The sequence below is a fragment of the Nerophis lumbriciformis genome, linkage group LG13 (genome assembly GCF_033978685.3).
Source record: "Nerophis lumbriciformis linkage group LG13, RoL_Nlum_v2.1, whole genome shotgun sequence".
Classification (NCBI taxonomy): Eukaryota; Metazoa; Chordata; class Actinopteri; order Syngnathiformes; family Syngnathidae; genus Nerophis; species Nerophis lumbriciformis.
Window position 1 is genome coordinate 24,510,421 of NC_084560.2, and position 245,000 is coordinate 24,755,420.

General features: G+C 40.4%; 2 protein-coding genes across 3 annotated transcripts; one reads left to right on the forward strand and one right to left on the reverse strand.

The window, feature by feature from the left end:
• The first annotated feature begins 11,959 nt into the window (after positions 1-11,959).
• On the forward strand, positions 11,960-22,676 carry dct (dopachrome tautomerase). The gene is made up of 8 exons (XM_061971244.2): positions 11,960-12,471; positions 12,551-12,850; positions 13,183-13,283; positions 13,521-13,687; positions 13,779-13,955; positions 14,038-14,173; positions 14,243-14,444; positions 22,284-22,676. Exons 1-8 carry the CDS (start codon positions 12,189-12,191, stop codon positions 22,454-22,456), a joined length of 1,539 nt encoding a protein of 512 aa, XP_061827228.1. The 5' UTR covers positions 11,960-12,188; the 3' UTR covers positions 22,457-22,676.
• A 153-nt stretch (positions 22,677-22,829) lies between these two features.
• gpc6b (glypican 6b) lies at positions 22,830-233,354 on the reverse strand. 2 transcript variants are annotated; one of them, XM_061971240.2, is made up of 10 exons: positions 232,943-233,354; positions 175,885-176,043; positions 156,291-156,682; positions 144,566-144,731; positions 115,795-115,925; positions 112,096-112,239; positions 102,317-102,346; positions 31,908-32,044; positions 29,105-29,280; positions 22,830-25,537 (listed from the first exon to the last, which is right to left on the reverse strand). In XM_061971240.2, exons 1-10 carry the CDS (start codon positions 233,091-233,093, stop codon positions 25,332-25,334), a joined length of 1,692 nt encoding a protein of 563 aa, XP_061827224.1. In that variant the 5' UTR covers positions 233,094-233,354; the 3' UTR covers positions 22,830-25,331. The 2 variants fall into 2 exon arrangements, with proteins under 2 accessions (XP_061827224.1, XP_061827225.1); XM_061971241.2 differs by lacking the exon at positions 102,317-102,346.
• Between the last annotated feature and the right edge of the window lie 11,646 nt (positions 233,355-245,000).

Below are 245,000 nucleotides of genomic sequence, written 5' to 3' on the forward strand. Positions count from 1 at the left end.
ACTGCAAAGAGATGGAAGCAATACAAACTCTCACTGGAGACACAAATGGACTTGAACGTCAAAAAGCAAACAGATGTCAATAACAGCACAAGCAGGTATAAAAATATACATAGCTAACACACAGCAAAGAGAGATTTATGTATGTAGGGCGCTAAAAAGAGACAAACAGCCGACGCCTGGTGCTGTCAGGCTCATTTCTGTGCTGCATCATTCACCATGGCGGCGCACGGCGAGGCCAAAAATGGCAGAAAACGCAACGTCGCGCAGCTCTCATGGCGTGATCTCTTGTCAGGCAAACAGATGTTGAAGAGTTGCGAATTGTTGGATGTTTGTAAACAAGTTGAAAATATTCCCCCTTTTAATTTGATGCTCAATGCATCCTGACAGCTAATTCCATTCAGGTGGCGTTGAGATCCCGTGTCACATGTCGGCTCCTTTTCTGCTCACACAGGTGAAGTTAGTTGACGAGCAGAAGCCGATAACTTCTTTGTCGTTCTCCGCCAAAGTGTAATATTATCACCCAAGTCTGACCCCGTCTAACTTTTTACCTGTAATACGCTTGGCGCTGATAAAAGCCCACGTGTGAATGGAGTGTGTGTAGCGTCGTTGCTGGCGGCACTAAAGCGAGGTAACACAACACTTAGAGGGGATACTGAGACAAAGCTTATTGTGCCTTCTAAATTGCTGGACGGCTCCAGGGCTGACATTCAAAACATAACATCACCAAACAAAAAACACATTAAACCGCAGAAAAGCCGAGCAGGTGGCTCTGAGCGAAAACCTGGAATTCAAGTTCCTGGCGACAGCGGCTGACCCAAATTTTCTGGCCTCTTCTTCCTTAACATGCTTGTGCAAGCCCGGGCCCCGGGGTGACATATCCCTTACACAGGGATTGCCAGTGCATTTACATGCAAGCATGCTTAATGAGAGATCAACAGCGGCAAAGCGCCTTGAATATAAAGCTTTCTTGTAAAAATAATGAGCGAGCGATTGATCCATACTCAAACAAGCCGGTTTGCTGAGCTAATACCAAAGGCAGATTACAGCCGGTGCCAAAAGTGCCCTGGCGTGCGACGCCTTTCGCTTGCAGGGTCCCCAAATTTGTCATCACATTAGCACATGGTCAAGGAGTACATCCTAGCACTCCCGTAATCTGCTTTCCTGCACAATTAGTCTTCTAGAAGCAGGCTGCAGACTGACAGCCGCCGGGAGGTGGGGGGTATGCTGAGGATATAAGAGGCAAATCACAGAGTTTCATATAAAATGGATAATTTACAGCCAATACAGAGTAATAGTCAAAGGTTATTTCCCTTTTGCCCCTCACCTACTAAATCCCCACATTGGACTCTTGGTTTTCTTTAAAAAAAATGCTTTGATATAGCTTTACAATGAGGTTTCCGCAGATTAGAAAAGTGCCCTCACTGCCACTGTCTGTGTGTTTTAGCTCAGAAGAGCAGACGATGGAGGACTGGCGGGGGATGGCAACTTTTTTCCTGAATAAAATATGAGATAATTTTATTTTGACAAAGGCAAGTAGACTATTGGCAGAGAGGGAGAACAAAATAGCAGGAAAGATGGAGAAAGGAAGTATTTTTTGAGAAAAGAATAAAAAGAATTCAGTGCTGCAATTCTTGCAAGGGGAAAAAAAACATTGATGACACCCAGTTCCATTCTTCCACTCTCCCCTTTCTCTGCTCCTCGCCTCGCAGCACGGCGGGCTAAGCTGGGAGCTGTAATGTCATTAAATTGCAAATGCTTTTTTTCATTTCCGACACACACTGTTTACTTATCTGGCAAAAACATATGTTGGAAGGAATCCGTTAAATTCTGCCCATTGCCTTGGGTGAAAGTGCAATAGAAACGGGCCCACTGAGCTCCTTCTGTCGTCTCCTTTTAGCACTTTGCCTTATCTACAAGGCTGCTTAGCAGCAAACTGGCGAGTTCAATGAAAAATGAAGATACAGTGCGAGATTAGGGGAAGAACAGTGAGGGGAGAAATGCTTGGAGAGAGGGTCATCCCATTGCAAATGATTTCACTCCTCTCCATCTGCATAAATGACTATTTTTAAGGCATCTCGGGCGTCTGTATATTTTTCTCACTCTGCCACACATTTAATTTCACGCCCCGTGTTCTGAATATGCTTAAATGCATATCTCTGATGCACCTTTAAGCCAGAGGAAAGAGGATGGGGTGGGGTGGAGTGGGGGAGAAACGGCGGTGGCGGCGGGGAGGGTACGAAAGCAAAATTAAAGATAAAATGGTGTGATTTGCACTACAAGTCTATTACTTTATGGCATTTACATATAGTTTACCTCTGCAATTCCAATATTTTTGTCCCCCCCCCCATGCCACACCACTTTCCTATCAGCTTGTATAAATATGTATAAATCTTTGTTAGGAAAAGGGGGGAAAAAAACAGAATTCTTGCCACTGTGCGGGAAAGTTTCAAAAGTGCACTTTTTTTTTTTGCTTCAACTTCTTCCTGTTGGTCCTTTGAGGCTGTCAGCAGACACGCTGGGGGTGTCCTCCCCAGCTTGCCTCGACAAAGACTCAGGATTCAAGGACTTTGTGTGCCATGATCTGCTGACACCTCCCCGCAAACACTGAAAGGAGGGAGTGAGAGGTTGAGGTTGGCTGTAGAGGAAGGGCCTAACGTGAGTGAGAAGAGGTGTCCTTATCGCACGAGTGTGTGTGTCGGGGCAGCCCTGTAGCATGGACTCCGAGCATGTCATGCAGATAGACCACAGAGTCCTGTGATGAATAGCGCCTGCAAGACTTCCACCGACGTGCTATCAGGTGCTACAGTGGTGAGGGGGATAAATCCCGCCCCTTCCAAGGCTGAGGATTGGCCGGGAGCGGGTGGTGAAAAGGGACAGGGAGAGACTATTCAGGGCACGATTCCTTACCCTCATTGTCTGCCCGCTTCCATTTGAATGCGCTCGCTCAAAGCTGACGAGAGAAGCGCTTCAGTCCGCCGCATTGTTGCCTTTCTTTCCGCTCTTTTCTATTTGCAATTAAATGCATTTCAAATGGAACAACTGTACGGCGAGTGTTGCCGATAAGGAGGAAGAATTCCATTGCCTTTAACCTCGTTTGTAATGCCTTTGCAAATTTGGAGTGCTCTTATTGTGAAAACTAGACAATCAAAACAGAGAACGTAAAAAGAAAATGCCACACAGCTAAAAGTGTCGCTACAATGAAAATGTAATTGCTTTTGGAAATCTCTGTATTTGTTCTTTTAAAGAAAACAGCAGTCTTAATGCTGCGCTTTGGGAGCTTTGTGTGCAACATTGTGCCTGGACAGCAACATCACACACACAGACAGAGGTCCCAAGCATGGGATGAGATCAGTCAATTAGAATTAATGTCATCTGGTCATTTACAGCTAAACACCCTTCACATGCATTGTGTTTGCTTTGTGTGCACCACGTCGACTGCAAAACCAATCTCATCCCGCAGACATGGAATTTTTTTTTTAAGGATTTGAACGCTGTAAATAACTCCCAAACCCCCTCTTACGAGGTTTACCCCTGCAGCACTTTGTAACTTATCAGGGCTGCCTTGTGCCTCCTCTAATGCCGGCATTATGCTCAAATGTAAATCGGTAAAGCTGCCAGAGTGGTGGGCGGGAATCACTGAAGAAAGACTCACTTGAAGAGGTCGAGCCAATATTCTGATGGGGACACCACAAAATAAACAGTAAATAAACAGTACAGTTTTATTTTTTAAAAGCCGGTGTGTCACTGCTCCACATTCTTTATTGTTTTTTAGTGTTGCACGATTTTAAAAAGACACAATCACTAATGACTAAAGATTTGATATAATAGTTACTTTATTGATTGGTGACGACTGAATGAAATGAAGCGACAGAGTACATTACTTGCGCTGTTGATTCAATATTCTAAAAAAGAGGAACAAGACATAAGCTACAATACGGGAAGCTCAGGCCTCGAATTTTAACTTTTAAGGTCAAGGCAAGTGTCGCCTTAAAAGAGGGCTCATATTTTACGGCACCAAAAAATATTTTCTTTCGAGGCATATATATACATATATATATATATATATCCATCCATCCATTTCCTACCGCTTAATCCCTTCGGGGTAGCGGGGGGCGCTGGAGCCTATCTCAGCTACAATCGGGCGGAAGGCGGCGTACACCCTGGACAAGTCGCCACCTCATCACAGGGCCAACACAGATACAGATATATATATATATATATATATATATATATATATATATATATATATATATATATATACTGCCAATTATGGCCAAAGTAATAATTAAGATTATTGTTATCAATATTGAAATCATGATTACTGATTGTTAAGTAAAGCAGTGTTGGGGTGTGAACGTAATAACATCATGTCACTTGTAAAGTCTAATAAAAAGACTATAGATAAACGTTGTCTATATATTTATAGACAAATATTAAGTTTTTTTATTCTTTAATAACATCAACTTGTCAGCTTTTTGTCATTACATGACGCCTTTATATCTTTTTTTACATTTTGACAGAGAGAGTTTTTATTTAAAACATTTTTTAAGTTATGTACATCATGTAGATCAGTGGTGCCCAACCACCGAAACTTCTTTTCTCAGCGGATTTTTTTATTTTTTATTAAATCAACATAAAAAACACAAGATACACTTACAATTAGAGCACCAACCCAAAAAACCTCCCTCCCCCATTTATACTCATTCACACTCATTCGCACAAAAGGGTTGTTTCTTTCTGTTATTAATATTTCTGGTTCCTACAATATATATCAATATAGATCAATAAGAGTCTGCAGGAATACAGTTCGTAAGCACAAATGATTGTATTTTTTTATGACAAAAAATAAATAAAAAAATACACCCCCCCTCGGTCCGTGGGACAAATTTTCAAGCGTTGACCGGTCTGCAGTTACAAAAAGGTTGGGGACCACTGATGTAGATGATGTATTGGGACAGATCCATTATGAGTTTGAGCAGAAATATGTCGTATAGGAATTAACTATACACAACACGATAACAAAATGATGTCACATTAATGATTTTTGAAGTGACATGAAAAAAAACACAATTAGTGTAAACAAAACCTGATGTTTACTTTTTGATATCAAAATAAAACACAAAGCAGTCTGGCTAATGAAGATGAAGTCTAATGAACAAGCGTTGTTCTTCTCCAACGCCTCCCTCGTGTTTCAGTACAACAGTTTGGCCAACAACAAAAAAACCCTGCAGTAATACCTCACACATCAAATAAACAATCTTCACCGCCTGCGTTCAATTCGATGAGATGACAAAACATTATAGCTAGTATTGATGTTATTTGAACACTGATACAGTTTGCAGTTAAATAAAGGAGGAGTGAACATCCCAGTAAACAAAGTAAAGACTTTATAAACAAGTTGTGACAACGTTCACGACACATCGCCTGCTACAAAACATCAGTTTTCTTCTTCGCTGTATACTTTCAGTGTGGGGACAAGTGCGTCTGTCTCCAATATTGTCCACGCCTGTCTCCATCCAAACACAGCAGTGTGCTCTTAAACGCACGGCGGGAAGCGAGGGAAAATTACGTTAAACCAAGCGCTTGGCTCCGTTTACAAAGTGTAATCCGAGGGAAAATCTCCGCTCGGTATCGTTGGTCCGCCATGATTACCAAGCCAAACGACGATAGTGCGCATGCGCCTGATTTTGTGTTGCCGAAAATGCACTAATAAATCATACCTTGTCCATTAACAAGTAAATAGTCAAGGGCGGTCACGGCATGTTCTTGGCGCAAATGTTGGTCAATTTGTTGGGCATTATGGCAAATGACAAGGGCGGTCGCGGTAAAATTTGAGCACTGGAAGCTGAGCTACATCCAGGAAAAAACTCCTGCGCCAAAAAAGATCACTCTTTATACAATCAAATCAATGTGGACCATAACACTGTCATTCGTTTATTCTGTCAATAAAACAAATATTAAACAATGATTCATTGATCAATGGATCACATAATATAGGTTTAAATTTCCCTACTTATAACTAAATTGTTAATGTTGGTGTAAAACATATGACTACAACACATCTATAATATCGGCCAAAAAACACTTTCATTAGCAATTTATGCCATCTAAAATTAAAACTGAAACATAAATCAAATAATAGATGATCAATTTTCCAAAGAAGATCAAACAAATTTAAGTCAATTGTCCATCTGACTTATGACTAAGTTTGATGGTTAGTACATTAAAAATGACACTTACAGTATATCCGGCCAAAGTAAACTTTAATATATTCTGAGTGAATGAGGCCCCAGGCTCTGTTTTGTACTTGTAATTTCCATCTCTAATGTTACAAGAGTCTGATTAGTAATTAGGACAGGCTCATTTAAATGCATGTAATGAGCTTTATAGGTTTCTGTTCCACTGGTAAGTGGATAGCATCTTCACCGATATGAACGCATGCTGACCTCTAACGACGCAGCTAGTCGAGTCCTCCAATCGGGTATAGAGTGTAATGAGTTTATCGTGCCATCTCTCACATAATTGACCTCAAGCGTGTTTTTCGCAGCATAACTATTAATCTTATTTTCCAGTGAATAATTTGAGCAGTCTGCAAAGAAGAGAAGTGGCTCACACACAGAGACTGCACGCGGAGGGATGTGTGGCCCCTAGATATTAATTTGGAGATGGATAGGAGTCTTAAAGAGGATTAAAACTCTATACAGGCTACTCATTTCACATGGCTGACTATACCACCCAGGCTACTGTGTGCGCTCCCAGCCGCCGCTCGGCATGGTGAAGATTTTAAATGGTGACAGTTAAAGTACAAAGATGTCCAATCCCAGACTATTTCATGGCATATTTGGCCAGAGCATCCTGAAGGAAATGCAAACTGTCAGGGACAGTTCCTGTTAACTGGTGTCCATCACACACAGCAACACTGCCCTCCTCCTTTGTCTACTGGTACTGCACAAACCTTTCTGCTGCCTTCCTGACAAAACTGCATTATTTTCTCCTTAACACTTGAACAGCCTGTCATAATAATACTAAGCAAAAATATGACTTTAGTAAATACTCACAACTAAAATGATTTCATCCCTAAATGTGAAAAAAGTATACACTCATACGATGAACGAAGACTGGATCGAAAATAATTAATTCTGAAGATAATTAATTCTGTTTTGATTGACCCTGTCGAATTGGTATTAACAATATATTTATACACAGTAGTTATATTGTTATACTGCAGTCATATCATAAACAAGATAATGTTTACTGTATACTGGTTATAGTTTGCGATAAGATCATGCATCATACTGGGAACTGCCTCCTATTTTTCCCCCCCTAAATCAGTATAAACAACAACCAAAATAATAAAAGGAAAGTACCATTTCTTCAATTAATATTTTCAAAATATACCATTCATAACAATTATTTTTTACTTGTGCATTAAGGTATTGTCAGATTTTTCACCTGTATATTAACTTAAAAATGTTTAAATAAATCAGGTTTTGTTCGTATTTCATCATATTTTTGTATCTTAAATTCCAAGGCTACAGTGTACTTAGGTACTTTTTTCAATCTCACCCTCTTGTCTGGAAATCCCTTGACAGTCCCACCTTGTTTTTCCACAGCTCTTTGGCACCATCCTGTGTTGAGGTGGCATTAACCAGCTCTGTAATGGAGAGGTACAAGTGTAAATCAGTAATTCAGCATACAATTCATCAAATTATAATTTTTGTACATTTCAGACAAAGCAATGAAACATCCAGATAAAAAAGTGTCCACATAGAGTGGATTTATTTCCCCTTAATTCCCCCCAAAACAAAACAAAATCCAGTTCTTCACAGAATAGCACAATTATTCAAATAGGGAAAATAAATTAACTGTATTTTTAAATGTATACAGTGACAATGTTATAAAAAAAAATCTCAGTTACACCTTGGTTTATGCCTACAAAACACAAAAAAATGTCAAATGCTTGCAGGTTATGTGTGAAGTGTCAATTTTACAGTATGTAGCAAATCTTCAAATATGCAATCACATGCTTACTCACATTTACTTGTTCCGTGAATTATTTTAAACTAAATTATTTTCAACTCCGCTTATCTCTCCTTTGATTTGATTTAAAGTGTGCAGATCGCACCACACTTTAGCAAGCAAAACAATCTGTGACCAATTGAAATCACATCGGCATCACGGTTCATTTAGTCGCTGTTGTACTCACACTTACAGAGACCTGATAAAAGCACACTCATTTCTACATTCCAGTTGACTCTGGGCAGGAATTCTTTTAATCCTGTTCAGTCCAGTGAAGCTCACAAGGCCTCTTGTTTAAAATAGTCTGTGGTCACACGAGCTTTCCTAAGATCTGTCGACATAAGACTATACACTAATTACTTTGAAAAAAAACATAATAGGAAAGTCAACAAGGCTGTGAATATAACCTTGTTTTTCCATTGCTTGGAAATGATTGCACATATTGTTGTAAAATAGATGGCACAAAAAAAATGATGACATCAAGGGCAATGAAACGTGGGTGGATGTGACTCAATTCACTCAAATTAAAGCTTTTGCACAATGCAATGAGCGAAAACGTCGAAATAATTATGAGGTACAGTCCTGCGTTTGACAGTAAATTCCATACTTTGACTTACTGCATCAGCAGTCACATGGAATGCGGCTGGAATGCATCAAACAAGGAGACAAACAGTCATGAGTCTAAGTCACAACCAACTTTGATGCTTTCGTCAACGAGAGTCCAGTCACAAGTGCAACCTCAGGGATGCTCAAGAGAGCCTTGTGATACACTGAAACACACGCATAGTACTGAACAAAGACTCATGACTCTTACTGGTCTAAGGCTGGGGTGCCCATTCCACGGCGGTGATACCTGTAAGGCACACAACCTATACTTGTAAGTAAGTACATTTTATTTATGAAGCGCTTTTCACAGGTAAAATCATGAAGCACTTTACAAAACATAGGTGAAGTAAAACAACAATTCAATTTAAAACAACAGGGGCAACATCATAAAAAGAATACAAAGTGGATTAACAAATGATAGTTAAAAGGTGCATTAACTAAAAAGAGAAGTTTTCAAATGTTTCTTAAAAGATTCGACACAGTCAAGATCACGGAGGGACTGGTGAAAATTGTTCCAGAGTCTGGGAGCTATAGCCTGGAATGCCAGGTCTCCACGGGTTTTAACACAAGTTTTTGGGATCTTTAGAAGACCCTGGCCTGAAGACTGGAGGCTGCGCCCTGAAGAGTAGGGACATAGCAAGTAATGGTAAATGGGTTATACTTGTATAGCGCTTTTCTACCTTCAAGGCACTCAAAATGCTTTGACACTATTTCCACATTCACCCATTCACACACTGATGGTGGGAGCTGGCCTGCAAGCATGCGCTGAGCGTCATGCACGTCCGCGCTGGGCGGTATGTAGGCAGCCACCAGTATGAATGAAACAATTTCACGCGGTGAGTAAAAGGTAGGGGTGTGGGACAAAATCGATTCGAATTGCGATTCTCACGTTGTGCGATTCAGAATCGATTCTCATTTTAAAAAAATCGATTTTTTATTTTTATTTATTTATTTTATTTTTTTAATTAATCAATCCAACAAAACAATACACAGCAATACCATAACAATGCAATCCAATTCCAAAACCAAACCCGACCCAGCAACACTCAGAACTGCAATAAACAGAGCAATTGAGAGGAGACACAAACACGACATAGAACAAACCAAAAGTAGTGAAACAAAAATGAATATTATCAATAACAGTATCAATATTAGTTACCATTTCAACATAGCAGTGATTAAAAATCCCTCATTGACATTATCATTAGACATTTATAAAAAAAAAAAAAAAAAAAAGAACAATAGTGTCACAGTGGCTTACACTATCGAATATTTTCACAAAGATAAAATAAGTCATATTTTTGGTCCATTTAATAGTTAAAACAAATTTACATTGTTGCAATCAGTTGATAAAACATTGTCCTTTACAATTATGAAAGTTTTTTACAAAAATCTACTACTCTGCTTGCATGTCAGCAGACTGGGGTAGATCCTGCTGAAATCCTATGTATTGAATGAATAGAGAATCGTTTTGAATCGGGAAAATATCGTTTTTGAATCGAGAATCACGTTGAATCGAAAAAAATCGATTTTGAATCGAATCGTGACCCCAAGAATCGATATTGAATCGAATCATGGGACACCCAAAGATTTGCAGCCCTAGTAAAAGGGCTTACAGTGAATGAAAATATATTCCAGACAGGAGAGCAGTGTTGGGTTATCACCGTCACGTCTGTACACCAGTTGCTGTTGATGAAGAAGCAGACTCCTCCGCCTCTTGTTTTGCCGGAGAGCCCCACGTCTCGGTCCGCGCGGAGAAGATGAAAGCCCTCCAGTTGAACCGCGCTGTCCAGGACACTGGCGCTCAGCCACGTCTCCGTGAAGCTCCGTGAGATTTCCAATTCATTTTATCATCTATTATTACACCCAAAATGTGTTTTCTTTTACCCTTTCAATATTTACTCCGTCTATCTGTATTTGTGTTTGACTTTCTCTTCTACTGTTACCAAATAGCATTAATATTATTATTCATGCACCAGTGTGAGCAATACTGGGCTCAAGGTTGGTGTAGTGTCTTGCCCATGGACACGATGGTAGTGACTAGAATGACGAAAGCTGGATTTGTACAAGAAACCCTCAAGTTTCTGGATGGCTGCTCTACCATCTGAGCCACGCCGCCACACAAATGATCAAAATGATCAATATCCTGTGTTTGTCAGGGTGCTATCACACTACGCCGTACTGTTGTTTACTTTCTGTTATCACGATGATTAATTTATTAATAGTCACCACTCATATGTTGAGGAACACATACAATGTACGCGTTAGATAAATCATATTCATCAGTGCAACGTCAAGTAGAATCTCTTTCCACAAATGTTTTTTAAGTCAATGACAGTTTGAAAACAAAATGAAGAATAGGTAAATAATTGTGAGATGCCGGTATTTTTCTTAATTGATAAAGCTTTATTCGTTTCCCTAGCATGTAGGATCAAAATCTATTTCTAACATTTCAAAAAGTCCATACAAAGCTTGCAGACAGCTGCTGCACACATATTTTCCGGTTGCATTTTCAAAGATCACTTACTTTGCATGCATAATGCAATTTGTCTGCCCAGTTTTGAGCGTACACAAGCCTTGTAATTGAGGCCCCGCGTCTTAGTTCTAAGTTGATTTTTGGACTCTTTAATGTATTTTCAAAATATCTTTGTGATTACTTTATATCAAAAAACCATACTCATGTGCACACGCACGACCAGAATGCATGTTAAAAATCAGGCAGTGACATAGGAAGAAGAATGATTAAACATATCAAACATTACATAGCTTTTTTGCATTTAGTTGGCACAGGTTTACTCTTGCTCCCCATAGATTAAAATGAAAGTGGGTGTTACTCGCCAATCATTTTCCTTACTTAATGGTCTATGATGCCACGAAACAAACTCAAACTGTGACACTTGGCAGCAAAAGAATATAACTCACTTGAATCATGTAGCGTAAATCCAGACTTTGTGTTATGCGACCTTTTGGAAAACAATGTGAAACATTCACACTAAACTCTCTTCTGCCCTTAAGATAGGCTTGGTTTTCTTTTTCTAAGAAATTACCTTCTCAGAAAATAGTTGGTAATACAATAATCATGTCATTTTTTGCACTAATATAACCCACATAAATTATGTTTTGCAGACTAAAACTATAATCTGATTTTTTTTTATTTTCTTAGAAAACTAAACATCTACAGTCTGGATAAAGTGACTTAAGGTCTTATGCCTAATAGCCCTTCCAGCAAAACATGTTTCTTTGGATTTGGTTCACGCCTCAGTCCAGCTCTCAGCTCGGCTGTCAGGTGATCGTCACAAGACCAGCAGGCTTAATACTACCCAGCTCTACTAAAGCCAGAAGACAATATTGCACCATTCTTGCATGAAACCAACTGGAACACAAGATGATTCGACTTTAAGTGCTATTTCCCACAAATTATCTCTGCATCCAATTTGAAGATAGACAAGCAAGGAGACTACAGCGTGCGGGAAGATTCCACACTTGTGCAAGGAGAACTCATTTATCCATTAGTCAACCCGCTGATTTTTTGCAACCGACCAGAATAAACGAACAGGTGAACAATGACGAGCTTCCTCCTCCTTGGCCTTCTTTGCTTGTTTCTGCAGCCTGCCGAGGCTCAATTCCCCCGAGTGTGCTGCACAGTGGAGGGGATCCTGTCCAAGAGGTGCTGCCCAGTTTTGGGCTCCGATCCTGGTAATGTATGCGGCACCTTGATGGGGAGAGGAAACTGCACCGCTGTTCGGGTGGACACCAAACCCTGGGGAGGACCATACAGACTAAGAAACGTTGATGACCGGGAAAGATGGCCCACCAAATTTTTCAACCAGACTTGCAGATGCAATGGTGAGTGATTACAACAATGACTATGCGAAATTGGCCAACCTATAAATTGACAGTTAACATTTGTAATCGTGTGTTTAAGGAAACTTTGCTGGCTTTGACTGTGGTCAATGCAAATTTGGCTGGACAGGACCAAATTGCGACCAAAGGAAAGCTCCCGTTGTACGAAAGAACATCCACTTGTTGACGCCTGTGGAGCGCCAGGAGTTTCTGAATGCCCTGGCACAAGCTAAAACCACCATACACCCAGACAATATGATCGCCACCCAGCATTGGCTGGGAGTCCTAGGGCCAAACGGAACTGAGCCCCAATTTGTCAACATCACCATCTACGACTTCTTTGTTTGGCAACATTACTACTCGGTCAGAGATACTCTACTTGGTAAATGGTTGCATTCCCTCAATTTCAATTATTATAAAATGTCAATATATTTTTTCCAATGTATTTACTGATAGGGCTCAATTACAAAACAATGCAATTGTTTTTGTTGGTTGTCACATGTTTGCAAGGCTAAACCAAAGAAGAAATGTACATTTTGGTTGTTTGTCTCTGAATAATAATAATAACTGAATAATCTAAAAATGTGTAATCTGTGAGCACTTCTTTACATTATTGTTAAATTCCTGAACTTAATTTGTCCCCATGTTTTATCAAGAAGAATGGATATTCTCAGTTACAGAGAGCCTACTTAATTTATAAATATGTCCCTTTAGGTCCTGGCCGCCCCTTCAAAGCCATTGATTTCTCACACAAAGGACCAGCATTCATCACCTGGCACAGATACCACCTTCTCAGCTTTGAACGAGACATGCAGGTATGCAAATTGTTTTGCTTTTCTAAAAAGAACCCTAAACCATTCTACAGTAAATATGCTGTTAGAACATGGCGTATATGTAAGGTGGAAGTTTACCTCAACTGACTTAACATGATTGAACAATTATCTGTATCGGTAACATTTTTGTGGATACGTTTCTGTGTGAATTTGAAGAATATACACATCTTGAACAAATATACTTAATAAACATCCATAAAATGCCTGTTTTTTCCACAGAGGCTGACAGGCAACGACCAGTTTGCGGTCCCTTTTTGGAACTTTGCCACAGGGCAAAGTGACTGTGACGTGTGCACGGATGCTCTCCTAGGAGGCCAAAACCCTGAAAACCCCTCCCTCATCAGTAACCAATCTAGATTTTCTAACTGGAGTGTGGTGTGTAACAGGTCTGCACAAACACCTTGATGGGGGTGATTAAACTATTACATTGTGCATTAAAGGTCACATATAACTAAAATACTGTGTTCTTCAATCCAGTCTAGATGATTACAATCGCCTGGTGACTCTTTGCAATGGTACCAGTGAGGGTTTGATCCAGAGAGGTGTCATGAGAGGTAACACGACCATGCCCACAATGACTGATGTTCGAAGCTGCCTTGGCATCAGGGATTTTGACAGCCCTCCGTACTTCACCAACTCTTCTTTCAGTTTTAGGTAGTTGCTTAGAATATGACAAGTTCAGTGTCCAGTATTAATGTCCATTTGTCCGCTAACTGCTCAATTTCGAAACACATAGAAACGCCCTTGAAGGCTACGATAAACCAAACGGAGAACTTGATGAAACAGTCAACAACCTTCACAACCTCGTCCACGCTTTCCTCAGCGGAACCAGCGCTTTACCTCACTCTGCAGCCAATGACCCCATCTTCCTGGTAAGAGTTAAATTTCACAGGAGTCAAACGTCATTGGCATTAAATTAAACTCAATACGATGCCTTTCAGGTTCTCCACGCTTTCACCGATGCTATTTTTGATGAATGGATGAGGAGGTTTTCTCCGTCAAATGCCACCTTCCCCGACGAAATGGCCCCCATCGGTCATAACAGCGACTACAACATGGTTCCGTTCTTTCCTCCCATCACAAACGAAGAGATCTACATCCCATCGGAGCAGCTGGGATATTCCTATGCCATTGACTTTCAAGGTAAGCTAGTAGGCAATGTTAGAATCTAAATAGTTTAGCCCAGCCCGCCTCAATAGGTGGCCGGCTATTGGTGGCCCCGAGACGGTTATTAAGTCACTGTGTGTTGTTTTGGGTTAGGCATGTGCTGAGTGGGGCTTGTCCACATACCAACACTACAATGACCAGGGGTGTACAGTGTGACAAATTTACTCACAAATGCGACTAAAAATAGACTGCGACTTGGAAAAAAAACCTGTCGCACCTGTGCGAATAGGGATTTCAAGCCTTTCATCGCATTTTGCTCCTTCCTCCTGCACCATGCACAGAAGGAAGCCCCGCTCCTCCTAGTTTACACACTCAGGCTGACTCAGCCTTCCCATCACGGAAGAAACACGGTCATAGTTGGAGGAACTGGTCAGTAAAAAAAAACAATGTTTTTTTCACCACCTTAAAACTTGACACAAACTGCACTGCACACTAGTAACTACGAAGGTCGGAAGGAAAATTTAAGAACAAATCAATGATGGAAATGACAAACTTGCCATCCAAACAATACCCTGTTTGTTGACAAGTCCATATAGCTATGGAAGCACATTAAATATATTTATTAAGCAAAGGTAACACAAACCAGTAAAAGATTCAAAAGAGCTACCGTCAGAGCCAACTGCTAAGCTTACAAAACAGCTCAAACTCAGACTCGCTGATGTCACATGTCACTAGGCAACAGGCACCGCCTTTTAAAAGGCACACACGCAGACGCACTTACTGAAACTTCTCTAAACTGCAATATGACAGATATTTGAAGTTTTTTTTTTAAGTAACACAATAATTACTTTCCTTAGTAATTAATTACATTTAATACAGAGTAATTCCGTTAGTAATTCAATTACTTTTTTGGTAAAGTAACAAGTAACCATAACTAATGACATTTAAAAAGTAATTTATAGAACACAGCCTGTCAGAAAGCATCATGAAGCAGTTGGCAGGTTAGTGTTCCTGGCTAACATCTATGTGTGTATGTTTACCTACAAAAACACAATTTTTAAATGTCAATTCTAAATGCTGACATTTAAAGACCACCGTGATTTATCTTACATATTGTTCTTTTATGTTTTTATTAGCTGAAGAATTTAACATAGCTAAATGTTGTTTTAAATAAGATTTTAGGTTATATTTGACTTTTCTTATATTATTTTCCAGGCTTTTTTCTTTCTTAAGTTGGGATTCTATTCTTACTTGTTGGTACCTGTTTTTGTGTATTTGGGATCCCCATCATTCCCAAAAATTTCAAATCAAGGCATGACGGAGATATTTAGTTACGTCAACGGATATTTCCATTTATGGGTTAGTTTATGGGCCAAACTATATCGATATGAGTTTTGATGCATACCGCCTAGCCCTACACTCGTGTTAGCGACAGTGCTAGCACAGTTTAGGGATGTACTCTGTGTTTAATTGAGCGTTACAGTAGGCCTTATGATGGTATTGTGTTTATATATATATATATATATGAGTGCACATGTGTACCTTGTTTGAGTTTTAAATTGAAATTGTGATATTTAGGACATTTCATATTGCTGCTAAAAAAAATTTGTGCTACAAAAGATTTTCTGTGCTACATCTTTTTTTTAAATTTAGTAGCACCGGTGCTACTAGTGAAAAAGCTAATTCTACAGCACTGCTGACTGCCTGTAAGAGTTCACTGCTGCGTGAATTTTGAGTTTCACGTTACTTTTTTTTCTACATGCATGTCAAGAAAAGAAGAGAGTGAAAATCGGCAATTGTGGGAGATTATGTAATTTCACCTAATTGGGTTAAAAATATTTTTTGCAAACCAGTAATTATAATCCGTAAATAATGTGCCGTTGTTGAGTGTCTGTGCTGTCTAGAGCTCGACAGAGTAACCGTGTAATACTCTTCCATATCAGTAGGTGGCAGAAGGTAGCGAATTGCTTTGTAGATGTCGGGAACAATGGTTTGTCGTGATCACAATATGCGGGAGGCAGTGTGCAGGTAAAAAGGTATCTAACGCGTAAACCAAAAATAAACAAAAGGCGAGTGCCGCTAAGAAAAGGCATTGAAGCTTAGGGATGGCTATGCAAAACGAAACTAAAACTGAACTTGCTGCAAAGTAAACAAAAACAAAATACTGGACGACAGCAAAGACTTAGAGCGCGTGGAGCAGACGGCGTCCACAAAGTACATCCGTACATGACGTGACAATCAACAATGTCCCCACAAAGAAGGATAGCGTCCGCACAACTTAAATATTCTTAATTGCCAAAACAAAGCAGGTGTGGGGAATAGCACTCAAGGAAGACATGAAACTGCTACAGGAAAATACCAACAAAACAGGAAAAACCACAGAAATAGGAGCACAAGACAAGAACTAAAACCCAACACAGGAAAATGTCAAAAACCTCAAAATAAGTCACAACGTGATGTGACAGGTCGTGACAGTACACCTAATTTGAGACAAGAGCTATGAGGCATGGTCTGTTATGTTAATGACATGTATGTTATGTTATGTATGTTATGTTAATGACAGAACACCTACTTTGAGACAAGAGCTATAGTGATGCATGGTTGGTTATTGTAACTCCCTCCAAACAGCACAGACACAATGGCTTTCTTTAACTGATTTATTTGAAGGCTTCCTTTCCCTTCAAATTCACCGTGAAAACTGAAATAAAATAAAGCACGTAACGAACGTAAAAATAACAACATGCACAGCATGTGGATCAAACATTTTACCGAAGTAAATACAAACACAAATGACAAACAAATACCTTGTTTGCCTGTATGCTTCTTTTAGGAGGAAATTGTGATCTTCAGGGTCTTATAGCCCAAATGCTTAAGAGTCCTTGTGACACTTTTTAGTCTTTGTGACAGTCAGTCTCTCTCTTTCTGCCTTCACATGGCATCAAAAATGTTTACTCATACCCGGAAGTAGCTTCCTTACATCAGACGACAGACCAAACGAGACACTTCAAAATAAAAGTATGCCCACAAACTTAACAAAAAGGTATGAATTTACATTTTTAATAGGGATGTCCGATAATGGCTTTTTGCCGATATCTGATATTCCGATATTGTCCAACTCTTTAATTACCGATACCGATATCAACCGATACCGATATCAACCGATATATACAGTCGTGGAATTAACTCATTATTATGCCTAATTTGGACAACCAGGTATTGTGAAGATAGGTACTTTAAAAAAAAAAATTATAAAATAAAATAAGATACATAAATTAAAAACATTTTCTTGAATAAAAAAGAAAGTAAAACAATATAAAAACAGTTACATAGAAACTAGTAACTAATGAAAATTAGTCAAATTAACTGTTAAAGGTTAGTACTATTAGTGGACCAGCAGCACGCACAATCATGTGTGCTTACGGACTGTATCCCTTGCAGACTGTATTGATATTTATTGATATATAATGTAGGAACCAGAATATTAATAACAGAAAGAAACAACCCTTTTGTGTGAATGAGTGTAAATGGGGGAGGAAGGTTTTTTTGGGTTGGTGCACTAATTGTAAGTGTATCTTGTGTTTTTTATGTTGATTTAAAGGGGAACATTATCACAATTTCAGAAGGGTTAAAACCATTAAAAATCAGTGGCTTATTTTATTTTTCGAAGTTTTTTTCAAAATTTTACCCATCACGCAATATCCCTAAAAAAAGCTTCAAAGTGCCTGATTTTAACCATCGTTATATACACCCGTCCATTTTCCTGTGACGTCACATAGTGATGCCGATACAAACAAACATGGCGGCTAGAACAGCAAGGTATAGCGACACTAGCTCGGATTCAGACTCGGATTTCAGCGGCTTAAGCGATTCAACAGATTACGCATGTATTGAAACGGATGATTGTAGTGTGGAGGCAGGTAGCGAAAACGAAATTGAAGAAGAAACTGAAGCTATTGAGCCATATCGGTTTGAACCGCATGCAAGCGAAACCGACGAAAACGACACGACAGCCAGCGACACGGGAGAAAGCGAGGACGAATTCGGCGATCGCCTTCTAACCAACGATTGGTATGTGTTTGTTTGGCATTAAAGGAAACTAACAACTATGAACTAGGTTTACAGCATATGGAATACATTTGGCAACAACATGCACTTTGAGAGTGCAGACAGCCCAGTTTTCATCAATTAATATATTCTGTAGACATACCCTCATCCGCTCTCTTTTTCTGGGGGTCTGGCGGCAGATTCCTTTGACTTTATCGTTGGAAATGCATCTGCTTTGAGTGTCGCAGGATATCCACACATTCTTGCCATCTCTGTCGTAGCATAGCTTTCGTCGGTAAAGTGTGCGGAACAAACGTCCAATTTCTTGCCACTTTCGCATCTTTGGGCCACTGGTGCAACTTGAATCCGTCCCTGTTCGTGTTGTTACACTCTCCGACAACACACCGACGAGGCATGATGTCTCCAAGGTACGGAAAACAGTCGAAAAAACGGAAAATAACAGAGCTAATTTGACTCGGTGTTTGTAATGTGTTTGAGAAAATGGCGGATTGCTTCCCGCTCCGAGAGCGAATAATAGAAAGGTGTTTAATTCGCCAAAATTCACCCATTTAGAGTTCGGAAATCGGTTAAAAAAATATATGGTCTTTTTTCTGCAACATCAAGGTATATATTGACGCTTACATAGGTCTGGTGATAATGTTCCCCTTTAATAAAAACAAAACAAACAAAAAAACCAAAAAAAAAACCGATACCGATAATTAAAAAAAACGACACCGATAATTTCCGATATTACATTTTAACGCATTATATTATTGGACATCTCTACTTTTTAACTTAAATATAGCCTTCTTATGAACTTTTATGCATTTTGATTTGAATTCCCTTTTTATGAACTTATTATTCTGTTTTTTGAGAAATAAAACAAATTATAATAATTATTAGTAGCAACAGTTACAGTTATGGTTTGAATTCATATCCAACAATTGCGAAAACTACTTTTTATTGTCAATATCGGCTGCTGAGTTTCATTTTTCAGTGATTTCTGCTGGTGGTGTGCCTCTGGATTTTTTCAATGAATAATAAATAATAAAGGTTGAAAAACACTGCATTAAACCACCTCACCACACCAGCTAGGTTGATGTGCAGTAATTCAATACAAACAGTTATAAATATGTTCATTCAAAGAGTGTAAGAAAATAAGACACCTTGTTTCAGTGATATAGTCAAGCAGGCTAAAGTTTAGGCTACTATACTATATTGTTCAAACTCAATAAGTAAGTGAGGGTGCACCTAAATAATTAAACACTGCTGTTGCATCATGTAAGGAAAACTTAATGAATCCTACCGTTTATTGAGAGTCACAGAACAGCTGTCAAACAGTTACGTCCAGTGGCGCTGCTATAAAGAAAAAAATAAATCACAGTGTTGGAAAACTTCCACAAAAGTCTCCTCATGTTAGCTGCCAGTGCTACTAAACTAAATAAAAAGGGGTTAGATGCTAGCTAGCACATTCGATAGACAACTAATGTGCCGTCTGGGGAATAAGAAGCGTATATTTGCGTGTTCATTTGGAATATATTAACAAACAAAAATAATACTTAAGTAAGCGGTACAAATGGAATAAACAGTTAATTTAAATGACTCTGGTTACCTGCTTTAAGCATTGTTTCCTTCTTCCTCTTCTTCTACTGTTTAGTGTGAACCGGAAATAGACTACTTTTAAAATAAACTTTCATTGAAGTTGACAAAAACGGAAATTATATATTTATTTATTTTTTCTAACTTTATTTCAATAACAGTACACATCCAATTTTTTTGTTCACAGTTAGTAACGTAATAAATAAATGTACAATAAGTAAGTAAACAAATATTAAATACATAAATAATCATTATCTCATTTTTTTCCTAAATGTTCAAGATGTTTATCAGAATTCTTGTTCTTTGTACTTTGTGAACACTTGTAGTTTGAGCAGTTTTTTATGCTAAATCATATTATAAAGTTCCTAGTTTGTGAACCCGTTCTCAAATAATGGCAATAAAAACGATTCCGATTCTGATTCTGATTAGTACATTGTTTGATTTCCTTGTTTAATCCATTCCTTAATTTAATTCCACATACTGATATGCTAAATGTTTTAAGTGTTGTACGTACATAGACATTTTTTATTTTATTTTGTTTTTTTTAATTAAATTAGATTGGGGCGGTATAGCTCGGTTGGTAGAGCGGCCGTGCCAGCAACTTGAGGGTTGCAGGTTCGATCCCCGCTTCTGCTATCCTAGTCACTGCTGTTGTGTCCTTGGGCAAGACACTTTACCCACCTACTCCCAGTGCCACCCACACTGGTTTAAATGTAACTTAGATATTGGGTTTCACTATGTAAAGCGCTTTGAGTCACTAGAGAAAAGCGCTATATAAATATGATTCACTTCACAATTCACTTCACATTAGAAAAATTGTTGTACATTCTTGGGTAGCAGGTTACAGTTTGCTTCGTACATAATTTTAGCTGTTTGGGGGGGCAAATTCACCAAGTCGTTGCATGTTTACATTTGTGATTCAATGTACAAAGGGTTTGTATTTTCTCTATATTCAACATTATGTATTATTCTAATTGATCTTTTGTGCAGTGAATGAAGCGCACATTTGTAGTTGTTTCCCCATATTATAATTCAATGACAGCAAATTAGGAATAAAAGCACCTCCTTTTAACAATGAAAATAAGGATATATGTGTATTTATACATTAAAAATAATGTGTAACACAAGAACATTAAGAAAGAAGAAAACACTATGCATCCATCCAATTTCCTACCGCTTGTCCCTTTCGGGGGGGAATCAATAATAAATATTTGCAAGGGATAAGACTTGAAAAATACAATACAAAGGAAACAAAAGTATCAAGTTACATATTATTACATTTTTCTTTGATGGTAATTGTTTTTATAATTTATTTCAGAATGTGGGAGGTTATCGTGACCTTTCTGCGTTCCTTTGTCATTATTAGTGAGTTATACAATGTTTACAATTCAGACAAAAAATATATATATATTTGATTTGCATGACATTACTCTGGATTGTTTAATATGCAATTTACCTCGAAGGCATAAATAACATTCATTCTCTGGGTCTTTTTTTGCAATATAAACACAGAAAAATTTCTTCTGGAAATTATATGTGTTTAATTACAGTACATTTTACTTAAATAAATAATAATACAAATAATAATAATAATAATAGTAATAATTTAATTTAATTTGAAAATACATTTAAAATGTCACCATACTAGAAACAAACCCAACTTAATTAGGTACACCCACTCTTATAAGATTTAATAATTTAGAGTGTTGTTTTGTTGTTTGTTTTTTTCAAAATTGTAATACAGCTAAATTTTGATTGAATGCTATATTTTTATGACTTCAACATCTTTATTGTTGTATTGTTCTTTATCACACTGCTTCATGTTTAGCTTTATGAGAGGGGGTACTAATTTAAAAAGAAAATGTTAATAGCAGGCTTTAAAAAAAAATAATTAAAAAAATTATATTTTATTTTTTAATTATCTCCATATATTATATTTTTTCATGTTTTGTTTTCATTTTTTAATTTAATTTACAATCCCACACCCCAAAGACAAACACAAATACAGCAGACTTGATTGCACATGCCTAGGGGATCAATACAGTACTAGCTAATCTACTTATGTACACAATGTTGCGGTCAGTGACTTTACATGCATAATGATGCTACGCTTCCCCCCAAAAAAGTAGGCCGACATAACAGTGAAAGTGAAAGTGTACACGTGTTATCTTTAATTCAACACAATGATGGTACTGATGCATGTCTCCGGCTTCCTTTCCCCTTTTACTGCAGATGAAGGTGGATCCTCTGTGTTTGCGCTGGGATCCACCCTCGGGGGTTTCTTCATCGGCCTCCTGGCGCTGCTCCTTATCGTCGCGCTCTACCTTCGCAAGCGTAGAAACGCAGGCTTTGAACCTCTGATAAAAGCCGACTTCACGACTAGGAAGTACACGGAGGAAGCCTAGATGTCTATCCACGGGGCATAGCAGCGAGAGAAAAGAAACAAGAGGAAAATATTAATTCTGTAGATATAAATTGACATATGGAACAACATCATGATAATAACCAAGTACAAATCTGACTGAATGCACTGTATGTGAACTTATTCGGAAACCTGTACAAAACAGAAAATGCATGTTTTTAACAAATGTTTATTTTACCAGAACAGTACAAAAAAACACTGGATGCAATCACCTTTAATTGCATTGACTAGTAAGGCAGATTTGCTCATCTTCATTTCAATGTAACGTCATAAAACAACAACTTGAAAAAAAAAAGTTGACCTAAAGTATTTCTTTCCTTTTTTTCAGTTTCTTTTTGCAACATTTCGCTGGAAAAATATGACCCATTAAAGGCTTTGAAAAGAGCATTCTGTGTGAAGTCATCATTTAAAGAATTTATTTTTTTAAATATATGTTGGCACTGTACATGTTTATGGGATGAAGACAAGCTAATGCTCGCTCTCAGGGGTTGTGTGCACAAACACACGTTCTGCTTACAAGATGCATTCAGGCCTGTCGGCTCTCCACTCTCCACGGATTCTCATTTCACAGGTGACTATGTGGTCGCCTTGCAGCCCGCCTTCCAGCCCGCAGCAGCATTCAGGCTTCCCAGACAAGACCCTTTTCTTTGCATTTTTTAAGCTTCCACTCTTAACAATCCCCTCACATTCTGCATTATTGTGCTGCTACTTCTATAGAAATGGCACAAATGGCACACTATGGGATGCATAAAGTACCTACATTTCAGGGACTGCCTTTTTGTGGATGTTGCTGGGAACAATTTGAACTTACAATCAGTGTATTCATGAGACTGTTGTCAAAATCAAACACGTCTTTCCCACTGCATCTGAGGCGTGATAAAAAAAAAAAAAAAAAAAAAAAAAGAGTACCTTTTATACAGAAATGCAACAATGTGGGATATCGATTAAACTTTGTGTGCACTTTCACACAGCAACATGACATTTTACCATCAGCAGGGACAGGATTTGAACTTCAGAAGTAGGGGGGATACACAATTGGCTTGGTTTGAAGGGATTAGATCAGGGGTGTCAAACGTGTACTATTCTAGGGTACATCCAATTCTATTACTTTAGTATTGAGACACCATAGGGGTCAAACTCAAGGCCCGGGGGGCACATCATTTTATGTGGCCTATGAAAGCTTGGAAATAAAATTAAAAAATGATTGCTAAATAAAATTTCAATTTTGACATATAAAAAATGCACTGCATGCAGATGCAGTTATTCTTAGCGGGATATTGTTCCATTATTTTATGCAACAGGCCGTTCAAATGGTGCTGGTCATTGTAAGACTTTTTTGAAATTCTACAATAGATCAAGTTGACTTGTGATGTTTTCCATTAGTTTGTTGGTAAACAATGACAATCAAATACAGGGTCAACTGTAAATATAACGAGACAATTATACGCATAATACACTATATTGCCAAAAGTATTTGGCCACCCATCCAAATGATCAGAATCAGGTGTCCTAATCACTTGGCCCGGCCACAGGTGTATAAAATCAAGCACTTAGGCATGGAGACTGTTTCTACAAACATTTGTGAAAGAATGGGCCGCTCTCAGGAGCTCAGTGATTTCCAGCGTGGAACTGTCATAGGATGCCAGCTGTGCAACAAATCCAGTCGTGAAATGTCCTCGCTCCTAAATGTTCTGGGTTTGGAGGTTGCCAGGAGAACGGTACATTTCGGACTGCATTGGGCCAAATGTGAAATTTGGTGGAGGAGGAATTATGGTGTGGGGTGGTTTTTCAGGAGTTGGGCTTGGCCCCTTAGTTCCAGTGAAAGGAACTTTGAATGCTCCAGGATACCAAAACATTTTGGACAATTCCATGCTCCCAACCTTGTGGGAACCGTTTGGAGCGGGCCCCTTCCTCTTCCAACATGACTGTGCACCAGTGCACAAAGCATGGTCCGTAACGACATGGATGACAGAGTCTGGTGTGGATGAACTTGACTGGCCTGCACAGAGTCCTGACCTGAACCCGATAGAACACCTTTGGGATGAATTAGAACGGAGACTGAGAGCCAGGACTTCTCGACCAACATAAGCCTGTGACCTCACCAATGCGCTTTTGGGAGAATGGTCGAACATTCCTATAAACACACTCCACAACCTTGTGGACAGCCTTCCCAGAAGAGTTAAAGCTGTAATAGCTGCAAAAGGTGGACCCACATCATATTGAACCAAATGGGTTAGGAATGGGATGGCACTTCAAGTTCATATGTGACTCAAGGCAGGTGGCCAAATATTTTTGGCAATATAGTGTATATATGTTTTGCAGTTGCAAACGGCCCATTGAGGACACGTCTAACCGTGATGAGGCCCACGATGAAAGTGAGTTTGACACCCCTGATATACACTGTGATGAAACAAGGCTGCTGAAATGTGAGGGAAACACTCACTTCTGCACCCTTGACTATTTCCATTCCAATCCATTGTGTTTCAGATGTAATATAACATTTGGTGCCACCTTTATTCATCAATAACATTTGAAATGCTTTGACAGTTAAATGTCCCCTCTAACACAAGTATAGAAAACCATGAAAGTGCGTGCTATATTTTCTTTACACAGAGACAGACAATACTCTCTGTCATATGTGCAAAGAGTATTTTATATATTTATAAAATAGTTTTAATCTCTGCAGCAGAGTTTGTGGAATCGGCATCAGCGTTGATGCCGTGAAAGTCTAGATGGCACTGTGCATTCTTTGGGAAAGTGGGAATATCAACGCATGACTGCTCCCCACCCCCCTCGAGCATACACACCTGCAGACAGAGTACAGTCTGGTATGTCCCCACCCGTTTTTTCTCCCAGCATTATCTCCAGTGCATGTGGAGGGCCGAGGCTGAGAGAGCCAGAGTAGATAGAAGGCCTAGATGGGGCACGCAGAGAGAAGAGGCGCCGCCCATCGGCTCGCTCCGGTCTGCTTCCACAAGAGGGGCCTCGGAAGCGGGCACAGCCGCGTCTGTGGGGCAGGCCTCCGTGCAGCCGCTGCCGCTGCCTGAACCGCTGCCCTCGTCGCCTGCAGTGGTGACAACAAGTTACTATGGTTAACCAGCCCACGGTGCAGATACAAACAGACCATATTTGTAGCACCCCCTATGGGTTGTGCTCTTGCAAGCTTACATCTAATTAGTGTTATCCCAATACCAATATTTTGGTACCGGTACCAAAATTATTTTGATACTTTTCGGTACTTTTCTAAATAAAGGGGACCACAAAAAATTGCATTATTATCTTTATTTTAACAAAAAATCTTCAGGTACATTAAACATATGTTTCGTATTGCAAGTTTGTCCTTAAATAAAATAGTGAACATACAAGAAATGTGTCTTTTAGTAGTAAGTAAACAAACAAAGGCTCCTAATATAGTCTGCTGACATATGCAGCAACATATTGTGTCATTTATCATTCTATTATTTTGTCAACATTATTAAGGACAAGTGGTAGAAAATGAATTATTAATCTACTTCTTCATTTACTGTTAATATTTGCATACTTTCTCTCTTAACATGTTCTATGTACACTTCTGTTAAAATGTAATAATCACTTATTCTTCTGTTGTTTGATACTTTACATTAGTTTTGGATGATACCACAAATTTGGGTATCAATCCGATACGAAGTAGTTACAGGATCATACATTGGTCATATTCAAAGTCCTCATGTGTCCAGGGACATATTTCTTGAGTTTATAAACATAATATGCATTTAAAAAAACTAAAGAAGATGTTGTGATGCCAAAAAATATCGACGTAATCATTGTAGTATCGACTAGATACGCTCCTGTACTTGGTGTCATTACAGTGGATGTCGGGTCCAGATCCACCGATGGCGTTTGTTTACATTTTGACGCCGGTGAGCTACGGTGTGTAGTGAAGCATGTTTAGCTATTCCTCGTCCTGCAGGGATGATACTTGTAAGAAACTTACTTTATTTGTTGCCGTGGAGACGAGGATTAGTGATTTAGAAGTAGCTAAAACACTGCAGACTGGGGCTGGACTTTAGCCGCTCGCTAGCTAGCCATGTCTTAAAGCACCTCTTCCTGAGGGCGTTTCAGTGTTATAACTTCACCTTTATCGTTAGTTTTTAAGCCAAAATGCGTCCATTCTCCCTTTTCTGTCTACACACTGTGTCTGCTTGTAAGTACTCTGTGTTGGTGCGCTGCCGAACATGCTCCTCTACTCGTAAACCAGCAATGACACAACGTGACGACAACGGGGGCGCAGAGGGAGGTGGCGGACCAGTACTTTTCAGAGGAGGTATAGTACCGGAAATAAATCATTAGTATCGCGGTACTATACTAATACCGGTATACTGTACAACCCTACATGTAATACAGATTTTACAGATATTGGGTCAGATTTACTAAAGGTTTGCGTGTACTAAAACACGTGCAAAACTGATCTATTAAGTGGATTGCGTCTGTTAAGTGGGCAGAATAGGTTGTATTTAGTCACGTGACATGACAACCCCTGCAATGGTTTTGTTTGCTGTAAAAAAATGTGTTCACCAACAAATTCAATATAAAGTTGTGCCAGAATATTAATTAAAATTTTATTTCATTATAATTCAATCATTATTCACTTAAATACGGTTATGAATCTGTCAAGTTTTCCTTTACTCTAGAGTGCGAAGTAGAGATTAGCTGGTACACATTGGATTATTATTAGTGTATAATACAAATCCTAATAATACATAAATATTATTATGATTATACTATTAGTGCATCTCCTAGAGTTAAGTCTCCCCGTCTCTAAAACCTAGTGATGCCTCTATTTCTAACTTTAATCAAGGATCATTGAAGGCACCACAGTTTGTATTATTATATTCATACTTTTTATTCCATCCTCTCATCTTGTGAATCGTTAAAGGTGAGGATTGAAGATGTTATGACGTCTGTGTTGAGTAAAGTGTTCAAAGCAAAGTTCGCCGTTATCTTTTATACATTTTTGATAAGGGGCGTAGGTAGTATTAGACAACCTTAATTAGGTTCAAGCAACCTTATTACTGAACTGTCACGGCTATATTAATTTTATATTAACATTTATTATGTCTTTTTAAAACATTTACATATTTCAATGACTTAAAACAATAATAATTAAAATTTCACAAAAGCCAGAGGGCCCGTGCGATATACAGTCGCGATCAAAAGTTTACATACACTTGTAAAGAACATAATGTCATGGCTGTCTTGAGATTCCAATAATTTCTACAACTCTTATTTTTTTGTGATAGAGTGATTGGAGCACATACTTATTGGTCACAATAAACATTCATTAAATTTGTTTTTTTTATGAATTTATTATGGGTATACTGAAAATGTGACCAAATCTGCTGGGTCAAAAGTATACATAAAGCTAAATTTGTGTTTCATCTGACCACAGAACTTTCCTCCAGAAGGTCTTATCTTTGTCCAACACCTTAAGGCTCTTCTAAAGTTTGCTGCTGATCACATGGACAAAGATAATACCTTCTGGAGGAAATTTCTGTGGTCAGATGAAACAAAAATTGAGCTGTTTGGCCACAATATCCAGCAATATGTTTGGAAGAGAAAAGCTGAGGCCTTTAATTCAAGGAACACCATGGCTACCGTCAAGCATGGTGGTGGTAGTATTATGCTCTGGGCCTGTTTTGCTGCCAATGGAACTGGTGCTTTACAGAGAGTAAATGGGACAATGAAAAAGGAGGATTACCTCCAAATTCTACAGGACAACCTAAAATCATCAGCCCGTAGGTTGGGTCTTGGGCGCAGTTGGGTGTTCCAACAGGACAATGACCCCAAACACACGTCAAAAGTGGTAAAGAAATGGCTAAATCAGGCTAGAATTACGTTTTTAGAATGGCCTTCCCAAAGTCCTGACTTAAACGTGTGGACAATGCTTAAGAAACAAGTCCATGTCAGAAAACCAACAAATTTAGCTGAACTGCACCAATTTTGTCAAGAGGAGTGGTCAAAAATTCAACCAGAAGCTTGCCAGAAGCTTGTGGATGGCTACCAAAAGCGCCTTATTGCAGTGAAACTTGCCAAGGGACATGTAACCAAATATTAACATTGCTGTATGTATACTTTTGAACCAGCAGATTTGGTCACATTTTGAGTAGACCCATAATAAATTCATAAAAGAACCAAACTTCATGAATGTTTTTTGGGACCAACAAGTATGTGCTCCAATCACTCTATCACAAAAAAACAAGAGTTGTAGAAATTATTGGAAACTCAAGACAGCCATGACATTATGTTCTTTACAAGTGTATGTAAACTTTTGATCGCGACTGTAGGTACAACATCCCCACTTACCCCTCCACTTCAACGCCCTTGAAGACGACCTGCATGTGTTATTCGTGTTCATGTTCAATATTTTCGATGTTCGTGAAGGCACCTTGCGTAAGTCTGATAAGAAGGTGTAGTGTTGCTGTGTAAATTGCCACAAAGAATAAGAATATTATACCTAATTCATGCTTAATGTGGGTTTCAATAAATTAACTGTTATATTAATTATAGCACTGAATTATTACTACCATGCCACTGTTATTACCAGTTGGCATTGGTGCCACAATGGTGCCGGATTTTAAGTGTAATAACTCACTTGAGTCCTGGAAATAGATGTCGTTCCCGTTGTAGGCGTTCTTCAGCTTGTTGGTCATCACCCTAAGAGCCATAATCTGCTGACGTATGAACGTGTCTGGACGGGTGATGTCGACGGTGACCTCTGGGTTATTCACCTGGTTGGTCAGGCCATCCGTTACCACTTCGGGGAAATACCTTAACAAGAACAACAATTCTTAGTACACTCTGTACTGTAACAGACAAAGGGCGTTGTGTTCTTAAAACTGAGAAAGAAACATCTTGGAGCTATGAGTCATCTTCACATGGGTGACCCCATAAAAAGCATTGTGAGATAGCCATTGTGAGATTACATCTAATAAAATGGCAATATTATGTGTGACATGTCTGCAGGCAAAGGGAAATGTCGTCAGATGCTTGCCCGACTGATAAAGCAGCAGAAGGACACCGTGTGATTTTATCCTCGCTTGACAGAACGCCATTTGTTCTCCGACGAACAAACCACAGGTCAGTCGAGACAATGAACATATCTGACAAGTCTAAGGAGGATGAACAGTATATACAGTAGTACTGGTAACACCCTACCGCAAAAAAACCCCCAAATGTGTATGAACGAGCCAAACAGGCAAAGAAACCGATGAATTGAGAACCATCCATCCATCCATTCATCCATCTTCTTCCGCTTATCTGAGGTCAGGTCGTGGGGGCAGCAGCCTAAGCAAGGAAGCCGAGACTTCCCTCTCCCCAACCACTTCGTCCAGCTCTTCCCGGGGGATCCCGAGGCGTTCCCAGGCCAGCAGGGAGACATAGTCTTCCCAATGTGTCCTGGGTCTTCCCCGTGGCCTCCTACCGGTCGTACATACCCTAAACACCTCCCTAGGGAGGCGTTTGGGAGGCATCTTGACCAGATGCCCGAACCACCTCATCTGGCTCCTCTCGATGTGGAGGATCAGCGGCTTTACTACTCGGCCGCTTGTACCTGTGATCTTGTCCTTTCGGTCATAACCCAAAGCTCATGACCATAGGTGAGGATGGGAACGTAGATCGACCGGTAAATTGAGAGCTTTGCCTTCCGGCTCAGCTCCTTCTTCACCCCATCGGATCGATACAGCGTCCGCATTACTGAAGACGCCGCACCGATCTGCCTGCCAATGTCACGATCCACTCTTCCCTCACTCGTGAACAAGACTCCGAGGTACTTGAACTCCTCCACTTGGGGTAGGGTCTCCTTCCCAACCCGGAGATGGCACTCCACCCTTTTCCGGGCGAGAACCATGGACTCGGACTTGGAGGTGCTGATTGAATTGAGAACAATACTGTAAATTCTGTACTGACCTCAATAAAAGACCACCCCTGTTTGTCAAGGCCCTTTTTTGCTCAAGACACTGTCACAGCTAGGGATGTAATGACTTAAACAAGGAGGATAAAGTGTTTGTCTCACACCTAGTAATCCGCTGTGGACATACCAAGACAAAAATGTAGGTTCAGCGAGCGCTGTGCGCCCCCGCGAAGGAAATACATTTTTGGCAGGCATTCACATTTTGCCACAACACACATGGGGGAAAGTCCTACTTGGAAATACAGCCAAATTAACTCCTGAACTGGCATTTTCACACACACCTCAAACCATCTGCACGCATCCAATGCTCATGGTGAGCACGAGAAACTTTTGCTTGCGCACGAGATACATATCTAAAAAATTAAATTAAATAAAAAAAATATAAAAAATAAAAATTCCCCAATGTCCCTTTAGGGACATTGGGGAATCTAGGTTTGCATTGTAGCACTTTAAGATTTATTTGAATGAAAAGTGCGTAACAAATCAATTATATTAATTTTATTTATTATTTTTGCTGGCCACTGTGGCGTATGACTCTGCTCAGCGGTCCTTGAATGCACCATAAAAACATCTGTCTGGTGATCGATCACTCTGTACTAAGAGAGCACAGCCTGTAGGTTCAATGTACACAATTGAATATCTTTGACACTGCAGGCTAAAGTGGCCCAAATCTAATTTTTTTTTAAATCAGATTTTTTTCCATCTGACTGTTTGCACTGCAAGTAAAATGTGAACTTTATCAGAGTCCAGTATAAACGCGAACAGGCCCTGATGTGGCCCCAATGTGGCCCTGACTTTGCTTACATGCGCAGTTCGATAAAGTGAAAACAAAGGAAGTTGACCGGATTCCGTAAATGAACAAGGGAGTCGCTACTACTACAAAATAAAATAAAAGTCGCCACCACAGATATGGTCACCACACCTTAAAAATACAAGTTTTTTTAATGTGAAAACAAATTTTTGTATGAATGGATTCATAGAGTGTAAAATATTTGGGTGGGTTCAAATTTTTTTATGGCTGTTAAGTAGAGGAGACACGGACATCAGCGTGGATCAACATGAGCTTTACTTTTCAACTCACATGTAAGCAAATACGTCACGGCGTCAATTTCGGTCCTTCAACAATCACTATTTCTTCAGAATCAACATATATATTTAATTAATACATATTGCCTATTATTTGTGCACTATTGACAAATGATGCATCGAAAATTTGGCCGTCGAAAATAGACTTTGTTCACCAAACCGGATGTTGTGATGAAATTTCCACTTCTGCTGGTGGGCGGAATTTTGAAATTGTGCTTAAATAGATTTCAATTAATTTCAATGGGTGATGCTGATTTAAAATACAAGTGTTTTGAGTACCAAGCCTGGTCATTGAACCAATTGAGCTCATAAATTGAGGTACCACTATACGTTTTTGCAATCTGAAATGCATCACTAATTGTAAGGCAGACTCCAGTAGTCCCTCGGTGTGTCCCTTTACCTCCCCTTGGTGTGTCCATTCCAGCAGTGGTCATCGGTAACATTCCCTGCAGTCAGTCTGGTCTCGGCACACATCTCCTCAGGCAGACTGGACCAAAATTTCTTTGACTGCTTCAGTTTACCTTTAATATCAACCACCTGAGCATGGAGAGAGGATAAAGAAACATTTTAATCAAACCTTGAACCATATTTTACAGTAAGAGTAGTTTTGGTTGCATTTGTGTGCGCACTTGAAATGGGAATGGCTTTACCTAAAACACTGATTAAGCGTCCATAACCTGAGCAAAATGGACTTTTGGTCCATATGTTTATGTTCATCACATGTGATTTTTCAGTAAAGTACCTGTGATGAACAGCCAAAAAAAAAAAAACAGCCGTCATTTCCCAGACAATAAGGGAGTGATCAGTTGCAAGAAAAAAACAGCAGTTAATTTCAGTAAAATAGTTGTATTAAAATACAACATTGAAGCCTTTTAGGGACTTTTTAAATTTAGTTAAAAAAGGGATATGTTTTAAACATTTCTACATACTGTTATGTGTGAGTGACAGGAAAAAAAGCTCTGGGGGAGACGTCATCTGACAGTACCTGTTGGTTTGCATGTGTGAATATGTCTACTTCAGACTGTTTTAAAGGGCAAATTAAATAAAAACATATTTTCGATAGGATAGTACACCCTCCTTCTGAATGTTCTGAACTCCTCTTTCCCTGACAGTGTCATATTGCTCCATAGTGGAAGTCTAAAAAAGACCTACATCTAGATACTTCTACATGCAAACGCACAACGACTTCTTGCAAACGAAACAATCAATCAAACAATCCATCAATCAAAGTTTATTGATATAGCCCTAAACAAGTGTCTCAAAGGGCTGCACAAGCCACAACGACATCCTCGGCTCAGATGCCACATCAGGGCATAAAAAACCTCAACCCATTGGGATACAATGAGAAACCTTGGAGGGGACCACATCTGCGGCCCCCCCATCTGTGGTGTATATATAGATTATATATAATCTATTATATGCATCCATCCATTTTCTACCGCTTGTCCCTTTCGGGGACGCGGGGGGTGCTGGAGCCTATCTCAGCTGCATTCGGGCGGAAGGTGGCGTACACCCTGGACAAGTCGCCACCTCATCGCAGGGCCAACACAGATAGACAGATATATATATATATATATATATATATATATATATATATATATATATATATATATATATATATATATATATATATACATATATATATATATATATAGTACAGGCCAAAAATTTGGACACACCTTCTCATTTCAATGAGTTTTCTTTATTTTCATGACTATTTACATTGTAGATTGTCACTGAAGGTATCAAAACTATGACATATTTTCAGGTGACTACCTCTTGAAGCTAATCGAGAGAATGCCAAGAGTGTGCAAAACAGTAATCAGAGCACAGAGTGGCTATTTGAATAAAATAAAATAAAATAAAATGTTGCAGTTATATCACCATTTTTTGTTGAGTCCATAAATCCACGTGTTCATTTAGTTTTGATGCCTTCAGTGATAATCTACAAACCCAGTGAATGAGAAGGTGTGTCTGAACGTTTGGCCTATATTATACTATATATATATATATATATATATATATATATATATATATATATATATATATATATATATATATATATATATATATATATATATATATATATATATATCCATCCATCCATTTTCTACCGCTTATTCCCTTTGGGGTTGCGGGGGGCGCTGGAGCCTATCTCAGCTACTTAATTAGATTATCCAAAAAATAGTGCTTGATACCGTGGTAGAGCGCAATATATGTTTGTGTGGGAAAAAAAATCACATGAAGTAGTCTTGTGATTTTTTCCCCACACATACATATATATATATATATATATATATATATATGTCTTAATAAGGTAATCCAAAAAATAGTGCTCGATACCGTAGTGAGCGCAATATATGTATGTGTGGGGAAAAAAAAAAAAAAAAAAAATAGTCTTGTGATTCTTTTTCCCACACATACATATATATATATATATATATATATATATATATATATATATATATATATATATATATATATACACACATTCTTTGCAAAGACGGAAGTCGATGCGAACGCCTACGTGCGATTAATGCTATCATGGCAGAAGCGGCCAAAGAAACGAAAAGTTTTGTCTGAGGAGACAAAAAAAAGAAAAGAAAAAGGGAGGCAACCCGGATAAAAGGACAGTCAAGGATCAACACTGGCCACTGTATAAAGAAGAAAACATGCGATGACCGCAAACCACAAATATAAAGTTCAAATAAAATACGTTGCCAATGTAGAAAGATTAGTCATACTGACTGATTAACCCGATGCGCTGGTCCTCATGGGAAACGTGGTCTTCGTTCAAGCAAAACACTACCGTTTTGGTCCACAGGCACGGCCAAAATCAACCAAAACTAAAAGTTCAGTGCAAGGATCTGCCAATGCATTTAGAGTGATCAGTATACTTGCATGTTCGAAATAAACTCAAAACTCAAACTCAAACTCAAAGTTCCTCTATACCAGGGGACCGGTACGTGACACATTTGCTACCGGGCCGCACAGAAACATTAATTAATGTATAAACTACCGGATTTTCTCCAACTTAACTTTTGCCTGTCCCGCTAAACACACCAATAATTTTGTTTATAGATGTATATTACAACTCCTGATAGGAAGTTGCCATTGGTTATAGTACATTAATGCACATTAATGAACATCCATCCATCCATCCATCCATTTTCTTATAGAATGTTAATGTGCCAGATTGTAGTCAAAGGCTAATTTCCATCTGCAGGGTCATTGTATATAGCAGGGGTTCTTAACCTGTTTGACCTCAGGACCCAACGTTTCCACTACAGAGGGACCCGGGACCACTTGAATATTAACACTGAATTTGTAATCTTACTCTTGATTTTGATCATATTCAATACAATAAACAATATTCCCGAACGCAGGTGAGATAGGCTCCAGCACCAATAGGGATAAGCGGTAGAAAATGGATGGATGGATGGATATTAAAGCATGTGTTAATCACAAAGATTATAATTAATTTAACAAATAAACCTTAGGATTAGGTCAGGCTGATTAGAAAAAGAAGTACTAACCAAATAAACAATACATTTACATACAATATTTATTATGTTGTGCTAAAACAAACTGAATTAATTATAAATATGTCTAACTAAACTGTCAATAAAATTAAAGGGCAAATGAAAATACAGCTTCACAACTTTAGTCATAATTTTTGCGCTTAAGAAATTTCTCTATGACATTAGCGCCAGACTTCTTCTGTTAGTTTTATATCGTCATTACTGCCACAAGTGGTAGAAAAGTGTAAAAGCGGAAAAACGGACCACAGCTGAAAAGACAGATATATTACATCCAGCTCGTGGCCTAACACTATAGTCAAGAACAGGCCTGGGCAATTATTTTGACTCGGGGGCCACATTTACAGACAAAAATGTGTCCGGGGGCCGGTATATCTATTTTTAGGGACACTAATACAAAACCTCACAATAATGTCTGATTGAATGCTAAAAACGTTATGACAGACCGCCTTAAAAAACATAATGGAATTTTAAATTTTTCTATGAACGATAAAACACTGAATATTGACAAAATATGAACGTCACACCCCCTTTCGATCGACATATTTTACAATCAAGTGAAACGCAACAAACAGGCAACAAACAGTGAAATATGAACGCGAAGGTTACAAAATAAACCCACCTACAATCTGATATATGATATATCACTAAGCTTTAGAACTTTCCGCATCTGTGGAAACACTTCCCGCCCACACTGCTTGGTGCCTCGTCTGAGCTGCTGTGACGTAGATTACTATAGTAACTAATTAGATTACCATAGTAACTAATTAGATGACCATCGTAACTAGTATATCATCCAAAAGTGCCGATTCCAACCATTGAAATACTTAGTATAGTTGAAGACTTACGGTCATTAGAAAACATCACTGCACATCATAATGGCAGCTACACTTTCCATCTTAAAGATCTAAAAAAAATTTGGGGGAATGTCCGGCGGGCCAGATTGAAAAGCTTAACGGGCCGCATGTGGCCCCCGGGCCTTAATTTGCCCAGGAATGGTCAAGAAGGTTAAGAAACACTGGTATACAATATACACCATCAACGTTTCTTCGCAAAGTAACACGCCCAGGGCTCCCACTACTTTAGTGTTATGGTGAGTTGATTTTTCATGGTCATTTTTTTTTCTGTTTTTATCTGCCACACGTGGAAAGCCCATCCATCCATTTCCTACCGCTTGTCCCTTTTGGGGTCGCGAAGGGGTGCTGGAGCCTATCTCAGCTGCATTCGGGCAGAATGCGGGGTGCACCCTGGACAAGTCGCCACCTCATCACAGGGCCAACACAGATAGACAGACAACATTCACACTCACTTTCACACACTAGGGCCAATTTAGTGTTGCCAATCAACCTATCCCCAGGTGCATGTTTTTGGAGGTGGGAGGAAGCCGGAGTACCCGGAGGGAACCCACGCAGTCACGGGGAGAACATGCAAACTCCACACAGAAAGATCCCGAGCCCTATTATTAGGTCCATCAGTGCTAAATATCATAAACTTATCACTTTCCTCTGGCACTGTTCCCCTAGCATTCAAGAAAGCGGTTATTCATCCTCTGCTCAAAAGACCTAACCTCGATCCTGACCTCATGGTAAACTACCGACCGGTGTCCCACCTTCCCTTTATTTCGAAAATCCTCGAAAAAATTGTCGCACAGCAGCTAAATGAACACTTAGTGTCTAACAATCTCTGTGAACCTTTTCAATCCGGTTTCAGGGCAAATCACTCTTCGGAGACAGCCCTCGCAAAAATGACTAATGATCTACTGCTAACGATGGATTCTGATGAGTCATCTATTTTGCTGCTTCTTGATCTTAGCGCTGCTTTCGATACCGTCGATCATAATATTTTATTAGAGCGTATCAAAACACGCATTGGTATGTCAGACTTAGCCTTGTCGTGGTTTATCTTACTGACAGGATGCAGTGCGTCTCCCATGGATGAAGTGCTGGCTGTCCAGAGTCGGGACCCGGGGTGGACCGCTCGCCTGTGCATCGGTTGGGAACATCTCTGCGCTGCTGACCCGTCTCCGCTCGGGATGGTGTCCTGCTGGCCCCACTATGGACTGGACTCTTACTGTTATGTTGGATCCACTATGGACTGGACTCTCACAATATTATGCCAGACCCACTCGACATCCATTGCATTCGGTCTCCCCTAGAGGGGGGGGGGGGTTACCCACATATGCGGTCCTCTCCAAGGTTTCTCATAGTCATTCACATCGACGTCCCACTGGGGTGAGTTTTTCCTTGCCCTTATGTGGGCTCTGTACCGAGGATGTCGTTGTGGCTTGTGCAGCCCTTTGAGACACTTGTGATTTAGGGCTATATAAATAAACATTGATTGATTGATTGATTGATTGATTGAACTCAGGACTACTCAGGACCTTCGTATTGTGAGGCACATGCACCAACCCCTGTTCCACCGTGCTGCCCACGTGGAAAGCCGGTCCGTTAAAATAATGCATACATTAAACCGGTCCCTGGTGGAAAAAAGGTTGGGGACCCCTCCTCTATACCACAGGAGCACTCTAGTGTTTTTAGGAATTTGCTGCAAAAATGTTTGTCTCTCAAGTTTTGAACTGCACAATATGGTGTCATCCCAGGGCTGGATTTTGGCCACCGGGCAGGCACTTATCGTCGTCTTGATCCTCTTGTACTTGTACCTCGTGTCAGTATGGTATTTAATGAATTAATTGTTAGTCGTATCCTTCTGAAAGACCACGAGTTTCTACTGTAGATGGGGAATCTATGATATAACTATACACAAAGTAAATCATGGTAAGAAAGCCATGGGCAAGATCAAGTTATGATCCTTGTAAGCAGGGTGGCAGCAATGACAAAAAAAATGACTTCCAGATCTGACTTTGTTATGTGCTTTCAGCTTTCTCCAACTTTTGAAAATGTGACATATTTTACCGGGGCATAAAGGAACGCCAGATAGTGCCAATACCCCCCCTTCACCTCCCCACCCTGGCGCCCCGGTATCTTGCAAGTGGAGCTCATGTGAAATTGCAGTGAACCTGAGCAGAACATGAAAGGTGGTGGCGCTGAGTGTGCGACGCCGCTGTGGGCCTCCACGCCGCTTTTGATGTGTTAATCCTGTCACACTGATGCCAAGGCACCTCGGCAGCTCTGATGCTGCCCAGAGGGTCGCGGCTGCGCTCGGCGCCACAGATTGACGGCCGATGTTTGACTGAGGAAAAACCCCCCAAAAAACTTTAATCTTAACCGGAGTCGACATCTGCTCGGCCCCGTGACAAAAGACGTGGATGGAGTGAAATGTTGCATTTTACTGATGCAAATGTGTAGAAATAAGTTTGCTTCTTAAAGTGATGACACTCCTCCTTTATTGTTATTGTTGCTTCGCTTGGAGGATTGAGGCTCTTTGTGCAGATGCTTAAACACTCCAAAGACTGAATGTGCTTTTATCTCCCTCGTATTCCTGCAAATTAACACATCAACCATGTGACCATATACACTATATAGCCAAAAGTATGTGTCCACCTGCCTTGACTCACATATGAACTTGCAGTGCCATCCCATTCCTAACCCATAGGGTTCAATATGATGTTGGTCCACCTTTTGCAGCTATTACAGCTTCAACTCTTCTGGGAAGGCTGTCCACAAGGTTGCGGAGTGTGTTTATAGGAATTTTCCACCATTCTTCCAAAAGCGCATTGGCGAGGTCACACACTTATGTTGGTCGCGAAGGCCTGGCTCTCAGTCTCCGTTCTAATTCATCCCAAAGGTGTTCTATTGGGTTCAGGTCAGGACTCTGTGCAGGCCAGTCAAGTTCATCCACACCATACTCTGTCATTCATGTCCTTATGGACCTTGCTTTGTGCATTGGTGCAGCTCTTCGGCCATGGAAACCCATTCCATGAAGCTCTCTGCGTACTGTACGTGGGCTAACTGGAAGGTCACATGAAGTTTGGAGCTCTGTAGCAACTGACTGTGCAGAAAGTCGGCGACCTCTTTGCACTATGCGCTTCAGCATCCGCTGACCCCTCTCTGTCAGTTTACGTGGCCTACCACTTCGTGGCTGAGTTGCTGTTGTTCCCAAACTCTTATATTTTCTTATAATAAAGCCGACAGTTGACTTTGGAATATTTAAGCGAGGAAATTTCACGACAGGATTTGTTGCACATGTGGCATCCTATGACAGTTACACGCTGGAAATCACTGAGAGCGGCCCATTCTTTCACAAATGTTTGTAGAAACAGTCTCCATGCCTAAGTTCTTGATTTTATACACCTGTGGTCGGGCCAAGTGATTAGGACACCAGATTCTGATCATTTTTATGGGTGGCCAAATACTTTTGGCAATATAGTGTATGACCATTAACCCAGGGGTGTCAAACTCATTTTAGATCGGGGGCCACATGGAGGAAAATCTACGCCCAAGTGGGTCGGACTGGTAAAATCACGGCACAATAACTTAAAAATAAAGACAACTTCAGATTGTTTTCTTTCTTTAAAAATAGAACAAGCACATTCTGAAAATGTACAAATCATAATGTTGTTGGGTTTTTTTTACACTTGCATGTTGCGGTTAATAGTATTCTATCTTTATTTGTCGTTTTTTTATACTTTCTAAATAAATTATGTGATAATGGTCAACTCATTTTCATTCTATCAAGATATATAAAAAATAATCAAAATCAAATTATAGGATGTTATTTATGTAGTTTGCCCATTTTCCTTGACTGGTGCACTAACATCATGTGGTTTATTTATTTATTTGTTTACATATGTAGCATCATCTACAAATATACAAAGAATTGCTATTGCGACATCTAGTGGACACATTTAAAACAGTAGTTTATTTCATTCCAAAATTTTGACTCATTTTTATTCTTAGCAAACTCATCCCACGGGCCGGATAAAACCTGTTCGCGGGCCTGATCCATTCTGCGGGCCATACGTTTGACAACACTGACATAAACCATGTGACCATATATGACCATTAACCATATCATATACCTACATACCTGGCTTGTAAATTGATACGTAAAACGATTGTAAGGAGGCAACTCATACGTTTATTGACCTTTTATAATCTGATAATAGTGCTAATATTAATAATAATAATAATAATAATAATAATGATGATGATGACAATAATAATAAAAATAATAATAATATTGGTATGCTTCAGCTTACCGTAACCCTAGTGAAGATAAGCGGTATGGAAAAAGGATTGAATGGATGGATACAAAAATTTATTAATAATAAGATGATGAAACAAATTACTCACAATTTTATTGATTTACAAATTACTATAGTATAGTGTTGTCCCGATACCAATATTTTGGTACCGGTACCAGTACCAAATTGTATTTCGATACCTTTCGGTACTTTTCGATACTTTTCTCAATAAAGGGGACCACAAAAAAAATGCATTATTGGCTTTATTTTAACAAAAATGCTAGAGTACATTAAACATATGTTTCTTATTGCAAGTTTGTCCTTAAATGAAATAGTGAACATACAAGACAACTTGTCTTTTAGTAGTAAGTAAACAAACAAAGGCTCCTAATTTAGTCTGCTGACATATGCAGTAACATATTGTGTCATTTATCATTCTATTATTTTGTCAAAATTATTAAAGGACAAGTAGTAGAAAATTAATTATTAATCTACTTGTTCATTTACTGTTAATATCTGCTTACTGTCTCTTTTAACATGTTCTATCTACACTTCTGTTCAAATGTAATAATCACTTATTCTTCTGTTGTTTGATACTTTACATTAGTTTTGGATGATACCACACATTTGGGTATCAATCCGATATCAAGTCATTACAGGATCATACATAGGTCATTTTCGAAATCCTCATGTGTCCAGGGACATATTTCCTGAGTTTATAAACATAATACAATTTTTTTTTAAAAACAAAAAAAGATTTTGTGATGCTAAAAAACATTGATGTAATCATAGTAGTATCGACTAGATGCGCTCCTAAACTTTGTATCATTACAGTGGATGTCAGGCGTAGATCCACCCATGGCATTTGTTTACATTCATGATGGGCGTCATTAGCGGTGACGCCGGTGAGCGGTTGGGGGCCCGGCACTTTTCAGAGATGGTATAGTACCGAATATGATTAATTAGTATCGGGGTACTATACTGATACCGGTATACCATACAACCCTTCTACAGTAACACTAAAAGTGTTAAAAAAAGAGGTCAGTTAGAATAATACATAACGTTGGCTATCGAGAACATTCAAACCCTTAATTAATTAATTTGGTGTATTTGCAAATAGCTACAATTATGCACAAACTATAACCTGCTACCCAAGAATGCACAACAATTCTTCTCAACAAAAAAGGAGAAATATAACTTTCGGGGAAAACATGTAACCTAAAAACATTTGTGTTTACGTACAAGACTTAAATACTGATATATCAGTATGTGGATTTATATTGTGGATGTCAATGTACAAATATGATTCAGTTCAAGAAACAGTTCAAACTCAAATTGTTTTCCAACTAAAAGGTAGAAGAATCCCGATACAAATTTTGAACCTTATTGAAAAATGAAATCATCTTATTGATCTCATTATGTAAAACACAACATAATTTGCTATTTATTAATGACTACTTTATTTATTCATTATTTACGTATTCAATATTTATTTACTTCCTCATTTATCTTTTTTTTTTACTTACTCATTTGTTAATTACAGATTGAGAACAAACGAATGTATTAGGGATTGCTATGAAATGAAAAGTATCATATTGCAATTGTATGCATTAACGAAATAAACTAAAACCAGAACCATTATTCGTACAAATGTTAATTGTTATCAACTTCTATTTCAGTGATAGTTTCTATTTCATTAACTTTTTTTTTTTTTTTTAAATGCATTATTGTCCAGTTTGTCTTTTTATGTCTTTTTTGTCGCTTGCAGACATCCTTTCTAATAAAAACAATTGTGGCTGTGATTGATTGTCAAATAAAGCAAGTGCTGGGAGATAATGCTCATGTATCTGATGATTCATGGAGGGCATTTCCACGCGAGTAAAAACATTTTCTCAAAACAATAAAAAAGATGCTTATGGAAAAGGTCAGCCTGCCTCCCTCTTTTATAGCACATTTGGCCATGAATAAATAACTGCAAAAAGCAACCTAAGGGTGTAGCCACCAGTAACCTCCACTAGATGGCACTGTGTCCTAATGAACTATACATTTAAGGCTTGGAAGACTCAGAAAATACAACAGGAATTGTTATTTTCACATTAAAAGACAATGAATATTAATTAGTGAATGTCATCTGTGACATTATTATGTGAACTTAATAAGAACAAAAAAAAGTTATTATATTGAATGAACTATCAGTAAAAGACACGGAGAAGGGGAAGGATTAAATGTCAGTACTCCTTTTAATGCTATGTTAAAAAGTGCAAATATAACCAAATGAGCTTCTCTGATGTACTTTCCTAAATATGCCGGAAATAAATCTCAACCATAACTGTTTATTTAAAAAAAACATTCATATTAACAACTTAATTTACAAATAGCAACAACCCAATAATTAGCAATTAAAGCAAATAACACACATTTGCATTTGTGTTTATTTAACTAACATAATAATACTGTGTTAAACTTTTCTCACAAGTCATTACGTCCAATCAATTTTCAGATATATTTGGATATTATTGGATTCTCCCTAAATAAATGTTTTTGGCACATGTATATAAAGTATATATTATTTTATAACCTGTTCTGATTGATAGTCTGCAATTACATAATGTTTAACAGATTACATTTTAATAATAAATAGAGAAGGTAATAACATTGCCATGCAGGTATATAAATACCATTATCAGAAACATTTATTCAGGTATATTTATTAGGGATGTCCGATCATGGCTTTTTGCCGATATCCGATATTCCGATATTGTCCAACTCTTTAATTACCGATACCGATATCAACCGATATATACAGTCGTGGAATTAACACATTATTATGCCTAATTTGGACAACCAGGTAAGGTGAAGATAAGGTACTTTAAAAAAAAATAAAATAAAATAAAATAAGATAAATAAATAAATAAAAATTTCTTGAATAAAAAACTGGAGACTTTTCTTGTGTCTTACCCAGGACACGTTGGAAGACTATCTCTCCCGGCTGGCTCAGAAACGCCTTGTGATCCCCCGGGATGAGCTGGACTAAGTGGCTGGGGAGAGGGAAGTCTGGGCTTCTCTGTTTAGGCTGCTGCCTCCTTGACCCGACTTCAGATAAGCGGAAGAGGATGGATGGATATATATACAGTCGTGGTCAAAAGTGTACATACACTTGTAAAGAACATAATGGCATGGCTGTCTTGAGTTTCCAATAATTTCTACAACTCTTATTTTTTTTTGTGATAGAGTGATTGGAGCACATACTTGTTGGTCACAAAAAACATTCATGAAGTTTGGTTCTTTTATGAATTTATTATGGGTCTACTGAAAATGTGGCCAAATCGGCTGGGTCAAAAGTATACATACAGCAATGTTAATATTTGCTTACATGTCCCTTGGCAAGTTTCACTGCAATAAGGCGCTTTTGGTAGCCATCCACAAGCTTCTGGTTGAATTTTTGACCACTCCTCTTGACAAAATTGGTGCAGTTCAGCCACATTTGTTGGTTTTCTGACATGGACTTGTTTCTTCAGCATTGTCCACACGACAGGACTTTGGGAAGGCCATACTAAAACCTTCATTCTATCCTGATTTAGCCATTCCTTTACCACTTTTGACGTGTGTTTGGGGTCATTGTCCAGTTGGAACACCCAACTGCGCCCAAGACCCAACCTCCGGGCCGATGATTTTAGGTTGTCCTGAAGAATTTGGAGGTAATCCTCCTTTTTCATTGTCCCATTTACTCTCTGTAAAGCACCAGTTCCATTGGCAGCAAAACAGGCCCAGAGCATAATACTACCACCACCATGCTTGACGGTAGGCATGGTGTTCCTGGGATTAAAGGCCTCACCTTTTCTCCTCCAAACATATTGCTGGGTATTGTGGCCAAACAGCTCAATTTTTGTTTCATCTGACCACAGAACTTTCCTCCAGAAGGTTTTATCTTTGTCCATGTGATCAGCAGCAAACTTTAGAAGAGCCTTAAGGTGTCGCTTCTGGAGCAAGGGCTTCCTTCTTGCATGGTAGCCTCTCAGCCCATGGCCATGCAAAACACGCTTGACTTTGGACACTGACACCTGTGTTCCAGCAGCTTCCGATTCATTGCCGACCTGCTTTTTTTGGGTGGTTCTCGGTTGACTCTTGATCATCCTGGCAAATTCTCTCTCAGCAGCAGGCGATAGCTTGGCGCAGTGGAAGAGTGGCCGTGCGCAACCCGAGGGTCCCTGGTTCAATCCCCACCTAGTACCAACCTCGTCATGTCCGTTGTGTCCTGAGCAAGACACTTCACCCTTGCTCCTGATGGGTGCTGGTTAGCGCCTTGCATGGCAGCTCCCTCCATCAGTGTGTGAATGTGTGTGTGAATGGGTAAATGTGGAAGTAGTGTCAAAGCGCTTTGAGTACCTTGAAGGTAGAAAAGCGCTATACAAGTACAACCCATTTATCATTTAAAACTGTGCCATGCACTTTATACTTACGGACAATTGTCTGCACAGTTGCTCTTTCCTCCAGAAGGTCTTATATTTGTCCATGTGATGTCAGATGCCAGTGTATGTAAACTTTTGACGTGTGTGTACATTTTCAGGGTTAAACATGAAAACATGACTGTGGACACTGACACCTGTGTTCCACATGACTGTGGACACTGACACCTGTGTTCCAGCAGCTTCCGATTCATTGCCGACCTGCTTTTTTTGGGTGGTTCTCTGTTGACTCTTGATCATCCTGACCAATTGTCTCTCAGCAGCAGGTGATAGCTTGCGTTTTCTTCCTGATCGTGGCAGTGACAAAACTGTGCCACGCACTTTATACTTACGGACAATTGTCTGCACAGTTGCTCTTTCCTCCAGAAGGTCTTATATTTGTCCATGGGATGTCAGATGCCAGTGTATGTAAACTTTTGACCACGACTGTATATTTGTCAGTGTTTTGTGTGTAGATTTTCAGAGTTAAACATCAGGGGGAGTTTCCTTCAGATCCTTATAAGGGTTAAATGATAACTGCTTTTTTTGTCCATACTTTTTGATTAAAGGCTCAAACATGGACAGCATCTGTTCTTTAAAAGCGTGTATGCTGCTAAAAACAATTCACACTCTGCGCAGCAAACCTGTCATGACGCATCTATTTTATGTCTTTCTCTCTCTTTGCTCTCTCGCTCAGCTCCCTCCATCCGAAGTGAAGGTGAAGGTTCCACAGCTTCATGGCATGTGATCTTCCAAAAACATTAAAAAAAACGAACACTCTTCTTTCTCTCTCTCCAGCTCTAATAACACTGGAATCTTATTGCCAACTTCCCAAAAAAGTGGTGTGATGCAATATCAATAAAACAGCTCCCTTGTTCAGTTCCTTCAGGAAATAGTGGACGCGTTGTCAAAAAAGAATTAAAAAAAATAAAAATAAATATAAAAATGGAAGGATTAATTCAGCAGTAAACACAACTTAAAAGTCTCCAGTAAAGCATTACGGCTGAGGCGGCTTATAGCCTGTTGTGATGTCTGCACCTCTAAACTGTCTTCCCCCGCGCACAAACACGGCTCCTGCAGAAGACGGTTTATTTACGTACAGGAAGTGTTGACAGGGAATAATTCATTAAGGAAACAGCCAATGAGATAATTGTGTTTGCAGGCTTAAAAGTTGTGCAGACGTTCAAAGTATTTCTTCCAATATTTGTCCTCTGCTTGTGTTTGTGTGCGCATCAACACGGGTCACATGAGTCAATGTGGATCTCTGCATGCAAGCTCAGCTCCGTGTTTATACCTCCACTCCTGTCCTTGTCTCTTCTTAAAGGGGAATTGCACTTTTTGGAGGATTTTGCCTATCGTTCACAATCATTATGAGAGAAATGAAGACAACATTTTTTTTTCTGTTTTTTTGCATTCAAACTAGGGTTGTACGGTACACCGGTATTAGTATAACCCGCGATACTAATGAATCATATTCGGTACTATACTGCCACTGAAAAATACAGGTCACAATCACGGAGTACGTACAAGCAGACAAAGTGTGTAGACAGAAAAGGGAGAACGGATGCATTTTGGCTTAAAAACTAACGATAAAGGTGAAGTCCATACGCAGTCTGCAGTGTTTTAGCTACTTCTAAATCACTAATCCTCGCCTCCATGGCGACAAATAAAGTACGTTTCTTACAAGTATCATCCATGCAGGACGAGGAATAGCTAAACACGCTTCACTAGGTCACCGGCGTCAAAATGTAAACAAACGCCATTGGTGGATCTACACCTGACATCCAGAGCACAGGAGTGTATCTAGTTTATACTACCGGTACTATGATTACGTCAATATTTTTTGGCATCACAACATCTTCTTTAGTTTTTAAAAAATGTATATTATGTTTATAAACTCAGGAAGTATGTCCTTGGACACATGAGGACTTTGAATATGACCAATGTATGATCCTGTAACGACTTGGTATCGGATTGATACCTACATTTTTGGTATCATCTACAACTAATGTAAAGTATCCAAACAACAGAAGAATAAGTGATTATTACATTTTAACAGAAGTGTAGATAGAACATGTTAAAAGAGAAAGTAAGCAGATATTAACAGTAAATGAACAAGTAGATTAATAATTAGTGAATTATATTTTTGTAACGCTTTTCTCTAGTGACTCAAAGCGATGGGTAAAGTGTCTTGCCCAAAGACACAACGGCAGTGACTAGGATGGCAGAAGGGGGGATCGAACCTGGAACCCTCAAGTTGCTGGCACGGCCACTCTCCCAACCAAGCTATACCGCCCCTATAATTCATTTTCTACCACTTGTCCTTTATAATGTTGACAAAATAATAGAATGATAAATGACACAATATGTTACTGCATATGTCAGCAGACTAAATTAGGAGCCTTTGTTTGTTTACTTACTACTAAAAGACAAGTTGTTTAGTATGTTCACTATTTTATTTAAGGACAAACTTGCAATAAGAAACATATGTTTAATGTACCCTAAGATTTTTTGTTAAAATAAAGCCAATAATGCAATTTTTTGTGGTCCCCTTTATTTAGAAAAGTACCGAAAAGTATCGAAATAATTTTCGTACCGGTATCAAAATATTGGTATCAGGACAACACGTGCTGGGTGTACCGTATTCAATATAAATTGTGACTCACTCAATGGACAGTGGTACGTTTGATGTAGCTGGCCAGGGACGTTTTTTTCTGGTTTATTTGGGTAAGCGCTCCAGTTATGTTGAAATAGCATGACTTCAAATTCCACATTTTGCAGCTTCGAGTCACGTTCACCTCACTCCCTCGGCTTCCGTCTGCTCCAACGTTTCACTCTTCCTTTGTGCTCGCTTCTAGAAGCAGTAGTTCATCCTCAGTATATTCAGCTTCAAAAAGATAAAATTGTGAATCCTTGTATGTTGAAAAATAGTTTGTTGCCGAATCTGCCATGATTACAGACACGCCTTTGTTTCTGGTAGTAGGAACACACAGTAGTTGCCAGAAGTCAGAAGTGTGTTGCTATGGAAACGGAAAATTTGCACCGAGGAATTAGTTCTGGCATTGATTAAAATGACCAAAATACTGTAAATATTGAACATATTACATATTGTTATGAACGTGTCTGTTACTACATTGCGGTGTGTATACAAAACATTGATGCAGGGTTTGATTGCAAATAAAATGCACATGTGCAAAGCTGCCACTGTTTTCGCCTTGATTCTAAGAGCAAAGATGCAAATGTAAATCTTTCTTCACGTCACGCTAAAATAATTCACTGCAACGTCCCAATTCCATCGTTCATGTTAATTAACCAGTCAATAGATCAGAATAACATCACAACACTGTTATGATCAAAACTAGTAACTAGTAAGCAAAATCATAAATGGTCACGCACTCATGTCACATGACGACGAGGGAGTCAGAGAAAGAGGGGCGCTTCAAGCTGACCACTCCAAAAAAAAACATGAAAATGGAAGAGGGATTCTCTCCCGCAGATTAGATTGTTCCTTTAGTGATGAAGATGACGTGCAGGAAACCCACAATAAAGTGTCTTTGGCTATATTTAGACAAATGTATGGGTTTGAGAAAACAATGCCCAAAACCTTACTTTTTAGTTGTTTACTCTGGAAACCAAAATCATAAGTGTTCTCTTCATCGAAGACGTGGAACACAAATTTAGGAACACACATTAAGGTGAGTTGAGTTCATGAAAAGTTTTACTGCACATAACCATTACCAACCGTTCCCAAACAACACCAGTCATTGTTGTGTTTTTTGTCAATATATATATAGATAGACACTGATTTGTTTTTACTGTAGGTAGAGAAAACGAATAACATTATAGGGGTGGGCCAAAGAAAAGGCAAACTAAAATAAATCCATAGAGTGGGGTGCAGGGACCCCTACAGGTAGCTGTAGGGTGTCCTCAGCTAAATGACAGATAGTTAATAGAAATGGACCCTTATTGTGTAACGCTCAGTTACATTAACATTGATATAATACATGTGGGCCCATAGATGCCCAGGAGGCACGAGCGCTAACCACTTCACCACCATGCTGCCACTGAATACTGAACAAACGTGGGTACTTATTTTCAACTGATGTTAACTGTTTTCTCCAAAAATAAATGATTTTATTGACCATTAAACATAAGTGTTTACAATATTTCCAACATCAAGCATGTTATGAGTTAATATTAGGTAATACGGTTGAGGGAATGGGAACTGCAACATCTTGGTCTGGGTCTTGCCCACTTTGAGAGATATTGTCCACTTGTTCAATTGATCATTTGTGCCTCTGGTGTCCTGATAAACTCAACACTGTTCTGTGTCACGTTCACAGTATCTTCTATTTAAGTCTCTCGCTGCAGAGATGTCACACTATTTACATAGTGAACCTGATTACACACCCTGGGGTCGAAATCCTGATCAGGCTTTATGGATCCGTGGCAAACCAATGTGAACTGTGTCACTTGGTTTAGATGTGGCGAGCGTGTGTATGGTTTATTTTTCTACTGAATAGCAGAATCTTGACACACAGTCTCCAGTAGGCCTCTCCAGCCTTTATAAATGTCAACTATTATGCAAAATGAACTTGTATTTAATGATGTTCAAACAGTAAAATGTGTCCCTAGAGCCTGCATACGAGCACCAAACATCTTCCTTAACTGTTTGCTGCAGTTTAGAGAAAAGAGCCGCTCAAACGGTCGCTTTTGAAGTTCAGGGTTTTCATGACATCATAATGGTAAATAAACCCTTCTTCATGGACATACCACCTCTGTCCCATACTTGCCAACCCTCCCGGATTTTCCGGGAGACTCCCGAAATTCAACGCCTCTCCCGAAAACCTCCCGGGATACATTTTCTCCCGAAATCTCCCGAAATTCAGGCGGACCTGGAGGCCACGCCCCCTCCAGCTCCATGCGGACCTGGAGGGTCCGCATGAAGCAATGTTGTTGTAATATATTGAGTTGGGGGCAATAAACAGGCGAGGGGATGAAGTACGTCTCTTTACTGTAGACTTCAAAACAGACTCACACACTTGACGTCAGGTGCGCAACACCACGTAAATCGTTGGCCAACCAAAAAGTAACACCAGTACGCTATAGCCAACATTCACCAGGAGATGGCAACAGACAAACATAGATCACTCTATTACATTCCAGTCTCTCCATGTTTTCTCGCCATGGTAACATGTGATCCACATGCACTGTGCGCTGTCTCTGTCCCTCTTGATATATATATATATATATATATATATATATATATATATATATATATATATATATATATATATATATATATATATATATATATATATATATATCAAGAGGGAAAGAAAATACTTCACATTCAGTGAATTCTAGCTATATATATATATATATATATATATATATATATATATATATACTGTATATTTATATGAAATACTTGACTTGGTGAATTCTAGCTGTAAATATACTCCTCCCCTCTTAGCCACGCCCCCAATCACGCCCCCGCCCCACCCCGACCACGCTCCCCCACCCCCACCCCCCACCTCCCGAAATCGGAGGTCTCAAGGTTGGCAAGTATGCCTCTGTCCTACCGTGTAAATGCCCACTATTTTCTAAAGGCTTTGAAACTATGTGGCTTTGCTACACATCTTAAAAGACAGCTCTGCCAACTATCCATCGATCAGCCATAGACATGGCAGCTGCGCATTTTAGCAATTTGTTTTCTCAGCAAGATAATAAAATATGTGTATGTTCGCATTTTAGCTCACTTTTGTGTCTTCCTGTCCCATCTCCTTAATGTTTCGTTCTTGTATATGATATATGGTATCAAGTGAAGTGTTAGTGTCAGTGTCTCGCTGTTCTCGTGGAAATCTGGGTTTACAGGGTGGTCCATCCATCCGTCCAAGTTCCTCCGCTTATCCGAGGGGGCAGCAGCCTAAACAGAGAAGCCCAGACTTCCCTCACCCCAGCCACTTCGTACAGCTCCTACCGGGGGATCCCGAGGCTTTCCCAGGCCAGCCGGGAAACATAGTCTTCCCAACGTGTCCTGGGTCTTCCCCGTGGCTTCCTACCGGTCGGACGTTTGGGTGGCATCCTGACCAGATGCCCGAACCACCTCATCTGGCTCCTCTTGATGTGGAGGAGCAGCGGCTTTAGTTTGAGCTCCTCCCGGATGACAGAGCTTCTCACCCTATCTCTAAGGGAGAGCCCCGCCACCCGGCGGAGGAAACTCATTTCGGCCGCTTGTATCTTGTCCTTTCGGTCATAATCCAAAGCTCATGACCATAGATGAGGATGGGAACGTAGATCGACCGGTAAGTTGAGCCCATTCATAGAACACGCTATTTTATTTTTCGCATACGCTGTCTAGTGCGTGGTATTTGGATCTTAGTAAATCAGACCCTTTTTTTTACATGACTGCATTAATATTGTACTTGTGACGTCTGGGTTGCATGTTTCTGCACGGGTCGTTCTCCCAAGATGCAGCAGGAACTCCGGAGGCAAGGTTCAGGTAAGAATATGATTTATTGTCCATAAATCACGAAGAATACAAAAATACGAGATCCAAACAAAAGAGACGCGTGCCGATCGCACGGGGAGCAAAGGAACTAGCCAGCGTGAAAGCTTAGCATATAAACAGGAATCCAGAAACATAGAAGCAGGGAATCATCAAACGCAACTGCTGCATGGAAGCAAATAAGAAAGCCAGACCGAGTGTGGCGAAAAACGGGAATACGTAGCTCTCTGATTAGTGCCCGGCAGCAGGTGAGCGTTCCGAACAGTACTCAGAGGCAGGTGAAACCAGTCAGCATCCATGGTAACCAAAAACAAATAAACCCAACGGAACTGAGGGAGTCAAAAACTAAACAAAACATGATCTGGGCAACAGATCATGACAGTACTGTGGCCTTAATACAGTGATGTTATCGTACTGTGAGATTTTGATATTGTTACATCCTTATCGGTGCACATTGTTTTTTAATCATAGCATTTGGTATCTTATTGCTTTCAGTAAAATAAAATTGTTTATTTACGTCAAAGTAGAAACATACTGTACCACTCATCCAGACGTCATCAGGCTGATGTGTATAAACTACCATGAACTGTGAAATGTGGTGGAAACACAAACCACACAGGTCTACAGGAACCTATAGTTCCAGGACCCAAGAGTCCCAGGAATGTAACATTGGTGGAAAAGGGCCTATTGTAAAGAGTAACACACACTGTAAGATCTTTAAAAAGCAAGTTAATCAGGAGTCTTCTTCAATTGGCGTTTTTTTCAAAGCATCTATCTAGGGATGCCATCTCTGCCTGACACTGACTTTTACTGCCCTTGTAAGTCAGCCTGAGCTAAATGAACGCGTGTTCAGTTTAATCATACAGTCCCACAGCAGGTCTCGCCACCAAAACCACAAGGGGCAGACGACTCCTCGATCGTCTTGTTTTCCCTGGCGACCGCTCCCGCAGTCTGTGTTAAAAAATAGCTCTTTCCATTCGATACCCATACGCCGTATTCTTCCTGCATCTCAATTACAGAGAGGTCAGGGAAGAGGCTGAGCTCATACCAGACCCCCGCCAGGCCTCGGCCTGACCAGTGACCGCTTTGAGGAGGGACGGGATACTTTCTCACAGGCACGGTCGGAATAGTTTTGCCCCCTCATCAGATTTTTGATAAACTTCTATTGGCCGTAGGATTTTCCAACAAAGATTGACAGTGACGTCTTGGGTAACATCGAGACCTTGAGCGTGTCAGCTTATTTAATACGAAGTCATCCGCCTCTCCGTGTTGGTCCAAGACCACACATAAACAACACCAAGGCCTGACTGGTCATTTTCTATGTAAACTGATACACAAAGAAAACGACATGATTATGAGAAAAAAACAGCTACAAATATTCATGGACGGCGTGGCGCAGTGGGAGAGTGGCCGTACGCAACCCGAGGGTCCCTGGTTCAATCCCCACCTAGTACCAACCTCGTCATGTCCGTTGTGTCCTGAGCAAGACACTTCACCCTTGCTCCTGATGGGTGCTGGTTAGCGCCTTGCATGGCAGCTCCCTCCATCAGTGTGTGAATGTGTGTGTGAATGGGTAAATGTGGAAGTAGTGTCAAAGCGCTTTGAGTACCTTGAAGGTAGAAAAGCGCTATACAAGTACAACCCATTTATTTATCATTTCTTCTATTTTTTAATTCATTTTTGTTATAAACATGAAGCAGACAAAGTCTAAACTAGTGTTGTAACGACACCAATATTTTGGTACCGGTACTACAATTATTTCAGTACTTTTCGGTACTAAATAAAGGAGACCACAAAAAATGGCAATATTGGCTTTATTTTAACAAAAAATCTTAGGGTACATTAAACATATGTTTCTTATTGCAGTTAAGTCCTTAAATAAAATAGTGAACATACTAGACAACTTGTCTTTTAGTAATAAGTAAACAAACAAAGGCTCCTAATTAGTCTGCTGACATATGCAGTAACATATTATGTCATTTATCATTCTATTATTTTGTCAACATTATTAAGTGGTAGAAAATTAATTATTAATCTACTTGATCATTTACTGTTAATATCTGCTTACTTTCTCTTTGAACATGTTCTATCTACACTTCTGTAAAAATGTAATAATCACTTAATCTTCTGCTGTTTCATACTTTACATTGGTTTTGGATGATACGACCAATTTAGGTACCAAACCGATACCAAGTAGTTACAGGATCATACATTGGTCATATTCAAAGTCCTCATGTGTCCAGGGACATATTTCCTGAGTTTATAAACACAATATACATTTTAAAAAAACGAAAGAAGATGTTGTGATGCCATACAATTTCGATGTAATCATAGTAGTATCAACTAGATACGTGTCTGTACTTGGTATCATTACAGTGGATGTTAGGTGTAGTTTGTTTACATTTTGACGCCGGTGAGCTACGGTGTGTAGTGAAGCATGTTTAGCTATTCCTCGTCCTGCAGGGACGATACTTGTAAGAAACTTACTTTATTTGTCGCCATGGAAGCGAGGATTAGTGATTTAGAAGTAGCTAAAACACTGCCGACGGCGGATGGACGTTAGCCGCAAGCTAGCTAGCCATGTCTTAGAGCACCTCTTCCTGAGGGCGTTTCAGTGTTATAACTCCACCTTTATTGTTAGTTTTTAAGCCAAAATTTGTCCGTTCTCCCTTTTCTGTCTACACACTGTGTCTGCTTGTAAGTACTCCGTGATTGTGCGCTGCCGAACATGCTCGTCTGCTCGTAAACCAGCAATGTCACGACGTGACTTGAACGCGGGCGCAGGGGAGGTGCGGGACCGGTACGTTTCAGAGACGGTATCATACCGAAAATGATTCATTAGTATCGCGGTACTATACTAATACCGGTATACCGTACAACCCTAGTCTAAACTAGCATAATGTAACTAAACTTTGACATAAAGCTAACATAACATGAGAGGATGTCCTGCCTGAAGGTGGAGAGGGGTTGCTATGACAACACAGAAGATGCTGTTCTCCAAAGCCAATGAATTGTAGCATTACAAGGATTTAGAAGACGTGTGTTCATTCGCAACATATTGTTGCTACACGGGAAAGATAAAGTACAACTTGGCAACTTTTTCCACAGAGGGCCACATAGAGAAATATTAAAGGATAGAGATAGGCTCAAGCGGTAGAAAATGGATGGATGAATGGATACATGGGGTCACACTGATACATGTTGTACATTGATCTAATGCAGGGGTGCCAAATGTACGGCCTGTGGGCCGGACTAGGCCCGCGAACAGGTTTTTTCCGGCCCGTGTGATGAGTTTGCCAAGTATAAAAATGAGCTGCTTTTTTTTTTTGGAAAGAAATAAACTGCTGTTCTAAATGTGTCCACTGGATGTCACAATAGCAATTCTGTTAGGCAAGCAAACGGTTTATACCGATGCCAAGCAAGAGGTACACAGTAAAGGGGGACCGTGGCTCCTCCTCCTCGACCCACATGGAACTTAAAACCTTCAGTTTTACGTCTTCTGCTTCGAACACGTCATTTGGCACCCTCTTTGCTCCAAAATGTCTGTCAAACACGAGAAAAGTGAACTTAACCCTTTTGAATAATTTTTACATCCATTTCTAACGGTTTGTTGAGTTGGCTCTGGATCAATACGTGGACATGACAAAGGAGGTGTTTGATACCTGGAAGAGTTTACATGTTAAATAAATAAATGATAAATGGGTTGTACTTGTATAGCGCTTTTCTACCTTCAAGGTACTCAAAGCGCTTTGACACTACTTCCACATTTACCCATTCACACACACATTCACACACTGATGGAGGGAGCTGCCATGCAAGGCGCTAACCAGCACCCATCAGGAGCAAGGGTGAAGTGTCTTGCTCAGGACACAACGGACATGACGAGGTTGGTACTAGGTGGGGATTGAACCAGGGACCCTCGGGTTGCGTACGGCCACTCTCCCACTGCGCCACGCCGTCCCTGTTGTGTTTTTGTTCAATCCCAGACAGACTGTGACTTAAAGTTTAATCCTGGCTTTGTAGATACACTGAGACAAAGTCTAAGCTCATTGTGTTTTTGAAGCTGCACCAATTTCCTCAGAATTTTCAACACATTTGAAGTGTTTTGTCCAGAGGATTATTTGCGATTTTTTTTAGTTTTCAGAATATGCGAGTTTTATTTTTGGCCAAAGTAAAGCAAAGAAAACAACCTGAAGTTGTCTTTATTTTTAAGTTATCATGCCATGATTTTACCATTCCGGCCCACTTGGGAGTAGATTTTCCTCCATGCGGTCCCTGAGTTATAATGACTTTGACACCCCTGCTTTAATGCAAGTCATTATATGGTAAACTATCGGAACAACACATCTTAAATGTGCGTTATAGGTGACAAAGCAAATTAGTGGAATATTTAACATATTTAATCAATACATTATTCATTTCGTGTTTTAATATTCCTGAGTGCGAATGGAAAATGAGCAACGGGCTGCACTTTGGGCATCACTAAAATAAAAGGCTTTTTATGGCTGCTTTGTTATCCTTTTATTGGATTAATTAATTAATATTTTGTATGATTTTATTTTTACATTTATTTAATAAATCAAATTAATTTGAATCTTTTAACGAACTAAAGCAACTATACTGTTACTTTAATGCTAAATATCTATTTCATTTATAGTATATTAATACTTTTTTTAAGATATTCATTCATTTTTTAAACTATAGAGCTATACATGCTTCACTACACACCAGTCATGACGATGGATGTGATAGAATTCGTCTATAGTTGAAAAAGTCAGGACAAGACTTCGTTATGTCCAATCGTTAGTCTTTAAGACGTTGAACACACTACACACAAGTGAATGAAAGGCATCCTTAGTCAACAGCCATACATGTCACACTAAGGGTGGCCGTATGAACAAAGCCAACACTGTCATAAACATGTGACATATAGTGAAACCACAGTAAACAACAACGACAAACACATGTTGGGAGAATATTTGCACCGCAACACAACATAAACACTACAGAACAAATTCCCAGAATTCCCTGCAGCACCAACTCTTCCGGGACGCTACAATATAAGCAAACGCCATTGGTGGATCCACACCTAACATCCACTGTAGTGATACCAAGTACAGTAGCGTATGTAGTCGATACTACTATGATTACGTCGATATTTTTTGGCATCACAACATTTTCTTTCGTTTTTAAAAAAATTTATATTATGTTTATAAACTCAGGAAATATGTGTCTGGACACATGAGGACTTTGAATATGACCAATGTATGATTCTGTAACTATCGGCTCGAGACCTAAATGTGTGGTATTATCCAAAACTAATGTAAAGTATCAAACAACAGAAGAATAGGTGATTATTACATTTTAACAGAAGTGTAGATAGAACATGTTGAAACAGAAAGTAAGCAGATATTAACAATAAATGAACAAGTAGATTAATAATTTATTTTATACCACTTGTCCTTAATGATGTTGACAAAATAATAGAATGATAAATGACACAATATGTTACTGCATATGTCAGCAGACTAAATTCGCAGCCTTTGCTTGTTTACTTACTACTAAAAGACAAGTTGTCTTGTATGTTCACTATTTTATTTAAGGACAAAATTGCAATAAGAAACATATGTTTATTGTACCGTAAGATTTTTTCTTAAAATAAAGCCAACAATGAAAATTTTTGTGATACCCTTTATTTAGAAAAGTACCGAAATATATTTTGGTACCGGTACCAAAATATTGGTATCGGGACAACACTAGACCCATGTGACGATGTTGTTTATGGTCCGGTAAGTAGGATACACGGGCAGTACGGTAGATGCAGGCTGTTATCGTTCCAATTAGTATCAATCAACATTACAATGTTGTAGAATGGAGCATCTTCACCACCCCTAAGATAAAGAGAACCATTATTTAAATGATGTCTGTACACACAGACACACTTCACCTCAGCCGCCCCCTTGTTTTTCTGCATTTACAAGTGATTATTAATCTGCCATTATGAGATACTGCAAGATGATTTAACACAGGGAAGGGCTGAGTGTTCGTCGTTCTAATAGCTCCCCGCTGACAGCAGTGACACTGACAATCCTGTGAGCCTCCTGCGAGTGGACACTTCTTGACAAAGTGCTATTATTTTGGAGATTATTTTGCATTTTTAACATGTACTCTGGTTTTTTTGTTGTCATTGTTATTCGAACAGACTGCCGAGCAGTCTAAACAAAAAGCGGCTGATGCAGGCATTACATGTAATGCATATTTATCGCTTGTCACATTGTGCTTAAAAAAGTGCTGCCTCAAAGCCGGATCGACTGTCAAATTCCCTTCCGATGCGACACTCACTTTTGAACGGTAAATCTTGTCACACCCTTGAGACATAACTTTATTTTCAACTCTCGTGACGCGTTGTTAGGAGAAGACGAGTCTCCGTGCCCTTAATTTAATGTGACGGCAGATGTCTGTGTTGAAAAACATAAAGGAAAAACAGAAAGTTCCCAAAATAGAAGTCGCCTAACACGACTAACGTTTGTCTAGGCTCCGTCTGGAATTGGATTGGGATTATCACACTGCATGGAAGAGCACCATGAGGAGGATTAACTGGCTTTAACCCTGATTAGCAATGATCAATTGTTTCGCCACTGCTCGCTGACACTGCACAGTACAACCAGTTTGAAATAATTACAGTTCCATTTCTAAAGGCCTAAAGATTTAGGGGGAAAAAATGCTTGATAGTTGTTCAGATATGTCTTTGTGAGACTTATTTCAAAGGAAGTTTCAGCCTCGGGCCAAGTTAACAGGGAATATTATGATTCTTTTTCTACAAAACCTAAAACCAGTGAAGTTGGCATGTTGTGTAAATGGTAAATAAAAACAGAATACAATGATTTGCAAATCCTTTTCAACGTATATTCAATTGAATAGACTGCAAAGACAAGATACTTAAAGTTCGAACTGGAAAACTATTTTCTGCAAATATTAGCTCATTTGGAATTTGATGCCTGCGACATGTTTCAAAAAAGCTGGCACAAGTGGCAAAAAAGACTGAGAAAGTTGAGGAATGCTCATCAAACACTTATTTGGAACATCCCACAGGTGAACAGGCTAATTGGGAACAGGTGGGTGCCATGATTGGGTATAAAAGCAGCTTCCATGAAATGCTCAGTCATTCACAAACAAGGATGGAGCAAGGGTCGCCACTTCGTGAACAAATGCGTGAGCAAATTGTCGAACAGTTTAAGAACAACATTTTTCAACGAGCTATTGCAAGGAATTTAGGGATTTCACCATCTACGGTCCGTAATATCATCAAACGGTTCAGAGAATCTGGAGAAATCACTGCACATAAGCGATGATATTACCGTTCTTCGATCCCTCAGGCGGTACTGCATCAAAAAGCGACATCAGTGTGTAAATGATATCACCACATGGGCTCAGGAATACTTCAGAAAACCACCGTCAGTAACTACAGTTCGTCGCTACATCTGTAAGTGCAAGTTAAAACTCTACTATGCAAAGCCAAAGCCATTTATCAACAACACCCAGAAACGCCGCATGCTTTGCTGGGCCATAGCTCATCTAAGATGGACTGATGCAAAATGGAAAAGTGTTCTGTGGTCTGACGAGTCCACATTCCAAATTGTTTTTGGAAACTGTGGACGTCGTGTCCTCCGGACCGAAGACGAAAAGAACCACCCGGATTGTTATAGGCGCAAAGTTCAAAAGCCAGTATCTGTGATGGTATGGGGGTGTACTACTGCCCAAGGCATGGGTAACTTACACATCTGCGAAGGCACCATTAAAGCTGAAAGGTACATACAGGTTTTGGAGCAACATATGTTGCCATCCAAGCAACGTTATCATAGACGCCCCTGCTTATTGCAGCAAGACAATGCTAAGCGTGGCTTCATAGTAAAAGAGTGCGGGTACTAGACTGGCCTGCCTGTAGTCCAGACCTGTCTCCCGTTGAAAATCTGTGGCGCAATATGAAGCCTAAAATACCACAACGGAGACCCCGGACTGTTGAACAACTTATGCTGTACATCAAGCAAGAATGGGAAATAATACCACCTGAAAAGCCTAAAAAATTGGGGTCCTCAATTCCCAAACGTTTACTGAGTGTAGTTAAAAGGAAAGGCCATGTAACACAGTGGTAAAAATGCCCCTGTGCCAACTTTTTTGCAATGTGTTGCTGCCATTAAATTCTAAGTTAATGATTATTTGCAACAAAAAAAACATTTAGTTTCTCTGTTCGAACATTAAGTATCTTGTCTTTGCAGTCTATTCAATTGAATATAAGTTGAAAAGGATTTGGAAATCATTGTATTCTGTTTTTATTTACCATTTACACAACGTGCCAACTTCACTGGTTTTGGGTTTTGTACATTTAAAACGCTTCCTTGTGGTCTACATAACATGTAATAGTGGTTATTTAGTCAACATTTTCAATCAACCAATCAATCAAAGTTTATGTATGTAGCCTTTAATCACAAGTGCCTTGAAGGGCTGCAAAAAAACCACAACGACATCCCCTGATCTGAAAACCACATCCGGGCAAGGAAAAACTCCGAAAGCCCATCATGGGATAAAGAAGAAACTTTGGGAAGGGGCTGCATATGTGGGGACCCCCGGCTGCAATGGAGTCCAAGGGGGTACAGTAATTAAGGGCTTTATAGTTTGGATTTGCGCGGCTCCCATAGGCATTTGATTGCATTTATTAAATATTTACAGTGCAAAAAAATAAAAATGAAATAACGTCCATTGTCTTTCACAATAATTGTGAATGATAGGCAAGATTTAAAGGCCTACTGAAACCCACTACTACCGACCACGCAGTCTGATAGTTTATATATCAATGATGAAATCTTAACATTGCAACACATGCCAATACGGCCGGGTTAGCTTACTAAAGTGCAATTTTAAATTTTCCGCGGAATATCCTGCTGAAAACGTCTCGGTATGATGACGCCTGCGCGTGACGTCACGGATTGTCGAGGACATTTTGGGACAGCATGGTGGCCAGCTATTAAGTCGTCTGTTTTCATCGCAAAATTCCACAGTATTCTGGACATCTGTGTTGGTGAATCTTTTGCAATTTGTTCAATGAACAATGGAGACAGCAAAGAAGAAAGCTGTAGGTGGGAAGCGGTGTATTGCGGCAGGTGTATAACGCATTACCGCCGTAGAATGCACCACTTGACTGTTGTGCCGGATAACACAGCCGGTGTTTCATTGTTTACATTCCCGGAAGATGACAGTCAAGCTTTACCATTGGCCTGTGGAGAACTGGGACAACAGAGACTCTTACCAGGAGGACTTTGAGTTGGATGCGCAGACGCGGTACCGTGAGTACGCATGCAGCTGCGGCTTCCAAACATTTGATCGCTTGCCCGTACGTGCGTGCCGCTATGTGCTTGTCACGTACTTTGGGGAAATATATGTGCTGTATGAACTTTGGGGAGGTGAACGGTACTTTGGGCTGTGGGATTGAGTGTGTTGTGCAGGTGTTTGAGTTTTATTGGCGGGTTATATGGACGGGAGGGGGGAGGTGTTTGTTATGCGGGATTAATTTGTGGCATATTAAATATAAGCCTGGTTGTGTTTTGGCTAATAGAGTATATATATGTCTTGTGTTTATTTACTGTTTTAGTCATTCCCAGCTGAATATCAGGTCCCACCCGCCTCTCACAGCATCTTCCCTATCTGAATCGCTCCCACAGCCCTCTAGTCCTTCACTCTCACTTTCCTCATCCACAAATCTTTCATCCTCGCTCAAATGAATGGGGAAACCGTCGCTTTCTCGGTCCGAATCGCTCTCGCTGCTGGTGGCCATGATTGTAAACAATGTGCAGATGTGAGGAGCTCCACAATTTGTGACGTCACGCTACTCGTCTGCTACTTCCGGTACAGGCAAGGCTTTTTTATCAGCGACCAAAAGTTGCGAACTTTATCGTCGATGTTCTCTACTAAATCCTTTCAGCAAAAATATGGCAATATCGCGAAATAATCAAGTATGACACATAGAATGGACCTGCTATCCCCGTTTAAATAAGAAAATCGCATTTCAGTAGGCCTTTAAAAAAAAGTGCAGTTCCCCTTCAAACAGAAGTACTGTGTGTTACTTTGGCTGATCAGTTAATAAAAATATCAAATATCAATCTCTAATAAAGACCTTGTAAAAAAAAAAAAAAGATCTTCCAAAACATTAGGATGGAGTTAAAATTGTAATCCACAGTGTGTTTATAAATTATATTCTTTGCAGTCCTAATTTATTGCAAATATAGTCATGGCGCATGATCACGTAATGACTTATTACGGCGTTTTCCCACACTGTCAACGTAGGTCATACCTCTTACCATGTTCTACACACATACCGCCTACAACTGTTCAGTCCCACGATGTAACCACCCCCCCTCGGCCAACACGGTCCATCACTGCGAGCAATACACATCTCGCGACGTTCCCACGGCGAGGCGAAAAAATATGACGGAAAATTGATGAAACGGCGGTGAGTTCGCGCCTGTGATTTGCCCGAGGCGACGACAGCGGTAGTTTGAACAAGAGGAGATGATTAAAGGGAAGCGATGCTCTGCGGAGAACAGAGCCATCATCGAGGCTCCCCAGAGAAGTGTGCAGCCGAGAGTTTTAAAGGGCCAATGTGTCTCATTAGTATATTGACAAGTATGAATGGTCCATGAGCGGTAGAGGACTATGGTAGGGTCTGATTGTGACCAGAATAACAACCAAAGCTCTGCTTTTGAGAAATAAGCATCATCATAGCGTTACTTTTTGGTGCCTGACTACATTTTGATATAAACTTCCAGGATTCACTGACTTACGTACCGTATTTTCCAGACTATAAGGCGCACTTAAAATCCTTTTTTTCCCCTCAAAACCCGACAGTGCGCCTTATAAGGAATAAGTTTGGTTGAACTTACTCACCTCGAATTAGGTCCTGACGTTGAGCAACTCAAACCTAACGTTGGAACAACATTCTTTTTGATGATGTTTAGTCAATGTTGGGTTCTGACGTTGGTTTGATCTTTGAATTTTGGTCCATTTCCCAACCAATACTTTACAACACAAATACAACGTTGAAGCAACATGCTTTTTGACAACACGTATTCAATGTCAGGTTGTGACGTTGATTTGACCATTGAAATGTGGTCATTTCCCAACCAACAACGTGGATCCAACGTTGGACATCAACATTGTCCATACTTGCCAACCTTGAGACCTCCGATTTCGGGAGGTGGGGGGAGGGGGGCCTGGTTGGTGGGTGGGGCGGGAGCGTGGTTGGGGCGGTGGCGTGGTTGGGCGGGGGCGTGGTTAAGAGGGGAGGAGTATATTTACAGCTAGAATTCACCAAGTCAAGTATTTCATATATATATATAAGAAATACTTGACTTTCAGTGAATTCTAGTTATATATATATATATATTTATATATATATATATATATATATATATATATATATATATATATATATATATATATATATATATATATATATATATATATATATAAAATAAGAGAAATACTTGAATTTCAGTGTTCATTTATTTACACATATACACGCACATAACACTCATCTACTCATTGTTCAGTTAAGGGTTGAATTGTCCATCCTTGTTCTATTCTCTGTCACTATTTTTCTAACCATGCTGAACACCCTCTCTGATGATGCATTCTGCTTCGTCTCCTTGTTGTGTACGCAGTTGTGCACTGCACTCTTTAAAAGCCCTAGATGTTATTGTCACATATGCATGTACAGTAGATGGCAGTATTGACCTGTTTAAGAGTGTCCCAACATTGCTGTTTACGGCAGGCGAACTGCTTTACGGTAGACGAAAACGTGACTGCTGTTGTTGTGTGTTGTTACCGCGCTGGGAGGACGTTAATGAAACTGGCTAACAATAAACCCACATAAGTAACCAAGAACTCGCCCTCGATCATTTTACAGTTATAACGTGATTGGGCAGGCACGCTGTTTATATTGTGGGAAAGCGGACGTGAAAACAGGCTGTCGACACGTCACTCAGGTCCGCATGGAGCTGGAGGGGGCGTGGCCTCCAGCTCCGCCTGAATTTTGGGAGATTTTCGGGAGAAAATTCGTCCCGGGAGGTTTTCGGGAGAGGCGCTGAATTTCGTGAGTCTCCCGGAAAATCCGGGAGGGTTGGCAAGTATGACGTTGTTTCAATTTACTATTTTGAAAAGTTGTTTAGAAGTCATTTTTTTAAAAACAGATACTGTATTTTCCGGACTATAGCGCACTTAAAATCCTTTTTTTTTTCCTCAAAACTCTACAGTTCGCCTTATAACCAGGGGTGTCAAACGCATTTTAGCTCAGGGGCCGCATGGAGGAAAATCTGTGCACACGCGGGCCGGACTATAAAAATCATGGCATTAAAACAAAAAAATAAAAATAACTTCAGATTGTTTTCTTTGTCTTACTTTGGCCAAAAATAGAACAAACACATTCTGAAAATGTTACAAAAAAATATATAGAATATAGCGGTAAAGTTTAGATCCATGAAGGAAAGAAGAAAGTGAATTCATGTTTATAACTGAATACATGTACACGGCGAAGACACAACAAACTCCCTTCTTGTCTCTCATGGACACACGCCTGTTCTTGTTGACTTTGGACTGACTAGCGACTGCAAGACACTAAGGCCGCGGAACAGAGACACGCGGCAGGCTTACACACACACATGCATCCACAAATAATATACGCCACACACACATACCCCACCCCCCATCCAAAGCTTTTGACGCGAATCCCTTAGGAGTGATGGATGGATGGGCAGCGCCTGAAGAGCTGCAGTCTGCCACTGTGGCCCCCCCACTCCCTCCCCTCTGTTGCTAGTCTCTAGATGTACGTTGTAATATGTATATGTGCTTTGCTATGGAGTTATTTTCCCACTCCAGACTAGATTGTATTTTTTTACTCATCCTTCCCATAGCGTTGACCTTTTTCCCATTTTTTTTACGGGGCGCCTTGTGGCGACCCATCAGCGTTCCCGTTCTGTAACCCTGTACACTGTTTGTTTGTCTAATGTTGAACGTGTTTGTGCTGAAAATAAAGTTTCGTTGTACTTGTGCAATGACAATGAAGACCTACCTATACGCATTCAATTTTTTCTTTTGTATTATTACTATTTTTTTTGGAATTAAGTAACGTTTATGACAACCTTTTTCCAAAAAACAATACAGAAGATGAGATACAACAGGATAATACATACATTTATCATTTGTTTTCAAAATGGTTACAAAAAAGTAGGACCCCATTTTTATGACTTGATGGGGTCCCTGGGACCCCTTTATGAAAATTCCTAGCGCCAACACTGATGGAGTATTTGTGCATGCAAAACAGCAGCAGGCAGCTTCTAATACTAATCAAATATCATCCCGGGGGCCATAGATAATTCATTCCCGGCCCGCGGGCCTTGACTTTGACATCCCTGGTTTAGGCGATCTATGGTTATAGTGTCTACTGTACACGTCAATCATTATTAAGATTAAGATTAGTTTATTTCAAAGGGGACAATGCAGTTTCATAAAAAACTACACATGGTTAAAAAAGCGAGAATTAGCCAGAGGGCTAGTTTTCATCAGTAGTCCCCTGGCCATGATGTAAAAAAGGTAGTAAAATTACAATTTCAAAGAAAAAGAAATGAAAAAAAGAGAGCGAGAAAAAAAAAGCACACAATACATATACGATATAATAAAAAAATAAAATACAACATCACAACATAACATTTATCTTAGCATGAAAACAGGCTCATATTTTAGTGCTGGCAGCTGTAGGCGTTGATAAGCCACATTTTCATTTTTTTTTTGTGAAGGCCTTGTAAGTTGTGACCAGTTTAACCTCCTCAGGTACTGAGTTCCACACATTTGCACTCCTTACTGACCAGGCCCACTTACTGAAAGTGCTCCTGCGCAGAGGAATATAACAGTCACCTCTGACAGAGCCTGGAGTGACACGCTCACGGCTCTTTCTTTGGCTGATGAACTCTGCCAGAGGATCTGGAGCCAATTCATGCAGTTCTTTATAGGTCACTTTTAAATCTGCAAATGTGTGAAGGCTGTCCCACTTTAAAATACTGTATTTTTTTTTTAGAATGGCACAGTGATGATAGTGCCTAGGTTCTTTTTATCCATAACTTTAATTGCTTGTTTGTACAAGATTTCCAATGTTTTTTGTTTTGTTTTTTAACTCTGACCAGCCTGAGAAAAGTTGGTAAGGCTGAAAATCATCAAATGCAAATATAATTTTGCAGCTTCAGTTGACATTTCATTTGGAATTGCACGAAAATTTGCGAGATTAAACTTGATTATTTTAAACAATTTGCCAATATGGGCTTTAAAGAAAAGCTCTGAATCTATGATTAACCCAAGATATTTATATTGGCTGACAATTTTTATTCTTTCCCCATTAATATGTATGTCGGGGTCAGATGATACTTTTTGTGTTTTAATTACATACATGCCTACAGTTTTAGAAAGGTTTAGCTGCAGACAGAGAAGTGAAGTGAATTATATTTATATAATAATATTTCTCTAGTGACTCAAAACGCTTTTACAAAGTGAAACCCAATATCTAAGTTACATTTAAACCAGTGTGGGTGGCACTGGGAGCAGGTGGGTAAAGTGTCTTGCCCAAGGACACAACGGCAGTGACTAGGATGGCGGAAGCGGGGATCGAACCTGGAACCCTCAAGTTGCCGGCACGGCCACTCTACCAACCAAACTATACCGCCCCTTCAGTCCAAGTTGTAACAACATTGTTTTAGTGAGTTTAGCAGCAACAATGTCTTTGGTGTGACCTTGAAGGAAGAAAACTGTGTTATCTGCATACATTAAGCATTCAGCTTCAGGACAAAAAGTGGGCAAATCATTAATATAGAGGCTAAATACAAACCCATTTCCATATGAGTTGGGAAATTGTGTTAGATGTAAATATAAACGGAATACAATGATTTGCAAATCATTTTCAACCCATATTCAGTTGAATATTCTACAAAGACAACATATTTGATGTTCAAACTGATAAACATTTTTTTTTTTTTTGCAAATAATCATTAACTTTAGAATTTGATGCCAGCAACACGTGACAAAGAAGTTGGGAAAGGTGAAAATAAATACTGATAAAGTTGAGGAATGCTCATCAAACACTTATTTGGAACATCCCACAGGTGAACAGGCAAATTGGGAACAGGTGGGTGCCATGATTGGGTATAAAAGTAGATTCCATAAAATGCTCAGTCATTCACAAACAAGGATGGGGCTAGGGTCACCACTTTGTCAACAAATGCGTGAGCAAATTGTTGAACAGTTTAAGAAAAACCTTTCTCAACCAGCTATTGCAAGGAATTTAGGGATTTCACCATCTACGGCCCGCAAGGCCAAAACCGTTTATCAGCAACACCCAGAAAAGCCGTCAGCTTCGCTGGGCCTGAGCTCATCTAAGATGGACTGATACAAAGTGGAAAAGTGTTCTGTGGTCTGACGAGTCCACATTTCAAATTGTTTTTGGAAACTGTGGACGTCGTGTCCTCCGGACCAAAGAGGAAAAGAACCATCCGAATTGTTATAGGCGCAAAGTTGAAAAGCCAGCATCTGTGATGGTATGGGGGTGTATTAGTACCCAAGACATGGGTAATTTACACATCTGTGAAGGCGCCATTAATGCTGAAAGGTTCATACAGGTTTTGGAGCAACATATGTTGCAATCCAAGCAATGTTACCATGGACGCCCCTGCTTATTTCAGCAAGACAATGCCAAGCCACGTGTTATATCAACGTGGCTTCATAGTAAAAGAGTGCGGGTACTCGACTGGCCTGCCTGTAGTCCAGACCTGTCTCCTATTGAAAATGTGTGGCGCATTATGAAGCCTAAAATACCACAACGGAGACCCCCGGACTGTTGAACAACTTAAGCTGTACATCAAGCAAGAATGGGAAAGAATTCCACCTGAGAAGCTTAAAAAATGTGTCTCCTCAGTTCCCAAACGTTTACTGAGGTTTGTTAAAAGGAAAGGCCATGTAACACAGTGGTGAACATGCCCTTTCCCAACTACTTTGGCACGTGTTGCAGCCATGAAATTCTAAGTTAATTATTATTTGCAAAAAAAAAATAAAGTTTCTGAGTTTGAACATCAAATATCTTGTCTTTGTAGAGCATCCAATTGAATATGGGTTGAAAAGGATTTGCAAATCATTGTATTCCGTTTATATTTACATCTAACACAATTTCCCAACTCATATGGAAACAGGGTTTGTAAAAGGGGGCCTAATATTGACACCTGACGGACTCTGGAGGTTAGCCTAAGAGAGTCAGATCTGCTGATACAGATTAAAGTATCGTATTTTTCGGACTATAAGTCACAGTTTTTTTCATAGTTTGGCCGCGCTCCAGTGCGACTTATATATGTTTTTTTCCTTCTTTATTATGCATTTTCAGCAGGTGCGACTTATACTCTGGTGCGACTTATACTCCGAAAAATACGGTACCCATGATTATCACACACACACTAGATGTGGCGAAATGATTCTCTGCATTTGACCCATCACCCTTGATCACCCCCTGGAAGGTGAGGGGAGCAGTGAGCAGCAGCGGTGGCCGCGCCCGGGAATTATTTTTGGTGATTTAACTGATACAGATTGTGTTCGATCATGCAGATATGATTAAATCCAGCTCAGAGCATTTTGAGACAAGAAGAACGGAATGATTTACTGTATCAAATGCTTTCCTCGGGTCCAAAATCCACCCTTATCAATAAATAATTGTATTTTCTCAATAAGGAGGCATGTAGCCATTTCAGTGCTTACATGCATATTTCCTTCACAGTACTTCTTTTATGGCTCAATTAGAAAAACGCTGTTCTTACATAAGAATTTTCAGCCCTTGTCTGTGTGCCATAAGAATGTCGGAAAGATTTGTCCATATCAGAACAAGAACCTGTTGGTCTCTTGCACTCTCTCTCTTTTTTTTTTTTTTTTACAATAAACGTAGTCTAACACATTTATGAAAAGCCACAGATGTGTTCACTCTGGAATGAATTGACTACGGAGTGCTTGTGGTTGCTGAAGCTCACCTCATGCATCTTTTAATATAATTCACATTCCCGCAGGTCCATTAAATGTCAGTGCACAGTATCGGGTGCAGAACAATATGGCGTGCTAAGAAGGGAGGCTGTCGGCTCGGTTGAGCCACAATGGCCTTCGCAAAACTTGCAGTTCATTGCGCTAATCTTTACTCGTGCACTTAACACATCTCTTTGTCTCACGTTTTTCTCTCCTTTTTCATTCTTGCCTCCACAATTCACCTCCACATGTGTACAGAACATAATGAAGAATGAATAATGTGCACTTCTTCCTGCTCAGAGCATAATCATACAATACACAGCTTTTGTTACGTAAGGTTAAATAAACAGTGCAGAATATTGCACGCAAAAACTATAATATTGCATGTATGAACTTGAGGTGCCATCCCATTCCTAACCCACAGGGTTCAATATGATGTCGGTCCACCTTTTGCAGCTATTACAGCTTCAACTCTTCTGGGAAGGCTGTCCACAAGGTTGTGGAGTATGTTTATAGGAATTTTCCACCATTCTTCCAAAAGCGCATTGGTGAGGTGACACACTGATGTTGGTCGAGAAGGCCTAGCTCTCAGTCTCTGTTCTAATTCATCCCAAAGGTGTTCTATTGGGTTCAGGTCAGGACTCTGTGCAGGCCAGTCAAGTTCATCCAAACCGGACTCTGTCATCCATATCTTTACGGACCTTGCTATGTGCACAGATGCACAGTCATGTTGGAAGAGAAAGGAGCCTGCTCCAAACTGTTCCCACAAGGTTGGGAGCATGGAATTGTCCGAAATGTTTTGGTATCCTGGAGCATTCAAAGTTCCTTTCACTGGAACTAAGGGGCCAAGCCCAACTCCTAAAAAACAACCCCACACCATAATTCCTCCACCACCAAATTTCACACTCGGCACAATGCAGTCCGAAATGTACCATTCTCCTGGCAATCTTCAAACCCAGATGGAAAAGTGTGATTCATCACTCCAGAGAAGGCGTCTCCACTGCTCTAGAGTCCAGTGGCGACGTGCTTTACACCACTGCATCCCACGCTTTGCATTGGACTTGGTGATGTATGGCTTAGATGCAGCTGCTCGGCCATGGAAACCCACTTCATGATGCTCTCTGCGTACTGTACGTGGGCTAATTGGAAGGTCACAGAAGTTTGGAGCTCTGTAGCAACTGACAGAAAGTCGGCGACGTCTTTGCACTATGCGCTTCAGCATCCGCTGACCCCTCTCTGTCAGTTTACATGGCCTACCACTTGGTGGCTGAGTTGCTGTTGTTCCCAAACTCTTCCATGTTCTTATAATAAAGCCGACAGTTGACTTTGGAATATTTAGGAATGAGGACATTTTACCACTGGATTTGTTGCACAGGTGGCATCCTATGACAGTTCCACGCTGGAAATCACTGAGAGTGGCCCATTCTTTCACAAATGTTTGTAGAAACAGTCTCCATGCCTAAGTGCTTGATTTTATACACCTGTGGCCATGCCAAGTGATTAGGACACCTGATTCTGATCATTTGGATGGGTGGCCAATTACTTTTGGCAATATATTGCACATTCACGTTATCATGCTTCTACCTGTGGTGTTCTTCTATGTTTTCAAACGTGCATTTTCATGGGCATTTTATCAGCAGCAACATACTGTAGCTCGACAAGTTATGGGCGGATCATGATGGAACTTTCAGGAAATATCCAAAATGGAATAAGTGATTACAATTTGGCAGTGGTGCGGATAATTTCTACTAAGTTACCTCACGTTTGAGGTACCATGGCGAACCGCGATGTGTGTATATGCTACTGACCCCGCCTCCACCCACAGAGACAAAGAGAGTGGATGACTGACAAGAGGGTTCACTCGGTTTATTTCTTCCTGCAGTAGAACAAAAGCGCGCAAGTGCTAAAACGATCCAACGAGTGAACTTTCTTGCCGCCTATTTGGAAGTGACAGAAGAAACAAAACAAACACGCCTATTATTTTAGATTCTGATTTACATTTCGACAGTCACATCAAATCAGTAACAAAATCGGCCTACTATCACCTCAAAAATGTAACAAGACTTAGAGGGCTCATGTCAGCTCAAGACTTAGAAAAACTTGTACATGCCTTTATTACCAGTAGGCTAGACTATTGTAATGGTCTCCTTGCAGTTCTTCCCCCAAAAAACTGTCAGGCAGCTACAGCTTGTTCAGAACGCTGCTGCTAGAGTTCTAACAAAGACCAAAAAATGTGAGCACATTACACCAATTCTTAAATCCTTACATTGGCTCCCTGTACATCAGAGAATTGATTTCAAAATCCTCCTGCTCACATATAAATCACTACATGGCATACTTGCCAACCTGAGACCTCCGATTTCGGGAGGTGGTGGTGGGGGGGCGTGGTCGGGGGTGGGGTGGTGGCGTGGTTGGGGCGGGGGCGTGGTTAAGAGGGGAGGAGTATATTTACAGATAGAATCCTCCAAGTCCAGTATTTCATATATATATATATATATATATATATATATATATATATATATATATATATATATATATATATATATGAGAAAAACTTGACTTTCAGTGAATTCTAGCTGTATATATATATATATATATATATATATATATATATATATATGTATATGTGTATTTATTTACACATATACACACACATAACACTCATCTACTAATTGTTGAGTTAAGGGTTGAATTGTCCATCCTTGTTCTATTCTCTGTCACTATTTTTCTAACCATGCTGAACACCCTCTCTGATGATGCATTCTGCTTCGTCTCCTTGTTGTGTGCGCAGTTGTGCACTGCACTCTCTAAAAGCCCTAGATGTTATTGTCACATATGCATGTACAGTAGATGGCAGTATTGTCCTGTTTAAGAGTGTCACAACATTGCTGTTTACGGCAGACGAACTGCTTTAAGGTAGACGAAAACGTGACTGCTGTTGTTGTGTGTTGTTGCCGCGCTGGGAGGACGTTAATGAAACTGCCTAAGAATAAACCCACATGAGAAACCAAGAACTCGCCCTCCATCATTCTACAGTTATAACGTGATTGGGCAGGCACGCTGTTTATATTGTTGGAAAGCGGAAGTGAAAACAGGCTGTCGACACGTCACTCAGGTCCGCATGGAGCTGGAGGGGGCGTGGCCTCCAGGTGCGCCTGAATTTTGGGAGATTTTCGGGAGAAAATTTGTCCCGGGAGGTTTTCGGGAGAGGCGCTGAATTTCGGGAGTCTCCCGGAAAATATAAGCCCTCTAGATCACTAAGATCTTCTGAGACCAATCTGTTAGCGGTTCCCAGAGTAAACTCAAATCAAGGGAGAGCATCATTCAGTCACTACGCAACAAATAGCTGGAATAAACTTCCTGAAGATGTCAGACTTTCCCCAACTCTGACTACTTTTAAAACTAGACTGAAAACTTTTCTGTTCACCTTAGCTTTCAGCTAAATCTTTTAATCTTTTAACTTTTAACGTCCGCACTGTTTTTATTTTTATTGTCTGCATTTTAATTTTGGTTTTATTTCCTTTCATTTCACTTTGTTGTCTGTGAAGCCCTTTGAGTCTGCCTAGTGTATGAAAAGCGCTATACAAATAAAGTTGCCTTGCCTATTACTACTTTTATGTGTATTTGTTTGTCTGTAAGTGAGCGACATAGCTCAAAAAGCTTTGGGAGGGGTTTTTATGAAATGTTCATGAAAAGTCAAAAATGAAAGTGATTACATTTTGAGGGTGAGCCAAGTCAAATGTCTGGATTCAATATTTTTTTCAAGGATTCTTCACTACTGGGAGATGCGCTCTCCAAGTGCTTTTTTAGTGATGGAATGATATCGTCCCCTGGGAAAATCATATCAGAATGATGAACGGTTTGCATCCATGAGACCTTTGGCTATCCTTATCCAATGGAATTTGAACAAATAGGTGATGATAACAGGCAAAAATGTGACCCGCAGGGAGGTGATGAAGGTCATGTACAGATTTTACTTTTGAGGTGCCGAATCGAACGTTGAAATTAGCTCTGTGGGTCATCTCCACCACAAATCTACTCTAAAATACTCTAGCCTTTAAATAGACCCCCTTTTTTAGACCAGTTGATCTGCCGTTTCTTTTTCTTTTTCCTCTGCTCCTCCCTCTCCCTGGCGTGTGTCTCCCCCGCCAGGGGGAGACACACAGGTCCGGTGGCCATGGATGAAGTGCTGGCTGTCCAGAGTCGGGACCCGGGGTGGACCGCTCGCCTGTGCATCGGCTGCTGACCCGTCTTTGCTCAGGATGGTTTCCTGCTGGCCCCACTATGGACTGGACTCTTACTATTATATTGGATCCACTATGGACTGGACTCTTACTATTATATTGGATCCACTATGGACTGGACTCTCACAATATTATGTCAGACCCACTCGACATCCATTGCATCCGGTCTCCCCTAGGGGGGGGGTTACCCACATATGCGGTCCTCTCCAAGGTTTCTCATAGTCATTCACATCGACGTCCCACTGGGGTGAGTTTTTCCTTGCCCTTATGTGGGCTCTGTACCGAGGATGTCGTTGTGGCTTGTGCAGCCCTTTGAGACACTTGTGATTTAGGGCTTTATAAATAAACATTGATTGATTGATTGAATTCAAAATCAACAAGGTTCCTTACTTGATAAAGAACTAAAAATCTTTAAAAAAAAAACCTGTGAATGATGGCCCGACAAGGGACTAGAAATGGGGATGGTTTACATTTTAAAGCTGTCAAATGATCAAAATCTAGTTATGATTAATCAAAGTATTCAAATTATTTAATCATGATTAATCGCCATTTGCCACTTTGTCTAATATACCGTATGCCATAGTTTATGATCCAAAGGGGTCTTACTTCAATACAGAAATTTCACAGGAATGGATTGAACATCCATCCATCGGGGTCACGGGGGGTGCTGGAGCCTATCTCAGCTGATTTCGGGCCCTGGACAAGTCACCACCTCATCGCAGGGCTAACGCAGATAGACAGACAACATTCACACTCACATTCACACACTAGGGCCAATTTTTAGTGTTGCCAATCAACCTATCCCCGGGTGCATGTATTTGGAGGTGGGAGGAAGCCGGAGTACCCGGAGGGAACCCACGCAGTCACGGGGAGAACATGCAACCATATTTATCAAAATTCACCCAATTGACCATTGAGCTCAGCTACTTAATAATTCAAATCAGTGGAATAATTACATGACAGCAATAGTACAGTGCAGAAGTGTTATGCTTTGATGAAGTACAATAGTGAATAATTGGTTAAAAAAGGAACACATATACCCTAAATTGGGGCTCTAAGCAGAATTTAATCGGAAGCACCCCCCATCATTATTATTGTTTTTTGTTTAAACAATTTTTCCATCCATCCATTTTCCTCCGCTTATCCAAGGTTGGGTTGTGGGGGCAGCAGCCTGAGCAGAGAAGCCCAGACTTCCCTCACCCCAGCCACTTTGTCCAGCTCCTCCCGGGGGATCCCGAGGCGTTCCCAGGCCAGCCGGGAGACGTAGTCTTCCGCACTATGGACTGGACTCTCACACTATTAGGTTAGATCCACTATGGACTGGACTCTCACACTATTATGCTAGATCCACTCAACGTCCATTGCACCGGTCGACCCGGAGCCAAGGATGTCGTTGTGGTTTGTGCAGCCCTTTGAGACACTCGTGATTTAGGGCTATGTAAGTAAACTTTGATTGATTGATTGATTGAACATGTCCTGGGTCTTCCCCGTGGCCTCCTACAGGTCGGACGTGCCCTAAACACCTCCCTAGGGAGGCGTTCGGGTGGCATTCTGACCAGATGACCGAACCACCTCACCTGGCTCCTCTCGATGTGGAGGAGCAGTGGCTTTACTTTGATCTCCTCCGGGATGACAGAGCTTCTCACCCTATCTCTAAGGGAGAGCCCCGCCCCCCGGCGGAGGAAACTCATTTCGGCCGCTTGTACCCGTGGTCTTGTCCTTTCGGCCATAACCCAAAGCTCATGACCATATGTGAGGATGGGAATGTAGATTGACCGGTAAATTGAGAGCTTTGCTTCCGGCTCAGCTCCTTCTTCACCACAACGGATCGATACAGCGTCCGCATTACTGAAGACGCCGCACCGATCCGCCTGTCAATCTCACGATCCACTCTTCCCTCACTCGTGAACAAGACTCCGAGGTACTTGAACTCCTCAACATGGGGCAAGGTCTCGTCCCCAACCCAGAGATGGCACTCCACCATTTTCCGGGCGAGAACCATGGACTCGGATTTGGAGGTGCTGATTCTAATCCCAGTCGCTTCACACTCGGCTGCTAACCGATCTAGTGAGAGCTGAAGATCCTGGCCAGATGAAACCATCAGGACCACATCATCTGCAAAAAGCAGAGACCTAATCCTGCAGCCACCGAACTGGATCCCCTCAACACCCTGACTGTGCCTAGAAATTCTGTCCATAAAAGTTATGAACAGAATCGGTGACAAAGGGCAGCCTTGGCGGAGTCCAACCCTCAATTTTTATGTTTATTTAATCAAACATGTATTTAGTTTGATGATAATTAATGGGGAAATAATTGTTAAAATTTTTTTCGAGGAACATAACCATTTTACCATCATTATAAAATAAACGTTTACATCTTCCTAATTCTGCTTTGACCGAGAATCCATTCCAGTACCAGAATCTTTTTTATTGATTTTTTATACACTTTTTATCAATTGTTTTTTTGAATGTTATTCAAAATGAATCAGATGATTGCTTTTTTCCCCCTGCATCATCACCGTGGTTAGTTTGGGACAGCAAGTGATCATGACTTCACATTTGGACGGTCACATTCATTCTCCACCAAAGCAGTTGATTTGGTTTCAAATAAAACCTCATTTCCTCACAGAGGAAATTGCAGAAAAAGGCATGTACCACCAGCCTGCCACATGTGCGCTTGTAGTCTGGTTATTTAATGCGGTCTAAAGAAGAAGCATGAGTTATGTTCTGAATCTTTGGAATCTACATAATTACATGGCCCGTTAGGTGCAACAGCTTGCAGAGCGGTGGACAGAACAGGCTCACTTGGCCTCCATTAAACTGGATCCAGTACAAGATTCTTCCCAGTGGCTTTGACGCTGCATTATATTTTTGGACTGCAGCTTATAATGTCAGGGTCAAGATGTTTGGGAAAGGAGTGGTTGGGCTTTTATTCCTGACAGTTGACTTCACAAACCACATTCGGATGTTTTATTCAGTGTTTCCTGTTGAGCATGGTCGAGAAAGAGGGGCCAGGCAAATAACAAATTTAGCTGTTAAACTACACGAACGCACATTTTACCCCACAAGAATAACAAGGACAAGCATGTAACTGGATCAGGGTTGTACGGTACACCGGCATTAGTATAGTACCGGGATACTAATGAATCATATTCGGTACTATACCGCCTCTGAAAAGTACCGGTCCATCCCCCTGCTCCCCCGTCTTCGTCACGTCGTGTCATTGCTGGTTTACGAGCAGACGAGCATGTTCGGCGACACACAATCACGGAGTACTTACAAGCAGACACAGTGTGTAGACAGAAAAGGGAGAACGGATGGATTTTGGCTTAAAAACTAAAGATAAAGGTGAAGTTATAACACTGAAACGCCCTCAGGAAGAGGTGCTTTAAGACATGGCTAGCTAGCTAGCGGCTAAAGTCCAGCTGTAGTCGGCAGTGTTTTAGCTACTTCTAAATCACTAATCCTCGCCTCCATGGCGACAAATAAAGTAAGTTTCTTACAAGTATCATCCCTGCAGGACGAGGAATAGCTAAACATGCTTCACTACACACCGCAGCTCACCGACGTCAACATGTAAACAAACGCCATTGGTGAATCTACATCTAACATCCACTGTAATGATACCAAGTACAGGAGCGTATCTATTCAATATTACTATGATTACATCGATATTTTTTGGCATCACAACATCTTTTTTTGTTTTTTTAAATGTATATTATGTTTATAAACTCGGGAAATATGTCCCTGGACACATGAGGACTTTGAATATGACCAATGTATGATCCTGTAACGACTTGGTATCGAATTGATACCCAAATTTGTGGTATCATCCAAAACTAATGTAAAGTATCCAAACAACAGAAGAATAAGTGATTATTACATTTGAACAGAAGTGTAGATAGAACATGTTAAAAGAGAAAGTAAGCAGATTTTAACAGTAAATGAACAAGTAGATTAATAATTCATTTTCTACCACTTGTCCTTAATAAAGTTGACAAAATAATAGAATGATAAATGACACAATATGTTACTGCATATGTCAGCAGACTAAATTAAGAGTCTTTGTTTGTTTACTTACTACTAAAAGACAAGTTGTCTAGTATGTTCACTATTTTATTTAAGAACAAACCTGCAATAAGAAACATATGTTTAATGTACCATAAGATTTTTTTGTTAAAATAAAGTCAATAATGCCATTTTTTGTGGTCCCCCTTTATTTAGAAAAGTATCGAAAAGTACCGAAAAGTATCAAAATTATTTGATACCGGTACCAAAATATTGGTATCGGGACAACACTAAACTGGATAGACAATCACATCATACAACACACTTTCATCAAGAGCAATTTTCTAGCATGGTAGTACATTATGGTAGGAAGAAATAGCACAAAATAAAGGCAGACATGCCGAAAAGTTGAGATTGAAGCCCAATTCTTGCTGAGTAGAAGATAATGATTCAGCATGCTGACACCGTTTTTGCAGTGAGAGGCCTTAACAAGAATACACCCTCCTTCTCATTTGTCTTTATTAATCCCGTGAGGGCAATTAAATATGGCTGACTTCTGTTTTTGTGGCGAAGCAGGCCTTCAAAATGGTTGTCTATGTCATACGTCTTAGATGCCAAGACAGCTCAGGTCTTTGGGGTCATAGGCGCATAATCAAGTCTGGACCAAGGGGTACTAACCACTTAGAGTCAGAGAGAGGGTGATTAACATCCATGGCATGCTTTTTCACCCCAATTCACATCTGATCAAACCTGGATTAAGGGGTAGTACTACTCGTTAGATATTTCCATCCAAGTGGGTGTTAGAAGTGTGAGGTTAGTCAAAAGGTGTGAATGGGAGAGTGTATCGTCTCTATGATTGTGTAATTGATACGGCTGCTATGCAGAGATCCTAAGTGTTTGGTCTTGAAGTCTTACAGTGTTTTTTTAACAGCTACAAATGGTGTCAGAATTGGGATGGAGAGCTGTAACATAGTCTATTTCAGGGATTCTTGGAACTTCTTTGTTTAAATAAAAATATGGAAGGGAATTTAGTGTGCTATGTGTATTATCAGTTAGTTCATCTACAAACAGTGTCAGAAGTGAGATGTGATACATCAACAGTGCCTACACAGCCTAGGTCTTTGGGGTCATGGTCGGTATATAGATTTTTAAACTCATTAGACACCTAATCAAATCTGGACTGAGGGGTACTACCTCCTCAGAGTTTGGTGACCAATGATATCAGAGGGGGGATTAGGTCATTGATGGCGCTCTTTTTCAAGCCAATTTACATCTGATCAAACCTGGATTGAAGGGTACTATGTGTTACATTTTCCATCCAAGTGGTGTCAGAAGTGGGAAATTAGCTAAGAGGAGTGGAAGGAAGAGTGTATCGACTCTGTGATTGCGTAATTGATACGGCTACTATGCAGAGAGTCTAGCTTTTTGGTCTTGAGGTCTTACAGTGTTTCTTTAACAGCTACAAATGGTGTCAGAATTGGGATGGAGAGCTGTAACAGAGTCTATTTCAGGGATTCTTGGAACTTCTTTGTTAAAATGAAAATATGGAAGGGGAATTTAGTGTGCTGTGTGTATTATCAGTTAGTTCAGCTACAAGCAGTGTCAGAAGTGAGATGTGATACAACAACAGTGCCTACACAGCCTAGGTCTTTGGGGTCATGGTCGGTATATAGATTTTTAAACTCATTAGACACCTAATCAAATCTAGACTGAGGGGTACTAACGCCTCAGAGTTTGGTGACCAATAATATCAGAGGCGCATTGATGGCACTCTTTTTCAACCCAATTTACATCTGATCAAACCTGGATTGAAGGGTACTATTTGCTACATTTTCCAGTCAAGTGGTGTCAGAAGTGGGAAATTAGCTAAGAGGAGTGGAAGGAGGAGTGTATCGACTCTGTGATTGCGTAATTGATACGGCTACTATGCAGAGAGTCTAGCTTTTTGGTCTCGAGGTCTTACAGTGTTTTTTTAACAGCTACAAATGGTGTCAGAATTGGGATGGAGAGCTGTAACATAGTCTGCTTCAGGGATTGTTGGAACTTCTTTGTTAAAATAAAAATATGGAAGGGGAATTTAGTGTGCTGTGTGTATTATCAGTCAGTTCAGCTACAAACAGTGTCAGAAGTGAGATGTGATACAACAAGAGTGCCTACACAGCCCAGGTCTTTGGGGTCATGGTCAGTATATAGATTTTTAAACTCATTAGACACCTAATCAAATCTGGACTGAGGGGTTCTAACGCCTCAGAGTTTGGTGACCGATGATATCAGAGGGGGGATTAGGTCATTGATGGCGCTCTTTTTCAACCCAATTTACATCTGATCAAACCTGGATTGAAGGGTACTATGTGTTACATTTTCCATCCAAGTGGTGTCAGAAGTGGGAAATTAGCTAAGAGGAGTAGAAGGAGGAGTGTATCGACTCTGTGATTGCGTAATTGATACGGCTACTATGCAGAGAGTCTAGCTTTTTGGTCTTGAGGTCTTACAGTGTTTCTTTAACAGCTACAAATGGTGTCAGAATTGGGATGGAGAGCTGTAACAGAGTCTATTTCAGGGATTCTTGGAACTTCTTTGTTAAAATGAAAATATGGAAGGGGAATTTAGTGTGCTGTGTGTATTATCAGTTAGTTCAGCTACAAGCAGTGTCAGAAGTGAGATGTGATACAACAACAGTGCCTACACAGCCTAGGTCTTTGGGGTCATGGTCGGTATATAGATTTTTAAACTCATTAGACACCTAATCAAATCTAGACTGAGGGGTACTAACGCCTCAGAGTTTGGTGACCAATAATATCAGAGGCGCATTGATGGCACTCTTTTTCAACCCAATTTACATCTGATCAAACCTGGATTGAAGGGTACTATGTGTTACATTTTCCATCCAAGTGGTGTCAGAAGTGGGAAATTAGCTAAGAGGAGTGGAAGGAGGAGTGTATCGACTCTGTGATTGTGTAATTGATACGGCTACTATGCAGAGAGTCTAGCTTTTTGGTCTCGAGGTCTTAGAGTGTTTTTTTTAACAGCTACAAATGGTGTCAGAATTGGGATGGAGAGCTGTAACATAGTCTGCTTCAGGGATTGTTGGAACTTCTTTGTTAAAATGAAAATATGGAAGGGGAATTTAGTGTGCTGTGTGTATTATCAGTTAGTTCAGCTACAAACAGTGTCAGAAGTGAGATGTGATACAACAAGAGTGCCTACACAGCCCAGGTCTTTGGGGTCATGGTCGGTATATAGATTTTTAAACTCATTAGACACCTAATCAAATCTGGACTGAGGGGCACTAACACCTCAGAGTTTGGTGACCGATGATATCAGAGGGGGGATTAGGTCATTGATGGCGCTCTTTTTCAACCCAATTTACATCTGATCAAACCTGGATTGAAGGGTACTATGTGTTACATTTTCCATCCAAGTGGTGTCAGAAGTGGGAAATTAGCTAAGAGGAGTGGAAGGAGGAGTGTATCGTCTCTGTGATTGTGTAATTGATACGGATTCAATGCGGAGAGCCTAGCTTTTTGGTCTTGAGGTCTTAGAGTGTTTTTTTAACAGCTACACATGGTGTCAGAATTGGGATGGAGAGCTGTAACAGAGTCTATTTCAGGGATTCTTGGAACTTCTTTGTTAAAATAAAAATATGGAAGGGAATTTAGTGTGCTATGTGTATTATCAGTTTGTTCAGCTACAAACAGTGTCAGAAGTGAGATGTGATACATCAACAGTGTCTACACAGCCTAGGTCTTTGGGGTCATGGTCGGTATATAGATTTTTAAACTCATTAGACACCTAATCAAATCTAGACTGAGGGGTACTAACGCCTCAGAGTTTGGTGACCAATGATATCAGAGGAGGGGTTAATCAACCAACAGGTCATCGATGGCGCTCTTTTTCAACCCAATTTGCATACAATCAAACCTGGATTGAAGGGTACTGTGTGTTAGATTCTCCATCCAAATGGTGTCAGAAGTGGGAAATTAGCTAAGAGGAGTGGAAGGAGCGGTGTATCGTCGCTATGATTGTGTAATTGATACGGCTACTATGCGGAGAGCCTAGCTTTTTAGTCTTGAGGTCTTACAGTGTCTGGTTAATGTAATGGCTACAAGTGGTGTCAGAAGTAGGATGGATAGCTGTAAAGGACTCAAGGATTATTGAACCCTCAATGTTGAAATACAGGAATAGTATGAAAGACAGAGGTAGTGTGTTGTGTTTATTATTAGTTCAGCTACAAAACATGTCAGAAGTGAGATGTGATACAACAACAATGCCTACACAGCCTAGGTCTTTGGGGTCATGGTCAGTATATATATATATTTTTTAAACTCAAGACACCTAATCAAATCTGGACTGAGGGGTAATAACTCCTCAGAGTTTGGTGACCAATGATATCAAAGGAGGGGCTAATTAACCCTGAGGTCATCCAAGTGGTGTCAGAAGTGGGAACTTAGCTAAGAGGAGTGGAAGGAGTGTATTGTCTCTATGATTGTGTAATTGATACGGCTACTATGCGGAGAGGCTAGCTTTTTAGTCTTGAGGTCTTACAATGTCTGGTTAATGTAATGGCTACAAGTGGTGTCAGAAGTAGGATGGATAGCTGTAAAGTACTCTATTTCAAGGATTATTGAACCCTCAATGTTGAAATACAGGAATAGTATGAAAGACGGAGGTAGTGTGTTGTGTTTATTATTATTAGTTAGTTCAGCTACAAAACATGTCAGAAGTGAGATGTGATACAACAACAATGCCTAAACAGCCTAGGTCTTTGGGGTCATGGTCAGTATATATATATATATATATATATATATATATATATATATATATATATATATATATATATATATATATATATTAAACTCAATAGACACCTAATCAAATCTGGACTGAGGGGTAATAACTCCTCAGAGTTTGGTGACCAATGATATCAAAGGAGGGGCTAATTAACCCTGAGGTCATCCAAGTGGTGTCAGAGGAGTGGAAGGAGTGTATCGTCTCTATGATTGTGTAATTGATACGGCTACTATGCGGAGAGGCTAGCTTTTTAGTCTTGAGGTCTTACAGTGTCTGGTTAATGTAATGGCTACAAGTGGTGTCAGAAGTAGGACGGATAGCTGTAAAGTACTCTATTTCAAGGATTATTGAACCCTCGATGTTGAAATACAGGAATAGTATGAAAGAGGGAGGTAGTGTGTTGTGTTTATTATTAGTTAGTTCAGCTACAAAAAGTGTCAGAAGCAGGATAATTAACAGTCAGGTCATGATATGCTTTTCTCTCTGCAATACACATCAGTAATAACTAGAATTATAAGAATAGGTGTGGAAGACCGAGGCCATGGTCAGTGTATTTGAACTCAATAGACCCCTGATCAATTCTTAATTGAGAGTACTATTCGTCGGATGTACACACAAATGGTGTAAGAAGTTAGGTGTCCATGTGATTGTGTAAACTGGTTCTTTAGTGTCAAGGTCTGTTTACAGGATTTTGTTTTTACTTAGTAGACTGAAATCGGCCTACGGGTTGAGTTCTGTGACACATGGTGTCAGAAATGGGGATGGACAGGCATGAAGCCATCTGACAGATCCTTAAAGGGGAACATTATCACAATTTCAGAATGGTTTAAACCATTAAAAATCAGTTCCCAGTGGCTTATTATATTTTTAGAAGTTTTTTTCAAAATTTTACCCATCACGCAATATCCCTAAAAATAGCTTCAAAGTGCCTGATTTTAACCATCGTTATATACAACCGTCCATTTTCCTGTGACGTCACATAGTGATGCCAATACAAACAAACATAGCGGATAGAACAGCAAATTATAGCGACATTAGCTCGGATTCAGACTCGGATCTCAGCGGCTTAAGCGATTCAACAGATTACGCATGTATTGAAACGGATGGTTGTAGTGTGGAGGCAGGTAGCGAAAACGAAATTGAAGAAGAAACTGAAGCTATTGAGCCATATCGGTTTGAACCGTATGCAAGCGAAACAGACGAAAACGACACGACAGCCAGCGACACGGGAGAAAGCGAGGACGAATTTGGCGATCGCCTTCTAACCAACGATTGGTATGTGTTTGTTTGGCATTAAAGGAAACTAACAACTATGAACTAGGTTTACAGCATATGAAATACATTTGGCAACAACATGCACTTTGAGAGTGCAGACAGCCCATTTCAGGCGCGCTAAGAACATATATTTTTCCACGATTTCAGCATTCAGGTTACCCATACCTAAATAGACACAAAATACTGCATTACACAAGACTACCCGAATGTACTCGAATGATTGAAAAAAATAAATGTTTTTAAGCTAAATTATTGGTAAACACAGTTTATGTATAATAATTTACGTAAAACCGCGAGTAGTGAATAAAGTTTTCATCAATTAATATATTCTGTAGACATACCCTCATCCGCTCTCTTTTCCTGAAAGCTGATGTCAGCAGGCCAGGGAAGCTAGGGTCTTTATCATTGGAAATGCATCTGCTTTGAGTGTCGCAGGATATCCACACATTCTTGCCATCTCTGTCGTAGCATAGCTTTCGTCGGTAAAGTGTGTGGAACAAACGACTGACCATTTCGTCGGCTTTCCCCACAGCCTCGTATTTTGAACAAATTTCGTCCAATTTCTTGCCACTTTCGCATCTTTGGGCCACTGGTGCAACTTGAATCCGTCCCTGTTCGTGTTGTTACACCCTCCGACAACACACCGACGAAAGTGAGAAAATGGCAGATTGCTTCCCGATGTGACGTCACGTTGTGACGTCATCGCTCCGAGAGCGAATAAAGGCGTTTTATTCGCCAAAATTCACCCATTTAGAGTTCGGAAATCGGTAAAAAAAATATATGGTCTTTTTTCTGCAACATCAAGGTATATATTGACGCTTACATAGGTCTGGTGATAATGTTCCCCTTTAAATCCTCCGATCACCCCTCTACGTTAAAATCGTACGGAAAGTGGAGGTAGTGTGTCGTGGTTGCACTGCAGGTTTTTCCACCCAATGGATGTGGCTTCAAATCATGCTACCCTTTAGATTTCTTAATGTCCCCACAAGGGAAGTAGACCTAGGATATGGCCTTAAATACTTGCACTGATTTTGAAAGGCTGCCTCATCGAATTTTTAGTCGATATAAATGTATTTTAGCACCTCTTCTATACAGTATGTGGTTTTAAAACCCCTTTGGCTTGAATCACTTTATTTGCGCAGAATTATTTCACACAACAAACGTGTATATTGAATATTAATTTTTGACTAAAGGGCAGGTAAAGTGTAGAGTCAGGTGCTCATTTACTAAAGGAAACATGTGTTTTGTATTTTTCAGCAGCTGGTGAGGGTGGGTGTTGTAGGCACTAGGGGTAAGCAACAGAGTTTTAATAGGAATGTAGGCAAAAATAACACAGTGACGAGTTCAATACAAGGCAATTATTTATCTATTTACTGGAAGTAAAACTATGCGGAACAAATAAAAGGAGACACTGACAGACAAATGCTGGACCAACTTGTGTTTGTCTTGTTAATGGGGAACATTATCACCAGACCTATGTAAGCGTCAATATATACCTTGATGTTGCAGAAAAAAGACCATATATTTTTGGAACCGATTTCCGAACTCTAAATGGGTGAATTTTGGCGAATTAAACGCCTTTCTATTATTCGCTCTCGGAGCATCGGGAAGCAATCCGCCATTTTCTCACTTTCGTCGGTGTGTTGTCGGAGGGTGTAACAACACGAACAGGGACAGATTCAAGTTGCACCAGTGGCCCAAAGATGCGAAAGTGGCAAGAAATTGGACGTTTGTTCCGCACACTTTACCGACGAAAGCTATGCTACGACAGAGATGGCAAGAATGTGTGGATATCCTGCGACACTCAAAGCAGATGCATTTCCAACGATAAAGTCAAAGAAATCTGCCGCTAGACCCCCATTGAATCTGCCGGAGTGTGTGAGCAATTCAGGGACAAAGGACCTCGGTAGCACGGCAAGCAATGGCGGCAGTTTGTTCCCGCAGACGAGCGAGCTAGTGTGTGAGCAATTCAGGGACAAAGGACCTCGGTAGCACGGCAAGCAATGGCGGCAGTTTGTTCCCGCAGACGAGCGAGCTAAACCCCCTGGATGTCTTGGCTCACACCGTCCCTTATGCCACCGAAGATGATTGAGAGAAGAATATCGACCCTAGCTTCCCTGGCCTGCTGACATCAACTCCAAAACTGGACAGATCAGCTTTCAGGAAAAGAGCGCGGATGAGGGTATGTCTACAGAATATATTAATTGATGAAAATTGGGCTGTCTGCACTCTCAAAGTGCATGTTGTTGCCAAATGTATTTCATATGCTGTAAACCTAGTTCATAGTTGTTAGTTTCCTTTAATGCCAAACAAACACATACCAATCGTTGGTTAGAAGGCGATCGCCGAATTCGTCCTCGCTTTCTCCCGTGTCGCTGGCTGTCGTGTCGTTTTCGTCGGTTTCGCTTGCATACGGTTCAAACCGATATGGCTCAATAGCTTCAGTTTCTTCTTCAATTTCGTTTTTGCTACCTGCCTCCACACTACAACCATCCGTTTCAATACATTCGTAATCTGTTGAATCGCTTAAGCCGCTGAAATCCGAGTCTGAATCCGAGCTAATGTCGCTATAGCTTGCTGTTCTTTCCGCCATGTTTGTATTGGCTTCACTATGTGATGGACGGGTGTTTATAACGATGGTTAAAATCAGGCACTTTGAAGCTTTTTTTAGGGATATTGCGTGATGGGTAAAATTTTGAAAAAAACTTCGAAAAATATAATAAGCCACTGGGACCTGATTTTTAATGGTTTTAACCATTCTGAAATTGTGATAATGTTCCCCTTTAAACCTCGTTTGCTCTCTTTGCGGAGGACCGCTGTGAATGTGTTTTTGAAAGCATCTTGCATGTCTTTCAATTGAATCTGTGAATTGTCGATTTTTTTTTTCAGTTTTGCGGCGGCCGAGTTTGGACAAACCTCTGGGTGTACGCCTAAATACATGTTGGATACCCACTGTTGATTGTTTACTGACAATGTGCGCCTCATCCAAGCCAAATGAAAATGTTTAACATGGCAAGCGACGGCAAGGAAGGGACTGCAGTAAATTATATCTGTACTCTGAAAAAGAAGAAGCTATAATTTGTCTGCAATGATAGCTTTTACCAATGGCGTGAGGTCCCAACAATCAAGCTCTGACAATGCTTGGCTTTTCAAGAATAAGAGAACCGCAAACTTTGAGTTATAGCAATGTGGTATACATGATATCTGAACATCAATTGAATGCAATGTGCAAGTTCCAAAATCTTTTGGTGCAAAAGTCTTTGGGCACCTGTAAAGTAACTTTTTCACAGCGTTAATTTTGTTGCAGTCCTTCTCCTTATTCGGACATGTTGAATTGGGTGACTTTTTGTACATTTTATACAATTTTGATGGGGATATTGATGAAATAATTCTCTTTTACAGTTTGCGTCACTATGCAGACTATCCAGGGTTTCTTGCCAATTCACTCACATTCAACCAATCCCTGCAAATGATGCACAGCCTCGCAACTTTGCCACACAAAAGATCGTAATGTGTTTTATATATATATATATATATATATATATATATATATATATATATATATATATATATATATACAGTATATATATATATATACAGTATATATATATGTACAGTCGTGGTCAAAAGTTTACATACACTTGCAAAGAACATAACGTCATGGCTGTTTTGAGTTTCCAATCATTTCTACAACTTTTATTTTTTTGTGATAGAGTGATTGGTCACAAAAAAACATTCATGAAGTTTGGTTCTTTTATGAATTTATTATGAGTCTACTGAAAATGGGACCAAATCTGCTGGGTCAAAAGTATACATACAGCAATGTTAATATTTGGTTACATGTCCCTTGGCAAGTTTCACTGCAATAAGGCGCTTTTGGTAGCCATCCACAAGCTTCTGGTTGAATTTTTCACCACTCCTCTTGACAAAATTGGTGCATTTCAGCTAAATGTGTTGGTTTTCTGACATGGACTTGTTTCTTCAGCATTGTCCACACGTTTAAGTCAGGACTTTGGAAAGGCCATTCTAAAACCTTAATTCTAGCCTGATTTAGCCATTCCTTTACCACTTTTGACATGTGTTTGGGGTCATTGTCCTGTTGGAACACCCAACTGCGCCCAAGACCCAACCTCCGGGCTGATGATTTTAGGTTGTCCTGAAGAATTTGGAGGTAATCCTCTTTTTTCATTGTCCCATTTACTCTCTGTAAAGCTCCAGTTCCATTGGCAGCAAAACAGGCCCAGAGCATAATACTACCACAACCATGCTTGACGGTAGGATTGGTGTTCCTGGGGTTAAAGGCCTCACCTTTTCTCGTCCAAACATATTGCTGGGTATTGTGGCCAAACAGTTCATCACATAGACAAAGATAAGACCTTCTTGAGAAAAGTTTTGTGGTCAGATGAAACAAAAATTAAGCTGTTTGGCCACAATGCCATTATGTTCTTTACAAGTGTATGTACACTTTTGACCACGACTGTATATATACATAGCGCTTTTCTCCTTCAAGGTGCTCAAAGTGTTTTGACACTATTTCCACATTCACCCATTCACACACTGATGGTGGGATCTACCATGCAAGGCTTTAACCACAACCCATCAGGAGCAAGGGTGAAGTGTCTTGCTCAAGGACACAACAGACGTGACTGGGATGGCAGAAGCCGGGGATCGAACCAGCAACCTTCAGTGTGCTGGCACGGCTGCTCTAACACACGAGCCACACAGTCCCCTTTTCAACTGTTAAACATACAAAGAGAATGTCTGTGTGTCATGTCTGTGTAATCATGTTTTGTTTTAGTCATGTGTTGTTTTGTTTAGTTATTGGACTCTTTAGTTTCTGGCTTTTCACTCCCTTGTCTTGTTTCCATGGTTACCCAGTAGTTTCACCTGTTCCACGTTTGGACTCATTGTGCACTCTTGTTTGTCACCATAGCAACCCATTAGTTTTCACCTGTCACGTCACGCACCTGTTTCACGTTTTGAGTCACGCACCTGTTTTAGTTAATCATGTCTGTAGTATTTAAGTTCATTGTTTTCAGTTTGTCTTTCTGGCGACATCCCACATTTATGCTCTGCATATTCCTGACACTTTTTTCATGTCCATCGTTCATGCTGCTCCTTTTGTCCATGCCAAGTAAGTTTTGTTTATTAATGCCACAGTTAATGTTTTTTTTTGTTCATAGTTTCTGCCTTTGTGCAAGTATTTGTTTTCATAGCCAAGTTGTTTTTCCGCCACTGTGCGCGCTTTTCGTTTCGCTTTTCTTTTTTTTGATAAAATTAAATAAATCATGTACTTACATTCCCGTCTCGCCCGAGCCAACTTTCCGTTGCATCCCGGAAAAGCAAACACCCAGGACCAAGTCTTTACACTGTGATTTGCGGACAACGGAGCAGACAGCGGACAATGGTGTTTGTTTTTATAATACAGGAATTTGACAATTGGTTGAGAGAATGTGCTTTTACGATCTACCTGTAAGTTAGGTTTCATAACTCCATTTGATAATTAAAGTCAAACATGGCGACTTGAGGTGTGAAATGGGTGCAAGCGCAAGTTGGAACATGTTTTAAAAGGTTTTGTGTATGTCTTGGTGTGTTTTTTGTTTTGTTATTATAACATACCATATTTTATTCAATACAAAATGAGACGAGCCTGTCTGCGACTGCTGTGGTTGTGTTTTTTTTTTTTTTCATGCACAACATAAAAGGAAAGAAGAAGTTGAATCGCAGTGCCAGTTGCTGTGTTTGAAGACAATATGACATCCCGGTATTGTTTTCCGCTGCTTTGTCTATGTTACAAATAGAATTATGTGTCACGTAGTTGAGCGGCTGCTTTGTGCAATCATTAAATGTAGCAGAATATACCTGGGGTACAAATGCAATCCATGTGTAAAGCACATCTTTGTTTTCTCCTACGCTGTCCTTGTTTTACGTACCGGTGCACAATAATTGCCCAAGACAACACCACTGTTCACGCTTGTGAGAAGTTGACAAGTGTTTAACTTGCCCTTTGATAAAAACTTCTTGTCTGGATTTACAGCCATACATTTGTTCGCAAAGGAATACGGGAAGGGCTGGCAGGCGGGGGAGGGGGGTCCACCTTCAGCTCAATGAGCCATGACGCTTTAATTGCCTGACATTCTGTCAGAGCACACCCCCTCCTAAAGCAATGGAGATCATGAAAGTCCAAAGCGGCGATAAAGACACAACAGGCTGTCAGGCTCAGAGGCGTATTGTACAAACCCCGTTTCCATACGAGTTGGGAAATTGTGTTAGATGTAAATATAAATGGAATACAATGATTTGCAAACCATTTTCAACCCATATTCAATTGAATGCACTACAAAGACAAGATATTTGATGTTCAAACTCATAAACTTTATTTTTTGCAAATAATAATTAACTTAGAATTTCATGGCTGCAACACGTGACAAAGAAGTTGGGAAAGGGCATATTCACCACTGTGTTACTTGGCCTTTCCTTTTAACAACACTCAGTAAACGTTTGGGAACTGAGGAGACACATTTTTTAAGCTTCTCAGGTGGAATTATTTCCCATTCTTGCTTGATGTACAGCTTAAGTTGTTCAACAGTCCGGGGGTCTCCGTTGTGGTATTTTAGGCTTTATAATGTGTCACACATTTTCAATGGGAGACAGGTCTGGACTACAGGCAGGCAGGTCTAGTACCCACACTCTTTTACTATGAAGCCATGTTGATGTAACACGTGGCTTGGCATTGTATTGCTGAAATAACCAGGGGCGTCCATGATAACGTTGCTTGGATGGCAACATATGTTGCTCCAAAGCCTGTATGTACCTTTCAGCATTAATGGCGCCTTCACAGATGTGTAAGTTACCCATGTCTTGGGCACTAATACACCCCCATACCATCACAGATGCTGGCTTTTCAACTTTGCGCCTATAACAAACCGGATGGTTCTTTTCCTCTTTGGTCCGGAGGACACGACGTCCACAGTTTCCAAAAACAATTTGAAATGTGGACTCATCAGACCACAGAACACTTTGCCACTTTGTATCAGTCCATCTTAGATGAGCTCAGGCCCAGCGAAGCCGACAGCGTTTCTGGGTGTTGTTGATAAACGGCTTTCGCTTTGCATAGTAGAGTTTTAACTTGCACTTACAGATGTAGCGACCAACTGTAGTTACTGACAGTGGGTTTCTGAAGTGTTCCTGAGCCCATGTGGTGATATCATTTACACACTGATGTCGCTTGTTGATGCAGTACAGCCTGAGGGATCGAAGGTCACGGGCTTAGCTGCTTACGTGTAGTGATTTCTCCAGATTCTCTGAACCCTTTGATGATATTACGGACCGTAGATGGTGAAATCCCTAAATTCCTTGCAATAGCTGGTTGAGAAAGGTTTTTCTTAAACTGTTCAACAATTTGCTCACGCATTTGTTGACAAAGTGGTGACCCTCGCACCATACTTGTTTGTGAATGACTGAGCATTTCATGGAATCTACTTTTATACCCAATCATGGCACCCACCTGTTCCCAATTTGCCTGTTCACCTGTGGGATGTTCCAAATAAGTGTTTGATGAGCATTCCTCAACTTTATCAGTATTTATTGCCACCTTTCCCAACTTCTTTGTCACGTGTTGCTGGCATCAAATTCTAAAGTTAATGATTATTTGCAAAAAAAAAAAAAGTTTATGAGTTTGAACATCAAATATGTTGTCTTTGTAGCATATTCAACTGAATATGGGTGGAAAATGATATGCAAATCATTGTATTCCGTTTATATTCACATCTAACACAATTTCCCAACTCATATGGAAACGGGGTTTGTAGATAAGGAGAGACGCGTTTAATTTAGCGTATGTTACAAGTTTGGTCCTTTTTAAAAGGACTAATGTGTCCTTTTGTTACTTATCCGTTTGAGCTGTTAGTATGATACAAATATAACAAGGCTGCAGCTGGAATTTGAAATGATTCGCTCAAACTGTTGCCATCATAAACTGTGTTAACTAAAGTCAATTACTAACCATCTACCACCGTCCATGACCAAACTACCAGACTATCCACCTACAATCTGACATAACCAGGCCGACTACCCGTTGTCAGGAATGGGGAGCATTTCATCAATCAATCAATCAATCAATCCAGAGCATGGCCACCGCCGCTGCTCACTGCTCCCCTCGCTTCCCAGGGGGTGGAACAAGGGGATGGGTCAAATGCAGAGGGTAATTTCAAAAAAACCTGCTCAGTGGCCTTGTGATTAGAGTCAATCAATCAATCAATCAAAGTTGATTTATATAGCCCTAAATCACGAGTGTCTCAAAGAGCTGCACAAGCCACAACGACATCCTCGGCTCAGATCCCACATCAGGGCAGGAAAAAACCCAACCCAATGGCCTGAGATCGGTAGGTCGTGAGTTCAAACCCTGGCCGAGTCATACCAAAGACTTTAACAATGGGACCCATTACATCCCTGCTTGGCACTCAGCATCAAGGCTTGGAATTGGGGATTAAATCACCAAAAATGATTCCCGAGCGTGGCCACCGCTGCTACTCACTGCTCCCCTCACCTCCCAGGGGGTGGAACAAGGGGATGGGTCAAATGCAGAGGGTAATTTCACCACACCTAGTGTGTGTGTGACTAACAGTGGTACTTTAACTTTAATCAAAATTCATTTATATAGCCCTTAATCACAAGTGTCTCAAAGGGCTGCACAAGCCACAACGACATCCTCGGCTCAGATCCCAAAACTGAAATTAAAAAGTACATTTCTAGCAGTGTGACCCCAAGATGCGGAGAACAGTCGGCGAAATAGGTAAAAGTATAATAGAACAACAAAAGTTAGTGCAGCCACGGAGTGCAAGCAAAAACAAAGTGCAGCTAGGAAGTGCACAAATAACATAAACCAACGGACAAAGCTGAAGCAAACTGGCAGAGGTTGCGGGAAACCACTACAAAAAGAACAGTCTTTTTGTAGTGGAGCCTGATTGGCAACCAGGAGCAGATGTGTCCAGGTTGGAGCCAGCTCCCATTGGCAGAAAGGGGAGGTGAAAACTACAAAATTTGAGTGCTGGACAGGATCTCAACACAAAACACACAAGTTCAAAACTGTCATTGGGGTCACACTCCGTACTAAAATTGGCACCTTACTTCTTACAGTTACATTACCACTGATAGTCACACACACACACACACACACACACACACTATGTATGGTGAAATTACTCTCTGCATTTGACCCCCTGGGCGGTGAGGGGAGCAGTGAGCAGCATCGGTGGCCGCGCTTGGGGATCATTTTGGTGATTAAACCCCCAATTCCAACCCTTGATGCTGAGTGCCAAGCAGGGAGGTAAAGGGTCCCATTTTTATAGTCTTTGGTATGAATCGGCCGGGGTTTGAACTCACGACCTAGTGATGTCAGGGTGGACACTCTAACCACAAGGCCACTGAGTTACTCTACCACTATTCCAATGTATGTTAGTCCACTTGACAAGACGGTAGGTAAGGTACAATATATTAGCTCAAGAAAGTGAGCAGGAGTGGCCAATAGAGGTTAGGGTAGGTTTGGTGGTTGGTAGGGGTGGGCTGATCGATCCAAATATTGATAGTATCGATACAAAGGTGAGTATTGGTATCGGATCGATACTAGCGTGATGGGAATGATATTTTTGTTGTAGTTTCTGAGATGATGGAGAGGAAAAAGAGTGCTGTGTGGAGCTATTTTACAGTGTCAGACAGAGAAACATATGTAGTGAAGCTGTAGGACAAACCTGTACAAGCACTTAAAGGCTGTACACCCTTTGAGCTGCAAAACAAACCGAGGGAAGAGGAGGGAACTCCCCAAACCCAAACCAGACCCCTGGCACAGGAACAGACGTCGAAGACAGAGGCCTTTCAAAAACCTCAATAATACGTAGGTAGCACTTTCTAAAAGTGAAAGTTATTTCCGGCATGAATTAATGTTGTTTTTCAAAGTACAATTTCGTGGTCAGAGATGTAATTTAGCAGAGAGATAAACTGTTATCATATGTTCAGTCAGTTAAATTACAAAACCCAAAACCAGTGAAGTTGTCACGTTGTGTAAATCGTAAATAAAAACAGAATACAATGGTTTGCAAATCCTTTTCAACCTATATTCAATTGAATAGACTGCAAAGACAAGATATTTAACGTTCGAACTGGAAAACTTTGTTATTTTTTGCAAATATTAGCTCTTTTGAATTTGATGCCTGCAACATGTTTCAAAAAAGCTGGCACAAGTGGCAAAAAAGTCAAACACGTATTTGGCTAATTGGGAACAGGTGGGTGCCATGATTGGGTATAAAAGCAGCTTCCATGAAATGCTCAGTCATTCACAAACAAGGATGGGGCGAGGGTCACCACTTTGTGAGCAAATGCGTGAGCAAATTGTCGAACAGTTTAGGAACAACATTTCTCAACGAGCTGTTGCAAGGAATTTAGGGATTTCACCATCTACGGTCCGTAATATCATCAAAAGGTTCAGAGAATCTGGAGAAATCACTGCACGTAAGTGGCAAGGCAGTGACCTTCGATCCCTCAAGTGCAAGTTAAAACTCTACTATGCAAAGCGAAAGCCATTTATCAACAACATTCAGAAACGTAAGTGATGATATTATGGACCTTCCATCCCTCAGGCGGTACTGCATCAAAAAGCGACATCAGTGTGTAAAATAAAATTAAAAAATAATACAAGTACACAAAACTGAGCGTAGATGTCCGAAAACCGGAAATGGTGTAACAAGGCAAGTCAAGGCAGTTTTATTTACATAATGCATTTCTGTCATGACTTGGTCCTGGGGTTTAGTTTTTCTTGAAGGCAACGGAAAGTTGGCTCGGGCGAGACGGGAATGAAGGTACATTTTTATTTAAACACTAAAATACAAAACAAGGAAGTAAACAAAAGGCGCGCACAATGGCGGAGAACAAACTATTAAACCAAACACTTGCACAAAGGCAAAAACTATGAACAACAAAAAACACTAACTGTGGCAATAATAAACAAAACTTACTTGGCATGGACAAAAAGGAGCAGCGTGAACGATGGCCATGAAAAAAGAATCAGAAATGTGCAGAGCATAAATGTGGGGATGTCACCAGAAAGACAAACTGAAAAACAATGAACTTAAATACTACAGACATGATTAACGAAAACAGGTGCGTGACTCAAAACGTGAAACAGGTGCGTGACGTGACAGGTGAAAACTAATGGGTTGCTATGGTGACAAACAAGAGTGCACAATGAGTCCAAACGTGGAACAGGTGAAACTAATGGGTAATCATGGAAACAAGACAAGGGAGTGAAAAGCCAGAAACTAAAGAGTCCAATAACTAAACAAAACATGACTAAGACAAAGCATGATAACACAGACATGACAATTTCACTATCCAGGTAAGTAGTCGGCAGTCAAGGGAGGAACCTTTGCAACTTGTGACAAGTTTGGAAAGGGTTCTAATATCATATACACCAGGGGTGTCAAACGTGCGGTCCGAACAGGTTTTATCCGGCATGCGGTATAAAAATGAGCCGAAATTTTTGAATGAAAGAAATTTCTGTTCTAAATGTGTCCACTAGATCAGTGGTCCCCAACCACCAGTCCGATAAATAAGCTTGTTTATACTGTAGATGTACAATAAAACTCCTGATAGGAAGTTGCCATTTGTTATATTTGTTATAACTTTGTGACATGATACAATGCACATCAATGAACATATCAAATATAAATGTGACAGATTGTAGCCAAAGGCTGATTTCCATCAGCATTTCATTGAAAAGAAACAAGCCCAGAGCTCCCACTAATTCAACGTTATAGTGAGTTGTATTTTTCATGCACTTATTTTTGCTGTATTTATCTGGCACAGGTGGAAAGCCGGTCCCTGAAAATAATGCCGACATTACACCGGTCCGTGGTGCAAAAAAGGTTGGGGACCACTGCACTACAATAGCAATTCTTTGTATCTTTGTACATTATGCTACATATGTGAAAAAAAAACAAAAAATAAACAGATAATCTGAGTGCAGCAGTCGAGGAAAATGAGCAAATTACATAAATAACATCCTATAATTTAATTTTGATATTATTTTTTTATCTTGATGGATTGAAAATTAACACCAATGAGTTGACTGATGAACATTATCACACCATTTATTCAGAAAATATAAATAACGACAAATAAAGATAGAATACTATTAACCGCAACACGTAACATTATGATTTGTAAATTTTCAGAATGTGCTTGTTCCATTTTTAAACAAAGAAAACAATCTGAAGTTGTCTGTATTTTTAAGTTATCGTGCTCCGTGCTGTGATTTTACCCACTTGGGAGTAGATTTTTCTCCATTTGGCCCCCGATCTATAATAATAATAATAATAATAATAATAATGGATTTATTTGTAAAAACACTTTACATTGAGCAAACAACCTCAAAGTGCTACAGTGTATTAAAAAATTAAAAGATAATAAAAATGAATACAAATAAAAACCAGAACAGCCTAATAGCTAGAACTAGCACGCAAATATCTAAACAAAAATGTTTTTTTTTTAAAAGAAGGGGTTTTAAGCCTTTTTTAAAAGCATCCACGGTCTGTGGTGCCCTCAGGTGGTCAGGGAAAGCGTTCCACAGAATGGGAGCGGCGGAGCAGAAAGCCCGGTCTCCCATTGTTTGTAGCTTTGTCCTCGGAGGTTGGAGGAGGGTAGCCTGTCCGGAGCGGAGGATTTGGGGGTGAGCAGTTCTTTGAGGTAGAGGGGGGAATTGGTGGGTTGGTTGGGAGACTTTGTATTCAATAACAAACCCAGATGTAAAACCTCTTTTGCACAATCAGCCTTTTCATATCAAGCCATAAAGGAATGGAACGACCTCACAACAAACTTGAAAAGTCTAACAGATTACTCTTCATTCACAATTGAAGTTAAAAAGTGGCTTTGGAGCAATCAAAGCTGCTCACACGGTCAATAAGGTGGGCATTGTGTTTAACACATCAACTTAATGTGTATTATATTTATCCATGAGAGCATTTTGTTGTAAATTGTGAGGTGTGTCTTAAAATCATGGTTGTTTTTACAAATGATGAGAGATGTGAACAAGAGCATGTATTGTCTTTGAGGTGTGGTTGTATTGTATACTACGTATGTGTCCATGAAAGGGCATTTTATGACTTTTCTTAATTTGATTACATGCTATAGTATGATTTTATTGTCATAATTTTATTGCATGGTTTTTGTATCCCTTTAATTTAAGTAGCCAGGGACTGCAGATGGTAATTGGCTATTTAGCTATAATCTGGTGCAGAACATATCTGTCTTTGAGCTTAAAGGGGAACATTATCACAATTTCAGAATGGTTAAAACCATTACAAATCAGTTCCCAGTGGCTTATTATATTTTTTGAAGTTTTTTTCAAAATTTTACCCATCACGCAATATCCCTAAAAAAAGCTTCAAAGTGCCTGATTTTAACCATCGTTATATACACCCGTCCATTTTCCTGTGACGTCACATAGTGAAGCCAACACAAACAAACATGGCGGAAAGAACAGCAAGCTATAGCGACATTAGCTCGGATTCAGACTCGGATTTCAGCGGTTTAAGCGATTCAACAGATTACGAATGTATTGAAACAAATGGTTGTAGTGTGGAGGCAGGTAGCGAAAACAAAATTGAAGAAGAAACTGAAGCTATTGAGCCATATCGGTTTGAACCGTATGCAAGCGAAACCGACGAAAACGACACGACAGCCAGCGACACGGGAGGAAGCGAGGACGAATTCGGCGATCGCCTTCTAACCAACGATTGGTATGTGTTTGTTTGGCATTAAAGGAAACTAACAACTATAAACTAGGTTTACAGCATATGAAATACATTTGGCAACAACATGCACTTTGAGAGTGCAGACAGCCCAATTTTCATCAATTAATATATTCTGGAGACATACCCTCATCCGCGCTCTTTTCCTGAAAGCTGATCCGTCCAGTTTTGGAGTTGATGTCAGCAGGCCAGGGAAGCTAGGGTCGATATTCTTCTCTTGATCATCTTCGATGGCATAAGGGACGGTGTGAGCCAAGACATCCAGGGGGTTTAGCTCGCTCGTCTGCGGGAACAAACTGCCGCCATTGCTTGCCGTGCTACCGAGGTCCTTTGTCCCTGAATTGCTCACACACTCCGGCAGATTCAATGGGGGTCTGGCGGCAGATTTCTTTGACTTTATCGTTGGAAATGCATCTGCTTTGAGTGTCGCAGGATATCCACACATTCTTGTCATCTCTGTCGTAGCATAGCTTTCGTCGGTAAAGTGTGCGGAACAAACGTCCAATTTCTTGCCACTTTCGCATCTTTGGGCCACTGGTGCAACTTGAATCCTTCCCTGTTCGTGTTGTTACACCCTCCGACAACACACCGACGAGGCATGATGTCTCCAAGGTACGGAAAACAGTCGAAAAAACGGAAAATAACAGAGCTGATTTGACTCAGTGTTTGAGAAAATGGCGGATTGCTTCCCGATGTGACGCCACGTTGTGACGTCATCGCTCCGAGAGCGAATATTAGAAAGGCGTTTAATTCGCCAAAATTCACTCATTTAGAGTTCGGAAATCGGTTAAAAAATATATGGTCTTTTTTCTGCAACATCAAGGTATATATTGACGCTTACATAGGTCTGGTGATAATGTTCCCCTTTAATGTCTCTGTGCATTGTCCCTTCAAATAAAGACTAAACTAATACTGAGTGGAACAGGAAGCCAGTGATGTGATTTGAGACCTGGCGTGATGTGGTGGTATTTCCGCACTCTCATCAGGATCCTAGCAGCACTATTTTGTAAGTACTGCAGCTTCTGGATGTTCTCGCTGTGGATCCCGACAAAAAGTGAGTTGCAGTAGTCTAGTCTAGATCTAAAATGAGTTTGACACCCCTGATATACATGCAAAAAATATACTCCAATATATCCTGTAATCCCAAGAGACAGCAATATACATTGCAGTATAAACTTGCCCATCCCTACTTTGGATGTTAAGCAGGCTACTTAGACTCTGGCAATAATGCTTTTAACCCCGCCATGCACACAAGTGTAAACATTACGTGAGCAGCACAGCTGTGTGCCTGCTTTTAGCATAATTCATTATTTGGCAGAGAGAACAAAATAACAGATTTTTTTATTTTTTTGGTCATTTAGATTAGTCCAATGTTTAAACATTCAAACATGAATGGTAGCAGCATGTAGGCTAATAGGTCGTGTAATGTAGTAATGCGTGGGTAGAGTGACTCAGTGTGAAGTATTACATAAATAACACAAAAGTCCACCGCGCTGTGACTTTGGGGACAGTTTCAAGAATGTCTTTGCTTGGCATACACGTCCTTGCTGTTATTAGCAGCGACGTCTCGCTATTTAATATTTAGCAGCTGGAGGTAAGCTGCAGTAGTGTGAGTTCACAGACAGCAGATGTGCGTGGTATTTCAAATATGACCTCAAAACACCGCCATCAACATAAAAAAAAAAAAAAAAAAGAAAAACTTACCGGCCTCATTACCAGAGTTCTATATGTTCACGATGTGACTCACACCAAGGACGAAAGGCAAGTTTGAGGAACTTTTGCACTGTTTTTTTTTTACAATGGAACTTTCTGCATGTACTTCATGTATATAACAAGTTCCGGCAATCTCTTCTCTGAATGCAGACTGATTATTCATGAGCAGCCTCCCATGGCTGTACCATTACAGCAGATGCTGGCCGCACGGCTGTCAGGCCGGGTCATCTACTGATTTGTCGGCTTGTGGGAGAGGTCGATGCTGTTACTAATGTCGGACAGGGAAATTTCCAGAATAGATAGGTTAATTGACAAAGGTGTCCTCAGCACCTAAGGACACATGGGCATATGGTCAACCGTTCTTGATAAGTTGCTGACTCTGTTATAAAAAAAACTGTTAAAACGCCGAATCTGTGCTGCATGATAATAATGAGCTAATTTATTTGAACATATGCCTTCCAATTACAACTCATTGAGGCTAAGTGGCCTTCAATCTTTTCAGAGATTAAAACGAGCTATTAGAAAGTAACAGATGCTTATAATAAATTCTGTATTTTTAGCAATACTAATTGCCTCTTTTTGCACTGCTCTCCAAATCTAAACATTGGAACTATTTAACTGGCCTCAACGAAATTGACAAAATCTTGGGTTTGGGGGAACCTGCTTGTCGTGACGGAGCGGTTGTTGCTGGACACAGGACGGACCTTTGGGAGAAGAAGAAGTGCCGCGTGCCTGGCGAGCATTCCAGTCGAGGACGTGGAGATATGTACCTATTCGGAATTATGACAACAGGACATCTGCTGATTGGAGTACGCGTTGCTCTGGTTTGTCGACAAAATGGAAATTGCTGGCAGTCTTCAAAGTACCCCAAAGCTGCCACAAATGATTGGAGGATGCGGGAAGAACTGTGGACACTCTTGTGATTTGGATAACGTCGGACTGTCTGCCCCGCAGGATGAATTTTGAGGACCAGTCATAGACAATTTAGAGTGAAAAGCAAATTTTATTTTCACTCGCGTACAAAACATTCTAACTTGGATTGTTTTCCTGGCTTCGAGACTCTCCCGAAGGACAGTGCGGCGAAGACACAACAAACTCCCTTCTTGTCTCTCATGGACACACACCTGTTGTTGTTGACTTTGGACTGACTAGCGACTGCACGACACCAAAGCCGCAGAACAGAACAGAGACACGTGGCAGGCTTACACACACACATGCATCCACAAAAATAACCACACATACCCCACGCCCCATCCAACGCCCTTGACGCAAATCCCCCGGATGTGCAGCGCCTGAAGAGCTGCAGCCTGCCACCGTGGCCCCCCCACTCCCTCCCCTCTGTTGCTAGATATCTCGAGATGTATGTTGTAATATGTATATGTGCTTTGTTATGGTGTTTTTCCCACTCCAGACTGGGCTCCCTTAGGAGCCCAGTGTAGATAGTATTTTTTTTTACTCATCCTTCCCCAGCGTTGACCTTTTTCCCATCATTTACGGGACTTTTACATTCCTGTTCTGTAACCCTGTACACTGTTTGTTTGTCTAATCTTGAACGGATTTGTGCTGAAAACAAACTTTCGTTGTATTTGTGCAATGACAATAAAGACCTACCTACCTACCTACCTAAAGGGGAATTGCACTTTTGAGGGAATTTTGCCTATAACTCATAATCCATATGAGAGACAAGAACGCATATGCTTTTTTTTGCATTCTAACTCGTAAATAAATCTAAATAAATATAATTAAAGTCTGATGTCAACGGAGCCTAAAGGAGCCATGACATCATTGCGTCTATTGCGTTATCGCGATTTTGACCATAAAACCCAATAAATAACTATCCAAAAAAGCGCAAACAATCCCCCATTTGCTTTTTGTGACTTCAATATTGATCAAGTATTAACGATATTGTTATTATAAGCGCTAACGTCAAGGACCTACATTTAGCAGCGCCATAATCAGATAGAGGCAATCTCCTTATACTGCTGTATGAGCAAGTGAGCTCTATTCTCGCCTTGGAGCTTGTGAATGTTAAGTCTTCTAGATTATAAATCATGCCTCTCACCTGGATACTAAAATGATGTGGACGTAAACTGAGAAGTTGGTACACTTTGACAGCCAACATAAACCCAGAAATTGAGAAAAAGAGGCGAAAAGACACTTGGTTCCACCCCCCTTTTTCTTCGCGAGGATTATGAGTCATTCTTCATCGAAACAGGAATATAACAAGTGGCTGGCTAGTTTTTGTAGAGACCAGGGACTAACGTTTATTGATAATTGGCCCTCTTTCTGGGGCAAACCGGGCTTGCTGATGAGGGAAGGCATTCACCCTAACCGGGAAGGCGCCATCTCTCTAACTAGAAACATAGATTACTGGTTAAGTCACATTTGACTAACTACACTAGAGCAAGCTCGGGCACAGGCAATTACAGTGTCTGTTAGTCTGAGTGAGGAGTCAGTTAAGATAGAACAAACCAGCACTAGGCTGGACACATAGCATTTCTCGTAGAATAATACACAACTCACAATGTTTTTTTCTGTAGTGACTGTGCCAGAGTTGAACATGCATTCTACTGAGGTGGCAAATTATGACGCGTTCAATTTATCGCAGCACCAAGCAAACAATCTGAAGATCCCCATCATATCAATTCCTAGATATGATCGGAATTATCTAAGGCGCACTACACAAAATAAACGTCACGTTATTATTATCACTACTACAGATAACATTAACAAAAAAATCCTGAAAACAATCTACAATATGGGCTTTTTAAACATCAAATCATTGTCTCCCAAAACGTTATTAGTTAATGAGATCATTAGAGACAACAATCTTAACGTCAGTGGTCTCTTCAAAACCTGGCTCGAACCACATGAATTTTTCCCGCTTAACGAGGCATCTTCTACCAACTATACAAATGCACATATTGCCCGTCCCCTTACAAGGGGTGGAGGGGTCGCACTAATATACAATTAAAACCTTAACTTTACCCCTAACCTAAGTAATAAATAAAAATCATTTGAGGTGCTTACTATGAGGTCTGTCACACCGCTACCTTTTTTCCTGGCTGTTATCTACCGCCCCCCTGGGCCCTATTCGGAATTTATCAGTGAATTTTCAGAGTTTGTCGCTGATTGAGTGACACACTCAGATAATATAATTATAATGAGGGATTTTAATATCCATATGAATACCCCATCAGACCCTCCGTGCGTGGCGCTCCAGACTATAATTGATAGCTGTGGTCTTACACAAACAATAAATTAACCCACGCATCGCAACGATAATACAATAAATATAGTCCTTGTCTAGTCACCACCTCCAAAGTTATGATACTCCCGTACACCAAAGTAATGTCCGATCATTACCTGACAAAATTCGAAGATCTGCGGCCCCCTCCGAGGTTTCTCATTGTGCCCATTGGGTGGAGTTTTTTCTTGCCCTGATGTGGGATCTAAGATCGTGTGCAGCCCCTTGAGACACTTGTGATTAAGAACTATATAAATAAACTTTAATTGATTGATTGATCAACATACTAACAGTCAGCATTCCAGTGACAGCAGACATTGTACAGTAAGTGATATTTAATTATGTTTGTTGTCTCACATAAAGCCTGCAGTAAGTAGTCGAAGGAAAAGGCGAAAGTTGTGATGCATTTGTGAAATTAATGCGCCACCGTATGCCTAAAATGAGCAAAATACGTAAATAGTACATGTTATTATGAATGTACATCACATATATACTGACAGTGTGTATGTTGATGGAAGTATTTAAATGTTTTTAAGTGATCACTAAGAAGAACAAAATTCCCATCTGCTCCATTGTAAGCTGACTTTTGCTCGCATTTATTTACTAGTTAGAATGCATAAAAAAAGAAAAACATATGTTATTGTCTTAATAAGGATTGTAAATGATAGGCACAATTCCAAAAAAAGTGCAGTTCCCCTTTGAAAAAGCTGCATTCAAAACAATGATAGTAGAAGAATCGACATAAACCACTTTGAAGCACAATGTGGTGCACTACTTAGCTGCAACCAGTCGAGGTGCTGCTGAATCGGCCTCAACTTGTGATAACATGATGTCAGCAATAGGACGAGGAGTTCAGAACATTTTAACGATCCCATCATGCTGTAATTACAGTCCTATTTAAAAATGATGATCCATTGCTTAACAGAGGATTCATTTCCCCATGTAGGAAATGTGCTCAAATTCCCATCGCTAATATAAAAGAGTAGAAATATGTTGAAGCTTACACTGTGTTGCATCGTAGTCCAAATAATCCTCTGGTTTGCAGCATAGGGAAGAAAAAAAGTCTTGATTAATACGGCGTAGGTGGATAAATTAGTTGATGTTTGCACAAAGCGAAAAAAAAAAAAAAAAGGCAAGCACAGCAGAGAAAAACATCACAAAATGGGTGAAGGATGTGCAGAAACATAATTAGTATTGGACCAAACACATTGATTTCTGAAGGTGGACGAAAACAAAACCCCAAATGTTAAAATCCTCAATGCATGCAGAACATTACTTCAATCAGGTGCGGTTTGCAACCCAGAAATGAAAAAGAAATGACCAACGAAATGCCGGTTCAAGAGAACATATTCAACAAAAAAATGTCTATATTTGTCACAATTAGAAGCCAAACGTTGTAAAAAAAAAAAAATAGCCGAAATATTTGGCTTTTATGGCGTGCCCACCCACAGGAGAAATGTTCCTGGAACAAAAAGATTTAAAAACCGTCGTGCATAGGTGGGGCGTATCTTGCATGGTCAAACCAGAAAAAGGTTGGGTATGATAGGGTCTTGTTCAAACACTGGAGCCCTCAAAGCAAACATCTATCTTCTGCAGACTGCCCCTTTAAAGCACAGCTTTTATGCCTTTCCTCTTTTTGGACCTTGTGGGATACTCGTGTTAAACGGTACCAAAGCATCAAATAATTAAGTTAAAGCTAAAGTACCAATGATTGTCACACACATTTGTCCTCTGCATTTGACCCATCGCTCTTGTTCACCCCCTGGGAGGTGAGGGGAGCAGTGAGCAGCAGTGTTGGCCGCGCCCGGGAATCATTTTTGGTGATTTAACCCCCAATTCCAACCCTTGATGCTGAGTGCCAAGCAGGGAGGTAATGGGTCCCATTTTTATAGTCTTTGGTATGACTCGGCCGGAGTTTGAACTCACTACCTACCGATCTCAGGGCGGACACTCTAACCACTAGGCCACTGAGTAGCTTACGGTTAGGTTACAGTACATTACAGTAGGTTCATACTGAGCCCTGTAAGCAGTTTTGGATTGTTCTGCACTCTGTGTTTACAGTCTTAAAAAACCAAAAACAAAAAAAACATACTTATATGGGTACAGTCGTGGTCAAAAGTTTACATACACTTGTGAAGGACATAATGTCATGGCTGTCTTGAGTTTCCAATCGTTTCTACAACTCTTGGTTTTTTGTGATAGAGTGATTGGAGCACATACTTGTTGGTCACAAAAAACATTCATGAAGTTTGGTTCTTTTATGAATTTATTATGGGTCTACTGAAAATGTGACCGAATCTTCTGGGTCAAAAGTATACGTACAGCAATGTTAATATTTGGTTTCATGTCCATTGGCAAGTTTCACTGCAATAAGGCGCTTTTGGTAGCCATCCACAAGCTTCTAGTTGAATTTTTGACCACTCCTCTTGACAATATCGGTGTAGTTCAGCTAAATTTGTTGGTTTTCTGACATGGACTTGTTTCTTCAGCAATGTCCACACGTTTAAGTCAGGACTTTGGGAAGGCCATTCTAAAACCTTAATTCTAGTCTGAGTTAGCCATTCCTTTACCACTTTTGACGTGATTTTGGGGTCATTGTCCTGTTGGAACACCCAACTGCGCCCAAGACCCAACCTCCGGGCTGATGATTTTAGGTTGTCCTGAAGAATTTGGAGGTAATCCTCCTTTTTCATTGTCCCATTTACTCTCTGTAACGCACCAGTTCCATTGGCAGCAAAACAGGCCCAGAGCATAATACTACCACCACCATGCTTGACGGTAGAAATGGTGTTCCTGGGATTAAAGGCCTAACCTTTTCTCCTCCAAACATATTTCTGGAGGAGAATTTTTCTTTCATCTGACATCACATGGACAAATATAAGACCTCATGGAGGAAAGTTCTGTGGTCAGATTAAACCAAAAGTATGCCCACCTCACTCGCTCTGCTTTAAAAGTTACATTGTAATTACGATGTTAGCACATTGAGCAATGGCTCCAAGAAAATGTTTATTTGGGTGTAAGGGAAAGGTAACTCCACACTCGCACCGGCAAAGTGAGGAAGTGGCCAGCTCTTCAAAAGTCCTCAAGAGTGTGACTAATCACAGTGGAAGTGACTTGGCGAGAGGCGCTTATTGAGGCGGGCGGGGGGTTGGAGTTAAATACACAGACGGTTTTCATGGGATGCATAAAATACAAGGAATGACGCAGATCTACAAAGTTTTCTGTGCGGGTAATTGTGTGGAGCTGCTCTTTAGGAGTCAAACATAAAAAACGAGGGACCTAAAATTAGGTCGCTTTTAATTTAAACTGACGTGACGGACCAGAGTGGCCCACATGTATATTTCTTATGTTTGGAGTCAAGAAGTGTATACATGCTAACCAGCAGGTGGCGTAACTTGTGTAAAAAGAAGTGATTAATGAGCAATGAATAAATCTACCGTATTTTCCGGACCATAGGGCGCACCAGATTATAAGGCGCACTGCCGATGAGCGAGTCTATTCTGGTCTATTTTCATACAAAAGGTGCACCGGATTAAAAGGCGCATTAAAGGAGTCATATTATGATTTTTTTCTAAAACACTTCCTTGTGGTCTACATAACATGTAATGGTGGTTCTTTGGTCAAAATGTTGCATAGATGATGTTTTACAGATCATCTCCAAGCCGCTTTCTGACAGTCTCTTCCGGATGCGCCGTTTTGTGGGCGGTCTTATTTACGTGGCTCACCTTCGGCAGCGTCTTCTCCCCGTCATCTTTGTTGTAGCGGTGTAGCGTGCAAGGACGGGAGTGGAAGAAGTGTCAAAAGACAGAGCTAACTGTTTTAATGACATTCAGACTTTCCTTCCATCAATAACGGAGCAGCATCTCCTCATCCGTGGCTCACTAGTGCAACAACAATGTGTCCCGTGAAAAAACGTCCGACCGGAACTCTCTAATTACTAAAGTTCCTTGGGTAAATTATGTAAACTCACTCCACCGGTAGTTTTTAGTGATATATACAAGTTAGAACTTCACGCTACTTCATATTAAAATCCAAGATGGCGGCGCGCACAGACGCAGCGGCTTACGGCTCTCCATTTCAGTGCTCTTTCTTCCTTCTTTTCTTCATGTTTTTTTTCCTTTTGTGCACCACCTGTACTGCAAACACCCGGTACACCCGCCAGTCACTCTTGGATATCGGTAACTCGCACCAGATATCTGTTTCGAGCGACTTTCACCACGAGCACAACATCCTAGATGACATAGCGAGAGCACAGGGCTCTCCGTGGTTTGTTGTCGGGTCTGGGAGACGGCGCAGACGGAGGAGGGAGAGGAAGCAGAAGCGTGGCCACAGGTCCGGCGTCTTGCTCAGGCTTAGGAAACAACCCCACAAGCCACCTCTACCGAGCCTGTTCCTCTCTAATGCCAGATCCCTTGTACAGAAGATGGACGACCTGGAGTTACAACTTGCTGGAAACCGCTATGTTCGGGACTGTTGTGCTATGATTATCACCGAAACCTGGCTTCACCCGGAAATACCCGATGCTAGCATGCAGCTAGCCGGACGCACTCTGCTCCGCCGGGACAGAACTAAGGACTCCGGTAAGAGCAGAGGAGGGGGGCTCTGTATCTACGTGCATGAGAACTGGTGCAACAACGGTACAATCACTGAACAGCACTGTTGCCCGGACGTGGAGTACATGTCTGTTAGATGTGGGCCTTTTTTTCTCCCGAGAGAGCTGTCTGTTGTTATCATCACGGCTGTGTATATTCCACCGGACGCCAAAGTAAACACAGCGCTCTCTCTTCTGCTGAACACCGTCAACGAACAGCAGCGGGCCCACCCCGACGGTGTTCATATCATAGCAGGGGATTTTAATAAGGCCAATCTGAAGACTGTACTCCCTAAGTTCTACCAGCACGTGAAGTGTTCTACAAGGGGCAAGAACACCCTGGACCACGTGTATACCAACATAAAGCACGCGTACAGAGCTACACCCCTCCCCCAGCTTGGACAGTCAGACCATCTTTCCTTCCTGCTCTCTCCTACCTACACCCCCATCAGACGCCAGGCCAGGCCTATCACAAAGACTGTTATGACCTGGCCTGACGATGCACTCCCCAAACTTCAGGACTGCTTCCAACACACAGACTGGGACCTCTTCCAACAACAGGAGCTGGAGACAGCCACAGGAACGGTGCTGGACTACATAAAGTTCTGCATCGGGAATGTGACTGTGGAAAAAACCATCCGGGTTTACCCCAACAAGAAACCCTGGATGACCAGCCAGGTCCGCACACTCCTCAGGGCCCGCGACGCAGCCTTCAGGTCAGGGGACAGGGCACTGTACAGTGTTGCTAGAGCCAACCTGAAGAGAGGGATTAAAAAAGCAAAGGCGGACCACAGGAGGTGCATAGAGTCCCATCTGTCCAGCAAAAACTCACGGGAGGTGTGGCGGGGCATTCATGACATCACGAACTTCAGAGGCTGCAATATGACAACTGCGGATCAGAGTGCGACACTGGCAGAGGAGCTTAACTGTTTCTTTGCCCGTTTCGAAACCCCCCAGCGACACTCATCTGCTCCAGCCCTGCCCCCGCCCCCACCGGGCTCCGGCGCCACTCCACTCACTGTACAGGAGCACAGTGTCAGACGAGTGCTCCTGGCTGTGAACCCCAGGAAGGCTACCGGACCAGACGGAGTACCTGGAAAGGTGCTCAGGACGTGCGCCCACCAGCTCGCTCCCCCCCCTCACCAGGATCTTCAACCTCTCCCTGGCTCAGGCAGTCATCCCATCCTGCCTGAAGTCATCTACAATAATCCCGGTGCCGAAGAAGTCTCCCATCACCAGCCTGAATGATTACCGACCAGTGGCCCTCACTCCGGTAATCATGAAGTGCTTCGAGCGACTTGTTCTCCAGCACATCAAGGACCATATCCCTCCAGACTTCGACCCCCACCAGTTCGCATACCGGACGATCAGGTCCACAGAGGACGCCATCGCTGCTGCTCTCCACTCTGCTCTGAACCACCTGGAGCAGCAGCAGAGCTACGTCCGGATGCTCTCTGTGGACTATAGCTCTGCCTTCAATACAATAATCCCGGACAGACTCTGCAATAAACTGGACACTCTTGGCCTCCCCCCTCTCACAAAAGCCTGGATAAGGGACTTCCTAACGGACCGACCCCAGAATGTGAGACTTGGCCCGCACCTCTCATCCTCCCGCACGCTGAGCATCGGCTCCCCACAGGGCTGTGTGCTGAGCCCCCTCCTCTACTGCCTTACACCCATGACTGCAGTCCGGCCCACAGTGACAACCTTACCGTCAAGTTCGCCGACGATACCACAGTGGTCGGGCTCATCTCCAGGGGTGACGAGGCTGCCTACAGAGAGGAGGTCCTGAAGCTGACGGCCTGGTCTTCGGAGAACAACCTCGCTCTCAACACCAGCAAGACCAGAGAGATCATCGTCGACTTCAGGAGGAGCAGCACCGACCCTGCCCCCCTCTACATCAACGGCGAGCGTGTAGAGAGGGTCCACACCTTCAGGTACCTTGGAGTCCACATCTCTAATGACTTCTCCTGGACAGTCAACACCACATCAATCATCAAGAAGGCTCAGCAGCGGCTACACTTCCTTAGAGTCCTCGGGAAGTACAACCTGAAGCCTGACCTGCTGCTGACCTTCTACCGCTCGTCCATCGAGAGCCTGCTGACCTACTGTATTACGGTATGGTACGGCAGCTGCACTGCAGCAGACAGGGAGAGGCTGCAAAGAGTGGTCAAGACGGCTCAGAAGATCATCGGCCGCCCTCTCCCCTCTCTGACGGACATCTACACCTCCCGCTGCCTCAACAGAGCCAGTGCCATCATCAAGGACAGCACCCACCCTGGCTCTGACCTGTTCCACCTGCTGCCCTCTGGGAAGCGCTACAGGTGCATTAAAACCAAAACAAACAGGCTAAAGAACAGCTTCTTCCCCAGGGCCATAACCATCCTGAACGGACTGCCCCATTGTCCCTCATAACTGCCTTCTCTTCGGTGCAATAACCCATTCCACCAACCACCCTGTTTTTGTTTGGGTTTTTTTTCATGTATATATTCATTTCACACCATATTCATTGCACTTCTACATTTTTTATATTTTTATATATTTGCACATTGTTTTTCTAGCATGCACACATCGCACTGTATGGAATGGCCTCAATCTCGTTACCTTGCGTAATGACAATAAAGCTGATTCTGATTCTGATTCTGATATTAGAAATGACAACAGCTGAGGATGAATGCCCCATAACAAGAAGATAGAGGAAAAAGAAGAGGCTTGTTGACTACGGTGTCGGCAATGGCGGACGGGCACAAATTTTCAGGACTTATGCAGAACCCAAATACACATCATCAGGTACCAGAAGGTTTGTTTTGCATAATATTGCAAAACAAAACGGCATATAATATGTCTGCTAATGGGTGCCATTTTGCGGTCCTTGCAAGGACGGGAGTGGAAGAAGTGTCAAAAGATAGAGCTAACTGTTTTAATGACATTCAGACTTTACTTCAATCAATAATGGAGCAGCGTCTCCCCATCCACCGGAAATGTGTCCCGTGAAAAACAGTCCGACTGGAACCCTCTAATAACTAAAGTTCCTTTGGTGAATAATGTAAACTCACTACACCGGTATGTTTTAGCGCTTTCATGGCGAGTTTACTGACAGATATAAGTAAGAACTTTACACTACTTTATATTAGAAATGGCAACAGCGGAGGATGAATGTCACATAACAAGAAGATAGAGAAAAAGAAGAAGCTTATTGACTACGGTGTCGGCACGGACTACAAAGGCGGACCGGCGCAATTTTTCATGACTTATGTAGATCCCAAATACAAATCAGCCGGTACCAGAAGGTAAGAATTGTTGCCTTTGCATAATATTGCGAAACAAGACGCCAGATAATACATCTTACCTTATACACACACCATAATAATACTCCTATGTTGACAATCCATCAAGCGGTGCGGCTTCATAGCTAACCAAAGTCGTACTTTTGACAGATTTTTGAGCGCCGTGTGTAGTGTTCTATATTCTCAATGGAACCTTTAACGTTGTGGTGTTGTTTATAAGCATCATCCTGCAGTCTACACGTATCTCTTATGTTTGACTGCCATCTATTAGTCACACTTATCATTACACCATGTACCAAATAAAATAGCTTCGAGGTCGGTATCCACAACCAGAATTATTCCGTACATTAGGCGCATCGGGTTATAAGGCGCACTGTTAAGTTTTGAGAAAATGAAAGGATTTTAAGTGCGCTTTATAGTCCGAAAAATACAGTAAATCTGGTGGTGAAAACGTGCGTTTGTAGAGCTTTTCTTCCGGTCACGCACACACACCAGTAACTTGAGGAGATGCGAAATGAAGTCATAAATAAAGACTGTTTTTGTCTAAAAGGAGTCATGTTATAATTTTTTTCCTACATTTAAAACACTTATATGTTGTCTTCAAATCAAAATTAGAATCAGCTTCATTGGCCAAGTATGTTTATCACACAAGGAATTTAACTTGGGAGAATGGGATCTCTTTGTTCAATGCAACACGTAATAGTGGATCTTTGGTCAAAATTTTGCATAGATTATGTTTTCCAGACCATCGACAAGCCGCTTACTGTCCAGAATCGGGATTCAGGATGCCCACGTTTTGTGGGCGGTCTTATTATCCAGCCATGTTTCAGTTCAGTTTTTACTGACAGGAACAACTTATATTTTATTAGAAATGGCCGAGGATGCATGTGCATGTACGAGTCAGTCTGCCCCACAACAAGGGGATAGAGGGAAGGATCTTTTTGACTACAATGGCGAACTCGCTCAAAACTTTTCGGGCAACTCTTTACCATATATGGACATATCCATGGGAAAAAGGTCGCAAGTTGGCCAAAATGCCAAACTCCTCGTTTGGAGGAAGTATGAAGGAAGGCAAGATTGTTTTATAAATATCTCCGCTATGCATCCATGGTGTGATTTCAAATTTCGGGACTTATGCAGATCGCAAATACACAAAAACAGGTACCAATAGGTAAGAAAAGTTCATTTTGCATAATAGTCTTATAGACATAATAACTGTTTAAACATTTCTGAAACTAAAAAAAATATTTAGTTGTTTTATATTTAGTCATTGGTACCAATTTAACCATTGTGTGGCGTTCGGGTCTGTGGGACCCGTTTTCATTTTTTATTAAAAGAATAATGATACAATTAATTAATTTTTCAAACTGAGACTCACTGACTTTGGCTCATTTTCTGGGAAGAACATATATCAGAATACATATTTAATGACCACACACCATACACCCCCCCTACACATTTCTATTACATATAAGATGTCCGGGTCCACTGGACCCAGGGCTAATAGAAGTGTGTAAATTGATGTTCTGTGTACCACACACACACACACACACACACACACACACACACACACACACACACACACACACACACACACACTAGGCCTAGACAGGAGGAGGACAGAGTGTAGGTACACAGAACATCAGAGGGTCAAATGTGCGAGAAAAAGAGAGCAGACAGTGTTGACAAACAATGTTGCAACCTTGTGTGGGAACCGCAGGTGCAGAAACACAAAAGAAGAATCCCTGTGGGATGCAGAAACTGGCAGAGAAATTTTCCGTGCAACGTTCATATTGTTGTTACTCAGCCAGCGTTTGTGGGTCTGATGGACCCGTTGCATTTTGTGGCTTTTAATGCCTCACAATCAAACACTTTTATGTTAAAATACTGAACAGATGTGTATTGGGATAAGGTAAACATCTGTTCAGTATTTTAACATAATGTGTTTGATTGTGAGGCATTAAAGTTAAAGGTTAAAGTTAAGGTTTTAATTGTATATTAGTGCGACCCCTCCACCCCTTTTAAGGGGACGGGCAATATGTGCATTTGTATAGTTGGGAGGAGATGCCTCGTTAAGCGGGAAAAATTCATGTGGTTCGAGCCAGGTTTTGAAGAGACCACTGACGTTAAGATTGTTGTCTCTAATGATCTCATTAACTAATAACGTTTTGGGAGACAATGATCTGATGTTTAAAAAGCCCATATTGTAGGTTGTTTTCAGGATTTTTTTGTTAATGTTTATTGGGATAAGGTAAACATCTGTTCAGTTTTTCAACATAAATGTGTTTGATTGTGAGGCATTAAAAGCCACAAAATGCAACGGGTCCATCAGACCCACAAACACTAGCTGAGTAACAACAATATGAACATTACACAAGGGTTAAAGGAACACAAGCAATTAAGGGCAGTAGAGGCACAAAGGCATTGTGACCGCAGAAGTATTTATCCCATGATGAGAACTGTCCTTCCCCTTAGCTGGGCTGTCAGCACACAACCTTTACTCTGATGCAGCATTTTAGCCCTCAAGGTTGAGGTGGAAACGCGCGTACCAGGATCCAATCCCACAAACATGCAGCCAAATCTGATATAAAATCAAGGCTCTCTTTGCAGCGAACAATGGCCATGGTCAGCCTCGGAAAAGCCGAGTCTGTTTGCCAAGTATGCAGACAGGCAAGATGAAGGGCACATGTCGCGCCGCACCACACTCGTCTGTCTCCGCTGTTGATTCGTTAACAAACGGCAATCGATAGATGCGCCTCGATGCGAGGCCGAGCACAGAGAATGAATCTCCCGTCCGCGGGGGCCGGCGATTGCAAATCACCAGCTTTAATCAACAGTGTCAAGTCCGAGGAAGACAAATTGTGTTTACGCTCAGGCGGTAAGCAGCGCTATTCGACGCCCTTACCAGTCTGTCTAGGCTTGTGCCAGCTGCCGTGGTTGGACGCTCATCCGGGTTGTACGGCCTGAAGCGGGCGTTGAACACATCCGGTACGCCACGGGTAGACCTACTCATTCCTGAGGGTTTTGGCTGGCCACAACCTTGAAAAACCTGCAATTACAGAAAACACGGGCACCCCGACTGTCAGGGTCTGAAATGACTTTGGACGGAGAAAACCAGACAAAAAATGATGTTTTGTTAGAAATGTACTATTCATTGAACGCCACACTGCTGGTATAATGAGCCGCTTCGTGTCACGCTGAGGTAACCACGGTGATGCAGTAGGTGATTCAGCTGGACTGGGACCAATGTTATTTAAGTTTTACAACTTTTGGAAATACACCACATACAGTACTGTGTGTATTATGAGAAAAAACACACGTGTTGTATGAGAAAGCCAACAGTATGTGGGAATAAATATATCTGTACAAACAGCCATGTGCATTTTTTGTTTAAATGTTTTTTTTCTTCTGCCAACATTTTAGTGGTTTGAGGAAAGCCCATTAAAACAAATTAACTACCGTAAGGCTTGATTTACAAGTGCCCAGCTGCATTTTTTTTAACTGTATATTTAAAGCGACTCTGATTATCTGTTGACATTCGCTGAACACCCGTAACAACCCAAATGTGCACACGCCTAAAATGCATGTCAATAAAATCCCTACATACAGTCACGATCAAAAGTTTACATACACTTGTAAAGAACATAATCTCATGGCTGTCTTGAGTTTCCAATAATTTTTACAACTCTTATTTTTTTGTGATAGAGTGATTGGTTCACATACTTGTTGGTCACAAAAAACATTCATGAAGTTTGGTTCTTTTATGATTTGATTATGTGACCAAATCTGACCACAGAACGTTCCTCCAGAATGTCTTATCTTTGTCCATGTGATGTCAGATGAAACAAAAATTGAGCTGTTTGGCCACAATACCCAGCAATATGTTTGGAGGAGAAAAGGCGAGGCCTTTAATCCCAGGAACACCATCCATACCGTCAAGCATGGTGGTGGTAGTATTATCCCCTGGGCCTGTTTTGCTGCCAATGGAACTGGTGCTTTACAGAGAGTAAATGGGACAATGAAAAAGGAGGATTGCCTCCAAATTCTTCAGGACAACCTAAAATCATCAGCCCAGAGGTTGGGTCTTAGGCGCAGTTGGGTGTTCCAACAGGACAATGACCCCAAACACACATCAAAAGTGGTAAGGGAATGGCTAAATCAGGCTAGAATGAAGGTTTTAGAATGGCCTTCCCAAAGTCCTGAATTAAACGTGTGGACAATGCTGAAGAAACAAGTCCATGTCAGAAAACCAACAAATTTAGCTGAAATGCAACAATTTTGTCAAGAGGAGTGGTCAAAAATTCAACCAGAAGCTTGTGGATGGCAACCAAAAGCGTGTTATTGCAGTGAAACTTGCCAAGGGACCAAATAACCAAATATTAACATTGCTGTATGTATACTTTTGACCCAGCAGATTTGGTCACATTTTCAGTTGACCCATAATAAATTCATAAAAGAACCAAAGTTCATGAATCTTTTTTGTGACCAACAAGTGTGTGCTCCTATCAATCTATCGCAATAAAATTTGGGTTGAAGAAAAAAATATTTTTATTTTTAATTTTTATTTATAAATATTTTTTTTTCCTTACCCAAATACTTTACTACTGTTCTAAAAGTACATCTCATTCACCCTAAGTTGGCAATAATGTATAATTACTGTACGGGTCAGCTGTGATTCTACTTACCGAAAAACTTTGTCCATTTGTCGAAGGAGAGACAACGAGTATGCGAGCTCCCGTGGATGTGATGAAAAAAGGTAGCGTGTGCTTTGTATTACCTGGCCGTCGAGTGAAGACTACGAAAAACAGCGAATGCTTTTGGACTGGCAAAGCAGACTGTATCAGTTATTGTCCGCCATGTATGTCGCGGACTCAACGTCTAGGTCCAGAGTATATAAAGTCACCAAAAACGAATGGACAATGAAGGTGAAGGTAAAAGAGTGAGGAGTGTCCTGACCAGATATCTAGATCCCTAGATCAGTGTTTTTCAACCTATTTTGAGCCAAAGCACATTTTTTTGCGTTGAAAAAATCCGGAGGCACACCACCAGCAGAAATCATCAAAAAAACGAAACTCAGTTGACAGTAAAAAGTCGTTGTCGCAGTTGTTGGATTTGACTTTAAACCATAACCAAGCATGCATCAATATAGCTCTTGTCTCAAAGTAGGTGTACTGTCACCACCTGTCACATCACGCCGTGACTTATTTTGAGTTTTTTGTTGTTTTCCTGTGTGTAGTGTTTTAGTTCTTGTCTTGCGCTCCTATTTTGGTGGCTTTTTCTCTTTTTTTGGTATTTTCCTGTAGCATTTTCATGTTTTCCTTTTGAGCGATATTTCCCGCATCTACTTTGTTTTAGCAATCAAGAATATTTCAGTTGTTTTTATCCTTCTTTGTGGGGACATTGTTGATTGTCATGTCATGTTCGGATGTACTTTGTGGACGCCGTCTTTGCTCCACAGTAAGTCTTTGCTGTCGTCCAGCATTCTGTTTTTGTTTACTTTGTAGCCAGTTCAGTTTTAGTTTCGTTCTGCATAGCCTTCCCTAAGCTTCAATGCCTTTTCTTAGCGGCACTGACCTTTTGTTTATTTTTGGTTTAAACATCAGACACCTTTTTTACCTTCACACTGCCTCCCGCTGTTTCCGACATCTACAAAGCAATTAGCTACCGACTGCCACCTACTGATATGGAAGAGTATTACACGGTTACTCTGCCGAGCTCTAGCCAGCACCGACACTCAACAACAACACATAATTTGCAGACTATAATTACTGGTTTGCAAAAAGTATTTTCAACCCAAATAGGTGAAATTAGATAATCTCCCACGGCACACCAGACTGTATCTCACGGCACACTAGTGTGCCGCGGCACATGGTTGAAAAACACTGCCCTAGATTGATTGTTGTAAAATGTTCTTTGTCACATTGTTTACTTTTACATGTCCATTAAAGATTTGATTAATTTATGACGGCTCAGGTGTGATTCACTACAATAGGGCCCCACAGCACACTGGATTCCAGTTATTTGAAATACCACAACACTGGATATTGTTCAGATAAATTACATTTAATTCAGGAACTTGCACACAAAGCAACACTGGAGGTGACTACGACGTACGCATTTTCTGCGCATGCGTACGAGGTCGCGTTGCGCTGGCGGACGGAGGGTGGGAGGGGGTCTTAATAGACCATTGTGTGTGTGTGTGGACAAGGATAAGGTTAGGTGGGATTTACCCTGGATAACCTTAGTGTAGAAGGGGCCTAAGAATACAATCTTGGTCAAATTTCACATGAAGTACCCTGTCATTAATTAATTGACATTTTGCATGTGCTTATTCTTACAAAACGGGGCCCCTTATGGATTGCGGGGCCTTACACACATCCGCGTATGGAGAAAGCAGCAAAGCGTCTGTACTTGAAACACGCGGTTTTAACTTCCCGTATAAACGCACCCTCAGAACCTCCAACCAAATTAAGACATGTCATTTCCACCCAAAGCTGTAAAAGTGAGTGTACTGTAATAAGAACGTGTAAAATTAGACACCTCACAGACAAAGAGAGAGCTGTTACTTGCAGCAATTAAAGGTGCAATGTAGGCGTTGACATACCTTGTAGGAGACCTGGGCGCTGTTATCTTGCATGTTCATGATGGCCTCTGAGATCTTCACATCAATTGGGTCCATGACAGATTCTATGTTGAAAGGTCCTTCCAGTCTCTGAGCCACCAGCAGCATGGCATCTGGCATCAAAAAAAGAAACAGAGATAAATGGAATTGGAGCGTGAAAGAAAGCTGACATAAATTTAAACGTTGACGCAAGTATTGGAATTCTCCATAGTTTACTATAGTTTTGTACTTGTGCAATGACAATAAAGTCCTATCCTATCCTATCCTTTATTCTTCCATACAAAGAGCAAGTTAAAATATGTAAAGGCCTCATTTTTCTCGCCGTGACTCTTGCATAAATTAAAAAGTAATTTCTACTTTACTTGACATGAATCTTGATGGCTCTTGGTTCTTAAAAGTGTGAACTCAATTAAGGCTGAATAAGTACACTGGTACCTTGAATGTTACATCTTCTTAAAGCCAAATCATTTGTAACCACACTTTTTGGGAAAACCATACCCTAAAAGTTGCACAAATATTACAATGAGCTCCTTGACAGGCTAACCTCCTCCAACCTCCGAGGACAAAGCTACGAACAATGGGAGACCGGGCATTCTGCTCCGCCGCTCCCAGTCTGTGGAACGCTCTCCCTGACCACCTGAGGGCACCACAGACTGTGGATGCTTTTAAAAAAGGCTGAAAAACCCTTCTTCTTAAAAAAGCCTTTTTTTTAGATATATGCATACTAGTTCTAGCTATTGGGCTGTTCTAGTTTTTATTTTATTTATTTATTTTTTAATACACTGTTGCACTTTGAGGTTGTTTACTCAATGTAAAGTGCTTTTTACAAATAAAATCTACTATTATTATTATTATTATTATTATTGATTCAGAGCTTCAAAGCACTAGCTTTGAGCAGCTATTTTGCTTTTTCTTTAGCTATTTTTTACAACACTGATCAACATATGTCGTTCAGTCAACATCAAAGGTTTAACTGCAAACTTGTTGGTTTTTCTTTGGCTTTTTTTGCAAGACAAAACAAAATAAAGACCAGTGTCAAAAAAAGGTGTTAAGAAAATATGCCACATTATTATTATAGTATAAAGTATAAAAACAAGCTAACTAACATACTACAAACATGTAGAAAATAATATTACAGTCAACTATTAGACAGAAACAAAAACAATATGAGAGCAACATGGGGCATCGTCAATAGCATTATTAAAAATGGCACTAAAAGGGATTACCACCCGTACTTCTCAGACGAAAACATAAATAATGACAACATGAATCAAGCATTTGAAAGCTTCAATAATTAATTTTTGGACTAAAATTGGAGGACAGGATTCCAAACCCAGTTTCAATTGGTAGGTAGGTCTTTATTGTCATTGCACAAGTGCAACAAAACTTTGTTTTCAGCACAAACCCGTTGAAGATTAGACAAACAAACAGTGTACAGGGTTACAGAACAGGCGCCCCTTAAAAGATGGGAAAAAGGTAAACGCTGGGGGAGGATGAGTAACAAAATACAATCTAGACTGGGCTCCTAAGGGGGCCTAGTCTGGAGTGGGAAAAAAACTCCATAGCAAAGTACATACCGTATACATGTTACAACATACAACTTGAGACTTGCAACAGAGGGAAGGGAGTGGGGACCACGGTGGCAGGCTGCAGCTCTTCAGGTGCTGCCCATCCGTCCATCACTCCTAAGGGGAACGCATCATGGCGCGTTGGATGGGGGGGTGGGGTATGTGTGTGTGGCGTATATTTTTGTGGATGCATGTGTGTGTCTCTCTTCCGCGGCCTTGGTGTTGTGCAGCCGATAGTCAATTGAGGACTATAATGACACCATAGATAGAAATCCCAACTCAATGTTCGTCAATAATGTGACACAGGAGGAAATAGTTCAAATCGTGAAAAAATGCAAATCTAAGACTTCAATCGATTGTAATGGAATTGATATGGGTTAGGGTTATTGAAGATATCTCAGGACCATTAATGCATATTAGTAACCTATCATTTCAAACAAGCAAATTCCCCCCCAAAAATGTAAATAGTTAAAGTTCCATCAATTTATAAGATTGGAGACAAAGACCATTTTACAAATTATAGACCTGCTTCTTTACTTTTCTCAAATCATTGAAAAATTGTTCAAAAACTGTTCCATAACAGATTAGAGAGTTTCACAAACAAAAATAGAATACTTACTGAGAACCAATATGGATACAGAGCTAAGTTAGGTTTCTTGGTAACAGTTGACCCTAGAGCAGTGGTTCTTAACCTGGGTTCGATCGAACCCTAGGGGTTCGGTGAGTCGGGCTCAGGGGTTCGGCGGAGGTCAAGACTTACCCGACTCATCGTGTAAATAAAAACTTCTCCCTATCGGCGTATTACGGATACGGCAATAGCAGAAGTCACACTGATTTGCAGGTGTGTAATTTGTTGTGAGTTTATGCACTGTGTTGGTTTTGTTCTTTGAACAAGGTGATGTTCATGCACGGTTCATTTTGTGCACCAGTAAAAAAAACATGGTAACACTTTGGTATGGGGAACATATTCACCATTAATTAGTTGCTTATTAACATGCAAATTAGTAACATATTGGCTCTTAACTAGTCATTATTAAGTACTTATTAATGCCTTATTCGGCATGGCCTCATTATAAGCCTAACCCTCTAACCCTGGCCCTAACCCTCTAACCCTAACCCTAACCAAATAACTCTAAATTAAGTCTTTGTTACTTAGAATATGTTCCCCATACTAAAGTGTTACCAAAAACATAACTTTGTCTTGAATTTGAAAAAAAACTAAATTTTATTTTTCACTAAAGAAGGGTTCGGTGAATGCGCATATGAAACTGGTGGGGTACCTCCAACAAGGTTACGAACCACTGCATTAGAATTTGGAATAATTAATGACAATAGAGTGTCCGCCCTGAGATCGGTAGGTCGTGAGTTCAAACCACGGCCGAGTCATACCAAAGACAATAAAAATGGAACCCATTACCTCCCTGCTTGGCACTCAGCATCAAGGGTTGGAATTGGGGGTTAAATCACCAAAAATGATTCCCGAGCGCGCCCACCGCTGCTGCTCACTGCTCCCCTCACCTTCCAGGGGGTGGAACAAGGTGATGGGTCAAATGCAGAGGATAATTTAACCACACCTAGTGTGTGTGTGTCACTATCAGTGGTGCTTTAAACTTAAACTTTACTTATTTTATGAACTGCTTATCACATATACGCTGTTTACTCACTACATATGTTACATTTACATGCTGGTATATTCACACTTTACATTTCTCTATCTTGTGTCAGTTTCCTCTTCTCACCTCAGAGAACACGCACAATTATAAGACACAAATGTTTTCTTTACACTATTTTCATGTTGATTAAACTGTTCACGTTAAGCAAATCCAGTTTGGCTGCGTGCGACCTAAAAAAACAAAAACAAAAATGCTGATGAGTCATTGATTTAACGGAAAAGCCAAGCACCCCGTCGTACCAGCTGCAGGCGCTACCAGAAGGTCAACGCCTCGTTAATGTCACAAGTGCGGACTTGAACACAATACGCTCACGATTACTGTCAGTTTAGTTTTTATTGCTTTGAAGTAATACCCCCGCCCCATGTAAAACAATTCAAGATATGTTATATTTAGAACACAGTTTAGCTGAGGTCCTCACGAGCAAACTTATGTTCCAGTCACTGAACACTAACTTTTTACTTTCATTTCAGCACAATGCATCCTCAAATCAAAGCATCGCCGTCCCTTGGTATATACTCTGCAATCAAGCTGCGGAAAAAGCTGAAACTGATCGTCTTTTAATGTGCACTAAACCCCAAAGGGTTTGTATGCCCGTGCAGTTTTGCGTCTCAAATGGCACTTCCGACTAAAAGCAACCAAGTAAAACTGGAGCTTTTCCCAGACGTGAAGACTTCAAACAGCAGTATCTTAAGACCAGTTGTCTACTTTTCCCAAGATATGTCTTCATTTTGGGGAATGGAAACATAAAGTATCTTGTTAGGAGTTTAAAATGGTCTAAAATGTCTTTATCTCAGGCGGCGTGCATTGTTACATTGCACTGTCTCTCACTCCACCGTCATTGGTCGGCAGCCGTTCATCCATCCATCCATTTTCTACCGCTTGTCCCGTTCAGGGCTGCAGGGGGTGCTGGAGCCTATCTCAGCTGCATTCGGGCGGAAGTCGGGGTACACCCTGGACAAGTCGCCACCTCATCGCAGGGCCAACACAGATAGACAGACAACATTCACACACTAGGGCCAATTTAGTGTTGCCAATCAACCTATCCCCAGGTGCATGTCTTTTGGAGGTGGGAGGAAGCCGGAGTACCCGGAGTAAACCCACGCAGTCACGGGGAGAACATGCAAGCTCCACACAGAAAGATCCCGAGCCCGGGATTGAACTCAGGACTACTCAGGACCTTCGTATTGTGAGGCACATGCACTAACCCCTGTTTCACCGTGTTTTTTTTTTTTTTTTTACATATGTAACATAATTTAAAATCGTTTTTAATATTTTTTTTATTTTTACTTGGTTTTTATACTGGTTTTATATTGATTTATTTTTTGTTTTTATTCAGTCATTGGTGGGGCTAAGGATATTATTTTAATCTTGTTTTTAACATTTTTGGTGTTTAAATGTGCCATATAATTGTCATGACTTGGTCCATGGGTTTAGTTTTTCCAGAAGGCAACGGAAAGTTGGCTCGGGCGAGACGGGAATGTAAGTATATGTTTTATTTAATATATCAAAAAAGAACAAAAAAAGAGTACAAACGAAAAGCGCGCACAGTGGCGGAGAACAAACTATGAAACCAAAAGACTATAGCATTAATAAACAAAAACTTACTTGGCTTGGACTAAAGTAGCAGCATGAAAAATGGACATGAAAACAAGTGTCAGGAATGTGAAGAGCATAAATGTGGGATGTCGCCAGGAAGACAAACTGAAAACAATGAACTTAAATACTACAGACATGATTAACGAAAACAGGTGCGTGACTCAAAACGTGAAACAGGTGCGTGACGTGACAGGTGAAAACTAATGGGTTGCTATGGTGACAAACAAGAGTGCACAATGAGTCCAAACGTGGAACAGGTGAAACTAATGGGTAACCATGGAAACAAGACAAGGGAGTGAAAAGCCAGAAACTAAAGAGTCCAATAACTAAACAAAACAAAACATGACTAATACAAAACATGGTCACACAGACATGACAATAATAAAGTGGATTGGATTGGATTTTTGTTGTTTAAATGTGCAATATAAATAAAGTGGATTGGATTGGATTGAGCAGCACGGTGGTAGAGGGGTTAGTGCGTCTGTCTCACAATACGAAGGTCCTGAGCAGTCCTGGGTTCAATCCCGGGCTCGGGATATTTCTGTGTGGAGTTTGCATGTTCTCCCCGTGACTGCGTGGGTTCCCTCCGGGCACTCCGGCTTCCTCCCACCTCCAAAGACATGCACCTGGGGATAGGTTGATTGGCAACACTAAATTGGCCCTAGTGTGTGAATGTGAGTGTGAATGTTGTCTGTCTATCTGTGTTGGCCCTGTGATGAGGTGGCGACTTGTCCAGGGTGCACCCCGGCTTCTGCCCGGTTGTAGCTGAGCTAGGCTCCAGCGCCCCCCGCGACCCCGAAGGGATTAAGCGGTAGAACATGGATGGATGGATGAATGGATTGGATTGGATAATCTACATAGATACAAAGAATTGCTATTGTGACATCTAGTGGACACATTTAGAACAGCTGTTTCTTTCATTCAAAGATTTTGGCTCATTTTTATACTTAGCAAACTCATCCCGTGGGCTAAATAAAACCTGTTCGCGGGTTTGATCCGGCCAGCGGGCCTTACGTTTGACACCCCTGGTTTAGAGTTTGCCCTGATTTGTGATGTTTTCTGACCTGTGACGTATATGGTAGAAATTTACTTCAACATCCTCGCGTGAGTCAGACATTTTTAAATTCATGACCGATGTGTCACAACATGTCCACCATGAGACCCAATTAAAGAAAATACTCTGTAGCAGTTTGCTACACTACACCAGTGTTTTTCAACCTTTTTTGAGCCAAGGCACATTTTTTGCACACCACCAGCGGAAATCATTAAAAAACGAAACTCAGTTGACAGTAAAAAGTCTTTGTCGCAATTGTTGACTTTAAACCATAACCAAGCATGCATCAACATAGCTCTTGTCTCAAAGTAGGTGTACTGTCACCACCTGTCACATCACGCTGTGACTTATTTTGAGTTGTTTGCTGTTTTCCTGTGTGTAGTGTTTTAGTTCTTGTCTTGCTTTTTCTCTTTTTTTGGTATTTTCCTGTAGCAGTTTCATGTCTTCCTTTGAGCGATATTTCCCGCATCTACTTTGTTTTAGCAATCAAGAACATTTCAGTTGTTTTTATCCTTTATACATTGGTGATTGTCATGTTATGTTCGGATGCACTTTGTGGACGCCGTCTTTGCTCCACAGTAAGTCTTTGCTGTCGTCCAGCATTCTGTTTTTGTTTACTTTGTAGCCAGTTCAGTTTTAGTTTCGTTCTGCATAGCCTTCCCTAAGCTTCAATGCCTTTTCTTAGCGGCACTCACCTTTTGTTTATTTTTGGTTTAAGCATTAGTTACATTTTTACCTGCACACTGCCTCCCGCTGTTTCCGACATCTACAAAGCAATTAGCTACCGGCTGCCACCTACTGATATGGAAGAGTATTAAACGGTTACTTTGCCGAGCTCTAGACAACACCGACCACTCAACAACAACACATAATTTGCAGACTATAATTACTGGTTTGCAAAAAATATTTTTCACCCAAATAGGCGAAACAGTGGTTAAAAAACACTGTATTAAAACTTGGTGGACGTTTAGGTTATTTAAGAGACACAAGGTCCCTAATGGCTGAGTGAAAAGCTTAGCTCCTGTTCTATTTACTCACCCATACAAAAACCCTTTAGTTTGTAGACGTTCTGAAAATGAGAATACGCTTGTGATGCACCTGTGAGATTGTAATATAGAGGCTGCATCGCTGCCAAATGGTAAACGACACCTTCGTCTTGAGCGCACACAAATATGAACTTGCCTCCGAGCGCTGATGCCGATCAGTTGTCACCGCTCGTTTATTGACACCGAACTGAGCTGTGCATTGTTTGAACGTCTGCTGACACCGCCATTCAGCGTGCTTTCAACTCATTAGCATGTAAATGTGCCTGGGGTTCGTCTGCTCCCTGCACGGTATAAAAGAATGATAGAAATCTTGCATGGATTCAAAAACTGTCAAGAGCAGGCCGCATCAATTTAGGTCAAAGGAGACAATTGGGGGGGGAATGATATAAAAAACAAAACTCGCCTCCGGCATTAGAGACAATTGTGCCAATGATGCTTGCTGAAACTTATCGGGAGGGTTCCTCACACTGAAGACACGGACCTGCACCTCTCATTTATGGAGGCCACTCACTCTCAGCCAAGTTTCCTGAGATAGGCTAGCATCCAGCTGTGAGTACTTCGTTATCACGCGCGCACAGCCTTTTCGATCCTGTTCCCAGCCCCAGGGCTTTTAAAGACAACATCCCAAAACCCCATGTTGTCACACAAACGTGGAGGAGACACCACGCCGATGCCACACAATCTATCCCGTCTCCATTTGTAGGTGCTCCACTTGGGTGTACAAAAAAAAAAAACGGCCTATTTGAGCTGAAACGACATCACCACGGGCACTTTTTGTCCGCGGGCTTTATCGAGATTGATGTCCACTCACGTTGGGGGTGGGTGGGTGGGGGCAAATAAGGAAAGCAAACAGGGCCCGTGGAGAGCTCGCATGGATGGTGTAATTTGGCTTCTGCAGCTCATCTGTGGCTCAGTCAACAAACTAATGATGGCATTTTCCCCACCTGAAATGGGACGAAAAAACAAAGCCAAATAATTTCTAGAGATGTCCGATAATGGCTTTTTTACCGATATCCGATAATGTCCAACTCTTAATTACCAGCTCCATTTTTGTTTCATCTGATCACAGAACTTTCCTCCAGAAGGTCTTATCTTTGTCCATGTGATGTCAGATGAAAGAATAATTTAGCCTTTTGGCCACAATACCCAGCAATATGTTTGGAGGAGAAAAGGTGAGGCTTTTAATCCCAGGAACACCATTCCTACTGTCGAGCATGGTGGTAGTAGTATTATGCTCTGGGCCTGTTTCGCTGCCAATGGAACTGGTGCTTTACAGAGAGTAAATGAGACAATGAAAAATGAGGATTACCTCCAAATTCTTCAGGACAACCTAAAATCATCAGCCCGGAGGTTGGGTCTTGGGCGCAGTTGGGTGTTCCAACAGGACAATGACCCCAAACACACGTCAAAAGTGGAAAAGGAATGGCTAAATCAGGCTAGAATTAAGGTTTTAGGATGGCCTTCCCAAAGTCCTGACTTAAACGTGTGGACAATGCTGAAGAAACAAGTCCATGTCAGAAAACCAACACATTTAGCTGAACTGCAGTAATTTTGTCAAGAGGAGTGGTCAAAAATTCAACTAGAAGCTTGTGGATGGCTACCAAAAGTGCCTTATTGCAGTGAAACTTGCCAAGCGACATGTAACCAAATATTAACATTGCTGTATGTATACTTTTGGTCACATTTTCAGTAGACCCATAATAAATTCATAAAAGAACCAAACTTAATACAATTACTCTATCACAAAAAAATAAGAGTTTTAGAAATTATTGGAAACGCAAGACAGCCATGACGTTATGTTCTTTATTAGTGTATGTAAACTTTTGACCATGACTGTATATATCTGTGGCTTATAGTCGGGTGTGGCTGATACATGTAAAGCATATTTTTTTTCTTCTAAAATTTATTGGGTGCGGCCTAAAAACCGGTGTGCTCAATAGTCCGGAAAATATGCTAATTACTGCTTTTTATTCGGGATCGTAGTTATTTGGTCATAACTTAATAGCAAAGGCGTAATGTGAAATAGAACTAATTTGCAGAATTTTTTTTATCAGAACTCAAAAACTACACTTTGTCGTAATGCTAAGTTTTGTGCGGCTTCAAAAGCACACTTTCTTAAGAAACGTCTACATTGTACAAGAATCATTTAAGCTTCTACTGAACACTATAGCCATATTGTAAATGTGGTGTTTACTGTACTGTGCAGACAAACAGATTGCTAAGTCATTCATGGGTTACAAAACATCCAGAATGTTTACTCTGGTTTTTATCACAATCTGCCAATTACACTACATGAATTCTATATGTCACATAATGCTTAGCACTCGGTCTCGTCAACGCAGAGACCAGAATCTTTATTGAAATGCTCATATATTATGCCTTCTGGATGCTATTGCACTCCACTTAAGGATTAAATGGAGGTGAAACAAGCCAGCAAGCAAGCTTCGGGGGAAATTGCTTTCATCTACTTTGAATTACGGTTATGGCCCACACAGCAACCAGGCGGGTCACCAACATTCCAGCAAATGAAACATTATTCGAGTAGTCTAAGGTCCCCTTCAGCTTTGTAGACTTGGAAGTGATGAAATCACACTTCGCTGTTACAAGGGTCTTTGTGATCCTGATGAGAACACAAGCCATTAGTGTGTACATTTGGGAAATAGATTTACACCATAAACTAAGCCTGGTAACTGCATTCATTCTGCAATGCAACTAAACCTTTTTTCAGTGATGTACCCCCTGTGAACATTTTTTTAATTCAAGTACTCCCTAAACAGAGCAAAGCATTTTTGGTTGTAAAAAAGGAGATAAAGAAGTAAAATAAAGCACTATGTCATCAGTTTCTGATGTATTAAATTGTATAACAGTGCAAAATATTGCTCATTTGTAGTAGTCTTTCTTGAACTATTTGGAAAAAAAGATAAAAATAACTAAAAACTTGTTGAAAAATAAACACGTGATTCAATTATAAATAAAGATTTCTACACATAGAAGTAATCATCAACTTTAAGTGCCCTCTTTGGGGATTGTAATAGAGATCCATCTGGATTGATGAACTTAACTCTAAACATTTCTTCAAAAAAAAAAAGAAATCTTTAACATCAATATTTATGGATGCATTGTTGCATTGTAATGAATGGAATAGCCTACTTGATTTGATGTTCAGTTTGTGATCTTACATTCATGATTTGTTGAAGTATTATTCAATAAATATATTTATAAAGGATTTTTGAATTCTTGCTATTTTTAGAATATTTTAAAAAATATTTTAAAAAAATCTCAATCTCTTGGCATACCTTCAAGTACCCCCATTTGAGAACCACTGAACTAGACCATTATATACACACAGTATGCATCTAGGTATGTGCTATCATATTGTAAAGGTTAGCTCTTTGGACTATAGGACTTCAAAATCTCGGTGAAACTTTGAAATCCTGTTAGAGGGAGTAAAGTGGGTATTGAGTGGAATTAATTCAACACCTGCTGCAAGAAAGTTGTGTGTTAGAATATAATAGAATTTAAGTAGTTTTAATCCAATCCAAACAGACTGAAAAGAACATATTGCAACCGCACTAAAACAATGGCGCGAGATCATGCATACACAGGTAGTCATGGAAACGTTTAACACCGTGTTAGAATAATTATGTATATATTATCACACAACTCTTATGCTTAAGGGCCGTTGCTATAGTTATTATCAGTTGTGCTGAAATTGTATTTTTCTTTGTCTATGCGAAGCTGGCAATCCAAAAGATTGCAAGCCAGTCTCGTATCAGTGTTTGTTTCCAGAATCGGCCTGATGACTAGGGATGATGTTTGATAAGAAATTATCGAGGTCGAGCCTATTATCGAATCCTCTTATCGAACCGATTCCTTATCGATTCTCTTATCGAGTCCAGATAGGTTGTTGTATATGGAAAAGCCCCCACAATATTTGGTTTAACAAAAGCAGTATCGTATGCATGTTCGAAATAAACTGAAACTGAACATTTCCCAGTAGCTTGGCGGGAGCTTCTCTAGTTTTTGAACGAGCTTAGCTATTTTTAGACCCATGTAGCGAGGTTGTTTACATCAAAGTTACAAGCTACAAAGAGAGACAAAGGACTGCGAATCCAGGCCAAGAAATGACAACGACCTGGATGAACGAGAACATCCATACAAACAGAAAAAAAACATGAGGATTGGTTGGTGTTTGTATGATGAGTCACGGTTGGCTGAGGTTAGGGCGAAACATTATGGACTGGCCAATCAGAGGCAAGATAAGGCGCGTCATCAAAACCAGGAATCGAAATGATAACAGACACACACTCATGTCACATGACAACAAGGGAGTCGTAGACAGAGGGAAGATTCAAACTGACGACTCAAGAAAGTAAACATACTTGAAAAGGGCAGGGAGTATTTTCCCCCGCAGATTAGATTTTTCCTTTAGTGATGAAGTTGACGTCCAGGAAACCCACAATAATGCGTGGCTATATCAGGGGTCGGCAACCTTTACCACTCAAAGAGCCATTTTGACCCGTTTCACAAATTTAAGAAAACAATGGGAGCCACAAAACTCTTTTGAAATTTAAAATGAAATAACACTGCATACAAAGTTTTTTTTTTGCTTTGTGCTATGTATAAACCAGACACGCGGCGCGCGAGACGTTATTTTGCGAACCGCACCTTAATATGAAAATGTAATATTAGTGCGGCCCGCAAGTTTTATATGAATGGCGCTTGACAGCGTCATACTTGCCAACAATCCCGATTTTTCCGGGAGACTCCCGAAATTCAGGGCAACTATTCTATTGGATGTCTGCTGATTTTCACCCAAACAACAATAATAAGGGCGTACCGTGATGGCACTGTCTTTAGCGCCCTCTACAACCTGTACATACAGCGTGCCAGCCCAGTCACATGTTGTATGAGGCTTCTGCAGGGACACTTAAGTGACTGCAAGGCATACTTAGTCAACAGCCATACAGGTTACACTGAGGGTGGCCGTATAAAACAACTTTAACACTGTTACAAATATGTTACAAACAACAGAACAAATACCCAGAATCCCATGCATCCCTAACTCTTCCGGGCTACATTATACACCCCCGCTACCACCAAACCCCGCCCCCCCCCAACATATCACCCCCCCTCCGTGCGTCGGTTGAGGTGGGCAGGGGTGTATAATGTAGCCCGGAAGAGTTAGAGATGCATGGGATTCTGGGTATTTGTACTGTTGTGTTTGTCTTATACGGCCACCCTCAGTGTGAACTGTATGGCTGTTGATTAAGTATGCCTTGCAGTCACTTACGCGTGTAGGGCAGAGCCCGCATACAGAATGTGACTGGGCCGGCACGCAGACAGTGTAAAATCGGGTGCTAAAAGGCGCTGCCATCACGGCACGCCCTCAATATTGTTGCCCCGGGAGATTTTCTGGAGAGGCACTGAAATTCGGAAGTCTCCCGGAAAAATCAGGAGGGTCAGCAAGTATGCAGCTGAGCCGCATCAGAGTGATCAAAGAGTCGCATGCGGCTCCGGAGCCGCGGGTTGCCGACCCCTGGGCTATATTTAGACATACAGTATGTATGCGTTTAGAGAAAACAATGCCCGAAACCTTATTTTTGTCAATGTTTACTCTGTAAACCAACATCATAACTGCTCTCCTCATCTAAGACGTCCAACACAAATTTAGGAACACTGGTGAAAAGTTTTACTGCACTTCACCACTCTCATCTTTTTTTTTTTGTCTAGATATAGATGGATGCGTTTTTACTTTTTGTATAGGGGTGGACCAAAGACAAGGTAAACTGAAATAAATACACAGTATGGTTTGGGGACCTCAAGAGGCAGTTGTAGGGTGTCCCCTACTTAACGACAGATAGTTAATAGTAATGGATCCTTAAGCACTCTGTTACTTTAACATTGATATTATACATGTCGGCCCTTAGATATAAATGCCATTAATTGGGCTCTATCACTGGTGTGTGACGTGATAACTGTCTTTCTGCGCCGGTCAAAACATACATTTTGATTAATCATCATTTATTTATGGTAACGCAAAACTTTTTTTTTTTTATTAATCACATGCGTTAACGCGTTGCCATTGACAGCCCTAGTTAGAATGCATAAAAAAAGAAAAACATAAGTGTTCTTGTTAGTGTTGTCCCGATACCAATATTTTGGTACCAAAATGTATTTTTATACTTTGATACTTTTCTAAATAAAGGGGACCACAAAAATTGCATTATTGGCTTTATTTAACCTATGTAATATACTCAGTGTGTTACGCTTGCGTGGCATTGTGATGCCGGAGGTCGTCTTTTCAAGATGCAGAGGGATGTCAGGAAGCGGCTTGCAGATGAGAATAAATGATTTATTCTGATTGCAGAACAAAATGCTGCGCGTTGCACCACGGCACGGAAAACAAGAGGGTAGCCAAAAGATGCTAATATCAAAACTGTAGACTATGAGAGAAACCAAAAGCGTAACTTGTTGCGTAGGAGCAAACAAGACCAACAGACCGAGTGAGGCCAGCGCGTAAACTAAATAGCCCTCTGATTAGTGCCCGGGCAACAGGTGCGCGTCCAGAACACTAACCAGAGGCAGGTGACTATAATCTGCCGTCATGGCAACAGAAACAAACAAACACAAGAGGTGCTGAAAACACAAGTGACTTGAAAACAAAAACAAAAATATGATCCGGGCAGCGGATCATAACACGGTGGCCTAGTGGTTAGAGTGTCCGCCCTGAGATCGGTAGGTTGTGAGTTCTTACCAAAGTCTATAAAAATGGGACCCATTACCTTCCTGCTTTGCACTCATAATCAAGGGTTGGAATTGGGGGTTAAATCACCAAAAATGATTCCCGGGCGTGGCACCTCTGCTGCTCAATGCTCCTCTCACCTCCCAGGGGGTGAACAAGGGGATGGGTCAAATGCAGAGGACAAAAAATATTAGGGTACATTAAACATATGTTTCTTATTGCAAGTTTGTCCTTAAATAAAATAGTGAACATACAAGACAACTTGTCTTTTAGTATTAAGTAAGCAAACAACGGCCCCTACTTAGTCTGCTGACGTATGCAGTAACATAGTGTAATTTTTCATTCAATTATTTTATCAAAATTATTAAGGACAAGTGGTAGAAAATGAATTGTTAATCTACTTGCTAATTTACTGTTAATATCTGCTTACTTTCTCTTTTAACATGTTCTATCTACACTTCTGTTAAAATGTAATAACTTATTCTTCTGTTGTTTGATACTTTACATTAGTTTTGGATGATACCATAAATTTGGGTATCAATCCGATACCAAGTCGTTACAGGATCATACATTGGTCATAATTTAAGTCCTCATGTGTCTAGGGACCTATTTCCTGAGTTTACAAACATAAAATACATTTTTTAAAAACGAGAAAAAAAAAAAAAGTTTAAGCCTGGGCCCCTGGAGTGGGGGTCCAGACTGAGGCCAAGGGGAGAAAAAAAACTCATAGCAATAGCACACATAAACATGTGTAAGAGGGAAAGATCGAAAAAAACAAAGGACATTAAATACATTAAAAGAGCAGAGCTGATGCAACCTGACACTTCTACACACAGCCACAAAAGTTTAACAACAAAAAACAAAACAAAACATATAAACTGTGGTGGCCTCTGCGGTGTTCCACGCCATCGTCTGCTGGGGTGGGGGGGAGCATGGCCAGAGACAAGAGCAGACCCAACAAAGCAACCAAGAGAGCCGATTCCACCCTCGACCGCCCACCAACTCTCGGCCAGTGTCCAGTCCGCATGGATGAGCGAGGATACGTCCAAGGAGACCGAGGTGTCCGATACCTGCTCATTCAGCCAAAACACTGTCTCTTCATCCGCATCTCCTCCAGTCTCTCCAAACGGACTCTGGTGTGGCAGAGACCCAGCAGCTGGTCTCCATGACCAAAAGACTTGCATGCAAGCCATGTCTATGAGTAAAGCATCCAAATCCATCTAACCGTCTCGTTATTGAACCACCAACAAAGGACACATAGAAACTTTCCACTAATATAGAAAAAATGTTGAGTTCCAATTAAATGGCAACTAAATAATTAAAATGCTTTCTGTCATGTCTGTGTAATCATGTTTTGTTTTAAGTCATGTTTTGTTTAGTTTCTGGCTTTTCACTCCCTTGTCTTGTTTGCATGATTACCCATTAGTTTCACCTGTTCCACGTTTGGACTCATTGTGCACTCTTGTTTGTCACCATAGCAACCATTAATTTTCACCTGTCACGTCACGCACCTGTTTCACGTTTTGAGTCACGCACCTGCTTTCACTAATCATGTCCATAATATTTAAGTTCATTCATTTTCTGTTGTTCGTCCTGACAACCTCAACACATTTATACTCTGTTCATGCCTGATACTTCTTTCCATGTCAATTCCTCAAGCAACTATTTTTGTCCAAGCCAAGTAAGTTTTTGTTCCATATTTATAGTCTTTTTGTTTCATAGTTTGTTCTCCGCCATTGTGCGTGTTTTTTGTTTGTACTTTTTGCTATAGTCTTTTGGTTTCATAGTTTATTCTCCGCCACTGTGCGCGCTTTCATTTATTCCTTTTTTTGATAATAATAAATCATGTACCTTCATTCCCGTCTCGCACGAGCCAACTTTCCGTTGCATCCTGGAAAAGCACACACCCCGGACCAAGTCATGACAGTAGGTCGTCAGCAGACTCGCTTTTCCGCACGAGAGTTGGACATTTTCGACGAGGCTTCTTGGGCGGTCCTGTGCGCGATGGAGGAGGAAACGCGGCGCTACTCCTCCATGGAGTATAGAGACTTCATTTGGTCCCAGGACGACACAGCGTCACCTCAGCCACGGAAGCGCCGCCAAAGACGAAGGACGTCAGGAAGAACTTCCGCGAGCCTGCAGGACACGCCGCTCCCACATGCCCCTCCCCCTCCGGGCGGAAGCAAGCAGCAGCCAGCCCGGCTTCGCCCTGATGACGTCAAAAACCAGGATTTTTTTTTTCTATATTCTTTTTCTTTTGATTCCCCGCTCCCCAGGACTCAAGCCACACCCAAGACACAAAACAATTTTTTTTCACCCACTCAATCCCAGATACAAGAAAGACAATTTGGACAATTTAATGGGGAAGTTTCTGCCCTCCTCCGCCCACCCCTACAGAGAGTTCCAGACCGCAGGGAGCGCGTCTGGTATCCGCCCCTTGAGGGGGGGGGGCTAGGGCTGGGAATTGTTCAGGTGGGGTGGCTCAGCAGCACGATGTCAAGCCACAGCCTCCAGCACGGCCGCCACCACCAGTCTTTCGCCATGCCAAGCCGCAACCCCCAGCTAGGCCACCTCCACCTGCTCCAAGGCTAGCACCACGGCTAGCTGCTCCAAGGCTAGCACCTGTCGCCGCACCTGTCGCAGCACCACGGCTAGCACCTGTCGCCGCACCAGTTGCCGCACCAAGGCTAGCACCAGCTCCACCACGCCAAGTTCCACGGCAGACTCCAGTACCCGCACCACGCCTAGCCGCATCATGCCAAGCTCCGGTACCAGCTCCACGCCGCCAAGCACTGCCAAGCCAAGACCAAGACCCTCCACGCCAAGACCAAGACCCTCCACGCCAAGTCCAAGACCAAGACCCTCCACGCCAAGTCCCGCCAGTCGCAGCTCCAAGACGCCAAGTGCCGCCAGTCGCAGCTCCAAGACGCCAAGTGCCGCCAGTCGCAGCTCCAAGACGCCAAGTGCCGCCAGTCGCAGCTCCAAGACGCCAAGTGCCGCCAGTCGCAGCTCCAAGACGCCAAGTGCCGCCAGTCGCAGCTCCAAGACGCCAAGTGCCGCCAGTCGCAGCTCCAAGACGCCAAGTGCCGCCAGTCGCAGCTCCAAGACGCCAAGTGCCGCCAGTCGCAGCTCCAAGACGCCAAGTGCCGCCAGTCGCAGCTCCAAGACGCCAAGTGCCGCCAGTCGCAGCTCCAAGACGCCAAGTGCCGCCAGTCGCAGCTCCAAGACGCCAAGTGCCGCCATGCCAAGACCAAGACCCGCCATGCCAAGACCAAGACCCGCCATGCCAAGACCAAGACCAAGACCCGCCATGCCAAGACCAAGACCCGCCATGCCAAGACCAAGACCCGCCATGCCAAGACCAAGACCCGCCATGCCAAGACCAAGACCCGCCATGCCAAGACCAAGACCCACGCCAAGACCAAGACCCACGTCGAGCTTCGCCGCCTGACGTGCCACGTCGAGCTTCGCCGCCTGACGCGCCACGCCGAGCTTCGCCGCCTGACTCACCACACCAAGCCACGTCTGCCACGATGACGACGCGCCTCCCTCCTCGTCGGCCACGGATATGGCCGCTACCTGGTCACCCGCCACGCCAAGTGCGCCCACCTCCCAGTCGGCCACGAATGTGGCCATTCCCTGGGCGCCCGCCTCGCCTGCTGCAGCGGCGTTCCACTCGCCGCCGCCACCTAACTCTGCCCCGGTGGATACGGGGACACGTGGTCTGGCGACCCACCGCCATGTCCCCCTCCCGCCCTCCCATGACTCTTGTTATTTTTTTTATGGACATCTGGTATCTGTCCTTAAGGGAGGGGCTCTGTCATGTCTGTGTAATCATGTTTTGTTTTAAGTCATGTTTTGTTTAGTTTCTGGCTTTTCACTCCCTTGTCTTGTTTGCATGATTACCCATTAGTTTCACCTGTTCCACGTTTGGACTCATTGTGCACTCTTGTTTGTCACCATAGCAACCATTAGTTTTCACCTGTCACGTCACGCACCTGTTTCACGTTTTGAGTCACGCACCTGCTTTCACTAATCATGTCCATAGTATTTAAGTTCATTAATTTTCTGTTGTTCGTCCTGACGACCTCAACACATTTATGCTCTGTTCATGCCTGATACTTCTTTCCATGTCAATTCCTCAAGCAACTATTTTTGTTCAAGCCAAGTAAGTTTTTGTTCCATATTTATAGTCTTTTTGGTTTCATAGTTTGTTCTCCGCCATTGTGCGTGTTTTTTGTTTGTACTTTTTTGCTATAGTCTTTTGGTTTCATAGTTTATTCTCCGCCACTGTGCGCGCTTTCATTTATTCCTTTTTTTGATAATAATAAATCATGTACCTTCATTCCCGTCTCGCACGAGCCAACTTTCCGTTGCATCCTGGAAAAGCATACACCCCGGACCAAGTCATGACACTTTCTTTTCTTTGATCTTGCTACCACAGGTTCATGCACGAGGTAGTGTGCAATATCAGCCACACACACACAATACACCACAATTGGTGTGATCCGGCTCTTTCAGGCTTCCCACTCGTGTGCCATGTCATTCTCTTTCTTTTTTATCAAGCAAGAGAGGGAACTGATTTGAAATATTAATAACGCGCAATTAGATTCCAACCTCCGCCTATTCGCTACGGCTGATAATTGGATCATATTAAAACCTGGAGAGTAGCGGGGTGCACTAAGCAGGAACAGACAGACACACAAAATTAAATGACTCCATAAACAGAAGACTTGCCAGGGATTGCTTTGTATTGAATATAAAATTCAAACAATTGCTTTTTCAATAAAAATGCATGCTTCTACAGATTTTGGGAGTTTAATCTGAAAATGTCAGGTGACACATTCATAGAGAGTATTTTTGTTTATAATTCAGGTAGTTTTGATCCAAACCAAGGTCAGCGTTGAGTCATTTATGATTGACATTGTTTAATTAGCATAATTAAATTATAATCCCACTCTCATTAAAACATAATTCTTGTCTTTTTGCAAACCGCCGCTGTGGAATGGATTACAATATGGGTATTTCAGTTTTAGAAAACTAAATAAATATGTTGTTATGATTCATGCCAAAAATATTTGTTGCCTCGCAGAACGTGCGAGATCAGCAAGGATTTGCAGTCCAGCAGGAACAAATGGATTTAGGAGCGGCCATTTAATCTGCAGTGTGATTAATTGAGAGGCGATTCAGCGAGCGGAACATGAGCAAAGACATACGGATCGGAATTACACTCATGTGCAGTTAAAATGACTTTAGAGATACAGTTGATATTGATCCGTCACTTTTTATCCAAACAATTCAAGCTGTGTGAGTGTGAAATAAATACTAGATACTGAAAAAAACAAAACAAAAAAAAAAGACATACATTTCTATAGAGAGAAAATACACATACAGAAAATTAAGTTAAAACCTCAAATTCTAAAAAAACCCTAAAATTACCGTATTTTTCGGAGTATAAGTCGCACCGGAGTATAAGTCACACCTGCCGAATAATAAAGAAGGAAAAAAACATATATAAGTCGCAATGGAGTATAAGTCGCATTTTTGGGGGAAATTTATTTGATAAAACCCAACACCAAGAATAGACTTTTGAAAGGCAATTTAAAATAAATAAAGAATAGTGAACAACAGGCTGAATAAGTGTACGTTATATGAGGCATAAATAACCAACTGAGAACGTGCCTGGTATGTTAACGTAACATATTATGGTAAGAGTCATTCAAATAACTATAACATATAGAACATGCTATACGTTTACCAAACAATCTGTCACTCCTAATCGCTAAATCCCATGAAATCTTATACGTCTAGTCTCTTAAGTGAATGAGCTAAATAATATTATTTGATATTTTACAGTAACGTGTTAATAATTTCACACATAAGTCGCTCCTGAGTATAAGTCGCACCCCCGGCCAAACTATGAAAAAAACTGCGACTTATAGTCCGAAAAATACGGTATAATGAAAATGGAAAAAGTGTTTTAAAAGTAACACAAACGTGCCAGAATCAGTGGAGCTCAATTCAGCAAACGTCAACGGATTAACTCTAACTGTGTGTGTTTTGCTTTTTCTTTGTATTTTGTGCATTGTATACTTCACTTACCTAGTTAGCTGTTGACTGTTTAAATATTTTAGTTTTTTTAAAACATATTTTTATAGAAATGTGTGAAAGTAATTATTAAAAAATCCAATATGCAAGGCACACCTGGAACATAACTTGTGTTGTTTTTATGAGGGTACACTTTATAGTAACTATACACGACTAAGCATCAACAAAGTATTAGTGAATACTGAATTTATCATTTATAAAGCATAGTTTCCACATGAGCACTTATTAGAATGCAGTTGACAAACAGTTATAAATGTTTTACTCATTATCAAATTGAGTATAAGGTAAAACCTCATAAGTACATACTATTAAAAATTAATAAATAATTAATAAAGCATTAGTAAACACTAAGGGTGCAACAATTGATCAATATATTGAATTGTATTCCTAAATTTAAAGTATATCGATCTCTCCTAGAGATACACTATATTGCCAAAAGTATTTAGACACCTGCCTTGACTCACATATGAACTTGAAGTGCCATCCCATTCCTAACCCATAGGGTTCAATATGATGTCGGTCCACCTTTTGCAGCTAATACAGCTTCAACTCTTCTGGGAAGGCTGTCCACAAGGTTGCGGAGTGTGTTTATAGGAATTTTCCACCATTCTTCCAAAAGCGCATTGATGAGGTCACACACTGATGTTGGTTGAGAAGGCCTGGCTCTCAGTCTCTGTTCTAATTCATCCCAAAGGTGTTCTATCGGGTTCAGGTCAGGACTCTGTGCAGGCCAGTCAAGTTCATCCACACCAGACTCTGTCATCCATGTCTTTATAGACCTTGCTTTGTGCACTGGTGCACAGTCATGTTGGAAGAGGAAGGGGCCCGCTCCAAACTGTTCCCACAAGGTTTGGAGCATGGAATTGTCCAAAATGTTTTGGTATCCTGGAGCATTCAAAGTCCCTTCACTGGAACTAAGGGGCCAAGCCCAGCTCCTGAAAAACAACCCCACACAATAATTCCTCCTCCACCAAAATTTCACACTCAGCACGTTGCAGTCCGAAATGTACCGTTCTCCTGGCAACCTCCAAACCCAGACTCGTCCATCAGATTGCCAGATGGAAAAGCGTGATTCATCACTCCAGAGAACGCGTCTCCATTGCTCTAAAGTCCAGTGGTGACGTGCTTTTCACCACTGCGTCCGACGCTTTGCATTGGACTTGGTGATGAATGGCTTAAATGCAGCTGCTCGGCCATGGAAACCCATTCCATGAAGCTCTCTGCGTACTGTACGTGGGCTAATTGGAAGGTCACATGAAGTTTGGAGCTCTGTAGCAACTGACTGTGCAGAAAGTCTTTGCACTATGCGTTTCAGCATCCGCTGACCCCTTTCTGTCAGTTTACGTGGCCTACCACGTGGTGGCTGAGTTGCTGTTGTTCCCAAACGCTTCCATTTTCTTATAATAAAGCCGACAGTTGGCTTTGGAATATTTAAGAGCGAAGAAATTTCACGACTAGATTTGTCGCACAGGTGGCATCCTATGACAGTTCCACGCTGGAAATCACTGAGAGCGGCCCATTCTTTCACAAATGGTTGTAGAAACAGTCTCCATGCCTAAGTCCTTGATTTTACACACCTGTGGCCGGGCCAAGTGATTAGGACACCTGATTCTGATCATTTGGATGGGTGGCCAAATACTTTTGGCAATATAGTGTATATTGACCCAGTAAAAATGAAACTAAAATGATAAAAGTGAGGCTAATGGATTCAAATTTAATGAAACCTTGGGGCGTCCAGTCACCCATGTATTTAAAACTAAATGTATTGGTCATTTTTAATATGCTTGTCTAATTAATCCTTTGCTCCGGGCCAAAAAACAAATGCGTGCGCACACAAGGACTTTGATTTAACATGGTGAGCAGCAAAAAATAACAGCATTATTGGTTAGGCATGGGGACAAATACAGAGGGATGAAGAGCCTCGTTGTCATTGGTATATTGTGTTTGTGGACATTAAATCATCTCAAATACAGTCACTGCATACGTATCATAACACTTGCTGCTCCTCAGTGGGACATCTGTTCTCTCATACAGATAACACAATTCCCTCACTCACTCATCACAGATAAGAGGTGAGGTGTGGGCTCATGTCAAGTGCTGCATTTTCATTTTGAGTTTGGTATACAAGTGGGAGATTGTTGTCGCGGGGAGGGAGGGGGGACAAATCGTTGTTATCAGCGGGTGCAGCCGCTGTGTCTCTTTGGCTGGGTTATTTTTCACCTCACCATTGACTCGATGTTTTTAAATGACTGAACTAAACTGAAACATATCTGCATACAATAACTACCTGTTAGTTAAACTAATCCAGATAATTCTCCGCACAGTCATGTGACAAATCTAGGACGCCCCTTGATGTATCCTCATCTACAAAACCCAAAACCAATGAAGTTGGCACGTTGTGTAGATGGTAAATAAAAACAGAATATAATGATTTGCAAATCATTTTCAACCCATATTCAATTAAATAAACTGCAAAGACAAGATACTTAACGTTCGAACTGGTAAACGTTGTTATTTTTTGCAAATATTAGCTCATTTGGAATTTGATGCCTGCAACATGTTTCAAAAAAGCTGGCACAAGTGGCAAAAAAGACTGAGAAACTTGAGGAATGCTCATCAAACACTTATTACAGGTGAACAGGCTAATTGGGAACAGGTGGGTGCCAGGATTGTGTCTAAATGCAGCTTCGATAAAATGCTCAGTCATTCACAAACAAGGATGGGGTGAGGGTCACCACTTTGTGAAAAAATGCGTGAGCATATTGTCCAACAGTTTAAGAACAACAATTCTCAACGAGTTATAGCGAGGAATTTAGGGATTTCACCATCTACGGTCCGTAATATCATCAAAAGGTTCAGAGAATCTGGAGAAATCACTGCACGTAAGCAGCAAGGACAAAAACCAACGTGACCTTGGATCCCTCGGGTGGTACTGCATCAAAAAGCGGCGTCAGTGTTTAAAGGATATCACCACATGGGCTCAGGAACACTTCAGAAAACCACTGTCAGTAACTACAGTTTATTGCTACAAGTTAAAACTCTACTATACAAAGCGAAAGCCATTTATCAACAACACCCAGAAACGCCACCGGCTTTGCTGGGCCCTAGCTCATCTAAGATGGACTGATGCAAAGTGTAAAAGTGTTCTGTGGTCTGACGAGTCCACATTTCAAATAGTTTTTGGAAACTGTGGACGTTGTGTCCTCCGGAACAAAGAGGAAAAGAACCATCCAGATTTTTATAGGCGCAAAGTTCAAAAGCCAGCATCTATGATGGTATGGGGGTGTATTAGTGCCCAAGACATGGGTAACTTACACATCTGTGAAGGCACCATTAATGCTGAAAGGTACATACAGGTTTTGGAGCAACATATGTTGCCATCCAAGCAACGTCTTTTTCATGGACGCCCCTGCTTATTTCAGCAAGACAATGCCAAGCCACATTCTGCACAAGCTAAAACAGCGTGCAGAATGGCTTTGATGATTTGAGTTTGTTACTATATAAGTTGAAAATATCCTGATGTGATTTTTATCATAACAATGTTTTTATAAATACGGGTGCCTTTTTGTCTGGCTTGAGCACCTCCATCCATCCATCCATTTTCTTGAGAACCTGCCCCACAAACTGCCAGTGTAAGTGCCTGCATTCAAAATAAAAAGTTCAAGGAAGAAGGAGGACAAATAGAAGCTGCGAATCTAAGTTTAAAAGTCGGCTGGTCATCCGTGCAAGCACACAGTCCTGACTGATAGGTAGCTGAAACGTGCTCTTTGATGCTTAGTCCTCTTCTCTAACGCTAAAACGACCTAAGGTAACCCACTGAGAGCATGCAGTAATGCCGCGACTTCAAGGAAGCACTTCTCCTTCTCGATGGGATTCCAGTGTTTTCCTTGCCACAGGCTGGCAGCCCTTTATAGTGTCGCTATGGTGCACATGACATCCTACCTGCTGGAACAACGGGTGTAGGGAACCTTTCATGACATGTGAAGTGAATAAATAAACGTTACATTGATGTTGGCACGCTTTGTCTCAGCCCAGCGTGAGCGTGTTTCCTCGCTAAAGTTGACGTTTGACACCTCCGCCCCGTTTCAAACCCCCCACCCTGTCAGGCTCGACGGCGGAAAAGACTCCATTGAAGAAAAAAATATCCTCTTACGCGAGGAGAAAGTGCTTTTCAGTGCTGAAGTTTTTTTTATTCTGCGCAAAATTGTCAAATTGGCTAGATGTGCATATTAGTTTGGCCCATCTTTTCTCATCAATATTCAATGAGGATGATATGACTCATCAAAGAGGCTCGACACTTAGTCACTTTTTTTAGGCGAGCGCAGGGGTCGGCAACCCAAAACGTTGAAATAGCCATAGTGGACCAAAAATACAAAAAAACTAATCTGTCTAGAGCCGCAAAAAATTAAAAGCCGTATATAAGTCTTGTAATGAAGGCAACACATGATGTAAGTGTCTATATTAGCCTACTATCAAAATGACTATGTGTCGCAGGCTGAAGCAAATCTTCGTTGACAGAAATGTACCGTATTTTTCGGAGTATAAGTCGCACCGGAGTATAAGTCGCACCAGCCGAAAATGCATAGTAAAAAAGGAAAAAAAACATATATAAGTCGCACTGGAGCCCGGCCAAACTATGAAAAAAATTGCGACTTATAGTCCGAAAAATACGGTAATATTTATTCGGCACATTTTTACATGAGAAACCATTATTAAATCAGAGGCTACTCAGAAGGTGAGATAACTCCTGGAAATTACTGGCTTTTAATGGCCAAAGGTATAGATGTGTGTGTCCAAGTTAAAGGAAACGGCAGGCTGTCTTCTTTTGATAGATTTGTCACAATCTTTGGCGAGCTAGGTAATGTTTGCTGTGGTCTGGAACAACATGGCACACAAACAACTATCTGAAATGCAGCCAATATTACATACAGATAATAGAATAGAATAGAATAGAAAGTAATTTTTTGATCCCTGGGGGAAATTCAGCACCAGAGTTTGCTCACAATAGACAATAATAATTATAAATATTATAAATAATATAATATATAATATATATATATATATAATAATATACATTTATTCTACATATACTCTACATTTAAGTGCTGTCAAGAAAATGTGTCATGAGACATGAAAAACAAAATCATTTACAAATAGGATAAAAGTAAAGGATATTAAATGAGCTCAAATATACCTACAAATGCGGCATAATGATGCAATATGTACATACAGCTAGCCTAAATAGCATGTAAGCATTGATTAGCTTGCAGTCATGCACTGACCAAATGTGCCTGATTAGCACTCCAACAAGTCGATAACATCAACAAAGCGCACCTTTGGGCATTCACACACAGCATAAAACTTTTGGTGGACAAAATGAGACAAAGAATGAGTGGAAGATTTTACATGTAAACAAACTGTTGCGTCACAGTCCACACTATGGTGAGTTCAAGAACCCTCCGAAATTAGTAGGACAAAACAATGTTCACTAAATACTCTCATCAGTGAAGCATACACACAAACATATTAAACAGTGGGCTTTCTAACAATTGGGAAGGTTTGTGTCATGCTAAAACATAACAAATATGTTCCCCCCCCCATCTTTTTCCACTTTTAATCCTTTTTTAAAAATGCTCCAGGGAGCCACTAGGGCGGCACTAAAGAGCCGCGTGTTGCTGATCCCCGGGCTAGCACTTTAATTCAAAATGATGGAAGAAAACGAGATGATAATGAAACACTTGTAATCATCAACACTGCCACTGTGTTTCATTTGTCATTAGCTGTACACTGCAAATTATTTGCCACTCACCGACGTTTATAATTTTATTTCTAGAAATTTCCCAAGGTTTAAGAGCTATTTACTTATTTCTAGTCATTAACTTTATATCATGATCTTAATTTTATCATGAATAATTAGAAATTTTGTCTATTATAGTTTACAAATGTAACAGTTGAGGAATAATTCAAATAAGATATTTCGGTTTTCCCCCACATAGAAAATTGTGTTTACATTTAAGAATTGCAAGTTGAATAATGCTTGTTTTCAGAATAAAACTTATTTCTATCTTTAAAGTCCTGCCAATTTATAGATGCACAACTTTGAGTTTGGGATGTCTTATCAAGTAAAATCAACTAGCTGCATGCTAGTCTTTTTTATCTTATATTTTATTGGCTGTTTTTTTGCAATGTATGTGTACAGTTAGCATGAGTTTGTTGAAGGGGGATATTCTTGCTGGTTAGGATTAGGGCTAGGGTTAACGCTAACCCTAACCCTAACCCTAACCCTAACCCTAACCCAAACACATTTCGGGAGAACATCCGCACCGTAACACAACATAAACACAACAGAATAAATACCCAGAATCCCATGCAGACCTAACTCTTCCGGGCTACATTATACACCTCCGCTACCACCAAACCCCGCCCCCACAACCCTCCCCCCCTCTCTGTGCGTCGGTTGAGGTGGGCGGGGATTGGTGGTAGCGGGGGTGTATATTGCAGCCCGGAAGAGTTAGGGCTGCAAGGTGTTCTGGGTATTTGTTCTGTTGTGTTTATGTTGTGTTACGGGGCGGATGTTCTCCCGAAATGTGTTTGTCATTCTTTTTTTGGTGTGGGTTCACAGTGTGGCGCATATTTGTAACAGTGTTAGAGTTGTTTTATACGGCCACCCTCAGTGTGACCTGTATGGCTGTTGACCAAGTATGCCTTGCTGTCACTTAGGTGTGCAGCAGAGCCCGCATACAACATGTGACTGGGCCGGCGCGCAGACATGTTGTAGAGGACGGTAAAGACAGTGCCATCATGGCACGCCCTCAATATTGTTGCCCGGGTGAAAATCGGAGAATGGTTGCCCCGGGAGATTTTCGGGAAAGGCACTGAAATTTGGAAGTCTCCCGGAAAAACCGGGAGAGTCAGCAAGTATGCAGCTGAGCCGCATCAGAGTGATCAAAGAGCCGCAAGCGGCTCCGGAGCCGTGGGTTGCCAACCCCTGACCTATATAAAGCCCTCAGCCCCACCCTGACTCCTTTAGCCACCCGTTCAGAGCAATGGTGAGTGAGAGGGTGTGATTTGTTTGTTGAGTGCATGCTTTTCACTGACTAAAGAGATTGAATGTTTGTTGTTTGTCCATGTTGTGCTTCCTAACAAAAGTGCACAGTTTGAGAGGAAGTTTAAGGGCAAACCGTGTTAATTCATAAGGGACAGTGCTATATTAAAGGCCTACTGAAACCCACTACTACCGACCACGCACTCTGATAGTTTATATATCAATGATGAAATCTTAACATTGCAACACATGCCAATACAGCCGGTGTAGCTTACTAAAGTGCAATTTTAAATTTTGTGCGAAATATCCTGCTGAAAACGTCTCGGTATGATGATGTCTGCGCGTGACGTCACGGATTGTAGAGGACATTTTGGGACAGCATGGTGGCCAGCTATTAAGTCGTCTGTATTGGCGCAAAATTCCACAGTATTCTGGACATCTGTGTTGGTGAATCTTTTGCAATTTGTTCAATGAACAATGGAGACAACAAAGAAGAAAGCTGTAGGTGGGTAGCGGTGTATTGCGGCACATGTTGTGCCAGATAACGCACCGCCGCCGTAGAATGCACCCCCTGACTGTTGTGCCGGATAACACAGCCGGTGTTTCATTGTTTACATTCCCGAAAGATGACAGTCAAGCTTTACCATTGGCCTGTGGAGAACTGGGACAACAGAGACTCTTACCAGGAGGACTTTGAGTTGGATACGCAGACGCAGTACCGTGAGTACGCATGCAGCTGCGGCTTCCAAACATTTGATCGCTTGCCCGTACGTGCGTGCCGCTATGTGCATGTCACGTACGTAACTTTGGGGACTTTGGGGAAATATATGTGCTGTATGAACTTTGGGGAGGTGAACGGTACTTTGGGCTGTGGGATTGAGTGTGTTGTGCAGGTGTTTGAGTTGTATTGGCGGGTTATATGGACGGGAGGGGGGGAGGTGTTTGTTATGCGGGATTAATTTGTGGCATATTAAATATAAGCCTGGTTGTGTTGTGGCTAATAGAGTATATATATGTCTTGTGTTTATTTACTGTTTTAATCATTCCCAGCTGAATATCAGGTCCCACCCGCCTCTCACAGCATCTTCCCTATCTGAATCGCTCCCACTGCCCTCTAGTCCTTCACTCTCACTTTCCTCATCCACAAATCTTTCATCCTCGTTCAAATTAATGGGGAAATCGTCGGTTTCTCGGTCCGAATCGCTCTCGCTGCTGGTGGCCATGATTGTAAACAATGTGCGGATGTGAGGAGCTCCACAACCTGTGACGTCACGCGCATATCGTCTGCTACTTCCGGCACAGGCAAGGCTTTTTTATCAGCGACCAAAAGTTGTGAACTTTATCGCCGATGTTCTCTACTAAATCCTTTCAGCAAAAATATGGCAATATCGCGAAATGATCAAGTATGACACATAGAATGGACCTGCTATCCCCGTTTAAATACGAAAATCGCTTTTCAGTAAGCCTTTAATGGTCATACATTGAATTGCAGTAAATATTGCATATTGCTAGTTTATCTCTGTTGTCCGATAGTAGGACAATCACAGTATTTTAGAATGCAACAAAATATTTTCTCAAAATTCTCATACAACTTAAGTAACATAAATTACTTTGAAATGTAAAAACAAAAATAAAATTACAAAAAATATATATATACATTAGTGTGTATATAATAACTCCGAGCACCCACTGGCAGCAATATAGATCGGCGCCTATGCTTCCAACAAAGACTGAACGGTTATCTTTCTGTATAATAATGACATCATCGTCCATGAACCAGCAAGTGGCCAACGAACTCTTTGTGATTTTTCTGCTGATGGAACCATCCTGCTTTCCCCAGTTTTCTACGTTCACCCAGCAAAATTTTATGGCTATATAATATAATCATATACAATAACATGCATCCAATGCCACTTACCGATGTAATGGTTCCACTCAGAGTCCAGATCGGCTTGATTGGCCAGGCAGCCCTTCATTACATTGAGGCAGTAGTTCTTGCAGGGCTTAATGGCCGGCATGCCTTGACAGAAGTGGCAATACGACATCTTTGTCATCGCTCGCATGCACGCCGGAGTGCTGCTCACCTGCGAGAGCACACAAAGTGAAAACACGCTTACGTCACTTCATTTGTTTCGGTTTTTAAAATAATTACAACAAAGTCAAATTCTAGCATTTGGAAAGGTAAGACTTTAATCATGCTACATGATGACAATTACTGAGCTTCTTAATTTCAAAATAAGGAAAATAACTTAGTGAGCGTCTCGAACAGGGGTCGGCAACCCAAAACATTGAAAGAGCCATATTGGACCAAAAATACAAAGACAAATCTGTCTGGAGCCGCAAAAAATTAAAAGCCTTGTATAAGTGTTATAATGAAGGCAACACATGATGTAAGTGTCTATATTAGCTATCATAGCCTACTATCAAAAGGACTTTAAGAGTCGTATAGAAGTGTTATAATGAAGGCAACACATGATGTAAGTGTATATATTAGCTATATTAGCCTACTATCAAAATTACTTTAGGAGTCTTATACAAACCCCGTTTCCATATGAGTTGGGAAATTGTGTTAGATGTAAATATAAACGGAATACAATGATTTGCAAATCATTTTCAACCCATATTCAGTTGATAATGCTACAAAGACAACATATTTGATGTTCAAACTGATAAACATTTTTTTTTTGTTGCAAATAATCATTAACTTTAGAATTTGATGCCAGCAACACGTGACAAAGAAGTTGGGAAAGGTGGCAATAAATACTGATAAAGTTGAGGAATGCTCATCAAACACTTATTTGGAACATCCCACAGGTGAACAGGCAAATTGGAAACAGGTGGGTGCCATGATTGGTATAAAAGTAGATTCCATGAAATGTTCAGTCATTCACAAACAAGGATGGGGCGAGGGTCACCACTTTGTCAACAAATGCGTGAGCAAATTGTTGAACAGTTTAGGAAAAAACTTTCTCAACCAGCTATTGCAAGGAATTTAGGGATTTCACCATCTACGGTCCGTAATATCATCAAAGAGTTCAGAGAATCTGGAGAAACCACTGCACGTAAGCAGCTAAGCCCGTGACCTTCGATCCCTCAGGCTGTACTGCATCAACAAGCGACATCCGTGTGTAAAGGATATCGCCACATGGGCTCAGGAACACTTCAGAAACCCACTGTCAGTAATTACAGTTGGTCGCTACATCTGTAAGTGCAAGTTAAAACTCTCCTATGCAAGGCGAACACCGTTTATCAACAACACCCAAAAACGCCGTCGGCTTCGCTGGGCCTGAGCTCATCTAAGATGGACTGATATAAAGTGGAAAAGTGTTCTGTGGTCTGACGAGTCCACATTTCAAATTGTTTTTGGAAACTGTGGACGTCGTGTCCTCCGGACCAAAGAGGAAAAGAACCATCCGGATTGTTAAAGGCACAAAGTTGAAAAGCCGGCATCTGTGATGGTATGGGGGTGTATTAGTGACCTAGACATGGGTAACTTACACATCTGTGAAGGTGCCATTAATGCTGAAAGGTACATACAGGTTTTGGAGCAACATATGTTGCCATCCAAGCAAGGTTACCATGGACGCCCCTGCTTATTTTAGCAAGACAATGCCAAGCCACATGTTGCATCAACGTGGCTTCATAGTAAAAGAGTGCGGGTACTAGACTGTCCTGCCTGTAGTCCAGACCTGTCTCCCATTGAAAATGTGTGGCGCATTATGAAGCCTAAAATACCACAACGGAGACCCCCGGACTGTTGAACAACTTAAGCTATACATCAAGCAAGAATGGGAAATAATTCCACCTGAGAAGCTTAAAAAATGTGTCTCCTCAGTTCCCAAACGTTTACTGAGTGTTGTTAAAAGGAAAGACCATGTAACACAGTGGTGAACATGCCGTTTCCCAACTACTTTGGCACGTGTTGCAGCCATGAAGTTCTAAGTTAATGATTATTTGCAAAAAAAAAATAAAGTTTATGAGTTTGAACATCAAATATCTTGTCTTTGTAGTGCATTCAATTGAAAAGGATTTGCAAATCATTGTATTCCGTTTATATTTACATCTAACACAATTTCCCAACTCATATGGAAACGGGGTTTGTAAGTGTCTATAGTAACAAAATGCCTATTTTAATAAAGTAGGCATTTTGATAGCCTACTATCAAAATGACTGTGTCGCAGGCTGAAGCAAATCTTCGTTGACAGAAATGTTGAAATGTAATATTTATTGTACACATTTTTACAACATTAGAAACCATTAATAAATCAGAAGCTACTCAGAAGGTGAGATAATTCCTGGAAATTACTGGCTTCTAATGGCCAAAGGTATAGATGTGTGTGTCCAAGTTAAAGGAAAAAAACTCCAAAATACCTTATAATATTGATTACGATATTCAGCTGTCGGTGTGGAACTCATGTGCTGCACTTGCTGTACGTTTGTTTACAATGAATTCATCAGCGGTGTCACTGCTGGCTCGGCAGTTTTCTCCCTACCGCTATTGCACGATTACTTTAACATTGGTTCTGTTGCTGCAGTCGTGCAGTATACTTGTTAATACCTGAGGTCAAAGAGAGCAACTTTTTTTTTTACTTTATCATTTATTTAAAATCTTTATTATGTTTTTTTTTTAAAGTTCTATCATAATGAGCTTATATATTCGGGAAATAACACCTTCACTCCAATTATAGCTTGCTTCTAAGTAGGGTTGTACGGTATACCGGTATTAGTATAGTACCGAGATATTAATGAATCATATTCGGTACTATACCGCCTCTGAAAAGTACCGGCATTGGTGGATCCACACCTAACATCCACTGTAATGATATCAAGTACAGGCACGTATCTAGTCGATACTACTATGATTACGTCAATATTTTTTGGCATCACATCTTCTTTCGTTTTTTAAAAAATGTATATTATGTTTATAGACTCGGGAAATATGTTCCTGGGCACATGAGGACTTTGAATATGACCAAAGTATGATCCTGTAATGACTTGGTATCGGATTGATACCCAAATGTGTGGTATCATCCAAAACTAATGTAAAGCATCTAAACAACAGAAGAATAAGTGATTATTACATTTTAACAGAAGTGTAGATAGAACATGTTTAAAGAGAAAGTAAGCAGATATTAACAGTAAATGAACAAGTAGATTAATAATTCATTTTCTACCACTTGTCCTTAATAATGTTGACAAAATCATAGAATGAAAAATGACACAATATGTTACTGCATATGTCAGTAGACTAATTAGGAGCCTTTGTTTGTTTACTTACTAATAAAAGACAAGTTGTTTAGTATGTTCACTATTTTATTTAAGGACTTACCTGCAATAAGAAACATTTGCTTAATGTACCATAAGATTTTTTTAGTAAAATAAAACCAATAATGCAATTTTTTTGTGGTCCCCTTTACTTAGTAAAGTACCGAAATACATTTTGGTACCGGTACCAAAATATTGGTATCGGGACAAGTGACGTCTTGTTTTTTTTGCGGTACATAAAGGACCGAGCTACAGTATAATTGAATTCTAGTTTCATAGCCTGCAACCTATTTCCACATTTCTAAGAATGGTAAAATGTTCCTTCAGCACAGCTTTTATAACAGCACCGGCTTGATTCTGGAACTGATTAACTCACTTTACAGTACTTTATATGGGACGTCAACTCTTATTCCCAGCCTACGCTCACTGGTTCCAGCCGAGTGGAGCTGCCTCGTGCCGCAGACATAAGATTGTCTCTGCCTACTGACAACCACCTGCTCTTGGAGTATAAACACGTGTCACCCGTGGGCCCGCTCTTCACAATAAACGAGAAGATGAGCTCCCCTCGCTCGTCGTATATCTTAAGGGTGAATTAGACACAGCCCCCCCCCCCCCCCACACACACACACACATGATTGTATTTGTTACCTTCTGGAGACCTCCGAAAAGTGCCTACCTCTTTAAGACCACCCTTTCGAGACATATAAAGATTTGTATTTACAACATTAATAATATATACATACCATGCAAATATAAAAAAGCTTGTTGTGCAAAATGAGTTGGAATTTCACAAGAAAAAGGTCACGGTTTCGCAAGAAACACTTAGAATTTTGGCAGTATTATAATAAAAGTCGTCATTTTACTCAACACAAGTCAAAATTTTACAAGAAAAACTGAACATTTGTGCAATATTATGATGAAAGTTGGAATTTTGCTCAATAACAGTCGCAATTTTACAAGAAAAGCTTAACATGTTGGCAATTTTATGAAAATAGTCGTAATTCAAGTTAAAACTTACAATTTTTGGCAATATTATAATAATAATCGGAATTTTACTTAGCAAAATTATGACAAAAGTCATCATTGTACTCCAAAAATGTCACTATTTTACAAGAACAACAACATAATTGGCAATACTGTGATACAAGTCAGACTTATATATGACAAATGTCGCCATTTTGCATTAAAAAGTAATCATTTTACATAAAGTAATAATTTTATGAGAAAACATTGCAATATTACAGAAACAGAAATAATATGAGAAATTGTTCCCAATTTTGTAAGAAAAAAGTCGACACATTGTGAGAAAAAGACTGCTTTTAGTTAATTTATTTTTTGGAAATGTTTTGTTTGTAATTGGTTTTTAATCTTCATTATTTACTACAAGTTATTACAGTATGTCTCTATGTACATACATATATATATATATATATATATATTTATAAATATATTTATTTATATATTTATTTATATATATATTTTTTCAATACATTTTGGCCAAAGGGGGCACATTTCAATTTCTTACACACACCTGTTATTACATATATTGACCAGAGGGGGAGCACTTCAATTTCTTACACACACTTGTTATTTCATATGTTGACCAGAGGGGGAGCACTTTTAAAAGCGACACACAGTCAATTTGAAAAATCCCTCCTTTTTGGGACCACCCTAATTTTGATAGATTTCACCACCAGGGGTGCAAATGAGACATTCTCTATTAGATGCAATGGTTCTCCGAATTGGGACCATGATTTATGTCCTAACTTGTTCACCGGTCTTCATATGGAAGGTACTTTTCCTTGTTGATGTCTCAAGAATGGTAGAAATACAACACACACACACACACACACACACACACACACACACACACACACACACACACACACACACACACACACACACACACACACACACACACACACACACACACACACACACACACACACACACACTCATACATAAATCTAATCTTTGACGGTGTCGACACCCCAGGAAGCATCCGAAAGTGTTGCAGGGAATTTCTGCTGCCCACGAAGAGGGAGGGGATGTCGGGAGATATTTGCAAGGTGGCCTTTTGGTCTTCTCCGTGCTCCTCCGAGTAGCACTGTGACTCACTCACAGGTGTTGTTGGAGTGGTGGATATTGAGTGATGGCCATGTTGGACCTCAGCCCACCGCTGCGTGAGTGCAATATGGTTGGAACAAGTCACACGTGCAGCTGCATGTGCACATTGGACAGTAGATCGAACAAAAATGCAGATTGAATATTTTCACAAAACAAAATGGGACCGCAGTTCATAAAGCATCAAAGGATTATGGTATTTTTCGGACCGTAAACTGCTACTTTTTTACTACGCTTTGAAACCTGCGGCTTATAAAACGGTGCACCTAAATTATGTATTTTTCTTTGCTAACGGCCATAAACACATAGGGTACTTTAAAAAGGTGTGGTATGGCGCCACCTTTTGGACGAGTTCGCTCAATTCTGCTCAGTGGCCTTGTGGTTAGCGTGTCCGCCCTGAGACTGGAAGGTCGTGAGTTCAAACCCCGGCCGAGTCATACCAAAGACTGTAAAAATTGGACCCATTGCCTCCCTGCTTGGCACTCAAGCATCAAGGGTTGGAATTGGGGGTTAAATCACCAAATGATTCCCGAGCGCGGCCACCGCTGCTGCTCACTGCTCCCTTCTATGTTAGCTACCTCTCTTTCTTTAGAATTTATATTTTCTGCTGGATCTACTCTCTATTTTATGCTGCCCCTTTTTTTTTTTCTTTTTTTTTTTTTGCTGCAGCTGTTACATATACTGTAATATTGTACAGGGTAATTGTTATATATTGTATATATTATACAAAAATATAATATAATATATCAGTATATATTATATACTGTGTATATATAATATGTAATTATTACATATGTTATATTTTATATTGCTACTATGGTACATTTTTAGTCTACTTAATACCTGCATTATCCTTTCCATCCTTACCCTTTCCAACCTTTGTAACTGAGCTACTGTGTGGAACAATTTTCCTTGTGGATCAATAAAGTTTGTCTAAGTCTAATAACTAAAAAAATGTACACTTACTAAAACGTCCCATGTGTGATGTCTGTAGGAGTGTTTTAATGCATGTTTGTACATTATGTCGTAAAGTAATCAAGCTAGCATCGTTAGCATTAGTGTTTATTTGTATTGTTTTACATGCATTTCTCCATAGTAATGAGCTACGATATCCATCAGACATAAATTTGTGTGCCTCAAGGCTCTATCCTCGGTCCACTTCAGTATACTGTTCCTTTATACCTCTGAAAACAAAGATTTTTGCTTCAAGATTCTCCATGTTAGACTTATACAAAAACACACATCAGACACAAAAAGAAACAGTCCATCCAAGTTCAATGAAAAAAATAAAAAATAAAAAAACCCTTTCCCTAATTTACAGCATTTGTTTCTCATCTTAAAGTTAAAGTTAACGTACCAATGATTGTCACACACACACTAGGTGTGGTGAAATTTGCATTTGACCCATCCCCTTGTTCACCCCCTGGGAGGTGAGGGGAGCAGTGGGCAGCAGCGGTGCCGCGCCCGGGAATCATTTTTGGTGATTTAACCCCCAACTTAGCTTAGCTCAACAATATTTCGGTTACTGTTATGATTAATTATCTGCATTTGAGTTCTAACCAGACAGGCAGTTACACTTTGAAACTATCCCTGACTTATTTTTGGTTTCAAGCAACAAAATATGGCTCTTAGTTTACACTGTTCTGGCTCCCTTAATTCCACCATCACGTCCCTTGCCCGAAGGGGGAATCCTCTATGTTCTTTGAGAAAGGACATAGCGTATAAATTATAGAACAGCTTTACCCACTGATGTTAGACGTTGCTTTTCAAACTACATTTATTCTGGTGTGTTGGTAAACACTTTCTATGTGATTTGCAATCAGATGCAACATTAGAATATACAATGTTGAGTCATTTAAAGAAAGATTGCGTTATTGGATGTTGTATAATGCATTTGATACATAGTACATGTACTAGCGCTCAGGGGAAGTCAAAGTCTCAGTACTAACAATCTGATACTATCAACATGATACTGTAGTCCAATAACATCAGATGAATAATTATGCATGAGCTTTTGTTTCTCGTATCCCAGATAGTATCATGTGTATCAAAAGACACAAACACCTGATCATGTATATCCTGATGGAAATAAATATAAACCACATTTCCACCGATTAGTAAAGTTTAGTTTAGCTCGTCATGGTACCCTTTGGAAGGTACCGTATTTTCCGGACCATATATATAGGGGTGCACCGGATTATAAGGCCCACAGCCAATGAATGGTCTATTTTTGACATATAGGGTGTCATGTCTGTGTAATCATGTTTTGTCTTAGTCATGTTTAGTTTAGTTATTGGACTCTTTAGTTTCTGGCTTTTCACTCCCTTGTCTTGTTTCCATGATTACCCATTAGTTTCACCTGTTCCACGTTTGGACTCATTGTGCACTCTTTTTTATCACCATAGCAACCCATTAGTTTTCACCTGTCACGTCACGCACCTGTTTCACGTTTTGAGTTACGCACCTGTTTTCGTTAATCATGTCTGTAGTATTTAAGTTCAGTGTTTTCAGTTTGTCTTTCTGGTGACATCCCCACATTTATGCTCTGCACATTTCTGACTCTTTTTTCATGTCCATCGTTCACGCTGCTCTTTTTTGTCCATGCCAAGTAAGTTTTGTATATTATTGCCACAGTTAGTGTTTTTTGTTGTTCATAGTTTTTGCCTTTGTGCAAGTGTTTGGTTTCATAGATTGTTCTCCGCCATTGTGCGCGCCTTTTGTTTACTTCCTTTTTTTGTAGTTTAAATAAAAATGTACCTGCATTCCCGTCTCGCCCGAGCCAACTTTCCGTTGCCTTCGAGAAAAACTAAACCCCAGGACCAAGTCATGACATAGGGAGCATTAAAGGAGTCATATTATTTATTTTTTTAGGGAAGTCCGATAATATCGGCCTGCCGATATTATCGGCCGATAAATGCTTTAAAATGTAACGGTATCGTTTTTTAAATTTTTTTAAATTTTTTATTTTTTATTAAATCAACATAAAAAACACAAGTTACACTTACAATTAGTGCACCAACCCAAAGAAACTCCCTACCCCATTTACACTCATTCACACAAAAGTGTTGTTTCTTTCTGTTATTAATATTCTGGTTCCTACATTATATATCAATATATATCAATACAGTCTGCAAGGGATACAGTCCGTAAGCACACATGATTGTGCGTGCTGCTGGTCCACTAATAGTTCTAACCTTTAACAGTTAATTTTACTCATTTTCATTAATTACAAGTTTCTATGTAACTGTTTTTATATTGTTTTACTTTCTGTTTTATTCAAGAAAATGTTTTTAATTTATTTATCTTATTTTATAAATTTTTTTAAAAAGTACCTTATCTTCACCATACCTGGTTGTCCAAATTAGGCATAATAATGTGTTAATTCCACGACTGCATATATCGGTTGATATCGGTATCTGTAATTAAAGAGTTGGACAATATCGGAATATCGGATATCGGCAAAAAGCCATTATCGGACATCCTTAATTTTTTTTCTAAATGTAAAACACTTCCTTGTGGTCTACATAACATGTGATGGTGGTTCTTTGGTCAAAATGTTACATAGATGATGTTTTACAGATCATCTTCAAGCCGCTTTCTGACAGTCGCTTCCGGATGTGCCGTTTTGTGGGCGGTCTTATTTACGTGGCTCACCTTCGGCAGCGTCTTCTCCCCGTCATCTTTGTTGTAGCGGTGAAGCGTGCAAGGACGGGAGTGGAAGAAGTGTCAAAAGATGGAGCTAACTGTTTTAATGACATTCAGACTTTACTCAAATCATCTTCATCCGGAAACAACACCGGAAAAAAAATGTCCGACCGGAACTCTCTAATAACTAAAGTTCCTTGGGTGATAATGTAAACTCACTACACCGGTATGTATTTGCGCTTCCATGGCGAGTTTACTGACAGATATAAGTAAGAACTTTACACTACATTATATTGGAGGATGAATGTCACTTAACAAGAAGATAGAGAAAAAGAAGAGGCTTAACTTATCGACTACGGCACGGACTAAAAAGGCGGACGCGTGCAATTTTTCAGGATTCATGCAGATCCCAAATACAGATCAGCACGTACCAGAGGGTAAGAAAAGTTGCGTTTGCATAATATTGCGAAACAAAACGCCAGATAATATATCTTACCTTATAAACACACACCATAATAATACTCGTATTTTGAAGCACATCAAGCGGTGCGGCTTCATAGCTTATCAAAGTCGTACTAAAACATTTTGATATATTTTTGAGCGCTGTGTGTAATGTTCTATATTTTCAATGGAACATATAAAATGTTAGTGTTGTTTACTTGAGTCATATTGCCATCAAAGTGGAGCCTACACTTCTCTCTTATGTTTGACTGCCATCTACTGGTCACACATATCATTACAACATGTACCAAATAAAATAGCTTCCAGGTGGGTAAGCTCAACCAAACGTATTCCATACATTAGGCGCACCGGGTTATAAGGCGCACTGTCGAATTTTGAGGGAAAAAAATAATAATTTAAGTGTGCCTTATAGTCTGGAAAATATGGTAACCTATTTTTACATGTGTAAAATACCTGAAAACATTTCCCGAACAATTATTGAAGGTTCTAAATGTTCAAATTTCTTTTAAATTTGAACGAGCCTCAATTAGCGTGCACTGGAACACATTGAAAAAGAAGCCGTGATTTAGCCTGGCGCCCCTTTTTCTTTAATCTTACTCTGCATATGATGAGAACTGCAAACAGTCCTGAGGTGATATGGTGTATAAGCAGGAGCAGCATTAAAGTAGCATTACATCAAACAGAATATTAAAGGGGTATGTACAGCTTAATTATTGCTGCTAGATAGTAAGGGGAAGAAAGCATTGACCATCTCTTAGATTATCTTCTGTGTCGTATAGAAATATTTGTAAGCTACACTATATTGCCAAAAGTGTTTGGCCACCCATCCACATGATCTGAATCAGGTGTCCTAATCACTTGGCCCGGCCACAGGTGTATACAATCAAGCACTTAGGCATGGAGACTGTTTCTACAAACGTTTGTGAAAGAATGGGCCGCTCTCAGGAGCTCAGTGATTTCCAGCGTGGAACTGTCGTAGGATGCCACCTGTGCAACAAATCCAGCCGTGAAATTTCCTCGCTCCTAAATATGCCAAAGTCAACTGTCGGCTTTATTATAAGAAAATGGAAGTGTTTGGGAACAACAGCAACTCAGCCACGAAATGGTAGGCCACGTAAACTGACAGAGGGGTCAGCGGATGCTGAAGCGCATAGTGCAAAGATTTCGCTACAGAGCTCCAAACTTCATGTGACCTTCCAATTAGCCCACGCACAGTACGCAGAGAGCTTCATGGAATGGGTTTCCATGGCCGAGCAGCTGCATCTAAGACATACATCACCAAGTCCAATGCAAAGCGTGGGATGCAGTGGTGTAAAGCACGTCACCACTGGACTAGAGCAGTGGAGACACGTTCTCTGGAGTGATGAATCACACTTTTCCATCTGGCAATCTGATGGATGAGTCTGGGTTTGGAGGTTGCCAGGAGAACGGTACATTTCGGACTGCGTTGTGCCGAGTGTGAAGTTTGGTGGAGGAGGAATTATGGTGTGGGGTTGTTTTTCAGGAGTTGGGCTTGGCCCCTTAGTTCCAGTGAAAGGAACTTTGAATGCTCCAGGATACCAAAACATTTTGGACAATTTCATGCTCCCACCCTTGTGGGGACAGTTTGGAGCGGGCCCCTTCCTCTTCCAACATGACTGTGCACCAGTGCACAAAGCAAGGTCCATAAAGACATAGATGACAGAGTCTGGTGCGGATGAACTTGACTGGCCTGCACAGAGTCCTGACCTGAACCCGATAGAACACCTTTGGGATGAATTAGAACGGAGACTGAAAGCCAGGCCTTCTCGACCAACATCATTGTGTGACCTCACCAATGTGCTTTTGGAAGAATGGTCGAAAATTCAGATAAACACACTCCGCAACCTTGTGGACAGCCTTCCCAGAACAGTTGAAGCTGTAAAAGGTGGACCGACATCATATTGAACCCTATGGGTTAGAAATGGGTTGGCACTTCAAGTTCATATGTGAGTCAAGGCAGGTGACAAAATACTTTTGGCAATATAGTGTATTTACAGGCTTCCATGAAACGAGTCAGAGTAGGAACTTGTTGTCATGAAGAAGAAGAAAAAACTGAGAAAGCAGCAAAAATCACCTTCGGCTTGTTAAGAATTGCAGGACCAGAATCTTAAGTGTGTGTGTGTTACCTTAGATACTCTCTGAGCCACTTCCCGGCCAACAGAGAGTCCTTGGACAAAAGTGCGGGCAGCGATGAACGCCCTCGTGACCTGAGCCTTCAGCTTACGGGGTACATCTCCAAAGGGCTTGAGCTGGTCAGTGTACTTGCTGATACACTCCAGGTAGTCCTCGGTGATGACGTACTGGGAATTGAGCAAGGTGAACATGCGCTCCAGCAGGCGAGACCAAAAGTCATTAAGCATTTCCTCCAGGTTGACGTTCCCTCCCGTGTAGTACCGTTTCAGCTCGGCGAAAAGGTTCTCGAAAACCTCTGCATTCTGCATGTAAGGCTTGCCGTAAGTCCTTACAAACATCTCGTTTAAGGACCTCTCCGTGTTGTCCAGAAGCTCCAGGAAAAATTCTGAAAAAAATAAATAAATACAATAATTATATGACTAACTGGTAGGGGTGCACAAAAAAATCGATTCACATTCAAATCGCAATTCTTATTCATCCCGATTCTGAATCAATACATAATTTTCAAAAATCGATGAAAAACAAAAATTAAATTTTTTTATTTATTTATATTATTTCTTTTGTATTTTTATAGGATTATATTTTAAAAAATATATGTTTTTAGGCCATCTTAATGCAAGCAGAAGGAACTTATCAATGTTATTGCATTACAAAAATACTAGGGGTGCACAAAAAAATCGATTCACATTCGAATCGCAATTCTTATTGATCCCGATTCTGAATCAATTAATAATTTTCAAAAATCGATGAAAAAAAAGGTAAAATGTTTTATTTATTTATATTAATATTATTTTTTTAATAGATTTTTTTATTTTTATTTTTTTATACGTTTTAGGCCATCTTCATGCAGCCAGAAGGAACTTATCAATGTTATTGTCAGGACTTGGACTGTGGAGTTTTTGTTTTCCCAAGATGCAAGAGAATTTGGATCAGACATGGCTTGAAGGTGGGTACATGATTTATTTATCAAACAAAGAATAAACGAAAAGCGCGCACTTTGGCAGAGGTAAAAAACTTGGCGAATGAAAACAAAACTTGCACAAAGGCAGAAACTGAACACGAAATAACAAAACACTTACTGTGGCATGGGACCGTGAACAGGGCTTGAAAACGCGAGGATAGCAGGGTGAGAAAGGCTATGACTCCAGGACGAACAACAGAAAATGAAAAGCTTAAATAACACAGACATGATTAACAACAGGTGCGTGACTCAAAACAGGTGCGTGACATGACAGGTGAAACTAATGGGTAACTACGGTGAGAAGACAAGGGAGTGAAAAGACAGAAACTAAACAAAACATGACTTAAAACAAAACATGATTACACAGACATGACAGTTATTGCATTACAAATATACTAGGGGTGCACAAAAAAAATCAATTCACATTCGAATCGCAATTCTTATTCCTCCCGATTCTGAATCAATTCATAATTTTCAAAAATCGATGAAAAAAAAGGTTTTATTTATTTATATTATAATTTTTTTTATTAATAGAAATCTATTTAAAAAAAAAAGAAGTTTTTAGGCCATCTTAATGCAACCAGAAAGAACCTATCAATGTTATTGCATCCGGATTGAACCCAGGACGGCTCAGGACCTTCGTATTGTGAGGCAGACGCACTAACCCCTCTGCCACCGCAGTGGAAGAGGGGTTAGTGCATCTGCCTCACAATATAGAGGTCCTGAGTAGTCTTGGGTTCAATCCCGGGCTCGGGATCTTTCTGTGTGGAGTTTGCATGTTCTCCCCGTGACTGCGTGGGTTCCCTTCGGGTACTCCGGCTTCCTCCCACTTCCAAAGACATGAACCTGGGGATAGGTTGATTGGCAACACTTAATTGTCACTAGTGTGTGAATGTGAGTGTGAATGTTGTCTGTCTATCTGTGTTGACCCTGCGATGAGGTGGCGACTTGTCCAGGGTGTACTCCGCCTTTCGCCCGATTAAGGAATAAGCGGTAGAAAATGGATGGATGGATATACTGTACAGGCCAAAAGTTTGGACACACCTTCTAATTTAATGCATATTCTTTATTTTCATGACTATTTACATTGTAGATTGTCACTGAAGGCATCAAAACTATGAAAAAAAAGGGAAATAACTAAAAACGTGTTTTATAATTCTGGTTTCTTCAAAATAGCCACCCTTTGCTCTGATTACCGTTTTGCACAATCTTGGCACATTTTTTGCGTTGAAAATATCCAGAGGCACACCACCAGCAGAAATCATTAAAAAACAAAACTCAGTGGACAGTAAAAAGTTGTTGTCGCAATTGTTGGATATGACTTTAAACCATAACCAACCATGCATCAATATAGCTCTTGTCTCAAAGTAGGTGTACTGTCACCACCTGTCACATCACGCCATGACTTATTTTGAGTTTTTTGCTGTTTTCCTGTGTGTAGTGTTTTAGTTCTTGTCTTGCGCTCCTATTTGGTGGCTTTTTCTCTATTTTTGGTATTTTCCTGTAGCAGTTTCATGTCTTCCTTTGAGCGATATTTCCCGCATCTACTTTGTTTTAGCAATCAATAATTCTTCAGTTGTATTTATCCTTCTTTGTGGGGACCTCTTTGATTGTCATGTCATGTTCGGATGTACATTGAGGACGCCGTCTTTGCTCCACAGTAAGTCTTTGCTGTCGTCCAGCATTCTGTTTTTGTTTACTTTGTAGCCAGTTCAGTTTTAGTTTCGTTCTGCATAGCCTTCCCTAAGCTTCAATGCCTTTTCTTAGGGGCATTCACCATTTGTTTATTTTTGGTTGAAGCATTAGACACCTTTTTACCTCCACACTGCCTCCCGCTGCTTCCGACATCTACAAAGCAATTAGCTACCGGCTGCCACCTACTGATATGGAAGAGTATTACACGGTTACTCTGCCGAGCTCTAGACAGCACCGACACTCAACAACAACACGTAATTTGCAGACTATATTTACTGGTTTGCAAAAAATATTTTTAACCCAAATAGGTGAAATTAGATAGTCTCCCACGGCACATCTCAACCACACATCCAGCGATATGAAGATTCCTTACAGACTTTCCTTCAAGAGAAGAAGGTGACTGTGTGTAGGTGGACTTCCAAGGCCAGGTGTGAAATAAATACTGTGGAGCATCTCCATGAGCTAATGGTGTGTTCTGGCTCAGTTTCAAGACCGATACTCATCGTAGCCCTTCTGCTGCTTGAAAGAGAAACCAACAGCACAGAAATGTAGAATGTTAATGAATAATGCATATTTTTACACCTACAGTATGCTATCTCCTGGAAGGAAATTGGCTCTTTCTGCCTGAGTCCAAATCCGACAGCCACACTAATTCAAACACCGTAATTCAATTAACGGCCCACATTTAGCGACGAATGTATAGAAGTCTGTAGGAGACGCAAACTTCTCCGATCCTTGCCGAGCTGAAACTTCAGTATGAAATCTGCTTTGTGTGCTGATGAAATTAAGGGATAGAGTGGCAGCGAAGCCCAGTGCTGCTGGAAAAAGTCTTCACTTCCTCCCTTGTGACATCCACCGTACACTGACAGCAGCATATCGAAATAATGCCTATTTATTCATGTGCTTCCAGGAATGAATAAGGGAGAGGCGAGGAAATATACATTCCTGGATGAAAGACATTGTGCATGGCGACATGGCTGACTTGCTGTTATTCGATACGATTTGTTGTCTTCTTGTTATCATCGTTTGAACGAAAGAAATATCAATATTGACAGCAGTGTGTTCAGTTGCACTGATAACCACTAAGATTACTCAATTGGGGACATGTCATTTTCAAGTAGTGAGAATGTCGTACATTAATAAGGTGGTTTCATCACGACGATATTACCGTGTTCCTTTGCAGGTTGCATTAAGCCCGATATTAAGTTCTTGATAAAAAAAAAAAGTTATACATGTCATTGTCTGTACAGAGCCTTGAATCAAAATGTGTTCAAAAACAAGTACGACGTACTCTCTCCGAGGGATGGGTACAGAATTTGGGACATTTATACACATGGACAGATTTATTATACTTAAAGGGGAACATTATCACAATTTCAGAATTGTTAAAACCATTAAAAATCAGTTCCCAGTGGCTTATTATATTTTTCGAAGTTTTTTTCAAAATTTTACCCATCACGCAATATCCCTAAAAAAAGCTTCAAAGTGCCTGATTTTAACCACCCGTCCATTTTCCTGTGACGTCACATAGTGAAACCAACACAAACAAACATGGCGGAAAGAACAGCAAGCTATAGCGACATTAGCTCGGATTCAGACTCGGATTTCAGCGGCTTAAGCGATTCAGCAGATTACGCATGTATTGAAACGGATGGTTGTAGTGTGGAGGCAGGTAGCGAAAACGAAATTGAAGAAGAAACTGAAGCTATTGAGCCATATCGGTTTGAACCGTATGCAAGCAAAACTGACGAAAACGACACGACAGCCAGCGACACGGGAGAAAGCGAGGACGAATTTGGCGATCGCCTTCTAACCAACGATTGGTATGTTTGTTTGGCATTAAAGGAAACTAACAACTATGAACTAGGTTTACAGCATATGAAATACATTTGGCAACAACATGCACTTTGAGAGTGCAGACAGCCCAATTTTCATCAATTAATATATTCTGTAGACACACCCTCATGTCAGCAGGCCAGGGAAGCTAGGGTCGATATTCTTCTCTGGATCATCTTCGGGACGGTGTGAGCCAAGACATCCAGGGGGTTTATCTCGCTCGTCTGCGGGAACAAACTGCCGCCATTGCTTGCCGTGCTACCGAGGTTCCTTTGTCCCTGAATTGCTCACACACTCCGGCAGATCCAATGGGGGTCTGGCGGCAGATTTCTTTGACTTTATCGTTGGAAATGCATCTGCTTTGAGTGTCGCAGGATATCCACACATTCTTGCCATCTCTGTCGTAGCATAGCTTTCGTCGGTAAAGTGTGCGGAACAAACGTCCAATTTCTTGCCACTTTCGCATCTTTGGGCCACTGGTGCAACTTGAATCCGTCCCTGTTCGTGTTGTTACACCCTCCGACAACACACCGACGTGGCATGTTGTCTGCAAGGTACGGAAAACAGTCGAAAAAACGGAAAATAACAGTGCTGATTTGACTCGGTGTTTGAGAAAATGGCGGATTGCTTCCTGATGCGACGTCACATTGTGACATCATCGCTCCGAGAGCGAATATTAGAAAGGCGTCTAATTCGCCAAAATTCCCCCATTTAGAGTTCGGAAATCGGTTAAAAAAATATATGGTCTTTTTTCTGCAACATCAAGGTATATATTGACGCTTACATAGGTCTGGTGATAATGTTCCCCTTTAAACTTATACTTCCTTTTTATTGTCATTCAAATTTGAACTTTACAGCACAGATAAGAACAAAATTTCGTTACATAAGCACATGGTAGTGCAGGATAAAAAAGCAATCAGGTGCATATATAAATAAATAAATATATATAAATAATATATATGATATATATATATATATATATATATATATATATATATAATAGATAAATATATATAAATAAATAAATAGATTACTGTACAGATAAATATATTGCACTTTTTCACATGTGTCCACGTTTATGGATGTATGTTATATTGTCTTTTTTATTCCAGCGAGTTAATCCATTTTGGAAGAGTTGAGGGGATAATTTAATTATGATGCGTTCAAGAGTCTCACGGCCTGAGGGAAGAAGCTGTTACAGAACCTGGAGGTTCTGTTTCGGAGGCTGCGGAACCTCTTTCTAGAGTCCAGCAGTGAAAACAGTCCTTGGTGGGGGTGGGAGGAGTCTTTGTAGATTTTCTGAGCCCTGGTCAGGCAGCGGCTTTTTGCGATCTCCTGGATAGGAGGAAGAGGAGTTCTGATGATCTTTTCCGCTGTCCTCACCACTCTCTCTTCCAGTCTGAGGCATTGCAGGCTCCAGTCCAGACAGACTTACGGCGGTATTAGTGCGTACCCATTCACGTAGAATCAGACGGTACCGATTTTCAATACCTGGGTTGCACGTGACCTCAAATACTGTTGCACACTTGGCACTAGTGTTGTACGGTATACCGGTATTAGTATAGTACCGCGATACTAATTAATCATATTCGGTACTATACCGTCTCTGAAAAGTACCGGTCCCCCAAACCCCCCGCCCTCTGTCGTCGTCACGTTGTGACATTGCTGGTTTAGGAGCAGAGGAGCATGTTCGGCAGCGCACACACATGGAGTACTTACAAGCAGACACAGTGTGTAGACAGAAAAGGGAGAACAGACACATTTTGGCTTAAAAACTAACGATAAAGGTGAAGTTATAACACTGAAACGTCCACCGGAAGAGGTGCTTTCAGACATGGCTAGCTAGCTAGCGGCTAAAGTCCAGCCCCAGTCGGCAGTGTTGTAGCTACTTCTAAATCACTAATCCTCGCCTCCATGGCGACAAATAAAGTACGTTTCTAACAAGTATCATCCCTGCAGTACGAGGAATAGCTAAAGTGAAGTGAAGTGAATTACATTTATATAGCGCTTTTTCTCAAGTGACTCAAAGCACTTTACATTGTGAAACCCAATATCTAAGTTACATTTAAACCAGTGTGGGTGGCACTGGGAGCAGGTGGGTAAAGTGTCTTGCCCAAGGACACAACAGCAGTGACTAGGATGGCGGAAGCGGGGATCGAACCTGCAACCCTCAAGTTGCTGGCACGGCCGCTCTACCAACCGAGCTATACCGCCCCCCCTAAACATGCTTCACTACACACCGTAGCTCACCGGCGTCAAAATGTAAACAAACGCCATTGGTGGATCTACACCTGACATCCACTGTAATGATACCAAGTACAATAGCATATCTAGTTGATACTACTTTGATTACGTCAATATTTTTTGGCATCACATCTTCTTTCTTTTTTTTAAAATGTATATTATGTTTATAAACTCAGGAAATATGTCCCTGGACACATAAGGACTTTGAATATGACCAATGTATGATCCTGTAACGACTTGGTATCAGATTTATACCCAAATTGGTGGTATCATCCAAAACTAATGTAAAGTATCAAACAACAGAAGAATACGTGATTACATTTTAACAGAAGTGTAGATAGAACATGTTAAGAGAGAAAGTAAGCAGATATTAACAGTAAATGAACAAGTAGATTCATAATTCATTTTCTACCACTTGTCCTTAATAATGTTGATAAAATAATGGAATGGAAAATGACACAATATGTTATTACATATGTCAGCAGACTAAATTAGGAGCCTTTGTTTGTTTACTTACTACTAAAAGACAAGTTGTCTAGTATGTTCACTATTTTATTTAAGGACACACTTGCAATAAGAAACATATGTTTAATGTACCCTAAGACTTTTTGTTAAAATAAAGTCCATTATACACTTTTTTGTGGTGCCCTTTATTTAGAAAAGTACCAAAAAGTACCGAAAAGTATCAAAATAATGTTGGTACCCGTACCAAAATATTGGTATCGGAACAACACTACTTGGCACCGATTCAAGCATTTGGTTGGCAAACGGGCAAATTCCAAATGGACTGCCAACAACGCCCTGATAAAAGGCGCTGGAAAGTAAGTCTAATTTACATTGGACATCAGCATTTACAATTTTACAGGGCGATTTTAACACCTCCAAATTTGTAAATCCAAAATATAACTCAGATGCACGTTATAATCAGACTTAGACAAACTTCAATGATCCACAAGGGAAATTGTTCCACACAGTAGCTCAGTTTCCAATAATGGAAAGTGTAAGGATGGAAAGGATAATGCAGGTATAAAGTAGACAAAAAAAGTACCGTAGTGGCAAAATAACATACTGTATTTTTCGGACTATAAGTTGCAGTTTTTTTCATAGTTTGGCCGGGGGTGCGACTTATACTCAGGAGCGACTTGTGTGTGAAATTATTAACACATTACCGTAAAATATCAAATAATATTATTTAGCTCATTTACGCAAGAGACTAGACGTATAAGATTTCATGGGGTTTAGCGATTAGGAGTGACAGATTGTTTGGTAAACGTATAGCATGTTCTATATGTTATAGTTATTTGAATGACTCTTACCATAATATGTTACGTTAACATACCAGGCACGTTCTCAGTTGGTTATTTATACGTCATATAACGTACACTTATTCAGCCTGTTGTTCACTATTCTTTATTTATTTTAAATTGCCTTTCAAATGTCTATTCTTGGTGTTGGCTTTTATCAAATAAATTTCCCCCAAAAATGCGACTTATACTCCAGTGCGACATATGTGTTTTTTCCTTCTTTATTATGCATTTCCGGTGCGACATATACTCCGAAAAATACGGTATATGTAATATTTACATATTATATATACAGTATAAAATATATACTGATAAATTAAATTATTATATTATATTATATTTTTATATAATATATACAACATATAACAAATCCCAATTACCAAGACCTGCCTATTTAGTGTGCAGGCATTCTTGTTCTTTTAGTGTTCAGGCCTTCTAAAACAACATAATGTTCAGACTTGTTGCCCCTTGTGCCTTTTGCCCCGTAAGTACGCATTCAAAGAGGTGTGTCGTATATCTACCCATTATTATCTATGGCTCACACAGTGTTGTCGCACTGTGTGGATGTTATTCTGTCTCCTGATTTATTAACCTATTTACTAATTGTGGCTTCTCAGCTGGTAATTAGCTTCTGTATTGCGGTTCCAGTTAGATTCCTGTAAAGTGTACAAAGCATTAGTTCTTTTGTTGTTTCACTACTTTACATGCAAACGAGCTCATCGGTTCGTATGGCCTCTCCTCTCCTATTCAGCCTGTGGTTTGCTTTGTGTGTTAGTTCCACATTTTGTCTGTATATATATTTCCAGGTACATTTTTCATAAACAGTAATTCCTAAAAATTTGGTTTGAGGTACCAATCTAATTTTGATGCCATCTATTATTAATTGCACCCCTTCTTTATTATAACTTTTGTTTTTCGTACTGAAAACCATAAAGTTAGTTATTTTAATATTAGGCAACAATTTATTAATTTCGAGCCATTTTGATGTATCTGACTGTTACGTGCAGGTCGCATCTTACTGTGCGGTCGTTCTTTCGGGATGCAGACGGACGACTCCGGACGAAAGCGTGAGTTAGTGTCATGACCTGGACTTGGGCGACGCAAGTTATTGCGAGGGTTGCTTTCCCGAGATAAAAACGAACTTGACTGGACATGGCTTGAAGGTAAATACATCATTTATTTTAACACTAACAAAAGAACAAACAAAAGGCGCACTCAAGGCGGAGATCAAACTTAGCTATGAAACAAAACTAGAACAAAGGCAAAAACTATGGACATGAAATAAATAACACTTACTGTGACCAGAACAAACAGCATGAACTATGATAAACATGAGGTAGCATGGGTAGTAGACGTAACAGAGCTATCAGAGTTAATGTCGCCAGGCTGACTTCCTGGCAACTATCGGCTTAAATAGTCGTGAACATGATGAGCAACAGGTGCGTGAGTGCAAACGTGAAACAGGTGGAACTAATGGGTTACTATGGTGACCAAACAGGAACTAAAAAGAGTCCAAAACCCAAACAGGACATAACTTAAACAAAACATGATCACAGACATGACAGGTAGGAGAAGATTTATTTATCATAAATCGTAGCCAAACGGGAAACAAGCAAAAGGAAAAACGTGCCGATCGCACGGGAAGCTAAGGTAACCACTTAGCTCAAGAAGCGTAAACTAGGAGTCAAGAAATACTAACGTAACTTGTTGCATGAAGCAAACAATGAAGCCAGACTGAGCGTGGCGAGAAAGGTGAATAAATAGCTCTCTGATTAGTGCTCGGCAGCAGGTGAGCGTGCCGACCACTAACCAGAGGCAGGTGAACCCAATTAGTACCCATAGAAACCAAAACAAACACAGAGGTGCACAAAACAGTAACTCAGGGAGTCCAAAACTAACAGAATATAACTAAACAAAACATGATCCGGGCCACGGATCATGACATCAGACAGTTCTTCATTTGCTTCTCTCGTCGAGCAATCAGGATTACAATGTAATATTGGAAAAACACAAATTGTCTGAAAACAAAAGTGGCAGTACGTTCTGAAAAACATTTCTCAAATCATTGATATACAGTAAATTAGAAATCAGGGTTGTACGGTATACCGGTATTAGTGTAGTACCGCAATACTAATTAATCATTTTCTGTACTATACAGTCTCTGAAAAGTACAACAGAAGACTAAGTGATTGTTACATTTTAACAGAAGTGTAGATAGAACAAGTTAAAAGAGAAAGTAAGCAGATATTAACAGTAAATGAACAAGTAGATTAATAATCCATTTTCTACCACTTGTCCTTAATAATTTTGACAAAATAATAGAATGGAAAATGACACAATATGTTACTGCATATGTCAGCAGACTAATTAAGAGTCTTTGTTTGTTTACTTACTAATAAAAGACAAGTTGTCTTGTATGTTCACTATTTTATTTAAGGACAAACTTGCAATAAGAAACAGATGTTTAATGTACCCTAAGATTTTTTGTTCAAATAAAGCCAATAATGCAATTTTTTGTGGTACATTTTGGTACCGGTACCAAAATATTAGTATCTGGACAACACTATTAGAAATAAAAGGAGGTACAACATGGAGCCCTGAGGAACCCCAGAATTTAATTTAGCTCTCTTAGAATGTTGATTGTAGTATTTGTCATAACCTGTCATGACAGGCCTGGCTTTATATATTATTCCCCAGTGTTTTGTGTTAGTTTCAGCATTAGTTCTCTTTCCTCCCTGTTTTTACACTTCCTGTGCTCTTCTACACAGCCGGTGTAGAGCGCTGATTGACACACCTGCCTCTGTTTGGTGATTAGTGCCTGTATTGGTTGTTGATCACCAGCTGAGTGCTATAAATGCCTCTGTCTGTTTTGCATGTCTTCTCCTGCTATTGCTATTTTTGCATTGCTTTGTGTGGCGCACCAGTATTTGCATGCCTTTTGTTTTACCTGCTGTTGCTACTGCTAAGACAATTAAATGAGCATTTTACCTGCACGTCGTCACCCTGTCTCTGCATCCTGGGGTCACGCAACAGCAACCATACGGCACCGTGACATTATTCGAAGAAACATATTGTTCTCTTTCTATGTAGCCATTTTAAAACAAGATTGTAACGTAATGAAAATCCAATCACCGATAATCTTTTTGAGCCACCCAAGCATATTAACACAAAACACATCATTTTACATCAGAGCTTCTTGATTAATCGACATCCAATCGGGATCAAGGTTTTTAATAGCGTGATCAATAACCGCAAGAGGCCGAAGTTGTTTTTTTTACGTCTGCTTCTTTTCCATCACCGTCCAACATCCGCCCACATTCATCCAACTGCGCTTTTAAATTATTTAGTTTGTTTGTTTATTTAGGATAATTAAAAGTTATTTACCTCCCAATTAAAATGGTAAACAATTCTACAGTAATTCTCCAGTTGTTATCGATTATTTGTTCAGTTTAAGAGCGTGATGAAAGATCTGAGTGTCTGTATTAAGCTAAATATTTTTTTAAGTAAATTATTTTGCATATTGTTTTAATGTGTGGCACCTTGAGACATGAATACCGTATTTTCCGGACTATAAGGCGCACTTAAAATCTTTTTTTTTTCTCAAAACTTTTAATTCGGTGCGCTTAATGTAAGGAATAAGTTTGTATGAGCTTACTCACCTCGAAGCTATTTCATTTGGTACATGGTATAATGATAAGTGTGACCAGTAGATGGCAGTCAAACATAAGAGACAAGTGTAGACAGCACTATGATTGCAATATGTCTCAAGTAAATAACACCAACATTTTATATGTTCCATTGAAAATGTAGAACATTACACCCGGGGCTCAAAAATCTATCAAAATGTTTTACTACGACTTTGGTAAGCTATGAAGCCGCACTGCTTGATGGATTGTCGGCGCATTAAACATAGAAGTATAATTATGGTGTGTGTATAAGATAAGACATATTATCTGGCGTTTTGTTTCGCAATATTATGCAAAAGCAACTTTTTTCACCTTCTGGTACCTGCTGATCTGTATTTGGGATCTGCATAAATCCTGAAAAATTGCACGCGTCTTTTTTCTGTATCTTCTTGTTATGTGACATTCATCCTCCGCTGTTGCCATTTCTAATATAAAGTAGTGTAAAGTTCTTACTTATATCTGTCAGTAAACTCGCCATGAAAGCGCTAAAACATACCGGTGTAGTGACTTTACATTATTCACCCAAGGAACTTTAGTTATTAGAGTTCCGGTCGGACGTTTTTTTCACGGGACACATTTCCGGTGTTGTTGTTTCCGGATGAGGAAATGCTGCTCCGTTATTGATTGAAGTAAAGTCTGAATATCATTAAAACAGTTAGCTACGCCTTTTGACACTTCTTCCACTTCCGTCCTTGCACGCTACACCGCTACAACAAAGATGACGGGGAGAAGACGCTGCCAAAGGTGAGCAACGTAAATAAGACCGCCCACAAAACGGCGCATCCGGACTGTCAGAAAGCGGCTTGAAGATGATCTGTAAAACATCATCTATGCCAGTGTCTTTCAACCTTTTTTGAGCCAAGGTACATTTTTTTAATAAAGAAAATACGGAGGCACACCACCAGTAGAAAATGTTAAGAAATGAAACTCCACCAGGTTATTTTGAGTTTGTTGTTGTTTTCCTGTGTGTAGTGCTTTAATTCCTGTCTTGCGCTGTTATTTTGGTGGCTCTTCCTGTTTTGTTGGTGGTTTCCTGTAGCAGCTTCATGCCTTTCTTTGAGCGCTATTCCCTGACCTGCTTTCTATTGGCAAACAAGACTATTTCAGTTGTGCGGACGCTTTCCTTCTTTGTGGGGACGTTGTTGATTGTCATGTCATGTACGGATGTAATTTGTGGATGCCGTCTCTGCTCCATACGCTGTAAGTCTTTGCTGTTGTCCAGCATTCTGTTTCTGTTTACTTTGTAGCCAGTTCAGTTTTACTTTCATTTTGCATAGCCATCCCTATGCTTCACTGCCTTTTCCTTTCCGTTTTGTTCTATTTCGGTTTGAGCGTTACATACCTTTTTACCTGCACACCGTCTCCCGCTGTGCTCTGCATATTGGGACCGCGACAAACAATCCTCGACTCCTTCCGACTTCTACAAAGCAATTAACTACCTGCTGCCACCTACTGATATGGAGTATTACATGGTTACACGAGCTCTAGACAGCACAGGCACTTGACAACGGCTGTCAGAGTGTGTAGGTGACGAACCCCAAGATGCAGAGAAGGCGGCAGGCATTGTGCGGGAAAACATTATTTAATGCTCAAAAAATAAAGAATAAAGAAAAGACACCAACCAGGAACTAGGAATGGACAAACTGGAAACAGTGAACAGGGATCCAGCAAACAGGGACTAGGAACAAAAAGACAGTAAGCTACAAACAGCTACAAAATATAGCTTACCGCATACAGCTACACTGATATCGACACGACAGGTCGGAACGACAATAATCCAGCATTGACTGGAGGACAAGGTAGGTTTAAATAGCAGCTGGCTGATTGACACCAGGTGTGGCCAGGTGCCAATCAGCCACAGCTGAGGGGACACAGCACTCAGGGAGACAAGTAGGAAATAACCAAAATAAGAGCGCCGACAGGAAATAAAGACAAACAGAGGAAAAACTCAAAACATAACTAAACTGTCAGTGGCAAACCTGACAGTGGCACATTATTTGCAGATTATAATTGTTGATTTGCAAATAATTGGACTAATTAGGGGAAGTTGCATCATTTCCTACGGCACACCAGACAATATCTCACAGCTGTGTGCCGCGGCACAGTGGTTGAAAAACACTGATCTATGCAACATTTTGACCAAAGAGCCACCATTACATGTTATGTAGACCACAAGGAAGTGTTTTACATTTAGAAAAAAAAAATAATAATATGACTCCTTTAATGCGCCCCATAATCCGGTGCAGCTAATATACTGTATGTGTCTTATAATCCGGTGCGCCCTATGGTCTGGAAAATACGGTATGTTGATTGACAGTCCAAGACTACGTTTACACTACAGGCCATAGTGGCCCAAATCAGAATTTTAAAATCAGACTTTTTTCAATCTGACTGTTTACACTGCAAGCAAAATGTGATTTTGATCAGACTCCAGTGTAAACACGCATGTGGCCCTATTGTGGCCCCAATGCGGTCCCTATTGTGGCCCCACTTGCATGCGCAGGTCGCTAAAGTAAAAACAAAGGAAGTTGACCGGGAGGAAGTCGCCACCATAGTTATGGTTGCCACACCTTAAAAAAAAAAAAAATTTTTTTTTACATAAACATTAATTCAAGTAATGTATTGTATACAGTGTAACACATTTGGGAGGCTTCTAATATTTTTATGGCTGTTAAGTAGAGGAGACGCAGACATCAGCGTGGGTCTACGGGAGCTTCATTTTAATGGTAAGCAAATGTGCCATAGCGTCAATTTCGGTCCTTCAACACTTGCATAATATATACTCATATTCATATTATTTGCGCACTATTGACCAGTGATGCACCGAAAATGTGGTCGTCTTAAATAGATAATAAACAAAATCGTATGTTGTGATGAAATATCCACTTCCACTGGTGGGCCGCGTCTTTCCTGGCGCACACGAATGACCTGGCTCGCCCAAAACTGACGAAAAAGTCACTCGGGTCGCATGGCGTTTAGACTGAAGTCACATTTGAAAAGATCAGATTCCAACCGATTTGGACTACCTCCTGATGGGGCCTGAATCTGATGCGAAAAGATCAGATTTGAAGCGCTTTGGAGCGTTTGGCAAAAAAATCTGAACTGTGTCACTAAAGGGCAAAAAAAAAAAAAAATCTGATTTGGTGTGCGGTAGAAAATGGATGGATGGATGTTTTAGCAGTCCATGACCAGCTTTGGTGAACTGGGTGTTACCCAGGAGCAGCAAAATCAAATAGGAATTCAAACTTGATAGCCACGACTTTTAATAAGAAATGAAGGTTTTATATGCTGCACTGTGGAAACACCTTAAAGAGCAATCTGTCATGTCTGTTGATCATGTTTTTGTTTGGTTTGGTTTTTGGACACTAAGTTCCTGCTTTTTCACTCCCTTGTTTTGTCACCATGACGACCGATTAGTTGCACCTGTTTTCACGTTCGGACTCACACACCTGTCATCAATCATGTCACTAGTATTTAAAGGGGAACATTATCACAATTTCAGAATTGTTAAAACCATTAAAAATCAGTTCCCAGTGGCTTATTATATTTTTCAAAGTTTTTTTTCAAAATTTTACCCATCACGCAATATCCCTAAAAAAAGCTTCAAAGTGCCTGATTTTAACCACCCGTCCATTTTCCTGTGACGTCACATAGTGAAGCCAACACAAACAAACATGGCGGATAGAACAGCAACCTATAGCGACATTAGCTCGGATTCAGACTCGGATTTCAGCGGCTTAAGCAATTCAACAGATTACGAATGTATTGAAACGGATGGTTGTAGTGTGGAGGCAGGTAGCGAAAACGAAATTGAAGAAGAAACTGAAGCTATTGAGTCATATCGGTTTGAACCGTATGCAAGCGAAACCGACGAAAACGACACGACAGCCAGCGACACGGGAGAAAGCGAGGACGAATTCGGCGATCGCCTTCTAACCAACGATTGGTATGTGTTTGTTTGGCATTAAAGGAAACTAACAACTATGAACTAGGTTTACAGCATATGAAATACATTTGGCAACAACATGCACTTTGAGAGTGCAGACAGCCCAGTTTTCATCAATTAATATATTCTGTAGACATACCGTCATCCGCGCTCTTTTCCTGAAAGCTGATCTTTCCAGTTTTGGAGTTGATGTCAGCAGGCCAGGGAAGCTAGGGTCGATAGGGGGTTTAGCTCGCTCGTCTGCGGGAACAAACTGCCGCCATTGCTTGCCGTGCTACCGAGGTCCTTTGTCCCTGAATTGCTCACACACTCCGGCAGATTCAATGGGGGTCTGGCGGCAGATTTCTTTGACTTTATCGTTGGAAATGCATCTGCTTTGAGTGTCACAGGATATCCACACATTCTTGCCATCTCTGTCGTAGCATAGCTTTCGTCGGTAAAGTGTGCGGAACAAACGTCCAATTTCTTGCCACTTTCGCATCTTTGGGCCACTGGTGCAACTTGAATCCGTCCCTGTTCGTGTTGTTACACCCTCCGACAACACACCGACGACATGATGTCTCCAAGGTACGGAAAACAGTCGAAAAAACGGAAAATAACAGAGCTGATTTGACTCGGTGTTTGAGAAAATGGCGGATTGCTTCCCAATGTGACGCCACGTTGTGACGTCATCGCTCCGAGAGCGAATATTAGAAAGGCGTTTAATTCGCCAAAATTCACCCATTTAGAGTTCGGAAATCGGTTAAAAAAAATATATGGTCTTTTTTCTGCAACATCAAGGTATATATTGACGCTTACATAGGTCTGGTGATAATGTTCCCCTTTAAGCCTGTCCTTTTCAGTTAGTCTGTCTGGTGACATTACCTCTGTCATTATCATGCCCTGTTTATTCCATAGTTTATGCTTTCATGCCATGCCACGTAAGTGTTTGTTTTTTCAAGTGTAGTTTTTCATGTCCATAGTTTCTGTCTAAGGGTTAGTTTTGTTCATAGCCAAGTTTGTTCTCCGCCTTTTGTTTGAACCCTTTTGTTTGTTTCTTGTTATAGTGTTAAATTTAATCATGTATATACCTTCAAGCCATGACTGGTCTGGTCCGATCGCATTCCGGGAAAACCATCCACGGAGCCAGCTGCAAGATAGTCCTCCTCATGACACAAACAGACAGGTGGCTATTTTATCCCAGCCTCCACCAGTCTTCACCATCACCAGGTGACGACAAGCCTCTTCCCACACAGTCTCACGTTGGGTGGGAGTGGGATTATTTCATCTCATTAAAGCGCAACTAAAAGGAGCTGACGCCATAAAGGGAAGGATACAAGTGGGGTGAGGTGAGAAGGTAAAGTGTGTCTGGCTTGGATAATGAGCCACCCCCCCATCCTGTAGCAGCAGCAGCCCGATGGTCAAGGCAGTCGCTATGGGCCTCCATCACACAGCGCAGCACCATGAAACAACACTTAATAATGCAAAGCTTGGCTAGCAGCTGCTGTTCATCGTGTCAATCTGCCTCGCAAGAAGCCGTGTTTTGTTTAATCTATTCCCAAGCGGGCCGGACTGGTAAAATCATGGCATGATAACTTAAAAATAAAGATAACTTCCGATTGTTTTGTTTTTTTGTTTAATATTAGACCAATCACATTTTACACTTACATGTTGCTGTTAATTGTATTCTATCTTCATTAGTGGACCACTCATCTGTGCATCAGTTAGGGACGTCTCTGCACTGCTGACCTGTCTCAACTCAAGATGATCTCCTGCTGGCCCCACTATGGACTGGACTCTCTCACTATTATGTCAGATCCACTATGGACTGGACTCTCTCACTATTATGTTAGATCCACTATGGACTGAACTCTCTCACTATTATGTTAGATCCACTATGGACTGGACTCTCTCACTATTATGTTAGATCCACTATGGACTGGACTCTCTCACTATTATGTTAGATCCACCATGGACTGGACTCTCTCACTATTATGTTAGATGCACTATGGACTGGACTCTCTCACTATTATGTTAGATCCACTATGGACTGGACTCTCTCACTATTATGTTAGATCCACTATGGACTGGACTCTCTCCCTATTATGTTAGACCCACTATGGACTGGACTCTCTCACTATTATGTTAGATCCACTATGGACTGGACTCTCTCACTATTATGTTACATCCACTATGGACTGGACTCTCTCACTATTATGTTAGATCCACTATGGACTGGACTCTCTCACTATTATGTTAGATGCACTATGGACTGGATTCTCTCACTATTATGTTAGATGCACTATGGACTGGACTCTCTCACTATTATGTTAGACCCACTATGGACTGTGTGACAATCATTGGTACTTTAACTTTAACTTAACTTAACTGAATTTGTAATCTATCAGAAGATGAAATTAATGTAATTTACTAATTTTCGTCAACTGATGTACTAACATCATGTGGTTTATTATGTACATAAGTAGCAACGTCTACAACAAAACTTGTGAATTTGGACTAATTTCATTTATCACACGTGAAGCAAGAATAGGATTGTTGGAATAATTGTTTGTAAGTTATCACAAAAGAAACGTTGTATTATGAATGCTGTCTTTCGAGGCCTAACAAGAAGAAGAAGGCTCGTGAAACGCCACTGTGATTTCAACACGGACAGATGGCAGGATCTGCTCAACTTCCAGAGGAACTCTCTTTGAAGTGTTAAACGAACTCTCTCTGAAGTATTTCACAAACTCTCTTCCAACTGTTTGGTGACCGAGGTCAACGCTGTTTACGACCCGCTGCCCTCTTGAAGTCACTGTGGTCAGGAGACGGGAGGGGTTATCCATTGTCCTCCAACACCCACCCCAGCTGGATCCAGGAAGAGCCCAAGCCCGAGAAATCCTCTTCTTGGGTCTTCAAAGCGACCGAAAACAATGACTGTTTTAAATACTTCCCATTCCTGCTGTGACATGTGTTGGTGCGTGAACATTGAACATCTGAATAAAGGAGTAGACGAAAACCTTCTTCGTCAGAGCGTGGTGCAGGACTGTACAGAGAGTGCAGTGGCCATGTCTCTCCTCAATTGAGTCCAAATTGAATTCTGTCTCTGTTTGATTCCTTGCCTTTTGTCTTGTTTAACAGATGTCCTCAGTGTTTGAACGTGACAAGGATACATATTTCAGAATATTTATGTGCGCCTAGAAAATGTGTCCCCAGTCATAAGTATAACACAAAATGCACAGATTGTAAATTTGCATACTACTTAAGCAGCGTAAGTATGTAAATGGGTTATACTTGTATAGCGCTTTTCTACCTTCAAGGTACTCAAAGCGCTTTGACAGTATTTCCACATTCACCCATTCACACACACATTCACACACTGATGGGAGCTGCCATGCAAAGCCCTAACTATGACCCATCAGGAGCAAGGGTGAAGTGTCTTGCTCAAGGACACAACGGACGTGACGAGGTTGGTAGTAGGTGGGGATTGAACCAGGAACCCTCAGGTTGCTGGCACGGCAACTCTACCAACCGCACCACGCCGTCCCCAGGTAGTGTCCAAACACAGAAGTGTTGCCTCTATCCTAACATAGCTTCGCCCCCTCTGAAGTCACAAGTGTGGTAGGGGACACAAATAATTGCTCTGGCGACATCTAGTGGACACATTTAGAAACTGCAGTTTCTTTCATTAAAAAAATTCAGCTTGTTTTTATACTTAGCGAACTCATCTCGTGGGCCGGGGGAAACCGTACATTTGACAACCCTGGTTTAATCCAACAAGAGGGAAGGCTATACTTCTCCCTCCAGCATATTAAGTAGCTAAAGAGCGACAAAAAGTAAATAATTTTTTGATGGACACTCCTCATGATTTGATTTTGCAGTTTGTTTTTCATTAAAACATTTTTTTTTAATGGACACATAAAAAAATCTACTTGCCATCAAACTTCTGATGCCTGGAGACAAAGACGCTTCTCAAGTCATGACTTATCTCTTCAACCAGATCGCCAAACTCTTGCTTACTCCGCTGGCCAAAGGTGTCCTCCATTTCTTGGGTGCAACACGTGTTTCCCTGCGGACACACTCGAAGATGTTCACCTGTACACATGAGATAAAGCAAAGTAATGGTTGAAATAAGGATGGCGAGCAAAGTATAGCATCAGTTAGCATGCTAGCATGTACCTCACTATGGCATAGTTGTAGCTGCTGTCAAATCCAATTCACATACCATGGTAATACATTTGAACTAAACTTAAATATATTGGTGTGTCAAAACCAACATTACCAAATAAAAACATACATTTAGCAAAGCTTATCGGCACTGTTTGCAAAGTTACCATTTTAAAAGAAACAAAAAAATACTACCGGCTAGCTTATGTTACATTAACAGAACATATATTCCAGTCGATGTGTTAATTTAAGTTTAAGACACAACAAACCAAAAATACTCTTTACTTTCACAATTAAAAGACAAAGAAAGATAGCATCTCTCATACAATATTGTCATTTATAAACCCCCCTCACTTCCGGTCATGAAACAATCCCCCGCTGGCCCACCTTTTTTGGTGGGCCATAATCTCTCTCTAACATTTTTTATAAAGTCTGAAAAGGAACAGCCCCATCACTCAGATATAATAATCTGATTCTTGATCAACAATACATTTGAAAAAGACTTAAAGGCCTACTGAAATGTGATTTTCTTATTTAAACGGGGATAGCAGGTTCATTCTATGTGTCATACTTGATCATTTCGCGATATTGCCATATTTTTGCTGAAAGGATTTAGTAGAGAACATCGACGATAAAGTTTGCAACTTTTGGTCGCTGATAAAAAAGCCTTGCCTGTACCGGAAGTAGCAGACGATATGCGCGTGACGTCACAGGTTGTGGAGCTCCTCACATCTGCACATTGTTTACAATCATGGCCACCAGCAGCTAGAGCGATTCGGACCGAGTTTGAGCGAGGATGAAAGATTCGTGGATGAGGAAAGTGAGAGCGAAGGACTAGAGGGCAGTGGGAGCAATTCAGATAGGGAAGATGCTGTGAGAGGCGGGTGGGACCTGATATTCAGCTGGGAATGACTAAAACAGTAAATAAACACAAGACATATATATACTCTATTAGCCACAACACAACCAGGCTTATATTTAATATGCCACAAATTAATCCCGCATAACAAACACCTCCCCCCTCCCGTCCATATAACCCGCCAATACAACGCAAACACCTGTACAACACACTCAATCCCACAGCCCAAAGTACCGTTCACCTCCCCAAAGTTCATACAGCATATATATTTCCCCAAAGTCCCCAAAGTTACATACGTGACATGGACATAGCGGCACACACGTACGGGCAAGCGATCAAATGTTTGGAAGCCGCAGCTGCATGCGTACTCACGGTACCGCGTCTGCGCATCCAACTCAAAGTCCTCCTGGTAAGAGTCTCTGTTGTCCCAATTCTCCACAGGCCAATGGTAAAGCTTGACTGTCTTCTTCCGGGAATGTAAACAATGAAACACCGGCTGTGTTATCCGGCACAACAGTCAGGGGGTGCATTCTACGGTGGGGGTGCGTTATCCGGCACAACACCTGCCGCAATACACTGCTTCCCACCTACAGCTTTCTTCTTTGCTGTCTCCATTGTTCATTGAACAAATTGCAAAAGATTCACCAACACAGATGTCCAGAATACTGTGGAATTTTGCGATGAAAACAGACGACTTAATAGCTGGCCACCATGCTGTCCCAAAATGTCCTCTACAATCTGTGACGTCACGCGCAGGCGTCATCATACCGAGACGTTTTCAGCAGGATATTTCGCGCGAAATTTAAAATTGCACTTTAGTAAGCTAACCCGGCCGTATTGGCATGTGTTGCAATGTTAAGATTTCATCATTGATATATAAACTATCAGACTGCGTGGTTGGTAGTAGTGGGTTTCAGTAGGCCTTTAATATTAGGGCTGCAGCTATCGATTATTCTAGTAATGGGGCACGGCGTGGGAGAGTGGCCGTGTCAGCAACCTGAGGGTTTCTGGTTCAATCCCCACCTTCTACCAACTTCATCACGTCCGTTGTGTCCTTGAGCAAGACACTTCACCCTTGCTCCTGATGGGTCGTGGTTAGGGCCTTGCATGGCAGCTCCCGCCATCAGTGTGTGAATGTGTGTGTGAATGGGTGAATGTGGAAATAGTGTCAAAGCGCTTTGAGTACCTTGAAGGTAGAAAAGCACTATACAAGTATAACCCATTTACCATTTACCATTTAATTGAGAAAATTGACGAATTAGTTACTTCGAGTTTTTATCCGAGTTCGAGTAATCGGATAAAACACACATTATAGCCTCAATGCATATTTTATGGAAAATAGTTGACATTTTTTTGCTTGCCATAACCTTCATTCTTTTGTTTTCCTTCTAATGAAGAAACATCTTCAACATTGAAATTGCATTTTGAAATAAGAACCTCACCGCTGTGCACCGCTACACAGATCATGGCACCCGCGCACCACCACTCCCATGTGCACTCTATTGCAGCGCTTGTGCGGAAACTAAGTCCACGTGTTTAAGGTTCCGGACAATCTATGCGGTCCAGATTTTATACATTTTTATTATTTCGAGTAATCGAAGTAGCAGAAAATAAAATTACGCTTTTTTTAAATCAAATAAATTGATGAAGATAATATTTAATGTGTAATCACACGATACATATCAAATATAATTACATTCACATATACTCACAATAATAAACCCACTCATATAATTTCATTAAATACAATATGTAGAAATACATTTCACCATTAAGATCATTTATGTTTCCTACTCCTTGATGTACCTATCAACATTTTTTATTTTTTTATTTTTAGACTGTATGTCAGGGGTGTCAAACGTACGGCGAACAGTTTTTTATCCAGCCCGCGGGGTGAGTTTGCCAAGTATAAAAATGAGCCGAAATGTTTTAATGAAAGAAACTGCTGTTCTAGATGTGTCCACTAGATGTCGCAATAGCAATTCTTTGTATCTTTGTAGATGATGCTAAATATGTAAAAAAATAAAAAAAATAAACCACATAAATAACATCTGTCATTTTATTTTGATATTATTTTTTTTTATCTTGATTGAAAATTAACACCAATGAGTTGACTGATTATTTGAACATTATCACGTAATTTATTCAGAAAGTATAAATAACGAAAAATAAAAGGTAGACTACTATTAACCGCAACATGTTGTCAAAGCGTGGATCTTGGGGGGTTTTGTTTTCCCGGAATGCAAAGGAAAGTTGGCGCGGGCAAAGCGTGAAGGTGAGTACATGATTTATTTTTAACTCTAAACTACAAAAAAAGGTGCAAATAAAAGGCGCGCACAAAGGCGGAGATAAACTTGGCAAAGAAACAAAACAACACTTAGACAGAAACTATGGACAAGAAAAACAAAACTTACTGTGACGTGAAAAGCATGAAAACTATGGCATGGAATACAAGCATGAAATAAGTCAGCACAGAGCAAATCCAGAATGTCAGGGGTAAGATAGGATAATGTCACCAGGCCGACTGCCTGGCAACAACAAGCTTAAATACTGGTGACATGATTAGTGAAAACAGGTGCGTGACTCAAAATGTGAAAACGCGAGACAGGTGCATGACATGAGGATGTGAACCAGGTGAAACTAATGGTTACTATGGTGACAAAGCAAGGCAGTGAAGACAAGAACTAAAAAGTGTCCAAAAACCAAGCAAAACATTACTAAACAAAACATGATCACAGACATGACACATGTAAGTGTAAAGAAAAAAACAAACAACATTGTCATTTGTATAATGTGCTATTTTTAAACAAAGAAAACAATCTGAAGTTGTCTTTATTCTTAATTAAGGATGTCCGATAATGGCTTTTTGCCAATATCCGATATTCCGATATTGACCAAACCCTTAATTACCGATACCGATATCAACCGATACCTATATCAGCCGATACCAATATATACGGTCGTGGAATCAACACATTATTATGTCTAATTTGGACAACCATGTATGGTGAAGATAAGGTCCTTTTAAAAATAAAAAAATAAAATAAAATAAGATAAATAAATTAAAAACATTTTCTTGAATAAAAAAGAAAGTGAAACAATATAAAAACAGTTACATAGAAACTAGCAATTAATGAAAATGAGTAAAATTAACTGTTAAAGGTTAGTATTATTAGTAGACCAGCAGCACGCACAATCATGTGTGCTTACGGACTGTATCCCTTGCAGACTGTATTGATATATATTGATATATAATGTAGGAACCAGAATATTAATAACAGAAAGACACAACCCTTTTATGTGAATGAGTGTAAATGGGGTAGGGAGTTTATTTGGGTTGGTGTACTAATTGTAGGTGTATCTTGTGTTTTTTATGTTGATTTAATAAAAAAAATAAAAATAAAAACGATACCGATAATAAAAAAAACGATACCGATAATTTCCGATATTACATTCTAAAGCATTGTCTCTATTCTTAAGTTATCGTGCCGTGATTTTACCAGTCCAGCCTACTTGGGAGTAGATTTTTCTCCATGTGGACCCCGATCTAAAATGAGTTTGACACCTCTGGTGTATGTGTTATTAATTTGTTTTCATTTCTTCCTTCAATCGTGTGTTACCAATAGCCAACATGTTTTATTATTCAAAGTGTTCTTTTTTGCAATGTGAATAACCCTTGTAAGGTGCTCTTGTAACTATTTAGGTTTGGACTTACATTATAACTCAAAAACCTGTATCAAAGTTCAAGGAACAAAGTGTACATACATTTTCTAGACCCCGAATATAAGATAACAGGCTCTCTTTCTTGAGAAAAATCACTGTCTCACTCTATAGTCATAATGTTAACACAAAGTCCATCCGTCTGTCCATTAAATCAACCAATGTGATCCTTTTCACTGTCAGATCAGCAACTAGCAACGTGTTTTATAAAGGCAGCAGCATAAACATCGTAAGTATTAGGAATCCCCCAGAATCATAAACATAAATGTTGCTCATGCTTTCTCGCTATCACAGATAAATCAGTTAGAGAGCAGACGTTACACTCCTTTAAAAGATGAATGTACGCATTACATAATTAATGACATTGGGGAGAAGTTAATCACGGTAAGTACATTCATCTATTTTGCCCCCCAGTTGCAAGTTAAAAGATGCCAAACATTTTAAATTGTTCTTAGTTGAACGCCCAACATCAGTGTGGACACATCAGGAAGTTTAGTCCATCTCGGACTAAGAGTGCAACGTTTTGTCGACTTGGTCCACAAATATTTACAATAAATTTGCAATGTAAAGAAGGAAGGCACAATAACAAACGCAGTGTTGTGTTAGTTACAGTTACCAGTTACTTAATTTCAAAAGTAACTCAGTTACTAACTCAGTTACTTACACCAAAAAGTAATGCGTTACTGTGAAAAGTAACTATTTAGTTACTTCTTTTTTTCTTTTTTCTTTTTTAAGGCTCCCATTAATGCCCTTTTAGCCTTCAATGGCTCTATCAATGTTGTCCTGGCTAGCAGTCCCTCCGTTAAAATCCTTAAGTGGAGGTGAAGTGGCATCGGAGTCTGTGTTTCTCTTTACTAGTTTCGTCGAAGCATGCTAACTGCTTCTTTGCTATCACTTTTACAATCATATTTGTACATATCCTATTTGCTGATGTTGTTGTTGTTGTTGTTATTGTTATTGTTGTCTCTCTGTCTTATCCCCTTTTGTCCCCGCAATTTCCCCCTCTGTCTTCCTTTTTTTCTCTTTCTATTCCCTCCTGCACCAAATGATAATATAAATACATTTAATAAAGTCAAATAGAAATAAGGCAACAAAAGAAGTATCCTACACTTCTCTTTTGTAAAGTAAATTTGAACAGCCGATAAGGTCATCTACATCAACTATATGATTTGCCTGAGTAGCTGGACAGGACAAAAAATTAAAAAAAATTAAAAAAACCTTCCTCGCGCTCCGTCAGGACTCAAACTGTACACAGTTACGGTCTCACAATTAGAGAACTTTGCACATTTTAAAACAATCTTCAAAAGAAGTCGTGGGTTGAAGACCCTTGATCTAGGAACTTAACCCACACTAAAACATCGAGAAGCCATAAGGCCACCGTGCCTTTTTTAGACTTTACCAAGGGAAAACATACAGTTTTATAATGAAGGTACAGCAACCTTCACCTTTTACTCGCACTCGCATACCAACCCTGCAGTTTAGTTGTAGTCTCATCCGACAGACTTCCCTTTTGATCGACAGTGAGGTGCCACATGCACTTAGCCCCAGCAGGCTCGTTAAAACTACCGTTGATACCACTTTGGGTGGTGGCTCCACTTGTGACTCACGGAGGGTACATCTCAATGGCAGCTGTTGGGGTGGGGTCACATGTGTCAAATGACCGCAAATACAGCAGAGAGCAGCAATTTAGGTTCAAACTGACAACCGGGACCTGTGAAAGGATGTCAAAAGGTTGCTGCAATTTTCTCAGCCTTGAGTCATTCTCTTATCATTTTATTTTTTTTCTATCAAGGCTGTCTGTGAGGGCTAACAGCCTCAATTTAGTGAATAAAATGTACACTTGTAATGGCTTTAACTTTTCTAGACTCGTGATTGATTTTAGTCAGTGCCAAGAACTGTTTGCATTTTTTGTTTTACCTTTACTTTACGGTATGGGCCTGGTTTACAAAAGACGTACATGTACACTATATTGCCAAAAGTATTTGGCCACTCATCCAAATGATCAGAATCAGGTGTCCTAATCACTTGGCATGGCCACAGGTGTATAAAATCAAGCACTTAGGCATGGAGACTGTTTCTACAAACATTTGTGAAAGAATGGGCCGCTCTAAGGAGCTCAGTGATTTCCAGCGTGGAACTGTCATAGGATGCCACCTGTGCAACAGACCCAGTCGTGAAATTTCCACGCTCCTAAATATTCCAAAGTCAACTGTCGGCTTTATTAAAAGAAAATGGAAGAGTTTGGGAACAACAGCAACTCAGCCACCAAGTGGTAGGCCACGTAAACTGACAGAGAGGGGTCAGCGGATGCTCAAGCGCATAGTGCAAAGAGGTTGCCCAGTTTCTGCACAGTCAGTTGCTGCAGAGCTCCAAACTTCATGTGATCTTCCAATTAGCCCACGTACAGTACGCAGAGAGCTTCATGGAATGGGTTTCCATGGCCGAGCAGCTGTATGAATGTAAGAATAGTTTGAATGTTGGAATGGTTTGAATGTTGAAGAGTTTGAATTTCCAGGAAAACCGGAATTTAGTTTGGAATTTGTGAAAGTGTTAGTTTGAATGTCCAGGATGAGTGGAATGTGTTGATGTTGGAATGGTTTTAATAGGTTGAAAAATGTGGGAATTGTGCAGCTTGGAAAAATGTCCCATTCATTTCAATGGGAATTTCCTGGAAATTTGGGAATTTTGGGAAAAGCGGAATTTTTGGAAAATGATTAGGAGCATCAATGTCCTGGATGAGCTGAATTGGCTGGTGTTAGAATTGTTTAAATCGGGCAAGAAATGTTGAAGTAGTAAATGGTATTAGGGAATTTTGGGAAAATTGGGAATTATTTTGAACTTGGAAAAAGGGTCATTTTAATTTCCAGAATGGTGTAATGTGTTAAAGTTGGAATGGTTTGAATGGGTTGAAGAATGTAGGAATTGTGGAAGTTTGAAAAATTGCCAATTCATTTTGAATGGGGAAAATGCAAAAGAAATAAAGGAATTATGGGAAATCCGGGAATTTTTTTTAGAATTGTTGAAGTAGAGCACACAATTCCTGAACAGGCTGAATAATTTTAAGTTGGAACGGTTTGAATCAAATGAAAAATGTGGGCGTTGTGGAACTTTGAAGAATGTCCTATTGATTTAAATGGGAATTTCAGAAAAAAATGGGAATTTTGGGAAAAGCGGGATTTTCTTTGAAAATGGTAAAAAAAACTTAAATAATCTGAATGAGTTGAAATGGTTGGTGTTGACATTTTCCAAATTGGTCGAGAAATGTTGAAGTAGTAACATGTTGAATTGAGAAATGGTATTACGGAATTCCAGGAATTTCGGAAAAAAGGGAATCTTTTCAGTTTAAAAAAAACTTAGTTTTGTGTCTTGATTAAGAGGAATGTTTTGACGGTGGAACGATTGAAATGCGTGGGAAAATGTGGAAGGAGTAGTCGCCAGAAAAAAGGGTGGGAAATAGGGCTTTGGAAAACCAGGAATTCTGGAAAATCCTGGAATTTTTTTGAACTTGGAAAAAAGGTAAGTTTGAATGTACAGAATGGTGGAATGTGTTGAAGGTAGACTGGTTTGAATAGGTTGAAAAATGTGGAAATGGTGGAAGTTTTAAAAAATGGCCAATTTATTTTAAATGGGAAAAATGTCCCAGAAAACCTGGAATTCTGGGAAATCTGGGAATTTTTTGAATTTTTCAAGGGAAATCGAATAAGTTGACCAGTGTGAAGTTGGAACAGTTTGAATCGGGTGAAAAAATGTGGAAGGTAGAGTGCGCCAAAATCTGGAGAAGAATAATAGTAAGTTGAATAAGTTTAATAAATAGATGCAATTTGGTGTAGAAAACCATATGTGTGAATGCTTTGGAGCATTCACACAATGATCTGGATTTCACAGGAGCCACTGCACACCACTATACAGTAAGTTAAATCTCTCCCTCGCTAGAAAACACTGCCTCTTAGTGTTTGGGGTGAGAATTGCATGAATAAATCAGTGGTCAGCTGCACAATACTGTTATTAATTGAATATTGTTAATATTGCACAACAATGTACCTTTAAGACTGGTTTCATGTAAAATAAAATCATAATTTCATATAAAATATATAAGTAGGCTCCATCTCTCCATCAGTTGTGGAAAACTGATGATTGTGTGTGGGGTTTTTTATTTAATATTTTGGCGTAGTTGACTTTAACAATTTGCACTTAAACATGTTTAACTATATCTACAATGTGAAGACAGCGTCATTTGCTTTAGGTTGGAAATCATATTTCAGAACACTAAATTACAGGGCCTTAACAATACAGGTTATTATTATATTATTTCAGGCATGAAACTCCAGGGCTGAAATTAAGTCCCACTTATGTCTCGACTTGAACGATTGTATAAAAGTCAGTCTGCTGAGGTTTCCTCCGTACTTGGCAGTTACCATAGTGATGGCAATGAATTACACCAGGTGAAATACAGTATTCCACTTGAACTCCAATGAATAATGAGTCACTACCGCCATCGTTTATTTTTTAACAACTTCACATACATCTCTTATTTGCCATAAGAGTTACAGTTACAGTTGACTAATAGTTAAAGGCCTACTGAAACCCACTATAGTTTATATATCAATGATGAAATCTTAACATTGCATCACATGCCAATACGGCCGGGTTAGCTTACTAAAGTGCAATTTTAAATTCCGCGCGAAATATCCTGCTGAAAACGTCTCGGTATGATGACGCCTGCGCGTGACGTCACAGATTGTAGAGGACATTTTGGGACAGCATGGTGGCCAGCTATTAAGTCGTCTGTTTTCATCGCAAAATTCCACTGTATTCTGGACATCTGTGTTGGTGAATCTTTTGCAATTTGTTCAATGAACAATGGAGACAGCAAAGAAGAAAGCTGTAGGTGGGAAGCGGTGTATTGCGGCAGGTGTTGTGCCGGATAACGCACCCCAGCCGTAGAATGCACCCCCTGACTGTTGTGCCGGATAACACAGCCGGTGTTTCATTGTTTACATCCCCGAAAGATGACAGTCAAGCTTTACCATTGGCCTGTGGAGAATTGGGACAACAGAGACTCTTACCAGGAAGACTTTGAGTTGGATGCGCAGACGCGGTACCGTGAGTACGCATGCAGCTGCGGCTTCCAAACATTTGATCGCTTGCCCGTACGTGCGTGCCGCTATGTGCACGACACGTACGTAACTTTGGGGACTTTGGGGAAATATATGTGCTGTATGAACTTTAGGGAGGTGAACGGTACTTTGGGCTGTGGGATTGAGTGTGTTGTGCAGGTGTTTGAGTTGTATTGGCGGGTTGTATGGATGGGAGGGGGGAAGTGTTTGTTATGCGGGATTAATTTGTGGCATATTAAATACAAGCCTGGTTGTGTTGTGGCAAATAGAGTATGTATATGTCTTGTGTTTATTTACTGTTTTAGTCAATCCCAGCTGAATATCAGGTCCCACCCGCCTCTCACAGCATCTTCCCTATCTGAATCGCTCCCACTGCCCTCTAGTCCTTCACTCTCACTTTCCTCATCCACAAATCTTTCATCCTCGCTCAAATTAATGGGGAAATCGTCGCTTTCTCGGTCCGAATGGCTCTCGCTGCTGGTGGCCATGATTGTAAACAATGTGCGGATGAGAGGAGCTCCAAAACCTGTGACGTCACACACATATCGTCTGCTACTTCCGGCACAGGCAAGGCTTTTTTATCAGCGACCAAAAGTTGCGAACTTTATCGTCGATGTTCTCTACTAAATCCTTTCAGCAAAAATATGGCAATATCTCGAAATGATCAAGTATGACACATAGAATGGACCTGCTATCCCCGTTTAAATAAGAAAATTAGCATTTCAGTAGGCCTTTAATTGCTGTATTGCTAATTACTCTGGTTTATTAGTTCACTCTCTGGCTTTGTTAAGTTTTTTAGTGTTTTTTTTAATGTATGTTTTGTTTTTGTTTGTTTGTGGTTAAAGTAGTGTGTCCTTTTTTTTAATTATTAGGTACGAAAAAAGATAGTAAAACCTTTTCAAAACTGGTTATAGGTTACAAGACGGACAAGCGCAGCAATTAAGTGTTCAGGTGGCCTAAAATACTCTCTTTTTTTATATAAGTATTCTTGGAAAAAAAAATTAAAAAAGTACAAATTGATTCAGAATGGGATTGAACAAAAATTGTGATTTGGATGTGAATACATTTTTTGAGCACTCCTAGTTATGTTGTTCAATTTTGCTCGTTAGTTTAGTTGGTCAGTTTTCTTTGTCAGTTTCTATTTCGTGTGTCCGTTATTTTTGTTCACTTAATGGTGAGAAGGAAAACAGTACAATGTTCAACAGGCCCAAAGAAAGCGAAATAAACGCTTATTCACATATTCGTTATGACTTATCTACTGTTTTTCTTTGGCACCGTTCTGCACTCAGGTAAGTGCCACTTTACTTTTTCAAACCCATTTATAGGCCTTCGGCTTTGTGCCTCGTTTTTTTTAAAGACTAGGCAATTTTAGGACTTCTCTGTGCTAATAAATGCTTTTCTGTTTTTCAACTCGCTAGTAATGTTGGACAACTTTGACTTCCATTTGAAGCCGTCGGTGGCCCTGACCGAGGCCCTCAGCAGACATTATTGCACATGAAATGCAGTGTTAATGAGTCAGACTGAAGAGGAGGTTTTAAGCAATGATTCGTATCCCTGCTTAACCTTCCTGTATTGACGCGATCACCGCAAGACTTTTTCATAGTTAATCAAAAAAAGCATCAAATTTCTAATGCCAGTGACATATCAGCAGCGTATTTATTTGCAAGCTGCAATTACTTTGTGTCACTCACTTGCACGCCGGTGATCAAACGTACTGTCAGTCCTATTTGCTGTGTTATTGTCACCACTAATGAGGTTTTACGACAAAGATTACCTTCCTTCCTCCTTGTGGGCTCATTTCCCATTTAAAATAAACACATTAACCACCAACTCAATCACATTTTCCATTAGTTTAACAAACATAATTTGACGCTCAAGCTTTTTTCACAACATCGGCTACACCTGCACAATCGACACAACAGCCTTTAAAAAGAGGTTTTATCCATGTTAAGCATAAGTGTGATGTCCTAAATAGGACCACCGTGTCTACTTGTAAGGATTTGTACCCTACTTGTCATGTTTACGGGAGAAGTAGACGGCACAGACCACAAGGGGGCATAGTATATCCATGATTTATAATATATATATATATATATATATATATATATATATATATATATATAATATTAAACAATACGAATATAAACTAGAGAATGGAATGTGACTAGATCCAAAGTGTGTGTGTATGATGTGTGACTGTGGATGGAGGTGTGGCCAGCGCGCCTGCTGGAGCAAAGGTCACCGCCTCTGTCTATGGTGCTGAGGACGAGCACCATCGGATGGGTAAATATGGGCATATTTGTAACAGTGTTAAAGTTGTTTATACGGCCACCCTCAGTGTGACCTGTATGGGTGTTGACCAAGTATGCTTGCACTCACTTGTGTGTGTGAAAAGCCGTAGATATTGTGTGACTAGGCCGGCACACAAAGGCAGTGCCTTTAAGGTTTATTGCCACTCTGTACTTCTCCCTACATCCGTGTAAACAGCGGCATTTTAAAAAGTCATAAATTTTACTTTTTGAAACCGATACCGATAAATTCCGATATTACATTTTAAAGCATTTATTGGCCGATAATATCAGCAGTCCGATATTATCGGACATCTCTAGTAAAAACAGATTTACCATCAACAGAATTGTAACGCATAAAACTGGTAATTTTTTTTTCAATTTGCAGTACTCTCCCTTAGAGATAGGGTGAGAAGCTCTGTCATCCGGGAGGAGCTCAAGGTAAAGCCGCTGCTCCTCCACGTCAAGAGGAGCCGGATGAGGTGGTTCGGGCACCTGGTCAGGATGCCGCCCGAACGCCTCCCTAGGGAGGTGTTTAGGGCACGTCCGACCGGTAGGAGGCCACGGAGAAGACCCAGGACACGTTGGGAAGACTATGTCTCCCGTCTGGCCTAGGAACGCCTCGAGATCCCCCGGGAAGAGCTGGACCAAGTGGCTGGGGAGAGGGAAGTCTGGGCTTCCCTGATTAGGCTGCTGCCCCCGCGACCCGACCTCGGATAAGCGGAAGAAGATGGATGGATGGATGCTGTAAATATCCACCCAGAAATGGGAACATATGAATCCCTTTCCTACTGCAAATAGACTTGTAGCGCCGCCCCCAACACAGGTTATTAATACTTTAGCAAACAGAAATGGAAGGCTTTGTGATGCTAATTTGAAGAGAATGGTAATCGATGGAGCAGAGTCATCAAATAACTGTCCTGCAGCTAAGAAATGTAGATTTCTATTATATACCACCTATCATTTCAATGATATTGAAAGCTGATTTAAAGGCCTACTGAAATGCGATTTTCTTATTTAAACGGGGATAGCAGGTCCATTCTATGTGTCATACTTGATCATTTTGCGATATTGCCATATTTTTGCTGAAAGGATTTAGTAGAGAACATCGACGATAAAGTTCGCAACTTTTGGTCGCTGATAAAAAAGCCTTGCCTGTACCGGAAGTAGCAGACGATATGCGCGTGACGTCACAGGTTGTGGAGCTCCTCACATCTGCACATTGTTTACAATCATGGCCACCAGCAGCGAGAGCGATTCGGACCGAGAAAGCGACGATTACCCCATTAATTTGAGCGAGGATGAAAGATTTGTGGATGAGGAAAGTAAGAGTGAAGGAATAGAGGGCAGTGCGAGCGATTCAGATAGGGAAGATGCTGTGAGAGGCGGGTGGGACCTGATATTCAGCTGGGAATGACTAAAACAGTAAATAAACACAAGACATCTATTAGCCACAACACAACCAGGCTTATATTTAATATGCCACAAATTAATCCCGCATAACAAACACCTCCCCCCCTCCCGTCCATATAACTCGCCAATACAACTCAAACACCTGCACAACACACTCAATCCCACAGTACAAAGTACCGTTCACCTCCCCAAAGTTCATAGAGCACATATATTTCCCCAAAGTCCCCAAAGTTACGTTCGTGACATGCACATAGCGGCACGCACGTACGGGCAAGCGATCAAATGTTTGGAAGCCGCAGCTGCATACGTACTCACGGTAACGCGTCTGCGCATCCAACTCAAAGTCCTCCTGGTAAGAGTCTCTGTTGTCCCAGTTCTCCGCAGGCCAATGGTAAAGCTTGACTGTCATCTTCTGGGAATGTAAACAATGACACACCGGCTGTGTTTGTGTTGCTGCAGCCGCCCGCAATACACCGCTTCCCACCTACAGCTTTCTTCTTTGCTGTCTCCATTGTTCATTGAACAAATTGCAAAAGATTCACCTACACAGATGTCCAGAATACTGTGGAATTTTGCGATGAAAACAGACGACTTAATAGCTGGCCACCATGCTGTCCCAAAATGTCCTCTACAATCTGTGACGTCACGTGCCGGCATCATCATACCGAGACGTTTTCAGCAGGATATTTCGCGCAAAATTTTAAATTGCACTTTATTAAGGCATGTGTTGCAATGTTAAGATTTCATCATTGATATATAAACTATCAGACTGCGTGGTCGGTAGTAGTGGGTTTCAGTAGGCCTTTAAAATTAAATTTTTCTTTGATTTTGTCAAAAAAAATGTCTTGAAAAACTGTCTTCTTGCGTTCCAGGACTGTTATCTTTTTTTGTCGAATCCAAACTACAACTTTTCCCCTTTGAAGTAATCCCTCCCTCGGGGTCCAACGCACTTCCCCGGCCTTCTCTTCATTCACTCCGGCAAGGATTCTTTAGTGATCCTCTGTCGTCACGGCTATCTTGATGTCATCCACGTCTTCAAAGCGGCTACCCCTCCATGACGCCGTTGAGCTTGTAGATGAGGGACAAAAAAATATAAAAAAATCCCACGACTATAAACTGCCGGGCACTCAGGGAGATATGAGCAGGCGAGTCGTCCTGACACAACTTTCACCTTTTCTCGTGCATTGAACAAAGCAAAGGCCGGAAACTCTCTTTGCTGGTCGATTCTGTGGCAAGAACTATCAGTGGACATTGTGATCCTTATCATCATCAACAATCCTGGAACTTTTTTGACACACTTCTTATGTTCAGAGATGTTGTCTTATATTCGGGGATTATCTTTGTCAATCCAAACTGGGCTTTATTATCTTTGAAGTGGTGTATAAGAAGTTGTGCAAATACGATAGAGATGCCCACACATTTACAGTGAATTACACACAGTACATCATCATCATTCTAATTCTACATCAAGTATATTTACCTAAATTGTTTTGGGGGCCACATTTCCAGAAAACTAAGGACCGGGGGGAAGGGGGGGCCTGATTTCTCCTTTCACTATTAGTCATTTAGAGAATCAGCGTCCTCTAGTCCAATGTTTTTCAACCACTTCCATGAGATACAGTCTGGTGTGCCGTGGGAGATTATGTAATTTCACCTATTTGGGGTAAAAATATTTTATGCAAACCAGTAATTATAATCTGCAAATAATGCGCCATTGTTGAGTGTTGGTGCCGTCTGGAGCTTGGCAGAGTAACCGTGTAATACTCTTCCATATCAGTAGGTGGCAGCAGGTAGTTAGGTAATTGCTTTGTAAACGTCGTATCAAATGCTTAAACCAAAAATAAACAAAAGGCGAGTGCCCCTAAAAAAGGCATTGAAGCTTAGGGATGGCTATGGAAAGCATAACTAAAACTGAACGGGCTACAAAGTAAACAAAAACAGAATGCTGGACGACAGCAAAGACTTACAGCGTGAGGAGCAGACAGCGTCCACAAAGTACATCTGTACATGAAATGACAATCAACATTTTCCACACAAAGAAGGATAAAAACAACTGAAATAGTCTTGATTGCTAAAACAAAGCAGGTGCGAGGAACAGCGCTCAAAGGAAGACATGATACTGCTACAGGAAAATACCAACAAAACAGGAAAAGCCACCAAAATAGGAGCGCAAGACAAGAACTAAAACACTACACACAGGAAAACAGCAAAAAAACTCCAAATAAGTCACGGCGTGATGTGACAGGTGGTGACAGTACACCTACTTTGAGACAAGAGCTATATTGATGCATGGTTGGTTATGGTTTGAATTCATATCCAACAATTGCAACAATGACCTTTTACTGTCAATATCAACTACCGAGTTTACATTTTTTATGTTTTCTGCTGGCATTTTTTCAATGAACAAAAATGTGCCTTAGCTCCAAAAATGTTGAAAAACACTGCTCTAGTCTACAGCACACATTTTGTTTTGGTCTATTTCAGGGATGTCAAACTGGTTTTCATTGAGGGCCACACGGCAGTTATGGCTGCCATCAGAGGGCCGCTTGTAACAGTGAATAATGCATGAATTTGCCTCTGGAATTTTTTTTTTTTTTTAAAGTAGACTGTCGATTTTACAGTAAAAACTTTATATTTACAAAATGTTACTGTAAAATAGTGTTTTTTTTATTTCTTACAACATTTTGCGGTGAATATGAAAACAGTGCCACTGTTTTTGTTGGGAACTCGCATGGCTGCAGTTGTAGTGACCCCAAGATGCAGGAACCAGGAGAACGAGGAGTAGGTCAGATGATTTCAATTTAATTAACAGAGGAGAAAGCTGTCACGTACACAACAGAGGTCCTCAAACATAAGCAATCCTCGAGCGCTGAGGAGCAGGTGCTGATTAGCACCAGGTGTGGCCCGGCCGCCAATCAACAGCAGGTGAGGGGAAAGCAGCGCTCAGGGAGACACGCAGGAAATGTAACAAAAAGGGAGTGCTGACAAGAAATAAACACAAAACCAGGAAGCACAAACAGAAATGAAGTGACAGATCGTCAGTTTTGTTATTCACGGAAAAAGCTGGCAGCTTAGTGGCCAGAATTGTTGTGTTAATTTTACATAGGTTTTGACAACATTATATGTTTAATGGAAAAACAGTACAAGTTCTTTTTTTTATTCTGGCAAATGAGCTGCCAGTTTTTTTACCGTAAAAACAAATGTACCGTCTTTCCATTTACAGTAAAGCACTGTTAAAAACAACAACCGTAGATTTTACAGTAAAAACTGGCAGGTCAATCAACAGAATTTTAACGCAAAAAAGTGTTACTTTTTTTTTTCAATTTACAGTAATATGCTGTAAAAAACACCATAAAATTGATTGTCATTTTTATTAATTTGATGTGTAGTTTGCTGTAAAATCATGAGTCAAGCAGGTATCTAAGTATTTATTTTGATTTGGACAAAAAATGTTTAGTAAGGACGATAATATACTGTAATATTTGTTGCAATATATGATACTATTTATTGGATTTATTGGATACAATTTATTTACACAAAAATGTTTAGTAAGTATGATAATATACTGTATTATTTGATGCAATATTGGATACTATTTTTTGGATTTATTGGATACAATTTATTTACACAAAAATGTTTAGTAAGTATGATAATATACTGTATTATTTGATGCACTATTGGATACTATTTATTGGATTTATTGGATACTATTTATTTAGACAAAAATGTTTAGTAAGTATGATAATATACTGTATTATTTGATGCACTATTGGATACTATTTATTGGATTTATTGGATACTATTTATTTAGACAAAAACTGTTTAGTGAGTATGATAATATATTGTATTATTTGTTGCAATATTGGATACTATTTATTGGATTTATTGGATACAATTTATTTAGACAAAAACTGTTGAGTAAGTATGATAATATACTGTATTATTTGTTGCAATATTGGATACTATTTATTGGAATTATTGGTTACTATTTATTTAGACAAAAACTGTTTAGTAAGTATGATAATATACTGTATTATTTGTTGCAATAATGGATACTATTTATTGGATTTATTGGATACACTTTATTTAGACAAAAAATGTTGAGTAAGTATGATAATATACTGTATTATTTGTTGCAATATTGGATACTATTTATTGGATGTATTGGTTACTATTTATTTAGACAAAAACTGTTTAGTAAGTATGATAATATACTGTATTATTTGTTGCAATATTGGATACTATTTATTGGATGTATTGGTTACTATTTATTTAGACAAAAACTGTTTAGTAAGTATGATAATATATTGTATTTTTTGTTGCAATATTGGATACTATTTATTGGAATTATTGGTTACTATTTATTTAGACAAAAACTGTTTAGTAAGTATGATAATATACTGTATTATTTGTTGCAATAATGGATACTATTTATTGGATTTATTGGTTACTATTTATTTAGACAACAACTGTTTAGTAAGTATGATAATATATTGTATTATTTGTTGCAATATTGGATACTATTTATTGGATTTATTAGTTACTATTTATTTAGACAAAAACTGTTTAGTAAGTATGATAATATATTGTATTATTTGTTGCAATAATGGATACTATTTATTGGATTTATTAGTTACTATTTATTTAGACAAAAACTGTTTAGTGAGTATGATAATATATTGTATTATTTGTTGTAATATTGGATACTATTTATTGGATTTATGGATACTATTTATTTGGACAAAAAATGTTTAGTAAGTATGATAATATACTGTATTATTTGTTGCAATATTGGATACTATTAAAGTTTAAAAGGCGTGCAATTTCAAGCAGTACATATATTTTTTCCGTCAAAATGAAAAAAAGTCAATTACATTTTCTTAGAAAATATTAAGTACTTTATTGACACATTTCCAGGTGTTTGCGGGCCAGATAAAATGATGTCGCTGGCCAGATCTGGGGCCTTGAGTTTGACACCTGTGTTCTATTTATTTTGTCACAGTTACAGGAGCGCTCTACACTTTTTTATGAACCTTCTACAAAAAAAACCTAGTCAAAGATCATCTCTATGACAGTTTTTTTTTTTTTTTTTTAAATAATTGATCTTGTTGTCCACTAGTTGAAAAGCACAAAAGATGAAAAAGAGAGGAGCTAAAAAATGGAACCTCGAGGAACAGGTTGAGACTGCATGTCTCGGTTGGTAGAGCAACTTGAGGGTTCCTGGTTTGATCCCCAGCTTCCGCTATCCTAGTCACGTCCGTTGTGTCCTTGAGCAAGGCACTTCACCCTTGCTCCTGATGGGTCGTGGTAAGCTCCCGCCATCAGTGTGTCAATGTGTGTGTGATCGGGTGAATGTGGAAATAATGTCAAAGCGCTTTGAGTAGCTTGAAGGTAGAAAAGGGCTATACGAGTATAACCCATTTACCATTTAATTAAAAAAGTTGAACAAATGACTACTGGCTGCATCTGAAGTAAACAAGCTTCAACAGCCACATAAATCACATTAGGAAAGTCATTTGTATTTGCCAATGATGTGTTTTTCTGGTCTTGTTATCCTCGTCCGGACAAAAGGATGACACGGCAGTGCGGCTGGATCAAAAGAAACGTCAGACGACGTCGCTTTACTGAACCGAAAGCTGCTTGATTACAAGCGAGCGTCATTAAACAGGTCTGCAGTACCCGGAGGAGCCTAGGTCTAAAAATTAAGGACTCCTGTCTTGAAGAAGCCAAACCATCAGTTTTATATTCCTACCCCTGGTCTGTGTGTGCGTGTGTGTGTGTGTGTGTGTGTGTGTGTGTGTGCTGGGTCAGGAGCGTGCATCCTGACCATAAAGGGGTGGGGTTTGTGTGTAAGTGACTGAAAAACAACAGATGTTTACATCAAGCTAAACATTTAGTCTCTTCTCACGGATAGGGCCATCACCTTTGCATACCAAGGTCCAATTTAATTGCCCTTTTCTTCTCAACTAAAGGGCCCTATGTTATTATGTGCCCCAAGTGAAATACCTACTAGTTAATTTGGTGGTTTGCTATTTCCAAGTTGAATATAAGCATTCACCATATGTAGAACATAATAATGAGTTAATCAATTCACTTCACCAAAAAAGGAGAGGACTTAAAGGGGTGCCTTGAGGAACGCACCAGCGAGTTCAGGGGTCTGTAACCCAAAATGTTGAAAGAACCATATAGGACCAAAAATACAAAAAACTAATCTGTCTGGAGCCGCAAAAAATGACAAGCTGTATATATAAGTCTTATAATGGAGGCAACACATGAGGTAAGTGTCTATATTAGCTATAATAGCCTACTATCAAAATGACTGTCGCGGGCTGAAGCAAATCTTTGTTGACAGAAATGTTGAAATTTAATATTTATTCGACACATTTTTACAACATTAGAAACCATTAGTGAATCAGAGGCTACTCAGAAGGTGAGATTACTCCTGGAAATTACTGGCCAAAGGTACAGATGTGTGTCCAAGTTAAAGGAAACGGCAGGCTGTCTTCTTTTAATAGATTTGCTGTGGTCTGGAACAACATGGCACACAAACAACTATCTGAAATGCAGCCGATATCACATACAGATAATGCGTCATGAGACATGCAAAACTAAATTGTATACAAAGAGGAAAAAAAGTAAAGGAAATTAAATGAGCTCAAATATACCTACACATGAGGCACAATAATGCAATATGTACATACAGCTAGCCTAAATAGCATGTTAGCATTGATTTGCTTGCAGTCATGCACTGACCAAATATGCCTGATTAGCACTCCAACAAGTCAATAACATCAACAAAGTGCACCTTTGTGCATTCACGCACAGTATAAAACATGTGGTGGACAAAATGAGACAAAGAAGGAGTGGAAGATTTTACATGTAAACAAACTGTTGTGTCACAGTCCACACAACTATGGTGAGTTCAAGAACCGCCGAAATTAGTAGGACAAAACGATGTTCACCAAATGCTCTCATCAGTGAAGCATACACACAAACATATTAAACAGTGGGCTTTCTAACAATTGGGAAGGTTTGTGTCATGTTTGTCCTCAAACAAAAAACATACTAAAACAAAAACAAAAAATGCATTTTCAATCCTTTTTTAAAAATGCTCCATGGAGCCACTAGGGCGGCACTAACTAGCTCGAGAGCTAGTTAAATCACAAGTTTGAACCCCAGAGTTTTATGTATGTGTAATTGTATATTTATATATATTCATGTTTTTGTGTTTATGTTAAGTTACTAAACAGGACTCGGGCTGTTTAGTACGAGCGAGTCGTTTATTATTGAGGTTATTTTCTGAGCCATTAGCTCATTTACATGAAAAAATTGTATTAAACATGAATATCGGGAAACAAATTGCGCGACGGTGAATTATAACGGCTATGAACATCAGCATGCATTGGCAAGCCTGCACACACTCCACTTTTAATAATGTCTCCAGAGGCTTTGCGTATGGAATAGCCAAGTTTCCCTCTCAAGTTCAAACTAGCATCTAATAAATCCCAACGACATTATTCCCGTCACATTTTGGGTCATGTCAGAAGTCATAATGAAAGACATGACGTGCTTTAAATAACCGGAGGGTGCCGATACACACGCGATGTCCTTGAGCGTTGAAAAAAAAAAAAAAAAAAGGACAGGTTGGAGACGGAAATGAAATTCCGGGCGACATAAAACAGGCGACAATGAAAGCGGCGCGATGCGTTTTGTGTGATGGGATTCTTCTACCTCATCCTCAAGAGAGTGGCTGTGACGGGGAACGCAATGGTGGAGGAAAAAAATGTTGGTACAGTTTCATCCACCAACCAGGAAAATGTGACACATTTCTTAATTTTTTTTTGCTGGTGTCAAGGTATCCCACTGCAAACATGCACTCTGCAAAGTGACAAAGCAGTGTGGACTTTTATATACATTTTTGGTAACACTTTAGTATGGGGAACATATTTACCATTAATTAGTTGCTTATTAAAATGCAAATTATTAACATATTGGCTCTTAATTGGTCATTATTAAGTACCGTATTTTTCGGAGTATAAGTCGCACCGGAGTATAAGACGCACCTGCTGAAAATGCATTATAAAGAAGGAAAAAAACATATATAAGTCACACTGGAGCCCGGCCAAACTATGAATAAAACTGCGACTTATAGTCCGAAAAATACGGTACTTACGAATGCCTTTTTCTGCATGGCCTTATTATACAACCAGTAAGCCATTAACTAAGAGTCTTCCCTCAATAACCTCAGAATTATTGCTTATTAGTAACCCTAACCCTTATATTGTCATGTCTGTGTGATCATGTTTTGTTTTAGTCATGTTCGGTTTTGTTTTTGGACTTTTTGTGCACTTTTGTTTTGTTTTGTCACCATAGCAACCATTAGGTTTCACCTGTCACGTCACGCACCTGTTTCACGTTTTGAGTCACGCACCTGCTTTCACTAATCATGTCTATAGTATTTAAGTTCATTGTTTTCAGTTTGTCGTTCAGGCGACATCCCGCATTCATACCCCTGTCACACTCTGTCTACCTCTGCGCACTTCATGCCATGTCCAAGTAAGTTTTTTTCTATTAATGCCACAGTTAGTGTTTTTGTTTAATTGTTCACAGTTTTTTGCCCACGTGCAAGTCTTTTTGTTTCGTTAGTCAAGTTTGTACATCCGCCTTGAGCGCGCTTTTTGTTCCTTTGAGTGTTATAAATAAATATGTATTTACCTTCACGCCATGACCAGTCCAGCTTTACTTGCATCTCGGGAAAACAAACACACCATAGTCCCCGTCATGACATATATGTTCCCCCAGTGTCCAAATAACTCTAAATTAAGTCTTTGTTACTTAATAAGCAACTAAATAATGGTGAATATGTTCCCCATACTAAAGTGTTATAAAAAAAATTTCTCACCCAGGGGTTATTAAACGTTTTTTGTTTTTTTCCACCAAGTACCACCTCAAAAAACACCAAGTACCACCATAATAACCAACATTAAAATATAGTAGCGCAGTAGGCCTACATATTCATTAAAATAAGGCAGAGGTTTTTCTTAACAATTCATATTTTTGGCCATTGTTACATTACACACAGTTTGAACAGTAACACTGTGTTTGAATATTTAATTAGGCAGGATTCTTTGGCATACCACTAGACCAGGGGTTGGCAACCCAAAATGTTGAAAGAGCCATATTGGACCAAAAATACAACAAAAAAATCTGTCAGGAGCCGGATAAAAATAAAAGTCTTATATAATTGTTATAATGAAGGCAACACATGATGTAAGTGTCTATACTAGCTATATTAGCCTACTATCAAAGCCTGACGCAAATCTTCGTTGACAGAAATGTTGTATTTTAATGTTTATTCTACACATTTTTGCAACATTGGAAATCATTAGTAAAATGGAAGCTTCTCACAGGATGAGATCACTTCTGGAAATGACTGGCTCAGAATGGCCAAAGGTATAGATGTGTGTGTCCAAGTTAAAGGAAAATGGCAGGCTGTCTTCTTCTAATGTATCTTTTACAATCTTTGCAAGCTGGGTAACGTTTGCTGTGGTCTGGAACAACATGAGAAATGCAGCCAATATTACATACAGATAATGTGTCATGAGACATGCAAATATAAATTAAATACACAGAGGACATAAGTAAAGGAAATTAAATGAGCTCAAATATACCTACAAACGAGGTGTAACGATGCAATATGTATACGCAGCTAGCCTAAATAGCATGTTAGCATCGATTAGCTTGACCAAATATGCCTGATTAGCACTCCAACAAATCAATAAAATCAACAAAGCTCACCTTTGTGCATTCACGCACAGCATAAAACGTTTGGTGGACAAAATGAGACAAAGGAGTGGCATAAAACACGTCTTTCTGTGGCAGCATCCGAGAAAGTTGTGCATGTAAACAAACTACGATGAGTTCAAGGATCGCTGAAATTAGTAGGACAAAACGGTGCTTGCCAAATACTCTCATCAGTGAAGCATGTTTAATATAAACAGTGGGATTTCTAACAATTAGGAGGGTTTGTGTCATGTTTGTTCTCCTACAGAAAATATATTAAAACAAAAACTTTTTTTTTCTTCATCTTTTTCCATTTTCGCACATCTCTGAAAGAAGTCCAGGGAGCCACTAGGGCGGCGCTAAAGAGCCGCGTGCAACTCTAGAGCCGTGGGTTGCTGACCGCCGCACTAGATGGAGGCTGCCTACCAATGCCACATTTTTAAAATCCCTGTTCTAAACATTCTAAAATATACTTTTTAAGAGCAGGATGAGGATGCCTATAGTTGTCCAATGTGTTGCTATGGTGTTACCCTCTCTTGTGGACCTTGAAAAAATACTGAGACCAAAGAGTGCAGAATTATCATTGTATCTATTTAAAGACACGCATTTCCTGTTTGATTTGTTTACCTTTGCTTTCATAAATGTTAGACTTTCTTACATCTAATATTGGGGAGTCCGCGAAAGATAAATGTACGTATTATTAACAAATTACATACTTAGGGCTGTCAAATTTAATGCATGAACTCTGGTGATTAATGACAAAAACATAGTATAAATCATGTACAGTTGCAGATTAATCACACAATTTATTGTGAACGCACATGCTCCTAAACCAGGTGTGCCCACACTTTTTCTGCAGGCGAGCTGGCATCACATGGACAAAGATAAGACCATCTGGAGGAAAGTTATGTGGTCAGATGAAACAAAAATTGAGCTGTTTGGACACAATACCCAGCAATATGTTTGGAGGAGAAAATGTGAGGCCTTTAATCCCAGGAACACCACACCTACCGTCAAACATGGTGGTGGTAGTATTATGCTCTGGGCCTGTTTTGCTGCCAATGGAACTTGTGCTTTACAGAGAGTAAATGGGACAATGAAAAATGAGGATTACCTCCAAATTCTTCAGGACAACCTAAAATCATCAGCCCGTAGGTTGGGTCTTGGGCGCAGTTGGGTGTTCCAACAGGACAATGACCCCAAACACACGTCAAAAGTGGTAAAGGAATGGCTAAATCAGGCTAGAATTAAGGTTTTAGAATGGCCTTCCCAAAGTCCTGACTTAAACGTGCGGACAATGCTGAAGAAACAAGTCCATGTCAGGAAACCCACAAATTTAGCTGAACTGCACCAATCTTGTCAAGAGGAGTGGTCAAAAATTCAACCAGAAGCTTGTGGATGGCTACCAAAAGCGCCTTATTGCAGTGAAACTTGCCAAGGGACATGTAACCAAATATTAACATTGGTCACATTTTCAGTAGACCCATAATAAATTTATAAAAGAACCAAACTTCATGAATGTTTTTTGTGACCAACAAGTATGTGCTCCAATCACTCTATCACAAAAAAATAAGAGTTGTAAACAATATTGGAAACCCAAGACAGCCATGACATTATGTTCTTTACAAGTGTATGTAAACTTTTGACCACGACTGTACTTTTCAATTGACCAAGTCGAAGGCATCTACCTCATTCATATATATATATATATTTATTTATTTATGAAAGAGACATTTTTGTTAACAAGTTAAATGTCTACATCATTTATTGTTATACATTATTTTATTTGATGTACTTTTTGTATTTTATTTGTGAATATTTTTTTCAAAAGTAGTAAGATAAATTCTTCAATATTATTCTGAAAATGCATTTTTACAAATAAAGGCCTCCTTTCTAATAAAGACCTCCAAGAATAAAATGCATTGTTATTTTAAGTCTTAAGTATTGTATATAATATACTTTAATACATGTCATATTTTTTATAATGCTTTACAAATAAAGGCCTCCTTTCTAATAAAGACCTCCAAGAATAAAATGCATTGTTAATATTAAGTATTTTATATAATATACTTTAATACATATCATATTTTTTTTTTATAATGCTTTGGAAATAAAAAATAATAAACAACTCATCTATGATAAATACCTTATTCTAATACTAAAATAGAAGATATAATTTTATAGTTGCAAAAATACTTATTGTAATACATACTACATATATATATATACATATATATATATATATATATATATATATATATATATATATATATATATATATATATATATATATATATGTATATGTATATATATATAGTATTTATTGATGATACAAAAATAAATATATTAACAAATTATAAAAATACATACAATAAAATAAAACACAAAATAAACAAATGTAAAAATAAAATAATAATAGTAATATATAATAATAATAATAATAGACCCATTACCACCCTGCTTGGCACTCAGCATCAAGGGTTGGAATTGGAGGTTAAATCACCAAAATGATTCCAGAGCGCGGCCACCACTGCTGCTCACTGCTCCCCTCACCTCCCAGGGGGTGGAACAAGGGGATGGGTCAAATGCAGAGGATAATTTCACCACACCTAGTGTGTGTGTGACTATAAGTGGTACTTGAACTTTAACTTATACTTTAATGTAAATGTAAATATGCCATTTTAGTCCCTTATACATTTGTATTGAAGCCTTAACGTGGAGTTCTGATAAAACTGCTGCTATGGGAACAGTCATCTCTTCAGCTGTCAGTGTTGTCACATCAAAACAATGCCTCAAACTCTTTAATGGGGTTGGTCAGAAAAAAATTGGACTTTCATGTGACATTTCAACATTTTATGTGAGCAAATATTGTTGCTTTTTGTTGCCTTAAGTAGTGCAAAAAAAAAAAAAAAGGAAAAAAAGAAAAGGAAAAAAAAAGCAGCGTGTCAATGCCGCAGGCTGTTTATTGCTTATTGGGAGTAATGCATACATATTTTATGATGTCTGGTGAAAAGATCATCTCAGGCAAACATGATAGAAGCGCAAATATTGTTGCAAAAAGTCACGTTTATGAATGCAAGAACTGAGACAAAACAAAGGCGATGTCCTGGTATAAATCTAAGTCAGGAAGATAAATAGACAAATAAAAAGTACAATGTGCTTGACCTGGAGGGTATAATGGCTAAGGAATATTCATGGGCAATACACTGCTGCAAGGCCTACTAATATCACTGCAGTTAAGATTAATGTATGGATTTTTACCAGCACCATGTTCAGCACATTTAGGAATGATGATCAGCATATGTAACACCGTGCCTTTTATATTTATTAACCAGTGTGTAATCAAAAAAGGAGGAGGAATGAGAAGGCAGTTATGGATTTTCCAGTCGGCGTGCTACTCAGACATGCATGCCAAAATGCGCTGTATCCACTTAGCAGTGAGAACCGGGCGGCGGGTAGCAGCCTGTGGCACGTCGGAGACCGAGGCTGATTATTACCTTTCACTCAGCGTTTAACGGCTTCCTCATTAGCGCTGAAACCTCGCCGCGGAGCCAGGACTTCCGCTCGTCAGCGCTTTGGCCTCCTCCGCCTCAAACACCACCCGCCTCAGAGTGCGAGGGCAAACATCACGAATCCGTCAACAAGACAAGGTGTCTAAAGATAGACGATGCTGGAGCGAAGAGGCGTTCAAGGGGGCTGGTGATTGTCTGACAGGCACATGCCTAACGACACGCAACAGTTAGAATGTGATTCGAGTGTCAATGCAGTGCATGTGTACTTTCTTTGCTCGACAATACTCTCTTTGTACTTAGTAACATAGCACAGGGGTCGGCAACCCAAAACGTTGAAAGAGCCATATTGGACCAAAAATACAAAAAAAACAGTCTGTCTGGAGTCGCAAAAAATGCAAAGCAGTATATAAGTCTTATAATGAAGGCAACACATGACGTAAGTGTCTATATTAGCTATATAAGCCTACTATCAAAATGACTTTTAAAAGTCTTATATAAGTGTTACAATGAAGGCAAGACATGATGTAAGTTTCTATATTAGCTATATTAGCCTACTATCAAAATGACTTTAAAAGTCCTATATAAGTGTTACAATGAAGGCAACACATGATGTAAGTGTCGATATCAGCTATATTAGCCTACTATCAAAATGACTTTAAAAGTCGTATATAAGTGTTATAATGAAGGCAACACATGATGTAAGTGTCTATATTAGCTATATAAGCCTACTATCAAAATGACTTTAAAAGTCCTATATAAGTGTTACAATGAAGGCAACACATGATGTAAGTGTCTATATTAGCTATATAATCCTACTATCAAAATGACTTTTAAAAGTCTTATATAAGTGTTACAATGAAGGCAACACATGATGTAAGTGTCTATATTAGCTATATGAGCCTACTATCAAAATGACTTTAAAAGTCTTATATAAGTGTTATAATGAAGACAACACATGATGTAAGTGTCTATATTAGCTATATAATCCTACTATCAAAATGACTTTTACAAGTCTTATATAAGTGTTACAATGAAGGCAACACATGATGTAAGTGTCTATATTAGCTATATAAGCCTACTATCAAAATGACTTTTAAAAGTCTTATATAAGTGTTACAATGAAAGCAACACATGATGTGTCTACATTAGCTATATAAGCCTACTATCAAAATGACTTTCAAAAGTCTTATATAAGTGTTACAATGAAGGCAACACATGATGTAAGTGTCTATATTAGCTATATGAGCCTACTATCAAAATGACTTTAAAAGTCTTATATAAGTGTTATAATGAAGACAACACATGATGTAAGTGTCTATATTAGCCTACTATCAAAATGACTTTAAAAGTCTTATATAAGTGTTATAATGAAGGCAACACATGATGTAAGTGTCTATATTAGCTATATGAGCCTACTATCAAAATGACTAAGAGTCTTATATAAGTGTTATAATGAAGGCAACACATGACATACGTGTCTATATTAACTGTATTAGCCTACTATCAAAATGACTTTAAAAGTCCTATATAAGTGTTATAATGAAGGCAACACATGACGTAAGTGTCTATATTAGCTATATTAGCCTACTATCAAAATGACTTTAAAAGGCTTGTATAAGTGTTATATATACTGGCCAAAAGTGTAGATGTGTGTGTCCAAGTTAAAGGAAACGGCAGGCTGTTTTCTTTTAATGGATTTATTACGATCTTTGGCAAGCTGGGTAATGTTTGCTGTGGTCTGGAACAACATGGCACACAAACAACTATCTGAAATGCAGCCAATATTACATACAGATAATGTGTCATTAAACATGCAAAACTAAATTATATACGAAGAGGATACAAGTAAAGGATATTAAATGAGCTCAAATATACCTACACATGAGGCATAATGATGCACTTTGTACATACAGCTAGCCTAAATAGCATGTTAGCATTGATTTGCATGCACTGACCAAATATGCCTGATTAGCGCTCCGACAAGTCAATAACATCAACATAGCGCACCTTTGTGCATTCACGCACAGTATAAAACTTTTGGTGGACAAAATGAGACAAAGAAGGAGTGGAAGATTTTACATGTAAACAAACTGTTGCGTCACAGTCCACACTATGGTGCGTTCAAGAACCGCCGAAATGAGTAGGACAGAACGATGTTCACCAAATACTCTCATCAGTGAAGCATACACACAAACATATTAAACAGTGGGCTTTCTAACAATTGGGAAGGTTTGTGTCGGGTTTGTCCTCAAACAAAAAACACACTAAAACAAAATAATAATTTTTTCCCGCCATCTTTTTCCATTTTCCAATCCTTTTTTTTTTTAATGGTGCAGGGAGCCACTAGGGCGGATTGAGAGTGTAACCGTTTATGTGAGCATGTCTCCAAAACTATGTCAAATATGTTTTTGTTTTTAATGCATATCATATTATCTTTGGGTTTGAGAGAGTCACCATGTCCTATAAAAATATATATTGCGGTGCACTGGATTACCAGTGCACATCCTGCTCATGCCCAACAGGAACATGACTGATTATTGTTGTAACGCCGCATGCATCCCTTCCAAGGACATTAACTACTAATGCAATGTTAAGCAAACTAAAGACAATTCCCAGATCTGCTCATTGATTCCTTCTTCCTGTGGCCCAGGCTTCAGCGGAGGTTATAAAATCAACTGTTCCCCCGCTTCCCCTCTTTGGATTGCTTTATGTGGACAGCTCTCCTTCTTTAACAATGCCGCAACCCAAGCGACTGCCTTTGCAACAGCTCAGAGAGCGAGCGGCGTGGGGCCATTTTGGCCGTCACGGGCGCCACGCAAGAGACCGGGCTGGAGTCAGCGCTCGAATAAAACCCTCTCTGCAGCAGGAAACATGATCATTTGTTTGGCTATAGAGCTTCCTGGATGGTGTGTTGTAAAGTAAAGCAGGAGTAACCTTTACCAATAAAGCTCTAGGCTTTTTGTCGCAGGAAACAAGATTATATTTGTGGCCCCGGCGATTCTAGGGTTGGATTAATAAAGTCGCCGATCAAATTGAAACCCTCCAGACTTCAAATGTCACTAGTGATTAAAATCATAAACACTGCACACCTAAATTGACTTGATAGTAGTCAGAGCCTTGCCGGCCACCGTGGTTGTGGTACGGGCATAGCACCAAATTCCGGGTCCCCATACACGAGACTCTTGAATCTAACCTAAGCCAAACAACGCCGCCACGTACAAACACACTTGATACGTTTACATGCCCTAAAGAACTAAGTCCGGCAGCAATTTTGATGGGCTTGCTATCTGTGCTGTAAACCTATGGCATTGAAGCTAAAAAGCTAGCATAAAATGTTAGCACGGTATCGTTAGCTTGCAATTAAAAATAGAGTTAGCACACTTGGAAGATGGATACATATTTAAAAACCCATGATTTTTAAGTTAAAATTATATATATATATATATATATATATATATATATATATATATATATATATATCAGTGGTTCTTAACCTTGTTGGAGGTACCGAACCCCACCAGTTTCATATGTGCATTCACCGAACCCTTCTTTAGTGAAAAATAAAATTTTGTTTTTTTCAAATTCAAGACAAAGTTATATGTTTTTGGTAACACTTTAATATGGGGAACATATTCTAAGTGTCATGTCTGTGTGATCATGTTTTGTTTTAGTCATGTTCGGTTTTGTTTTTGGACTTTTTGTACACTTTTGTTTGTTTTGTCACCATAGCAACCATTAGTTTTCACCTGTCACGTCACGCACCTGTTTCACGTTTTGAGTCACGCACCTGTTTTCACTAATCATGTCTGTAGTATTTAAGTTCATTGTTTTCAGTTTGTCTTTCTGGCAACACCCACATTTATGCTCTGCACATTCCTGACACTTGGTTTCATGTCCATCGTTCATGCTGCTCCTTTAGTCCAGTCCAAGCAAGTTTTCTTTATTCATGCCATAGTTTGCAAGTTTTGTTTCATTTTTCATAGTTTCTGCCTTTGTGCAAGTTTTGTGTTTATAGTCAAGTTTTGTACTTCCGCCCTTGTGCGCGCCTTTTGTTTATTCTTTTTTTTGATAATATTAAATTAAATCATGTACTCCCCTTCACACCACGTATGGTCCAAATCATTTGCACCACGGGAGAACAAACCACGCCATAGTTCAAGTCATGACACTAAGTAACAAAGACTTAATTTAGAGTTATTTGGTTAGGGCTAGTGTTAGAGGGTTAGGGCCAGGGTTAGAGGGTTAGGGTTATAATAAGGCCATGCCGAATAAGGCATTAATAAGTACTTAATAATGACTAGTTAAGAGCCAATATGTTACTTATTTGCATGTTGATAAGCAACTAATTAATGGTGAATATCTTCCCCATACTAAAGTGTTACCATGTTTTTTTTACTGGTGCCCAAAATGAACCGTGCATGAACATCACCTTGTTCAAAGAACAAAACCAACACAGTGCATAAAGTGACAACAAATGACACACCTGCAAATCAGTCTGACTTCTGCTGTTGCCGTATCCGTAATACGCCGATAGGGAGAAGTTTTTGTTTACACGATGAGTTGGGTGTGTCTTGACCTCCGCCGAACCCCTGAGGCCGACTCACCGAACCCCTAGAGTTCGATCGAACCCAGGTTAAGAACCACTGATATATATATATATATATATATATATATATATATATATATATATATATATATATATATATATTAATACAGTCGTGGTCAAAAGTTTGCATACACTTGTAAAGAACATTGTAGAGGTTGCCCTCTAGTAGGTTCTTCAGACCACCACACACTGCCAGGAGAGCCAGGAATTCCGGGTATAACGCTGTTTTATTTTCATATAATAGTGCAAAGTCTTTTGCTTCCCAGCAAACTGTCTTTCTCTCCTGTGTCCGCTCAGCAGCACCTCTAACTCCAACTACTCGTCTCATCACGGCTGCTGCTAATAAAGACAACAGGTGATGAGATGACAAGGCCCACCTGGGCCATCTACGCACCTGTCGCTGTCTTTGAGGCTGGTCCTGGCAACACCCCGTTCGGCGGCAGGCCCACCGCCCACGCCTCCCTCCGCAAATCAATTAATCAATCAATGTTTATTTACATAGCCCTAAATCACAAGTGTCTCAAAGGGCTGCACAAGCCACAACGACATCATTGGTTCAGATCCCACATAAGGGCAAGGAAAAACTCAACCCAGTGGGATGTCAATGAGAATGACAAACATATTGTCATCGCTGTCTTGAGTTTCCAATACATTTCTACAACTCTTATTTTTTTGTGATATAGTGATTGGAGCACATACTTATTGGTCACAAAAAACATTCATGAAGTTTGGTTTTATTATTAATTTATTATGGGTCTACTGAAAATTACATCACATCTGACATCACAAGGACAAAGATAAGACCTTCTGGAGGAAACAAAAATTGAGCTGTTTGGCCATAATACCCAGCAATATGTTTGGAGGAGAAAAGATGAGGCCTTTAATCCCAGGAACACCATACCTACCATCAAGCATGGTGGTGGTAGTTTTATGCTCTGGGCTTGTTTTGCTGCCAATGGAACTGGTGCTTTACAGAGAGTAAATGGGATGATGAAAATGGAGGATTACCTCCAAAATCATCAGCCCGGAGGTTGGGTCTTGGGCGCAGTTGGGTGTCCCAACAGGACAATGACCCCAAACACATGTCAAAAATGGTAAAGGAATGGCTAAATCAGGCTAGAATTAAAGTTTTTAGAATGGCCTTCCCAAATTCCTAACTTAAACATGTGGACAATGCTGAAGAAACAAGTCCATGTCAGAAAACCAACACATTTAGCTGAACTGCACCAATTTTGTCAAGAGGAGTGGAAAAAAATTCAACCAGAAGCTTGCCAGAAGCTTGTGGATGGTAAGCTAGTTAATGTTTGCTGTGGTCTGGAACAACATGACACACAAACTACTATCTGAAATGCAGCCAATATTACATACAGATAATGTGTCATGAGACATGCAAAACTAAATTATATACAAAGAGGATAAAAGTAAAGGACATTAAATGAGCTCAAATATACCTACACATGAGGCATAATGATGCAATATGTACATACAGCTAGCCTAAATAGCATGTTAGCATTGATTAGCTTGCGTTCATGCACTGACCAAATATGCCTGATTAGCGCTTCAACAAAGCGCACTTTTGTGCATTCACACACAGTATAAAACATTTGGTGGACAGAATGAGACAAAGAAGGAGGGGAAGATTTTACATGTAAACAAACTGTTGTGCCACAGTCCACACTATGGTGAGTTCAAGAACCGCCGAAATTAGTTGGACAAAACGATGTTCACCAAATGCTCTCATCAGTGAAGCATACACACAAACATATTAAATAAACAGTGGGCTTTCTAACAATTGGGAAGGTTCGTGTCATGTTTGTCCTCAAACAAAAACCATACTAAAACAAACAAAAAATCCCATTTTCACTCCTTTTTTTAAAAATGCTCCAGGGAGCCACTAAAGAGCCGCATACGGTTCGAGAGCTAGTTAAATCCAAAGTTTGAACCCCAGAGTTTTATGTATATATAATTGTATATTTATATATATTTATGTTTTTGTGTTTATGTTTTATGTTAAGTTACTAAACAGGAATCAAGCTGTTCAGTACAAGCGAGTCGTTTATTATTGAGGTTATTTTCTGAGCCATTAGCTCATTTACATAATTTTTTTTTTAAAATTAAACATGAATATCGCGAAACAAATTAAGCGACGTTTAGTTATAACGGCTATTAACAAAACGATGTCCACCAAATACTGTCATCAGTGAAGCATACACACAAACATATTAAACAGTGGGCTTTCTAACAATTGGGAATGTTTGTGTCATGTTTGTCCTCAAACAAAAAACATACTAAAACACAAAAAAGATAGTTTTTCCCCCCATCTTTTTCCATTTTTAATCTTTTTTTTTTAATGGCTCCAGGGAGCCACTGGGGCGGCACTAAAGAGCTGACCCCCGGTCTAAGGAAAAAAAAGAAAATCTCATACAGCAGTGAATAAATGGCAAAAACTATGAAGATACAAATGTTCTTTAGACAATAAATCTTTCGATATAAACTTAAATAGTACGGCCATTTTGGAAATATTTACATAAATCTGTCACGATGACGCTGATCGACGGGATGCTGAATGAGAAATGATCTCTATGGGATTTTAAAAGGACAAGCCGCAATGGTGGTGTCAGAAAGGACACGGCCTATTAGAAGTTTAGGAGAAACAAAGTATAATTCTAACCACGAGGTAATTCAGCCTATGAAAGCAGGACAAGCAAACACCTGCAGAGCACTAAGTGACCGGTCGCCATAATTATGTGCCCCCCCCCCTGGTGGTTGTGACCCTAAACAACCGCGGAGCAAGTTTACGTCAGGATCCGGCCCTGAATGCCACCGTATATAAGCGCTGACTGCTGACTCTGAAAAGTCCGGCGATTTGTGATTGGACGAGAACCGTAGCACAGAAGCCTAAAAACGTGGTCGTAAAGCATCAAGGTGACAGCCCCCCCCCCCCCCCAGATCCATCTCAGTGCGTGTGACGGACAGGAAGGTCACAGGTGTACGGTCATACATCACTCTGTAATACAGGCCAATCCCAATCACCTCCTCTTCCCTCGGCGGACACTCCCATTTAGCCTTTCCAATCCTCGCCACCCCGTTTCATGATGCTGAAGACCATGGGCACATTACACACTCCAGCGGCGCTCATTTGTCGCCCTTATGCAAGCGGCCAAGGATCACATAATATCAGCGCTCATGTTTCAGTCCAGGCTGAGAGTAAACAGAGCATCGTACCCTAAAGTGGTCTCCGGATTTTTATCTCAAGATGCTATCTAAGCTTAAGCCGGGGGTCAGCAACCCGCGGCTCTTTGGTGCCGCCCTAGTGGCTCCCTGCAGCATTTTAAAAAAAGGATTGAAAATGAAAAAAGATGGGGGGGGGGAATATTTTTGTTTTAGTATGTTTTTTGTTTGAGGACAAACACGACACAAACCTTCCCAATTGTTAGAAAGCCCACTGTTTAATATGTTTGTGTGTATGCTTCACTGATGAGAGCATTTGGTGAACATCGTTTTGTCCTACTAATTTCGGCGGTTCTTGAACTCACCATAGTTGTGTGGACTGTGACGCAACAGTTTGTTTACATGTAAAATCTTCCACTGCTTCTTTGTCTCATTCTGTCCACCAAAAGTTTTATGCTGTACGTGAATGCCCAAACGTGCGCTTTGTTGATGTTATTGACTTGTTGGTGTGCTAATCAGGCATATTTGGTCAGTGCATGACTGCAAGCTAATCCATGCTAACATGCTATTTAGGCTAGCTGTATGTACATATTGCATCATTATGCCCATTTGTAGGTATATTTGAGCTCATTTAATATCCTTTACTTTTATCCTATTTGTATATAATTTATATATTCGCATGTCTCATGACACATTATCTGTATGTAATTTTGGCTGCATTTCAGATAGTTGTTTGTGTGCCATGTTGTTCCAGACCACAGCAAACATTTCCTAGCTTGCCAAAGATTGTAATAAATCCATTAGAAGAAGACAGCCTGCCGTTTCCTTAAAATTGGACACACACATCCCAGCCAGTAATTTCCAGGAGTTATCTCACCCTCTGAGTAGCCTCTGATTTACTAATGGTTTTTAATGTTGTAAAAATGTGTAGAATAAATATTACATTTCTGTCAACGAAGATTTACTTCAGCCTGCGACACATAGTCATTTTGATAGTAGGCTATTATAGACACTTACGTCATGTGTTGCCTTCATTATAAGACTTATATATGGCTTTTCATTTTTTGCGGCTCCAGACAGATTTGTTTTTTGTATTTTTGGTCCAATATGGCTCTTTCAACGTTTTGGGTTGCCGACCCCTGGCTTAAGCTAACAGGGGTGTCCAAACTTTTTCCACTCAGGGGCCACACACGTTAAAATCAAAGGGTCCAGCGGCCATTTTGATAGTTTTCATAAATATAATATATAGATATATTTTAAACATCCTGCATGTCAGCTTTGTGTTATCAACATTTTACCTCGTTTTCATTATATTACACCGGTTTGCTCTTATATTCTATATTATATTTTGTGTGTTTTTGTTAGTAATAGGCCTTTTAGAATCAGCAGCGGGGCCCAATTTGGCCGCCAGGCAGCACTTTGGACACCTCTGGTTTAGAAAATGGACAAACTAAGTACTTCTCTCAGCATGGGTCTGCGGTTGTTGCCTTGCTCACACACTGAAAAAAATGTCAACACCCGTGAAGTTGTTAGCCTGCTAACCCTGACTCGTCCTGACCCTACAACACCGACTTGAACACCATGTAACTTCAATCATTAAATGTGGGGTTTTTTTCGTAGGGCAATCATGCTCAGAGGCGTAGCCGAGCTTTAAATCTTGTTATCAACTTTGAATGTGTTTGCAATGAAGAAAATTCCCACAGACCAAAACCTCTACAGTGCCTAAAAAACAGCAATGATCAGTCAAACACAGAATACCTTGCCTACGCTAAGCGACGACGTCTTTGCAGGTGCAATCAAAAAAAAGTCTTAATTGCAAAAAGAAAAAAGTAAAACGCACCTGGAGCAGCGCAACACAACAATGAAGGTTGGAACAAAAACAACAAGAAGAAGAACTGTAGGAATTCTGCATTTTTATAGGCACCGTACTACTGGTATCGATTCACCTAAAATCAAACGATGCCATAATATGAATCCGTTGTGGCTCGTGGCATCATGTCCAGCTGCAATCTAAACAGTTTAAACACTTGACGAGGAAACAAGTACTCAAACAGCACTCAGAGTGGGAAATGTTCAATGCCAACAAAGCAAGTACCGTACTTTTCAGACTATAAGGCGCACTTAAAATCCTTTCATTTTCTCAAAACTCGACAGTGCGCCTTATGCGCCTAATGTACGGAATGATTTTGGTCGTGCTTACCGACCTCAAAGCTATTTTATTTGGTACATGGTGAAATGATAAGTGTGACCAGTAGATGGCAGTCACACATAAGAGAGACGTGTAGACTGCAATATGATGGCATGCAGACTGCAATTTGACTCAAGTAAACGACACCAAAATTTTATATGTTCCGTTGAAAGTACAGAACATTACACACGGCGCTCAAAAATCTACCAGAATGTTTTAATACGACTTTGGTAAGCTATGAAACCGCACCTCTTTATAGTAAGACATATTATAATGTGATTTTTGTCTGATCTTGAATGGGATGGTGCTGAAAATTTTAATTTCCCCTCAGGGATTAATAAAGTATTTCTGAATGTGATTCTGATTATCTGGCGTTTTGTTTTGCAATATTATTCAAAAGCAACTTTTCTTACCTTCTGGTGCCTGCTTAACTGTATTTGGGATGTGCATAAGTCCTGCAAATTTGCGCATGCCCCCCTTTGTAGTCGATAAGCTTCTTCTTTTTCTCTATCTTCTTGTTATGTGACATTCATCCTCCGCTGTTGCCATTTCTAATATAAAGTAGTGTAAAGTTTTTACTTATATCTGTCAGTAAACTCGCCATGATAGCGCTAAAACATACCGGTGTAGTGAGTTTACATTACCCAAGGAACTTTAGTTATTAGAGAGTTCCGGTCGGACTGTTTTTCACGGGACACATTTCTGGCGTTGTTGTTGCACCAGTGAGCCATGGATTAGGAGATGCTGCTCCGCTATTGATTGAAGTAAAGTCTGAATGTCATTAAAGGGGAACATTATCACAATTTCAGAATGGTTAAAACTATTAAAAATTAGTTCCCAGTGGCTTATTATATTTTTCGAAGTTTTTTTCAAAATTTTACCCATCACGCAATATCCCTAAAAAAAGCTTCAAAGTGTCTGATTTTAACCATCGTTACAAACACCCGTCCATTTTCCTGTGACGTCACATAGTGAAGCCAACACAAACAAACATGGCGGAAAGAACAGCAAGCTATAGCGACATTAGCTTGGATTCAGACTCGAATTTCAGCAGCTTAAGCGATTCAACAGTTTACGAATGTATTGAAACGGATGGTTGTAGTGTGGAGGCAGGTAGCGAAAACGAAATTGAAGAAGAAACTGAAGTTATTGAGCCATATCGGTTTGAACCGTATGCAAGCGAAACCGACGAAAAACGACACGACAGCCAGCGACACGGGAGAAAGCGAGGACGAATTCGGCGATCGCCTTCTAACCAACGATTGGTATGTGTTTGTTTGGCATTAAAGGAAACTAACAACTATGAACTAGGTTTGCAGCATATGAAATACATTTGGCAACAACATGCACTTTGAGAGTGCAGACAGCCCAATTTTCATCAATTAATATATTCTGTAGACATACCCTCATCTGCGCTCTTTTCCTGAAAGCTGATCTGTCCAGTTTTGGAGTTGATGTCAGCAGGCCAGGGAAGCTAGGGTCGATAGGGGGTTTAGCTCGCTCGTCTGCGGGAACAAACTGCCGCCATTGCTTGCCGTGCTACCGAGGTCCTTTGTCCCTGAATTGCTCACACACTCCGGCAGATTCCATGGGGGTCTGGCGGCAGATTTCTTTGACTTTATCGTTGGAAATGCATCTGCTTTGAGTGTCGCAGGATATCCACACATTCTTGCCATCTCTGTCGTAGTATAGCTTTCGTCGGTAAAGTGTGCAGAACAAACGTCCAATTTCTTGCCACTTTCGCATCTTTGGGCCACTGGTGCAACTTGAATCCATCCCTGTTCGTGTTGTTACACCCTCCGACAACACACCGACGAGGCATGATGTCTCCAAGGTACGGAAAACAGTCGAAAAAAACGGAAAATAACAGAGCTGATTTGACTCTGTGTTTGAGAAAATGGCGGATTGCTTCCCGATGTGACGTCACAACGAGAGCGAATAATAGAAAGGTGTTTAATTCGCCAAAATTCACCCATTTAGAGTTCGGAAATCGGTTAAAAAAATGTATGGTCTTTTTTCTGCAACATCAAGGTATATATTGACGCTTACATAGGTCTGGTGATAATGTTCCTCTTTAAAACAGTTAGCGCCATCTTTTGACACTTCTTCCACTCCCGTCCTTGCACGCTACACCGCTACAACAAAGATGACTGAGAAAAGACGCGTCCGTCCCTAACACGCGCGTATCAGGCTGGCTGCTCTGTAAACAAACCCCGCCCATTCTGCTTCGTGCCTCGTCTGCCTGGAGCGGCTATGACATAGATTACCGTAATAACCCGTGCATCACTCAAAAGCGCAGATTCCAACCATTGAAATACTTTCTACAGTTCAAGACTTAAGGTCATCTGAAAACGTCACTGCGCATCATATCGGCGGCTACAGTTTCGATGTTAACATTTTTTCAAAGATCAATCAATCAATCAAAGATTATTTATATAGCCCTAAATCACGAGTGTCTCAAAGGGCTGCACAAGCCACAACGACATCCTCGGCTCAGATCCCACATCAGGGCAAGAAAAAACTAAACCCAATGGGATACAATGAGAAACTTTGGAGGGGACCGCAGATGTGGGGACCCCCGCCCCTGGGCGACCGGTGTAATGGACGTCAAGTGGATCTAGATCAGGGGTCACCAACGCGGTGCCCGCGGACACCAGGTCGCCCGTAAGGACCAGATGAGTCGCCCGCTGGCCTGTTCTAAAAATAGCTCAAATATCAGCACTTACCAGTGAGCTGCCTCTATTTTTTAAATTGTATTTAGTTACTAGCAAGCTGGTCTCGCTTTGCTCGACATTTTTAATTCTAAGAGAGACAAAACACAAATAGAATTTAAAAATCCAAGAAAATATTTAAAAGACTTGGTCTTCACTTGTTTAAATAAATTCTTTTTTTTTTTTACTTTGCTTCTTGTAACTTTCAGAAAGACAATTTTAGAGAAAAAATACAACCTTAAAAATGATTTTAGGATTTTTAAACACATACACATTTTTACCTTTTGAATTCCTTCCTCTTCTTTCAATCCAATCCAATCCACTTTATTTATATAGCACATTTAAACAACAAATTGTTTCCAAAGTGCTGCACAACACTATTAAACACTATTAAAAACAATATAAAATAAATATGATTAAAAACAATTTCAAAGGGTAAAACCAATTAAAACAGTAAATAGAAATCAACATTTTAAAAACACAGAGGACAACAGAGGACCACACAACTTTCCTGACAATTAAAATTTTAAAGTTAAAGTTAAAGTACCAATGATTGTCATCAATGTTCAAGTAAATTAATTTTTTTTATTGTAAAGAATAATAAATACATTTTAATTTAATTCTTCATTTTAGCTTCTGTTTTTTCGACTAAGAATATTTGTGAAATATTTCTTCAAACTTATTATGATTAAAATTCAAAAAAATTATTCTGGCAAATCTAGAAAATGTGTACAATCAAATGTAAATCTTATTTCAAAGTCTTTTGAATTTCTATTAAAAATGTTGTTCTGGAAAATCTAGAAGAAATAATGATTTGTCTTTGTTAGAAATATAGCTTGGTCCAATTTGTTATATATTCTAACAAAGTGCAGATTGGATTTTAACCTATTTAAAACATGTCATCAAAATTCTAAAATTAATCTTAATCAGGAACAATTATTAATGATGTTCCATAAATTATTTTTTTTAATTTTTTCAAAAAGATTCGAATTAGCTAGTTTTTCTCTTCTTTTTTTCGGTTGAATTTTGAATTTTAAACAGTCGAAATTGAAGATAAACTATGTTTCAAAACGTAATTTTCATTTTTTTTCGTGTTTTCTCCTCTTTTATAAAAATGTTAGTGGCTAGCTAGTTAAAATGGGATATTGTGATTTCACAAGACTGTCTTAGAAGTGATCATTTGAAAATGTTCAATTTGAAAAATGTGCACTTAGAGAAAATATAAAAATAAAGTGTTGCATATTGATATTTATCTGTTTCTATATATATTTATTGTGAGAAATCATTAAGATGATCAGTGTTTCCACAAAGATAAATATCATTAATTATTAATAACAACATAGAGTTAAAGGTAAATTGAGCAAATTGGCTATTTCTGGCAATTTATTTAAGTGTGTATCAAACTGGTAGCCCTTCGCATTAATCAGTACCCAAGAAGTAGCTCTTGATTTCAAAAAGGTTGGTGACCCCTGATCTAGATCATTAGTGGGGCCAGCCGGAGATCGTCTTGGGTGGAGACAAGTCAGCAGCGCAGAGACGTCCTCAACTTTTTGCCAAGCTCTGCGGTCTACTACACTACTGCCATCTAATGTCTTGGAACTGCAACTGCATGCAAAGTCGAATATATAATACTTGCGAATGAGACTCAGAAATGTAATAAGAAAACAATCTTCGGCCCGAGTGCTGCTGGGCGTGAAGGTTGCCCTTAGCCCACATGACCTAAAAGAGTGGGACGGCAGCTCTAAGCCAGACTCCAACGGGGCTGATTAAATGGATCTACAGGTGCTGGAATATTAACTCCAGTCTCCAAAAACCCAGAATTCTGGCTGCAGTTCATAAGAATGCACTGTCATCCCTTTGTGGATGCTTCACAATTGGCTTCCACTTAAGGTGGAGTCAAGCTCCGCTGCGCTTTGTGCGGGTGTGACGCAGGCAGGTTGCACGCCTCAAGGACAACGACCATCCTGTGTTAATTTGCTGAGGCGCCCATAACGCTTCGCCTCTTATGGACTCTGATCAAACGATGTATATGCAGGAGGACATCATCAGTAGATGAGAGATAAAAATGTTCACTCATTCCGCCCGAGATTGGTTGTGATGTCGGGGACGCGCATCGGAGAGGTGCAAGTCAGTTAGTTACTCAAAGCATCAGTGAACAGGTGGGCTTTTCATCAAGTATGCAAGCCTGACTTCCTGGCAGCCTGAAGTCACGTCCCAGCTGAGATCATACATACTTTCTTGTATATTTACATACGGCAAAAGGAGGAAAACGTTGATTAAATATTGAATTTTCAACTCAATAGTTTTCAGATGTTGATTATTGCACAACATCTTGTTCTTTTCTGATAAACCTTCATAACTCAACTGCAATAGGTTAGGGTTGTACGGTATACCGGTATTAGTATAGTAACGCGATACTAATGAATCGCATTCGGTACTATACCTCCTCTGAAAAGTATCAGTCCGCCGCCCCCGCCATGCCCCCGTCGTCACGTTGTGTCATTGCAGGTTTACGAGCAGAGGAGCATGTTCGGCAGCGCACAATCACGGAGTACTTACAAGCAGACACAGTGTGTAGACAGAAAAGGGAGAACGGACGCATTTTGGCTTAAAAACTAACGATAAAGGTGAAGTTATAACACTGAAACGCCCTCAGGAAGAGGTGCTTTAAGACATGGCTAGCTAGCTAGCGGTTAAAGTCCATTTGCAGTGTATTAGCTACATCTAAATCACTAATCCTCGCCTCCATGGCGACAAATAGAGTATGTTTCTTACAAGTATCATCCCTGCAGGACGAGGAATAGCTAAACATGCTTCACTACACACCGTCAAAATGTAAACAAACGGCATTGGTGGATCTACACCTAACATCCACTGTAATGATACCAAGTACAGTAGCGTATCTAGTCGATACTACTATGATTACGTCGATATTTTTTGGCATCACATCTTCTTTCGTTTTAAAAAAAATGTATATTATGTTTATAAACTCAGGAAATATGTCCCTGGACACATGAGGACTATGAATATGACCAATGTATGATCCTATAACGACTTGGTATCGGATTGATACCCAAATTTGTGGTATCATCGAAAACTAATGTAAAGCATCCAAACAACAGAAAAATAAGTGATTATTACATTTTAACAGAAGTGTAGATAGAATATGTTAAAAGAGAAAGTACCGTATAAGTCGCACCGGAGTATAAGTCGCACCTGCCAAAAATGCATAATAAAGAAGGAAAAAAACATATAAGTCGCATTTTTTGGGGAACTTTATTTGATAAAACCCAACACCAAGAATAGACATTTGAAAGGCAATTTAAAATAAATAAAGAATAGTGAACAACAGGCTGAATAAGTGTACGTTATATGAGGCATAAATAACCAACTGAGAACGTGCCTGGTTTGTTAACGTAACATATTATGGTAAGAGTCATTCAAATAACTATAACATATAGAACATGCTATACGTTTACCAAACAATCTGTCACTCCTAATCGCTAAATCCAATGAAATCTTATACGTCTAGTCTCTTACGTGAATGAGCTAAATAATATTATTTGTTATTTTATGTTAATAATTTCACACATAAGTCGCTCCTGAGTATAAGTCGCACCCCCGGCCAAACTATGAAAAAAACTGCGACTTATAGTCCGAAAAATACGGTAAGCAGATATTAACAGTAAATGAACAAGTAGATTAATAATTCATTTTCTACCGCTTGTCCTTAATAATGTTGACGAAATAATAGAATGGAAAATGACACAATATGTTACTGCATATGTCAGCAGCTAAATTAGGAGCCTTTGTTTGTTTACTTACTAATAAAAGACAAGTTGTCTTGTATGTTCACTATTTTATTTAATGAAACACTTGCAATAAGAAACATATGTTTAATGTACCCTAAGATTTAAAAAAAAAAATAAAGCCAATAATGCAACTTTTTGTGGTCCCCTTTATTTAGAAAAGTACCGAAAAATATCGAAATAATTTTGGTACTGGTTTCGGGACAGCACTACATCAGGTACAGAAACACAATGAAGGAAACGATCCCAAATATTTCCCGGTATTAAAAAAACAAACACTTTGGTTGGGTTGCTATGGAATATTTTTGATTAATAGTAATTGAACATGATTTGTTTTAAATCTATTGAGATATTTGAGCAAAGAAAGACAAACAAACTATGACTTCAAAATGTTTGTATGCGGTTAGACAAATGAAGGATTTATAAGGCTCGAAAAGCCACGTGATATCTCAATGCATTGTGGGGGCTGGGTAGCCAATGTTGCTGGACAAAGTTTATTTTTACATAGCTGTAGTCAACCAGCGGTATTGTGAGAGAGCTTCATTAGTTTGCAAAGGCAGCATTTTGGATGCAGGTGTACCCAATGTTGTGTCCATAGAGTGCAGTTATGCTGTTCAAGCAAACACGTCCCATGTCGGACATAATTTAAAACAACCCATGTTATGTCTCAACTCCTCGTCCGGTCCGGCTTGGCTTACAAAAAAATTCCTCCCTCGTGAGACACTCATGCTGATGCAGGATGAAACGCTCGGTTACGGTGGCCCTTGCCAGCATTTTTCCGACAAAACTATCACTTCTGCAAACTCACCTTTACGCTTAACCGCTGAGAGTTGAATTCCCCGGCAACGCAGCTGCGTTCTGTTTGGACGCGTGACCGAGGTTCCCCCTACTGCGAAGTCAGCAGCTGTTTCTTTTTATGTTTAGTCGTGCCAACTATTGCAACAATAGGAAAGTGGTCATATATGCTACATCATCTGAATTATGAGCATTCCTGCGTTCACATTTAAGTGTTCTATGAATAATTTAGCAGGACATGTGTACAAAAAGTACCACGATATGTTCCTCTGAGTGATTGGGACGAGGGCACATTATTTTAGCGAAACACAATGTTTAAGTGAACAGAAATCATGACATAGCCGCCAATACTGTACATAATATGTGACGATCTGTCACTTCATTTCTGTTTGTTTCCTTACTTTTGTATTTACTTCCCGTCAGTGCTCTTATTTTGTTCCATTTCCGGTTTGTTCTGCGGAGCACTGTTTTTTCCTCACCTGCCGTTGATTGGCAGCCGGTTGCCAATCAACATATGTTCTATTTATGCCTTGTCTCGAATCCTGTTAAGAACTCGCATGGCTGCAGTTTTTGAGACCCCAAGATGCAAGAACCAGGAGCTGATGAACAGGTACGATGGTTTTAATTGTCATCAACAGAGGAGAATGCAGTCTTGCATGAAACAGTTCCAAACATAAAGTGATCTTCGAGCCCTGGTTCCTGCATCTTGGGGTCTCAAAAACTGCAGCCATGCGAGTTCCTAACAGGATCTTTGAGCCTGCTGTGGGCTGGGACCGCACAAACCTAGCTTTTAAGTCCTCCACGGTCCAGAACGTCGGCTGTGCATCGCCGACATGGGTTCTTGCGAGGTCACAACAGTCTGGCTCGAAGATCCTGTTAGGAACTCGCAGGGCTGCAGTTTCTGAGACCCCAAGATGCAGGAACCAGGGCTCGAAGATCACTTTATGTTTGGAACTGTTTCATGCAAGACTGCATTCTCCTCTGTTGATGATAATTAAAATCACTTATCTTACCAATCAACGGCAGGTGAGGAAAAACAGTGCTCCGCGGAACAAACCGAAAATGGAACAAAATAAGTGCACTGACGGGAAGTAAATCAAAAACAAGGAAACAAACAGAAATGAAGTGACACATCGTCACATAATAGTCACCATATTTTGCGGACTATAACGCGCACTTAAAATCATTTCATTTTCTCAAAAATCGACGGTGCGCCTAATGTACGGCATGATTCTGGTTGTGCTTACCGACCTCGACGCAATTTTATATATACATGGTGTAATGATAAGTGTGACCAGTAGATGGCAGTCATACATAAGAGATAGGTGTAAACTGCGAGACGACGCCAGTAAACAACACCAAAACTTGAAATGTTCCATTGAGAATATAGAACAGGGGTCGGGAACCTTTTTGGCTGAGAGAGCCATGAAAGCTAAATATTTTAAAATGTATTTCCTTTAGAGCCATATAATATTCTTTAACATTGAGTACAATTAAATGTGTTCATTTTTAAGTAAGACCAACATTTTTAGAGTATAATAAGTCTCTTTTTCTTTTTAATAACATTGTTATTCTGAAGGTAACCAATAATAAATACAATGCTTCTTACTATTAATGTGAGTTCTGGTGCTGCATGGTTTTGCTGATGGCTTTGTAGTCTGGTTGATACGTGGTTATTTTTAACACTGTGATTACCAGCGGAATTATTCATTACTCATCATGTTAAGCAATGTCAGCTAAGATTTATCTGAGAGCCAGATGCAGTCATCAAAAGAGCCACATCTGGCTCTAGAGCCATAGGTTCCCTACCCCTGATATAGAACATTACTCACGGCGCTCAAAAATCTGTCAACATTTTTTAGTACGACTTTGATAAGCTATGAAGCCACACCGCTTGATGGATTGTCGGCGCATTAAACATACGAGTAATATTATGGTGCGTGTATAAGGACAGCAAAATGGCACTTAGTAGCAGACATATATATATATTTTGCAAAACCAACTTTTTTTACCTTCTGGTACCTGTTTGAAGTGTATTTGGGATCTGCATAAATCCTGAAAATGCACGCGAGTCCGCCTTTGTAGTCCGTGGCGACACCGTAGTCATAAGCTTCTTCTTTTTCTATACCTTCTTATGTGACATTCATATTCCGCTGTTGCCATTTCTAATATAAAGTAGCGTAAAGTTATTACTTAAATCTGTCAGTAGACTCGCTATCAAAGCGCTAAAAACTGTAGTGGGTTTACATAATTCACCCACGGAACTTTAGTTATTAGAGGGTTCCGGTCTGACGGTTTTTCACATTGATGTTGCATTATTATAGAGGTTTATTTGAAATAGGGACAGATACAAAAACATAGACATCTGAGACATTTATCCAATGTATGCATCATAGTGTTTATAGCCAAAGCTAATTTACAACACTTGTCCCCAACAACAACAACAACACAGATCCAACATCATTAAAATAGGAAAATGAAAAATAGAATGAGTCGATAATAATGATAATAGTAATAATATAGACAAAGTGCAAACTAGATAAAAGCCAATAATAATAATAATAACACAGACAAAGTGCAGACTAGATAAAAACCAATTAGTAAAAATGAGTAAAAACTAAACATGGGAACACGATTGTTACTCAACTAGCCATAATTTTGTTTTGTTTTTTGAAAGTGACAAGTGCAGGTATACTTTTCAAGAGTTCCATAGTTGTGGTCCTTTTATTGAAAAGGCAGTTTGGGCAAAAGATGTCCTACGAAATGGAACACAACAGTTGCCTTTTGACATTGCTCGGGTGGTAGATCTGGTACCATCTGGTATTATTGAGCCACGGATGAGAAAATGCTACTCCGTTATTGATTTAAAGGCCTACTGAAACCCACTACTACCGACCACGCAGTTTATATATCAATGATGAAATCTTAACATTGCAACACATGCCAATACGGCTGGGTTAACTTATAAAGTGCAATTTTACATTTCCTGCGAAACTTCCGGTTGAAAACGTCTAGGTATGATGACGTATGCGCGTGACGTCGATGGTTGAAACGGAAGTATTCAACCACAATACAATACAATACAAAAAGCTCAGTTTTCATTGCAAAATTCCACAGTATTCTGGACATCTGTGTTGGTGAATCTTTTGCAATTTGTTTAATGAACAATGGAGACTGCAAAGAAGAAAGCTGTAGATGTGATCGGTGTATTAGCGTCTGGCTACAGCAGCGTTTCTCAAAGTGTGGGGCGCGCCCCACTGGTGGGGAATAGAGACATGACAGGTGGGGCGCGAGGAACGGGAGGAAATTTCACTTTAAATTTTTTTTTAAATTATTATATTCTTAGATTATTTTTTTTACTATGCTTTCATTTTCTATACACACTGTAAATCACTTTGTGATTCTGTCTGTGAAATCCGCTATATGAATAAATGGAAATTACCGGTACTTATTTTTACTGTAGGCTTTATATTTCTCGGTAGGAGCGAAAGTTTGACAGACATAGCAACAGTAACTAATGGGGGCGGGGCTAAACGGAACAAACTTTCGAGCGGATGGGTAGCAGGCTAATGTGTGGATCACAATTACACAAATATATACATTTGTGACTCACACCTTAAAGGTCGTCGAGCCAGAGCCAGCGCCTGCAGAGAAACAAAAATCTGACGGGCACGCACTATGTCATTCACCGGGAAGCACTCGCGTCAAGGCAGCTCAGCCCCGAACTCGATGAGGTTTTAACAGATGTTGTGAGCGCGGTAAATTTGATCAAAACACGACCACTGAAAGCGCGACTGTTCTCTGCACTGTGTGAGGAAATGGGAGCTGATCATACAGCCGTGCTGTTTCACAGTGAAGCAAGGTGGCTTTCACGGGGAAAAGTGCTGTCACTTGCCCTGTCTTGCCAAATGCATAGCTCCTCCTTTTTTTTTTTGCAAAGATTGCAAAGTGGCACTTTTATTGTATTTATTATTGAACTTGATGCATGTTATTTGATTTATTATTGAACTTGATGCAAGTTATAACACTTTTGTTTTATTTATTATTGAACTTGATGCAAGTTATAACACTTTTTTTGATTTATTATTGAACTTGATGCAAGTTATAACACTTTTTTTGATTTATTATTGAACTTGATGCAAGTTATTGGATTTATTATTGAACTTGATGCAAGTTATAACACTTTTATTTGATTTATTATTGAACTTGATGCAAGTTATAACACTTTTTTTTATTATTGAACTTGATGCAAGTTATAACACTTTTGTTTTATTTATTATTGAACTTGATGCAAGTTATTTGATTTATTATTGAACTTGATGCAAGTTATAACACTTTTTTTGATTTATTATTGAACGTGATGCAAGTTATAACACTTTTTGATTTATTATTGAACTTGATGCAAGTTATAACACTTTTTTTGATTTATTATTGAACTTGATGCAAGTTATAACACTTTTATTTGATTTATTATTGAACTTGATGCAAGTTATAACACTTTTTTGATTTATTATTGAACGTGATGCAAGTTATAACACTTTTTTTGATTTATTATTGAACTTGATGCAAGTTATAACAGTTTTTTTTATTTATTATTGAACGTGATGCAAGTTATAACACTTTTTTTGATTTATTATTGAACTTGATGCAAGTTATAACACTTTTGTTTTATTTATTATTGAACTTGATGGAAGTTATTTTATTTATTATTGAACTTGATGCAAGTTATACCACAGCTGCACAGTTATTTTATGTTATTGAGTTCGAATGTATACAACCTGATGTTCAATAAATTTGAAAATGTTAAAGCTTGGCATTAGCGCTCTGTTGGGGCGATGGGGGCAGGTGGGGCTTGAAAACTCCCTTTTGTCCAAAGTGGGGGATGACAAAAAAAGTTTGAGAACCACTGGGCTACAGCAACACAACCAGGAGGACTTTGACTTGGATAGCAGACGCGCTATCCGACGCTAGCCGCCGACCGCATCGGTGATCGGGTGAAGTCCTTCGTCGCTCCGTCGATCGCTGGAACGCAGGTGAGCTTCGTTGTTGATGAGCAGATGAGGGTTGGTGTAGGTGGAGAGCTAATGTTTTTATCATAGCTCTGTCGAGGTCCGTAGCTAAGTTAGATTCAATGGCGTCGTTAGCAACAGCATTGTTAAGCTTCGCCAGGCTGGAAAGCATTAACCGTGTAGTTACAGGTCCATGGTTTAATAGTATTGTTGATTTTCTGTCTATCCTTCCAGTCAGGGGTTTATTTCATTTTGTTTCTATCTGCAGTTAAGCCCGATGCTATCACGTTAACTCCGTAGCTAAAGTGCTTCACCGATGTATTGTCGTGGAGATAAAAGTCACTGTGAATGTCCATTTCGCGTTCTCGACTCTCATTTTCAAGAGGATATAGTATCCGAGGTGGTTTAAAATACAAATCCGTGATCCACAATAGAAAAAGGAGAGAGTGTGGAATCCAATGAGCCCTTGTACCTAAGGTACGGTCAGAGCGAAAAAAGATGCGTCCTGCACTGCACTCTAATCCTTCACTCTCACGTTCCTCATCCACAAATCTTTCATCCTGGCTCAAGTTAATGGGGTAATCGTCGCTTTCTCGGTCCCAATCGCTCTCGCTGCTGGTGTAAACAATGGGGAAATGTGAGGAGACTTTCAACTTGTGACGTCACGCTACTTCCGGTACAGGCAAGGCTTTTTTTTATCAGCGACCAAAAGTTGCGAACTTTATCGTCGTTGTTCTATACTAAATCCTTTCAGCAAAAATATGGCAATATCGCAAAATGATCAAGTATGACACATAGAATGGATCTGCTATCCCCGTTTAAATAAAAATAAAAAAATTTCAGTAGGCCTTTAAGTAAAGTCTGCTAAGGGTCTCATCTACTAAGATCCCCAAAACACATGCTAAAAGTTTCAATTTGTCACACCGCGGTGAGGGATGTCTTGTCTTGGTTTTTTCTGTCTTGTGATGTGCATGTTTTAGTTTGAAAAGTAACTCTCCTCTCGTTTCAGGTCACTTGCCCTTCCTTTTGTGTCATCAGTCTGACGTCATCCCGGTTCCCTGATTGTTTCCACCTGTTCCCTATTACCCTCATGTGTCTTATAAGCCCACTCCTCCCTTTGTTCTGTGCCAGATTGTTTCGTTTATTCGTGCTCTCTAGAATCCATGTCCATGTCTATACCTTGTCTTGCCTTGCCTCGTCTTGTGCTTATGTTCCTTGATCCTGAATCCCTTCGTTGCTATTTTGAGTTTTCCTTTCTTCAGCAGAGTGATTTTTTGTTATTTAGTTTATTCAGCCGAAGTGGTGAGTTTCAGTTATTTTTCATTCTTTCCTCAAATTTTTGAGTGACAATTTTTGTTAAAACTTTATTAGATTAGATAGTGTAGAATTTTTCATAGCTGTTGTTTCTTCCTCCTGTTGGAGCGTTTTTTGTTTATACATTTTATAGCATATACGGCGCCAATTATAGTTTGTCTTTGCTTTTGTGTTTTCCTCCGTTCGGAGTGATTTTTGGTTGTTCCTATTTTTTTGGAACCTTTTTTGCCGATTAGTTTTTGATTAAAATATATATAGTATTCCTTGACTTTGGAGGTGAAAGAAAGCTGTCAAAATAAAAGCCTGTCTAAGTTCCCTACTCTGCATCTGAGTCCTATCCTTTTTACCAAGCCTGACACAAATGCTTCAACCTGCGGTGTTTAGCAATGTTGTGGAACATGCCAGACACAACCATATTATACACCCTTTTTTCTGGGAAATACAGAAGTTCCTCCAGTGCGATCTACAGCAAAACCTACATTTTACCATGCAAAAAGGTACACCCTGCAGACACGAAAAAATGCAGTGTTGTAAGAGTTTTTTTTCCACATAGATATAGATATATTGATTTATTAGAAAATGGATGGATGGATGGATGGATTTATTTTGATGTCTGCTGGTTTCAAATCAACCCTTAGGTCATCCAGCAGCTTCAAAATGGCACTGTTAGATAAAAGACTTGTCTCTACTCACTTTTTCTCCTTATTCCAAAATGGAATACATTCATTGTTGTACTCATTCCAAATTCTACACACAATACCCCAACATGACAATGTGAAACATTTTTTTTCAAGGACATTTTTGCAAATGTGTTACAAATAAAAAAAAAACTAAGAAATCGCATGTACATAAGTATTCACAACCTTTGCCATGAAGCTCAAAAGTGAGCTCAGGGGGCACCCTGTTTCAACTGATCATCCTTGAGATGTTTCCACAGCCTCATTGGAGTCCACCAGTGGTTTTTGATTGATTGATTGAAACTTTTATTAGTAGATTGCACAGTGAAGTACATATTCCGTATAATTGACCACTAAATGGTAACACCCGAATAAGTTTTTCAACTTGTTTAAGTCGGGGTCCACTTAAATTGATTCATGATACAGATATACTATTTTCATAATACAGTCATCACACAAGATAATCATCACAGTATATAAATTGAATTATTTACATTATTTACAATCCAGGGTGTGGGATATGAGGGGGGGGGGGGTTAAGTTTGGTTGGTATCAACACTTCAGTCATCAACAATTGCATCACCAGAGAAGTTGACATTGGAACAGTGTAGGTCTGACTTGGTAAATTCAGTTAATTGGACATGATTTGGGAAGGCACACACCTGTCTATATAGAAGTTCCCACTACTTGACAGTGCATGGCAGAGCACAAACCAAGAATGAAGTCAAAACAATTGTCCGTAGACCTCCGAGACAGGATTGTCAGGGAGGTGAGCAAGGACCCGATGGTCGCTCTGTCAGAGCTACAGTATTTCTCTTTTGTGTCTTGGGCATGACGTTAAAGTGCATCCGGCAGTGGAGGCTCCTCTATGGGGTCTTGGGGCACTAGGAGGTTAATTCCTTTACTACTGTTACCCCAGGTGGCCCTTGGCAAAGGCCTTGTACCTGACTGCCCCCTAGCCAGGGATACGGTGAAGACCTCAACGGCGGAGCAGGCGGAAGACGGTAGATGTAAGGTAGATGAAGGCTGCAGCAGAAAAGGGTCCCCAGTCGTCTTGGACTCCATGCCACTAGACCCTGACCCTGGATCTGTCAAAGATCGTGTGGTCGATGATGATTTCTCTTTGGAGAGAGGAGAACTTTCCAGACAACTAACTCTGCAGCAATCCACCAATCAGGTTTGTATGGTAGAGTGGCCAGTCGGAAGCCATTCCTTCAAAAAAGTTTGCCAAAATGCACCTGAAAGACTCTCAGACCGTAGGAAACAAAATTATCTGGTCTGGTGAGACAAAGATTGAACTCTTCAGCATGAATGCCAGGCGTCATGTTTGGAGGGAACCAGGCCAATACCCTCCCTACAGTGAAGCATGGTGGTGGCAGCATCATGCTGTGGGGTTGCTTGTCAGTGGTAGGAACTGGGAGACTAGTCAGGATAGAGCAGGGGTCGGTAACCTTTTTGGCTGAGAGAGCCATGAAAGCCAAATATTTTAAAATGTATTTCCGTGAGAGCCATATAATATTTTTTAACACTAAATACAACTGAATGCGTGCATTTTTAAGTAAGACCAACATTTTTAGAGTGGTTACAGTGTCCGCCCTGAGATCGGTAGCTCGTGAGTTCAAACCCCGGGCCGAGTCATACCAAAGACTATAAAAATGGGGCCCATTACTTTCCTGCTTGGCACTCAGCATCAAGTGTTGGAATTGGGGGTTAAATCACAAAAAATTATTCCCGGGCGCGGCCACCGCTGCTGCTCACTGCTACCCTCACCTCCGAGGGGGTGAGGGTGATGGGTCGAATGCAGAGGATAATCTCACCACACCTAGTGTGTGTGTTGCAATCATTGGTACTTTAGCTTTAACTTTTTAATAAATGAAATACTTCTTACCATTAATGCGACTTCTTGAACAGGTGCGGTAGAAAACGGATGGATGGCTTAAAATGCCTGAGAACGTTATTTTTAACACTGTGATTACCGGCGGAATTATTTGTTACTTATCGTGTTAAGCAATGACAGCTAAGATTTATCTGCGAGCCAGATGCAGTCATCAAAAGAGCCACATCTGGCTGGAGAGCCATAGGTTCCCTATCCCTGGGATAGAGGGAAAGATGAATGCCACAATGTACAGAGACATCCTGGATGACAACCAAGGCTTCTCATCCAACCTGATAAGATGCTGCAAAGAGGAATGGGCGAAACTGCCCAAAAATAGGTGTGCCAAGCTTGTGGCTTCGTAGTCAACAAAACTTGAGGCTGTAATTGCTGCCAAAGGTGCATCAACAAATTATTGAGCAAAAAAGTTAAAGTTAAAGTTAAAATACCACTGACAGTCACACACACACTAGGTGTGGTGAAATTATCCTCCGCATTTGACCCATCCCCTTGTTCCACCCCCTGAGAGGCGAGGGGAGCAGTGAGCAGCAGCAGTGGCCACGCTCGGAATTCATTTGGCGATTTAGCCCCCAATTCCAACGCTTGATGCTGAGTGCCAAGCAGGGAGGTAATGGGTCCCATTGTTATAGTCTTTGGTATGACTCGGCCGGGGTTTGAGCTCACGACCTACCCATCTCAGGGCAGACGCTCTCACCACAAGGCCACTGAGACGGGCTGTGAAAACTTTTGTACATTTTTTATTTTTTTATTTTTAATAAATTTGAAAAAAAATTCTAAAAAAATGTAAATATTTTCACATTGTCATTGTGTGTAGAATGTTGAGGACCAAAAAATTATGTATTACATTTTAAAATAGGACTGTAGCATAACAAAATGTGGACAAAGTGATCATTTCCGGATGCACAGCATCACCTCAGCGCTGCTTAACACGTGGCGCTAAAAAAGGTTCACAAGATGATCAAATATTCATTGGCCATAGGAAGCCATTATTCCATGTCGATTTGTTTTCTTTAGGACACGGATATTCCTGTAAGTCCCCTTTTAAAACATGCATCCTTACAGCAATTGCTGTGCAAACATGGATTTCCGAAACTAAAACTTTATAATGACAGTCGTTTGCGGTGTGGTGGTATGAAATATGTTGCAATGAAACATTTTTTTGTTGCTCCTGCACAAAAAAACAACAACACGGAAACGATTCACACGCAGTGTGTATTTGTTGTATTACATGCAAAGTCACGAGTACATACAACAGAGACTGTCAAACTATTTATACATCCGAAACCGTTATTTTCAAGTCTGGCAAAAAGACAAACACATGCAGTTTATAACCCTTTCTTTCAGTTAATCAGTCAGCTATATGGAGTATAATTGGCCGTGACACACACTTTAATTGTGTTTTATGGGATTTGTAACCATGTGGAAAGAGTCCCTTGTGGTCAGAGACACTTAACTGAGTGGAAGCTGCACATCCACCTCAATGTGGCTGAATGTTGGCTATAGGAGTGGAGTTAATCTGCTTAGCTGACCATTCATTATCATTATCTGTGCACGCTTTTTGCACGCCAGCTAACCGCTGCAGCCTAACTTCCTGCCGGGTGGGACTCTTCACATGGGATTAAATATTGTTATCATCATGTAGAGCGGCGCATACATAATTAACTGGCATGCTTTATTCAAAGACATGAAGATGGAGATGTTGACCTCTAACATATACAAGTGAGTATTAAGGACATAAATAAATATAGCATGAATTAGAGATGTCCGATAATATCGGCCTGCCGATATTATCGGCCGATAAATGCGTTAAAATGTAATATCGGAAATTATTGGAATCAGTTTTTTTATTATCGGTATCGTTTTTGTTTTTTTTTATTTGTTTTTTTCAATTTTTTTTTTTTATTAAATCAACATAAAAAACACAAGATACACTTACAATTAGTGCACCAACCCCAAAAAACTCCCTTCCCCATTTACACTCATTCACACAAAAGGGTTGTTTCTTTCTGTTATTAATATTCTGGTTCCTACATTATATATCAATATATATCAATACAGTCTGCAAGGGATACAGTCCGTAAGCACACATGATTGTGCGTGCTGCTGGTCCACCAATAGTACTAACCTTTAACAGTTAATTTTACTCATTTTAATTAATTACTAGTTTCTATGTAACTGTTTTTATATTGTTTTACTTTCTTTTTTATTCAAGAAAATGTTTTTAATTCATTTATCTTATTTTATTTTATAATTTTTTTTTAAAAGTACCTTATCTTCACCATACCTGGTTGTCCAAATAAGGCATAATAATGTGTTAGATCCACGACTGTATATATCGGTTGATATCGGTATCGGTAATTAAAGAGTTGGACAATATCGGAATATCGGATATCGGCAAAAAGCCATTATTGGACATCCCTAGCATGAATGGTAAAATTGCAAGAAAGAAAAGTTAATAAAATAGTCACACGTTTTTGTTTTGTTTTTAAATTGGAATTTTGCAAAATTAAGTCACAATTTTGATGTATTACTGCCAAAATTCCTCCAGCTACTTTTATTATAATACAGTACAATATTTTAAATATATTGTAAAACTGTAAAATTATGACTTTTTTCATAAACCAGGGAACAAGTTTATCCATATAATAAGTTTTTCTCAAAATTATTCTCGTAATATTGAGCCACATTTCGACTTCTATCTCATGAATTAACAAACCACAAGATTTCTGTACAATTAAAAAACGTTTTTCTCTCCTCATGGCAGCTAAACTCATGAAACATTTTTAATTTTTACAAAATTTTGATTATTTGTTCAAAATTGTGAAATTGTATTCATTTACATTGGTGGTCCACAGACTACGGCCCATGGGCCGAATACGGCCCGCCTGCGTCAAAAATCCGGCCCGCGGGAAGTCACAAGTTAAAAGAAAAAAAGAATAATAATAATTAATTTTTTTATTTTATTTATCCATCCCCATCCATTTGCTACCGCTTATTCCCTTCAGGGTCGCGGGGGGCGCTGGAGCCTATCTCAGCTACAATCGGGCGGAACACAAATAGACAGACAACATTCACACTCACATTCACACACTAGGGCCAATTTAGTGTTGCCAATCAACCTATCCCCAGGTGCATGTCTTTATTTATTTATTTTTAAATCTGTCCATTGAAAACTATTTTCTACCGCTTGTTACTCTCGGTGTCTCCTAACCGCTCAGGCAAATCAAATTGTGTAAAAATGCATTTTCCCATCGATAACGTGACATCATATATATATATATATATATATAGCCCGGCCCCTGGCCAAATTGTTTTAACCCAATGCAGCCCCCGAGTCAAAAAGTTTTGGGACCCCTGATTTTCATGTTCTATAATAAAAAACAAACAAACATATATATATATATACTAATAAAATATGTTAACTCAAAATGGTACCATTTTATTTACATATTTTTACTTTGTTTCTCATCCTATTTGATAGAATTCTACAAGACTATTCATAAATTGCATGTTTGTGCTTGTAAAATGAAGACTTTATTTTTTATTGTACTACAACTTTATTTTCATATAACTTGTACAATTGTTGGTCTTTTAATCACTTTTTAGCGTGTGCAGCCATAAGTGTACTACTTACCGCCTAAAAAAAGCAGTTTGATTTATGAAATACAACTTCTTGCAAAAATTAGACAATTTTTTATTTTATTTGTATTTATTTTTTTGTCCTTAATAATAATTTTAAAAAATCTGACCAAAATACATGTACTCCAGAGGGTTCTTTTTCCACATACTCTGTATTTCTGCCATTATTTCTGTTATATCTTTACTTCTTTATCTTAATTGTTACTTGTTTTTCCTTTTTTTGTAATGCACTTGCTAATTTAACAAGTGGTTATTTAATCCCCACAGGAATCATATTTGATGTTAGAGGTTACATGCATTAAAAAGGCAGGTGGCTGCTTACCTGAGATCTCCTGCAGGGGAACATGCACGAAGCTGAAGCCCTTGGCTGCACAAACCTCCCTCACTTCGCTACAATTCCTCGCTTTCAATTCTGCTTTGGCTGCGATGCACAGCGCGGAAAAAGTGCAAACCAGAGTCTCCAGTCTGAGCATGGTGGACTTGGAAGAATATCCTGCAGTGTTTAAAAAAAAATCAACAACACCCACTCGTGCAAGAGGATCCACCTGCACTTGACGACTTGGACCTTTTACTCAATCAGTGCCGGGCTGCACATTTCCCCGATGAGGACCAAAAGCAGAGGGTGATTCATTAAGAGCCCCCCCATGCACCGCATGGAGGTGCTGCATGGATCCGGAGAAGAGTGTCTTTATAGTCCCTGCTGTTCTCTGTCAACTTGCAGGCAGAGCCCGGTGTTGTGCCGGAAAACGCACCCCTGCCATAATATGCACCCCCTGACGCGGGAGCGCGCTTACGTCACTCGATTGCATCACTCGTCTCGAAAAGTATATCTAACTCGGCTGTTGGCTGAAATAGCCTCTTTTAAATCGCCTCTTTCGGCATAAAAAAGTACATAAAGTGAAATAATCCAAGTTTTCTTTAATTGTGCTTTACTTGTGGATGAATTAAAAATTGTGAGCATTTAATGATTTCGCCGTCATTCAAGTGGCTGAAATCGCCTCTTTCGGCATAAAAAAGTACATAAAGTGAAATAATCCAAGTTTACTTTAATTGTGCTTTACTTGTGGATGAATTAAAAATTGTGAGCATTTAATGATTTCGCCGTCATTAGATCAGATAAGGCGAAAACAACCAATTAATATTGGAATATTTGCTGTCCCGAAAATGTCGTATTGTCTACCAAATGACAGCTATACTGTAAAGAATGTGTACACCAAAGTAAACCTCTATATGTACTTTTTTAGAGACATCAAGAAGGACGAATGTTTGCTGCTTCATTCGACGTGTTGTCGTGATCCAATACTCGTATTTTAAAAATATGACATTTTCTTTAACTTTAGAGCTTATGGGTGGATGGATGAATAAATAAATGAATGCATCTGATGTCTACCTTTGATATGGTTTTAAGAAGTTTCAAATTGAACATTCACAAATAACGTTACCAAAAGTACCCGAAGTACCAGAGGCGGAGTTATGGGGGGGTGCTTTTCCCACCTGCCATAAAATGCACCCCCCATCTATCTCTGGTTAGGAAGGTCCTAGAGACATGAAACTCACCCTGGTTACTCATCATAGCCCCCCCGGTATACACTGAAAACCATGTGATGATCGGACTACCAGAAGTGGAGTTATGGGGGGGGGTGCATTTCCCACCTGCCATAAAATGCACCCCCCATCTATCTCTGGCTAGGAAGGTCCTAGAGACATGGAACTCACTCTGGTTACTCATCGTAGCCCCCCCGGTATACACTGAAAACCATGTGAAAATTGGACTACCAGAACTGGAGTTATGGGGGGGGGTGCATTTCCCACCTGCCATAAAATGCACCCCCATCTATCTCTGGCTAGGAAGGTCCTATAGACATGGAACTCACTCTGGTTACTCATCGTAGCCCCCCAGGTATACACTGAAAACCATGTGATGATCGGACTACCAGAACTGGAGTTATGGGGGGGTGCATTTCCCACCTGCCATAAAATGCACCCCCCATCTATCTCTGGCTAGGAAGGTCCTAGAGACATGGAACTCACTCTGGTTACTCATCGTAGCCCCCCAGGTATACACTGAAAACCATGTGAAAATTGGACTACCAGAAGTGGAGTTATGGGGGGGTGCATTTCCCACCTGCCACAGAATGCACCCCCCATCTATCTCTGGCTAGGAATGTCCTAGAGACATGAAACTCACCCTGGTTACTCATCATAGCCCCCCAGGTATACACTGAAAACCATGTGATGATCGGACTACCAGAACTGGAGTTATGGGGGGGGTGCATTTCCCACCTGCCATAAAATGCACCCCCATCTATCTCTGGCTAGGAAGGTCCTAGAGACATGGAACTCACTCTGGTTACTCATCGTAGCCCCCCAGGTATACACTGAAAACCATGTGATGATCGGACTACCAGAACTGGAGTTATGGGGGGGGTGCATTTCCCACCTGCCATAAAATGCACCCCCATCTATCTCTGGCTAGGAAGGTCCTAGAGACATGGAACTCACTCTGGTTACTCATCGTAGCCCCCCCGGTATACACTGAAAACCATGTGATGATCGGACTACCAGAACTGGAGTTATGGGGGGGGTGCATTTCCCACCTGCCATAAAATGCACCCCCCATCTATCTCTGGCTAGGAAGGTCCTAGAGACATGGAACTCACTCTGGTTACTCATCGTAGCCCCCCAGGTATACACTGAAAACCATGTGAAAATTGGACTACCAGAAGTGGAGTTATGGGGGGGTGCATTTCCCACCTGCCACAGAATGCACCCCCCATCTATCTCTGGCTAGGAATGTCCTAGAGACATGAAACTCACCCTGGTTACTCATCATAGCCCCCCAGGTATACACTGAAAACCATGTGATGATCGGACTACCAGAACTGGAGTTATGGGGGGGTGCATTTCCCACCTGCCATAAAATGCACCCCCCATCTATCTCTGGCTAGGAAGGTCCTAGAGACATGAAACTCACCCTGGTTACTCATCATAGCCCCCCAGGTATACACTGAAAACCATGTGAAAATTGGACTACCAGAAGTGGAGTTATGGGGGGGTGCATTTCCCACCTGCCATAAAATGCACCCCCCATCTATCTCTGGCTAGGAAGGTCCTAGAGACATGGAACTCACTCTGGTTACTCATCATAGCCCCCCGGGTATACACTGAAAACCATGTGATGATCGGACTACCAGAACTGGAGTTATGGGGGGGGTGCATTTCCCACCTGCCATAAAATGCACCCCCCATCTATCTCTGGCTAGGAAGGTCCTAGAGACATGAAACTCACCCTGGTTACTCATCATAGCCCCCCCCGGTATACACTGAAAACCATGTGATGATCGGACTACCAGAAGTGGAGTTATGGGGGGGGTGCAAAATGCACCCCCCATCTATCTCTGGCTAGGAAGGTCCTAGAGACATGGAACTCACTCTGGTTACTCATCGTAGCCCCCCAGGTATACACTGAAAACCATGTGAAAATTGGACTACCAGAAGTGGAGTTATGGGGGGGTGCATTTCCCACCTGCCATAAAATGCACCCCCCATCTATCTCTGGCTAGGAAGGTCCTAGAGACATGGAACTCACTCTGGTTACTCATCGTAGCCCCCCGGGTATACACTGAAAACCATGTGATGATCGGACTACCAGAACTGGAGTTATGGGGGGGGGGTGCATTTCCCACCTGCCATAAAATGCACCCCCCATCTATCTCTGGCTAGGAAGGTCCTAGAGACATGAAACTCACCCTGGTTACTCATCATAGCCCCCCCGGTATACACTGAAAACCATGTGATGATCGGACTACCAGAAGTGGAGTTATGGGGGGGGGTGCAAAATGCACCCCCCATCTATCTCTGGCTAGGAAGGTCCTAGAGACATGGAACTCACTCTGGTTACTCATCGTAGCCCCCCAGGTATACACTGAAAACCATGTGATGATCGGACTACCAGAACTGGAGTTATGGGGGGGGTGCATTTCCCACCTGCCATAAAATGCACCCCCATCTATCTCTGGCTAGGAAGGTCCTAGAGACATGGAACTCACTCTGGTTACTCATCGTAGCCCCCCAGGTATACACTGAAAACCATGTGAAAATTGGACTACCAGAAGTGGAGTTATGGGGGGGTGCATTTCCCACCTGCCACAGAATGCACCCCCCATCTATCTCTGGCTAGGAATGTCCTAGAGACATGAAACTCACCCTGGTTACTCATCATAGCCCCCCAGGTATACACTGAAAACCATGTGATGATCGGACTACCAGAACTGGAGTTATGGGGGGGGTGCATTTCCCACCTGCCATAAAATGCACCCCCATCTATCTCTGGCTAGGAAGGTCCTAGAGACATGGAACTCACTCTGGTTACTCATCATAGCCCCCCCGGTATACACTGAAAACCATGTGATGATCGGACTACCAGAAGTGGAGTTATGGGGGGGGTGCATTTCCCACCTGCCATAAAATGCACCCCCATCTATCTCTGGCTAGGAAGGTCCTAGAGACATGGAACTCACTCTGGTTACTCATCGTAGCCCCCCCGGTATACACTGAAAACCATGTGATGATCGGACTACCAGAACTGGAGTTATGGGGGGGGTGCATTTCCCACCTGCCATAAAATGCACCCCCCATCTATCTCTGGCTAGGAAGGTCCTAGAGACATGGAACTCACTCTGGTTACTCATCGTAGCCCCCCAGGTATACACTTAAAACCATGTGAAAATTGGACTACCAGAAGTGGAGTTATGGGGGGGTGCATTTCCCACCTGCCACAGAATGCACCCCCCATCTATCTCTGGCTAGGAATGTCCTAGAGACATGAAACTCACCCTGGTTACTCATCATAGCCCCCCAGGTATACACTGAAAACCATGTGATGATCGGACTACCAGAACTGGAGTTATGGGGGGGTGCATTTCCCACCTGCCATAAAATGCACCCCCCATCTATCTCTGGCTAGGAAGGTCCTAGAGACATGAAACTCACCCTGGTTACTCATCATAGCCCCCCAGGTATACACTGAAAACCATGTGAAAATTGGACTACCAGAAGTGGAGTTATGGGGGGGTGCATTTCCCACCTGCCATAAAATGCACCCCCCATCTATCTCTGGCTAGGAAGGTCCTAGAGACATGGAACTCACTCTGGTTACTCATCATAGCCCCCCGGGTATACACTGAAAACCATGTGATGATCGGACTACCAGAACTGGAGTTATGGGGGGGGTGCATTTCCCACCTGCCATAAAATGCACCCCCCATCTATCTCTGGCTAGGAAGGTCCTAGAGACATGAAACTCACCCTGGTTACTCATCATAGCCCCCCCCGGTATACACTGAAAACCATGTGATGATCGGACTACCAGAAGTGGAGTTATGGGGGGGGTGCAAAATGCACCCCCCATCTATCTCTGGCTAGGAAGGTCCTAGAGACATGGAACTCACTCTGGTTACTCATCGTAGCCCCCCAGGTATACACTGAAAACCATGTGAAAATTGGACTACCAGAAGTGGAGTTATGGGGGGGTGCATTTCCCACCTGCCATAAAATGCACCCCCCATCTATCTCTGGCTAGGAAGGTCCTAGAGACATGGAACTCACTCTGGTTACTCATCGTAGCCCCCCGGGTATACACTGAAAACCATGTGATGATCGGACTACCAGAACTGGAGTTATGGGGGGGGGGTGCATTTCCCACCTGCCATAAAATGCACCCCCCATCTATCTCTGGCTAGGAAGGTCCTAGAGACATGAAACTCACCCTGGTTACTCATCATAGCCCCCCCGGTATACACTGAAAACCATGTGATGATCGGACTACCAGAAGTGGAGTTATGGGGGGGGGTGCAAAATGCACCCCCCATCTATCTCTGGCTAGGAAGGTCCTAGAGACATGGAACTCACTCTGGTTACTCATCGTAGCCCCCCAGGTATACACTGAAAACCATGTGATGATCGGACTACCAGAACTGGAGTTATGGGGGGGGTGCATTTCCCACCTGCCATAAAATGCACCCCCATCTATCTCTGGCTAGGAAGGTCCTAGAGACATGGAACTCACTCTGGTTACTCATCGTAGCCCCCCAGGTATACACTGAAAACCATGTGAAAATTGGACTACCAGAAGTGGAGTTATGGGGGGGTGCATTTCCCACCTGCCACAGAATGCACCCCCCATCTATCTCTGGCTAGGAATGTCCTAGAGACATGAAACTCACCCTGGTTACTCATCATAGCCCCCCAGGTATACACTGAAAACCATGTGATGATCGGACTACCAGAACTGGAGTTATGGGGGGGGTGCATTTCCCACCTGCCATAAAATGCACCCCCATCTATCTCTGGCTAGGAAGGTCCTAGAGACATGGAACTCACTCTGGTTACTCATCATAGCCCCCCCGGTATACACTGAAAACCATGTGATGATCGGACTACCAGAAGTGGAGTTATGGGGGGGGTGCATTTCCCACCTGCCATAAAATGCACCCCCATCTATCTCTGGCTAGGAAGGTCCTAGAGACATGGAACTCACTCTGGTTACTCATCGTAGCCCCCCCGGTATACACTGAAAACCATGTGATGATCGGACTACCAGAACTGGAGTTATGGGGGGGGTGCATTTCCCACCTGCCATAAAATGCACCCCCCATCTATCTCTGGCTAGGAAGGTCCTAGAGACATGGAACTCACTCTGGTTACTCATCGTAGCCCCCCAGGTATACACTTAAAACCATGTGAAAATTGGACTACCAGAAGTGGAGTTATGGGGGGGTGCATTTCCCACCTGCCACAGAATGCACCCCCCATCTATCTCTGGCTAGGAATGTCCTAGAGACATGAAACTCACCCTGGTTACTCATCATAGCCCCCCAGGTATACACTGAAAACCATGTGATGATCGGACTACCAGAACTGGAGTTATGGGGGGGTGCATTTCCCACCTGCCATAAAATGCACCCCCCATCTATCTCTGGCTAGGAAGGTCCTAGAGACATGAAACTCACCCTGGTTACTCATCATAGCCCCCCAGGTATACACTGAAAACCATGTGAAAATTGGACTACCAGAAGTGGAGTTATGGGGGGGTGCATTTCCCACCTGCCATAAAATGCACCCCCCATCTATCTCTGGCTAGGAAGGTCCTAGAGACATGGAACTCACTCTGGTTACTCATCATAGCCCCCCGGGTATACACTGAAAACCATGTGATGATCGGACTACCAGAACTGGAGTTATGGGGGGGGTGCATTTCCCACCTGCCATAAAATGCACCCCCCATCTATCTCTGGCTAGGAAGGTCCTAGAGACATGAAACTCACCCTGGTTACTCATCATAGCCCCCCCCGGTATACACTGAAAACCATGTGATGATCGGACTACCAGAAGTGGAGTTATGGGGGGGGTGCAAAATGCACCCCCCATCTATCTCTGGCTAGGAAGGTCCTAGAGACATGGAACTCACTCTGGTTACTCATCGTAGCCCCCCAGGTATACACTGAAAACCATGTGAAAATTGGACTACCAGAAGTGGAGTTATGGGGGGGTGCATTTCCCACCTGCCATAAAATGCACCCCCCATCTATCTCTGGCTAGGAAGGTCCTAGAGACATGGAACTCACTCTGGTTACTCATCGTAGCCCCCCGGGTATACACTGAAAACCATGTGATGATCGGACTACCAGAACTGGAGTTATGGGGGGGGGGTGCATTTCCCACCTGCCATAAAATGCACCCCCCATCTATCTCTGGCTAGGAAGGTCCTAGAGACATGAAACTCACCCTGGTTACTCATCATAGCCCCCCCGGTATACACTGAAAACCATGTGATGATCGGACTACCAGAAGTGGAGTTATGGGGGGGGGTGCAAAATGCACCCCCCATCTATCTCTGGCTAGGAAGGTCCTAGAGACATGGAACTCACTCTGGTTACTCATCGTAGCCCCCCAGGTATACACTGAAAACCATGTGATGATCGGACTACCAGAACTGGAGTTATGGGGGGGGTGCATTTCCCACCTGCCATAAAATGCACCCCCATCTATCTCTGGCTAGGAAGGTCCTAGAGACATGGAACTCACTCTGGTTACTCATCGTAGCCCCCCAGGTATACACTGAAAACCATGTGAAAATTGGACTACCAGAAGTGGAGTTATGGGGGGGTGCATTTCCCACCTGCCACAGAATGCACCCCCCATCTATCTCTGGCTAGGAATGTCCTAGAGACATGAAACTCACCCTGGTTACTCATCATAGCCCCCCAGGTATACACTGAAAACCATGTGATGATCGGACTACCAGAACTGGAGTTATGGGGGGGGTGCATTTCCCACCTGCCATAAAATGCACCCCCATCTATCTCTGGCTAGGAAGGTCCTAGAGACATGAAACTCACTCTGGTTACTCATCATAGCCCCCCCGGTATACACTGAAAACCATGTGATGATCGGACTACCAGAAGTGGAGTTATGGGGGGGGTGCAAAATGCACCCCCCATCTATCTCTGGCTAGGAAGGTCCTAGAGACATGGAACTCACTCTGGTTACTCATCGTAGCCCCCCAGGTATACACTGAAAACCATGTGAAAATTGGACTACCAGAACTGGAGTTATGGGGGGGGTGCATTTCCCACCTGCCATAAAATGCACCCCCATCTATCTCTGGCTAGGAAGGTCCTAGAGACATGGAACTCACTCTGGTTACTCATCGTAGCCCCCCATAACCTTGGTACAAGACACTATGTTGTACCAATTTATAAATGCTGGATATTCTGGAATTATTTAAGTAACATTAATAGTGCATGTGTGGAAGGGGTCCTCTGGGTCCTACTGTCTCACTTTCTTTTAACCCTCTATGTCAGGGTTCCCCAAACTTTTTGACTCGGGGGCCGCATTGGGTTAAAAAATTTTGGCCGGGGGCCAGGCTGTATATATATATATGTATGTATATATTCATATATACATTGTCTTTATAATCAGTTTAGTCATTTAACATCAATTAACATTGATGTTCATCAACATTTAACATTGTCACGTTATCTATGGGAAAATTCATTTTTAGACAATATGATTTGCCTGAGCAGCTAGGAGACACCAAGAGTAACAAGCGGTAGAAAATGGATTAGAAAAGAAAGATTTAAAAAAAATAAAATTAAAAAATTAAAAATTAAAAATTAAAACTTTTTGTTTAACTTCTGACTTCCTGTGGGCCGGATTTTGGATGCTGGGGGGCCGGATCCGGCCCGTGGACCGTAGTTTGGGGACCCCTGCTCCAGGTAATACAAGACAGTCTTGATTTTAAGAATTTGAAAATTGGTTGACTGCTTAACATATTGCTTTACTTTAACACATTTAAAAACAGATTTTTTCTCGGTAAATGATGACGTATTTCAAATGAGGTTTGCCACTAACATTTTTAAACCATAAAAAATATTGATGGCACAGATTAAATCAAATAATCAGGACAGCTTAATACAATTACATATTACTGGAGTTTATTTTAATTTCAGCAAGATATTTGAAGAAATTCGAGACTGAATATTGATGCATACTCTTTTTTCGGAACAGATGATCTCAGCAAGGTCTGTCACAGCTGTGGGATGGAGGAGAGCGATAACCCTCAATGGGTACGTTTTCACTGTGCAATACAGTCAGGCTGTGAAATAGCAGGGCGTAGATAACATCATTATTGTAGTAAAATGGAAAATGTATTTTGGTGACAATGCATAATGCGTATGAGTTCAAACAGTGTACCTTCTGTTTTAATGTGTTTGTGTACAAATAGGTTGAATGATAAAGAGGTAAAAAAATAAAAAATTGTAATAAGCCCTACAAATGTTAGTGAAACCAACAAATACAGAACAGTTTACTTAACTCTTCCATGACCTACTCCCTCATTTCATACAGAAGCTGGAAAAAGGTCTCAGTCCATTTCATGTGTAGTATGAGCAAGTGGATTCTGTGGCTGTGAAGTCTCGATATGGAGCTGTAACAGTGATAATGATGAATTATTTAAATTCGGAATTTATATACATTTAATGGCCCAACTTATCTGCCTCCTCACCTACATCCTCCTCCCCCACCTTAGATCTGCTGTGACATCTGTGATAGGTGGTTTCACCATGAGTGTGTCCTGAGGCCAGATGTGGATGGCGATTACCTGTGCCCTGCGTGTTCATGATGAGGGGAGTGTTGGAAGTATTAAACTTATCCCCTTCTGCCCAATATATAATAATATTTCTGTTTATAGATGTATAGTTTTTTATGAGGAGTTACATTTTATTACCAAAAAGTGTTCTTGTTTTTGTGTTCACTTTATTTGACGTTTGACTTTGAATATTGTATATATAAATTATTTAACTATTGGTGGATTTTGTTATTTGTTTGTATTAAAATAACTTGCATTATACCTTGTTTGATAAGAAATTATATTTCTTCTCCTCTGACCTGAAAAAACCTATTTAATTACAAGACTGGTTTCAGATTATATTATCGTAATACCGATGTATTTATGATGTTTGGTGTGACAGGGACTTTATCTCTATTGTGAGGTAAACTTTGTTAGAGAAGTCCCATGTACCAAGAGCTGGGGACACTGTACATACCAAGAAAAACATAGGGGGTGCATTCTCAGGCAGCTGGCCTGAACGTCCTGCCTGAAAATGCAAATAACTCCACCTCTGGAGGTCCAATTTTCACATGGTTTTCAGTGTACACCGGGGGGGCTATGATGAGTAACCAGGGTGAGTTTCATGTCTCTAGGACCTTCCTAGCCAGAGATAGATGGGGGGTGCATTTTATGGCAGGTGGGAAATGCACCCCCCCCCATAACTCCAGTTCTGGTAGTCCAATTTTCACATGGTTTTCAGTGTATACCGGGGGGGCTATGATGAGTAACCAGAGTGAGTTCCATGTCTCTAGGACCTTCCTAGCCAGAGATAGATGGGGGGTGCATTTTATGGCAGGTGGGAAATGCACCCCCCCATAACTCCACTTCTGGTAGTCCAATTTTCACATGGTTTTCAGTGTATACCGGGGGGGCTATGATGAGTAACCAGAGTGAGTTCCATGTCTCTAGGACCTTCCTAGCCAGAGATAGATGGGGGGTGCATTTTATGGCAGGTGGGAAATGCACCCCCCCCATAACTCCAGTTCTGGTAGTCCAATTTTCACATGGTTTTCAGTGTATACCTGGGGGGCTACGATGAGTAACCAGAGTGAGTTCCATGTCTATAGGACCTTCCTAGCCAGAGATAGATGGGGGTGCATTTTATGGCAGGTGGGAAATGCACCCCCCCCATAACTCCAGTTCTGGTAGTCCAATTTTCACATGGTTTTCAGTGTATACCTGGGGGGCTACGATGAGTAACCAGAGTGAGTTCCATGTCTCTAGGACCTTCCTAGCCAGAGATAGATGGGGGGTGCATTTTGCACCCCCCCCCCCATAACTCCACTTCTGGTAGTCCGATCATCACATGGTTTTCAGTGTATACCGGGGGGGCTATGATGAGTAACCAGGGTGAGTTTCATGTCTCTAGGACCTTCCTAACCAGAGATAGATGGGGGGTGCATTTTATGGCAGGTGGGAAATGCACCCCCCCATAACTCCGCCTCTGGTACTTCGGGTACTTTTGGTAACGTTATTTGTGAATGTTCAATTTGAAACTTCTTAAAACCATATCAAAGGTAGACATCAGATGCATTCATTTATTTATTCATCCATCCACCCATAAGCTCCTTAAAGTTAAAGAAAATGTCATATTTTTAAAATACGAGTATTGGATCACGACAACACGTCGAATGAAGCAGCAAACATTCGTCCTTCTTGATGTCTCTAAAAAAGTACATATAGAGGTTTACTTTGGTGTACACATTCTTTACAGTATAGCTGTCATTTGGTAGACAATACGACATTTTCGGGACAGCAAATATTCCAATATTAATTGGTTGTTTTCGCCTTATCTGATCTAATGACGGCGAAATCATTAAATGCTCACAATTTTTAATTCATCCACAAGTAAAGCACAATTAAAGTAAACTTGGATTATTTCACTTTATGTACTTTTTTATGCCGAAAGAGGCGATTTCAGCCACTTGAATGACGGCGAAATCATTAAATGCTCACAATGTTTAATTCATCCACAAGTAAAGCACAATTAAAGAAAACTTGGATTATTTCACTTTATGTACTTTTTTATGCCGAAAGAGGCGATTTAAAAGAGGCTATTTCAGCCAACAGCCGAGTTAGATATACTTTTCGAGACGAGTGATGCAATCGAGTGACGTAAGCGCGCTCCCGCGTCAGGGGGTGCATATTATGGCAGGGGTGCGTTTTCCGGCACAACACCGGCGTGCTGCGTTCAAGTGCAAGCAAGCGC

Bases quoted from the DNA above. Each gene is read 5' to 3' on its own strand.
- dct (XM_061971244.2), top strand. From the start codon at position 12,189: ATGACGAGCTTCCTCCTCCTTGGCCTTCTTTGCTTGTTTCTGCAGCCT. The intron at 14,174-14,242 runs GTAAGAGTTAAA...GATGCCTTTCAG, and splicing joins CCAATGACCCCATCTTCCTG to GTTCTCCACGCTTTCACCGA. The intron at 14,445-22,283 runs GTAAGCTAGTAG...CTTTTACTGCAG, and splicing joins CTATGCCATTGACTTTCAAG to ATGAAGGTGGATCCTCTGTG.
- gpc6b (XM_061971240.2), bottom strand. From the start codon at position 233,093: ATGCTCAGACTGGAGACTCTGGTTTGCACTTTTTCCGCGCTGTGCATC. The intron at 115,926-144,565 runs GTAAGTGGCATT...TTTTGATGCCAG, and splicing joins TGAGTGGAACCATTACATCG to ATGCCATGCTGCTGGTGGCT. The intron at 29,281-31,907 runs GTAAAGGGACAC...GTTCTTGTTAAG, and splicing joins AATGGACACACCAAGGGGAG to GTATTTCCCCGAAGTGGTAA.